This window comes from Eublepharis macularius, chromosome 12 (genome assembly GCF_028583425.1).
Source record: "Eublepharis macularius isolate TG4126 chromosome 12, MPM_Emac_v1.0, whole genome shotgun sequence".
Classification (NCBI taxonomy): Eukaryota; Metazoa; Chordata; class Lepidosauria; order Squamata; family Eublepharidae; genus Eublepharis; species Eublepharis macularius.
In genome coordinates this window covers 43,890,921-44,179,278 of record NC_072801.1, presented here as the reverse complement: position 1 = coordinate 44,179,278, position 288,358 = coordinate 43,890,921, and the positions used below count along the sequence as shown (strand labels likewise).

Below are 288,358 nucleotides of genomic sequence, written 5' to 3'. Positions count from 1 at the left end.
TTCCACCTTTGAAAGATCTTGGCAGCAAAACTGAGAAAACAGCCAATCGCATCCAACAAATCTTTGCCAGGAAGGCAACCGATGACAGCTTTTGAAGAACAAAAGTCATCTTCACTCAAACACTATGCCTGAAACTCCTTTTGCCTGCACACCAACCACACGTCAGAGAGGTATTCATCTTTGAGCAAATCAAACATTAAAAAGAAGATTCTGTAACGGACTGCAAAAAAGCAGCAGGCTCTAATAAGATATTTAAATGAGAGGGCTTACAGGCTTTTGAAAAAAGGGGCGTTTACTCTAGGTGAAGAGACCATCATGTATCCAATAGTAATTTTATGTGCAACCACATAAATTTATGTGCATGTAAACACGTACATTTACGTGCAATGGTAATTTTATGTGCAAAATGGGATGTTACAGCTTTCCTTGAGCTGTAATACTCACTGTAATAAATTGCCACCAGATAAATGACAGTCAGTACCCACCCTCCAAGCTGAAGGCTTATCCCTTTTTTCATAATACTCCTGTCTGCCCCAGGAACAAAATATTCTAAGTGCCACAGAACAACTCCTGGATTGATTCTTGGCAGCTTGTGTATGAGTCTCATCTGTTTTCATGTGAATGGACTTTCTAAACTCTCTACTTACAGATAATCCTGTTTGTTATAGCATGATTTCAGGAAATTCCAGTTTACATGTGATCTGCAAATAAGTCACCCCATCATAATGTGATCAAAAAATGCTTTCATGTTTCCAGGAGCCAGTCCTTGGTTGAAAATTTTGTCACACCAGTACCAGTTTCTCAGGCTCTGTCAATCTTCGTCTTCCTTGAGCACAGATTGGGAGAATTGGTCACTCAGCCTCAGATTTGGTGCAGTTCATTGTCTTATAAGATCCTACGAAACCTTCTCAATTACAACTGGAAAGGCTGAGTTGACAATGGAACTAACTTGGCTTGACTACTTCTGAAATGTGATCAGTCATGGAATTTAGGGGCAAATCCAAATCCAGCCGGAAGTTCTTCTCTGCATGCGCTCTCTGCTGATTCACATTTCTCATTTATTTATTTATTTGCTGTATTTATAATATTCCATCGTACTTACTGAAACTCAAGGCAGATTACACAGTGTGAGTCAGTACAGTCAATTCAATGGAGCTTATGCAGGAAAACTTCCTGTTGCATGAAATGTTCACAGAATTTGTATTTCTCCTTCGTTCTCCTTAAAAACTCGTTTCTGTGATGCCACATCCAAATTACACTCCCACACACACACACAATATATATACTAGCATGATCTCAACCTGTGGTTTCCAAGTGGTGTCAGTTAAGAGTTGGATAATTTGCTGCCATGGCACAATCAACCTATGCACAATGCTCTTTGGACTCCTTTGCTGTCACAGAGAAACACTAGCAGCTCTTTATAGCCATTAAATCTGCTACCCTAGATTTGTGTCTTATTCATCAAAAAAACTTTTATGAGTACGTTGGTATCTTGCTAGATTTAGCCATCTAGGTCTTGCTGAGTGTGATGCCTTTTGGCACTGCCAGACACCTAGAGCCAATCTTATCCACATGCTCTGAGAGTACCCCAAAATTGCACATTGCTGATGCTGTCTCAGATTAATCTTACATTATCTATCAAATTGTGCATTACAAATAATAATCTAATCCTAGGGTATATACCATCTCTATGGGCACTCCCCCAAACATCAAGTGTTGTGGATTCAAAGGGCAGCCTTGGTTGCCAAGCAAATTATCTTACAGCACTAGAAATCTCATATTTCTCCCCCTTGTGAATGATTAGGTCAATAATATGTTAGATGTCTACATAAGGGAGAGAACTGCACCACCCTCCCCCCCAAAAGCTATACTCTTAGTTGCCTGTTGTTGTGTAGCTCTTTCTTCTGTTACTGATGAGCTATGTTGGGAAGAAGGGTGAGTTGTAGGATTATATGGCATTTGTTGTCATATTAACTATCCTATGTAGAAAAATTGTTAAAAAATCTTAATGGGGAAAGACCATCGGCAGTTCAAGGGGCCACTCTCTGAGTGCTATGGGAAACTCTGTGCACATGTGGGAGAATCTTAGAATGTAAATTCTGATGTCATGCACAATTTTTGGTTAATTGCAGGTCACAGAGTTTTGAATGATGCCTTGTAAGAGCCAATGGATTGAGCTGTTTTCAAGGCTTAAAAATGATATTTGGTGCTTGCTCACAGTATATACTAACTCGACAAATCTATTTTTTTCTAAATTAGGTTCTTCTAGGGTACAGTTTTTGCAATACATTCTGCAACTGGACAGAATTCTGTTATCAAGCTCCTAGAATGTAAATATTAACAAACAGTTGTTTTCATCCTACTTCCCATTACAGCCAGAAGTGTACCAAGTGTTCCCTTTTCACTGTCATTAATTATCTTTTGTATTGTGATGGTGGCAATTAAAATTTGGCAATAAAGCCAAATAACTGGTATGTCAGGGCATAGACACTAAACTTATATTGTATGCAGGTGAAACAGTATTTACTCTGAAAAACCCTAAAAAATCTTCTGTAGGGAAATACTTGAAATAAAACATGTTTTAGAGAACTACAGAAGTTTAAGACAGAGGATCAACATTAAAAGAAGGATGGTAAAATGCCCCATTCTTGTACTCCATCCTACAAATATATGGCAAGATATTCCAACTTCCCGCAAGATAAACCATGGTGAAATTTTGACCAAAAATATGTGCGAGGTGATAATAGAACAATTCAGACCAAAAGCATCATCATTACAGAAATGAGTGTCTTCACTAGCAGAGCTTCTGGACACAAAGCAGGGATCACTGAGGGAGGAGAGGGGACGCAATAGCTGTGAATTTCCTGCACTGTACAGGAGGTTGGACTAAATGACTCCTGGTATAACCTTCCAGCTTTATTTTTCTATGGGGTTTCCTAATTGAAAAACTTCTAATTTCACAGACCTGATGGCTTTTTTGGCCCAGGCATTTAATTTTGGTTAGAGAGCAGACAGGATCCCACTGAAACAGAACCAAAGTGAAGGATCAGACATTGAAATGTAGCTGTGGAATTGGGGATGGAAGCCGTTTCCCCACTGCATAACTTATGCCTTCTATACTTCCTTGAGGTAACTGTCCCACCTCCAGGGGAGGATGTGGCTCTGTATGACCCGAAACTGATACTCTCTCTCTCTCACTCACACACACACACACACACACACACACTCACACATACACACCACTCATTTAAATCCATCCTTTCTCTGAAGTCTGAGGTAGTCTTTGCATATGTGTAAATTCTGTTGCTTCTAACACCTGCATATCCTCAAAGTAATATACTTACAATGAAGCCTCTTAAATTTCACTCTTCTCCTTTTTTCTGAAAAGTGATACAAATGGCATACATCTTTAAACACACACGCATACACATATACACCTTGTTGTAATCTTTTGAAAACCCATTCAATCAAGCCCAAATCCTTGTGAAATTTTCTGAGCATTGGATTTCGGTCCCAAGTTTCATCTTGAAGTGAAAATTTCTGGATATTGAGTCCTTTGGGGTAATTTAAGACTTGGGATAACTTGATAAATCTTCAGAAGGGAAATATAAAACATAACAGTATAACACTGTGGACTCTGAAAACCAGAGTATAATTAAAGACATGCCAGATTTGGCCCTAGGAGAGAACCAGTATGTGCACATACAGTCAACTTTCCAAAAATTATTAGCTGTTAATTCCTACTGAGTTCCACTTCAAGGCTACCATTAAAGTTCCATCTGGAAATCCAGTCCAACAATAAACTGTAGTTTTTATGTTGTGTACACTTCACATTTTCATTAAGAATCAGAAAAAAATAAATCTCTCAGTTTTAAGTTTTCAGACTTCCTGGTTACTACTCAAGCAGCATCAACCAGAAAATCCCTGGAGAGAAGCCCCGTTGGAGCTTTCAATATCCATGAGGTTGTCTGACTTCCAACACTCCCTGTTGAGCTCTTGCTATTCCCAGGGTCTTACGCCTTGACCCTTTTAATCATTCTATTACCGCAGTCCACCCTTATCCCTCAACTCTAGCACCCCTTTTCAACAAAGAACAATCCTATCTATTATTTAAATTTAAGTCAATGTATGCCAAATCCCAGCACAGAGGATTGTAGTATTTAAAAATGGTTTTGATACTCTTCAGTCAATGGACTTGTTCTGTTATCTTGTTTACCATGGAACCTGGTGCATTTCTAGGGATTCTGAAAAATATTCTAAGGCTCAGTTCTTGTAGGGTGCTTACCAGACAAATTGTTCCCACAACTATCCTCCATGAACAGACAATGGAACACCCAACGCTATCCTGTGGCCATGCATTCCAAGGAGAGATTGCTGCTGGTGGTACAGTTGTCTTTCTAGAAATTCTACATGCCATTCCCGAGGAATTTCTTTAAAAACTTCCAAGGAGTCCTTTGATTTCCAAAACCTGGTCTGGAAAGCTCTAGTGGAATACATGCATTGTAATAGTTATGCCAGCTTTCTTAATTCACCTATGATTGGTTTGAGGAAGGAAGGGGGGGGGACAACAGACATTTGATTTCATACCAATACCTCCCCCCCACCATACCCACGCCTTCATGAAACTTGTGTGGTGGTGCTGAAAATTCAGTATTAAAGATTCACAACACCTTCCAAGAATTAAGGTACTTGGCAAGGTACTTGGCAAATGGGAATGCCTGTTTGAAATCATGGCTACTTCTCACTGATTCCAATGGGACTCAAGCATAATTTACTTCCTTCATATTGTACTTCTGGGATTGGGACGCAGAATGACAGGCAGGAGATTCAAAGCAACCCAGAGCTTGGAGTGAGCAAGAAATACCCTTTTCAATCTCAATGTCACGGCAAAAGGTGGGATTGTGAACAGAGAGCAATCCCTGAAAGCATAGTGAATGGAACTCACATGGAGTTCCTTTTCACCTAGAGCATTCCATCACCCACAGATGGTTACGGGTAAGGATAATAAACCCAGATCGACCACACCAACTACTGACTGAAGTCTCTTTCCCACAGACTATACTGAGGGACAAAATAAAAAGATGAAATTCATCCAACTATCTGAGTTAAATTCTGATATGCAGCAAAATCATTGAGGTATTAACATAACTAGCAGAGTACATTTTCTTCCCCTTTAAATAAGGAGTCAATTTTATTGGCTTGCCAAAGAAAAATGTTTGCCATATTTTCTTCTTACATATATTCTGTGTTTGTACAAGCTGTCACTGAGCCATTTGCAGACTGATGGTTAAAAGGGGGGGAAAGGTGGTTGCAAGTTCTTAAAACGTTATCACACTTTTAAAAAATGGCTAATATATCCTAAGATGAAAATTTTTTGCCCAGCATCCCTTCCGTTGGAGAGCTTGTACAAATATTATTTTATTTTCCTTAAAAAAAAAAAAGCAACCCCTCAAGTTTTTGGATCTTTTCTGGCAGTTTTTCACTTCCCAAGCATCACCTGAGATAAAGCTTGGAATGTGTTGGGGTGGGAATGTGTTGGGGTAAGCGTGGCTACAGCAGTTTGCAGTCCGCTATACCCTCTGCAGTTACCACTGCTACTATTGTCCGCTTACTGAATTTCTTGAAAACAGTATTCAAAATGGCAGTAGCATGGTAGGAAGAAGCAGGCAATTGATTTAAGTACATGGGGCAATGGCAGGCATTCCAGTTTGCAAGTAGGCTCAAAGAACTAGATCTGAAACTTTGATTGGAACCCTGAATGTCACTCTACTATGCTGGTGTCATCCTAAACAGAGTTGTGCCTTTCTAAACCCACTGATTTCAATGCACTGAACTCTGCTCAAGGTGGCACTGCAGAGGAAGGTTCTGCTTCTGAAAGCTGCAGCAGCCAGTAGTAACTAACACTGAACGCAAATTTCAGAATCTAAAATGTTCACCAAAAATCCATATTCTAAAATACAAAAATTCAAAAGACTAAATGCCAGTGCAGAAAATCCCTGGAGAGATTTTGGTGACAAAAGTGACTGGCTTCTGCAGCGCAGTGTGTAAAAACGACTGGAAGAAAAAAATACCTTAGCCATCTTGCCAGCTTTGTAAAGAGCATGCCATCACTGCCATATCTAATCATCCTCAGTATCTGATAGTTAAGTACAATGCAAAAACACCTGCACTCTGCACTTCTGTTTCCAAACTACTTGCACGTGAAATTCTCATGCCGGTCAAACGGAACTCCTGTGGGGCTGATGGGATCAGTACCGAAGCCAGGGTGTTAAAGCTGCCTCTGGCCAATGGTTACTTTCATATTTACACCTGACTTAGAAAATACCAAATGATGTTTCCGTTCTCACCCCAAACAAGCTTTATGTATTTGGCTGGACATTCTAAAACAGAGCATAGCAACAATTTGAATCTAATAGCACTGCAGAGATCTTCCCTCTCCTACCCCCTGCTTTAAGGATGCAATTTGAACCCAAACACTCAAAATTGCTTGCTGTCAACCCCCCCCCCCACATACACACCTTATTTGCTATGGCTGATGTCTGAATAAAAACAAAAATAATAAACCCTGATATATGCAAGTCTGTATTAAAAGCAGAGAAGCCAGAGATTTTTAAATAAGGAAATTAGTTTTCCCCACCACCCTCTTTCTGCAGGGTAAAGAGAAACACAGGCATTTGAAACAAAGCCCTCCCAACTGACCCTCCCTAATTTATAATCCATTTCCATTTTCTATCTGGCAACCTTCTAGGTTTATCAATGGCCACAAAACATGTTCCTGGCCTACAATGCAGAATTCTTTGCAGAAAAGCAGACCAGAAAACCACATTTTGTTACCAAAGGGGAAACCTTCAATATTTTGATAGATCTAGAAGCAGGGGGCTATGGGATATGGCTTTTCCAACCTCCAGTTGCTATAGGAAATGGGTGGTCATTTTTTTAAAAAAATAGTACACATTTAGTGGCCAGATACAGCATCCCTCAAGAACCCAGAATTTCCCAGTGTGTAAATGGGTGAAGAGTCTAGGCCACAAGTCAACATCAGCTTGGCCTCTTGCAAATACATTGACAGCCAGTGATCTTTGAAAATTATATATGAAGAGGGTTATCTGTTCCAGGCACAATGGAGAAAGAGTATACGTGACTTTAAAAATAAAAAGCCCTCCACAAACCTTTCAAACAATGGCAGGTAGGTTTGCATCTTTTCCATGAGAAAGTACAAAAACCACACAAAAAATTGGCTCCCATTTCTTCTCTTTTTTAAAAAATAATGGCCTGTTTCTCCTCAGGAAAACTGAGGTAATCTCTGTCAAATATTTCACAGTACCATAGCGGAAAAGAGGGCCCAATGTTAGAACGTCAAGGGTTGGTTTCCAATTTATAGATTTGGGAAAAGTCATTCCTGCTTGACCATTCAAATAGGTTTTCCATCTCCCCAACTGGCCTTTACATCCTAAACACACTTAACTAGTTGATTTCTTTGGTTTCCATGCAGTGACAGGCGAGTTTAGGCATTCAGAAAACCACGTGGACTTGCTTGCTCTTTCCTTCTTCCATATGGGTTGCTGACAGTCATTTTGTAGCCCAGTCCCTACCATAGAGAACCTATGAAGGACCAGCTGATTCTCCTTGCATTTTGATCATATTGGGAGTGCAAACAACACTTCAGCAGCCTCTAGTGACAGAAAACATGCACGACAAGCTCCAACCTGATATCAAATGAGAAACCATCCAGAGAGAATAAATAAGCTTCCCCTCTACACCAAAGTAACCAACCTCATAATTTTAACAAAGTAGATCAATTCACTCTAACTTCCAAATTAAATGTACTTAGAACCAGCCAGTCCACAGACAGCAAACATGTTTCACTTGCTAGGCCTTTTTAAACCACACAAATTTATACATTGTAATTAAAACACCCTCAGATCCTAATTAATCCACATTCCTGAGGGGAAGAATATTATTGTTTTATTTTTGTAGTAAGGCAACAGTGAAACTGCTAATTTGGCGGGGGGGGGGTGTCATCTTTTCCGCTACGTCTGAAATCTCTGTCGTTCTCAATAGAGAGCTTATAACACTGCTGACCTGCATAATAACTTCTGGCTCATAAGAAATTATGAAACTTAACTTCTCTTTTCATTAAAAAAATAAAATATTCAAGACTATCAGCTTTTATATAAAATATCAGCAAGCCCAAAAAACAAAACAATTGCTGAGGTAACTTCATACCTTGAGGTAGCTTTTTTTTCTCCCCCATTTTTCTCTCTTTTCACTTTTTTCTGTTTTCCCCCCTTTCCCTTAAAACACACAGCAATGCCTGACCTATCTGCACATACCACTTTGTTGTAAGGTATAAAAAGGACAGTAATTGCTTCCATGTAAACAGCGATATCCATGTAGCTGCTTAAATAAAAGATGATGGTCAAGTTTTGGGCACATGGAAATTACACTGGAAATCAGACTCAGCTGCTCTTAATGATCTTGGGTAAACATGGACATTTGGCAAGTCAAAACAGAACAGAAGTCTTGTCTCTGCTAAAATATATATAAAAGTATATCTCAATCAAAGAAGGTTGCTTCCCCCCATACCCTAAATTTCTATTTTCTACTCTTCTTTTTAAAAAGAACAGCATTGTTCAATCTGATAATACTTGATCCTAAAAACCCATAAATGTCAACGTCCTTGCATCCCAAACGAACACACCTTAGGATAACAGGTTCAGCTTCCAAACTTTGGTTTATACCACAAAATGAGTTTCTAAAGTTCAATTACTCCAATAGAATTTTACCCCCAAAGACCCCAAAAAATGAAAACCCCAAAATACATTAATCCCAGAATGTTCATAATAAAAATCAGCAGGACAGATGCAGCAGCCTTAGGGTAGAATTAAGACCTTTGGACATAATTTTCCACCAACTTAATGAGGCTTTGCAGTTAGGCATGTCTTTAAGGGGTATAACCAGTCCTCCTGGGCTGAAATCTGTCACAAACTATCATGGAACAGAACAGTAACCAAAAGAAGAAGAAAAAAATCAGACTTTTTTTCATTTTGCTAGGAATACACTTTTTTCAGCTGTCTCATTGTTCCTCAAGAATAAATGGTAGCAGGTTTGTTTAAACACCATTAAAGCAGCAATCTGGTTCACACTTACTTGGAAGTAAGCCCCAATGAATTTAAAAGGCCTACTTTCAGGCAAACAGATGTAGGAAGAGGCTGTAAAGCTGCAATCACATCCATGCTCATTGGAAGTGGTGAGAAAGACACGCCACCCCAAGATTCAGTAATGCAAAGGTCTACAGAACCTGATTCCAGCCTGCTGGCTTTTGCTTAAAGGCAGGGGGGAAGCATAAGACTTTTGCTGATACTAATGCAAACTAGTTTCAAATCCAAATCAAGAGGATTAGCATTGGATTACCTGAGTTCAAAGCTCTCTGGAGATCCACGGGAAAAGTTTCCCTTAAATGAATGGCCAGATTAACAAGAATAGAAGTCTATTTAATGCAGAGACGAAACTTGGTTCTGTGTGCAAGCTGCCACACAAGCAATTCCTGTCCCCCGCAAATACTCACAATCCATTTGAATATATTTTACACATTTTCCTTTTTTTTTAAAGTTCACTTAAGAGTGACTGGGATCAGTAACCGTATTACATTCTTTTGATGTCTATATTTGGTATCGCCTCATAAAGACCTCTCTATGGAAGAAAATATTATTTCCACCCTCCCCCTCAAATTTAAGTGTATATGTTATTGACTGAAAACCTGGGTCGATTTTTCAAGAAACTGCTTTTTGTGGCATTTTCAGTTTCTTTCCCCTCTTCCCTCAATCTCCTGTAAAGAAACTGAAACTTCTCCACACATATTTGTTTAAAAATCATTTGTTATTATTAATTATTTCTTTTCTGGGAGACTAGGGTTTGGGTTAAATGACATGTGGTGGTGCTCTGATAGTTGAATTCCCCAGGTTATCAATTTTAAATTCATCCTTGAGATTAGTCAGGAAGCTCTAGAGCAGGCAATCTTTGATACACATTTCCAGGTGAGAATTTGTTATACTGGATACAGAAATACCTGTTCCGTGGAAGAGCCGAGACTGCCTGTGCAATCCCAAGCACATTGGAGTTAATGGGTATTACTCTGCTTAGGACTTCACTGTGCATCTAATAACATTGCAATATCCCAATTTTATCCAAGTTCTCCATGCAAAACTTTGGACACCGTGAAACAAACTGCACACAGCCTTCTGCTGCTCTCTGGATCAAGATGGCCAATCAAGACTTCATTTTTCTGATCTGAGTACACACAGAGGTTCCTTAAAATCAGGGCGAGACAGTATGAAAAGGACTTCTGGCACTTTAAAACTGCCAAAGAAGGTTCAGCAGATGGAGCCCCTTTCCTTCCCCCTTCCCCTGTAGTACAACAATATCATGTGAGAAGCCCTGGCCTTCATGGTACATAGCCCTCTAGAGCAGGGGACTGGAAGATCTAATTCTCATAACCAAGGATTCTGAAATTGTTTATTCTGGGGAAGTGGTTTCAAAATGGGTTGTTTTAGGGGACATTTAACTAATCCCCACCATAATAATAAACATAATATACTGTGCACACAAGCCCTTTGAATGCCTTACATGAAGGGAACGTTGTATCTTAAAGGCAGATAATGACACACACAAGGCAATCCAGGGGCTGGTGTACACACTTCCCTTCCATTGATTTGCCAAAGGATAACAGCTGTGGCTGTATTTTGCAGAGGCCACAGTTGCTGCTATTGGGGAGGAGACTTTTCTACCGAAAAGGCAGAAAAGCCTCCTCCCCAATAGCAGCAACTGCTTGATTGACACTTCTCCTCCCACATTAGAAGACCTTTAAGGTGGCAGAGTCCCATAAAATCACCCTTTAGCCCCCACCATACCTCTGTGCATTTACCATGGGGGGAAGGGGGAGAGCTCATCCCAAAGCAATAACTAGTGGCAATTCATTAGAGGAATACAGGGGGGGGGGGGAGAGCTGCATTTCATTCTGGGTTTCTTAAAAAAAAGGTGAATGCTGCGAAAAGTGGACAAGCCATTCATAATCCTCATGTTCAACAGTGAATTCAAAACCAGTCTAAGGTCTTTGCACAGGGACATTCCAGAGCATGGTACATTTGCTAAAGTCACTTTGCATTAAAAAAGACTAGCACAATCCCCAAAAAAGTAATACCCTTCTAAGCCTATTGACTTCAATTGACTTAGGGCCAAGCTACAAGTGACGAATGACACTTGAACGGCAAGTGAATTGAGTGGAGAGCAAGTGAACAGGGAGAAATACACTTGCCATTCAAGTGTCATTCGTCACTTGTAGCTTCACCCTTAGAAAGGTTTACCTCTGCTTTGGATGGCACTGTACACATGCTACATTTTCCTCTGGGTAATACCCATCTTAAGCAAAGGGCCATGTTAAATTTCAGGATGAAGTATAAACCCTGAGATGGTTTGGAACACAGAGTTTCCTGTGGTTTACTCTTGATAGGATTTGCCACACCAAAATCTGTATCCTCAAAACTGAAAGAGGTATGATGTCTGAACGGCAGAACTCAATATATTTCTAGGGGGGAAAGGCCTTCCTTAATAGATTTAAAAAAACCCTGTTACACTCTTTCATCTAATTTCCCTTGTGGACCTCAACTTTAAAAAAAAACAGATGAGAGAAAACAGACTTAAGTCTCCTACCAAAAACCAAATAAAAGCACAGGAAACTCCAAGCACCTTTCTGTTTTAAAAAAAATCTGAAAATATTTGCATCTTGTGATTTGATAACTTATGAATATTGTAATTTTCTAAAATATATTGTCACAATTTCTGTCTTTCCTCATCTGAATTTAGCAACTCATTTGGTCTGGATTCCTATTTACATATTTGTGCCTTTGGTGAATTAAAACCTTGGCATTTTTTCTCATTGCTTGATTTTACAACCATTTCAGGGGTGGGTGGGAGAGAATTTACTTCCTTCCTGGATTGGTATGACTTTTTCATAGAAACTGGCACAATTCAGAGTTCACACCATCTTGTACTTTGTGAAGCTTTACAGTTGTTTGGCAGGATGTCTGAACTGACAAAATCATAGTTTGCAACTGGGCAGCCAATGAGAATCAGCAACCATGGTTTGAAGTGGATTAACAAACCATGGTGTGAAAATAAGAGTTCATTTGTATACCACTCTTCTGGACAGATTAGTGCCCACTCAGAGTGGAAAACAAGGTCAGTATTATTATCCTCACAATGCAGCTGGGAGCTGGGGCTGAGAAGAATGACTTACCCAAGGCTACCTGGTGTGTTCATAGCAGTAACAAATCAAGGTTAGCAACACTGCTCTGCCTACAGGGGTCCCCAAGCTCCAGAAACAGGATTGCAGAAGGCAGACAAGCAGAGCCAAATCAGGGTTTGGGTTCTAAATTATGCTTAGTGCAAACCATGGTTTGTCATGTTTGAACCAAGCCACTGTGTGAAAACCAGAAGAAAGAATACTGAAATAAAGGCAGGGTAACTTGCTTGTTTTCCTTGCCTACTTTGGCTTGGGATCTGATGGCCAATTTGAAGCAAGAGGGGGAAAGCCATTAATCTGCATAGATGATTCTAGGATAAAAAAAATTAATATTCTTATAGTGACAGGATATATTTGTCAAGAAATTAAACTGAGGTAAAAGATCAGAGTGGGTTCCAATTCTGAGATATTTATCTGAAGGCATGTTGGTCCAGAAGCAGGTTTTGAGTCTTCCTAACAGGGTTGCAAAAATGTGGAACAAGGTGGATTGCAGAGGCTACTGCAGTGATTTCAGTTCTTGAAATCGTGCTGCCACATCTGGAGAAGAAACTGGTGGCACTAGTGACAAAGCAGCCCCATGTGCCAAACAATATGCAGATGTTGCAAGAACAACCCACTTGATCTAATACTTGGGGTTGTTCTTCCTACTGCAGAAATTCCAGTCCAAGCACAGTTCTTGTCCCACAGCACCATAGCTAAGATAGCTGGGGTCAAAAAGTTTAAACCGGCTCTAGCCCTATGGGGATTCAGTTAAATAAAGAGAGATTCTGCAAAGGGGACCTCTACCCCACCACACACTGACTTTTACAGTCACCAAGGTGTGGGAATCAAATGGAACTTGGTTATCCAAACTGTGGAAGTCCCAGGTGTGTTAAGATACTACCAGAGGAGCTAGTTCCACTCAGTTTCCATCTCCTGGCCTGATTGGAGAGTAGGCATTTGTCCAAATAAAGTAAATCCTGTTGCATCTGGGAAGGGGAAGGGGAGGGAAACAGGATTTTACGTTCCTCCTCTCTTGATCTAATGCACAGCAAACTGTATGCATGAATTTTGCCTGTCTTTCTGGACAATTTCACACAAACACACACAGGCTGATCAATTGAAAACCAATTCTGGGGTTTGATTAGAATTTTTTTCCCTACCAGCTGATTCAATTTTGCCCCCTCAAATATATATTATATATGCTGCATGCCTGAGGAGTCAATCATATCTGCCTTTGGCTCCTGAGACATTAAGTCACCCGTCTATATGAAAGTTACTAATACCCGCCTACGGTAAACTGATTCCCAGACACTCTTAGAGGTTCCACATCCGAGCATCACTCTTTCTGCTTGGCGTTTGTTTCATCCGTTGTCAGTATCATCCGTTTGTCCATCTCTTTCTTTCTCACGCACCCGGGGTAAAGCAACTTCCTATTTCCTTCGAACTTGCGTCTGGCTGTTCTGTCCCTTCTGATGCTGTTGTTTGACCTGAGCGAGGATGTCTCGTATTTTGCGTTGTGCCATCTGGCAAGAAAGAAGAAGGGGGAGGAAAAGACCTAATGCAGCAGATGAAATTTCTCTCTTCCAGGTAAGACTTCCCAGTGATTCTGGGAGTTTCTGGCTGTGGATGGATAAATATTTATCACTGTGACTCAACAAACAAGTCAACAAATGTTATCAGATGGTGAACAGGCCTCTTTTCAATATTACAGTCATTAAAACAAAATAATAGTATTGTTACTTGACTGGTTCACAGAATTCTTTCACCATACAGGTTCTAGTCTCAATGGCCACTTTTTCAGTAATACATGTATTTTCCCCAGCGAGAAAAAGAGCAACTAGTTCTTCTGTTGAATTGTCTAGTTCCATAGCTATCTTTGGTGGTGGAGAGTGCCATCAAGTCATAGCTTACTTACTGCAACCCCTGGTGGGTTTTTCATGGCAAGAGACTAACAGAGGTGGTTTGCCATTGCCTGTCTCTGCAATCTGCTTTGCTCGAGGTCTCCCATTCAATTACTAACCAAGGCTGACCCTGCTTGGCTTCCGAGATCTGATGAGATCAGGCTTGCTTGGCCTATCTAGGTCAGGGCATAGCTATCTTTACCGAACTTTATTAGTTCTGCTTAAAAAGCTATCACATCAAGCAAAGTATATGTACATAGAAGAACTAACAATATACGAGCTTATATCCTGCCTAGAATTTTTGCAGGCATAAGGGAGGGGTTGATTTCCACCAATCCCTCCTCAACCTATTGCTGGGGTCCTCCATCCCCCAGAGGCAGCATTTCAGGTGGGATTTGGGGCTGCCATGGGAGAGGAGAAATCACTGAAAATCAGTATCCCCCCACTTGCTCCCGCAGAAACTCATAGTGAGTTCCAAGCCATTGAAATTTACATGCACCCATACAAATCTTCCATATTATGTCTGGACTTGGACTTCCAATTTAGCCATGATTAAATTAAACTGTGCAAAGTGAGGTGGTGTTGGTGTCCTGGACAGGGGAGAGGGGAACGGGAAAAATCCTTTTCTAATTTCAAAGTTCAAACTTAAGGATATAATTCAATGGGTTGCTCAGATTCCTATAAGGAGAGCAGACATGGGAAATTGCTGGGATACACAGTACAGATGGACAACTGCTGAATCCTTCCCCGACCACATTTCCCCAACCACATTTCTCCCACGTTTCTCTGTTTTTCCTTGCAAGTGTTACTTCTTGGCACAGATAAAAAGTGGCTTGAAAAAGTAGTTTTGAAAGGTGGAATGTAAGGATGTGTGTAGCGGGGAAAGAGTTCAGGGGTTTTGTTCAACCTGCTCATGCTGTATTTTAGTTCCCCTCACATCTACCTTGTTTATAGGGATTTGAAATGCCCATGCTTACTTTTGCCCCGAAGGAACCAGATTAAAAGCCACAGCATTATACTTTACACATTCTATTAAATATGCTTCAAGAGATGCCATCACTGTTAAGCCTGCATACTATGTTACAACAGAAAACCCTGTGATTGGACTAAATTAAGCCAATGCAATATGGGCACACCTGAAATTCATTTTGCTTAATTTAACTCACTTCTAAAACTGACTTTTATGCAAAGGGGTTATGCTTGCCTGTTTCTTTCCCCATAACTTTGTGGGATAAAATTTAGGGGGTAGGTGCAACAAAATTCCATGCATCATTTTTTTAAAAAAAATGCCTTTGGTACAGTTATCCCCCACCACGTTTCACCACAACTGTTCACAAAAATTATCAATCTTGATCTCCTACCTGGCTGGCATAGAAATGTCCGATGATTTTAACAATCACTTGCTCATTTTCATCGGGAGTTTGGTCCCGTGGGACGACTACCTCAGCTGCCGTCAGGTTCTGCAGTTCATTGACCTGCAAGAGTGAATCCAGCAATGCTGTAACTGTGCTGAATTAAAAACAAACAAACATAAAACTTCAGCAGTCCTCAGGGGGAAAAAAGTGCTGCTTGGCCATCAGAAGTTTGGGAAACATGTTTTCCATCCCTAAAATAACTAAGAATCAAACACGAGCATCATAATTGTTGTATCAAAAACAAGCCCTGCTCCACAAGCCTGCCTTAGCTGAAATGAGGCCGGGGGCTATGTGGAACACGGGGGATGTTTTTGAAAAAGCTGTCCCCGATCTGAACACCAGGAGGTTCATCAGAGTCCGTCATTCATGGGGTTTGGGGCACTTGTTAAAGTCTTGTTAAATGCATTGTTCTGATTTAATGATTTGATATTGTTTTATCTGTGTCAGTGTTTTTTCTTTAAAAATTATTGCTGGTTCTATTGAGTTGGTTCCTGTGGTTTGCTCATGCAAGGATCAGAGCTATTTCCTGCATTCTCCACTATCTGGCACGCTTTTTTAATCTCAGGAAAGCTGACTTTAGGGGTCAGGGGATCAACGTGGATAAACTACCAAATGGGTTGGGGTAGGGTTGCCAGGGTCCCCAGGGGCCAAACTCAGGAAGCGGAGGCCAGGGTGATACTTACTTTCTGCGCAATCCTGCATTCCCCAGTCATGTGGGAAAATGACATTTTCCACCTTGATGGAGGAGCTGCCGGTCATGCTGAAGCCAGATTCATTAAAAAAAAATATGTCTGGAGGAGATTTTTAATTAATCTGGCTTCAGCATGACCCACAGCTCCCCCATTGAACAGTGCTATGAGGGAGTGTGCGAGCACAAAGGCGCTTATCCCTCATGTGCCTTTCCTCCTTGCCAGCCAGGTGAGCAGGGCCAGGAGGCAGCAGGTGAGAGCGGGGGGTGGGGCATGGCAAGCCTAGTTGCCAGGGCTGTATGCCCCCTCTTCCATCAGCACAGCTTTGCTGAAGGAAGAAGCAAAGAGAGAAGATTTCCCCCTTCCTGCTCCTTGGTGCAGCCCCGACATAAAGGGCTCCTAATCCACAGAGGTCTCCAGACTCTGGAAAGGATTGCACCGGGGCGGGGGGGGGGCAGGCAGGAATGACTGGTAACCATCACTACTTGCTGCTGCTGGATCATGGCAGGATCTGACCCATTATTACAAACTTCTTTCTAGTGAGTAAATTAAATGTCTGACTAGGATCTGGGAGATCCAGATTTGAATCTCCACTCTGCCATGGAAGATGTCTGATGATCTTGGGCCATTCACATACTCTCAGCCTAACCTACCTCCCAGGATTGTTGTGAGGATAAAATGGAGGAAAGGAGAACAAATGTATGCCCATTTGGATCCCCTTTGGAGGGATATAAATGAATTAAATAAATAAATATATTGGTCTGTCATCACTATTTTAGATTATTGCTAGCTCCTGCCGCTTTAGATTGCTTGTTCTGATTCGCTGTGTTTATTCTATACTTTTAAAAAAGTCATTGTTTTTATCTGATGTAAACTGCTATTACTTATAATAGAAAGGCACGATAGTAATTCCCGAAATTATTAAGTTATTTTATCAGAGAGGGAACCATCGACCTCATTTCATGGAGAGCTAGTATTGAGTCCTGGTTAGAATACTGAACTAGGGTCTGGGAGATCCAGGTTCAAATCCCCACTCTGGCATGGAAGCTGACTAGTCACACACTCTTAGCCTAATTTGTGTCACAGGGCTGTTGTAAGGATAAAACATAGGAGAGAAAGAACGATGTAAGCTGGGTCCTGGTGATGTAAGCTGGGTAAGCTGGTGAGAAAGGCAGGATGTAAATGAAGTAAATAAATAAATGAATAATGCCCCATCCTTAGTCATGGTTGTCCCAGATGCCCAAGTCTCCAAGATGGCCCCTGACAAACCAAAACCCCAACTCACTGTTTTGCCTCCTTTGCCAATGACTCTCCCTGCAGCTGAGGCCGGGACTCGGATGTGCGTCTCTAGCTTCACTTCTTCTTTGGGCCCAAAAAAGTTCTCCTCTTTAAGCTTGCCATAAATTCGCCCTTGAGCCTACAGAGTGAACACACTGGGAAGCTATTCAATTCTGCAGTTTACTCTTTCTAGCCTTGCTCCATTCAAACTACCCAGGACTGGCTATGCTTTGAAGCCGACACATTTTAAACCTGCCCACCGCTCCCTCTGTTGGTCTCTCCCACTCATGTAAAGGGACTACTCTTGCTTTGTGTATCTTACTCTGCAAAGCGCCACGCAGATCAATGAGAGCGAGGCATTAGTAACTGAAGTAGCAGCAGAAGCAACAATACAATTAGTAACAACAACACTCAGGTCTGTCACCTAATTAAAAAGTCATATGACTTTTGTTCAATTAATGAATTACTCCATTTGCATATAAGATCTCTGAAGTGAAAAGCATAGTTTTCTTCATTTTCAGAATATGTACACAGGTGCCAAAATAGAAGGCATTTCTTTTTATGTATGTGTGTGTCTATACTCACATATATAAGAAATGCTTACACACACACACACACACACACACAAATCAGTAGTTACAGTCAAAGTAGGTGGGAAGAACTATCAAGAAACTAGAAACATTTCCCTTTCACATATATTTTTTAAAAATCTATTCCCTGAGTATGACTAATAGGTTTTAGAAATTCATAAGTAAGAAGCCATCTTTATGATCAATTACTTCTGGCAAAAAGTAATGGAGGTTAAAATAGAGAAAACAAACCTTGAACTGGGCTTCTGGTGGTCCAGTGATTATCACCATCCGCACTTTTGAATCCGGCGTCTCTGGAGGGGCAATCTGGAGTACACAAGAGGGAAGCATGTGAAACAAACTGATTAACTTAGAATCTAGCCAGCTGGCAAAATCAACTTTGGGGTTACTCTCCATCACTCCCATTCCTCAGCTGAGTCACAAAAACAAAAAAATCCATCAACTCATAAAGGCCAGGAAGCTGCATCCAAGGGGACAGGAAGCAGGCTGGGGAATAAAAAGAAAGCGGCATCAAGTTAGCTGAGGCAATCAGATGTAGCCCTGACCAGCAACAGATATGCCTGAAGAAGGAGCCCTGTAGCCCAATAGGGAGGGTGTGCTGCAAACGGAGTAAGCCTTCAGGACATACAGCTGTTTTACTAGTTTCAAACCCACCAGACTTGATACAATGAAATGTAGGTTAGCAGATCCAACATGCAGCTGAAGTGAGAAAGCACCATGTGTGAGGTAATGGGTTGGATCTGCTGCCTCATTTCTGTAAGCACAATAACATCCACCTGTGGAGCTCAACTTTTGTCCCCTGAAATCATGCTCAATGGGAAAAGAGTTCCCGGAGGAAGAGGATTTTGGGAAACATTTCAGGGTGGTGTGGGAGGGGAGACCCATAAAAGTTGTGCTACGAAGGCAAGAGTCCTTGTTGGAACCAACCCAATGGCTACTTTTGCAGGTGTGTGTGTACCTGAGGAGGGAAATCAAGGGAATCTGCACCTACCTTCACAACTGATTCTACTAAATAGTACAGTTGGCATTACTTGCCCTGAAAATCACTCTGTGGGACAGGTCTCTCTCAGTTCTGCCTCTCTTAATTTCACCTCATAAGAGGCTAAGACTTGCCCAAGGCCACACTTTTGGCTGCCATTTGAACTTCCAGATTCAGTGGTGTTAACTAGGACCTGGAAGACCATGGTTCCAATTTCCACTCAGCCATGAAGCATACTGAGTGAGCCCAGGCCAATCACTGATCTCTCAACTGAGCCTACCACACAAGGTAGTGGTGACAACAAAATGGGTGGGGGCCATGTATAGTGCATTGAGCTCCTTGTAAAAAGATGCTTCATGACTATGTATGGCTAGAAAGAAAAACATCGGCCAGGAAATGCACCAGTGCAAGGCCCAGTAAAGGGACAGGACAAGTATACAAGATAAGAGATACTATCAGGTTTTCCTCTGGTGAAAGTGTGAAGGGCCCTTTTGGACCAATGAAAAGGCTATACTAAGGATCATAAGACCTTTGTGGGCAAGTCATGTACGATGGGGGCTGCAGTGAGGAGGAGAACTGTGTGAAGTCTAACAGAAATGCTGGATCCAAGCAACAAGTGTTTAAGAGATAGAAAGAAATGGGAACCTTGATAGAGGCACTTGCAAATCTGGAAAGCTGTTTGATATGCTGTCCTTTCTTGCCAATGATTGCACCCACAGCCTGTGCAGGGATGAAGACGTGCACGGTCTCTTGCTCAGGAGGCTGTCAAAAGAAGATTTTTGTGGCTGTTGATCAGTTATTGGTCAAATTGAACAGCCCAACAGGATACATAACAGGTTAAAAAACTGCCACCTGTCATCCAAGCCCACCTACTGGCTGAGTTACTCTGATGTCACAGAAGATTTATGTACATTCTGGCAACTGTGAGGCTTTGGACTAGTTCTAAACAAACAACCACTGAGGTGGTAAGACTGTGACTTGGACTCTATCACTGCTGACTGGAAGTGAGAGGCTCTTAAAACAATGCCATTCCACACCATAAATAAATATCCCCACACCTAGAAAATCTGATGTAAGAGAGAAGTATTTTAGCTTATTCTTTTCTCCAACATGCTAGTTTTCTATGTGAAGGGATTTTCCCCATGCCCCTTCCCAAACTACAGACAGTGTAAAATTGCCACAGAAAAAACACATGAAATTGAGGAAGTAGCGAAGAAAATGAGTGGTAATTAGTCTCCAACATAAAAGCAAAGTTTAAGTGCTCTACCTACCAAAAAAGAACTATATGGAGCTGCTCCAGAGACACTACTGGGAGGAGGTGGCACTGCATTGGAAGAGGCAGGAAAGAGGCCAACAGCAGCTAAGTTGAGACCAGGTATCAGGTGTGACTGTAGCTAAATGAAAGAGAGAAGTAAAATTAGATGAGACATCAGGATAAATGTACCAATCATACATTTTTCTTGTGACCTGTAAAACAGAAAGGCTTGCTTTCACCTTTGCAGACAGAAGTTGTTTGCAGCTGCACTGGCACAAAACTGAAATCCAAAAAAAACCCTCTACATTCCACTTAATACTTTTTATTAGGATGAGCTACAACAACATGAAACAGTGAGCAAACTTTTCTTCCTTCACTCAACTCATATACGCTGGTCAAAGGAAGCTTTACTTTCAACACATGGCTGGATACCGCCTGTTCCTTCCACGGTGCCACCAGGTGTCAACAAACTGCTGTGGCAGGTATACAAAAAGCATTTAGCATTTGGCAATTGTGGGTCAGGAAGCCTTAGCCTTGTGTGCTAAAGCTGGTAGACCAAAGGGGCCACTGGTGTGAGTTAGGGAATTGGAGAGTTCCTAGCTCAATCTCACACCACTTGTAAGCCACTGTGGCTCCCTTCAAATATATTGCCAAGCCTGTGCTCAGGAGTGCCCCTGTGGCTACGCATGCACCCTCCTCCCTTTTGTATACAAAGGGATTGTTCCTCCATATCCTTATTCTTGCTAAGTGGGAGAATTGCAAAGTGGCCAGGAGTCAAAGGGATTTGAGCACTCAGAAAACACTGTGTGAATGCTCAACTGTCATCACCAACCTCATTATCACCATTGTTTATTTGTGGGTGCAGAAACAGGTGTGCAATTTTTTTTTCCTTGATCAGGTCAGTGCCTAAAATCAAGACGGGTCTATTCCTATTTAAAAGCTCTGCCTCTGCCCAGTCCTTTTGCAACCTTTCTTTTAACCCATTAAACAATCACAGTCTTGCACACAAGTCAACAAATGTTTTCTAGTCCATGAGAAGTGACATCAAAGCCTTTGGATGGAAAGCCACTGTACAGACCATTTGTGCCTATTGTTGGGTGAGACATCGTAAGTATGTCTCAGTCCCAGGGCAGAGGGAAGGAAAGAAAAACACCTGGCATAAACACACTCACACTCATAGCTGCCACATCATTCTCGTAGGCCTCCCGCACTTTCTTCATGATCTCTTGCTCCGCTCTGCAGCAGTTCTCAATAGAGCCTTTCACAGTGATGGTCCTTTCAGGGTTGTATAGGGTCAAGTCCTGCAGACTATGGAGGACAAAAAGGAATAATTAAAACATTTATTTAATTCAAAATGTTACACCCCATTTCTCTTTTGTTGAAAAGGGCTGACGATTGACAAATTAAAAACAATAAATCCATACAATAAATTCTCACCAGAAAAACAGAGTTGCACTTACCAGTAACTGTTGTTCATTGACGTCTTCTGTACAGGCATACATGGGACTGCGCGTGCGCAGGCCTGCCAATCAGCGAGGTTTCTACAGCTTTTTAAACCACTAAGGGGCGCTCATCTCTCCAGAGTGCAAAACAGCCTCTCTGGGAGACGGTGCCCCTTCACCCTCAGTTTCTCCTAATCTGCCAGCTCTCCTATATAACTTGCATCAGCGGGGTAGGAGGGAGGGTATGTGTGCCTGCACAAAAGACGTCAATGAACAACAGTGCAACCAAACTGGATAATGTCAAGAACACATGAATCTGAGGTAATCAACTGCCAGGCGGGCAGGTATTTGGAGAGTCTGTCCCAAACACCACTGCTTGGTCTGGAACTAGTAAGAATTGTTTCGACTGTTGAGATGTATGAGGTGTTATGCCCTTGTCGTGACTTAGGGTTTGACCTTCTCCTCTGATATTGGCTCTGGTAAGGGGAATTTTGATGCAGCTGAGGATATTGGTAAGGCTAATAACGATATGATCTGCCTTTGTAGGGTTGCTGCTGTCAGTAGGGAGGTCTTTGGTTGGATTGCTGTTTAGGAGGGAGAACCCCATAGGACCACGCTGTTTGTCTATCCTTGCACTTCTGGGATAGGTACTCATCCGTTTTGGTCAAGAAGAGAGTCTGTCCTTCAAAGGGGAGATCTTTGACTCTGTATCTCGTCTCAATGGGTAAGGAAGTCAATCGTAACCAAGCATGTCTATGAAGTACGAAAGCAGATGAATCAGCAGATGAATGAGCTCTAGAAGATGAATCAACAGAATTTCTCCCAGCTTTTCTTTGGCTTCTGACAATGGGAAGATCCTGGACATCGACTTGGTTCCAATAAACTGGGTAATGTCAATGTCAAATGAAGTCAAGCTCATGGGGTCTCCACCAAGCTCTGGGTCACCAGAGTCAGGTGTCGGTGTCAGATCTGAGCCGATGTAATAATCAGATCCAAGGAGTTTGCTGCTGTCAATGCCAAGGCACCTGTCAGATCCAAACAGCATCGATCCGGGTCAGTCGGATTCAGTGGTGCTGTCGGAGAAACCAACAACTCGGCGATGGTGGAGATTTTTGCCGCTTTAACGCCAGAACTGGTGGAGGCTGATAGGGCTCATCTCATTCCCGTAAGAGAGCCTTGAGCCTCGTGGCTCGTTCTGCCCATGCCTTAGGCATAAAAATTTGGCAGTGTTTATACGCCGTCACATTGTGCCCTTCTCTGAGGCAGGTAAGACAAGACAAGCGACCATCCATGCCGGGCATCTTGGTGGAGCACATAGTGCAGTGTTTAAATAAGGATTTATCAGCCATATTGGTGAACTCACAGTCTTCAGTGCAGATGAGGCCTACTCTAGTCGAGCAGTGCTCTAGTCGAGCACTGTAGACCAAACTCTTTGACCAGCGGTGAAAGAGGAACTGAGGGTGAAGAGGCGCCGTCTCCCATAGTCAAGCTGTTTCAGTGGAAAACTGCCTGCGCATGCGCTCTAGAGAGATGAGTGCACCCTAGTGGTTTAAAAAGCTGTAGAAACCTCGCCGTTCTGCAGGCCGGCGCACGCACAATCCCATGTGGGATTGCAGAGAAAGACGGACAATGAACAACTCTTACAATTTACCTGACAAAAACTACTGCCGCCCACACCAAAAGACAATCAAATCTGACAATGTCTGACCTGAAAGCCCTTCTAAAAAGCATCGTCTCACACAGATTCCAGAATGACAATAGGCGGGTACTTTTTGAACCTCCTCAGGAAAGCCATTCCAAGACACTGGGGCCAAAGCTGCAAAAGATCTTGGAACGGATCTTGCCAACGAGGTTGAGACCTGTCAAGCAGGAGCTACAGCCAACAAAACCTTTCCAGAAGATGCAAGCATGGGGGTCTACACAGGACTCCAAGTCTACTCCAGTTCCAACTCCCAATTCTCTGATCAACTTGTTTACAATAGAAAGCACTCTCTGGAGCAATCCCTGCAGTCAACAGTTCTGACACAGACTACCCACTGTGTACAAAACTCACCATAGGCAGTGAAATACCTGTCAGGTTCCCAACAGTGGTGGCAACTATAGGGGGTCCTTTCTACTCCCAAGCAACAACAGATAAGGAGTACTACATTAGGAAGAAAAAGCAATATTTGGGGGTCATGAAGCCAAGCCTATGTGCTGTAGGTGAATGAAAATGTCCGACCATGCCTCTTCCCTAGGGGACAGTGGGCAAAGAAGCCCCACCTCAAAATCTTGCTATACAATATTTTAATCTTACACCTACTGCACTAGGAACTACAATATGTGTACAAAGTATCTCCATCTCTATGCTGCCATTTCATATGCAAAATATTTAAGGACACAGGTCTGCCCATGAGATCGTCAGAGGATTTTCATCTAAAAAGATTCGGGACACCATCCTATATAACTCATACAATGCGGATTTGGACTTTATGGGTTTGAAAGTCAAGATTTTGAAGGACGTTCCATTTCTAGTCCGGAAACGGCGTTTTAAATATAAAAAGTTTGCAGCTCTTCTGAGGGACCATGGAATAAAGTACAAATGGTTATTCCCGGAAGGAATATGGTTCAGATATAAAGATCAGGCCTATAAGATATTATCAGAAGATCAACTAAAGGATTTTGAGAATAAAAACCCAGAACTCTGCTGCACCGAGAACGAAGAAAAGGAGGAGCCGGAGGGGGGGGAGGAGGAGGAGAGCACTGCAACAGCAGTTGCACAGAGAGAACTGCGTCCGGGACCTAGAAGGGGGAGGAAAGTTTAATCAGAATTTGAAATGTTTATTCTCTGTATGATTAACCACTCCAGCATTATCCTATGGAGCTATTTTTGTATTATGACAGTATGAAGGGAAACATTGAAGTGTAGTGTTTAGTGTTTGTAGTTCATTCCCCCCCCTTTTCTTTTTCCACCCCCCTTTGTCCCTTCCCTCTCCCCTTTCCTTGTGATAGTCTTGTGTAGTGTTTTGTAGTTATGTAAAAAAAATAAAAAAAAAAAAAAGATCGTCAGAGGCTAGAGATTCGGGAGGGAGGCACAGACTTGGCTGAGAATCTGAGGTGGGGCATGCTCTCCCATTCGTAATGAGTGAAGGCGCATCTAACAGAAACCTATTCATTTACTATTTATTTACCACATTCCTATCCTTCCCCTCCTCGAGGGTGGCAGCAGATCTGAAAAACTTCTACCTGAAACTCTGGAGAACTGCTGCCAGTCAGAGTAGACAATACTGGCCTCAATGGACTAATGGTCTGACTCAATAATAAGACAGCTTCATGTGTTCAGGGAGCTCTGCTTTATCCTCATGACTACCCCGTGAGATGAGGCTAGGCTGAGAAAGAATTTACTATCTCATAGTCACCCAGAAAACTTTAAGGAAGGACAGGCATCTGAACTCAGGTCTCCCCAGCCTGACACTTCAACCTCTACACCATGCTGGCTCTTCAGTGAGCAACATAATTGATGCTCCTCCTTCTATCTGCAAATTAAGAGAACAACAGGTGCTCCTCCCCCCGCCCCATGTCATCTTCTCACTCACTGTTGATATAGGAAGAGAGGAAGAGGGCTTGCCATGCTCCAGAAGGCAATCAAGAAGAACGTGTGGTGTGGTAGAAATTTAAAGGCTTACGAGGAGATGGTGATCTTTGTCTCTGTGTCCTGCTCTACCTTCTTCAGGTTTCGGCCCTCTTTGCCAATCAGCCGTCCCACAAAGTTGTTATGGGCCAGGATTTTCAGGGGCACTTCATCAGCACTTGGGAGAGAAAAATAAATAAACAGAATTGTTATGGACTGGATTATCCTGTTCCGCTGCTGGCTCATTTTTGGGCCACCTGTTAAACCTCAGTTTACTTGCACGAACAACAAGCTCTGAACAGCGTGGCTCCTTCCAGTGGCTGAAGGACCATAGGCAGCAGTGGGGGAAGGGGGGCATGGCAGCTTGCATCTGATCCATAAACAGATACAGCTATCACATATTTATTTCTCATTCATATTCCACCATTCTCCTAAAGCGGCTTACATTATTTCCCTCTCCTCCATTTCACCTTCACAACAACCCTGTAAGGTAATAATAACAACAACAACAACAACAACAACAACAACAACAACAACAACAACTGCGCTTATATACCGCTCTTCTAGGCAGATTAGTGTCTCACCCAGGGCGGTGAACAAGTTAGTGTTATTATTATTCCCACGATACAGCTGGAGAGCTGGGGCAGAGAGGAGTGGCTTACCCAAGGCCACCTAATGAGCTCATGGCAGTACTGGGATTCAAACCAGTAGAGTGCTGATTCACAGCCAAACCACTTAACCACTATGCTACAAGTATATTAAGCTGAGAGTGTGTGACTGGCCCAAGGTCATGTGAGTACAGGGAGGAGGGTTCAACAGAGGCTGGTTCTTAAGAGGTAATTTGCTGACATACCCTCACTCCATCCTATTGCAGATGTCTCTGAGTTTCCTGACCAACTAGGCCTTTCCAAAAAAAATTCTTAGGCAGTCTTCATTTTGTAAATAGACTTATGCGATGTAAGTAGTTATCTGCAAATATTAATAATAGACTTATGCGATAGACTTATGCGATGTAAGTAGTTATCTGCAAATATTAATAATTTGCATAGTTTATCCTGAATACAAAACCTGGATTTCCCCCTTTTCTTTGTTTCTTTTGGAAGGGGGAATTGCAAGGAGGAAGAAGAACAGAATGCAAACACAGACATTTGCATCAGGGAAGCCACCATACCAGGTAAAAACTCCTCCTGGCCTCTGGCCTGCTGGTCCTGGCCATGAAACACCAGCTGTCTTGTGAGAGAAGAAAAGGGAAAGGGGTATAGCTTAATATGCTCAAAGTCACAGATTTGATTTCTGCCATCTCCAGCTGAAATCATCAAGTAGTCTTGCTTGCACTTCCAGGAAACTGCAGCTAGTCAAAGCAGACAAAACTGGGTTTGATAAACCAATGGTCTGGCACATTCTAAGGCTGCTTCACAGAGAGTGGGAGAACCAGGACCTTTTCTCCAAGGTCAGACCAAAAACAGCCCATCCTTACGTCTTGGTATCTTTCGCCTCCTTCTGCATAATTTCCAAGATCATCTTGCAAGCAGCAGAGCACCCCTCAGGCGTTGAATGGACGCTGATGGCTTTCTCCGCTGCCCCAGCGTTCTCCTTCCGGTGCACATCAATTCTGAACAGAATGGAGAAGGAACAGAAAAGCTGCTTGAATACCAAAACTCAAAAATAGTCACAGTCTACAACAGAATGTCCAAAGCCTGGCAGCTAGAGCAACGGAAGCTTCAAATCCCACGTTTCCCTTCAGGGCTGGTTGTATATAATGTGGTCAACTGAGGTGGATACCTCTGAAAACAGATTTTGGGATTCCCATCTGTCTGCCAGCTGCCCAACTGCCAGAGTAAAGAATTCACCTCAATCCTCCTTCCCCGGCCTCTTTAAAATGCCACTCCCAAACTCTCATAGGAGTCTTTCTCACAAGAATTCAGTCACCATTTCTGATTGTCTCTTGCCAGGGAAATCAAAATGGTGGCTGAACTACCCCTGAGCTCCTTGGAGGAGGAACAGGATAGAACAATTTTAATAAAATAAATAACTATATAGCTCCCCCTCTTTTCCACTTGCTTTCCAAAAAAGTCATCTTAGTGTAGGACTGCTTTCAAATCTGTTCTCTGAAGCCCTCTGCCACCACCACCACCCCCCGATCTTATGCCTGCTCATTCAAAACTGCAGAGACCTTTTGAGCCAGGGCTAGGCTTTCACTGTGTTCATACGCTCCTAGCACACTCCTGGTAGTAAACAGTATAGCAGCAAACAGGAAGGGGCTTGCTGAGCAACTATGGCCTTACTTGGACTGCGTCTGTTTGGTTATGTTGCGAATGGTGGCGCCCTCCTTGCCAATAATGGCTCCCACATACTGGGTGGGAACCAGAAGTCGGAGGGGGATGTCTACTGGCTGCTGCTTCACCGGCGCTCCTGAAGCCACAGGGGAACCCTGTCTCGGGGCACCTCGTGTCCCAAAGCCTCCTCGACGCCCGTTCTCTGCCCCTTGCACAGTTTGTTCATCAGGGATGTAGGAGACCTTCAGTGCATGGTTTTCCAGCTGGTGTCCATTAAGTTTCATGATGGCTCTGAAGAGACAGGCAAAGAACAAAAGTTGCAGGGGTGGGGAGGGGGACAAATCACTTAGGTGTATCTCACGTATTTAGTTCATGATCTAGTTTACCAGCCACAGCTGGTTCAGGATGGGTCCCAGTCTAAAATGTATTTATTTATTTAATTAATTCGTTTCCCACCTTTCTCTCCAATGAGGACCCAAAGCGGCTTACATTGTTCTCGCCTTTATTTTATCATCAAAACAATCCCGTGAGCTAGGTTAGGTTGAGAATGTATGACTGTCCTGAGTTTGTCCAACAAGCTTCCATGGCACAGTGGGGATTCGAACATGGGCCTCCGCAGACCCTAATCTGATGCTCTAACTACTACACAAGGCCAGCTCTCAGCTCAGCCAATTCATCTTGACAGCACCACTGGAGTATGAGACTGGACTGCAGTTCCATGAAGTTGCCTATAGATGGGGATGTTAGAATGAACAAGATGTCATCATGGGACAACCTGTTCCAAACATCCCACATAAGTGGCTACCTGTAACCAGGGCTTTTTTCTGGGAAACGAGGTGGTGGAACTCAGTGGTGGAACTCAGGACTGCACTTTGGGTCCGCTGGAACAAGGGGGGAGTTTTTTAAAGTTTAAATCGCCCTCGGCAAAAATAGTCACATGGCCGGTGGCCCCACCCCCTGATCTCCAGACAGAGGGGAGTTTAGATCTAAACTTCCCTCTGTCTGGAGATCAGGGGGCAGGGTCACCAGCCATGTGACCATTTTCAAGAGGTTCCAGAACTCCGTTCCCCCGCGTTCCCCCTGAAAAAAAGCCCTGCCTGTAACACCAATAACTTGAATGCTAACTTTGATATTGCTGCCCTCTCCATTACTTCTACACATTGTGTTATGGTTAGAGAAGAGAGGCAGATAAATTCCTGGTAGAAACCTGTCATACTAGCTTTGATGGTTAAGATCAGAGTTTAAGAGACCCAACAGCTTGCTGGAGTAACCCATGACATTTCTTTCTAATTAGAGAGTCTGGGCTGTCAAAAGTATGACCCAAATTTGAAGAGCAAGTCTAAATTTCTAGGTACCACAAACATGCACAGAACACGGAAGGCTTCACAGCCCTAAGAACCTACATCAAATTTCTAAGTACCCAAACAACAGCTACTTATGATTTCTACCTGGGGCCAGTTCCAGGAAGATGCCACCTATGGGATCACTCACTCACACAATGGCAGATGCAAAGTACCAATGGTCCTAGCAGCCATTGCACTTCTATCTCTCCCTGTCTAAGCATGCAGCAGTGGTGCCAACAAACACAACTTCCTCAGGGTGAGCAGCTGGTCTCGCCCTACCGTGGACTTTGGACCAGTTGCTCTCTCAGCCTAACCTACTTCACAAGGTTGTTGCTGTGAGGATAAAGCGGAGGCAAGGAGAACCATGTTGCAAGCCATTTTGGGGTACCCACTGAGGAGTAAAGTAGGGTATAAATACCTAAATAAATACCTAAATAAAAATCACTGTACACAGTTGCAAGCTCTCTTAACTTACTGTCTGGTTTGCTCCCGGTTGGCGTAGGTGACATTGACAACTGCTGTCTCGCTGTCTGTATTCACTGACACAAATAAAAAGAAATCTGAGTAAGTTCAATTGGAGATTAATTTTTAAATGCCCTTGCAGGCTCTCAATACAGCTTACAAACCAGAAGGCTTCCTAACACAATGAAAACAAAAATTACTAAAAAATCATAACTATAAAAAAGACCTCAACAATAATGAACATCTTAAAGCCCAAATGAAATCTCAACAAAAAAACCTCAACAGCAGCATTAAAATGTTATAAAACATTTAAAACCCACGCACTAATTAAGATAGCAATAAAAAGTGTGGCATTAGAACTCAACACATAATGATAGTAATATCTTCAAACCAATGGGGAAAAAATGAAAAAAAGAAAATAAATGGAATTAACAACTCAGCCCAAGCCTGGGAAGAAAACAGGAATGTGTGGATGAAGTTTTTTAGGACTTCCCCAAAAGATAGGAACAGAAGTTATCTCCCTCTCCCATTGGAGACAAGAACCTGGAAGGGAAAGGGCAATTCAACAGAATTGGAGTTCAGCTTTCGATTCATTCCCTGTCTCCATCACAGAGAGAAAACAAAAGTGGGAGGACAATGACAAGAGAGTCACCATATTCAAGTGTCACAACAAAACATTCAGGTGGTTTGCTCATGATGAGTACAAAATCATCTTGCTGTGAGGTTTGCAGGCTCCTCTCACACATGGAGCACAAGTGAAACCTTTCTGACTTGGGAAGCCTTGACTAAACTGCAAATTGACTGTTAGGTTCAATAGCAAGTAAACTAGCATTTTCCTCCCCCACCCCCAAACACTGAGATTCTCAGTTGAGATTAAATCAAGGTTCAGAATCCCAGTTTGTGAGGAAACAAACATCAAATTTGCCCTGAACATCTGCATTCAGTTACTCACCTGGTGACAGACTTGATCAGTTTTTGGTGTCAGATAAAGATGTTCTGAATGTTTTGATCATGGCCTCTTTTGCTGGTTTATCTGTGGTTTTCGGCTATATTGGATTGGTTCATTAATTCATATGCCATCTTGTTGAGAATTGGTTTGCTCTGTTATTTTGCTTATCTTAAATTTGACCCTTTTGTTGGTACGCTTACTCTACTGGTTTGTGGATGCTGTTTTCAAGCAGGTTTTAATAGTGTGGTTATATAGTTTTGTATTATTTTTGCTGTGGGTTTTGGTAAGATCTTAACATTTATTGTCTTTGTGATTCATTGGCATCTATTCAACTATCCATGGACTTAACAGAGTGAGACTCTTCCACTTCCCTCTCCCGATGCATCCCCCTGAATCCCTATGAAATACTGTTGGAGGGGGGTGTCAATGGGCCCTCAGGAACAGCATATGAGGCAAAGTGTGATAGGAAAGGGAAACAGCAGAAATTACTACCTCCTCTGCGGCAAACAGAAACACCTTTCTGATGGAGGAACTACAGATCTGAGCAGCCCCAAGAATCTCTGAGCTTTGTGGTGGGATATAATTTTTTAAATAAAGCTTGATTCAAAGCTTCTCAAACCCGGAAGTTTTTAATTGTACTCAGTATGGAAGAGGAGAGGGAATGGGGGAAGAAGAAGGGTCTGAACAAGGCTAAAAAAACCGTTTTAGCTTGTGCCTATCACAAACCAATGGAAGTATCTCCTGAGGTCTGAATGCAGCCAGTGACAAAACCCCTGTCAGGATTCAGCAGTCTAGCTCTTGTATTTTGCTCCACGACCCACTACTACATGTTTTCTAAACATTCTTAAAGAATCTTACCTTGTTCACAGTTTTCCACAGTACCATATTGAGCAAGCAAGCCATCCAGAACCTAACCAAATGTGAAAAGGGGAGGGCGGAGAGAAACTGTGTTACCCTGAATATTTGGGCCAGACAGAGCAGACAAAGAGCAGACAACCACAGCATTTTTCTTAAGGTTCCCCTAGTTGACTGGACAACACTATTTTGCTTCCACTCCTTCTCAAATGCTCAGAGTAGGAAAATGTCTTGTTAAAAAAGACACAAAAATCATTCAAATAAAAACAAAACTACCACCACAAGTTCTGCCTCGCATCAGCAACTACGCTGCAAACACGGTTCCCTGTAACCACGCAACTGATGGCTCACTAAAGTCAAACTCAGCAAAGCCAATTGGGATTTAAAAGTCCCACTCAAGACTTTGCGGTAATGTTGCACGGGAGTAGTATTAAATTAGTACTGGATCTTTTACCGTGTTATACAATGTCCTCCTCCTGTATGCCCCTAAACACATATTGATAGCCCCTAAACTCTATGAGTGACTGTTCCAGTGCTGCCTGTTCTGCTCTCCCCAGCTGAGAAAAAACCCTTCCCCTGGGTTCTTGAGTCAACCTGCTTCTCGGTTGGAGAAAACACAGAAAAGAGGCAGCTGTGTTGAAAACCTGCTCAGCCCACAAAGCTACCTGGCAGGTGGCAAAGAGAAGTTCCTGTACAATTTTTATCAAGATAGTCCACAGAGAGACCTACCTGAGGAAGCTCCAATCTCAACAGATCCACAGCCATACACAGGAATAAAGGGTCTCTAACTCAGCCCACACACACACTCTCCAAGTATCACAGCTAGTTTCACATATAAGTGCACGTTTCTAAGCTATCATAGATTTCAGATCATGCACTTTCCAATAATCTCACTTACCTCCCATCGTAGCTGAGGGGGGATGTTTCTTATCTGAATCTTGCGGCTTCTAAAATGAAGAAGAGGAAAAGTTTAAGTTACTGCCTCGTCTTTATTTGAAGGTATCTCAGACAGAATATATGATGAACAGGTGGACTTATAACTCCATGGCAGAGCCAATGTATTGTGCAAAGAAGGCCTCAGGTTCAGCTCCTGGCATCTCCCATTAAAAAGAGCTCCAGTACTCTGCCAGGTGTTGAGAAAGACCATTCAATATATGAAACTGTGCAGAGTTGACCAGGAACAACCCAAACACCTCCTTGTATCTACACATTTTTGTCTTGGAAAGAATTCTATCTAAAATCAAAATCCTATCTATCTAGAGAGCTACTGTTGTGCAGTTGTAAGAGTGTCAAGACTAGGATGCAAGAGACCCAGGTTCAAAGCCCCACTCTGCCATGGAAGCTCACTGGGTGACCTCGGGCTGGTCTCTCACACTCAGCCTAACCTACCTCACAGGGTTGCTGTGAGGAGGAAATGGAGCAGAGGAGAACGATGTAAGATGCTGAGGGTCCTCACTGGGGAGAAAGCAGAGTATAAAGTAAGCATGTGAGTGAGTGAGTGAGTGAGTGAGTGAGTGAGTGAGTGAGTGAGTGAGTGAAAGCACTTTTAGCTTTGCAAGCTACTGAGCCCCTTAAGACAGGAGCAGGCTTGTACCACCTCCCTGTGGGGATCTCTACTCTGATTATTTACCACTAGACAATGCTAGAATAAATATAAAAACATTCAGAAGTAACCCCAAAAGGGAGAAAGCATTTAAAAGTTTACCATCCTCTTCCCAACATCAAGGACCAAATAAAGCCTTTTCAGAAAAGGCCTGATTAAATTTAAAGCACTGCTCAGATTCGGTGAAAAATGCCATGCGAGTGATAAAATCTGAACTGTCACAATCACATTGCCAATTGGATGCTCTATTTGACTTTTTGACAGAATACCTGGTGGCTTTTGCAGGGGCAGGGGGGACACCTTGTGCAATCCTCAGCTTTCATTTATACTGTATCAAATATCCAACACACAGCATTGCAGGGGGCAGGGCCTAAAATTATGCACAGCTCCCATGGTTAATCCCCTCCCCTACAGGCTTCCCTAAGTTGCCATCCAAAAATGTTCGGATCCCCAAATTCCACAATTCCCACCTGCCCACTCCTTTTTCAGTGGTTCATAGCAGCTGTCAGCAGCCAAGTCATGGCCACCATGTTTCCTTATAAGAAGCTGGTATCCACAAGGAACTGTGGAAGGCCTGGGGAGCACTGGGGGGTTACCTGTGCCCCTCACCATCTACACGCTCCCACTGCTTCTCCGCCTGAGCCCTTTTGCGTCTTTATCAACACTTAAACATTTTCTGCAGAATGGAGGTGACAAAGGAGTTTGAGAAATAAAGAAGGCCTAAGAATGCTCTGCTATGAACTGGATATAACCCAGGCTAGATGGATCTCATCAGCTCTTGGGAGCTAAGCAGGGTCGGCCTTGGTTAGTACTTGAATGGGAGAGAGAGGCAGGCAACGGCAAACCACCTCTGCACATCTCTTGCCATGAAAACTATACAGGATCACTTTAAGTCGGCTGCAACTTGATGGGGGGGGGGAAGCATGCTCTGCCCTCTTCTGTTCCCAAACCGTTTACAAGGGCTTTCTTAGACACCCCAATGAGACACTGGGCAGGAAGTCTTAGAGCAAGCTACTACCACATCCTCAAGCTACAGTGATGGAGCCAGAGTCAGCAAATGGGCACTGACACCCACCCCTCACAACATCCTGATATTGGCCATTTCCACATGTCCTTATAGGTACAGTCCATTCTTGGAACTTTGGTGGCTTCTCCCCAAACCTCCACAAGTCTACGTTTGCAAAACGTATGCATATTGTTTCATTAAAGGGAGATGGATGATTTCAGGCTACAATGACGGAAGTGCCCAACCTCCCCTCCAAAACCACTTTTGTTAGGGGCTGTTTGGAGACTGTCCTGTGACCTCACAGCACAAGCTAAGTGCTTGTGGGGAGTGTGTGGGCAGGATGAGTTGTCGGAGTGACTCAGCAAAACACACACCTAAAGTGGGAAAAGGGCAGGAACAACAGACGGGCTGTGTGGAAACGGCCAGTGTCCAGGAAGTGGCAATGGTCTGTGAACATGCGAAAAGGAAAATATCCCCATAGCTAATACAGTTCTCCTTGGAACACCCCATTGCCAGTGGCAATTTTGACAGAAGCCCGCTGTTTAAACCAATTGTTTTCCAATAAGGCCAAGTGTCTCTGCCATTTTCTGCGCTGCACAATCTCCCAGTTTCAGGCCTTGAGTAGTGCATGGCCAGTCCATTCTGAAGTCCAAAGAGCCACCCTCCTAGAGATGTAACATTTCTTGAAGTTTTGAAGCCATGTGGGAAAAACATCTTCCTCCTTTTTTTCTAGGAAAACCCCCCAGAAATTTTGGTGAAAATTGAAATGTGCAATACTAACTTTCCTATCGAACCTATGCCTATTGAGAAAATGTCCTCAGAGGAGAAAAAGTGTATATATTTTTTACCCTCGAAGACATTTTTCCAAGAGGTTTAGGTTTAAATAGAAAAGTGATAACAAAAAAGGCTCTTCCTCCAGAGTAAGGCTCCTGGCTCGGTAGAGGCACCATGCTAGCTGATCAGGATGGTATGATTAAAACCAACATCCACATTCATGATGCGTAAGACCTCTGCCACCATGCCCGCCCCAAGCTCTATGGACTCAACTGGCTTCTGAAATTATCTGGAAGTTCATCTTGTGGGAAAATATTTCACGCCCACTTCAAATTTGAAGCTGTAATTGTGACAGGGTTCAAACCTGATGCATCCGATAAACTGTGAGACTAAACTCTGTCAATCCCAGAGTGGAGTGACCTTATACTTACTCAGTGAGTGTAAACTTGCTTGGACAGGCAAACTAGACATACTCTTCTTTAAAAGAGTTAGGTCCAGGTTCTAAGTTGGGTTCAGAATGCTGCCAAGTGGGAGGAAGGGCTCCTATACTCCCACAGCTGTTACTCTGCTGAAACAACGGGGGGGGGGGGGGAGGTGATATTTCCCCATTTTTGCTGCTCCACATGCACAGAATAATCCACATATAGCAGCAAAATAACTCCCCTCCCTATCTCATTTTGGTGCAAGAAAACAGCTGGGGGGGGGTAAGAGCCCTTCCTCCTCCCACAGCAGCATTCCAAGCCCAAATGGGCTCTCCTTTATTTTTTAAAAAGTCATTCCCCTCAGCTGCTGTGTGATTGCAGAGAACACAAGTTGCGTCTGGGGAACACACACTCAACTCTTTAAAAACCAGCGTGTAAAGTTTAGCCCTAATTAACCATTTCTAGGTAAAACGGTTGATTAACAGTGCCATCTTATGTAGAATTATACCTTTCTAAATCCAGTGATGTCAACAACAACCATACAAGGGTATAACTCAATGCTTAGGACTGCGCTGTAAATATGGGGTGGGGGGACTGGATCCACACACAATTTTTGTTTTAGACTTGAGTATGCAATTAAGAAAGCAATCCCATGTAGGTCTAACTCAGAAGTCTACTCAGGTCTTCTCAACAGGGCTGGTTCCAAGAAAGTGTTCTTAGCCTCTGCACAGTAAGAAACCTTGGTGCGATCTTGTTAGTCTTGCTATACCCATCACCCCCATTAGTCACACTCGGTTGTGAAGCACTCGGTTGTGATGGCTTTAAGATATAGATCCATTGCTATGCCCATTCCATGTCCTCTTCAAGGGTAGTCCTGGGTGACCTTTGTATTCAAATCTAGATCTTTCCACTCGTGGTCCCTAAAGTCAGTGGCTTGGGCTGAAGTGCAGGTGAATTCACCGCAAGTAGAAAGTCATCTCTCTCTTGACCAAACCAAAGCAGAAGTCAAGGGTTCTAGTCACTACAAAGGTCAAGACAATCCAGGGTCTTCACAATGTTTGCTAATCACATCCAACCAGGGCTTTTTTTCTGGGAAAAGAGGTGGTGGAACTCAGTGGGTTGCCCTCAGAGAAAATGGTCACATGGCTGGTGGCCCCACCCCCTGATCTCCAGACAGAGGGGAGTTTAGATTGCCCTCCGCGCCGCTGCATGGAGGGCAATCTAAACTCCCCTCTGTCTGGAGATCAGGGGGCGGGGCCACCAGCCATGTGACCATTTTCAAGATGTTCCAGAACGCCATTCCACCTCATTCCAGCTGAAAAAAAGCCCTTCATCCAACTGCTTTCTGGCAGTTGAGCACACAATATTTCAAAATAACAAAAGCCAGCATGGGGTAGTGATTAGAGTGTCAGACTAGGACTGGCAAGATCAAGATTTGAATCTCCTCCTTTCCATCGAAGCTCACTGGTATAAATATTTAAATATTTCTTTACTTCTATTATACCTTACTTTTCTCCTCATTGGGCCCCCAAAGCAACTTACACCTGTATTGTCACAAGCCTGTGAGGTACGTTAAGCTGAGGAGTATGTGTGGCTGGCCGAAGGTCACCCAATTTAAAAGAAAGTCAAAAGAAACAACACAAAGGAAAATATTTGTCATAGTTATACTATATAAAGTGTGATTTGTTCAATAATCAATAAAAGGATAACCTTTTCCTGAAAAGTATTTATTTTCCCTTGCTGGCTTTTGTTTTGACACTGTTAGAAAGTTTAGCCTTTGTTATCTAATCCCACGATAATGGCTTTCATTCATTTTACCTTAAACATTTTCCCTTGCCTCCAATAACCTGCACATTGAGCTCTGGATGATCTTTTTAAAAACAGTCTAGGATAGTGACAGCAAACACATCCTGTTACCACATCCCGCTGGCTCCTTATAAACTTTATAATCCTAAACAGAGTTTTAATTCGATTAACTTCGAAGGTGGCCTTTGATCTTGAACAGGTTCTTCAACCCAGTGTTAAAATTATCCTGCATGGTAGATTATTTGATACCTCTTTGAAAGTGATGGTCAGAGTACAAACTGTAACATCAGCTTTCATCCGATATGGTCCCCCCTCCCAGACCTCTTGGCTTTTACCACATCCTGGAAAACCAAGGCATCATTCAAACTCGTCTTCTAATGCTTCGAGGATTCGGGATCTGGATCCTTGTCTCCTCCACAACTCTCCAGAGCTTTCTGAAAATCGCATCCGTCGGAAGGAGATGGGGCGAGCAAAATTACACTCGGAGAGCGTCAGTAAGAATCTCAGGAGATCAATAAAGAGAGAGATAATCTCTATAAAGGGCCTAGGGGCTGTCTATAAAACATGCTCTTGTTTTAATGGGAAAGATTGGGGGGAGGGATAACGGTGGCAGAAGATTATGAGAAAGGTTCAAAAGACGAGAGCAACAAGCTGCACTGCTTTTTTTCTAATTTTGCTCTTCCAAAATCCAGCCTCCCAAAATAGAATCTTTGCGAATTTTTGATGCCAAAATTAACCCATCCCACTGTAGCAGCTGCCACATGCAACTGCAGGTGGATCATGGATACTGCCTCAGTCTTGCTGGGCATTCCTAAATTCACCAAGCAGCTGTGATTTAGGGGTGATGAAATGTAAATACTGTAATAGATCCACGGTCATGTGCGACATGACCTGCTGTGACTATTTCACGCATGCAAACCCGTATTATATCTCACTGTGCTCATCACATCCTAGGTTTGCTGCAAAACTCCTATCTCCTCCTCCCCATCACACATTCTGCAAGGAAAAACCAGCTCCATTTGAGAGACCATTTTCATGCAAGAGTTAACTGGCATTGCACAGACTACCATTCCAAATAGTTTTCTCTTGTGCTCTTGGCACGATCCACAGTACAATCCTAAACTGAGTTACACGCTTACACCAGTATGATGTAGTAGCTAGAGTGATGGACTAGGATCTGAGTGACCCAGGTTCAATTCCCTGCTCTTCCATGGAAACTTGCTAGATGAACCTAGGACAGTCACATACTCTCAGCCTAACCTACCTCACAGGGTTGTTGTGAGGAAAAAATGGAAGAGAGCAGAATGATGTACACAGCTTCGAGCCCTCACTGAGGAGACAGGTGGAGTACAAATGAAGAAAAATTAATTACAATTAAATTGTTGACCCTCTACGACAACTAGTTGGCCAGTTTGTGAAACAGGATGCAGGACTAGATGGATGTCTGATTTGATCCAGCAGGCCCCCCCTTAAGTTCTTAGGACTGGACGTTCGACAAAACACCACTGATAAAACCTTGGCAAGTAACCTGCCATAGAATCATAAAACTGGAAGAGGTCTTATGAGCCATCTAGCCCAGCCCTCTGCTTGGTGTGGGAAATCCAAAGCTCGAGCATCTTCGAGAGATGGTTGTCAAGCCTCTGCCTAGAAACTTTCAGAAAGGAAGAGCCCACTCCCTTTTCAAATAATGTCATGGACCAACTTACGGACGCCTCGTTAGGAAAAGAGACCAAGGACTCAGATGAGGATGGGCATCAGCACCTGACACCATCACAGAAGGAGGAAGTTGAGATACCTCCAGGAGCCTGCTTTGATGCTCCCAAGGAGCCGCAGGAGTCCATCAACCCTTGGGCCCTAGGGTACAGCCCTGTATTCAGCCTGGGGCTTAGATCTTCATCCCAGAACCCACTGCAGCACCTGCGGTCTCTCCTCAGCCGACCCTTCAAGCCTCAGCTCTGAACCAACCCCATCAGAGCACTTGCTGCTGTAACCAGGTGTGGCGTCCTTAAGAGCCAGTAGCAGGCTACTGGAAGGGTGAGGTTTGCATAGCCACTTCCTTACAGGAGTATTTAAAGCTTCAGTTCACCCTCAGCCTTCACTAGAAGAACATCTAAGCTTTGGTGCTTGTTGACTTTGGCCCTGCCTTGACTCCCACACCAACTGTGAGACAGAGAAGTGGTTCGGTTTTCAAACTGCTTCTACTAGTCAGAAATTTCTCGAAAAACTGAAATTCCCCCCTCTGGTAACTTAAGTCCATTAGATTATTGACAGTGCAAGAAATACCCTACAACACCTCCCCAAGAACTTTCTTGGTTTTATTTGACCAGGTTCCCAAACTAGACAGACCATGACCTGGCTGTTCAATTGACTGACACTTCTGCTCTAACATTTTCAGACCCATAATGCTTAGCTTGCCAGTGCCCAGATATAGGCAGCAGAGCGCTGCTTTCAAAGGAAAGCACTCTACATATGCTCAGAGACATATTTTCTTGTTTCCTTAAAATAAGTTCATGCTAAGCCTGACATGGGGAAAAACCAGGATCAAGGGTTGAACCCTACTTGAAGAAGCGCTCAGCTCAAACTGCTTCTCCCTCCAGTGGAACAAGCTCCTAGGAAACCCTCAAAGAAGCTCTTGAAGACTGCTGTGCCCAAGGTCATGTAGTCATATGGGATGTTGTAGATACGAATTATGTGCAACAAACAGACTTTGTTTTGCATCCCTTCCTTGATAGTGAAGATGAAGTATGGGATGGATCCCATACTTCATTATACAGTTTTTCCACTTGATCTTCCCTGACTCCCCACCTTAATTCAGCTCCTTAATTCAGTTCCTTGGTAAAACCTTTTGGTGGTTAAAAGGGACTGTTCTGCCCATGGAAAAAGGTGGTAGAAGCTTACCCCCTGTCATGGAGAGCTGCTTAACACTTCCCTCCGCATAACACCAGTGTTCCCACATCAAACACATAAGTATGAATGGCAGGTACACATTCCTAAACAATGCACTGGATGTAGGTCCAGAACCTGTGGCCAATCAGGGTGACCTACCATGAATCTCTGAGGACCAAATGGACATAATGCTGGTAGAACTTATATCTCCCACAATTTGTAAAAGTGTAAATAGTAGTGTGTGCCAGGTGCAACAATCTTGATTTCACCCTGACCTTTCCCCTGTGCAAATTTCTCTCCCTTCCCACTTCTCCGTGGCATGGGTTGCCCATAAAAAAGGAAACAGATACTTGTGATTTCCCCTGCAAACAGTAGCTGGGGTGGAGCAGTGCACACAAGGGAATATTACCCACTGGTGAAATCACGTAAAGAAAATGGTTTAAAGAACTCCTCCATAAGAGATGTGAAGGTCCAGGGGAAAAAATTAGTTAGAGGGGACTTATTTTCTACTTTTCCCAACAGAAAAATTCACAGTTTTGTAGAGCGCTGGGGAGGGGGGAGAATCTTATGAAATATTTTCTCTCTTGGAGTAAGTGGGAGGCTATTTAAAATAAGGTTTCACTCACTCAAACCAAATAGCATGAAAATGTTTAGGTAAAACAATCTGCAGTATTAGATTATGATAATTCCTGTATATAACATACACATGTATAGTATTTTTAAGGCTATATGCATTGTTTATAATGCAACTAATTTTGTCCACAATTAATATATTATAATGTATGTGATGACAATACATTCCTGAGGAGTTCAGTACTTATAAAGTTTAATGTTTTAAAGTTTAACTCAATATTCAAATATGCCAGTAGTCTAATGTGGGTGCACGAGGCTGTTTCTATCAAAAATAATATCCTTTCTTTTGCTAGTATTGGGTAACTTACAATTTTGCTTGTTGAAAAGTAAAAGAGCAATCTCAAGCAGGTCTACTTGGAAGTAAGTCCTACTGTATACAGTGGAGCTTACTTCCTGGAGAGTGTTTTCAGCATTGCAGTCTAAGATGTTCACAACACAATCCTAAGCAAAGTTACGCCTTTCTAAACCCACTTACTTCAATTGACTTAGAAGGGTGTCTCTCTGGTTAGGACTGCACTGTTGCACTGCAATCTTAAGCACGTTTACTCAGAAGTGTTTGTCGTTTTACCATATACATTTATATTTCATAAATACACCAAAGAGTACAATTTTATATGATCAATTAACTGTAAATGATGCATTTTATGTTATAAGAGTAGCAAACCAAATGTAGGTTTCTTAAGTAAATAATTGTATTTCAAGCTTACCCAACATTTCTGGCATATTTTTCATCTTCCATGGCTTCACCATTTCCAGGAATATTATATATCCCTAAATATCTACCTGCAGAGCTGATCCAAACTCTCCCCCTCCCCCCACAACCATGGCGAACATTTATATTTTCTACAAGAGATCTCAATATCACAACTTGTTGGGCCCTGAGTGTTTCCGAAGGGCACCTCTGTTTTGTTATATGTATGCAAAACAAGGCAGATCAATGAAACACGGGTATCACTGGGGCACTACAATTGACATGTATGTTGTGAAGTGTTCCTTTAGACAGTTTTGAGCAAACATTTAGTACGGGCAAACTGCTGGCTTCCCAGGGCACTTAAAGTCATTTGCCATCTCAACAACAAAACTTAAAGCATAGAACGAGCTCTGTGGATAAATTCCACAGTATCATATGGAATCTAAGGAATGGGACAGGAGTCATTATATTAATCTGTGGCCATTTTATAATGAAGCAATCCTACTTAGAAGTATTTTTGTCCAGTGGCCTTAGAGACCAACAAGATTTTCAGGGGGTAAGCTTTCAAGAGTTAGAGCTCCCTTCTTCTGTTGATCTCTAAGGTGCCACTAGATGAAAATCCTGCTGTTCTACTACAGACCAATATGGCTACCCACTTCCTCAGAAGTAAGCCCCATTTTGTTCATTAGGACTTACTCCCAGGAAAGTGTTCTGAGAATGTCAGTTCTTGGTGTTTTATTTCAGGCTGGTTATCACACCGTGGCTAAGAGAAGCCACTATTCCTCAGGCTCAATCCCCAAATCTACAAAAGTGGAAATAATAATCCTGGCCCACCTTAACTATTCTTACTGTAATAATATACATGAAGCACTTTGTGCCCAGAAAGCTGAATGTATGCTAAGGAATTGTCCTCACAGCAAGCCTGCACAACAAATCACCACCCTCACCATTTTACAGATAGGTAGCTGACTTCAAAGGATGGTGACTTTCCCAGTCCAGAGCTGTTAAAAAGTATTCCCATGCAGTATGCACTTAAGTACATCAGGCGCTTAAGATATCAAAATCTTCAGGTGCTAGCCAGTACTATTTCAGGCTACTGGACAATAGCATCACATTGTTTGATCAGGCTAACAGCTGCCCCAAATTTTTTCAGTCCTAAGCCTCCCGGGCTCCCCCGCTCCCAGCCTCTGCTCCCCGCCACCACTCATCTGGCTGGCAGGAGGAAAAAGCCCCGGATCTGGGAGGGAACAGAACCAGGAGGCAAACTTCCCGGGCTAGCACACAGCGGGCACGCCCTCAGAAGGTGCAATGACATCACTTCCAGAAGTAATGTCATCATGTCCACTAGAAATGCACATGCGCAAAGCACACATGTGAGAAGATCACCAAAGATAAATGCCAGGTCCCCTGCTCCCGCCAGGAGGGTAAGGGGACCTGATATCTCTACTTCACAACAATTTTGTGAGGCAGGCTGGGCTCAGAGAGAGTGACTGGCCCGTGGTCATCCAGCAAGCCTCCACAGCACAGAGGAGACCAGAACCTGCAGGATCCTAGTCCAGTCCTCCAACCACTTCCCCACACTGGCCATGAAGCTTTCTGGGATGCCTTGGGTGCTTTGTTCTCTCTCAGTCTAGCCTACCTCACAGCATTGTGAAGCATCTAGTCCTGGGAGGAAGAGCGGAATAAAAATGTATCGGATAGATACCTCTTTAACTGCTTTGCAGCGCTATAATTCAAAGCTTAATATTCTGTCCACTGGATCAAAAGCTACTCCAGAATCTAAAGGACGACTGTAAAAGACCTGGTGATTAAATTAGTTGCCCCAATCCACTGAAAGCAATCTTTCTGCAGCAATATCATCTTGCAGAAGGGTTAATATACCTGTTATATATAAAAGCTAGCTGTACAGGGGGCAATAGACCACATCCTATAGTGCCATCATGTGTATACAACTACAGATGTTCAGGAACCAGAGACAGAAGCAGGAGATAATATTGGAGGGAAGCAGATAGGCAAAATGAAACACTGGCTTCAGGTTAACAGTGCAATCGTAAACAGAGGCCAATGAAGTTTAGAAGGATGTAGTTCAGTTTAGGGTTGCACCAGAAAGCACAGACAAATGTAGCTCAAAAGCAAATAAAAATCAATTAGCTAGTTTCTATCGGACAAATGCATCAACAAAACCTTTCCGTTTTGCCATGTTGAGGATTAGGAAAGAATGGTTTTGCTAGAATAGGAGAATGCTTGGAACGTAATGTATCACCCCGGTCCTGGATAGAAGGCCAGATGATCTTTCTTTTCTTTTCTTTTTCATTGCATTTGTGAATAGGAAACATTTTCTTATTACAGTACCACACAAGACTCAAAATGGTTTCTCCATTCCCCAAAGTTCAACAAGTTCAAGGCGCATTGAGATTGCTGAAGGTCTGTTCTTCGTTTGTTTGTTTAACTAACATATTGATGTTTAGGAGCAGTTGCCTATGGCAAGAAGGAAAGATATTGCTGCTTGTCCCTGAAAGGCAAATTTCACAAAACTGAGAGGGAAAAGCAGACTTGACGTCCCATCTCCCCCCCCCCCACAGCAAGTCAGGCTCTGCTCATTTGTCTTACCATGTGATTAGAAGGACATATTTTTTATCTTTAGTTAAAGATTTGGTTGAGTAATTGTACTGCTAAAATCGATTCAAGCAAGTGGCCCACACTGACAATGCAACCCTCTGAGAAAGAGTGCCCAAAGAGTAAAGCTGAAGAGCAATAATAGACGCTGAGTAAAGAGATTCCATTTTTCTGTTCAGAACTACACCTTCCTTCTCAGGCTGGGGTAGAAATTGGTTATAGACACATGTTTTCCTCTATCAGCTTAAATCCTTCTGACCCCCTTCCTATAGCACAGCATTCCTTGCATTCCAGACTCCTTAAACAATGGCTCCTCCATTCATTCAGGGACATGGAACAGCATTCAAGCTACAGATTTCATTACAATTTCCATCCCCCACCAAAAAAGAAGGGGAGGGGGAAACCCTGTGAAAACGAGACAAAATCTTTGTTCCCCATCGCTACCCCTACCCCCCTTCACCCCAACCAGAAACACATTTCGGGTTTCTTTTCCATTTTATATTAAAAGACTTTGCCAGATAACCAAATATATCTATAACTGTTCCAAGTTTTGTTTTTAAGACTAGTTTTAAAAAATCTTTTCAGTGCTCAAAAAATTCCCCATGCATCCACAAAAATGGAAAAGCAAGAGAATGAAAAAAAAAATAACGATGTCCAGAGAACATTTAGGATGCATCCATATGGTAAGAATTCTCCGTTTCCATGTCACTTTCACCGCAAAGGCAGAAAGCTTGAAAATGGCACATCCACAAACAGGAGTTTTGTGTTCACTTTCCTCCATCAGCCACCATTTTGCCTGCATTTTGTCCCACCCTCACCAATGAAGTGCTTTTTTAGGTGTGTTTTTTAAAATGCTATTGTACTATGGCATTGTAACATAAAAATCTAATGCCGTGATCTATTGCTGAATTCTCAGCTTTCCTTTTTTTGAATAAAGCTCCCACCCTTTTTGTTGAGGAATGCAACTAAAAGGCCTAGAGACGTTTTTTAAAACAAAAGCTGGGAATTCAGAGGAACCAGTAGATCATGGCAGTAGATCATCATAATATAATTGTAATACAGCAATCTAACAATTTGTAATTTCGGAGGGGGGGCTGCAGGAAGATCTCTGGCGGTGGTGGTATTTGGGGGTAGGAATGGTGGCCACAGGGGGCTAACGACAAGGAAAATGGCACCGATGTGGGAAGTGCACCTTCCCATACATATGGCACGCAAACATGCTTTGAGTGAATCTTTATCAAAAGATTGTATCAAACCAGGTTTGAGAAAGATTGCCTCAAAGCAAGGGAAAACTCAGACCAAGTCATTGTGTGGATACTTCCCTTGCCAAAAAACAAAACAAAAAACACTCCATTCCAGTTTAGTTGCAATCAACCTGGAGCAAAACCTCCGTATGGAAGCACCCTTGGCCTAAAAGAATGAAGTTTGAATCCAGATATTTCCCAATATTCTATGCCTTGATTGATGAACACACATGAAACTGCCTTTCACTGAATCAGATTATTGGTCCATCAAGGTTCCGAGTCTCAGACAGAGGTTTTGATCATCACCTACTACTTGATTCCTTTAACTGGAGATGCTGGGGATTGAACCTGGGAACTTCTGCATGCAAAGCAGATGTTCTACCACTGAGCCACGGCTGCTCTATGCAATGGAGCAAAATTATCCTTACTCAGGACTCCCAGACTTCCCTTTCTTATTCAGAAAAAGGGCCAAGACTCAAATCGCACTTCCAAGGCAACAGCTCATTCAGACTCATGGCAGCAGGCTCATCTGATCCCTTTATGCTCACAAGCAAAACCTGCACTTGTGCATGCAGCATCAAAGTAGATTCAGCAGGGCAAGCTTATGCCCCTCCACTGCCACTTTGCATCATCAGTGGTTAAGCATGGAGCACGGATTGCTCTAAGCATGTGTCCAACACCAGTGCCATCTTCAAGATGTGAAGCACCTCTGAACTAGGTCAAATGGAGACCAACAGTCGTTGTACTTTCACACGAGAACAGAGAAAAAAGAAACTTCAGTCACTGCAGAGCCAGAATGAACCAGAAAAGTAACAGCTTGTTTTTAAAATTGCTTTCCATGTGACTACTAAATACAAACCAAAAAAATTATGAAAACACAAAGAAGACCAAAATCAAACAGCAACAAAAAGGGAACAGAAAATGAAGATTATATTGAGAGTTTGTGCCATGATTATATGAGAACACAAAAAAAGTCCAGAGGCAAATTAAAGACTAACATTGATTTCAGCATGAGCTTTCGTGCATCAGAGTTTGCTTCTTCAGAAGCATGAAGCCAGTTCTCACTCACGAAACCTCATACTAAAATCAGTGTTGTTAGTCTTCAAGGGGCCACTAGAGTTCTGTTTTCTTTTGCTGAAAAAGAACGTCAGCAGTCAGGGCATGACCTCCCCCTATGGCTATCAACCCCGGTATAAATTATTCAGTACTGTAAAACATTAACTAATAAATTATGCAAATATGATAAATGAAGCTAACTTGCATCAGTTACACAAGTTGCAGAAGTTGGATTTTGAACTGCAGGGTCTCTAGCATGAGCAGTTCTCAAAGCACTTCAGACATATGATAAACTTCACAATAGTCCTGTGGAGTAGGCCAATATTATTATCGCCATAGGGACAGTTGCAGGCCTAACAGCACATGGGTTCACTAGAACGTTCAGGGATTAGGATTCAAGTACTCTATTCTACTGCTACTCACTCACTTCCAGACAGACAGACAGACAGACACAGGAACAGAAATTAATTATGTACCCACAAGCTATAAACAAGCAGGATCCTTTGTGCAGTTGCTAGCACATTGGGCTAGTATCTGGGAGACCCAGGTTCAAATCTCCACTTTGCAATGGAAGCCCAGACCAGTCACTCTTTCTTAGCCTAATCTACCCCACAAGATTATTTTGGCACAGATAAAATGGAGCAGGCAAGAACAATGTTGTACACCACTTTGGTTTCCAAACAGGGAAGAAGTCTGGAGCATGAAAACATCAATAAATTATCCCAGATTAGCTAAATTACTGGCCAACAGCAACTAAATCTTGCTTGAGGTTTTGGCTCTGATTCAGCCCATTATCACTTGGAGGCATTCATTTATTTACTTTAGTTACAGCTCACCTTTCTCACTGAGTCTAACAACAGGTTACAACATTATGTACACATACAGGCAATCAGACAACATAAGACGTCTAATAAACAATGCAACAGGACTAGGATTATGAAATTAGAAGACAATGCAGCAGTCTAAGCAATGACATACCATTAAAACACATAAATGGAATACAAAACGTAGAAAATACCATTAAAAACAACACGATACATACAATAGGGATGTGCACTAAAAAGGGTGGTGGTGGTATTATTACGATTCAGGTATTCAGAATACCATATATATTTGGTATTCCTAATATATGGATCAAAAATACTGATATAATATTTGGATTTAGGTTTTATTCTGAATTCAAAATATATTCAGCTCCATTATTCCCTATGGGGAAATCTTTCAGGGGGACTAGAGGGGCCTTTTTTCAAGCAAACTACACAAAAATTGCAGGGAACTTAGTCCAGTCTATCCACTAAAGACCACCAAGTTTTAAGTAAATTGGACCCAAAGGTCCAGTTCTACAGCCCACCGAACAAGCTGCTCCCGGCCACTCTGAATTGTTTCCTATGGGGAGAAATTAAAGGCATAGGAAGCCTTAGCCAAACACACAACAGCAACCACTAACCAAAAGCCTCCCAATGCAAACAGAACCAAAAAAAAGCTGAACTGAACCAATGTCAAACCAGAGAATCCCACCAGATCCAATATCAAATCAGAGAATCCAAGCAAAACCAATGCCAAACCAGAGAATACTAACAGAACCAAACTGAACCTAGAGACACTGTTACAGGCCCAACAGAACCAGTGTCTCTCAAAATATGTCAAGCAGAACTGAGGGCTAATGCAAGCCCAGCAGAACCAACGTCAAACCAGAGAATCCCACCAGAACTAATATCAAACCAGAAAATCACAGAAGAACCAAACTAAAGCAAGGGACACTGTTACAAGCCCAACAGAACCAACATCAATCTAGAGAATCTCAGCATACAAGTAGGGGTGTGCACGGGGAGGAGATTCGAGTTTTCTGCTTCGGGTTTACCCGAAGTGGGGGGGAAATTCGGAAATACCTTAATTCCGAAGCGGCAAGCTGCTTCAGAATTAAGGTATTTTACTCGCTTCTGTATGTTCCATAAATATTCGGAGCATACTGAAGTGAGGGGGGGACTCCCCCCCCGGGGAAACCCTTCCACCCCCACCCACCCCTGGGGCAACCCCTCCACCCCCACCTACCCCTGGGGAAACCCCCCACTCCCACCCACTGGCGGGAGGGTCTTCTTTGACAGCTGGGGCTAATGCTCCCGGCACGGCGGCGGCGGCGGCAGCAGCGGCGGCAGCACAAGGCTGCAGCAGCCTGGAGCCAGCCAGCTCAGCTCCTCTGCCGCCGCGCTGCTGCCTGAGCCTGCGGGGCGGTGGGGAAGGCCTCCTCCAGCCCTTTCTGCTTCTCAATTTGCCTGCAGCGCGGCGGTGCCATAGCGCCCATTTGAGGGGCAGGAAGGGCTTTCTCCGCTTCCTCCAGCCCTTTCTGCCCTTCAAATGGCCGCCAGCGCGCTGCAGCCAGTTGAGGGGCAGGAAGGGCCGGAGGAGGTGGCAGCAGCGGCGCCGGCCTTCTCCACCACCCCGCAGGCTCAGGCCCCGATTCGGATATCCCTAATCTTTACGGATTGGGTCCAATTCAGGTAATTTACCTGAATCGGAAACGTGAAGCGCACACCCCTACATACAATCTCACAGCAGCCATACCTGACAACGGCATAAGGCAAGCAAGCAACGCTGACAGACACACAGTAATGCTGCCTCCCTCCCTTGGGAAGCTTGCCCAGAGGGAGGGGGGAAGCAAGCTGCTGCAACCTTTAAAATGTGCTTCCCATATATTCCCAAATATATCCAGATAATTTGGTAATGTAAATACTGGTTTATCCGAACATATCTAAATATGTCAGATGCAATTCCAAATATGTATTTTTGGGTATATATTCAGTATTCTCGAGCTGAATCGCACACCCCAACAAACAATAAATGGTGGACTAGGCTACAGTCCTACTTCCTTATTAAAGTGCCCTCCTGAACCACAGACTTCACTGAAAAACATCCACCAACCCACCTGATTTTACAGATAATAAGAGCAGCTTCATTGGCATACAGAAGGACGCTCACTCCAAATTCCCAGATCAGCAATCCTCAACATGTTATTTGTGGGCAAGTTGGCCTTTACCTGTATGATTCCCAATCCCTATTTGCTTCCTTACACAAAATTCAAAAAGGCTTGACTGGAACACAGAAAAAAGTCCATTTTTGCACAAATGAATCCAGGACAAAAAGTTCCTTTCTATGCTAGTAGAATCTTGTCATTGAGTTTATCAGTTTCTGCCACCTTGCTCCTGTTCATATTAGTAAGGGATAATGATTAGAAACATCTTCACACTGTTACTCATTTTTTTTCTTGTACAGAATACAGAAATAAAATCCCATCAGACTTTGTCCCTTTCTCTTGGGGGCAGAGGAATTAGCCAGTGGCAATTTAGATTCCTTCTTCCCTTAGAAATCAAGTATTGGTGGGTTCTGCTTGTGGACCAAATTTTAACCCTCACAACAGCACTACCAAGATGAGTCCACAGGGCAAGTCCAAAGGGCAGGTATTACCCTTGCTTCCATTAACTGTTTGGTAACAGGTCAGAATTTTACTTGTTACGTATCAGGGTATGCACTGAATTCATTGGTCTCAATCCTACATTTCCCCCTCAGTATTTTCTTTGACTACTCCTTTCTCTTAAGAAAGAACATCCCCAAAAACTTCAATTAAGAAGGGCCTGGAAACCTAGATAGTTTTGAATCTTTTCTCCTTTTTTGTACATTGCCTGCACAGCTCATCAGTAGTCACTTAATAAATACAGGAAATATTTTCTCACAACCATTGCACAGGCAGGGAAGATCACTTAATGTGACTCCCTGATGTACTTTAATCATCTATGTTTCACCATCACAGTAAAAAGTCGATTACCTATTTTTTCAATACACACATACAGCTGAAGAGAGATTCTCTTAGCAATGGTGAGTATGAAACCAAAATATAATCTTGTGGATATGATGTATGTCTACCAGCTGTTAATACATCCCAAATAAGCAAATATAACACACTATTCACATACACATACACTTATTTGGCAAACAGAATGCCAAATTTGGCAAATTTGGCAAAATTTGGCAAACAAATTTCATGCTTTGATGATGCCAAGTGACTTTTTAGTTCATCCCCGTTATTAGAGACCGCACTAGTACTTAAGATCCATCGGTATCCATCATTTCCCCTCCCTCCAGCAGTCCTTTCCAGTCCTAAGAAAGCTTAGGGTTGCCAGGCCCGTGTGGTCTAATAGCCACATGAGTTGGGAAGCTACAGTAGGGAAAGCGAAGGGGATGAAATCATGCTACCTGTATGACGGTTAGGCCATGTGGGTCCTGCAACCCCGAGAATAAACTTTCCCAGGGACAGAAAGGGCCGCAGCGGGGAAGCGGAATGGAAAAGCAGGGAAAATCCATGGACATGTCTGCAGAACGAGGGATCCACCCTGATGCAATATTTATTATTTGTGTTATTTATAGACTCTCTCACTTAGACTCAAGGCAAATCACATAGTGTACTCATGATAACATGGTTATACAGGAATTAGGTGCCTACATCCTTACCCCAAGTTAAACTCCCAAGTTAAGGAGCAATTTAAAAAAAATCACCTTTCTTTGATCCCTCTTGGAATGCTACAACTGAGTTCCCTCTCTTATAGACACAGCCCGCAGAGTGATTTGCTCTCTGAGGACATTCCAATATGCCATCTTGAAAACAGGAGAAGAAAAGTAGGGAGAAAAGACATCAGTTACAAAGCTGATGTATACAACATTAGACTGGCTTCAAAAATCATTGACTGTGGGAAGGGGGGGTTGAAGGTAAGCAGGTACAGGCTGGTATGGAATATCAGGAAGGAAGGGCCCAAAGTGGTACTACCCATCTTCTGCTTTATGCCCCCCAAGAGAGACTGCACCAGAAAGAAATAAAACTCGCTTCAATGCCTGATTCCCAACTGCATGTTCCAGGCTTGCACTTTACTTTACTTTACTTTAATTGAATTTTTATACCGCCCATCTCCCGAAGGACTCAGGGCGGTGTACAGCAAAAGTAAAACATACAAATATAAAACAATAAGAATATAAAATATAAACATATTAAATAGTTTAACTAAAAACAGGACAATTCACTTAAAACACATTTAGGCCAGCCCCGCTTGTTGGAACAATAACGTCTTAAGGGCAGTGTTCCAGCGTTCCAGATCTCTTCGGCTGTTTTCAGTTCACTCCCTTCCCTACAAGCACCTTCAGCATACATGCAGGGCTCGATGCTTGCCCTCTGCTGATTCATGTCAGGGATGCCTTGCTGCACAGAATGCTGAACCAAGGCTGGGGGGCTCGATGCTGTTTATGCAATCTGCTTGTGTGTGAAAGAAACGGAGAAGTTTAAAATAAGAACCAGTCATGTTTTCAGGGGGTTGAATATCTTCGAGGAGAACAAACAAATCAGACTGTTTTGTTCAACTCCCAACTAATACAGGAGCAGGATTCTTATCGGTCAAATGCCAAAAAGGAGTGGTGGTAAAAAATTAATGCTGCAACACAAAGCTGCAGCAACTGGAGCAAGATCACCCTGTTTAACAAGGAAATGGACAAAGAACGTGCGTGCCTCCAGCTCCAGAGTGATGTAGGTTTTGCCAGGCATCAGGAGTTGGCAAAAGGTTTGGGGAGGGGTGAGAGGGAGAGAGGATCAGGCTGGGGGTGGGGGCAAAAGGTCAGATCACTGCTGGAAAATGAACTCAAACTGGCATTTCCAAAGCAACATGGATGAAGAGGAATAAGTAATTTACCTGGCAATCTACAGCTGATTCTCTCTAGCCAACCACCAGGCACAAATTCCATTCCCACCCCCTTGGTTCCTTGCTACTCCCCCATCCCACTCCTATCGAGCGTTGTTAAATTACTTTCTCCTTCCTTCCCCTTGCCTGATGGTGCAAACCTATCCTCAAGCTATGCCAGCTGGAACATGGATAGGATTCCATCTAAATCCCTCCTGCTGGCACAGCCCCAAGTTATAATGCCAGTGTGACTCTAAGGCAATGCCATGCTGCTGTTAGGAGGAGGATGGGTGGAGTTAGGTGCACAGTGAGGGATGAACAGGGACACAGTTACATTCCCTGAAACTTTGTTTCCTTAAGGGGTCCTGCCCCTCCACTCAAATTGACACATAGAAAGTAGATTTAAGTAATCACATAGCCAGAGGAATCAATAGAAAGACCCAGATGCCAAGCTCTTCTCCTGATAATCTGAGAGATAGAATCCCACCAAAGTAATTAGCCAATCATGACATAGCACCAGGAGCATACAAACCCCAGCCAGAGCGCACAGCTCATATCTCAAGCCATGTGGTATGAGTTAACATCACTGTATCCTCATGACTACGAGGCTATGGTTTGGCTTCAGCCAGATTTTTCACTCAATCTCACCTAACTCTCATTACAACAGCCCCTATCCCACATGATTTTTATCCTTCCTGGCAGGTCCCATGATCCCCAACACAGGAGTCTGTTTGGTTGTTTTGGAAAGTTTGCAACTGCTAATTTTGTTGGTCCTGATAAAGAAGTGTTACAAATTCTGACTGATTTTCCCCCCATGAATCAACATGCTGCCTACTGACAATATTTAGGAATTCAAAGGCAGATAGCCCTACATCAATGCAGAGATGGGAAGGGGTGTATGAATATGGACAGCCTCCATTTTATTTTCATTTCCAATTTTCTATCCACACCTGAGTTGTACTTCTTGCCCCAACTCCAATCTCCTACTGAAGATGAACACGTTTGTGCTTTTTTAAAGGAAGTTTGTACACACTAGTAAAGAGCACTAATGTGTGTAGCAAACATTTTTTATTTAGATATTTATTCCCTGCTTTTCTGCCCAGAGGCGACCCAAAGTGACTCACAATATTCTCCTTTCCTCTATTTTATCCTCACAAAGTGACTCAAAATATTCTCCTTTCCTCTATTTTATCCTCACAAAAAAAACCCTGAGAGGAAAGTTAGCCTGAGAGTGACTGATTGACAGCAAGCTTCAAGTAGAGAAAAACTGAAATGAAGAGAGGAGTCAGACTAGTATCACTCAGGTTCTCATCCCCACTCCGTCACAGATGCCTGCTGGGTGACCCTGGGCCATTCCCTCTCTCTCAGCCAATCTATCCCAAAGGTCATCGCTGAGAAAATGGAGGAAGGGAGAAGGATGTTGCTTTTGGTCCTATTGAGGTATAAATGTCTAAACAAAATAAAATAATAGGATGGAAAGGAAGAGAGGAAGATATTGGGAGTAAGACAGAAGGGACACAGGGAAAGTGACAGAAAAATTAGGTGAAAGAGCACATATTAGGTAATCCTTCAACGCATTATAATCTGTAATAAAATGAACTTAATGAGAGATCTAGGGCAAAAATCTGATTCAGGGAAATTCCAACCCCAAATATGTTGGTCAAGTCCAAAGTGGGCCTCCGTTGCCCCAGCCCATATACCATGGAAAGCTAAATAAATAACCATCACCATATTTTAATGTAGAGTGGGAGTATTTTGCATGTGCATGTACTAAAGACATATTCCAATACACCAGTCAGCAAGGGAGGGGGAGTGGTTTGTGTGTTGGGTGGGGGGGTATAACCCTGTAAACTGGAGACAGAAACAGCAGTGATGTGGGATACACAAGGCAGAAAACAAAGACAGCCTAATATACCCACTGTGACGGTACTGACTGTGTTCACTGTTAGTGAATGAAAGCAACACAGCACATGCACTTTTCTTAGTACTTTGCACAAGATAAAAAAAAAAACCAGGCTCCAGAGTCGTGATTCACATGACTAGAGTAGGACTTGTAAAGAAACAGGCACGGAAGGTTAAAATAAATACAGCTTCTTGATCTAATGGTAATTCCAGAGGGATAACAGTCTGTAGCAGAAAACAGGGATCCCGTGGCACCTTAGAGACTAAAAACACTTTCTTCCAGCATGAATTTTTATGGCCAAAAAAGTTTACAGTGAAATAAAATCGTTTAGTCTTTAAGATGCAACAAGACTCCTGCTTACTTTTGATTTAGTGATGTATAATTTGCATGGTTTTTTTAAATTATTATTATTATTTTGGGCCTTCCAGGATGCTTGGAAGTTCTTTGAAGATATATAATAATAAAGTTACTTTATTATATAATTATATAATAATAAAGTGACTTTAGCCAACCATTCAAGCCCATCTCCTCCAGGAACACTAGTTTGAAGGGCCTTCATTCCCCAGATCGAAAGGTACAAAGCAGAAGTCGCACAGGAAGCCCAAGGAAAGGAAGCTCTGGGCAAGCGAGCTACCCCCTCAGCCGGCTGGAATAAACTAACAACTCCTGCCTTTGGAGCAGCTTAGCTATTTCAAGCGGGTGGAAAGTAAGCCCCAGCTGTTGCTGGACAAAGAAATGAGAGGCTTCCTGCTGACTTCTGAGCCCGCAAAACCAACAGTTACCCGAGCCAAAGCAAAATGGCGCCTCTGGCCCTTGCACGCTATACAGAAAGGCAAGCTGCTCCTCGGGATAATCTGCCTTCCATGCGCTTCGGAACAGGCACAGATGGGCACGTCCTTCTTAAGTCTACAGCCCCTCCCCTTCCAGAGCCAAGCTGATAAATGGATGAGACTCGCCTCTCAAGTAAGACCAGTGAGTGAGGCTGGGAATTTATCCAGCTGTACTCCTCAAATATGGCACACAAAGGCCAGTCATTTACATTAAAGAGCCCACAAACAGGGCACAGAGGCTAAGGCCTTCCCCTGGCATTATCTTCTAGCATTGGTGTTCATGGGTTCTGGTGTTCTGAATATGGAGGTTCCATTTAGTCACCATGGCTACTAGCCACTGACACATCTCTCCTCCCAGAATCTCTCTAACCCCCTTTTAAAGCCATCTATGCTCACCATCACTACATCAACTAACAGTGAATCCCACAATTTCATTATCTGTTAATATGTGACCTGAATTTCTTGCCCATTAACTTCACTGGGTGCTCCCAAGTTATAGTATTTTTGTAGACTGAGAAAAAGTTCTCTCTAGCTGCTTTTTCCACTCCATGAACAATTTTATAAAACTCTATCATGTCCCTTGGGGATCTTTTCTAAACCAGAAAGTCCCAGACTCCTATCCTCATAGGAAAGGTGCTCCACCCTCTTAAACCACTTGGTCATCCTCCTCTGCATTTCCTTCACTTAAACAAAATCTTTACAGAAGCTTTAACCAGAGATGCCAGGGACTGAACCCTGGGCCTTCTACTCACAAAACTATAACTAAGCCACGGCCCTTGTACTAACAACTGACTCCCCCTCCAAAGTCTAAACATGGGAGAGGGGGGAACATTAAGCGCCTGCATACTCAATGTGAGGAGTTTGGCTGAGGCATACAAAAAACACCCAGATGGTGATGCTGGTTCTGTTATTCACTCACCAACCCCTAATCAACACACAGTCACAGGGACCGTTTGCCACAGCTGTTATCCATAGTGCATCACTACACCTCATGTCATTCTTGTCTCTCCACAGTAATGTAGCTGATGGATGAAACCTTTGCTCAGCATGGAGAGGCAAGGACTACAGAAAGCAGGGACAGTGTGGGTAGTGGTTAGAGCATTGGACTAGATCTGGGAAACTCAAGTTTGAATCCCTACTCTGCCAGGGAAGTTCACCAGGTAACCTTGAGCCAGTCACTCATTCCCAGCATATGCCTAGCCTACCTCGCAGGGTTGTTGTGCAGATAAAAAGAAAGCAGAAAGAACAATGTTGTAAGCCAAGTTATGTCCTCACTGGGAAGAAAAACAGTGTATAGACATCTAAATAAAAATACTGCTCTGACGGTTGCAAAGCTCTCAAAAGACCTGCAAGACCCCAAACAGTAGCCATCTATTTCTAATGATGCCATCACAATTGGATCCACAACCAATACCCTTCAATAAAATCTTTGTTTGCATTTTACAGTGAATATACATCCTATAATAATAAAATTGGTTAGTCTTAAAGGTGCTACTGGACTCTTTTTGATTATACATCCTATGTGTTTGTTTGACATAGACAAGGTGTGTTCACTTTTACAAATGAAACTAGGAACCAGAACCCAGATAAATATGTGGTTTCGACCACACATTCAGGTATACACACATTGAAAGTAACATGAGAATTACTCAACATACATATGTAAAGAATAATCAAGCATACACTGTACACAGATTGTATTTGTACTTATGTTCACTGTAACTTGTGAACAGAGCTCGTAATTTGTGAGCAGGGTTCCTATATTCAAGAAGGTTGGCAAATGTGGATCCTACTGCAGGTTTGACACCTGCCCATTATTTCAAGGAACAGTTCTTTATTGAGCATTAAGATAAATGGGGTTTAAGCTGCAGGCATTTTCTTCAGAAGCACAGTTAACAGAGTTTTATGTATTTTCTGGATCTCAGAACTGTAAACTGCATTGAGCCGCAAGAGAAAGGTGGTTTATATTTGAATAAATACAGAAATACTTGGCGATGTAGTTGTCAAGAATAACACTAATAAAGTTCCAGAGGAGTTAGCCATGTTAGTCTGTAGTAGCAAAAATAGTAAAGAGTCCAGAAGCACCTTTAAGACTAACCGACTTTACTGTAGCATAAGCTTTCGAGAATCACAGTTCTCTTCTTCAGATGCATCTGAAGAAGAGAACTGTGATTCTTGAAAGCTTATGCTACACTAATAAAGATGCTACTCCCCTCTCCTTCCAGCACTATTTTCAAGACTTTGTCACTGGGGAACCAAAGGATCCCAGTGTTGCAGCTTGCATGAACTCAAAGGATGCTGAAGAAATTGCACACAGCTCCTGTAGTTCTACCAGCTTCCAAGCAAACAAGGAGGGCAAAGCCTTCCTGGTCATTTAACAAAACCCACCTACTGAAGAAGCTCCATATGGCTCTCTTGATTTCTCCCATCATCCAAAGAAGCCAGGGCCTCCCTGACTGTTTAGCAGGCAGCCATTTGGCCAAAGAAAGGCTGTATACCATAGCTGATGTGATACTGTAACTGCAGACTCTGCCACTTTCGAGTCCATTTTGAGCACTTTTTTTAGTTGAAAAACAACTTCCAAGAGCATAAAAATAAACCAATAAGCAAACCAACTAACTCCAGTGTAGCAGTGGCCATCTTGACTGAAATACAGTATGGTGGGTATTCATATTCTGTTTCTTATTTATTTCCTAGTAACATTCCACCATCAGTACTTATATCTAGGGTGAAGAAATGTCAGATCAAGAGAGTAAATAAATGGTTTAAATTTTCAGACAAAACTCCTCACATTTAAGATCAGATACTTTGAGGCCATTTTTAGCCATCCCATGGGAGTTCAAAAACCATGGCCACACACAATTCAGGGCCACACCCTCTCATAGCTAAAACTCCCCTCATAGCCTTCTTTTTCCCAGCAGATTGCCATTTAAACACAATTTCCATTCATCTCGCACTCTGCCTGCTCCCTTTCCCTAGTCTTGCTGAAATAATGCCAAATTCTTGAGAAACCTGAATCTTGGAAATAGAGTTATATTCAAATATGACAGATTTTGTGATTGTGCACATTGGGTTTCCTCAACAACCCTTGACAATCCTCATCCCTAATTTCTGATTATACTTTTTTGGTCATTTAAATGATGCATTTTTATAGAAATTGCTCATAGAATATTAAAGAATTTCAATGTAGGCAATCCTCTGAAGAGACAGCCACCGTGACACTCCCAATATCCAATCTGGGTTGTTCTAATCTGTTGTTTGTGAACATACACCCCCCTTTTTTAAGATGAAAGAAAGCAGTTAGTAACTACAGACAGGCAAAGGACACACACAGAAGCAATGAGTCAGTTGCAATCAGCATTAATAGGAAGGAACTGGAACACACTACTAGCTGCCAAGTTAGTATAACTAGAGGCCATTACATGCTGGAAGGAAAGAGGGTTACGGTAACAAGCTTGCCAGGTTTTCTAGGGAGCTCCTCCCAGGCATAAGGGGCAGTGTTTGAGAAATCCGGATGGCAGCACACAGCTCTGCATGTCATGGCATCAAATGCTGCAATCCCACAGGAAGCCACAGAGCTGCCCAGACTTGGCAGTGTGCAGGGAGAAGCCAGCTGCAGTTGAAAAGCGGGCACGTGCCAGGCTGCAAATCCAATCCACGGCACAGAACACTGTGATCTCTCTCTTTTATTCTCGTTCCCCTGTGAATAAAGCCAAGTTTCTCGAAGTGTGAGGCAGGCCTCCGGAGCAGAGACACGCAGCTGCTAGGAGAATGGCTCTGAGGTCCCCTCTGGCCCTGCTGGCCATTATATATGCCTTGGTTAGTCCAGGAAGGGGAGATCTCACCCATGTTTCCCTTTCTTCCAATGAAAGCAGCTTTTATGATAGACTAGGTCAGTGTGCTGATAACATTTTTCAGCTCCTTCCTCCTTCTCAACAACTACCACCCACACAACACCCACCAGGTGTTGTACAGGTAAGAGCAGTTGTGTGATGCTTTATATGGAGATCTGTTGGTTATTAATCCTACCACTGGCTTTGGAAGAGGGCTGCGTTCACACATGTTGGATAAGGCACCTCCAAAGCACTTCAACAACTCTTTCACAGAGGAACATCCAATTGCAAATGATTGCCTAAGTACACTGAACGCGCCTTATCCAACATGTGTGAACACAGTCAATATCCCTCTGAGCTCCTTCTAATACCATCTTCTTCCCAAGTCACTTGAGAGATGATCAGGCAATCAAAATGCAGACATGCCTACATATCCAACGTGAGTCAACGAGCATCCTCTGCTATGATGCCTTCAACTCACTTAGATCTTAGTGATAAGAGAATGAAAGCTCCACCTCACACTCCTCGCCTTATTTTGGAGCTTTACTACTCTTCTTCAAGTGCCCCAAACACCCTAAGGGAGATGGCACCGTAGGGCGAGAGCCACTAGACTGAAAGATGGGGAAAGAATGGGTGGGGTTTTCACTTCCTGGGACAACCACTACTCTCTCTCCCTGCTCCCCACCATATTTTCCACTAAAAACAACTTTTTATAGCATCTTAAATGCTGTGATAGATTTATTGTGTCCTTAAATCCTCATCCTTGTTGAAATGGTTGGAGCTCTGGGCCCCACAAAGTTACCAGGACCTTCCCAACATCCAGCGCTGCTAACCGACACAAAATACAAGACTGAGAACATCCGATGGCTGTTCCAACAAGAATTTTTTAACCAAAAGCAAGAAAATGGTGTTAAGCTATCTACTTGGCTGAAGAAATGTTTAAAAATTCTAAGCCATTGTTTTTTAAAGAGAACGAATCGCCTTTTAATTCTCCAGGCACACAAAGATTTTAGATCAGCCTCTTGGTTGCTTTAACTTTATCCACTCCACTTCTGTTGCACTTGCATGCCCTGTTCCCACCAAGGGCTAGCTAACCCTCTCGATTTCCCTGGAGTAGGACTGTCATCCAGCAGGATTACCAGCTTCTCAACCAGTTCCTGTAGTTGTGACCTGCAGCAAGATCAGCACGAAGTGAACATGTTTACCTCTATGCTCTGCCTATTAATTCAGCCTCAGCAGAGCAACCCCTCCTCTCTCCAGCATTCAATTGCTTTTAATGGGGGCATCAGATGGGAGGGCAGGAAGCAGCCAGACCGAGAATCCCCTCCCAAAGGAATATTTTTATTGAACTGTCATAAGTAGAGGCTATTTGTGAGTATCCTACCACTCCATAAATGGAACAGGGAGTTTTCCCACATTCCTTCCTGTTCCTGCAACCCCCTTTCTGACCCTTGGAAAGATCACAGCCAGGGCGGCAGAACCACTGTGGAAGAAGAGCCATGCAAGTTGGGGAGGGGGGAGAGAGTGAGGAAGGATGAGGAGATCTTCCCTCTCCTCCTTCCTCTTCTCCAGCCCACCAAACCAACCCGCATGGCTCATCCTCCATATGGATGCCATGGTCCCTAGAATGATCTTCCTGGGGATCAGACGGGACTGCAGGAACAGAGAGCAATGTAGGAAGACTGTGCCTTTTGTGCTGGATTACACACACCAGCAATTCCTGTAAACCACTTTGGGAATTAATTTGGGGCAGAAAACCCAAATAATTGTAATAATAAATGTAATTTAAATAGAATAAATAAAATCATTCCTGTGTCCCACGCCAGTTATAGACACAGCACAGCTTATGACAGGAATCCTGCATAGTATCTGAGCATGGACATTACATTAATAGCTGACAACAGCTCATTAAAACAGTTTTAAGTGGTCAGTGAAATTCAAATACAGGAATAATCCAAAGGGACCTGGAGGCTACCCACTGGTGGCAGAATAATATAAGGTGACCAGCGCCTCTATTGCACCAGACATGCAATCACATAAGCGGTCTGAATATGGAATTTTAGCAAAGCACCCCTTCAGTTCTGTGGTCAGGACAGAATTAAGTCTAGCAAGTGTAAAAGCATGTCTATGACTAGGGGTTGTAAGAAAACTCACGTACGAGGGAAGAGTCATAGGAGGAGGGATCCCACGTGAGTAGAGCATACATGTCTTGCATGGGTTAATGTGCTAGCTCGGTCGAGAATGGACACCCTTGACCTAATCAGCTATAATTTATGTGGGAATCCCCCAGAACAAGGGAGACTGAAGAAAGGGACTGTTGCAACTTAGTCAAACAGAAGCAAACTAAAGCAAAGGAATGGAAAGTGAAGCAGGGGGACGAATATCACACAAGAGAATCACACTCATCCCACTCAAACCAAACTGAAGCAAGGGATATTGCTGCAACTAAGCCTAACAGAATCAGTGTCGTTCACAGCAGCCAGGTTCTGGGTTCAGCCAGTAGAGGAACACTACAGAACAGAACCAAGTAGTACTCAGCCACAATCACAAGGCATTCCCTTGTTTCAGATAACTTATGTTGGGCTAAATTGCAACACTGCCCCTTCAGTTTGGTTTGGGTGGAATGGATGTGATTCTCTGGTGTGATGTTGGTCCCCTTGCTTCACTTTGGTCCTGGGAGGATTCCATTCCTGTGCTTCAGTTTGCTTCTGTTGGGCTTTTCTCTAGGATGAGCACAGCCTTGCCTCAGTGTGTTTCTGCAATGGGAGTCAGCTTTGACTTTTTTCTCCATAGGAAAAAATGGAGTGGCTGGAGGCACTTTCTTTGGGGACCTACAGAATTTGCCCCTGGGGTCCAATTTTCACGAAACTGGGGAGGGGTCTTTAGAGGACAGTCAGGAGTAGGCACCCTCTAAATTTGGTGAAGTGTGGTTGAAAAATGACCCCCACACACACACACACTCACACAGCTAACCAGATAGCCCCTGTACTGATTTTCCCATTGGAAACAATGGCCAACTTTTACCAAACTTCTGCTATATTACCAAACAAAACTAGAAAATCAATTCAGTATTCAGGGAATACTGAATTTTTTCTCTTGTTCAATATTCCCAGTTTGGATTTACCAAATTTTATTTTGGGGGCACATCCCTACTCACAGATCCTAGTGTGACATTAACTACTACGCCACACAGGTACTCTAAGATTAAGTGTGGCACATCCTTGAATAGGTTGCAGGTGCTAGATGCTAGTGGGGGGCGGGGTTAAGCTGTCAATTAAACACCACCATTAAATTGTCTGTCCCAGCCTTAAAACACATTTTGTCAATCTGTTTTATTACCTGCAAAAAGGGATCCACATGTTTGCTCTCCATTTTTTCATTTAGGAATTTTCTGTGCCATTTTATCAGAGTCCTGCTTAAGGCAGTTTATAATTAAAATAAGCAAATGGTGAATGCATTTCCTGTCTTAGGAGGGGTGAGGAATGTGATGAGCCCCCCCACCTTCTCTGGAGCTTGGGAAAAGTGAGCTGGGGGAAACATTCCTGCCCCTGTGTTACAATTTGGAGGCTCTCCAACCCCTGAAGAGTAGTGGATGACAGACAAGTCCCCTCCTTCCTTCTAAACCTGGGGCTAAAGAGGGGAGAAAGGGAATGTCTCTGAGGTCACACTGAGCTCAGCACATGATGCAAGAGGCAAGAGACCCTCCCTCCCAATTTAAAGGACAGAGAAATGACACCCACTTATTCCATACAGCTACCAAGTCCATCCCAAATTTGCCAGCCTCCAAATATCAAAAAGTTGCAAGGCCAGTGGTGTTTGTTTAAGCCATCAATATGCTTTTTCTTATTACAGCAACGTATTTAAAGTAGTATTTCCAGATAGAGACATGAGTGAGATGGAAGATGGATTGTGTTCCTGGGTTGCTAGCCAGAGTAAAATCTCCCTGTTGACTCCAGGCTTTTTGCGCACCCACCCTCTGACCCACACAGAAAAATCAGCACATGGGCTCTGTTTGTTAGATCCAGAAACGTGCCGTTCCTCTACAATTCCACAGATCGCTGGGTTAGCAGCAATCTGTTACTTTGCTATGGGATTTTTGCGGTGGCCTCGGCTCCTGCCATTTGCCTCTGCTCCTGCCAGTAATGTGGCACTCTGCCCACGTCAGACTGCCTTTACGCACCACTACAAAAGCCAGAAAAAGAATTCATTTCATTCTAGAGCACGACTCTCAAGTGTCTCCAGCAATAAAATAAATGGCCCGTTTTCTGAAAGAATGAAAGGGCTCCTGGGCAAGAATCTCCTCCCCCACCTCTATTTTTGAAAACAAACCTGAGCTTTGCCTTCTATTACATGAGGCATGGGAGGAATAAATTAAACTAGAATTTCACAAACATAAGATGCAAAATTCACTTGCAGGATTTGGGCACAGAGGTGGCTGGGAAAGTGACTAGGAAGAAATTAGACACAAGGAGGGTTTCCATCCCCCCAGTGAGGGTGGGGATCCCCCACTTTCACCCTCCGCCCCCGGCTTCCACTTACCTGGCCGGTGGGGAAGGCACAATAATGAGCCTCCCAGGCACGCTCCTGGGGTGGCACAACGACATCACTGATGTCACTGCACTGCCCAGGGAGCACTCCTGCGCTTTGCCGTGGGCCAATTTGGGCCCCAAAAGAGTCGCATTGGGCCCATATGAGGCCCAAATTGGCCTGCTGTGAAGTGGGCGTGCCCCCTGAAGCAGTACGGTGACATCTCCAGAAGTGACATCACCGCACAGCCATGGGGCTGCATGCACACAAAGGAAGGGAAGAAGGAGGTAAGAGCCAGGTCTTCCCCCCTCCTACCGCCTAGAGGGTAAGGGGACCTGGCAAAGTTAGGCCCAAGCCAGTGACATGAAGGGATTGATCTGCTTCATTTTTTATCTCACCTTTCCCCTCTACCAAAAGTATCAGGGAAACATACACATGCACCCTGATTCACAACAACCTTGTAAGGTAGGTTAGAATGAAGGAGAGTGACGGGTCCAAAGTCAACTCACTGAAGTTTATGGCTTAGTGGAAATCTGACCCCAGCCTAACCAGTCTTAATATTCTAATCCTATGCCCCCCAATTGGCACACATAGGTGCTATGGTGCTCGTCAATCTACTTCCTAGCACCCACTTCCCTAAAGCAAATAGTCCATCTTGACTTTCTTCCATCACACTGAAGACGGAAGTGCTTTGAAAGTACCAGGATGCATCATCTTTGGGTCTGTAGGGGCTACCTATTCTGAAACAGTTTCCTCTATCATAGGAAGATGCTTGGCTTGGAACCGCCCACCCTTTGGGAATCAGGTGCAGCCTCACCGGCAGCCATTTTGGGACTGTTTCACCACTCTATGATAGCCATTTTGTCTGGCATCCATTGTCTGTTGTGAAAATTCCAAAAATACCCACAGACTTAATCTAACAACTAGACTGGTACTGCTATGGGGCTGGGAAACAAATGAAGAAGATGGGAAAAGCACAAAAGAAAGGAAAAATAACCACAGGGAAAGGAGAGCTGTGTGTTCTTGGGGAAAGGTTGCAGAGAGGTGAAGGGTATAAATTTGAGAGGGGAAGTTAGCTAGGAGTGAGCATTTAATTCTGTTGAACTAGGGAACCCATTCTTCCGGTGGGGGCAGGGGATTCCCCACTCTCAGCTTTGCCCCCCCCCCCACTCACCTAGTCAGTGGGGGAAATGGCCCAGGAGCCCCGCAGTGCATTCCCGAGCACTGTGGACCACTTCCTAGTGTTGGGGGCTGATTTTTATCAAATCAGCCCCACATGGGGGCCTTCACTTCCTTGTCATGCCAAGAATGATGTCATTCCTGGTGTGACAAGGGAGTGCTTGAGAGCCCACGAGCGTGAGGTAAGTAGTCAGGTCAGGTACCAGCTTTTCCCATACAATTGTATTTGGAAGGTAACACTAATTCAGCATGCTGAAGGTCTCAAATAAACAAGTTCTGTAGGAAGCTACTCATCCAGGCAAGTTCCCACTCAAGATTCCCTTTGACATACAAAGCAGGTGAGATTGCAAGACTGTGACCTAGAGAATAATCTGAACTAACCTGCGAGGCTGAAATAATTGTAATAAGGTTTCTGGCTGCACAAACTTTGCCTTTAGCACTTTTAACATACTTTACACACTCATGATTATGTAATAATAAAAGCTGCTTTTTTGCAAAATGGCATCCAGATTCTTTTCCTTCAAGAAAGCCTTTTTACATTAGGGAGGCTGCATTTTGTCCCAACATCCAAACTGCTTTTCTGCTTTTCAGCCAGGCAGGGTCCTCTCTGACCACCCAAAAAGGCTCTGTCTAGAAGAAAAAAACCACATGGGATGAAGTCTAGTGAGGAGGAGAACTGAATAAGATTGAGTGAGAAAGCTGGCAGGATGCAGCACAATATATTGTTGCTGGAAAACGCAATTCTTTCCCCCATTACACGCTTTGGAATGCTGCTTGGGATGTAACTGAGTACACACCACAAGCACCTAATGGATAGTGCCATTATAAAATAAATAAATAACGGCCAGTGACCAGTTGCCTCACGCAGCCATCAAGTGAGCCGAAACAGACTAGTGTGATATAAAACCTCATCAAATAATTTGTGCCCCACACTCTCCACTTCCTGCTCTCAATAATCAGAATGTTTTAAAAACATGGCAACACTTCAAAAATGAGGGAGAAAAGCTGTCCTCCTTTAACAGAGACCGAATGTGTGGAAGTGGGCAGGTGAAGCTTTTCACCGCATGAAGGTAAATAACATCACCTGGTAAATATCATCCCACTGAGACTATCAAGGAGGCAAGACATTTTTTCCTTCTGGATTGTGGACTACCTTATTGAAAATCAAAGACCAAAAATAAAGACACAGCATCATTATAATATGGAAAACAATGAGATCCAATTCATTAAACAGAGTACTTTCAAAAAAACCAAGTTAAACTAAAAGCAGCATAAAATCCATTTGGCAAGAAAGCCAATAAAATAAAAGCCATTGAGTACAAAATAGCAGCATTTCTAACAGGGGCAACCACGAATATATCCAGGGTCACAAGGATGGGGAGACTGCAAAGAACCCCCAGGTCAGTTTCATCACACTTAGGGCCAAGCTACAAGTGACGAATGACACTTGAACGGCAAGTGGATTGAGTGGAGCGCAAGTGAACAGGGAGAAATACACTTGCCGTTCAAGTGTCATTCGTCACATTCGTCGCCCTTAGTTGTGCTAAATTCCGAAGACAAAGATTTCATTTGCCCATAAATGAGTGGGAGAGGTCTCTATATTTTCCCTTACCTGATGGCATCCAGATTTCCTTCCTTCAAAAAACCTATTAGGATGCAACCCTATCACAGTAAAAAGTCCAGTAGCACCTTTAAGACTGATCAACTTTATTGAAGCATAAACTTTTGAGAACCACAGCTCTCTTTGTCAGTTGCATCTCTGGATCTATAACCCTATCACAGAAATCAACAATGCAGTTCTAAGCTGAGTTATATTCTTCTAAGCCCCATTGACTTCAATGGACTTAGAAGGCTGTAACTTAACTTAGGATATCACAGCAAGTCTCCCACAATATTTTACCCAACGGGCTGCTCTTCCCAACTACTTACCAAACCAATCATATGATCTCAAGCAGACCTCCACTTTTCTATGGCCACTGAAGTCAGCAGACTTAGAAGGGTGTAACTCTACATACGATGGCACTGTAAGAGAGCAATCCTACACAGAGTTACTCCATTCCCAGCACAGTGATTTCAGGGGACTCAGACTGGAATAAATACTTATAGGATTGCATTGCAAATCTCTTAATTATAATAAATATGAAAAGGAAATTGTATGTCTGACTGATCTGTACATCTGGGGGTGGGAGGGTTGGAAAGACATTCCTCTGGTACCCACTCCATGAAAAAGACTGACAAGAGACCAGCTGACCAGTCTTGTTGAGTGATGCGTATCTGTTTGCACCCTGACACATTTCTATGCCACACCTACTCCCTTATTACGGCCGAGTGTTGTCCAGATCACACAAGCTGACCCAAGGGATGGGGAGGTTAGTGGGAGGAAGATTCTGTCTTTTCATCCAGAATAAAACTTGATAGCCTTACAGCTTCTTCCTTCACTGATTTCCTGACTTCTCAACTTGACCTCACACAACAGTCCATATGGAATCTGGAAAGCACTTAACATGACCCTATGCTCTCACAAAGTATGTAGAGAATTTGATGTTCAGGGCAGCAATGGGCAAAGGTTATCTCCAAAGTCTCGCTATCGGGGGCGGGGGGGATCACAGAGGAGAACAATAAATTATTTATTAAAAAACCTCACATGGATACACTTAACCCCCACTCCACTCTATAAGAACGTATACTGTTGTTGCAGTAGCTCAGGTCAGAGAAGCATTCCAAGGAGACAGGCTGAAATTTTTCCCAGCCCTGCTACTTAAAATCCTTTTGATTAAAGTTCTATTAACCCCGGGATCTTCCGCAGGTGTTCTTCCACTGAAAGTCAACCTGTAGTATGGAAGGAGAGCAAAAAGTGTATAAGGGAGACAACATTTAGCTATGTATACCCCTGGATAGCCCAGGCAAGACTGATTTTGTTAGATCTCAGAAGCTAAACAGGCTCAGCCTTGGTTAGTAATGTCAAACCATTCCTGTTAGTCTCTGGTGTCGAAAACCCCAGTAGAGGTTATCATAAGTCAGCTATGGCTTGATGGCACTTTCCTCCACCACCATCTATACCCCACTTTTCTCCCCAAACAAGCCTACAGCTTTGGTCTCCCCTCCTCCATTTTACTCTTTCAAATAGCAACCTTGAGGAGACCCGGCTTGAACTGCCCTCCCCGCACAGCAATGACACTCACTGAATGACCTGTGACCAGTCACTGTCTCTTAGCCTAACCTGATGGTGTCTGAAGAAGGGAGCTCTGACTCTCGAAAGTTTACACCCTGAAAATCTTATTGGTCTTTAAGATGCCACTGGACTCAGGTCCTGTGGTTCAGCCTAACCTACTGCACATGGTTGTTGTGAGGATAAAATGGGGATGAGGAACAAGGCATGCTACCCTTAAGCTACCCTGAGCTCCTTAAAGGAAGAGTGGGATAAAAATGTGGCTGATGGGCAGGATTCTTGTCTACCTGGCTGCCTCCAACAGCCCAGATACCCACCCTATACTTTCACAAAAAAGAGCATTGTTTTCCCTGATCCTTTTTGGTGTGTTCTCACCTCTGTTCCTAAATTACTCGGGGTTTTTTTTCCTTCCTTGTCTCCTTCTCCACCCTTTCAATGTTAATGAGCAAGTCCTCTGCCCTACAGCAAGGAGACACATACATTCAGCTTTGCACTAACAGAACACATGTGTGCCAGCATCTGACCCTCTGTGATTCAGCCCATTCTCCCTGACACACCCCATACACTGACTCAACCGCTCTGGAACTTCTTACCGCTAAAACCTCAGGTGCTAGCTCTCAGTGGAAAATAAAGACAGTGACTGTTATACTTGAAAGACCTGTCTTTTTTATGATCTTGCTGGTTCCAAGATGGGGCCCCAGTCTGTTAAGACACTGCTGCAACAAACACTACTGGCTCATTTGGGGGGGGGTAGAAATTCTCAAGGGGTGAGCAAGGTTTTTTAAAGCCCTGGCCCTAAAGAGAATTCCCACTCACCCCCTAAAGAAAGAGACAACATTCAGAGATATCAAAACCAAATGTTTGGATTTTGTCAACCCTATATCCTTTCAAATAAGACCTGCTCACGTTACAGCCAATGTATGTACAACCTGCATGTACGTGTCTACAGCTGTGTACAGAAACAGCCAAAGCACATTCACTTTACAAATTTAAATCACAGTTATACATACATTGAATGTAACATGAGAATTACTCAACAAACGTCCTAAGAAAAATTAAGTGTTCATTGTAACCACTAGCTCTGTTCACAAGTTACAGTGAATGCAAGTACTCTTGGTTTTTCTTTTTAACTGTGTCATTCTCATGTTACATTCAATGCATGTACAGCTGATTGTGTCACTGAAACTCATCAGGTACTAGTCACTGGTTTCATTTGTAAAGTTAGCACACGTTTGCTCCTTCTTACAAACAGATGCACGCATGTACAGGCAGGATAGACGTGAATTAACTGCAGTATGTGAACAGGGTTTGATGTTTATGCATGAGTGTGAGCTTTAAATGGCATCCAAGCCCATGAGTAAGATAAAACAGGAGTCCATTGGCACCTTAGAAAATGATTCCAGCACAAGCTTTGGTGAGTCAAAACTCAGTTCATCAGATTTATTTAATTATTTAAAGTATTTCCAAGCAAAAAGGGTCCTCGTGGTAGCGAAGAAAAATATCAGAAGACGGTCCAGAAGGATAACATGATTGCTTGTATCAAAAGCGGTGAGAAGTCCAGGATGTACTCCCCCTGTCCGTCTCCCAGTGCAGGTTATCCACCAGGGCAACCAAGGCTATGTCAGTCCCATTACCAGACTTGAAACCAGACTGGAACAGATCCAAATAATCTGCTTCATTCAGTAACCCGTGAAGTTGGCCAGCCACCACTTGTTCAATCACCTTGCTCAGGAATGGTACATTTGAGACTAAACAGTAGTTAATTCAGCTCTCCTGGGTTCGGAGTATGTTACTTTAGGAGCGGACACAACACTCCCTGCTTCAAGGCAGGGGTGACCACCCCCTCTCATGGAGGCATTTTCTGTCTCCCAGACACAGCCCATCAGCTCCTCTTTCCAGCAGATTTAAGCCTCTGGGATGAGCAAGGAACATACAAGCAGGTGGTAAGTCTGGAACTCCTGAGAATCCTCTCTACATCCTCAGACTGGGGAAGCTGAAAAATTCATTGGGATGTGAATCCACTATATCAGTGCATTTATAATGACCACAGAAAGCCATGCTGGGGGTGGAGGGGAGATGTTACAAACAGAAGCCAATTTAAAACAAGATTGAATCAAAACAGTAAATTAATTAACTTAAAGTGGATGAGGACCACTGCCAACCGTTATTAGATGGGCAAACTAGCATTAGCAATAAAATCAAGTTTAGAATGAAACAAGATAAGGAGACAGAATGGAGCAGGGATCGGCAACCAGTGGCTCACTATAGAGCCAAATATGGCTCTTTAATAAAGAAAATAAAACTTTTACATTAAGGTATGTTGGAGAACTAGGTGAAATACTAGAATAACAATATGTGAAGGGGTGGGATTTATTGCACTAAATGGCATCTTAGAGTTGCTTTATAGAAAGGGAAATTATATAGATCAACAGTTGTCAGTTATCCATGTGCACTTATGTGTACTGAAACAATTGTGCAAGGTACTCCTGTGTATGTTTAGGACTTACTGTGAGACCTCATGAGTACCACTTTGTAATAAAGGACTCACAACCAGTCATGTTTGGACTGCAGAAACTTTATGGTTCATTAACCAACATGTCAATGATCAGTAATTCTAAGTGGTATATATAAACTATGCAAATAGACTTCCTTATGTTAGCTGTTTATTGATTTCTTGTTCTGAATTTTGACATATTCGGACTTTTCAGTTATAAAAAGTTGCTGACCCCTCCAACAGGGGTTGTAGAGATGTATTTAAACTAATTAGCATCCATAAGGACTGGGATATGCAAGCAATTAGTACCTACAATGAGTGAGGAATCTCAGGTCCTTGTTAAATCCTGGGGAGAGGGGTGGTAAATAGCCTTGAACTTATCAATGACGGGCCTATGAGTAAAAATCAGGCCTGGTAGGTATTCCAGTGAATTAATCTGACATCAAAAGGTCTGACTTTGTATATTTATCTTGAATTATCAAAAATGTAAAGCAGTTTGTACACCAAAAATCAAACCACATGTTAACATGGATTTTTGATCCCACTGTGACTCTCCTGAGCTTCGTGAAATTGGTATCACTTCCCATCTTCCAAAATTAAACAATTTGGGATTTGAGCCATAGATGAGCCAAAACACTTGAATGCATGATAGACAAGAGGCTCCTATGTATGATTACTCAGTGATTACACTCAAATGTAATTAAGAACCATGGTAGAGTTCAAATTCCAAGCTATGGACTGTACTGTCAATACCATAGTGAATTCAGTAGCAGTTGGGAGCCAAGCATGGCCATCTGTGGCTCTTTTGAGTGCCATTCCCAAATGCGGCACACAGTGGGGTGGAGAATGGTTTTACTTCCCTTTCTCTGCAGCCAGTTTGTTCTCCTCCAGGCACTTTGGTAATCTCACTCTCTCAACTGAGCTGCTGTGCCTCACGCTAAGGAGAAAGCTAGAGGGCAAAGAGGGAAGTCCTTTCCCTCACTCCAAATACACAACAGCTGGCTAGGGTTCAACAGTGGTGAGGAGAGGCAACCCCACAGATGTTCCCCACTGATAATTAAAAAGGTTGGATCCATATATTTAATATTTATATCTATTATTGTGTGTATTTGGTGAGGTGGCACATAGGACAGTGATATGGCTCATTTGGTTGATGCAAACTGTAGCAGTAATTGCCAACCACGGAGTACCATATCCTAGGAAGTATGCAGGCTTGCATATTCTCCCAATTCCCACTGCATCTGTCTCAGAGACTGATCTGTTCCTGGTTTGCAATAAACCATATGTAGAATGTCACAGCCCATGGCCCCAGGGAAGCTATCAAGGCAGCTCCATGGCCAGTGGAAGTGAATTGGCCTAAACAGGAAGGGACTTCATTTTACAGTGCACAAGTGCCTGTTGGGGGCCCCACATAATGGAGGCAACAGAAGATCTTGGAGGACTTCAGGAGATGGCCAGAGAGCTGAAAAGAGCTCCTTGCTAATAGGAGGGAGAAAAGCTAGCAATTTTTTTGTCTCTGCTCCCAATGTGGACACCCTAAAGGAAGTAGCATGTCTTCTGAGGTCATCTAGTATCCAAGGCAGAGACACCATAATTTGTTGTTATGTCTGAATCACAATCTATAGTTTGTTTCTTGACTACTAGCCAGGATTAAACTTGACTTTTGTTAATTGCATCTGAGTTCTTCCAGTAAGACTTCAGATGGAATATTCAAGATGATATTATGGTCAAACTGGGCAGTGTTTCTCATAATTTTCTTGTGTCCACATAAATGCCCTTTGAGCTAGAGCAGCGTTGTTCCTGTCTTATAGATGGGGATCAAAACTGAGGAATAATACAATGATATTTCTCAGGATGCCTCATATCACAAACACTCCACCATATCCATGTTTTTTCCCTAGGTCAAATTCACGATGGGTGGGTCTCAGCACTGGAGGTGAACGTGCTGAAACTAGTCTAGTGAAGGGTTCCACTTATCTGGATCACAACAAAATACTACTTCAACCTATTTTTCTATGTGACATTTTTGCCTCACAAATATAGTGAATTAGTTGGGAAAACTAGATGAACAAAAGCCAGTAGGAAAATAAAATCCTGAGGATTTTCAACCCAGACAAAATATTTTGTGCAGCTCCATACTTGATTCTAGAGAAAGGCATGCCTCCTCAGTCCCACTGAAATCATGAGGACTTATTAAGCACATTTAAGTGCTTAACAGTGAGTTTAAATCCCATAGATTTAAATTGGGTCCAATATGCCTAACTTCCCTTAGATGCACCCATCTGATAGCAGAAGCAATGAACAGATTTAAATCTAGAATTAGTCAACTGGATTGTGGATCTGGCTGAACCATAGAAATTCTAGGGCAATGTAGTCTCAATTAATCAGGAGACCACTGCATACTTTAACAATTCAACACAGCCTTAAAGCCTTCAGGAAACTTCTATTTTTCAAGGGGGAAATGTTATGAAGAATTTTGCCTTAAGAGGACTAGATGTGCTCTTCACTAAACAGGGTAGGACTCCTAATTTTTCTCTTTTTCTCACCTGCCATGGCAGTAAGGGAGAATTTCAGGATTTCCTCACAGGTAAAGCCACTGACTTCTCTCATTTGCCTTCTTAAAACGAGACTGCCACAATTTCAGTAAGCAACACTGGACTCCTCAAAACGTATTTTTATACAGTTTCCTAAAGCAACTTCTAATAGACAACAGTGTTTTCCACCTGGGGACAGGCTTATGAGGTTGCCCTGTTGTTGCTGCAACTATTGATACAACACAGCAGCAACGACATGCTGGGGTGTCCAAACTAGGGCTGCCATTCCCACAGTGGGGGAAGGGAATCCCTCACCCCCAGCCTCCCTCCCCGACCCAACCACTCACCTGGCTGGCAGAGGAAAAGGCATGAGAATGGGCCTTCTGGGACATGCTTCAAGCGCAGTGCGACGTCACTCCTGGGACTGACGTCATCGCACAGGAGTGTTCCCAGGCTTTGCACCAGACAATGGCATGCGCATTGCCACGCTAGCAGTACACGTGCTCTTTGTGCAAGAAGGTAAGAGCTGGGTCTCCCACTCCCACAAGGGGGTAAGGGGACCTGACAACACTAGTCCACACATATCCCCTGAACTGGGCTCCCAGCAGCAGTCATCCCCACACTACCACTGCAGGCTTTTCCAGTTGTTTTTAAACCATCAACTAAATTTTTAAACTTCATTTTACCCTTTCACCCCAGCTTGTATCATTCTCCTCCATTTTTCCTCACAACCTCCTGTGAGGTAAGTTAGGCTGAGAGTATGTGACTGGTCCAACGTCACCCAGCAAGCTTCCCTGGCAGAGCAGGAAATCTTACCTGGGTCTCCCAGATCCTAATCCATCATTCTAGCCACAACACCACACTGGCTCGCTATTATAGAACTATAACAATCTGTTATAGCATTACAACATTATAACACTCTTGTCTGTCAAGTTCTCTGAATCGTCAGGTTTCCTTTTTTGAAAAAGTAAGCCTCTCACCCCTTTCACTGCAAAAGATAAGGAGAAAGGATCTGAAGACTATTTTTTAATGAAAGGCAAGAATTCTAACAACCTGACATACAGATTATTATAATGATACAACAATATTCAATTGCTGATTTTTATAAACCCTCTGATGGCATGGGAAAAGCAGTTGCAACAGGGGCCTGGGACAAGGAAAATGGCACCGATGTGGGAGGACTGGGAAAATCTGCACTTTCCCATCCACATGCATGCCATCCTGGGTTTGCTGCAATCTTTCCCAAAACAGTGCAGCAAAGCAAGTTTGGGAAAGATCACAGGAAAGACAGGGGAAACCTGGAAGGTTCATGGAAATACCATGGTCCTGTGGAGAAGCAGGGAAACAAACACATTTCCCTATAGCATTCAAACCACAGCAAACAACCTATGGATAGCAATGCCCTAAGTTCTTCACAGCACAATTTTAAACAGAGTTAAGCCCATCTGTTCGTATTGTCTTTAAAGGGCACTGCTTTGTTTAGGATTGCACTATTCAAGATCCACAGAACAAACACATATGAAGATGGACCAGAGGATCAGAGAAAACGCATTCTCCCACCATGCACACAGAGTTCCAGAGCCCTGTACTTCCAAAATATTCACTTCCCAAGGGGAAGGGGGTATAATCAGCACAGCAGTTGCATATGTGTGAACTTTGCATATTCAGGAAGGACAAAGAAATATCTGACATAAGAACATGTGTCAGGATGAGACACCTAATTTCAAAAAAGAGCACTGCTTTAAGTACAATATTCATTCAGGTTTAGAAAAAAATAATGTTCTTAGGCATCAAGCAAGTTGCTCACCTTTTCCTGGGAGCACCTCAGATGTCCAAACACCTTTTTAAAAATGTAGATAGAAATATCGACATTCACTGAAACAGATATTATCAATTCCACAGAATGGCAGGGGAGGGCTGTTATTGCCTTGCTCTGATGGAGAGCAGGGGAAGAAGATGTATTACTTTCTGGTCTGTTGTATTTTACTCCCCAACTGGAAACTTTTTCTTCAAAATCATAGAAGACGCACTGAAAACAAAAATTAAAAATCTGACATTTCCAATCCCAAAAGGTGGATCCCTGTCCATTCCACTCTGGTTAGGTCTCAAGGCTGCAAACTTTGCCAAGATCCAAACAAGAGCAGTACATCCACAGGGTACTGGGGCATGCACTTCTTACACAGCAAGCCCCCTTCCCAATTCTGCACAGAAAATCACATCTGAAACTGGAGGGAGTTTCAGAAGTCTGGCGATACAGCATGGGGATCAGCTGCTCAACAAGAAAGAAGAAAAAATTCCACTGCCCCAGGTTGCACCAAAGCTATTTCTTTGGACACTGACTCTACTATTTCTGCTTTCTTCTTCAGTTCCAAACCGTATGTGTACAAATAAGGGCACAAATAGCCTTCTAACTAAACAGTGTTAAGCTGGAAGCAATTTATAACCAATAGATAACCCTTTAATTCCTAAAACCTTCACCATCAGAACTAGCCTCTGGATTTACAAAGGCGTAACTCACAGTGCAATCCTAAACAGAGTTACTCCAGTCTAAGCCCATTCAATGGGAGTAATTCATTTTAGGATTGCACTGTCAATTTAGGATTGCACCACATCATGCCATTCTTTGCTCATCATTTGTAATTAACCATGGAGTAGGAAGGACGCTACAGGTCAAGTAACACTTTCTGAATTTGATATCTATCATTTCCCCTCTAATCAAATGATTTTGCACAGCTCAACTTTGCAAGGAATTCTAAATTTTTTCTCCAATGCTTGACTTAAAAATAATTAAAAATAGACTTCATTGATAAAAGCAAAAAATCTTTCAAGGGAAATAAGTTCATTACGCCAGTAAGTAGCGGAGGCGGCTAGAAGTGAAATCCTGAGCAGAGTTACACCCTTCTAAACCCACTGACTTCAATGGGTTCAGAAGGGTGTAACCCTACTTAAGATTGCATGTACAGTTATTAGCTACTAGCTCCTATACAGAAATGAGGTTTATTCTTCTCTCGTTGATTCTTGGAATTTCAAAGTCTGAATTCATGTTACTTTTCAACAATCTCTTCTGTTTTCTGAGATTTCTTGTTGCTACTTTTCTAGAAAACATCAAGTGGAGAAGAGTAATTCTGCATTTCTTCTAAGAGGGGAAGACATTTATTATTTTATTTTTATTTCACCCCAAACCCAAAACAGATACCAGCTCTATTTGAACCCTCTTACAAATACTTTTTCTTCGTAATAGTGAACAAAATCTTTTTTTTAACCAGAAGAAAATATGCAAAATTCTAACAGTATACAACTTTCCATTATTCCTCTCATCAGATTAAACTAATAAGTACTAAAAAGGTAGTAAGGTTTCCACCAAATGTGTCTCAAACACAGCACTGTGACCAGAAAAATACCAGTGGGAGCCAGACAGCTTTTTTATTCAATCTTATCCAATTCTCCTAACTACAGCCCCCATCCTACATTGTTTTTGTCCATGCAGGTCTCAGGATCAGCAGCATAGCCTTTTTGGGTGGTCTAAGAAGACCCTTCCTTTTTCACCAGCAGAAAAGTCAGTGAGATCCAACCATGTGTCTCTAAGTAAATCAGACTGTCCAAAGGACCATTTCCACCTTGCAAGTGGATATTTGTTTTATCCCAAAAAAACCCCAACCCACACAATTTCCACATGTGGATTTCCTTGCTCTATAAGAGAGTTCATCATGTGAGACATGATACATTCCCCCATATGGCTCTCCCTGTCAAAATCTATACAATGGAGCCCAATTCAGAAATAAGTCTTACTGTATATTCCACAAGAGGACTTACACCTAGGTAAGCACAGGCACTAGTTGACATTTTGTTGCTGTTTATGATATAAGCCCTTTGGCTTATATCTGTCTGTGAACAGTTTTCTGCTGACCCCTGCAGTTCTCTGAATTGAGGAATAATTCTACATTTTGATTTTATGGTTATTGCAAAAGTTCTTGAAGCCTATGCAAAACATTAACCTTTGCTTTCCATAATACTTGTTTTCTCTTTCAAGTTTACTCTTATCTCCTTTAAAACTTCACAAGACAAGATGTTTTCATTTTCTGTTCAAAAAAAAGTGAAGCAATACTGAACAGGTAAACCTACCAAAGAGCAAATCAAAACCATTACAAAATAATGATAGGCTTAGCATATTTAAAGTGAGAACTTTTAGCATGATTTCAATATCTCAACATTTTGTTTTGAATATTAGGAACACTTTTTGCTGGGAAATCAACACCAAGTCTCCTCTAAGTTGTTCCTATCAGTTTTTTAATATGCTTGATGTGATCAGTATACTGCAAAAACTTGAGAGCATTACTGGTGGTGGAAAGTGCCATCAAACTGCAGGTGACTGATAGTGATCCCACAGGGTATTCAAGGCAAGAGACATCTGGAGGATTTCCATTGCCTGCCTATGTGTAGTGACCCTGGACTTTCTTCATGGTCTCCCATCCAAGTACTAATCAAGGCCGACCCTGCTTAGCTTCTGAGATCTGATGAGATTGGGCTAGGCTGGGCTATGAAAGTCAAGGGGAATATTACTACATGTATGTATATCATCAGGTCTCTGAGCACTGACAGGACCTAGAAAGTACAGCTCATGAGCCACTAAGCCAAGCACCACCCACCATCCCAATATGACAGCTGGGTGTTTTTGCTGAGATTGTTTGAAATTTATAAAGCCCTGAATGTTTTTAACAGGGTCATCTGACATATTTGCACAGATATTGACCAGCATGTTAGCTGCATGCCTTTAACCAATGTGATCATAATGCTACTGAAATCAGTACCAAACGTGTGTGTGCATGTGCGTGTACACACACACACACACACACACACACACACACACAATAAGCAGGCTACTTATGTAGAGAACAAAACTTGCTTTAAAATTGCCATGTGCAATGATCCAAACTTTGCTGAACTTCTGAACAGGGAAGTATAATCATGTTCCATCAGTTACCAAACTTCATTCCCCCCAGGCTAGTCACTTCCAGTCTTCATATCTGGAATGTTTGCTGGATGGATTCACTTAATTTTCCCCTCCTACCATCCACATTTTGCTTATTCCCCCCCCCAATTCCATCCGCCTCAGTCTCTGCAGTCTCAAGCAACCCAACCCTGCCCTGAGCTCCACACTTCTTAAAACATACTTGAGAGTTTAAAACATATTCAAGGTTGTTTTAATTAACCCTTTTTCCTCACAGAAAGACCTTCCCTGACATATGGAGAAATAAGTGTACATTTTCCCCTAAGCCCTTTAAAAAACAACTGCATTACTAGGCACATTTACAGCAAACATATAAGGTATTCTTTTGCTCAGTCTACACGTTTCTTCTATACTGTAAGATCAGAGCACAGATCCTCATCAGTATGTTCCTTTGAAATCAATGGGACTACTTAAGAGTGTTAAAGTGAAAGAGAAAAATGAACACAACAAAAAGAAAATCAAAAGGACATGTCACTTACCACTAAATCATTTGTTGGTGTACATTTCAATGTTTTCAAAGAAGAGAATCCCCCACATAAACATGGCATTTAGTTAAAAGAAATTAAGACAATGTTTACTTTTGAGTTTCAGATTTTTTTTAAGAGAAGATACTGTAGGAATCAGGTCATTCATGAAAATTAACTTAAAAATGAGATGCTGAAGCCATTCCCCAGTTTTGATAGAAATTACCCCCCTCCACCTACTCCATAGTTCTCTACAGGCTTTTATAGTGTCTTTTCCATCTGTTTTTATTCTTATTTAAACTAGTCAAATAGAAGGAAGGTAGTACAATTTATGAATGGTAGATATGCCTTATCAAAGACTTCAGAATTCCATTCTTTTAAAGAAAAAAAATCCATCCATCTTCCTGGGCATGCTTTTTAATTTCTAGTTAGTGAGGCTCAATCAATGAACCAGTCTTAAAAATTAATTTTATTTTTTATTTAAGGAAGCACGGTGTGATTTTTTTAAAAATCTCTTAAAAGGACACAGATTAATTTTCCTAGTGTTTTGTTTAAAAACAGACAATCTTCACAGACTTGGGGTGGCAGGAGGACTCTCTTGCACTATCCACGGTTCTTTAGACTCTGCTAATCATATACTAGTTCCTTCAGTGTGCATAAGAAAAACAACATGAGAATCATGTCCTATGACCAGAACACACAGTTTAAAACTCATCCCTACACAATCTCATACTTTAAAGGGAATAGTAAAGATCTACCATCAAACACAGGCTATAATTTCTTCTTCTAACAACTTTCTCAAAAGATTAAACTTTTTCTTCCCTACTATCAGAAGCAAGAAATTGAACCAAGTAACAATCTCCAATGGAAAATTATTAAAATAACTTCATCACACATCTCTGAGTATAAGGTTAAATGTATCTTCAGTGAATCTACAAATAAAATCCTTGGTATGTATCTAGTGATGTCACCTCAATGCCTTTAAGGGCTTTGAAAAGCTCCAACATGGCCTCCGTGACTGTAAAGAAGAAAGAAGTTGCAGATACATGGAGCAGACCAGACTGATAAGAGTTTTAGGAATATGTTTGGTTATCTTGATTGCTCCTAAAAGGTATTTCGCCCAAGCATCCTAGCAGGTATGATCATCTCTTTAGTTTATATGTTTAACCACAATATACTTGAATTACACACACACAAAGTTTAAGTGATTAATCAGTTTCTTAGGGAGAAACTGAACATGGTAATTTCTAAAAATCAACCATGTTCAACACGATTTTTTAAAAAAGGAACCCACGGGGAAAACAAGAATGATTAGATCCCTCTTTCCCTCCCCCACTAGCCACCAATCCCCTCCCCCTCTGCCCCAGTATTTATTATGCTTTGTTTCATTCTGGAATTGGCTTCCCAACATTTTTTTCTCTTCCAATTGTCATTGAAAACCTCTACTACCATTTCTACAAAGCCCTGCTGCAAACCCTATTGATCACCCATTACATAAGACCTCTGCCTGTTGCTACAAATAAAAAGAAATTAACCAATAGATTCTGGGATCTTTCCAATCCATAGAGGGAGCTGCAGGAAGCCATTCACAAAAAAAAAAAAGAATGTTCTAGCTTCCATCAGCACATTCGGCTAAAAAGTTTGAAAGTCCAAGAAATCTCCAAACAAGAGAAGGAGTTCTACAGTCTACCACAAATAATATATTCAGCTATAGCAAATCACAACTCAATTTTATCATTAACTTCAATCTATAAAACAGCATGCTAGAAAAAATGTGTTCACACTAAAAATGTGTTCACACTAAATTCTGATAGAACAATGCTTTGTGAATTTTGTGTCTAGTTTCTGGATTTCTCATGAATGAAGAGTTATTGTAACTTTTCTGTAAAGAATGGTGCTACATTATGCCTATCCAAATCTGCCAAACAGAATCTAGGCAACCCAAATATTGAACAAAGACCAAGAAGACATGAAATATGGCAACACTTCTTGAAAGCATGGTGGAATAAATTCTCCACAAAAATGCATGGTTTTAAAAGATTCCCTACAGTAGCAATAACAAATGAAAAACCAATACAATCTTTTCTACTTCAAGAATCTAAGCTAGAAGTTTCCTTCTCAGTTAATTTTAGAAAGAAAATTAAAACATAAAAAGTTAGGATTTTTTTTTTAAAAACCCTCACACACTGGAAAGTCTATTCAAGTAGACGTAGTCATATAGTAAATGGCATCGCAATATGTACGACACACAACCTCTGCCACAAAACTCTCACTAACTACACCAATGAAGACTAATAATTATTTGTATGTTATTACTTCCAAAGTAATTTTAAGGAGACATACATGAGCAGACCACCAGAGTGATTTCCAGAGCTACCTTCAACAGTGGAAACTTTTCATACCATAAACCTGCCTGCACAAATATGGGACTATGTTAGCCATTTCTTTTCACCATGGAATAAATTAAAGAAATTAAACCTCTGGATTACCTTTGCTTTTTAGGTACTGAATGTTCAATCTCTAGATGTTTTCCAAGCAGCTCCACTTTGCCTAAAAACACAAGTGTCTTTTTAAAAATCTGAATACCATTTTCATGCACAAATTAACTTCTGCTTACATTCTTCCCATTGTAAATTACATCTATTAGATTTCAGATGATTTTCACCCATAAATCACACATCCTAATTTTTTTCTATTTTAAAAACTGTTTTTTGTAAACAATGGAAATTTCTAAGGGCCATATTTTAGCAGATTTAAGTAATTTCATAATTGGATGCTACAAGATGTGGTGCATCAGATGAAAGACAAAAAGACTTTTGAGGCCTCTTCTTATGGGTTTCGTTCCACCATACCACCACCAACTTGCTTGCTTTATGGTGTATTCCTGCCTATTTTAAAAAAGAAAATTAATGCAAACTCTGCAACTGAGAAGACCATGAGGCTAGGAAAACAGAAGAATCGAATTTGGGTTGATTTCATTTTGAGTAAGGGGCCAAGGATTGTTCTTCGCAAAAGTCAATTTCAGCTTTGCTGGTGAGTTTCCTCTCTCTCTCTGAGCAGCATGGCCACATCCCCCCGAATTATGCACATCACATGCCCCAGGAAAAATAACAGTTTAAAATCAAAATGGCCAAGATCACCTCTCCTTCTGTCCCCTTTCCCATCTCCCAATCTCGAGACACTCTCAAAGGGCAAACATTTTTAGAGTATTTTGCTTGCTTGGGAAATCCCAAAAGGCCTTACCAGATGGGCAAAGGGGCAGCGTTTGAGAAGGGGTTGATATTAGCCCCTGGGCAAATGAGGGTCACTTTCCCCCCTCCACCATTTTTAGATACACCGTTTGGGGAGTCCAAATTGAAGGGACTTGCTAAGACTACAGACGCCTTTGTTGAGTGTTGAGTGAACTCCTCGGTGAAGACTTGCCATTTTTTTAAAGGAGCGTCTTACACCATACAGTATTATTGCCCCCCCCCCCAAAATAAGGGTCAAGCAAGGGCCATTAGGAGGAATTCTCGATCAGGCAGAGTGTCATGAATCTTTTAAAAATAAACATATATATATGAAGGGCCCTCCACAAACCGAATGGAAATGCTAGGCCTTGCGCGTTATTTATTAATTTGGCGTGGAGAGCACACACATTTACCGATCGCGGCTTCAGGCGCCAGAATCTGATGGCAAAAAGGGGGAGAGAAGAAGAGCAAGTTGGGGGGGGGGGGCTCCTCAGTTGTGTAGGGTGGGAGTAGGAAACGAAAGTGAACTTTCATTGATGACATCGAGAAAAAAACTGGGCGGAAGAAGCACGCGTAATGTGTAGTTGAACGTCGCATCTTTACAAACCACGTTCTTCGCAAAAAAAAAAATAGTATTGGGGATTGCAATTGCATGTATTTGGGGAGTGCACTTTTTTTGCTTTTGCAAAAGTCCCATGGCTGCAAGAGAAAGAGGGAGAGGTGAGGGAAGTGGGAAAGAAAAAGAGATCCATTTGGCTTACCCGAAAAAGTTTCGATGGCTTTCATGGCCCATTGGTCATCAGGGCAATCGACAAAGGCGTAGCCAGATTTCACCAAGAACTGGCCACTGAAGGAGATTTTGTGGTCGTTGAAGACTTTCTCCAGATCCGCCGGAGTCACGTTCTCGTTGAGGTTTCCAATGTACAGCTTGTTCATGGCTGATGCGTTTTGCACAAAATGTTGGGTAGGTCCAAAAGGGAGGGAGGTGGGTGGGAGGGAAAAAAATATTACACACACAGGGTGGGAAAGGAGGGTGGTGATGATGGGGAGGGGGGAGAGCGGAAACTTTTGAAAGAGGCCCCCTTTTTAAAAAATTCCTCCAACCACCCTCTTAGTCAAAAAACCCAGAAGTTTCTTATTCAATCTTGGTGGCCCAGCAAGTAGGAAAAGCCAGTTATTTTGGGGTGTGGGAAGGAAAGAAGGGGAAGAATCGGAGAGGAAAGAAAGGGGAGAGTATGTTCCCTGTTTTGCAGAATCAGTAGGGTGGAGGGGATGCAACTTGGTATGGCGGGCTTAGGGGGAAAATGGCTCTTTTTTTTTCCACCGACCCCCCCCCCAACTCCTTTTGAGTCGCAACTCATGTGTCACACACATACACACACACCCAGGACGTCTCCGAGGCTGGCACCGCCCCTAAATAAAATCGACCTGGAAAAATGAGTGAAAATGTTTGCAAGAGGAAGCCACGTGGTGGAGCCCCAAAAGGACCACCCCTCCAAGGGGAGGGGCGCGCACACGCTCTCATGTGCAGGGGAGAGGCCCCCTTGCGTTGCTCTTTTTTTAAAAAAATGCAAACACTATTTTATTTACATTTCCTTTCTTCCGGGAAAAATAATAATAATACGTTGCAATCTAGTGCATCCAAAGGCTATCAGCTACTCTGGTTTTCTTTACGCACCGATTCCTGAAACTAACAAGCTACACGCCCAACCCAACCCCCATCGCCAATCCCTCCTCCGCCTCCTCTTCCCCCCAGCCGTCTCTCCCCCCCTCCCCCTCAAGGTCCTTAGAGTTTGAATGAGATTTTCTGGGTGTAAACTTAATCAAAAGGGAGCTCTTGGGGGAGGGAGGGGAGAAAGAGAGGAGCGACTCGGTTTGTGCCTGTTGAGACCTGAAGTTTTGTACTTACTCCATTTGCACAATTGGGGAGTCGTGTAATAGGAAAGGGGGAGCATAAAAGGCAAGGAGTTATTGCAATGTAATAGGGGAGTGGGTGGCAAGGGAGGGGGGGGGCTTGAGGATGGACGAGAGCCATATTGGTTTGCGCAAAGAGTTACGAAAACATGGCAGGGAATCTCCCAAAGTGAGAATGTATTAGTATTATTATACTTGCGCGCGCGCACCATCTACTCATCTCTTTCCAACAGAACAAATCTCGGTAGGAACCGCAGCGCTTCCCAGCAACTAAAAAAGTTAGCAAAGGCGCTTTACATTTTTTTTCAGCGTTCTTATAAAAATTATTTTGCAGCGCACTAGAGAATGGGAGTGCAATGCAAATACAGGTGGGTGGGGGGTGTTATCTCCCACAGATACCCAACAGACGGTTCTTTAAAAGCCGACGATTTAAAAAAAAATATTCCACCTGATCTTTTTTTTTTCTTTTATTTAAAGTGCCTTGACTATGGAATAATCTCCCCCTGGCCCCAAACGCCCAGAAAAAGGGGGAGGAGATGGGAGTGTACTTGGTCTACCCTTTCTCGAGAATGAATGAAATGCAACCAACACGCCCCCCACCACTTTTCCACTGCTACTTTTACATACTCCCCCCTTGTACTTACATTTTTAAAAACCTAATTTGTACTTTAAACACAACTGTTTCTCCCCCTCCTCCACCTAACGAAGAGGATCCAGAAGGAGGACACGGTGCGTGTTCTCGGCGTGAATAGCCCTTTGGCTTGCATGAATGGAAATACATACATACATATATACACATGTGCGCACACCCACAAACTGTGTGTGTGTGAGTGTGTACATACACTCACATACACTCTCTCTCTCTCTCCACCAACTAAAAGGGCGGCGATTGGAAGGCTGCTTCCGCTTAACCCCTTGTCTTGCACAAGGTACCATGTGCCTTCTAGTCCCCCTCCCCCTAAAACTCCTTTTTTTCTAGCAGCCCTCCTTGTAGGCTTTCTTCTCGGGAAGGAAATGGGTCGAGCGAATGGAAAGAAACTGCTTGCAAAGAACAGAACTTTTGACTCTTCAGCAACCGAGCAAGAAAAAAAAACAAATGATGCGCACAGACAGAATTCAGCACGCCCTGGGGCTGATGGGTGGACTTTTTGAAAGGCTCTAATCCTCTTCAAGTCTCACACATGGGAGTAAGTGCCATTAAACCGGCTGCGCCTTACTTCTGAGTAAACCTGCCTTAGTTGGAGCTTGCGCGCCTATAGGGAGCTGCCCAAAGGAGGCAACCAGATCCAAGGAGGTGGGGGAGGGAGAAAGAGGGAAATGATGGGTGCAACCCACTCCCCCCTCCTCGTTCTTAATGGTCCTCCAGGACAAATGTATATATAGGAGGTGCAATAGCTAAGCTGACGCTGAAGAGGCGCCAATGGTCCCCCGGCAAAGCAGATCCCTGCCATTAGGAAGAAGAGATGGGGGGAATCCTGAAAGCATGCCACTCACAACCCCCCACCTATCCAGAGAGCGGGAGGGAGGGGAAATTACAGGGTGGGGGAGGGGACTCTGGCGGCTGCATCGTTGGAATGCGCTGGCTCTTTAAAGGGCTGCTTGTGCCGGTGTCCGTGTGTGCATGGCGCATATATATATATATATATATATATATATATATATATATATATATATATATATATATATATACACACTAAAAACTCTGTAAACATCCCGCTAGAACAAAATGATTGAATTTGACATCTCTTTGAATGGGAAGAGTTTGAAATCTCACCACCGAATGACTTTAAACAAGACCCCACAACAGTCTGGAGAGCAAAGCATGATTTTTTTTTTAAAAAAAAGGAAATCCCATCAGAAATGTGGACTGTGACCAGTGGGTGGGAGGGATCGATTTTCCTAATCGAAGTGGATATTTGATACACACGCTCCTGAAATTCCGTTCTGTTTTAGCAAGAGGTATAGGATTCTTTAAAGTGGAGCCAAGATGTCTAAAAGATTTTGGAGGGGAGAGGGGGAAAGTGTACATATGGTTCATAATATATAAAGAGAGAGACAAAATAGCTCTTTAATTTCTCATTGTGGCTTTGTGTCCATGAGAGCTGCCAAACCCATTGATTTATTTCTGAATCTTGTAGAAAGTTTTAGAGACCTATGACCTCACATTTTTATTGTAACTCAAATAGTCCTAACCCTAAAATGAAAACATTCCTTTTAGTTCAGTCAGAAAACGAAACCTAAAATGTTCTAAAGTTTTCATTTTTTAAGTTAAACTTTTCTGATGGAGCTCATTGTTTAATTAATTCACATTTCTACCTTCAGTTAGGTTAGATACTGGTGACTGAGAATCTAAATTTAGAATAATGATATAATAGTTTGGGTAAAACCCTAATAACATTGATCCTAAAACATACCAATATTAAAGGCCACTTTGAGGACTATTTAAAACTTGCAACTTAAGAATGCAATCACAATTTTTTTTAAAAAATCCAGAGTTTACAGCAACCTCATGTTTATCTGAGTAACTTTCAAGTAGGCAGACCTTTTTAAATACATACTAGAAAAAATCAATGCATTCAGATATTGTCTTTGAATAAACTCTCTAAACAAAACATTACCCTCTTGAGTAAAATCTCATATTTTTCTCTCATTCATTGACTCAATGGGATCAAGAGAAGTTTTACCTGAATTCTTGTTGGCCTTTTAAACTACATAATCCAAGATTTATAAACTGTTTTTTGCCTAAAAGAGGTTACAAATTGGTGGTTTTAAAATAAAGATTTGATATTTGCACACAACAAAGGAACGAAAATTGGGCAGAATTTCAAAACAAAAGTCATTTATACAGGCAAATGCATTTAAAATCCTTCAAAACCTGATTGTTTTCCAGACTGTCTAAATCTGCACATGCCATGCACCTTTTAAAACCCTGTGTATTCATTCTCCAATCCAAGCAAATAGTTTTTTAAAACAACTCATCCTTTCAGCCTTACTGTGTACAAAACTGTTTTGTTTCCCATCTGTGTATGTATATGCCTGGCAACTAACAAAAGATTATGCCACAATACATTTTTGAGTCTTTAAGGTGCCACTAGACTCTTTGTTATTTTTCCAGCCAATCAGAAAATACTTTGGTTTAGAATAAATCAGCAGTGTCCCCTTGATGGAGACATTCCAGATCTAAAATATTTAGAGAATGCCCATAGAGGAGGCATCTAAATCATTTTGGAGATGGAGGCAGATTACTTCTAGCCTTTCACTTTAAGAAACTGATACAGACAAAATGGACATCCATCCCAAATGTAACTTTTACAAAGACTGGATTCAAGTTTTCTAATTTTTTCTCTCTCAGCATCCCAATGTAGCCTTGAATTGCAGTAGAATGCCAGTTTATGAACTTTGCTGTGGACTTCAGCTACATTCAATCCCTGTCCTTTCTTATTTCTTCTAATTTGGTTAGGTTTTTAAAGCCACCTTGGACAGCTGAAAGAGGCATAACCAGTTACATGAGAACTCCTTTAACTTAGAAAAACTTGCTTAATTTTTTTTAAAGGAAAGACCTTATTTTCGTTAATTTTCTTTTATGATGTTTTTTCTCCTGACAGATCATCTTACTGGGTTATCTTTCTTAATTTTCAAGTTGTCAATAACCTTTTTATATATATATAAAAATTAATAGACAAAACTGGCAGAAGTCATAAACATGGCATGATCATTGTATACAACTATTTTCTAATTTCATATTTGCAATAAACTGGTATAATAAAATTGCACCAACAAAGAAAGGTGTGCATTTGTTACAAATCAGATACTTCTTGTTATATCTGAGCAACCTCGAACTGATTTTCCTAAGTAACAGCAATTACTGACCCATTTTACTTAACTTTCAAGATACTTAAAACAAACCAATAAGATGTAATTTGGCTACAATTTCATGAGGCATCTTCCTACCTATCAAAAGTTTGCTGAGAGGGAGGCTGAGATCAAAATAATTAAAATATCTCTTATACATAAATATTTTTGTCAGTTTAATGAAGCTTTTAAATTCTAACATACTTCAAAGTGCACCAGGTGGTTAGCAATAATTCAGTTAGAAAAGAAAATTTTTAAAAAATAGAAAATGATTCATTTGCACATAAAGAAAATTTGTTTTACGTTCTCTGTAGAATATAAGGAGTTAAAGCATGGGAACTGCCAGAATTACATCGTTTGATTCTATCCATTTGTGAGATTTGCATCCTGATCCTAAACATGTTTATTGCATTTGTGCTGGATTTACTTGCAGGTATGTATTCTTAGGACTGCAGTCTTACTTTAAATCTACCTCTTGAAACCTGTAGCTTGTTTTACAATACATGATTTTTCTTGATTTTCTTCTGTTCCTCTCCTCCGAAAGTTAATAAAATTAATGAATTTAAATTAAGATCTTGTTAGAAAACAGGAATAAAAAATAATAACATATAGCCTAGAAACAGCCAGAGAGAAGCTACATGTATTTTGTTGTTACTTAAATCAGAATGTTTCAGTTTAAAAATCAAGTAAATAACTAGCAGGACTTTGAGATCCCAAATAAATATATTTTCGTTGTAATAAATATTAATAAAAAGTTTAAAACAAAATCCAATTTTTACTGTAATGGGAAATCCCCCTCATGCCACAAAACTACCTTCTAATATCTTCCCTAAATCAAGTCTGTTTACTGCATTCTGTTGAATAGACCTGATTGCTAGGTAATTTAATTTTTTTTCCTTCAAAGAACCGGCTTATATTTGGAAGAAGGCACATCTGACTGTGCACGTAAGACCTTTTCTTGTTCCCATTAAGCTTCCAAGAATATAATATGGATAGGGCTTTATTGCTTAAGAACTTTCCAAGAAGTCATTGGTCTGCAGGTGGTGAGTCTGGATCAACAACTGGGTTGTGCCTTTATGATGAGCATGTTGCACCAGTGGTATCATCTCCCAGACCTTTTTGTTCTTATTTAGCTTTAAAACAAAAACAGGATAAAAAGGAGGATAGAGTTTCTGTGAATCTGATAGACCTGGTCTCTATTAGTAGTAGAAGTGATTTCAGCAGGTAGAGCTTTTCTTATCGCAGCATGATAAGAATTTTCTGAAATTCTCTCTCCTTCACAAGTGTTAATATTGCAGAAGTCCTGCCCTCTTTTGCATGTGTTCATCTTAGGGGGGAAAGGAGACCAATATATCTTGAGTATAATGTCTCAGGTTGGCATTCCAGGTGAGATTCTGGCCCAGATAGGACTGAAGACTACTGCCCTTGCAGACATCAAATCCCAAGAATCTCCACTTTCATTCTGAAAGAGGGAGCTGAAACTACCTAGTTTCTAACCTTCATGTGTCTCCAGAAAAAGAAGTTCCATGACGTTTCTATTAGTGAGTTGATTTCTACCAGTTTTTCTGTTTGATCTTAACCAATTCCCTTCCCTACTGCAGCCCCTGTTCTGTATGGTTTTTGTCCTCACATGTTCCATAATCCATAGTATAACCTTTGTGGTGGTCTCCTTCTTTGACTAGCTGATAAGATCTAGTCCAGTTCGTTCCAACCACTATCTGCAGTCCAGACTCCATTTCCTCTAGTGTGCTCCACTCTCTCCTGTCCTGATGCCTCACTAAAGTGGTGTCTGAAGAAGGGAGCTCTGACTCTCGAAAACTTACATCTTGAAAATCTTGTTGGTCTCTAAGGTGTCACGGGACCCAAATCCTGCTGTTTTATTGCAGACTAACATGGCTCCCTACCTGAAACTCACTAAAGTTGCAACCTCATTTCCAAGAATCCACCTTTTTGATAATACAAAGACATTTAGTTGTATCCATTTCTTGTTCTTCATCCACTTCCTCACCAACACCATCAGTGTCTCCTTACCTAATAGGATAATAATGCCTCATGGATCTTTTATGGCACATTACCAGGATTTAACCACCATTGTTGTTCCTACTCTGCAATAAAGTCTACAGTAATAGCAGAATTGTTGCTGAAACTAGATAGCAGTGAAGTTTTATGGCTGTGCATCCCAGTAGCCTAACTTTAAAAGAAGGATCAAGATGGGTAGCTGTGTGTCTGTAGCAGTGGAAAAGAGCAAGAGTCCAATAGCACCTATAAGACTAACAAAATTAGTGGTAGGGTATGAGCTTTCGTGAGCCGCAGCTCACGTCTTCAGATACCTGAAGAAGCTCATACCCTATCACTAATTTTGTTAGTCTTATAGGGGCTGCTGGACTTTTAAAAGAAGGAGAATGCCTACAAGCATTTTAGACATTTCCTACAAGTAAATCAAAAAGTAAGAATGGGGGAGGGGAACCTCCACACTTGGATGCCACATATCCTTTCTTGGATGTTCAAATTTTGATATGTCTCTAAGTATATGCAAAAAGAACGCTAACCATCTTCTTACTGTTTAATAGCAATAGGAAGTGTTTTGTATTATATGTACCATTTTGGCAAACTAGGGTCGAATCCACATTCACCCATTACCCGCATGTTTATCGGATATCTTCCGTTTGCCTCCAATCCGTGATTTTATCCTCTTCGTTCACATTCCTGCTTCCAATCCGTCTTTCTCGCACATCCCTCCGGTCACACGGCCGCTCGAAAACCGCTTTTTTGGGCGGGACCTTTTTTCCCCACCCATTTTTTTTAATTTTTTTGAGCGCACTTTTCCGTTATTTCGATCTTTCCTTATAAAGAAACATCATTGAAGATAATGATGCCTCTCTTTCCCCCACTGACAGCACTGATGGCTCTCTCCCGTTTCTTTTTTGGAAATTTGGAAGCATGTGGGAAGCTTTCGTGGGCATTTACTATGCAGGACAGTTCAGTGCCTGAATTTTACTGAAGTTTCACTTCCTTGGAGTGTCATTATGTTCCCAATAGTCACTGGCCAAATCCGCATTCACCCCACACCCGCATTTTCCTCTTTTGAGGGAGGGAACAAATCTTCCTGCCTTTTTTTTAAAAATTACTTTTCCGTTATTTCGATCTTGCCTTATAAGGATATTGTATTTCCTTATAAGGATATTGTAATTTCGATATTACAGTAATATAAAATAAAAAAATAAAAAACAGTTAAAAAGGAAGTTTCGCAAGTCCGTTCTGAGGATGGATTCACCCCAAAATGATTTTTCAAACTACCAGATTTGATTCAGAAACAGCATAATCAATAAATCCAATGCTATGAAGTCAAAAACAGTCTTTTGCAGACTACGGAGCACTTGCAAGTTGAATCAGCCAATAGGAACTCTCGGAACGGCTGGAGAGACAGGAAGGGGGGGTGGTTTTTAAAAAAACCGCGTAAATTGCGCATTGGCCCATTCACGGCCACTGTGAAACTCCCGTTGAAAACCTGTGACCACATATTCGGGAGAAATGCGAATGAAATGCGTCTGTTTAATGAGGTAATGTGACCGGCACTCGGGATTGCGTGAGGAATGCGGGGAACATGCGACTTAGAATGAGTAATGTGGATTCGCCCCTAGTTTTACAAGCGATCTTCTTTAAAATCTGGTCAGGAAAACTTCAAAGGGTCCCCCCAATTCTGATGCCCTAATAATTGTCCACTCCCACCTGTACAGCTAGAATGGCTGAGGATATGAAGTGGAACACATGACTGGAGGGGGGGGGGGAGCAGGAATCTTCTCACATGTTTTTCTGTTTGACCTTATTTTTATGTCCGTTTCATATTTAGGAACAACAGTGTGCTGGCTGATTGAAACAGAACCACTGGGCTCAGTTATACATGGTAGGCAGTTTTGTGAAGCAGGTTTTGTCACAGATATGGCAGTTTTTGCCATATTGATAGAAACTGCTTCTGACAGCACAGCTGAAGTTGTTATACATCTATGGAGATGCATGTCACAGAATTGACCAGCAAAACCAGATAACACAACTCTCTCTTGGCTGTACCCTTTCTGGGAATCCCGTTTGCATGGTCTGCAATACATTATTTAAAATGGCTGAAAGGAAAAATCCTCTCCTGTTCATGTTCTCCATTTTTGCCATTCAGAGGTATGATGGCTTGTATCCTGCCACTCTGCTTAGTTATGGCTGGAGCCTTTCCCCAGATCAAGGAGGCTTCTTCCACCAGAAGAAGGCTTTGGGGAATTAGATAAAATCCAAAGCCCCTAACAAGGAAGGTTCCATTTAGCTACCATTGTTCACAGCTGCTGTAATATCCTTTTGAGGTGGCGTGATCAAAATTGTACACAGTATTCTAAAGGCAGCCACAGCACCAATCTATATAGTGGCATTTTGAAACTGATAATTTTATTTTAATTCCCTTCCTGGTACTTAAAAGAAATAGGGGTGCCACAACATCTGATTGTTTTGATGCACAACCTGTACTCTGGACAAGAGGCTATTGTCAGAACAGAATATGGGGAAACAGAATGGTTTCCAATTGGCAAAGGTGTCAGACGATGCATATTATCTCCCTACCTGTTCAACCTCTATGCAGAGTATATTCTAAGGAAAGCAGGATTAGATCTAGAAAAAGGTGGAGTGAAAATTGGTGGAAGGAACATTGACAATTTGAGATATGCAGATGAAACCATGTTACTGGCAGAAAATGTGAAGACCTGAAATGACTACTGATGAAGATTAAAGAAGAAAGCGCCAAAGCAGGATTACAGCTGAACATAATGACTACTGAGGAATTACACAATTTTAAAATTGACAATAAGGAAATTGAAATTGTTCCAGATTTTCTATTCCTTGGCTCAATCATCAACCAAAAGGGAGAATGCAATGAAGAAATCAAAATAAGACTGAGACTTGGAAGAGCAGCTGTGAGGGAGCTAGAGAAGATCCTGAAAGATAAAGATGTCTCTCTGGGAACCAAGATCAAGATAATCCAAACTATGGCATTCCCCATTGCTATGTATGGATGTGAAAGCTGGACAGTGAAGAAAGCGGACAGGAAGAAAATTGATTCATTGGAAATGTGGTGCTGGAGAAGAATTTTGCAGATAACATGGGCAGCCAAAAAGACAAATAACTGGGTACTAGATCAAATCAAGCCTGAATTCTCCCTAGAAGCTAAAATTACAAGATTAAGGCTATTATACTTTGGTCGAATCATGAGAAGACAAGATTCTCTGGAAAAGTCAATAATGCTAGGAAAAGTGGAAGGCTGTAGGAAAAGAGGAAGACCTAAAACGAGATGGCTTGACTCAATAAAAGAAGCCACGTCGTCCAGTTTGCAGGATCTGAGCAAGTCTGTTAATGGTAGGACGTTTTGGAGGTCTTTCATTCATAGGGTCGCTGTATGTCGGAGGTGACTTGACAGCACATAACACACACATGCAATTCCAAATTATTTGTTTGTTTCATTTGTTTGTCTGTTTATATTCCACCTTTCTCACCTGGACTCAAGGTAAATTACAGAGAGTAAGACAATACAGTCATCAAGATGGGATATCCAACCAACTGTGCAATAGGATTTGTATTGTAGAAATCTGCAACCAACCAGGAAGCTGCAAATAGAACTGAAGCAGACCATAAGTATTAACATATGTTAAGCAATACAAAAATTACATAATAAGATCCTATGTACAGTCAACAAGCAACATAAGCTATACACAGCACTATAGATCACAGTGCCTAAATCTTTACCTGAGTAGCTTTCTAAACTCTTCTGTAAAGTACAACCCTATCACCTGTGTAGAAAAGCCTTGTTGAGTCATTAAGTTTTTGTAGTTTGGGGTGTGCCAGGAGAGTGGGAGTCTTCCTGTCCTCATCAGACAGGCCATTTCGTAAGGTGGGAGCCACAACAGAGAAAGCACATGTACGGGCAGTTGTTGATTTTACCCATTTACAATATAGAGTTTGCCCTTTTCACTGGCCTCCACACTGAACTAAGGAACTCTAGGGTTGCCAACCTCCAAGTGGTGGCTGGGGATCTCCTGGCATTACAACTGATCTCCAGGCCACAAAGATCAGTTCCCCTGGAGAAAATGGCTGCTTTAGCAGGCCCGCACTCTATAGCATGATACGTCACACTGAAATCCCTCACCAAACCCTGCTCTTTCCAGGCTCCAGGAATTTCCCAACGAAGCCCACCAAGATCTCTTTCTTTGGATAGTCAGGGACAAATCAGACTTCAACAGGATACAAATGAAGTAAAGTTTGGGTTTTGGCCCCAGTGTGCAACACTTGGCACTAACAGGGCATCGCATTTTTTAAAATTATGGTATCCATTCACCCAGTTTGGTGACAGTTCTTTCCAGTATGCTTTTTATTTCATCATCATCATTAATTCAGAGGCTGTACCAAACTTAGCTATCTTAGTGCTCATCCCTGAATTCTGATCATTTTATTAATGTTAAGTATGAATACAGATCTTTGGGAAGACCATAATACTTACTTAACACCATTGTGAAAAATGTTCATTTATTCCTAACTTCGGCTTCCTGTTCTTTAACCAGTTCAAAAGAGAATATGTCCTCTTACTGTATAACATCAAATTTTTCAAAGGGGCCTTTGGTGAGGGATTTTGTCTGTACAGAATATCTGTTGTCTCATCCCCACCATGTGTGCTTGGTGACATTCACAAGTCATTCTTAAAGGTTGCTGTGACAAGACTTCTTTTTGCAAAAGCCATGCTGATTGGTGCTCGATAGGTCTTGTTCTATGTGTTTAACATTTCTAATATCTATTATTATTCTAGCACAGGAAAATTTTCCTGTAGTTTTCCAGATCCCCTTGAATTCCTCTTTAAGCATTGGGGTTCTAGTATTTTTCCTGCATTCCTCTGGTAAAGAGGCTGATTTTACTTAGTTTTGTCAAAACATCAGCAATTTCCAATTGGAATTATTAAAGAATTCCTCTGGCTCAGAGGAATAGGTTTGGTAACCCTAGATGTTTCTGCTTCATTGTTTAATTTGTGTAATCCAGCTTTTTTCAGTGTTCATAAAATATATTATCCTGTTGTTTAACAGTCTGTAATCCTCCTTGATATGTCTTGAGTCTCAAAGAAAAAGGAGGGTGACAAATTAAGAAAATAAGCAAACATATGGCAGCATTCACACAACCTCATTTGTTACCAGTGTCTCTTTCTCTCACTTCCACCTCCATGTCTTCTGTTCTCCATTTCTGCACACCCTTCAACATTTCATAGGTGAAAACTGAAATGCTTGTGATCCCCCTAATGGCACACCAAAGAGCTCTCTTCCCTTCCCTATGTCCCATCAAATGGGTCTTTTTTTTGTTTTCTTTATATCAATTACTTTTGTGAGTGTCTACCCTCCACTGGTTCGGAAGCAGGGTGTATTGTCACAGCCAAAACTACATTTTAGGTGGGAGATCCATGATTCACAGTGGTACCCTAAGAACACTTTCCTATGAGTGAGCCCCATGGAATAGACTTCAGTAGGATTCTGAACAGACCTGCTTAGCAGTACTCTCTCAATCTCCTAATTTCTTTTACCATAAATTTGTAGCTTGGGTGACGATGAGTTAACTTTCTTTCCCACTCACAGAATATTTCTGTGATAGAAATAATTCCACAACGATGCTGTTTACCATTTATGGAAAAAAGACAGGTGCCCATATTGTAGCAGTCTATTTTTTTTCTTTCCACCACTAACTGTGTTATGGGGAGATTTCTATCAAGGGAGTGGTAAAAGGGGGGAAATGAAACCCTACTCCCACACCACTGCAGATCTGATTCATTTAATTTTGTTTTATTTCAATGGGGACCCAAAGTAAATTGCACTGCCCTCCTCCCCTTCATTTTATGCTCACAACAACCCTGTGAAGTAGGTTAAGCCATAAGAGAGTAATTGGCCCAAGGTCACCCAGCAAGCTTTCATGGCAGAGCAGGAAGCCATTTTCCATTGGAGGAAGTCTTTCTCCCTTGAAGAAAAACTTGACAGAAGACAGTCATAGAGTGCAATGTAGACAAAGGGAGTAGGGATTCCAAATTTCAAGTATGGTCTGGAGTTCCCCTGGAATTACACCTGATTTCCAGACTACAGAGATCACTCTTGGAGGAAATGGCAGCTGTGGAGTCCTGACGCCATAGCATCACATCAGATCTTCTCAAATCTTTCCTAAAAGACCTGAGCCTCACCTTATCAGGGTTATGGAGAGCCACCATAATGAAAATAAGCATGAAAACTAAAACAAAGTAAAAATGAAAACATTTTTTGTGCTCATCCTTAGCTGCTAGGTAGGTGTGAGATAGGACATGCAGCCACAACTTGTTTGCTGTGTGAAGGAGTTGTGGTTGTACAGTGGGGCAAGAACAGCACTAGAACAGACCTAAGGGGTCCTCCACATCCATTCTTTTGATCCTCAAAGTGGGGCCATACTTGAGAATTAGATATGTGATTGGACAACCTCATGGAGGATCCGTCAATGACGGTTCACCATAATGACCGAAATGAACCACCACATTCAGAATTAGTAATCCTCTGTAACACCAGTGCTTGGGGGCAACAACAAGGACGGGTTTGGGTCTGCATGCCCTGCACCAGTGTATGAAACAGGATGGTGAACTAGATGGGCCATTGGTCAGATCCAGCATGGCTGTTCATCGAGTGTGAACTAGTTCTTAGGATGCCGCATTCATCTGCTTATGTGAACTAGCTCAACACAGTACCATAAAGGATTGCCCTGCAATGAGTTTCCTAACAAAGAGCCAATCGTTACTCAGCATGGATGCTGTGAATTTCACCACAAATGTGCTTGACAATCAAACAACTTACTGTGTTCAACTATTATAATTAGACATTAGCTGATCACCTGGTCTGTTTGGTTCATCACAGAACACCTTGAACACCTGCTGAACAAGTTTTCATCGGGACTATTTCAAAACTGCACATGTCCCAAAATGCTTCCAATCTAAACAGATCAGCAGCCATTAATATTGCTAAAGATTAGAACATTTATTTATGAGTTATTTATGTGATTTGTAACTGTTTTAACTGCATGTTTAAACAACTGCCTTCCTAAAGGAGCAGTGGTTCAGCAGAGAGGGGTGAGATGTAGAATTTGAGAGATGAAGAATCCGTTCCCTGCTCATCATTTGCGAATGCAATGTGAGCTAATCTGGCAAGTTGTTGAGCATCCCTATTGTTTGATGGAGTTCTCTGCCATCCAGTGAGAGCCCAACTACATGCTATAATGGCCATGGGTTCAACCTGTGGCTGCTGACACCATTTTAGAGGGAAATTTAGCTGTTTAAAAATTACCACGAGGACCCGATCATGTGACACAGCAGCACCATACAATCTTGTCCCCCCACCTTTTCAAGTGCCAAAACAGTCCCCCCCCCCCAATTGTTTTGGCACTTGAAAAGGCAAGAAGGGGAACATGATTGCATGGTGCAACCAATCAGGTCTTTTTTTAAACAGCTATTTTTTTCTCTTAAATGATGTTGGCAGCCAAGTATTGAACCTGTGCCCACTGCAACACGTAGTTTGGCCTTAAGTCAAACACTGAAAAGGTCATATCTCTGCCCACACTTTCCCCCAATCAAACCCATAAACAGGGAAAGAGGGAGAATTAGCAATAATTTCAGAAGCGCTCAGAAGAGTGCAAAATCAAACACATCCAGCTTGCCGGTGAGGCTTCGTTCTCCCAGGCATTATATTAAAAGGATGTGATAAGGTGTTTCAAAAGCAAGGTTACTTTTCCAAAGCAAAGCCCCTCGCTGATAGGATGAAAAGGGCAAATGATAGTTCCCAATAGCAGGTCTGTATTTAATATTGCTAGATATTTATTTCATGCTATTAACTCCCCATCTCATCGAAGCACTTAATGAAGGAAAAACAAATGCGCAAGCAGCACTTTGTGGAAACGTGATCTCTGGAACACAAGGCCATAAAGTCATTGGGGCTAAACGCTTCCCACTAATTGATTACCAGCCCACTTACAGGTTGGCAGTTTGCTCGTTTTGTAGCAGCTTTGTATTCTGGCATCAGTACAGCGTCATTCAGAGGCAACTGCCACAGGTAGCCGATATCAGGAGATTAAGGGAAGCCAAATTAGAGAGACCCAGATCAGATGCATGATCCAGGAGGAAACACTCCAGATATAAATGAATGGGAGCTATGCAAGAGCATGAAATTACAGCTTCCATTATTAAATTGGGACTTCATTATACATATGAAACTACCTTATACTGACCATTGGTCTATCCAGTTCAATACTGTCTAGTCTGACTGGCAGCACTGAGTGCATCGCCACACAGGGCACTCTTGTGCCTGGCAGGTGCTTTTAATTAATTTATTACATTTATATTCCACCCTCCCTGCTTCAGCGGGCTCCGGGGAGGCTTGTCACCAGTGTTGGGTTCATGGCCAAAGGGGGGGGGGGTGATACATCACCCATGCACCCTCTTGTCTACACCATTGCCTTGACTGCCTGCTGCCTCCTTTCTCACTCCCTTCCATACACAGCCCTGTTGTTGCTCCCACTCCCAACACCACATACTCACTTCTCGCTCTATCCACTCCTCAACTCTCCTCCCCTTGGCTCTTTATTGAGCCTGCTTATATAGGGCTTCCTGCTCTGCTCTCTTCCCTTCTTCTCCTGGGATGATTGCTTCTGATCTGGGCCAGCTGGGGAGACTCCCAGGTGTCTCTCCCCAGCTCCGGCCTCTCCCTTTCCCCTTATTCCCTACTTGGAGGATCGGTCTGGCAGGGCCTTTCCAGGCAAGGCAGCCTGGTAGCCGCCTCTCCAGGGGCGTCTGTGCAGCTAGACAGGTCTCCTGGGAAGGTGGTATTTCTGTGTGCCTGACGCCCTGCTTGCTGGCTCCACCCAATGTGTACCTGGGGGGGGGGATTTCCTGTCTACTTGGTTGTTTGGGCATGTGGTTTGCCCTTTGGTGCCTTGCACCTGGGGAGAGGTCTGGGGCTTGTCTGTGGCTACTCCCAGGTCTCCTGGCGCCTGCGGGCTGTCTTCTTGCCCGTCTGTGGCTCCCCCAGGCCCTGGCGTCCCCCTACTGTCTGCCTGCTGCGGCAGTGGTACACCTTTCACAGGCGCTGTGTGCCGTGGCTGTGGCAAGTCCAGGGATTGCGGACAGCTCATCCCCAGACAAGAGGTCATTCACATCACCTGCTACTTGATCCTTTCAACTGGAGAAGCTGGGGATAGAACCAGAGACCTCCTGCATGTAAAGGATATGCTGTACCACTGAGCCACAGCCCCAACTCTAATCTAAGGAACTTGCCTTATATTGAGTCAGACTCTTGGTCTATCAAGGTTAATACTGTCTGTCCTGATTGGTAAGGGCTCCCTTAGATGGAGGCCTTTCACATAATGGATTACCTGACCCTTTTAACTGGAGATGTCAGGGACTGAAATGCTCTTCTGCTCAGCTTTGCCCCCCTCCCACCTAACCATTCATTCATTCTTAAATGTGTAACTCATTAAAAAAAAACAACCCTGAAATCTCCAGAGGAGCTAGCAATGTTTGCAAAATACTGTCTTCTGTTAGAAATCTGAGAGCCAGAGTGGGGTAGTGATGAGAGTGTCTGACTAAGATTTGGGAAAGCCAGGACTGAATCCTCAGTCTGACACTGAAGCTCACTGGCTGACCTTGTTTTGTGATCAGCTGAAGACCCCATCAAGCCATTTTGTTGTTGTCTAGCCCTCCACCCCCATGGCAAACTTCTTTCTTGTGGCACCCAGTGCAATGTTTTCAAATTTTAAAATGTACAATAGGTCCAACAAAGCAGAGAACTCTTGATCATTAGGTACTAGCAACTTGTTTCCCAAAAGTGAAATTGGAACTCTTTCACATAAAAACAAAGTTACAAAGCCTCAGCAACAATATTGTAATTGCAGTAAAGTTCCTTGTTTTCTTACCTGGTGAATAGCTGGACCATCCCTAACTTGCCAGCTTAGTGGGGAATGGCCCTTACATTGGGGAAACACAGGAAAATAGCCAAAACACAATATATGTCACAGCCCAGTCAACTTACACAGCCATTGTCCACTAGGACCTGCTAATTAACAGAAGAACAGTTCTGGGCAAATCTGGATGGTTAATGGCTTTAATTATAGAAAAAATACCGGATCTTCATTTTAGCAACACCACACAAGTTTAATTGCCATAAATGTAAACATACTTTAAAAGGTCATTTTCATGCTCCATAGGTCAGTAGACTTTCTCGCCGCAGATCTAAATTGCTTTTAATCTGGTTTGATTAGGTGCCAAGCTTCCTGTTTTGTTTCACGGAAATGGCTTCACTTTGTTGCACCCTTGGGTATATAAAGAATCCTCAGGGCGCCCATTAGTTGCTGGATTCACACTACTTCTCAAGAGCTGCTCTGAAAGATTCAAAAGGTAAGACTCTCAAATTGGATTAATCTGTTAGAGGGCCAAACTACATCTTACATGCCAATGCATGTCCCCCTAGCCTAGCAGCCCTTTCGTAAGAAGAAAATCAGCTTCCAAAAGGAGCAGTTTGGAATGGAAACACAATGGGTGGTGAGAAGGGTGCTTAATCTCCCCATTCCTTCTTTCTATAGTTTCCCCAGCACACATACACAGGATTACTTCCACACCCAGTACCCCATTCTCTCACACCCAGCCACTCTTCCACCAGCAGGGTTTTTGCAGCTTTAAAAAATTGGTAGTAGCATCATTATGCTATGCAATACACCTATTACCATTTTTTTAAGCTGGCAAAAAACAATCCCGCAGTGAGGGGGGAATGGCAGTCTCGTGGAGATACCACAGAAAATACCTTCTATAGCTTTCAGAGCTTCATGTGCATCCCCATGCAGAAACCACCAGGGTTTCAAATAGCTGTTTGCAACTGATGAACTAGGGTGGTGTCCTGGTTAAAATGTCAGACTGGGATAGGGCTGGCAGGCCTCCCCCCTCCCCCCTCCCACCAGCAGCCAGCCTTGCCTGCTGCCACTCCAAATAGTGGCAGAAGTATTTTTTTTAATGTTAGCATCATGCACATTGTTATGTCGCTTCCTGGGAAAACCCAGACGTGGCATAGAGCAGCTTTAGAAACTGCTGGAAATTTCCCCCCAAAATGACATAGTGGTGCACACATCTTCATCCCCCCTCATGTTCCTGCCCCCAAATCTTCCACCAGTTGCCAGACACAGCCTGGAAACCCTAGACTGAGATAACCCATGTTCTTACCTCCACTCAGCCATGAGGCTCACTAGCTGACCTTGGCCAATAACCCAACCTATCTCACAGAGCTGTTGTGAGGATAAAACAGAGAGCTGCTTGTAGGAAGGACAGGATACAATTGTAATGGGTAGAGAGGATAGAGTCTTGGATAGAGTCATATACACCCAGTTGGTCCGTTGAACCCAATTATCTTTACACTACATGGCAGCAGCTTTCCAAAGACTTGAGCAAGTGTTTTTTTGAGCTGTTCAACCTTAAAACAACCGCTGAAAGGATCAGGTCTGGGATCTCATACACACAATGTATGACCTTTTTTTACTGAGCTATGGGTCCGTCGTCCCCCCGCCCATCTTAAATCTGGTCTCCATAAATTGTCTCTTCCAGCTGAACCCATGGGATGCTAAGCAAGAAGAGGGAAAGGCTGGCAGAAGAGAATAAACAAGATGATTAGGGGGCCGGAGCACCTTTCCTATGAGGAAAGGTTAAAGAGTGTGGGATGTTTCAGTTTAGAGAAAAAAGACAACTAAGGAGGGGCATGACAAGAGATTTGTAAAATTATGCATGGGGTAGAGAAAATGAATAGAAAGAGTTCTTCCTCCCTCTCTTATAATACTAGAACTCAGGAACACCCAGTGACAATGATGGGTAATAGATTCAGGACAGACAAAGGAAATACTTCTTCGCTCAATGAGTAATTAGTGGAATTCACTGCCGGTGGACCTAGTAGTGCCTATGAGCACAGGTGGCTTCAAAAGGGGATCAGACAGATTTCTGGAGGAGAAATCCATTGGTGGCTACCAGCTGTGGTGAAGAAGGGAACCTCCACATTCAGAAACAGTAAACCTCCAAATATCAGTGGTGGGAGGCAACATTGGGGTGGAGAAGACCTTGACATCTGTGCCCAGTTTGTTGGCCCTCCAGGAAAATTGGTTGGCCAGCGTGTGAAGCAGGATGCTAAACAAGATGGACCTCTGGTTTGATCCAGCAGGGTGCCACTTGTGTTCTTAGGTAGTGTCTCAGGGGAATAGGAGATCAGAAGCATCAGCATGTGAAAGTAGGGAGCTTGTTTCAATTAGAATCAGATGCTTTTGGATCTTCCAGAACTAAGTCCTCTGAGCAGGACCTAGTGGCTGTCAAGGATTCACCCCTCCAACATTGCAAGAAATAGAAAGGTCTTGGGCTGTGATCTGAAGACGTGTCTTCTTGAGCTGCTATTGGACAGCTCTTCCTTTCCTAATAGGAACCTCTAGGAGAACGGAGAGCCTTGGGAAGTCAGTGGGCTGATTCAGACACTGCACTGAATAATAAACTTTCGAACCAGGTTCCAAAGGGAAATTTCCCCATACATTTTTGTCCTGAGTCTGACTATGAGACTTTAAGGACTGGCAATTATGGCTTGAGTCGGATTATCACTGAAAGGATCGTTTAGGCTCAATGACATTAATGTTTCTCCAGTGTTTATTTTAAACTGCTTTTTTGAGGGGTGGGGGTAAATGGAGCCACAGAGATTGCTTTGTCAAGAGAGGAGGAGGAGGAAGAAGAAGAAATTAACCATTTCCTTTTCTGCCATGTGCCACTGAAAAAGCCACCCAAGAACTGCTTTTACCATTGCTGAGGAAAATGTATAGGTCCCCCCTGTATTCCCCCTCCCCCCACTCAATAAGACTAAAAGCAGTTCTAGCACAAAACAGCAGGGAAAGAAATAGTGAAAGTTTCCCTCTCTGTCCACCTCATTCCTCTTCTTGGTAAAATAATCCCAGAGGCTGCGTTTGCAAAAGAAAAGAGGAAGACCTTTAAAATAAATGGAGAACTGTCCATCAGGGACATTCTCATCTTACTGAATATTTTCAGTGTTACTTTGATGTAGCAATATAAGCCAGCCACAACAACCGAAACGGTGCAGTTCCCATAGATGTAGGTTGTGACAGGGGAGAGGAATTGCAACACTGGGCATAATCTCCATCAGAAAAAAGCAAGGTTGCAACATTGCACTGTTGCAAAGATGATCCTGTTACAAGGCTAAGGAAAGTGTTAGGCAGTGGATTCCGGGTACCACTAAGAGCAAGAGAGTTGGAAGAAAGACTGATCTGCCCCCTGGAGAGTTATCCACTCAAAAGGTCTCATAGCAAGCCCCACTGAAATGAAGGCCTGAGCAGGGGTACCTTTCTGTTGAATTGTTCCCCCTGTTAATTAGTGGAAAGGGTTAGGGACTATTTGGGTTTTCCATTTCAGACATTGCAATGTATCAAGCCAGTTCTGCACTGTTAGTAATGCTTTGACCTCATACCCTAGACCCAGAAGCTTGCATATCTAACACTAAGAGCCCACTGAGCAAAGGGGCTGAGGATACTGATTATGAATGCCAGAAAGCTTTTGTCAGTGTAAATGTTGATTGCCACAACAGCACTTATAATAACCCTCTGAAATCCAGTGCTAGCAGGCAGCATCCAAATGGTCTCTATGCCCTATTTGCTTGAATGTCCAAGGCGACTGGTTGGCCACTGTGTAAAACAGGATGCTGGACTAGATGGCTCACTAGTCTGATCCTGGAGGGATCTTATGTTCTCATGTTGGACCCAGCTTTTTCATTCATTCTCTTGCAGCTCTCCCACATATTGCTGCCCACATCTCACATGGTTTGTGTCCATGCAGATCTCCTGATCCCCAACATAGCCTTTTTTGGTGGTACTCCTCTTGACAATGGAAAAGCTGGTGGGATCTGACCCCATCAGATTGATTGCTGGAACTAACATCAGGGTTCTCCAGGACAACAAATTGCAGGGTTTGAATTTGTGACAGCCCGCTCTTGTTCATTTAGTTTAATTTCCAGGGATGCTCGTTCTATAACTCTCACACCACATGCTGCGTTTCATTTGCAGAACTCAAGCGGGGAACAGGATGCCTTTCCAAGTGGTCTCACTCCTCCTGGTCTCACTCAGCTTTGTGCTGATGGAGGAAAATGGCATCAGGTAAGCCCATAAACCAGTAATGAGAATGCAGGAATTCCCATGCCCAGGTTCACACTGCATCCTGCCTAATGCTCTCTAGCTAACTTCTATCAAACAAAACACATTGCTTTGTTTTACACAAATGAGAGTACCCTGTAGCAGGGTAACAGGCAAGCCACGTTAGCTAGCAGCTTCAGGGCGGGGAGGCCTGGTGGTGTTAAGAAACTTTGAAAATCTTGAATTTGGCTCATACCTGTCTCTGTAAATTGGAACAAACATGTTTGCTTTAAAGTGCCCATAAGCCCAGAGAATTCCCACAGTGTCGGGCTGCTTTTTTCTTTTCCTGACCAAGGTGAAGTGGCTGCCTCAGGTGGGAGCTGTAAATAGGAGGCAGAAATTGCCCCTCAATGCTTTTTGCTCACAGGAAGGAGGTAACAATTATCGCATTCGAGATTTTGGTTGCTCCCACAGTGGACGTTTGGTCCTCTTAGTTCCTGCAGCCCCTTCTTATCCCTGGAAAGATCTATGTGGCAACCACTTGGAAGAATAGCTGTGCCAGCTGAGAGGGTGAACTAAAAAAGGACAAGCTGGTAAAATTTCCCCTCTTCCACAAGTGCAGCTTTACTGCTAAAAGGGAACAGTTATCTCATTGATCTCCTCTCACTCCACCCACATGGCTGTTCCTGAACATGGCTCTCAAGCTTACCTTTGCTGAGGTTGGAAGAAGTTATAGGAACAGATTGGAACATGGGATATCTCTCGTTGCCTTCCACGGATGACTGGTTGAATACAATAATAATAATAGCATGAGAAGAATTTATATACCACTCTAAATGTTCCACATACTTCAAATACATTAGCATGTTTTCCAGCCATACCATTCCAAAGCCAAGAGGGCTCTTTTCTTTAATTAATACTTTTTATTTTATTAATAAGATTAAAAGCCCAATAAAAGGGCAGAGAAAAGAAACATTAAAGAAAAAAATAATAGAAAGAGAGAAAAAAGAGAAAAAGAAAATAATGAAAATTAAAGAAAGGAAAAACAAAGAAAATACATATTTCATTTTCCATTTTCCTATACAACACCTGTCATATCTTTACACACATTATACTTGTAGTTTTACTATCTCCAAAATTTATCTTTTCAATACTGCCCCCTTCTATTTATTTTTCCCAAGTTTATCTTCTTAGAAATCAAATCTACAAAGCTCTTTTTCAAACTCTGTCTTATCATAGTCAAAGCCCCATAATTTATACCTTTCTAATAATTGTGCATAGAAGAACCATTGAGATTTATAGCTTTTAGCTATTAGATCTTCCCTTGACTTCAATTTATAGTCTCCTAAGAACTCTAATAATTCTCCATAAGTCAACCATCTCTGTTTAGTTGTCATTTCACCTCTATAAAAAGCTTCCTATGTTGAAATCCAAAGCGGTGTTTTCTGTGATAGACTCAATTTATATTTGTTCTGAGTTCCCAAGATGGCTCTCCTAATATAGGGATTTTTAAAGTCTATGTTGACTTTTACTTTATCATACCACGAATAAGGATGCCATCCAAAGTCAAGAGCTTATCATTTCTCAGAAGCATCCATTCCTTCATTGGACATGAGGCAGTGAAATACAATTTCAAGTCCGGTAAACCTAAGCCACCTCTTTCCTTTGCATCTTGTAAAATTTTGTCTTTAACTCTTGTTTTTTTTTCCCTTGCCATATAAATGTTGATATATCCTTTTGCCGCTGTTTAAATGGTACTTCTGAAGTTAAAAGAGGTCTGCACCTGACGAAGAGAACTGTGGTTCTTGAAAGTTTATGCTACAATAAAGTTGGTTAGTCTTAAAGGTGCTACTGGACTCTTTACTATATTGTTAATGTTGATAGCTGTTGCTGTAAACATTTTATCTCTTGTTGTACCTTGACATCCCCCAGCACCGTTTAAAATTCTCCTTCCTTTTTAAACAATTTTTGCAGAATACCTTGCATTTTTCCTGCTTTTTTTCTTCAAATCTGAATTGTGATGTATGAAGTGACCTCTTATAAGTGCTTTACTTGCATCCCAAACCATTCTTAAATCTGTACCCTTATTCAAATTTAATTCAAAAAATTCTTTCAACCTTTTTTTTACAATCCTCTATGATTGCCTCTTTCTGTAGTAAAGATTCATTTAATTGTCACCTAAATGTATTATATTTAGTTCTATAACTTACACTTACAGGATTATGGGCTGCAAAAGACTTTGGCAATATCTCTACTTTACAATTTTTGATACAAATTTTTTCAATACCTAGACCATATCTATACATGACAAATATTTATGTCTCTCAGAGCAGAATGTATATTCTCTTGAGTCCCTATTTTTTTTGTCTCCAAAAATCCACTAAACTCATATTATCAATCATGTCAAAACAAACCTTTGGTAATTTGCCTTGAGTATCTTTTATGTTTTTCTTAGAACATCTATCTATTTGTGGAGAAACTACACCACTCCAATCCCCCATCAAACAAAAGTTTTCATTGGACTGATCCACCAATTTTTCCTAAAGATATTTGTAGAACCTTCCGTTTTCCTCATTTGGTGCATAGATTTCTACCACCAAAATTTTGCTCCCATTTAATGTCACCTCCACTCCCACAAATCTACCATGGTTTTTAGATATTACAAGTTCTGGTTTCAATACTGATTTTAGATACAATACCACCCTGTTTTTCTTGTTATTATCTGAAGAGACAAATTCCCCCCCCAAAAATTTGTAATCCAAATACTTAACGTCTTTTTTCCAATATGAGTTTCTTGTAAGTAAATGATGTCAGCTCTCGATTTTTTTTCAAATAATGAAATATTTTCCATTGTTTTTGAGGAGCATTTGCTCTGTTTATATTCCATGTTATGCATTTGTAATTCATATTTGGGCTTTAATCAGTGTTCACATCTTCTTGTTCTTCCCGATCTTTCTGTTCCAATATGGACTGTTTAGGGTCTTCTGCAAATTTTTCCAGATCCTTCTTATATCTTTCTTCTTGTAATGTTGTTGTAAAATTTGGTCTCTTATAGACTTTTTGACAAAATACACTATAATATCTTTTGGTAGTTTATGTGCCGCATACCTGGTGGAGATTCTATATACTTTATGCACTTCCATATCAACTCTTGGAATGCCAAATTCTGCCAAAGCCTCGACCACCCTATGACAGATATCTTCATCATATGTCTCCCTAATGCCTTGTAGTCTCAGAGCATATTCTTTCTCCTTTAATTTCAATAAAGCTAAATTATCTTGATGTTTCTCCAACTCTCTATCAAACACAGTGGTTCTGCTGTCCAGGATCTCCACTTGATTGTTCAACTTCTTTATATCCTCAGAGGTTTTTTTAACAGCTTTTTCAATATTTTTAGTTTGTTCAATTAAATCTGCCTTAAATTTCATAAAATTGTCTTCCATTTTCCTTTCAAATGAATCAAATTTGTCACCTAATTGATCAAAAAGTTTTTGCATCAAATCTGTAGATGAGATGTCTATCAAAACCATGCACTTCCTTGTGCCTTGAGACATTTTCCTCAAGATGGCTCTGTTTCTCTATAAATAATCTATAAAGCTTTTCCCAGATGATGTTTACTGTTTACTATTACCTTTATTTACATTCCAGCTGGACTTTCAAGGCCAATGTTTCACCCTTAGCTCCTTCTATGCATATTTGTTTATCCGGTCCAGCCAAAATAATTTCTCCCAATACAAATTCACAAATTATAGAGATAAACAAACCATAGACTTTTGGTTTCCCTTAGTCCATTGAATTTTTCTTGCCACATATGTATCATTAATCTTATTTCAATTAAAAGGAAAGGAAAAGAGAAATGTGCAGATAAGCAGAGTATTATCTCACCACAAAAGAAATAACTGTGTCGCAGAGTTGCTTAGTTCTTTGAAGTTCTTGAATATCACCCGACGACACTCCAATCTCCAGTCACCACCACTCAGGAACCTGGGCAGTCAGACCTTCAGCAGAGCCGTCAAATGGAGCACAAGTGGTTAAACTCATAATCCCTCCTTACCCAGAGGGATTTATCAGCTGGAGAAGGGTCTCCAGTCATTAATCAAAGCTATGTTGTCTCTCCTAGAATGGAAAGCTTCATGGCTATGCCCTCAAGTCACATGTCCCAGGAGGGCAGGGCACTTTTCTTAAGAGGGGGTGCTGACTTCCACTGATTTCCACCCTCCTGCTGCAGTCCACTGAACACCTCATATTTTTATTCTTGGGAATCAGTGGACCCTAAAAAAATAAAAATAAAGAATAAAAGGCAAAGTGGGAATTTGCAGTGGGAGAAGGTGGATATTGGCATCTGCTCTTAAATGGGTGTATTTGGAACTGCATGGTTGGATGCAGGCTGGTGTCTTAGAAGTCTTTATGGAGGATAGATCCATTAGTGGCTACTAGTTATGGTGGATAAAGGGACCTACATATACAGAGGCAAGAAACCTAGTGAATACTAGTGCGAGGAGTCGCCATCAGAGGAAGTCCTTGCCATCTGTTGTCTGTTTGTTGGCCCTCCTGGTTGGGCACTGTGTGAAGCAAGATGCTGGACTAGATGGTCTTAATTTAATTAATTAAATTTATTAGATGTTTTGCCCACCCTACCCACGAGCAGGGTCAGGGCGGGTCATATTCTTATGTTCTGTCCCCTTACCCTGCACCTTAGCCTAGTATGGGCACTTCCCTCTATGTTTCCTTCCCTTTTATCTAGTGTTGTAAATTACATAAGCTCATCATGAGCAAGGCTCATTCCATAGCTTACCTTAGTGTAATCCTAGAGAGAGTTACTCCCATCTAAACCCCTTGAGACACGAGACATCTGACACACGAAGAACATAGCCCGGAAGGGTAGTTTCAAAAGACAGAGTAGGCGGCAGGCTTTGCTATACAGTAGAGCTGTGTGACGGGGCTGTGAAATACCAGAAGGGAAGCTTCAGTCTATTATAACCTCTCCAGGGCCAAGCCTGGCTCTGGAAGGCAGGTCCAGCCCATTTCCATTCCTCGCTGCCCTCTGGTTGCCGTCTCAGTTTTAGCCTTCTGGGAGGCAAAGATGAAATTAACAAACCCTCTGGGGAGCAATCTCCGCTGGCTCTGTCTTTTTAAACTATGCTTCCCAGCTAACATTATGTCTTCCTACACTTGACTAATACACGCCAAGGCATCTCGTGTAGAGAGACTAGACTGGAGTAACTTCATAGGATTGCACTGTAAAGCACTTTGAATGTAATAGGTGCTTCATTAATATTTACATTGTAATGATAGTCTTCTTGGAAATGTTCTACTGTTTTCAATGAGATTTGGATGGAAGTAAGTGCACTTGGGGGCTTCTTTAATCCTAGAAATTCCCAGTTCCTTTGGCTTAGATCCTATATCTAGTTTCCATATATGTTTCTCTTTGTCTGTTTCAGAGATATTCCTCAGCGGTGGAGTGTGCATTCCTCTGGGGCTGGGCACTTGCATTCATGAACAGCCAATGTCTTTCAAGGAGCCCAAAAGTGCCTTGCTCCACAGGAACATGGTCTGCACAAGAGGATTGCCTCTGCTTTTGTGACCTGAGGTGGACTGGGAGGGGGAAAAGGCTCTGAAAAGGGCCCCACTGCCTTGGCATGCCTTCCACACAGAGAAGGGGGCGGGAATGAGCAATCTCTCTGTGGTCTTCATCTGGCTGTACGGTGCAGGGGCCACTAGCTTGCAACTGTGGCAGCTCTAGCCCATGTCACACCCATTGACCATGTGCAGCGCAGGGGCTACTGGCTCTTGTGAGGCAGGGGCTGCCAGCTTGTGGTGCTGGCAGCTCCCACCCCCCTCTCTGGGGCTGCCACATCACAAAGGGCTGTCCAGGGGGCAGGGCAGCCCCCAGGCCATCAGCCCCCCCCAGGACTTTCCCTGATGGCCTTAATGGCCAATCTACCCCTGTCCACAGGGGCAGATTCATTGTGGTATGAACTGAATTCTTGATCCATCCATACTTAAATACAGAAGATAATATTTTTAACAGTGGGGTTAAAAAGCCATGCAAGGAAAGAGGTATAATGTTGTTAAGTTGGTTTAAAATTCATAAATATACCATATCATCACAGTGACTGCTCACAATAGCTGTCATTGATGCAAACACAATGATGTGTGTCCTATGAAGCACTAATGGAAGATTGTGCTCATTTGTCCCATGTCCCTTCCACACCCTGCAGTCTTTTTTGACCCCCACTTGGGACCCATGTCAGCTGTGAAGGCCTGGGGGCTGCAGTGAGAATAGGGAAGGCGGTAGAATTCCCCCCTCCACCTTCTTCCATCAGCAGAGCCTTCTGTTGGTGCTTAAAGCAGTCTCCCTGGTTTGAGTAAGCTAATATAATACCTGTAATAAGTGGCAAGCTCTCTTTCAATATGTCCAGTCCCTTTTCTACATCGAATTATTCCACAAGTGAATGTCTTTTACTATCAGAAAACCTTAATTGACATTTTAGTTAGAAATATGATTAAATTTGAGAAGGATCAACAAATTGGTCCCATAGAGTTTGTGAGTTGGATTCAGCTGTTCCTCCTCAATGTCACTCAATTCTATTCCATACTACATCCCTGTCCTCTGTTCCTTTTGACTATATAAGTTCCATGAACCCCAGCATAGCCTTTTCTGAATGTTCAAAAGGGAACCTCTCCTCCCCTTTTCACCAGCATAAAAGCTGGTAGATCCAACTTTGAGGGATGTTGAAAAGCCAAAGATAAGAGGGTTCCAAATCATTTTGTTGTGTGTGAATACATATTTCCTCTCTGCTGCCAGAACAAATCCAAAGATCCTACAGAGACGGTATTCCGAGGCAACATTGGCAAGTGATTACAGTCGAACTCTGGACAACATGCTGAAGAAGAACTTTGTGGACTGGCTCTTGACCAGAAGAGAAAACAAGATGGAGTAAGTCTGTAGACTAGGTTGATCCAATTATCCCCCATTTGTGGGAAAGCGATGAGCAAATTGACATTTGGTTGAGTGGGAGAGAAAAGTAAGAAGGGAATGGTCTTTTCCCAGCATTCCCCTTTCCAGCTCAGGTTAGCATTCTCAAGCTTGTGCCAGTCTTAAGGCACCAGGCCCTATACTGTTTTTCCAGTGATGGAGGGTTGGGGGAGACCAAGATCTCACCTCCTCTCTGCTGCAAAGCAAGTTCTTGCTTTGAAAAATTGAGGGGGCTAAATCAAGAACAAAGTAAATCGCGCCACAAACTGGAGTCATGATGGGAAATTGTGCCAGGAAGACGCCGTCATTTCTGGGAGTTTTGCGCGATTTTGCACAGCTACTAAGATGTGTGAAAACAGCCTTGGTGTGAACCAGGAAAAGTGTTCATAGATGCTGTGATGCCCATTGGGGACCCCTGGTCTAATCTCAGGGAAAATAAAGAGATGGCTCTAACAGCTGAAATTTTCTCCTCCAGTAATAGCATTGACCCATCCAAGAGAGAAGTTGAATCCCCAACATTAAATACAAGCTCTCGCGGATATGAAGCTGCATCCCAAGGGACAAAGGATTTCTTTATTTGTCTTCTGCAACAAAGGTGAGATCAACACATTTATTGTTATGTAAAATGAGAATACATCTTAGCAGTTAGTCATAACTCCCCACATTTTCATGGGAAAATAAAGAGACAATCAGAACCTCACAGATACAAACTAATTAATAAGAATGTGCATCCATATCTTAGCTAAACAAAATCCCAATCAAAACTGTCCTGCTTATTCATATCATGAATATAATTAATCTGAATTAAAAATTACCAATTGATCATATTTGGAAATCTGATCTTGGTATGCAGATGCCTTGCTGTCTGGCTGAAAGTTCATTGAGAAGATAATGTAACTGACAGGAACCTTTTCCCTCTGCAGAGTTATATAGATGTTACCATTAAAGAGGTTTATAGTAATATTTCCATATTTTTTCCACTGTTGAAAAAAGAGGGGTCCCCTTTGATCACTTGAAGATGCCAGGTATCATGGGAGCTGCATGGACAAAAGCCAAGTGGGAAGGGGATCCTAATAAGGTGGAGGATTTGGCAAAGTAGAGTTAAAACCTGTCTTGATCCAACCAATATGTTTAATTTAGATTCATCACATGTTTGACTCACTGGCTTTTGGAGTGCTTTGATTCTTTATAAGCACAATGGTTTCTGTTGGCTTCATAGTCTATTACCTGAAGCTGCACCTGCTAGGCATAATAGCAAATTTTGCTTGTACATGCTGACATATAGGCAGGCAGTGCTGAAGACTTGAGGCAGGGCAGGATATGGTGGATGGAGGAAAAAGTGAATTAATTAATTTATTTAAACCATTTGTATGCCACCTTTCTACTCAAAACAGGGTCCCCAAGGTGGACCCTATTTTGCCTGTACCCCTGTGACCAGAGGCAGCTCTGCAGATTCAGGCAGGGACAGAGGCAATACTATAATTGCACACACATCCAAACACCAGACAGTATCAATATCTTCTTATGGGGTGGATTCAGCCAGCTTTTTCACTTGGTGATTTTTGGGGAATCAGCATGGATTCATATGTGGAAACATATTTCCATGTTTGCTGTATTAGAGAGACTGACCATGACAATTCACACCAGGGTAAAGTAAATGAGCCCCAGACTTGCTTTGGCCCTTTTTATTGTTACACAGTAACATATGAGTGAAAGGGTCAGCATGGTGTAGTGATAAGAGTGTAGGAACAGGATCTGGGTGGCCCATTCTGCCATGGAAGATTCCTGGGTGAGGAATTAGTTACTGTCTTTCAGCCTATCTATCTCACAGGCTGGTTGCTTTAATGATAAAATGTAAAAAAACAAAATTAAAAGTACATCACTTTGGGTTCCCACTGGGGACAAAAGCAGCATATAAGTATCTAAATAAAAATAAATGTCCAATTCCTAGGTATCAGCCACATAATTTTAGTTGCCTAAACAATCAGGCTCCTGTGATTTCTTCACCCATACAATAGCATTTCCATGTCTTTCCGTTCCCCGCTGTCCAATCTATGCTATTTCACTGACCACAACTATGTCACAATATCTCTCTTATAGCCTTACTCTGCCGAAAGACCCTGTTCAGTGTAAGAACATCTTGAAGCAGGAATTTCTGGACTGGCTGATTTCTGCTGACCTCTGCAGGCCAATGTGAGTGAATGGCTCTTACTTGTTCCCTCCTTTTCATTTGATGGACAGGCCTGGTCAGATTGTGCAACCCAAATGATTGCTCAGGGGTAATAAAATGTTTAGGGATGCTAAATGAAGCAGCAAATAGTTTGAGAGATGCAACATGGATTGCTATATTTTTCATACATTGACTACTGGCTGTACTGGCTCTCAGATATTGGGTTGGATCTTACCATCTTTTCCACCGGTGCAAAAGGGAGGGGGTGCCATCTTGCCCCGATTTTCCTCCTTGCTACGAGTCAATCTTGTGTAAGTTTTTTGTTCATGCAGGTCCCACAATGCCTTTGGAGAAGATCAAAAGGCTGAACTCCTGCATCAGGAGAAAACCTGCTGTTGAAAAACCATTGGGTTGCCAACAGTAATCGTAAAATATTTGCAGAATATTAATATGGTTCATAGTGTTGCCAACCTCCAGGTGGTGCCTGGAGATGTCCTGGAATGACAACTGATCTCCAGCTGTCAGAAATCAGTTCCTCTGGAGGAAATGGCTGCTTTGCTGGCATTATATGAGGACTCTCCCCTCCCCAAACTGCATTCCCTAGGCTCAACTCCCAAATCTCCAGGAATTTCCCAATCTGGAGCTGGTAACTCTAGTAGATAGTATGGACTTTGACAGACTTTCCCTCTTTTCCCCTTGCATCACCAGGCTCTTTATAAAACTATATTTTTCTCCTTTTGTTTCCCAGGCATCATTAGCTCCAGGGCTTCTTCAGGAAAGACGATGGATTCACTTCTGTATCTTCTTTGTTTTATATCTTTTGCTGATGAAAATCACTTATGAATGATGATGTAAAACAGAATAATAAAATAATCTATTATGAGTGGAGGTATTCTTGAGAGTTTTATTGACTAAGAACATAGCATATTGTTGTTTGTTATGCTCTGCAACAAGGAGACCCTAATTTAATTGACTTACACCAGGGCTTTTTTTCAGCTGGAACGCAGTGGAACGGAGTTCTGGAACCTCTTGAAAATGGTCACATGGCTGGTGGCCCCGCCCCTGATCTCCAGACAGAGGGGAACTTAGACTGCCCTCCACAGCATGTGGCGCGGAGGGAAATCTAAACTCCCCTCTGTCTGGAGATCAGGGGGCGGGGCCACCAGCCATGTGACCATTTTCTCCGAGGGCAACCCACTGAGTTCCACCACCTCTTTTCCCGCAAAAAAAGCCCTGACTTACACATTTTACTAATCAAGGGGTTGGTGAACCAGTAAGGCGCTACTGACCAAAGAAAAGAGACCCAGGAACCATCTTCAGCTTATGAAGCTCACCAGATTGTTTTGATCCCCAGTTCAGAGCCAAAATCAAATGCGGCCAGCTGCACTTTGGAGACATGTGGTACAGTTGCTCAGTTGCAGCAATGAGCCATGGTTCATCCAGGGCCTGATCCTTGCTTAGATACGTCAATTGATGTTTGAGATTTAAAACCTCTGCCTTTCCACTTGAAGGTGTTTATGGCCCTTCACAAAGATGTTTAAAAAGCAGCAGTACAAGAATGGAACCAGTTAAAACAGTGAGATTGAGGATTAAAATCTAAAATATAACAATGAATGGATTTTGTAATCATTTACTTTTGCTCCTAAAGAAGCTCAAAAACATGCTAGTATCATCGTGCAGTCCTAAGAAGAGTCACCACTTTCTAAGCTTATTGAAGTCAAGGGTGTAACTCTGACTAGGATTGCACAGTAATTCTCCAAGACAAGATTTCTGACGTCATCACGCCATTAAACGGGATCATGATGGAAATTGTGCTATGAAAATGCAGTCATGCCGTGAGTGTGGCACGATTTTCTGGAGGGTTTACAGGCATGTGAAAATGGCCATGATATAAGAACACATTTTTCTTCTAATCCTGGGAAAGACATTGGGTCAGATCCTAGACTCCTTTCCACTAAATCTTACTCTGGAATCATAGAATCATAGGGTTGGAAGAGACCTCTAGGGTCATCTAGTGCAACCCCCTGCACAATGCAGGAACTTCACAACTACTCCCCTAACTGCCCCAGTGACCAGAAGATGGCAGAACACCTCCAGGATCCCTAGCCAAATTCCTTGTTAAGTACAGAAGTATTTCCTTTGCCCATCCTAATCTATTGCCCTTTGACTTCACTGAGTGCCCCCTTTTAGTATTATAGGATAAAAAGAGAATTTTTTTTCTCTATCCACTATCTCCATCCCACACAGTTTTTAAAGCCGCTATCATGTCCCCCCTCAATCATATTTTTTCTAATCTGAAAAGTCCCAGATTCTTTAGCCTTTCTTCATAGGAAAGATACTCCAGTCCCTTTATCATTTTGGTTATCTTCTGCTGACTGTGCCAAAACCATGGAAAGCTACAGACTGCAAGGAGACAATGATGCCTTTGGCAAATGAATATTCTGATAGGTCAGCAGCATGTACGATTTGAGGAGTCCATGTGATATAACAGTTGTGATGTCAGATCAGGAACTGGAAGACTCAGATTCAAAATTCCCACTCTACCATGAAATTCACCAGACCAGTCAGGGCCAGTTCACATATTACTAAATCACACGTACAGTCAACCAACACAGTATGGAAGTTTACCTCTTGGAACTTACTTGCCGTGCACACAGGGGCCCAGTTTGGATTGGGATCATGGCAAACAGGAAGAAGCATAAGCCTCCCCCTGCACTGTTTTCCCAACCTGAAAGGGCCCCGGGGAGCTACTATTTGCTCCACTTGGGAAAACTTACCTGCCATCTAGATGAAGTCCATCAGTACATGCAAGTGTCCCCAGTGAAGCGAATAGCAGCTCTAGGGCCCTTTCAGTGTGGGTGGGTGTTTAAGCCCCCTCCCCCTGTTGTCCTGATTAACATCAGGTCCCCATACACCTACAAATTGTTCTAAATATACAAAGAGCCCAGAGCATGTCTGATGGACAGGACCTTTGGTGGACATGTGGGGGGACACAAGGACTGTGTAACTGGCCCTCAATCAGCCTAATGTGGAGATAATCTGGGTAGGGGCAGGACAGCATTGCATGCTGTCCTGAGTTCTTTGGTGGAAGGAAGGGATGAAAATGAGATAGATGAAGGTGAAGCTAGATGGCTCAAAGGAAAGGCAGGAGTGGGAGTTTTGATGGAAGCTGGAGTTTCTGGCTTCCTTGGGAGCTGAATAGTTGAAAAGAAAGGCATGTGAGTGGTACCAGTTCTTAAGGGAAGGTGCTATGTTAGTTTTCTATACTGTAGTTGCTTCATGGTGGGGTACAGAATTTTGGGGGCAATGCGTTTTTTTCTGTAGTGCAATGACCAGGAGAGTGGAGAGAAAAGGATTCAGAGTAAAAATAATCTCAAGGATTCAGATCCATGAGCTAAATATGTGGTTTATGTGACTGCCAAGACACACAAGAAAGATACATTCCAAAAGAAGTTTTACTCCAGTATCAGTTTTGCTCATGATACATTTGTTCTAGGGTTGCTGATTCTAGGTTGGAAATTCCTGGAGGTTTGGGGGTAGAGCTCAGGGAAGGCAGGTTTGGGGGGAAGAAGTATATTGGTGGGATATCATGCCATAATGCCCATTCTCCCAAGCATTGATTTTCTTCAGGGAAACTGCCCCCTGTAGTCTGGAGAGGAGTTGTAATTCTGGGAACTGCCCAAGCCCCACCTGGAAGATGGCAACCCTAATTTGTTCCTTACTCTTTTGTTCAGGGTTTTCGGTTGTAAAACGGTCCCTCTGGTCCTTCTTTTTCCCACGCGGAATGTGGAATTTACTCAGCTGGTTCAGTTCACAAGTTGACGGTTCCTCCTCTCCCGTTTCACGTATAGGATTTACTCTCTGCTGCCCCCAGCTGGTCATATGTAGAATTGCAGTCTGATTGCTGGTCAGATTCTCAATTCAGAATCCTCAACTAGGCAAGCTCTCCCTGCTTCTCCCATATACCGTGATAGACGTGAACCAAATCAGGAAGCTTTTTTTCGTGGTTCTGAGACCAACCAACTTCAGTAACAGATATTTTAGCTTCTGATGCCTGAGATGGAAAACGGCATCTCCAGCCCACTAATTAATATTGTTATAAAGGACACAAGATTGTAACTACTGTCTTGGGAATTTCTAGACTGTCTTCACTGCATTGTTCATATCATACATTATACTGTTTCATTGCTTTGTTTTCAAGTTTTGTATTCCTACTTTGTTATATGTAATTTCTTTTAGTTTTCTAGAGTATTCTCTAATTTCGCAATCATTTTTTCTAAAAAAAAATGGCATGTTGAATGTTTTATACTTTCTGTTGAAGTGTTTCTTATTGTGTGATCTGTCTTAGATCCCTGCTAGAAAGGTGGGCTAAAAATGAAGTAAATACATAATGAAGAAATAAGCATAGGACACAATATGCTAAGAAAGCCAGATTAGTGTAGTGTTTAAGAGCAATGGGACTCTAATCTGGAGAACCAGGTTTGATTCCTCACTCCTCTGCTTGAAGCCAGCCGGGTGACCTTGGGTCAGTTACAGCTCTCTGGAGCTCTTTCAGTCCCACCCACCTCACAGGGTGATTGTTGTGGGGATAAGAAAAACATACTTTGTAAACCACTCTGAATGGGTGTTAAATTGTCCTGAAAGGTGGTATATAAACCAAATGTCGTTGTTGTTATTGTTGCTGTTGCTGTTATTAAGAAATGGAACTATTGCTCTTCGGATTTCATTTCTGGAGTAGCCATTTGCCTGAAGTGTGTGGTTTTAGTTGAGAGCAATCAAACCCAGGATGAATCAAACAACCAAGGAAAAACAGTCTCCTACAGGAAAAGTGTTTTTGCCATATATCAAAGGAATTACTGATCAGATGGGAAAGCTTATGAAAAAGCATAACCTTCAAGCAGTATTCAGACCCACCTGAAAAATACACCAGATGCTACGATCAGCAAAAGACAGTAGAGACCCCCTCACCTCTGCAGGAGTATACCGTATACCCTGCAGCTGTGGACAAGTTTACATCAGGACCACAAAGTGTAGCATCCAGGCAAGAATAAAAACACATGAAAGACACTGCAGACTTGGACAACCTGAAAAATCAGCAGTGGCTGAACATAGCCTAACTCAAACAGGGCACAGTATCTTATTCCAGGACACCAAAATACTGGACAACACTTCCAACTACTTTGTCAGACTGCACAGGGAAGCCATTGAAATTCACAAGCATAAGCAAAACTTCAACAGGAAAGAAGAAACCTTAAGAATTAACAGAGCATGGTTTCCAGTTCTGAAAAACACCAGGCTAACAAAACACTCTATACCCGACAATAGCCCTGCAGAGAAGATTAGCACATCAAGTACCATTCCATATGCAAAAGAACCTCCTCAGGATACAGTGAAGCCTCCCGTCATTAGCATTCCACACCCTGGGAAACTCTTACAGGATGACTCAGCTCAACCCCACCCCTCCTGAGTAGATATAAATGACCTGCCAACATCTTTTCCACACTGTGACACTGAGAGATCTTTGTCTTTTGGTGCTACACCTCTGAAGATGCCAGCCATAGCTGCTGGCGAAACGTCAGGAACTACGCCAAGACTATGGCAATACAGCCCAGAAAACCCACAACAACCAAATGGGACTATTGCTGGAGAACTTCCTGGTGGATTGTGCTTCATTGCTCAGGCATCCTTATTATGTCTGCACTCCTCCCCCCCCCTAATGCAGCCGGGGAGGGGCAATTTTTACCTGAGGAATTGTCCCAAGAGGTAGAAATACACCTCTTTCCCCAAGTCTATGGCCCCAGTCCAGATTCCCTTCTCCCTGTACAGCTGCTTTTTAGGTTCGATCACAGAACTCTAGCATCAAATGAAGTTTGGACCTAATTTTCCCACTGAGATCAGCAAGTCTTCCTTCTAAGTAAGAATGTTCAGAATCAGGATATAGAGCAGGGCTTAGACTGGCAGGGCCATTCATAGGCAGAAATGCCTTGTATTGCCCTCCCTCCTTTTGCCTTGTTGAGTCCAATTCTAACAAGTAGAAGTCGATGGTGACACAGGGTCAGCTACCTCTGTGCAAAGGAAGTTTGATTTTGTGTTGCACATGCACAGGTTTTGCATGTTCTGCATGCAAAAAGAGGGTTTGGGCTTTAATGCTGCGTTGACTGTTTGGGTACAAATTCCAGAGGAGCAGCACTTTTTACCTATTGTTGCAAAAGTTAAAAAGAGCTCTGTGGAACTGTAAAACCTGTCAGGATTATTTTGGCAGAAGGCTCTGTGGGCTCCACTTTGTCAGATGCATAATGTGTATCCCCAGTCATATATACATAGTGGTGTGGGGGACTAAGGGGTTAAAAGTCCATGATGTGCAAGGGACAGAGTCTGCGACATTTCTATCCAAAACTCCAAGGAATGCCAGAACAAAAACAACAGTTGTGATTCGTAATTATACAGTCTCGCTGTTCGTATAACTTTTACGACTTGTGAGGATGAGAAATGCCTATTTAAGCTTTGGTGGACACAAACTTAGTGCCAAGATGTCTTTCTGGATTTTATTGATTTGTACGCTTTCTTTACTGTTTTTTGGGGGAGGACCCCATTTATTTATTTATTTATTTATTTAATAGCCCACCTTTCCCACTGAGACTCAAGACGGATTACACTGCGAAAAACAATGCAATCAAATACATGAGCTATCCAATGAACAACGCAACAGGACTTGGATCACAACAATGAGAAACAAAAAAACATTGTGGTATAGCATAAGCAATGCAAAAAGAATGGAATTACAAAACTAGAAATTAATGCAGTGAGAGCTAGATAATCTCCCGGGATTACTACTGATCTCCCCGCCATAGAGATCAGTTTCTCTAGAGAAAATGGCTGCTTTGGAGGGAGGATTCTTCGGTATTATACGCAATTGAGGTCCCTCCCCTCCCCAAGCTCTGCCCACCGCAGGCTTCACCCCCACCCCAAATCTCGTGACTCCTAGTTGACAACTGCGGGGCGCATTCATTTGCCGTCCAAGTACACAGGGCTGGCGAAAATGCCAATACGGTCCATGAATCTTATTCCCAAATGAATTGCCAGCGTGCAACGTTTGAAAACCGCACGGTTGTGTTCCTTAGCACAGGAAAGACCTCCTTTAACCACTGCCAAATAGCAGTGCAAGTTTACAACATACCGAGGAACACGCATTAGTTACTGTTATTGTTGCTATTTTTAGACAGTGGTGGGAATGACTCTTCAAAGATCTTTGTCAATTCCGGAGAGGCTACCGTGTTTTATGTTGTTTTTTTAACCGTAACCGATTTTTGGGTATCTTTGATCTGCAAACCTTTAAGAGGCCACAAGGACTCTTAGTTGCGCCCACTCAGATCTGGGGAACAATAACGTGGGAAAAGAGGAACAAAGCAGCGAAGCAGGAGCCAGGGAAGGCGAGCCACCCCGGCACATTTCCTGTCTGTCGCGGGCTTGTGACGAAGATGGGGCGGGGAGAGAGAGAAAGGCTTTGTCATACGGTAGCTTCATCTTTCCTTTCCATTTTGCTGTTTTTGTCCCCTTGTCCCTTCCAGAAAGCAGCTCCGGTTATCGGCTCCTCCTGCAATGATGCACCGACGGGGGGTCGGGGCTGGAGCCATCGCCAAAAAGAAGCTGGCAGAGGTGAGATCCCCCCCGCCCCCCGGAGGGGCTGGCCGAGCTTCTTTCCTCTTCTGTTCTCTAGCCCTGCGCTTGCAGGAATCGGGTTTCCTTTGCTCCGAATTCAAGTTGTATCCTGACGATTCCTTTTGCCCTTAATTGCAAGTTGGGCATTGCGCGCTGCTGGGCTTGGAGGGGAGAGGCGTATTGCATCTGGCCGGAATTTTTCCTTTTTAATGATAATGTAACTAGATTTTATTGAATTTTTTTTTCAAAAGCATCCTCCACAAAACTCGTAGCCGAAGTTTATGAACAGCCTACATTCACAGTGCTATCCTGTAAAGAGTTACTCCAGTCTAAACCCATTGACTTCAGTGGAGTTCGACTGGAGTAACTCTGCATAGGATTGCACTGTCAATAGTCTATCTCCCATCGCCAACCACTGTCAGCAATTCCTCTTTAAATATGCTGCCACTGAAACATGACAAGGCACTGGTTAGAACAGCAGTGGATTTCTAGGTAATGCAATAAAACAAGAGGGAGAGTTTCTATGTTAGTCCTTTTTCTGTCTCCAGATTTGTATCTTGAATGAGCTGTCTTGCCTTGGTTGAAGGGAAATGCCAGGATACCTTTCATGTGCAATATTTCATTTATTCTTTAATGAAATACACTATGCTCATTCTACAAAGTATCCATGCAATATCTACACTGATTAAGTCCACACAACATAATACTGAATTAAAACCGGAATGAAACTCCCCCAGAAGAAACCCATTTGTGAAAACAACACACTTTTATCACACAATTTTATTGTAGCATAAGCTTTCGAGAATCAAGTTCTCTTCGTCAGATGCATGATACAGAGACTGGTCAAATATAGAAGAGGAGGGAGGAGAAGGGGAGGAGAGAGAAGAGGCAATTAGGGGGGGAGGGGGAGGGTGCAACCAAAACATTCCTTTGCTAGTATATGTAAAGATCTGTGGTCCCCGAAAGCCCACGCCAGGTGCCACTGCGCTCCCCCAGACCCCGCCTCTGTAAAGGAAATCTGTTACCTGTGATAATGTGATAACCATTCATAGTCCCTATTCAGTCCCAGCTTGACAGAGTCAAATTTGCATATGAATTCCAGTTCAGCAGCCTCCTGTTGGATTTTGTTTTTGAAAGGTTTCTGTTGAACTACAGCGACCTTTAAGTCTTTGATGGAATGTCCTGGTAGATTGAAGTGTCCTTCCACTGGTTTCTGGACGTTTCCATTTCTAATGTCAGATTTGTGTCCATTAGCACCTGGCGTGGGCTTTCGGGGACCACAGATCTCTTTGTCAGATGCATCTGGCAAGGAGAGCTGTGGTTATCGAAGGCTCATACTGCATTGGAATTGGATGGTCTAGCTGTTTGGCTGCTACAAACTAACAGGGCAAACTCCTTTGAAGCCAACTGATCCACACACCAAAAGGAGATGTTTACATATACTAGCAAAGGAATGTTTTGGTTGCACCCTCCCCCTCCCCCCCTAATTGCCTCTTCTCTCTCCTCCCCTTCTCCTCCCTCCTCTTCTATATTTGACCAGTCTCTGTATCATGCATCTGACGAAGAGAACTTGATTCTCGAAAGCTTATGCTACAATAAAATTGGTTAGTCTTAAAGGTGCTACTGGACTCTTTTTGATTTTGCTACCACAGACTAACACGGCTAACTCCTCTGCATCTTTTATCACACAGTTTCTGAAGATATGAGAAAGCAGAGTTGTCTGGAAGAGAAACTGCTGTAGGCCTGACCTAAACCTGAAAGGGTGTTTAAAAACATGTAGTATGGCAGCTTCCTGAACTTCTACAGGGATAGAAAGGACCCCAGATTTCATGCCATGTTCTAGGTTCTTGCTAGGCAGATCTCATGTGAGTGGAGTGCCAGCCGCTGGGACTCCTGGGTTGATGACCTTGAAATGCAGTGAGATGGATCTGTGTGAGGAAAAATATGCCTCTGATATTGTTGTATGATTAATGTAAAAACAATTCTAGCAACTTTCTTTCTCTCTCCCCCCTCCGCCCCCCCCCCCACCATCTATAGGCCAAATACAAGGAACGTGGGACAGTTTTGGCAGAAGACCAATTAGCTCAGGTGAGATGGGGCAATACTTTTTGGAGCTGGAGGGATAGATGATGCTTGCTCGTTACCTAGGCTCCTGTGCCTAATGTTTAATTAACCTGTGGAAACCATTGCCTCAGGTGGTTGTGAGGATTAAGGGTAGAAAATGAAAAGCAAATTGAAGAAGAGTCTACACAAATTATAAAAAATTATAAAAAAATAACCAATGGTTTGTAAATTGTAAATTTTTAATGAAAGGTTGAAATGCATTTTCCACATGTGAAAAAGAGAGGTGACGGTCCTCTTGGACCGCCAAAAAGGTTATGCTGAGGATTACAATACTTGCATGGACAAAAACCTTTTGGAAGTACCAATCAATCAATCAATCAATCAATCAATCAATCAATCAATCAATCAATCAATCAATCAATCAATCAATCAATCAATCAATCAATCAATAATTTATTGCTTCAGCACAGCCATAGCAAATAACAAAAAAGTAAATGTTATTAATACAAATTACTACATCATAAAATTTAAACCGAAATTGACAAAACTCCATCAAGATCTTTAAATTCATAAAATCCATAACAGCATGTAGTATAATATAATACTACTAAAGGGAACTTATTAATACCCTCAAGTAAATTAAAACTTACTTCCATAGCCTTAACTGTATTTTGTTTAACGATGTTACAAACTTTGCCACTTGCATTGTAATCGGTTTATCCTTATCTGCCAGCAGCACCACCAATTTATCTTGCTCTGACCTCCCTGGCACCCGTTGCAGAATATTTCTAAGATATTTCTCCCGAATAGTTACAAATATTGGGCATCGAAACATAACATGGAACATATCTTCAATGGATTTATGATCACAGGAGCACACACAATCAGCAAGTGGGGTCTTGTTATACCTTGTGGAAGAGAGGTGGTAAAAAGCAGGGGGACGGGGGGACGACACAATATAGGCCCAGCTCTTGAAACCATCAGTGGCTGGAAGACAGGAGTAAAAGGTTAACATATGAATACTTCCCTTGCTGTGTTCTCTACCCAGCATTTCTGTCTTTGAGCATATTCTGTTAGATCCTGCAGGAATTGGAGAAACCCTTCATTGGGTTAAAACGCCAGCTGCAGAAATGGAACTGCATATCTGAGCCACTAATTTGAACTAAACAGTGCAATAAATTGGTATGGAGAGTCAGTGTAGTGTTGGGGTTAGAGTGCCAGGCTAGGACCTGTGTTCAAAATCCTACTCTGCCATGAAGCTCAGTATATGACCTTGAGCTGATCAGTTTTGCTCAGCCTGGAGTGCCTCTCATGGTTGCAGAACGAACAGGATAAAAATGTATTGATAGACTGGAATGGTAAAATATTTGGGAACCAGTCTGGTTGCAAAATGTGTATTAAATAAATGACTTCTAATAGATGTGCCATGTGAAATATAAGCCTCTTAGAACTTCCACATCTGTAAATGCAGTGAACAGTATGTCAGACCAGCCTCTTCATTGTTTCCCCTTTCTCTTCTGTGACTTTGTTTACAGATGTCCAAGCAGCTGGACACATTTAAAACTAACCTTGAAGAGTTTGCCAGCAAACACAAACAAGAGATCCGTAAAAACCCGCAGTTCAGAGTCCAGTTCCAGGACATGTGTGCAACGATTGGTGTGGATCCACTAGCCTGTAAGAACTGAGAGATCCAGAGTGGGTTGGAGTGAGTGTTGGCGAACTTAAAGGTGCAACTCTGCTTAGGATGGTACTGTCTGTATCTGTGGTTAGCGCATTAGCCTTGGACTGGGAGATCAGGACTGAGGTCTCCACTCTGTCATGAAACTTACTAGGTGACCTTTGACCTGTTGTTCCCTCTCAGCATAACCAAACCCACAAGGCTATTATTGTGAGGCTAAAAGGAGAGAAGGGCAAATTGTGAATGCTGCCCTGAGCTTTTTGGCAGCAGGGTGGGGTAAAGCATAAATGATTATAGTGATCGCATTGTGTGTTGCTAGCCCCCCCAACAGGGACCATTTCAGGATACGTAATGAAAATTAAAATGACAGTTCTGAACCAAAGCCACCGTGCATGATAATCTGTATTTTGCGCTCAGTCCAAATGATGCCCCTTTTAAAATGAGACTGGGTATTTCAGGCACAGCCCATCCTATGACAGGCCACGGCACTTGCATGGGATTACAATAGGCTAAATTGAACTTTAGTGTCCATTCCTCCCTTTTGCCTGGTACATTTCAGCAAAATAGCTTGGAGGATGGCATTGGCCAGGCCAAAAGAAGCCAGTGGGGTGCTGCCTCCTCGTTCTAGCAAACAGCCCTCAGAGCAAGAAATAAGATAACTAAATTGTAGCTCCACACAGGACCGTGTGAACTGCTCAGCGTCATGGCTGATATGTAATTTCCTAGGGAGGCTGATCTCCAAGAGCAACCATCGGATCTGCCCTGGCTCAAATTCTGTGTTTTACCCTGGATTTGGGGACTCCAGAGCACACACAAGTCAGGTTGTAGCTGGTGCTCAATAATGGTGTCATTGTAACAAGAGGGGGAAGGGTTTGTAAAGATGGTAGGACAACTTCTCAGAATTGCATGGAGGGAGGGCACAGTACCAGACAGGGAAAACCACAGCCAGAATCTCCTCTTGGAGTCTGAGATTTAGATAGACTTTTCTGAATAATGAGGATTTTAAAAAATCTACAGTTGTGAAAGTCTCAGGGGGTAGATTGGTTGGTCTGCTTTAGGAAGGCAAGATCTAAGTCCTGCAGTACGGTAAAGAACAACAAGGTCTTTTCAAGAACCAAGTTCCCTTCATCAGATACAAGTAAGAATAAGCCCTTATATCCCAGTCAGAAAGTGGCAGGGGAGTTGCAGGGAAGGGAGATAGGACGCAAAAGTACAATTCAAAGTGAAATCAGCTTGATTAGAGCAGGGGAGGAAATGCAGAAGATTAGTATCTATAGTGAAATAAGAATCTTGTGTCCCTATTCAGCCCTGGAGGGTCCATTGTTCTGATTTTGTGAATGAACTCAGGGTCAGCAATCTCTCATTGCAATCTCTCTTTGAAGCTTCTTTGTTTGAGGACTGCCACTCTTATATCAGCCATGGAATGTTCAGGAAGATTAAAATGTTCTCCCTCTGGTGTTTGAGTGTTGTGGTTAAATACGTAAATAAATGTCTTATTTATGTCCATTTATGGATTTATGTCCAGTTGTGAAATTGTGTCCCTGAGAGAGACTAAAAACATGTGGCCCTATTCACACTTACCTTTTGCCCTCTTTCTGCAGCTGGTAAAGGTTTCTGGTCTGAAATGCTAGGTGTTGGCGATTTCTACTACGAGCTTGGGGTCCAGATTATTGAAGTCTGCCTGGCTCTGAAGCACAGGAACGGAGGTGAGGTTGGTGGATGCTCCTTTACATGCACAATATTTCTGTTTCTCTCATCGCACCTCTCCTTCTTGTCTATTCTCCACTCTACAAGTTGATCATTTCCGAGCTTTTTGGCTGCGCTAGAGTGCTCTGCTAGACACATTATTCTTATTTACAGTTGTATTTCAAAACAGAAAAGAGTCCAGTAGCACCTTTAAGACTAACCAACTTTTCTGTAGCATAAGCTATCAAGAACCACAGTTCTCTTCGTCCGATGCAAGTTGTATTTCAAACACTGCACCTTTTCATGTAGAATTTTTTAATGATAAATAAAACCTAACTCAGCAGGTATTAATGATAAACAGTAAAGCACTGTGTCATAAAACAGTTCCTTAGAAAAAAGTTACCAGGTTCTGTTGTTGCTAAGAAAGGCACATCCAGCCCCAACCCTTCTTGCCACTCCATACCCAAACTGGCCTGTAACAGGGAGGGAGAAGGTTACCACACACCTTCATCCTTCAAAATCTTCTACAGCCTGCAATGAGTAGCCATCTCCCTCGTTGTCATTTCTGGCCTCTCACATAAAGTCATACGTTTGTGAGTGGTCAGGCCGCAAGATGGCTGCTTCCGGTCTTACTCGCCAGGCAACTTTGTTTGGATGTCGTTGTTCAGCTGATGTGGAGGCCCAGGGTGCTTCAGCAGCCCCTTGAACAGACACTTCGTTTTGGAGCAGCTGCCAGTTCGGGGTGGTGAAACTCAGACTTGTGTGCTGGCTATGTGAGAGGGGGTGGGCATGAGTCAGTGGCAGAGCATTTGCTTTGCTTGCAGGTCACTGGTTCTATACCTGGCATTTCCTGTTAAATGGATCAAGTGGACGGAGATGTGAAATACATGAGATCTTGGAGAGCTGCTACCAATCAGAGTAGACAACCCTCACCCTAACAGAGTGGTGGTTTACTGAGGTAGTTTAACACAGCATCAGATATTCCTTCTGATCTGTAAGCCCAGCAGTTCGTGCTTCCCCCCGCCCACACACCTCCATTGTGTTTTATAAGTGTTTCTGCTCTGCCTCTCATTCTTCTGCAACAATGCAATGGCCACACACAGCTGATCTAAGTGAAGGCCGCTAGACATTAACTTGTCTTCCTGCTTGTTCATTCCTGCTAGGATTAATAACGCTGGAGGAGCTTCATCAGCAAGTGCTGAAAGGCAGAGGAAAGTTCGCTCAAGATGTCAGCCAGTAAGTGTTGTGTGAAGACGCTGCATGCTTGGACTATGTAGGCTGAGGGTGAAACAAATTAAATGTATCCCATAAGCTTACTGGCTTGAATTTGACTATCTGTTCAGTCCAGCTTCAAGCCCTCCTTTGGCTTGAGCAATTTTCCTCCAATGGAGCCTCTTTCATCAGAGGACAGTTCCTTGGGCCAGAGATGGTCTTCAGACTTTGCTGGATGGAGTGGAGGGATACAAGCCAGTAAGCTCCATTTGTGTTATTCTTATTGGCAGAGCTTTTTTTCTGGGAAAAGTGGTCATGGAACTCAGTGGGTTGCCCTCGGAGAACATGGTCACATGGCTGGTGGCCCCACCCCCTGATCTCCAGACAGAGGGGAGTTGAGATTGCCCTCTCCACCGCTCTCAACTCACCTCTGTCTGGAGATCAGGGGGCGGGGCCACCAGCCATGTGACCATTTTCAAGAGATTCCGGAACTCCATTTCCCCGCGTTCCAGCTGAAAAAAAGCCCTGCTTATTGGCAAAGCCTAGGGAGAAGTAGGAAAGAGGGGGCTCTGCACCTTGAAGCAGGCTCCAATTGTGTAGATTTTGGCCTGGTTGCTATGAACCATGAACCCTGCACATGCTTTTCCATTCTCCCCCTCTCCAAGCAGCCCCATGACCTCTGAAGAGCTGATGCTGGGGGTTGGAGAGAGATTTGAGGACAAAATGTCATGCTGCACAAGAGGCTGCAGTGAGGAGGAAGAATTGGATTGAATTGAATTGTGGAAGAGCAAGCTTTCTGTTCATGCAAGCAGGAAGAGGGGTATTATTGCCCAATTTCCCCCTTTTCACTGCAGCCTCCACATAGCGTTCTGTCTATGAGGCTCCCTGAAACAGCCTTACCCCTCTTTCAGGTGTTTCATATAGAGCATATTCCTTTCATTTGCAGGCTCGAAGCCGTGCTTTCTAAATTTCTGTCTTGGGCAGTAGGAAAGAGGCCATGGCTCTCCGGCTAGAGAGGGCATAGGTTGGGGTTTAATAGCTGTGGGAGGGAGACAGGATATGGGGTTTGTGTGACATGGAGGGTGCTTAAAGTCTGCCTCCTCCTACCTGCAATCTTGGGTCTAATTCCCCAATCTGCTACTCAGCATCCCTCTTCTGACTGCTCGTGTTGTTCCAAGATTGTAGGCAAACCAGTGGAAATGCAGTGGCTTGCTTTAGGAGGAGGCTGATGGTGGTGGATAAAGCAAACATTCTTCTGATAGCAAGATCTGTCCCAACGAGAGCATTCTGCAGCTGCATGAATCAGATGTACACAATATGGGAACTTCTAGGACTGAGGCAGGACTCTGGAGGAGCATGGTTTGCAGGAACCTCAAGGCACAAAGTCTTGAGTCCGCAAATGAGTCTCAATTGCAGAATGGCACTTTTGAAAAACTACCCTTGTGGGTTGTAGGACCATCCAGAATGGCATGGAATGTGGCATGGGGGGAAATTATCAAACATTTGCTATCCTGTGCCATTGTGTGGGCATCTTTGGATCCAAGCCCCAGCTTAGGCTGCATATATTCAAAATTCTGTACCAAGATGAGCTGAAGTTTGCAGTTGAATGAATTGTGCAAAGAAAAAGGATATGGTTTCCTTTATTTTGCTCAATATAGCCTTCATTTTTTTAAAAACCTGCTGTTTCTGATAGTCATAAAGCCATACAAGGATTCCCCTCCTACCAGAAAACTTAGTCTGCCACCTCTTAGGCTGTTGAGATTTGACCAGGTTTCGTGCAGTCTCCTTGAGACAAACTTTCACATCTATAAGAACTAGAAACTTGATTCATTTTTTAAAAATGAAAGCTAGAGCATATCAAGAAGCTCAGTTCTGTACCCATTGCTACTTTTTTTTTCTTTTTTGATGGTTTCAGAGTATTGCAGCATAAACACCACTGTAGGTATAGTCAAAGACAGCAGTGCCCATGTGTCAACCTAGTCTGACTCTTCCTCTCCTGGTTCCTCAGGGACGACCTCATCCGAGCAATTAAAAAGCTGAAAGTTCTAGGGAATGGCTTTGGGATCCTTCCTGTTGGTGGAACCTACTTGATCCAGTCTGTGCCCGCTGAATTGAACATGGATCACACTGTTGTGATACAGCATGCTGAGGTACCTGTGTTTGGAGAAGGCCAACCAGCCTGAGCTTGGTCTGTCTTTTTTTACTTAAGTCATTGAGCCCTGGTTTGGTGCTCACCATTGTGTTTTTCTGGCTCTCATGTCCTCCTACTTCCTAGAATCTCTTCCATAAAACAAAGAGCCAGTCCTGGCTTTCCTCCACCTCACTGGAGCAGGAGACATCATCTTTGAGTCCGGAAAACATAGGAGAATGCTGGGCTTAGAACCTGGCAGCTTTTTAAAAGATTGCCCCTCCCCCTGGTGGCCATTTTGTGGTGGGGCTCATTACCCTTTCCTCAAAATTCCAAAAGTGCCCAGAAGCTCAACAAGTTTGATGACCCCTGCTTTAATCCCTTGTCTTGACAAGGGATATGCCTACATAATACAATTTAAAATGTGCTAGCATTTAAAATTGGATGGGTGTCTTTTTTCCCCTTGGGGATCTGTAGCTCTGCAAACTTGGCTGGGAAATCTCCAGCAGAGGTACCTCTGCACTTTCTCAGAACTACATTTCCCAGGGTTTTATAGGCCAAAAGCTGGGACACTTAAACAAGATGAAAACCAGTTTGCTGGCTGCCGTCCACCTATGCATATCTCCAGTAACACTGAGTGCATAACATAATTTCTTTGTGTTCTATTTACATGCAGCGAAAGATGATAACAGGGCAGAGAAATGCTGAACATGATGATGTCATACCCTCTATTACTTTTCCTAGATATTACCAGGGAGATGCGGCTGTTGGCACACTATATTCCCTCACTGACATCTAATGTCTAAAGGGGTCCCCAGTCAGCATGCATTTAGGAGATTACAGTGTTTACTTGTGAACTGATCCTCTCAGAAGCCTTGAGATGTGGAAGAATGCTTCTTTGTAAAAGAATTCTTGCCCAGCAAGCATTAAAGCAGCCAAGGCATTCTTCTTCCTTTTTTTCTGAACATGCACACCTACATGTTCAGGATTAAGGGCATGTTAGGCTCTCCCAGAGACTAATTCCAAGTTCTTAGCCTGAATCGGCAGGCCTCTGCCTATGTGGAGAAGAACTCCCAGAATTCAACTGTACCACTTTGGTCACTAGATATTAGGCCGTGCTTGTCCGGATTTCCTGGAAAGGAATGGGGAGGGGAAGCTGGAAGATGGCCACAATTCCCTGCTCAACAAATCATATGGATTCTCCATTGCTGTTATGAATACCTCGGCCTTTGCAGCAGCAACTAAAGTAACTTGATGAACTGAATAGACCTATCAGTTAAACTTCGATTCTTTTTTTTTTTAAAGAGATCCCGATTTATTGGACAGCAGATTTTTTTTAATACTGGCATCTCTGTAACCCATGCTAGCATTGTCTTTGAGAACAAGGAATTGAAGTGTCCTTGTATCTTAATATATCTGCATATTTCATCAATGAATTAATTGTTGTGGTCCATCCATAGTACTGAGTCATGGTAGCCAAATGGGACCACAGTTCAGTGGCAGCAAAGACACCTCTGAATGCTGGTTACTTTACTGGAGCAGGGAGGGACAGTAAAGTCCCCTCTGTGCCGTTGCTGTAAGTCTTCTGGGACACCATCTTGGCCACTGGGGAATTGGGGACAGGATGCTGGACGAAGTGGACTATTGATCTGATCCAGCAGAGCTGCTGTTACATTCTCAAAACTTGTATGATTAATTGGCTCTAGTGGCTCTAATGGAAACAGCCATAGCTGCATGGAAGGGAAGTGACACACCAGCCCTTTTAGAAAAGGGGAAATCATGAGAGAACGCTTTCAGAGAATTTGGAATTGATGTGAATACCCCAGCTTGTGTGTTCCTTCTCTTAATAAGGCTGCACAAATGAGGCAGCTCTGCATGGAATAACCTCTCAGGCATGCAAAACATGGGCTCTACCACTGACCCTATGAATTGGCATGCATTAAACATCTGAGTTTAAGCACAGCTTGGAGCCTTCTGATTCTCACTCTCGGTCTTTGCGAACAGCCTTGGAAATAAACCTGCTTGCTTTGTTCTCCATTCCAGAAAAAGGGGTACGTGACCATCAGTGAAATCCAATCTAGTTTGAAATGGGAAGCGCAACGGGCCAAGCAGGTGCTGGTAGGTAAACTATTAGATGGTTCTTAGAAAGGGGACCCCAAACTACAGGAAAAGCACTGCTGCATTTAGAATAAAAGTTATGCAAGTATAATAATGCTTAACATGGGTATAGCTCTTTCAGTGTCCAAAGTTCATTGCACATATTACCCACAGTCATCTAGTAAGCAACAGGTATTATTGTCTCTGTAGTATAGCTGGAGATCACAGGGCCTGGCAAGGGCTACCTAGTGAGTTTGTGGCAGAGGCAGGGCCAGTGCCAGGCTTTTTTGCTAACTACTTGTGCCCCCCCCCACCGCTAACCAATTTTCAAAAACAGATGAATTGTAGGAAAAATGAAAGCACAAAACTTGAAATTGCTAATTTAAAAAAAAATTACAAAAATCTTTGCTTTTTTTTACTCAGATACAAAACGGTTTTAGCACACAAATAATTTTGAATAATTCCGTGAATGTTTCAAAATCTCAATTTTGTGTGCTTTTTCCTTTGCAAATTTTGTCACCAATTCCTTTAGGCCAAGTGCTGATTCTTGGACATGTTCAATTGATATAGTTGCCAAACCAAATAGACTCTTGCAGCATTGTTGAACATACGTATGTTTTTATAAGTTTGAGCTTTGAGAAGCTGTGTTCACCACTTGCCTCTGACACTGGAAGTGTGAGAATGATCCTTAGAGCAACAGAAACATTAGGCACACTATCCAGGAATTTTGTTGCAGTATGAAGAGAAGTACTCGGTGGTGGCATAGATTTTGGAAGCCTTTGAGCTATTGCTATAAGTTCACAGCATCAGTATCTTTGTTTCCATTGTGCATCAATGATTTTTCCAAATTCTTGCAGGCCTTAAGTATATCTTCAGTAATTTTTTGTTGTTACTGTATATATCATACTGGGAGCCAAATAGGGAATTATATTGTTATAGCTGTTGGAATTTCTCTTCAACAGATTGTATGGCCATGTCTAAAACAACATAATAGAAACATATTTTGAATTTCAGCTTAGGATCTTGCGGTGCCTCTTCTTGGGCCTCCTACTCAAAACACTGTTCCTTGCTCCTTTTTTTAACTTGTTCTGTCTCAAAGTTTGGAAGTATTTCTAGCTCCTTTACAATCTCAGTTATATCTATCAAAACTTATTGAAAACCCTCATCCCACCTACAGCCCACACGGTAATTCTTGGTTACTTGCAGTTGGCTTGCAGCTGAATTTAAATCAGCTTCCTTACTTTGTAGAGCTTGCTTGTAAGATTCATTTCAAAAAGAATGTTGTACCATATAACAAGGGATACCACAAACTTTAACTTACAAATTGCATCAACGAGGACCTTAGTTGTGTCATCAAAGATCTCTATTAAAGCATCATATATACTACCAAGATGATGTCTCAGTGGTTTTAAAGCATCGATCTGACTCTCTCATCTTACTTGACTCAATAGCTTAACAATTATGCCTGATACATGGCTAGTTAGAATTTGCCAAAGCTGAGTCAATGCAGAGAAATAATTATAGATCTGTTGAACCAAACTGAGGGAACTTGTTTCCAGACAGTACTTAGTGGCATCATTGACTACCAAGTTTAAAGGCTGTGCACGAAAAAGAAACATGGATTCATGTCTAGGACTCTCTTTTATATGCCATTGTCACTCTCAGGGACTAGGGTGCCTGTCCCAGCCAGGGTGACTGGGAAGCAAGGTAGCTCACTAGCTGGTTGGCAATTGAAGCGTAAGTCCAACATTCCAGGTCAGGTCACAGGCGAGGCAGTCCAAAGCAAGGCAGGCAGGTGCAAGTCCAGGAGTCAAGCTGAGGTTGTTAGCCAAGAGTTCCATCAGTGGGGAGCAGGATGCAAGGGAGGGTCAAGAGCTTTCAGGCATGGGAGTGCAGGTTGCAGGGAGTGGTGACCTAGGTCGTTTCCACGCCGAGCAAGGCTTTTATCCCCTTGGTCAGTTAACCAGCCGGCTCGCAGGTGTTGCCATTTCATCTGATTCCGGCTCCTCAGCCTCTGCATCCAGCTCCACCCGGCGTTGTGAGCAGAGGCGGGTGCGCTGCATTTCTTCTCTCTCCATTGAGGGCTCTTCTTGTGCCACAGCTGGTTCTGTTGTTGTGCCCTTCGGGTCAGGTTTGCACCCCTCTGAGGTCTGCGCCCTAGGCCTAGTTGGCCTAATGGTAGCACCGGCCCTGGGCAGAGGCAAGAGTTGGAGCTGGGACCTTCCCAATTGCAGTTTCTTCTCATAGCCACCATGCTACACCAGCTCATGTTTTGTGCCTATATTTTGAGCATAAGCTAAATTTGATGGTAGTAGTGTTGCTTTGTTTGCTGGGGGCTGAGTGTAGGGATGGGGGCAAGCTGACAGTAGTGAAAGGAACACAGCACACACATCCTGAATCAGACTATTGCTCTGTTGAGGTCAGTATTGTCTGCTCTAATTTTCAGCAGCTCCTTAGAGGTCTCAGGTGGAGGCCTGTCACATTACCTACTATCTTTCACTGGAAATGTTGGGGGTCGAAACTGGGACCTTCTGTGCATAAAACAGCTGCTGTGCCACAGCCTCGCCCTGATAAGCACAGATACGTTAATAGGGCAAGGGAGAATGTGGGGAGGGATGTAAGGGAAGACAGAGGTATGTAGCTTGCAAAGGTGTGCCCACCTAGCAAATGCCTACCCTGACCCTTGCCTGCATAGGAGGCTGTAATGTGCCATATATTGTAGCTGATCAGCTTTCATCCCTTTATTCTGGGCACATCATCAGTTACCTGGAAGAACCACCTTTAAATTCTTACTTGCTCAAATCCACTTTTAAAAATATTGCACCCTAGTAAGGCTTCAGTCTCCTGCAAAGGGGCACTGAGTGAGTGAAGAAAAATAATGAGTAGAAAGTGTGTGTGGCTGTTATCCCCCTGCAATTCCTTGGGCTAGATCATACCAGCTTTTCCTCTGGCAAAAGAAGGAAGGAAAGGCCTTTGGACAACTAAGAAGTCTGTGCAGGGAACTGTGTGGACCAAAGTGACATGGGACAGGGGCCACAGGGAGTGGGATCTAAGCCCTTGTTTATATAGTTAAGCATTAGCATCACAGGGTAAGAATGTTTTAGGATAAAACCATCTTGACCTCCAGTTGAGCAGGTTAAGCCTGGTACTTAAAAGGCTCTACACTTGCCTTTCCCTGTCTACTTTTGGGGAAGGAACCCTTAATGAGCAGATCCACTTGTGACAGACCTCTCTGCTTCCAAAGATACATTTTGTGTGTGTTTTAACAGGACCACTTGTTGAAAGAAGGCATGGCCTGGCTTGATACACAAGCATCAGAAGAACCACAGTATTGGCTCCCTGCCCTCTTCACAGAGCTTTACTCTCAGGAAATCACACCAGAAGAAGCAAAAGAAGCTTTGCCCTAACCAAGATGGAAACAGGATCACCTGAGCTTAATTAAACAGAATGGTACTATTGCTGGTTGTTAAGCAAATGGGGGGAAAGTTGAGTTGTATCTAATTCCTTGTAAAATTAAAGAAAAAAGATCTTGTACAAAAATGTCTGTTTGACCACATTCTTACCTTTATCTGGCATGTCCAAGCAGAAGCTTAAATGGAGAAAGAGCAAGTCCTCTCTGGCTTTGAGAGAAGCAACTGGGAGAGCATAGGGTCCCCCTCCTTCCTTTCCAGCTCAAGTAACTATTTTATGGTGGTGCGGGAGTTGAAAATCAAGTGATGATTTCCACTCCTCCGTTTCACATTTCCATGATTGTTGAGTAAAGTTCATATGCCTTATTCTCTTCATTAGTTTTTAATTGACAGCAAAGTTTCTATGTGGATTTTATGCTAAAGCACTGATACCATCAAAGCACATCAAATACATGACTTTACTCTTTGGTTTTTGGAAAAAAAGAAACACAGAATTTTATCAAACTCATACTTGGCATGCTGTGACTAAAGGTGTGACAAGCTTGTGTAGATTTCATTTAGAAAACAAAAGAACCAGTTGAGCGCCTTTGGGGGCACAGTGATGCAATTGCAGGACTGGCCAAACCCTGAGATGCCTTTTCTGACCGTGTCTTCACAGTACTCAATATAGGGGTTGGATACCCGTGAAAGATTTTCCATGTGCAACAGTCCTTGTATGAGTGGAAGTGCTAAAATTGCTCCTAGCTGTCTGTACTAACGAAAGGGGTTGTATCCCCTCTCTCTTTTCTGTGCATGAAAGGTCTTGCTTCCAATACATTCTCAAAAACAAATTAAGTGAAAATTGTGTGAACCAGCTGCTGTCCATTCTATTGCTCTAGCTGCATTTTTAAAATTCTAGTAAAGCACAATGTTGCTGCAGCCAATGAGTTGGATCCCTTATAAAAGTTCTGCTTAGAGTTCTTGTGCAAGCTGACTCAACCTAGGTAGCCACTCACACTAACTCAAACTTATTGTATCCTCACTTGTGTTTCTGCTTTCGTAAGGTCCTGTGCAGCTAATTTCTAGGCATTGGGAGGAAAGTGCTGGATGTTGCACAAGATCTTGGGCCAGTAGAACTGTGCTAAAACTATTTATGTCTCTGCTTGCCCATCCCTGGATCCAAGCTGTTATGCAGTCATTGTGCAAGCAAACATGATTAAAGTGCATTTTCCTTTCCACTCACAGATCACTGGATCCAATCCATAGCATAGATGACTTTTCCCTCCCAAATTAATATCAACAGTAAAAGAGATGCCTGTTCTTACATAAAGGGACTGAACAAAATGAATGGGGTATGAAAGTGCTCATGAAGAAGCTGTTCATGTTATAGGGAATGCCTGAACATCTTGCATGTACATGCATACATCTGCTTGTAAGAAAAAGGTGAATGTATGTTCACAATACAAAGGAAACCAGAGACTAGTACCTGGATCATTTCCATGTGGGGGACACATAATCATCTGTACATGTATAGCATGTTCCAATATCATTAATTTCACATACAGATGCAGTCCCCTACATGCACATCATGTGGAACTAGTATTTCACATAAGTGTACATAGACCAAAGTGCCCAAACATTGGAGCAAATACAGTCAAGACCCAAATGGGTAAACGAACGCCGCTCGTTCCCCTGGGTGCAGGGAGAGCTCCGGCTTGGATTCCCGGCAGCTGGCGTTCCCGAAAGCTGGCTACGAGCTTCACTGGCCTATTGTTGCTCTGCTCGTTTCGAAGCAATTATTCTTCTGGCCAGTATTTCTATAATAAACCACAGTAATTTCAGCTCCTGGGCATTCCTTATACATACAGACTAAATAAAGATCACAGTGAACTCACAGTAATTAATGAATAGACGCATTCCAAACTCCGTCTCCGATATCATTGGTATCTATGGGGTAAGGTACTTCCCATTATGACCACATATATAGTCTTAGTCTCATCCGATTCATTACTATTTTCTTAAAGGGGAACCATCCCTCTATTATATCATTACAATTAGGTCCAACACTGTGAGTTCACTGTGATCTTTATTTAGTCTGTATAAGGAATGCCCAGGAGCTGAAATTACTGTTTTATTATAGAAATACTGGCCGGAAGAATTGCTTCGAAACGAGCAGAGCAACAATAGGCCAGCGAAGCTTGTAGCCAGCTTTCGGGAACACCAGCTGCCCAGAATCCAAGCCGGAGCTCTCCCCGCACCCAAGGGAACGAGCGGTGTTTGTTTACCCATTTGGGTCTTGACTGTATTTGCTCCAATGTTTGGGCACTTTGATCTATGTATACTTATGTGAAATACTAGTTCCACATGATGTGCATGTAGGGGACTATGTATCTGTATGTGAAATTAATTATATTGGAATATGCCCATTGAAGACTTTATAAATACAGACCATATCGTCCTATACAGAATCTTTATTTTTGGTTGTACTTTCTTGAGCAGGTGCTCTCTTATTGTTGGTACTATTATAAGGAAGTTTCCCTCTTTTGTGTTTGGCATGCATAGCATGTAACATAAGAATCACTCAATTCATGTATAAAGAAAAATCAAGTATACACTGTGTGCTGATTGTACACTCATTATAAATTGGGAGAACGGCTTGAATATGTATAAAAATTAAAAAGCATGATCATGCTTTCCTCCCATCAGTAAATACACAGTTCTATGTTTGTATGATACAAAGGCAGAAATGTGGACTTCATGGAGAATCAGTGTGATATTGTGGTTAAGAGCGTGAATAGTAGGATCTGGGACCCAGGTTCAAACTGGTCTGCCATGGAAGCTTGGGCCAGCCACTCACTCTCAGCCTAATCTACCTCACAGGGTTGTTGTGAGAATAAAAAGGAGGAGAGGAGAACAATGTTGTAAACTGCTTCAGGTTTCCCATTAGTGAGAAAAGCAGGGCATACATTTAAAGAAAAAAGGAACAGCAACTATACCACTCAGCTGTTCGGAGGAAGTGTGAGAGATGACACAGGGTTAGATCTTAGCTGCTTGCACGTGCAGAAGATCTTGTGCTACCAATTTCTGGGTACCATTATAGGGAAGAAAGTGCCAGGTGTTGCACAAGATCCTGTACAAGCAGTCCTGAGCTCTGTTGATATTTATGCTTGTGTATTTCTGGATGCAAGCAATAGTTTTTAGATACGGGGTATAATTTCCCCTCTGACACCACTGAATCAAATGCATAGAGTTACCCTTGCAAATGTGTATATACAAATTAGGCAAATATAGCCATGGCAGTGGGGAAAGGCAGCTTCATTATGAGCTTCCTTTCCTATGGAGTATTACAAATTAAGATCCTGCAAAAGTGTATATGTTCCTTACAAAGGTAGGCCCAATCCTTTAGGAAATCCTGGTTTCAGCTTCTGAGACATGCAGTCTAAAACTGAGAAGCAATCACTTTACTGCTCCAGAAAGACACTAGAAAAAAACACACTTCTGATCCTGCCAAAACAAACTTTATTGCACAAAAAAACTTTATGTACAATTGTATATAAACAAGGTTTCTTTACTTACCCTTGTGCATTTTTTTTAGCTTGTTAGGCCTAAAAATTCTGTCACTAAAACATTTGTCTAGCTCAGTCATCTAAGATTGTCACTTTTGAAAATGGACACATTCAGTAAACAGATGGCTATGGGGCAGCTAGAAAACCATATTCCTTTTTTTTTCTTACATCCACATGCGAGCTGCATTGTTTTAAAAAAGAACCACATAAGGCATTTTCATGTTTTGCTTTGAAACAGAAATGTATATGAAATGGTTCAACAGCCAACATGCATCTGAAATGGAGATCTCTGAATCACAGGTACTCTGTACCCAGAGTGCCACTAACCTTGGTGACTAGACTGGAGAAAAGCCAAATATGCAAACTGACACAGTCCAGAGAATATTTGGCCTACTTATTGACTGCAGTGGGACTTGGAAGAGCTTAACCGATCACTCAAGTCCCATTGATTTCAACAGGGGTTCAAGCACGACTAACTTTTGCTGGATCACACCCAAGGAGATTAAAAGAAACATGATAGGTTAGTTCACCTCATGAGGTCTCCACAAGGCATCTAAATGCAAAGTTACACAAGAAATCTTTTTATTATTATTAATTCCACCTGCTATTAATACCCTTGGAGATTATCTTCTCCTCTGCAGCAGCTTGCGAGGGGAGGTACATTTCCACCCCACTTCCAAAAGCAGATCTGTGGAAGTTTGTTTGCTAACAGGAAGGTTCATGAGTGGTTGTAAACCAGCAATGTCCCTTCCTCCACTAACCAGATTGGTGCAGGAGCTGTGGGAGGACTGGGTGTGCTGCTATGCCTGCAGACAGCAGCCCCACCTAGCCTACAGGCTTCCAAAGACAAGTGGGAAAGACGGGAGAGGGAAACCCGATGTGATTCTGTATGCATTACTGGGTTAGCTGAATGAAAGCCTTCCTTTGTGCACCCACCACAGCCGATCTGCCAGCAAAAACCTGCTTTTGTTTGCTGGATGAGAGCATGCATCTTTATGGGTTAGGAAAATCTGCCAGTCTCCAAACACCTTAAAAGCATAATCTAGAAGCAAAAACAAACACACACACACCCCAAAGGCTTCCAAACTCTCTCCCTAGAAAGATATTGTACTTTCAGAACTAAAAAGGTTTGCTAGCTAGTGGGACAACCATATATGCTTCAGAATTCAATCTGCAGAAGGCATCTTCTCCAGATTGCAACCTTCTCTTTGTTTTTTACCACAATGAAGTAATCTGAGAGAAGGGATTTACAGCAGGTGACTCACTCTCTCACTCACACCCACACTGTGTGGAAATCTGTACTTCAACTTAACAGACAGAATACCTAGTCCTTCGAATGCAGCATTTCCATCAATTCTGTTTCCTTTCTTGGCATACAGTCCCACTTGGACTGACATTCCCTCTGTTTCTTGCATCCTTTAACATCAGACTTGACCCTGCTCCCAAAAGATGGGCACCCAAGTTGCTCGAACAGCAAGGACTGCTGCTGCATCTTCAAATAAGCCTTACTTTTAAAACGGTGATTACTCAACATACCAACCCTCTTCTCTCCTGCAAATGGGGTCGACAGTTGTACAGAACTGGCGCTACCTGTACCCTTTTCCTTAAGCTCCCTCTATGAGTTATATGGAACTTATAAGAGAGGGAAGATGAACCACCGGACTGATCATGACCTCCACAAGCAATTCCTAATTGAGCGGCAGAAAATTCTCCTTTGAAGGTTTCTCACAAGGAAGAAACGTGTATAAATTGAGAACTTTCCTTGTTGTCTCTCTTACTCCTTTCTTGCCTGAATCTGCTAGTAGGTTAGGGGAGGGAGGGTGCTCTACAACTGAGTAAAGCTTTGAGAACTTTTTAAAAAATCACCTTAAAGCCCAGTTAGTTCCAGCAGAAATTACTCCTCTTTGGTCTGTCTAGGACAGGCAATGCCAACCCCTACTGGGATGCTACAACCAAACTTGAAAAGGAAGGAGGAGGGCTTGTTACAAACTGTCAAAAGTGCTTTCAACAAACTCTGGCAGTTGCGAGTCTATCGCGGTATGGAAGCCAGTAGGGAGGAAGGGGCGAGGAATATGTGGTGCGTTGTGAAACAAAGACAACAGGACGAGGAGACATGCTTTACACCTCATGCTCTTTTCAAAGAGGGGACCAAAACCCTACCCCCTCCACACGCCGCAGAAGCTTCCAGAATACCATTTTACGCCAGGTTTTCTTAGGTCTCCGGCAGAGAACGGACCATTTTTCAAAAAAGTTGTCTGTCACAAGTTCAGTTCAGTTTAGCATCAAATCCTCTTTTTGTTTAACAGCATTAGACCAGAGCACTGAAGGAGGCAAGGAAAAAAGTGACACTGCTCCACCTGTGCTCGCTCCGCTCTGCATCCAGCCGGGTTGTCGGGTCTCTCTAGGGGCCTCCACAGTGCCTAGAGTCAGCAGCTCCCATTATTGTCTCTTGGGTTTCCCAAAGAATATGGCAGGGAGGTGGCTAGGCCTTAATGCTTCCTTGTGTGTCCGTCTCTGTTTCAGAGGAGCTGCTCTCTGAGTCTATGTCTGGGTGTTCCTGCTGGTGTTTTTCCTGCACTTTCAGACGGATTCCTTGCAAACGCACCAGAAGAGATTGATAGTCAAAGTGCCCTCGCTTCTCGCCGAAGGGATCCTGGAAGAAGGAAGAGTGTATGAATCAAGCACTCGGGGAAAGACCCTTTGAGACAGCTGTGGGAGTGGGCTGGGACAAGAGGCCTTCCAGAGGCAGCTTGAAACAAGCTCTGTCAAATACCCTTCCCAAGAACCAAAGGAAGCCATGGGGGGGAAACCCAGGGACTTGGATCAAGTCCAACTGGAAACCCATGTCTTGTGCTTTGGATAAATTGTTCCCTAGGAAGCAAGGAGTGCACCGGGTGCTAAAATGCCTATATTTGAAACAGATAAATGTTGCTGATATTGTTGAGATTTTTAATGATGCATTTTGCTACTTTTGTATAGTGGTAATGATGCTCTGTATGTGCATTTCGAGATATGGTTCAGGGTCTAGGAGCACAATCAGTGGGAAGTTCTCCTGCACAAACCCCACTTAATGAATTTCAAACGGGGCTTGAACTGGGGAACATCTTGCTGGATTGTAACATATTTTGTGACTCCTGTCCTCAGTTTTTTATTTTTATGCTCCTCTATAGGAAATCCTCTGCTGAGTTATTACTCCCACACCAAAAAAGAAGGACATGAGGAATTCATGGACTTTTTGGACAGACAGACAGACAGACAGACAGACAGACAGACAGACAGACAGACAGACAGACAGACAGACAGACAACCTTAGCCAGTCCTTACCTGCATCGTCTGTCCCTGGAGATGGAGCCTCTCTTTGCATGCCCCCTCATAAAAATCGTAATATTCCATGAAGGATTTCTCCATAACTCCCCTGGCAAACAAAAGCAACAAAGTGTAAGGCTGTGTCAGCAACCGAGTGATGGAGGATGCTTTAAGAAGAGGACTCCCTTCCACCACTTATCAATGCACAAAAAAATCACAGGAGAGGCCCCAGCATCGCAGAGGAGACAGACCCGTTTGAATCCCCTATTCAGTCAGCTGAACAGTTCACTGAGCGATTTAGGGCAAGATTCTCTCTCACAGCAGGAACTGTGGATAAGGTGAGATAAGGATGTGTCAGAAAATCTGAAGCAGAGGAGGAACTATGGCTCAGTGGTAGAGCATCACCTTGGTACGCAGATAGTCCCAGGTTCAATCCCCAGCATCTCCAGTCAAAGAAATAGCAGGTATCAGGTACTGGGAAAGACCCTTTCCTGCCTGTAACCCAGGAGGGCTGTCATCACTCAGATAATCTAGAACTAGATGGACCAACAGCCTGACTTGGTATTAGGCAGCAACAAGTGGACTGGAAAGAGTTATGCACGTATTTTGTGCTCATGAAATGTAGTTTTAAACAATGTCATGTATTTGTAACACACTTTTCCCTAATTGATCCAAGTACTCGATATACTATTACAAAAATATATAGTGCAACTCTTTTTAATGTTGGCTAGGTTTATAAAAAAAATTATATTGAAAAAAACCCAGCCAGAGGAATTTTAGAAAACTGGCCCTCCTTCACATTTTCTATCCCATCCCCCCACCACTAACATGTTAATTTTATAATCAATGTGGCAGTTAAATTTCTTTAACCACTAAAAAATAGCAGGAGTGTTTGCTTTTTTCCAGTTAGCTGCCTTAACCAACATTCCAATCACCAAGAGGCTTAATTTTGTTAACTATTTTTACTATATATTATAGAAAGGAAGTGGAGAGAAGAACTTGTAAAAGTTCCGCCCCGTGAAATCAGAGTGGAGCCACGGCTTGAACCAGGGCGTTTCCTGCTCACTTCTAACCACTACACCACACAACAAATGTCTTAAGCTTCTATCCCTCACTGAATGGAGAAAACATTACCTAAAGCCTAGCCCAGAAACTAGGTGGGGGTGGGGATTACTGTTGAGGTAACCTATTTTTCTCCATGCTCTACTGCTGCCTTGGTCAAATTTCTGTGCAAATTTGTGAAAAACACCTCCAACAGTATAAGCATCATGCAACTCTGTACAGATGGCATACACTTCCTGAGCAAAGTATATGGATTTTATTTATTCAGGAAGTTTACATGCCATGTCTCTGGAGACCTGCTCAAGACAGCTCACAAGTAAAAACAGTAACAATAGAAACCACCACCATAAAATTATCTTTATTAAAAAAAACAACCATAATGCCAAGCCAAACACCCACCAGGGACATAACAACATTAGGCCATTAGACACATTAACTGGATGACTAACACAGATTTGGACTTTGCAAAGAACATGCACAGAATATGCATGTCAAAATATCAGCAACAGGGCTTTTTTTCTGGGAAAAGAGGTGGTGGAACTCACTGGCACCATATGGGCGCGCATGCTCCTGGGACTAAGTGATGATGTCACTTCCGGGAAAGAAACAAAAGATAAGGAGGCCAGGCTTAGCTCTAAAGAATTAGAAGCAAGCTGGCTGGGTTTAAATGCCCCTTTCCGTGCTGCTATGCAGCAGGACATAAAGGGGCATTTAAACTCCGGCTTCAGCTGCCAGGCAGAGACTTCCCCGCCAGGCACCTGAAGCAAGCTGGCTGGGTTTAAATGGTAGCAGAAAGGGAGAAAAACTGAAGGGGTGGAAGGAAGAGACAAGGGACGGGGGCATAATGGGGGGGAAAGACTGAATGGGCTGGGAGCAGGGAGGTAAAGAGATGAGGAATGGGTGGGGAGGTTAAGAGGAAAAGAGTGGGAGGAGGTGGTGGAGAGAGGGAACGAGTGAGGGGTAGAGAGAAGAGGGGAAGGGGACAAGGAAGGGTTAATGGGGGAAGGAGACAGAATGGAAACAGGGAGGTAAAGAGATGGATAATGGGTGGGGAGGTTAAGAGGGAAAGTGTGAGAGGAGGTGGCAGAGAGGGGGAAGAGTGAAGGGTCAGAGAGAAAAGGGGAAGAGGACAAAGGAGGGTTAATGGGGGAAAGGGACCAAACGGGCTGGGAATAGAGAGGTAAAGATATGGAGAATGGCTGTGGGTTAAGAAAGTAAAAGTGACAAGAGGTGGTAGACGGGGGAAGAATAAAGGAGTGAACAGATAAAGGGGTCTAAAGGAATTAAGAGACAGAATGGGTTTGGGGCAAGTAGGTACAGAGATGGAGAATGAGTGGGTGAGTTAAGAGGGGAAGAGTGACAGGAAGTAATGGAGGAAAGAGGGAGAAAGAGTGGTGGAGTGGAGGGGAGAGAGAAGGGATCTTAAAGGAGGAAAGAGACAGAATGGGCTGGGAGCTTCCCTCCTCCCAACCCTTTCAGTCTCCTTTCCCCTTTAACACCCCTTCTCTCTTTCCTCCACCCCTCCACTCTTTCCCCCTCTCCACCCCTCCTGTCACTTTCCTTCTTGATCAATCCACCCACGCTTTCTGATTCCTTACCCCCTCTTTGCCTCCTTGCCCCAAATCCATTTTGTCTCTTTCCCCCGTTACCTTTCACTCTTCCCCTCTTAACCCATTCTCCATCTCTTTTTCTCCCTGTTCCCAGCCCATTCAGTCTCTTTCCCCCATTACACCCCCTCTCCTTGTCTCTTCCCTCCACCCGTTCACTTCTTACCTCTTAACCCCCTCACCTATTTTCCTCCCTCTACTCAATCCATTCCGTCTCCTTTCCCCTTGTCTCTTTCTCCCTTTCCTCCACCTCCTGTCACACTCTTTCCCTCTTAACCTACCCACCCATCCTCTTTTTTAATTTATAAAGATTTTATTGGGTAGGTTAACGTAATTACAACATATGAAATCAACTTCATTTTCTTTTCTACATCTCATTTACCTTACAATTACAAACTAATATATGCATTCTCCACCTTCCCTCCCTCTCCCTTGACCCCCAACAGCACTAAAACCCCTTTAACTCTTATAATGTTCCTTCTATTCTATTACTTCTCCTTATTTTCAAAGGTAAAGTTCATACATAAAGCTTACCATTATTCTACTCATATCAAAAGTTATCCATAGACCACAATTGACCTTTTACATCCCAATTGTTTTCCAAATATTCTTTAAGTTTTTCCCAATCTCTTAAAAATTCATTTGGACCTTGCTCCCTCAGTTTTCTGGTCAATTTATCCATTTCCACCATATGTAACAGTTTTTGTATCCATTCTTCAACTTCTGGTATCTCCTCTTGCTTCCAATATTGCGCGTACAGTAATCTAGCTGCTACAATCCACCCACCCATTCTCCATCTCTTCTCCTCCCTGCTCCCAGCCCATTCAGACTCTTTCCCCCATTATGCCCCCTCCCCTTCTCTCTTCTGTTGGCCAGGCAGCAGAAGAGCTGGATGGGTTAAAATGCCCCTTTCCGCAGTGGCAAGGGAAGGGGCATTTAAACCCTGGCATCAGCTGGAGCAAGGGGGGGGGGGAGGATTTTAAAGTTTAAACTTTAAACTCTAAACTCCTTCTCTTGCTCCAGCTGACTGTCAGCAGTCAGGGAGCAAGGGGGGAATTTTGAAGTTTAAATCACCCTCAGCGCTGGCACTGAGGATGATCTAAACTCCCTCCCTTGCTCCAGTTGACTGTCAGCAGTCAATGAGAGCAAGGGGGGGGGGGGATTTTGAAGTTTAATGGTCACATGACCATTTTCTAGAGGTGCCAGAACGGTGTTCCGCTGCATTCCAGCTCAAAAGAAGCCCTGATCAGCAGTCATTAAAACAATGTAGCTGCCTGAGTGGCAAACCTTGGTCTTCCCATCAGCAAGCAGTTTTCCAAATCCCTTTCTTTCCCTAACCTCCAAAGACCAGAGAACCCACAAGTGAAAGTCTTCTCCCCCTCCCTCCAGCATGCCTACCGTAAAGGCTCTGGACAAGGGCATTTGCCTTCCAGCATGTCGCACACAGCGACTCGGATCGTTTCATGCCGGATGCACTCGTTGTAATTTTTGCTGTCTCCTGGATGACGCTCCTGCAAGAGATCAGTTGCCCAAATTTAAGAAGTCCAAATAAAACAGACAAAACTTCCTATCTGTGGTAATGCAACGGTGGGTGGGTGGGAATAAGACAGCAGGCTTGTCTCGTACCAGGATGGCTGACGTTCTCCATCACAAAAAATTATTTCTTTCCATCACTGATTTAAAGGAGAGTAGTTTCAATCCTACTTATTGCCATGCCTCTTTATTGCTCCTCCTGGATCTGCCTTTGACACAGTAGACCATGCCATCCTGTTGAGGCATCTAGAAACAGAAGTGGGCATCAAAGGATGTGCCCTGGACTGGTTTAAATAGTTTCTCATGGAATTGACTCAAAGCGTTGCTGTCGGAGACCAGATATCTCCAGAATGGGAACTATCTTGTAGGGTTCCGTAGGGTGCAATCCTATCTCCCATGTTATTCAACCTCTACATAAAACCTTTAGGAGAACTCATTCGCAGCTATGGAGTTGGGTGTCATCAATATACGGACAACACCCAGCTCTATATCCAGGTCCCCACAGGATGAAGTAGAAATCTCAGATCGCTGCCTGACAACCGTGGTGAAATGGCTGAAAAATAACTAATTAAAATTAAACCCAGACAAGACCAAAGTGATGCTTGTTGGGAAGTCAGATATCCTGAAAGACATTGTACTCCCCACTTTCAAAGGAGTTCGTCTGACCCTTGTAGAGTCAGTTAAGAACTTAGGAGTTATACTGGATCCAGCGCTACTACTAGAAAAACAAGTTAAGGCAGCGGCAAAAAATGCTTTCTACAATCTCACTCTAGCCTGGAAGATGGCTTCTTATCTTGACACAGCTGACCTGGCCACCTGGATCCATGCTATGGTAACATCAAAACTTGACTATTGTAACGCACTATACATTGGTCTTCCATCTAAGTTAACTAGGAGGCTCCAATTGGTGCAAAATGCTGCAATTCGACTGTTAGTAGGAGCGAGCAGGAGCTTGAACATCACTCCCATCCTGCAGTCACTCCATTGGCTACCTATCAGCTACCGTGCTCAATTCAAGGTACTGGTTATTACATACGAAGTCCTTCACGGCCTTGGCCTGACATACTTACGGGACCGCCTCCCTCCCTATGTCCCTCCACAGCTGCTTCGCCCATCCGAATAGGGTTTCTTGCAGGTGCCAGCCTGTACATGGGCAAAATCAACTGCAGCCCGTACATGGGCCTTTTCTGTGGTGGCCCCTACCCTATGGAACAGCCTGCCTGAAGAGGTCAGGAGAGCTCCCATGCTCTTGGCTTTCCACAAACAATACAAAACTGAATTATTCAAAAAGGCTTTTTTACTCAGATAGGAAGGTGGTATTGTATGGAGGGGGTCTCGGATGTTTCACCAATGAGTTGGGAACCACGGGCTCCACCATTATGTTGCTTTACATATTATCTGTTGCTTTGAATATGTATTCGTATATACTGCTTGTGCTTCATGTTGTCTAATGTCAATCCCAGAACTGATTATATTCTGTTTCAGCAATCCTTCAACCTTGTATTGGATCCTTGCTAATGCTATGTCTCTGTAAACTTGTATTCATCTACCCTATGACATTGTTTATGGAAATGTTCTTGACACTGTATGAAAATGCCTACCCTTGTCCTCGCTACTGATTGTACTGAGCTCACACTATGTAATCCGCCTTGAATCTCAGTGAGAAAGGTAGACTATAAATGATATAAATAAATAAATAAAGCTCATACTCAGCAACAAGACAGTTCAGTATGTTTCCCAGATCCGTTAAATAATTCTAATATAAGAATCCACCCCCTGCAAAAACCTAGAACCTCTCTGACAATAAAACTGGATCCTCTAGCCTCCTTGACTCACAGGAGGAGCAGAGGGTTCAATGAACGCTGCTGTGTTGCAGATATGCACTTCCTCTTTCCTACTTGGTTGCAGATGAGGAACCCTGTGAAATTGTTCAATACTCTCTTCCACTGTATACTGAGCTCACAGGCTTCTGTAACACTCCTAGGAAGATGATCCACTTGTGGGAATCTGTAGTGTGCCAGACATGATGATCTGGCTAAAAAGGGTATCTAAGTCACAACTTTTGATGAGTCCTGTTGCTTTCCCAAAAACTAGCTATTCCATCAGTGTCAACTCCCAGGGGCAGTGGGTTCCACAAACAGCATTAACTCAGAACCCAGTCATAGCATCGTCAGTGGCTGCACTCCACCACTTCCCTTCTGTGCCAAAGCAATTTTAAATAATACAAGACAGAAGACAGAAATACTTTGCAGGGTAGGGTGTGGGTTGAAAAAATAATTTTCTCCTCATGCAGAATCCCTCTGGCTCAAAACAAGGGGAAGAAAGTTATTTAAGAACTAACAACAAAGCCCATTGTGGGGAAAAATACAACGGGCTCTAGAAAGAGGAGGGCGGGTAGGCAGGCATTCCCTCCTTCTCCGTAACTGATCCGGGCCAGATGAAGGCAGGGGGGATGTGCATGGCCACCTCTTCTGCACCCGATCTTGGTCGAGTGAAGGGGGGTGGGCATTGCCACCTTCTCTTCTCCTGATACCAGCTGGGTGAAGGCAGGGGGCAGGCATTGTCACCTGCTCCACGCCTGATCCTAGCTAGGTGAAGGCTAGGGTGGGCACTGCCACCTGCTCTGCTCCTGGTCCCACTGGGTGATGGCGGAGTGTGGGCATTCCCACCTGCTCTGTTCCTGATCCCAGCTGGGTGAAGAGGAGATGGGCATTTCTACCTGCTCCGCTCCTGATCCCAGTTGGGTGATGGCAGGGGACAGGCACTGCCACCTGCTCCACTCCTGATCCCAGCTGGGTGAAGGCGGAGGGGCAGGCATTGTTGCCTGCTCCCCGCCTGATTTCGGCCTGGGCTTCCCGCCACAGCACGCTCTCTGGAAGTCTAGCTGCCTCATCTGGGCTTCCCTCCACAGCAGCACCCTCTGGTGGCGCACCAGGGTAGGAAGTGAGTTGTCTTGAATATGCTTAGCCTCTTATATAATTATAGGATGGTGTCCATTTAAAGTAGATACAAGTTTCTGAACCCAGTCTACTTACCTGTTCAAAGCCAGGTTCGTTGTGATAGGGGTTCTCAGTCATCAGGGACTGTATAGAGATGAGGACAGAAGAGATGCTCTGTGCAGGACTCCAGGCTGGACCAGTCCATGTGCTGCCAGACAGCAAGAGACCAGAGTTTATTTTCACAAACACATAAATATAATGCTATAGCACGGGGTGGACAACATTTGGGTGGCAAGATAGCTTTATGGAACTTTCCCTCAAAAACAATTTAGAGACTCCAGTTGGTGCAGGACATCGCAGCTTGTTTATTATCAGAAGCCAAGCAGAGCATGTGTTTTACTCTCATTCTGCAGTCAGTTACTAAAGTTCAGGGTACAGGCTGTAACATACAAAACACTTCATGGCCTTGGGCTGTTATATCTGTAGGACCACCTCTACGGCTATATCCCAACGCAACAACTTTGTTCATATAAGCAGGGCCTTCTGTAGATGCCAACATGCACACGGGTAAGACCAACAACTGTCTGTACACACGCATTCTCTGTAGTGGCCCCTACTCTGTGGAATGGCCTACCAGAGGAGATCAGGAAGGCTCCCACACTCCTGGCATTTTGCAAACTGTGTAAAACAGAATGGTTCAGGAAAGGATTTTTATAAAAGAAATGGGACTACATCATAGCATGGTGGTCCAGGAAAATGCACTGTGTTTCTACTGATGAAATATCATGTTCTGAATTGTTTAACATGACATATTCAATACTTATGCTTTGTCAGACAACAGCTTTTTTTTCAAATTTTTGCAATTCCTAGTGCTATTACATTGCTTATAAGATGTATCATTCTATTGATCACATTGATTAACACTTTGTAATCTGCCTTGAGTCTCAGTAAGAAAAGTAAACTATAAATAATGTAAATAAAATAAACATTTGGATTGCAAGGCAGCTTTATGTGATTTGAGTTCTTCAGAGTTTCAGGTGCACCATTTTTTTTAATTTAAAAAGAACTTCCTAGTCCTCATGGCAGCAGAATAAATATATAAAACAAGATCATAAAAAACATCCCAGGCTTGGAAGGAAGATGGCTGCACAGAGGGGCCCGAAAGGGATTGTATCTTGCCAACTGGCACGAAAGGGAGGAAGCACCCTCCCTTTCTGACACTCCCCAAAAGTTATAAAGGGACTAACAGGACCTGTCTGGACAGGGCTACAGCCAGAAGCATCAGGTCAGATTACCCTTCTGCCTTCTTGCCCAAGTAGTAAAACTGAGAGCATTCAACTCACTACTATTTTTAATGGTCAAGCTTTATGATTTCAGATTATCTGCCCACCACCCCAATTAACAGAAGCATAATAAACTATGCAAAACAAGAAAATATATGCAAATGTGGATACATTGATGCAGGTCACAAATCCCGATTTTCTCAAGGCCACGATTCTACTGTCCTTCAGCACCTACTTTACACCACCCTGCCTGGACATCAGTTCCTGTCATCCATCAACAGCCTGCTTTCTCCCTGAGATGGAAGAGAGAGAGAGCTCAAAATGGAAAAGCTGGTTTCACTCCAAGCCTGGAGAATAAAGGCTCACTTTTACCAGCGCAGCCCTTTTGAGGGTCAGCCATAGGAGAAGGAGAGAGGTGACTGAAACACACCCATTTTTGCTTCCAGGACACCACGAGTGGCTCACTTACTGGAGTCACCTGCATTTGGGCCACAGGGCTAGTCCTGCTCTACAAAATGAGGGACAGCACACAGACACGGTTTAGCAAATTAACTGATGAGGAAACAAAATGCACAGAGCTGAACCTTGGGAGGAAAGAGCTGCTCAGCCACAGAGAGCCAATTCCTCATCCTGGTGCATAAAACAGTATTGGGAGCACAACTGGAGCATGTGCAACTGTCACAGGAAAAGGAAGCTTTTTTATCACTCTGCTTGGAAGCTCCCATTCTATCAAGTTCTATTCAGTAATCTCAGTCTGTTAGGGATGCCAAGGCTGTGTTTTAAACTCAGTCAGAATGGAAAGACCAGCAACACCACCTATCTTACCAGCTGTCCTTCACAGCATGAAAGATAAGCAGCAGAATGCCACAGCAGAGTAAGAGACGGCTCTGCCAAAGCTGCTGTTGACCTTGGAGGAAGAATCTGTCTAGGTCTCGGCTAAGGTAGGGACAAGGAAAAAAGGCAAGTCAGCCATCTTTGGGCAGCTGGTTAGTCTGGGGGCCAAAGGGAAGGCTCTGTGGGCTGGACTGAGCCCTTGGGACACCACTTGCCAACTGGGAAACAGGAGGCAGAAATCAAAACAGAGTACACTGCATTTCAGTTCCAGTTTCATCATCCAGGAATGCCCTGGACAATGAAAAGCATCATCCAACCAAGGACTAACACAGGGAGAAAAAGAGATCAGCCTTCTTTTGTCTCTCCTGCAGGGGATGAGAAGGAAAGAAGGAAAGTAGGATATGGAGCCAAAATCCATGGCAGAATCTTCCTCCAAGCTTCATTGGCACAACAATAGCCAAAAATAGTATGAGCACACTTTTAGGGCTTGCTCCCTTCTCCAGCACAATTGTGTAACCTTTGGACCACACAGGCTCCTTATGGTACTTTGGTTTGAATTGCTGTTGATTAACTGCTGGAAGTAAAGACCACATACTAACAATGGAGGCAGGGAACGAAAGTGCAAACATTCGAAGGAACTGCAATGTTACCTGTGCCCCTCTCTCCAAACACACACACTGCTGATAGCTGAGCTAAATAAAGAAGCAGCTTCAGATGTTGCAGGAGGCACTGCCAGCTGAAAAGACAGTGGCTTGTACCTACCAATCTACTTCAGCTAAGTATGGTGCCTTCCACTGACAGAAAGAGCCTTCTTCCACTGCAAGAGACTCAGGGGAAGACACTTTATGTTGGAGAAGGCTCCATACTTAGCTGAGGAGAGCAGTGGGAGGATCAAATCACTTATAAAGTTATAGTCTACCACTTGGCTGAGCTAAGTATGGAACCTTCCTCCAGCATTAACAGACTTCCTCTGAGTCTCTTGTAGGACGGGAAGGCTCCTTCTGCTAGTGGAAGGCTTCATGCTTAGCTGAGTGGAGTGGGTAGGATACAGAAGACAGCAAAGACAATTTCTGTATTAGGGCACATGGCAGTAGCAGATCGGATCCAGCTCTTGGCTACCCCCATCAGTAAGCCTATCCTTATGCCCTTTCAGTGGCTTGGAGGAAAGCTCATGCTGCTTGACCATGAGCAGCAACCTTTAGTATGAAGCTTTGACCCTTTTGCCCTGCTGTAGATTAGGACCACCTCTGCGCTCTGCATAAACACACTCTTTGAAAAGACAGCACCTTCAGCCACAAGTAAAAATGCAGAACTCCCTGAAGGACCCACCTGGGCTGCCCCCGTGAAAACAGCTCAGGTCGCTCCACTCCTTACCCTAGAATACTGAGGCAGACCTTCCCATTGCGGTAGAAATTAGGGTTAAACCTCACTGTGTTATTCCCAGTTGTCATCAGCTTGACCCGCGGCGGATGGATGGGATAATCTGGAGGACAGCGAAACAGGAACAAGAAGAAACCCCCTTCGTAAGGCGTGTCAAAGGGCCCTGTGATCAACGCATGAATCTGCAAGAGAAAAGCCCAGCTCGCGCAAACTTTTCCAACTGGGTGCAGTGCCAGCCAAGCCCACGTAGAACACAAGCTGATCCCAAGACAAGAGTCAAGGGTGGCTTTGGCATCCACAAGTGGTTAAGGGGAAAACACCTGTATAGAAGATTTCGGATCTGAGTCAAAGGCCTTGTTCACACAAATAGCGGGGTGGGGGGCTTGCTCTTGGCAGGAAAGGTAGAAGCAGTAGGAAAAGTAAAAGAGCCAAAATATGACAGCTTGACTCAATAAAGGAAGCCATAGCCTCCAGTTTGCAAGATCTGAGCAAGGCTGGTAACGATAGGACGTTTTAGAGGGTGTTAATTCATAGGGTTGCCATAAGTCAGAAGCAACTTGAGAGCACTTGACACACACAAAAACTCTTTTTGGACTACAGATGGAGGATTGTATAATTGAAGCAGAAAAAAAAATCCCCTTGTTGTCAAAGAGAACAGAAAACTAGCCATGGATAGCCCTCTCCTTTTTATTTTGCTGGAATGACTCTCCCATCTCAGTAGAGTGGATTATGTTTTGTGGCAAGGGACACACACACCAGCCAAGTATCAAGATTCTGTATTCTCTTTTGGCTCAGTCCATGTTCCAGAGGCTTCTTTAGAGGTGAATGGTCTCCTTGGCATGTGCCCAAAACATCCTGCGGTGTTCCCACGATCAGGCTTTAGAGCCATGTCAGCCACTCTGTCAAAATGGCTGCACGAAATCAGGAAAGAAACATTTTTTCCTGCACTTTTACAAAGAGAATAACCAGCAGCTTGGCTGGAAGGAAGTGGGAGGAGAGCAGATCACTCTGTGGAACCAGGTGGGGTGGGGGAAGAGAGTGGCAGGACAAAGAGGCACGTCAATTGTGTCTGACTGGGGTTTGAACCTGGATCTCTTGGGTACTAATTTGGCACTAAGCACTAGACCTCCATTGGCTCTCTTGTCTAAAAGGCCTCATGTGCCTTTTAGATTATAAACATGAGGACCTGTATCTTATTCTGATTTATGAAGAGTGCCTAGTTAATGCATGGAGAAATGGCAAGAAACAAATAGTACATGTTTCCCACTATACTGGTTTAGCAAAAGCCCTTGCTCTTCAACATCTTTTTTTGCTGTATGTAGATTATTGTGTGTGTGTTAGGGAGAGAAAACTTCATCCAAACATCACTTTGCCTAACTTGTTCTTCTGTAGCAGTCCCTCCCCTGCTCTTCCCATAGGCTGAGGACTTAATAGGGTTCTAAGTCCTAGAAAGACAAATGGCAATAGGCAGGGCTTTTTTTCGGCTGGAACATGGTGCAACGGAGTTCCGGCACCTCTTGAAAATGGCCACATGGCCGGTGGCCCCACCCCTCATCTCCAGGCAGAGGGGGGGCTTAGATTGGCACAGAAGGCAATCTAAACTCCCCTCTGTCTGGATATCAGGGGGCGGGGCCACCGACCATGTGACCATTTTCACCAAGGGCGATTTAAACTTTAAAAAACTCCCCCTTGTTCCAGCTGACCCAAAGCGATGTCATTGTGCAGTCCTGAGTTCCACCACTGAGTTCCACCACCTCTTTTCCAAGAAAAAAAGCCCTGCCAATAGGCCAGGCCTCACTCTGCAATCAGCAAGGAACTCCCTTCAACAGGAGGGTGCAGCAGAAGACGGCATTCAGACCTACCTTGGTCATATCGTGGGGGTCAGGCACAACAAACATTCCAGGAGGCGGCTCTTTATAAATTGACATAATATCTCTGGGGAAACACAAACAAAAAACACAACCATTGGTAAGGATCCTGGCAGAACTCTTGTCAATCCCAAGCCAGGCAGGGCAGCACTCAGCTTTGCAGCTCATCCCCCAGAACCTACTCTTAGGGAGGGGGGAACCCCAGTGATTAATACACACACAACCCAAAGAGGAAACTCTAGTTTCAAATCCTTATGGCTGCAAGCAAGTCACTCTCCTGTAAAACCTCTAGAAGACCAAGATCAAGAACTCTCCTCTACAGTAACTAACTTAAGTATTCATAGTGCGATCCTTATGATCCTTGGAGCTTTTCGCGCTCCACTAGTATGAGCCGGGCCACCTCTCCTGGACCCTTTCAGCTCAGAGATACAGTCGTCTTCTGACGTTATATGCTGACTGCATTGCCGAACTCCCGAACTAACTTAAGTATATTATGCTTGTTTTTACAATGTCCTCTCCTTTGTCACACTCAGCATCATTTTCATACTTGTCCCTTTTGACCACAGAACTGATCAGCCTCACCAGGCCTGTTATACATTGTGGGTGGTCCCCAGATGAAGCCCACCTAGCAACATTGCTCAGGGAGGAGACAGGGAAACATTGCAAGGTTGACAGTTTGCAAATATTACTGCATGGGCTTTGGAAATCCACTCGAGTCTAGAAGACAACAAAACACAAGAAATGCCTTGCTGGATCAGACCAGTGGTTAATCTAGTTTGGCAACGTGTTTCACACAGTGGCCAACTGGTTATTCTGGAGGGCCAACAACAGGGCATAGAGGCCAAGACCCCCCCAATGCTGACGCCTAGCACTGGTATTGAAAGGTTTACTGCCTCTGAATGTTGTGGTTCCTTTTAGTCAACAAAGCTAGTAGCCATTGATAGCCCCATCCTCAAGACTTTATCAAATCCCCTTTTAAAGCCATCTATACATCCTCTGGCAGTGAATTTCACATTTTAATCACTTCTTGAGTAACTAAGTACTTCCTTTTGTTTGTCAGGATCTAGTATTTGGGGGAGAGGGAGAAAAAAGTCCCTCTATCAACACTCTCTGCCCTGTGCATAATTTTATAAACCTCTATCATGCCCCCCACCCCCAGTCGTCCTTTTTCTAAACTGCAAAGCCCACTCTCTTTTGCTTTCCGTCACAGGAAAGGTGCTCCAGCTCCTTAATCAACCTTTTGCTCTTGAGCATGAACTCACAGCCACTCCAGCCTATGAAAGAAACACTCGTGTGCATGTCCTCTGCTCCTAGAAAGTTAGGTAGTTTGCCAAGCAAAGGTGTTCCTCACTGGAAGGCGCCGAGAAAGCACACAGCTGCGCAGCAAGTCACTGGTGACAGACTCTGGCTCAAAGAACCACTGCTTCCTTCTCACAAGGTGGCGCCTCCTGCCTGTCAGGAAATTATGTCAACTCTACATTGTTTTTTAAAAAGCAGCCCTTCCAATGTGCATGACAACCTCTCTGCTCTGGATATAAAAGACCAACACATCCTGTTGAAGGAATGAGGAGAGCCCCATCACACTTTGGAAAAAGAAGTCTGCTACACATTCACTTTTCTTCAGTGTTCCTTGATGCGTGCCAATGATACAGCTTTTGTTTCTGGGACTGCATAAAGCCTGGCATCACCCCTTGGTTTATTACAGGAACGAGTCTGAACTGCCACCTCTTGGGCTTTTCCCCTTGCTAATTTCCCTGGCAAGGCTACAGAAGTTCCTGGCAGCACAATGCACACACACACACACACAATCCTGTGCCAAGTAACCTTTGCTGGGCAGCATCTCACTCATTTCTCTCTCCAGTTTCTCCTGAGTGTGATTTTGCCATCTGTAGAAAGCATGACTGCGCAAGATTCAACTTGGGACTCCACTTGTGCTAAAGAGATGCATTTCCAGGCAGCGTGCAGAAACTATAAACATGTGTCCGGAAGCGGGTTTTGGGATGGATGAGGGCTAATAAACTGAACTTTAATCCCAACAAAACATGGAGGGGGCAAGGCCTGACCCAGGAATGGGGATATCCTGTTATGAATGCGGTTGTGCTCCAAGGAAGAAGGCTCATGGCTTGGGGGTGCTGCTGGACACAGGTCTGCTGCTGGAGAAATAGCTGGCAGCCATGGCCAGGATGCCTTTCACCAGTTTCACCCGTCTTGTAGCTTCTAAATGAGATTACTGCTGTGCACTCTATGTGGTCTGCCCTTGAAGCTACAATTACTACAAAATGCTGCAGCCAGAATGCTGACCGGCATGGATCATAGGGACCATATCACTCGACTCTTGTTCCAGCTACGCTGGTTCCTGGTTTGCTTACTGGCCCGATCCTAGGTCCTGGTATTGAGTTGACCTTTAAAGTCCTATCCGTCTTGAGGCCAACATACCTGAAAGACTTTCTACTCACACATGAACCTACTCAACCACTCTGATCATCTTCAGGTGTCTCCGCCATCCAAGGGTAGATGAGTAGCAACCCAAGCAACGGCCTTTTAGGTTCTGGTACAGGAACTTAGGAACTTCCTCCCCAGAGAGATTCATCAGTCTCCTTCTATTGTTGTTTTTTGTTTGGTGTTTCCTCACTAACTCTTATTATTAACTAGCCCTCCTCCTTATTTGTTTTTATACGTTTGTATTTTTCTATGTTTAAATTTTGTTTAAGTATTTTCAAACATATTTGTATTTTAAATGCTTTTTAATCTCTCAAATGCTTTAATATTTTGTTTTAATGTTCTCTGCCCTGTGAGTCATAAATTGAGTGGAAAAGCAGCATATAAATGTTTTAAACAAATAAATACATCTCCACAGTAATGGAGTGCCCTCTTTTCTATTGGGGCAGGGGAGGAACTGGGGAAAATCCTGCTAACAGCAGAATAACATACCACTGAGTTTGTTCTCTTTGCAAACTGCTATATAACGCCCGAGTGTGCCAAGCGCCTAAGGACTCTTGTCCTTCAACACTTAGTCGAGTTTAAATATGCTAAATAAATTGCAATATTTTATATATTCTTAATCTCTAATGCTTCCTGGGAGTATTGCGGGGTGTGTGTATGGGGAAGGTATGGGTTTGCCAACCTCAACCTCATATCTCTAGGGTTTTATTTGCAGTTATATTTGAATGTGTATGTCAAGTGTGGCACTTTACCAGATAAGAGCTTTTATGGCAATGTTTTATTATAGTACTAATAGCACATGAAGATTTGCACAAAAGAAGACAGCACAACCCAGAGTCATAGAGAGCTAAACTCAGCTCTCACAGGCCTGGATTCAACTCCTGTCTTGGTCCCAGACTACCATCTGTGGTTGACATCACCCAAGGTAAATTTATTCTTTCAAATCCCATCATTCTCTTATAAATGCCACCTTTCAATACACGACTGTATGAAAAGAGATTTCAATTTGTGTTACTGAATATGAATTCAAAACTCTTGTGTGTGTGTCTGTGATTGTGTGTGCACGCACACATGCGTTGATGACTTCTGAACTAATATGAAGCACCTTGGGTACATAGTACAAGTTGTTTTCCAACACTTCACATTTGATTTCTGGCAGGCAAACCAGAAGAACGACTTAAGGAAATTCACTCTTATGGTTGCCCAATTCTATGGGAGCGATTGCATAGTTTCTCTCCCCACCAGGCAACAGTCTATTTCCACTCCAAGCAAAAAGTCACACCTTTATGACCTTTAATTAAAGGCAAAACAAGGAAGGTGAACCATGGAGCGATGGCAGGAGGGCTCTTGAACAGGGGCACTGTGGCTGGCTGTGTATCATTTCTAGGAAAGGGAATGGGGGGGGGAGCTTAGCTTCTTCTGAAAGTGACTTTCTTGGTAATGCAAGCATGTGGATGAGGGGCAAAATTAGTGCTTCGCAGAAGAGAGACAAGGCATTAAATATATTATACACCATCTGTTTACCCAGTATAAAATAAGGAAACTGAGCTGAAGGAAGAAACAATCCAAACAATGTTTCCTACAGGGAAACAAATCCAAAGGAGCAGCTATGTTAGTCAGCTGCAGGAAAAAACAGGACCCTAACCTTGTGAGACCATAAAAACTAGTAACATTTATTCTAGCAGAAGCTTTTCTGGATTAAAGCCCACATTTTAGACATTTCCAAGGAGATCCAAGAAGTGGCTTTGTCCCTGACTGCTTGTGCTGGAATAAAATCTTGTTAGGCCTTCAGGTGCGGTAAGACTCCTGCTGATTCTTCGGAGAGTAGGAAACTTATAGGCTTAGAGGAGAACAAGTAGAAAAGAGAGAGCTCTCTCATCTTCAATTCACAGTCCTTAGAGGGGCATCACACAGTTTCAGCATTAACACACTCGGGGGCCAAATACCACTGAACTTCTTCATGCACTTCCCCCCCCCCTTCCCTCCTATCTTTCAACAGCTGTGCAACATACAGAAACTTAGTAAGTGCGGCCCCTCCTCATTCCAATTGAACATAAGGACATCCCTGCTGGATCAGGCCCTTTGGCCATCTCGTCCAACATCCTCTTTTATACAGGGACCACCAACTGGTTGCCCTGCAGAACCAACAAATGTTGAATAAAGGCCAAGCCACCCCCACCTCACCCCATATTGTTTCCTTGCACCAGCATCAGAGATTTATAACCTTTGAACGTGGAAATTCCCTTTAGTCATCTTGGCAGGTAGCCACTGAGAGACCATGAATCATTCTAACCCTTTCCAAAATCTATCTATGCCAATGGCCATCGCCACATCTTTAGGTGGTGGGGTCCAAGATGTGGTGTTCAGAAGTCGACTGCCTCTGAATGTAGACGTTCCCTTTAGTCATCATGGATAGTAGCCACAGCTTTGAAAAACCAAGTCCTCAAATAAAAAAAAGACCCCAACAGGGCCGAGATGGAGAACCTATCCTCTCCCCCCGCCCTGGTTCCCGGGCGGAGAGGGCGACAGGCACTCTGCACACGCCCAGAGGCACAGTTACATGACGGACGCATGCGCACTGCCGCCCGGGTGCCAGTGCTCCGCTCCGACTCTTCCCTTCCTCTTCCTCACCGTTTGATGCGGAGCAGGCAGGCGGCACTCGGCCTCTCCCCGTCCCAGTCGCCGCTGGAGGTGGGGTCCCAGAAGGCCGAGTGCGAGAGCAGTACCCCGGCGGCAGCGGCGGCGGAAGGGGGGATCCCAGCCGCCGACGTCAATCCAGGTGCGGCCCCGCTTCCCGCTCCAGAGCCGGCCGAGGCCAGTCCCGCCACCGCCCAGAGCTCGGCAGGCAGGAAGACACCCGGCCCGCCGCCGCCCGCTCCAGGGCCTGGCCCGCTCCCGCTCCCGCCACTGCCCGGGGGCGCCGCCAGCACCGTGGCCGCAGCCGTGTCCTCAGCCGCCGGACTCTCCGCCATCCTCGCCAACGGTCCCGGCGACGCTTCCGGGACCTCCGATACCAGCGACAGGGGCGGGCAGAGCGGCGCGCACGCTCTCTGCACCGCCCGCCAGACGCATGCACGCACGCACGCACGCCTGGCCACAGAGGCGCCCCGGCCCAGAGCGACGCTCGAGGGCGGGGACCCACCGGCCGAGCGGCTGTGTCAGCGGTTGCAAGAGAAAGGAGCGACGACCGGAAACAAAACCGAGGACGGAGCCGCTGAGGATAACCAGGCAAAGCGAAGCGCCAAACGCCGCGCAAGCGCTGGAGCCCAGTAGCGCGCTTCCTCAGGATGGATGTTACTGACTGTAGCAGGCAGGATTTTCAGGCCAGGAACGTGCTCAACTTGCTTATTGAATGGCCCGGCCTTTGATTGTGTTGACGTACACTGTGTAGCTGACCTTAAGCAGCGGAGACTTGACTGCTGTTATGCACTGTAGGTCCGCCCTCTTAAATTAACTCAGAGACTCAGAACACTACAACTCATTTACTGTGTAGAGCCAGCAGGAACATGAATATTACTCCCGCTTTGCAGTCACTCCTTTGGCTACCTGTTAGTTATTGGGCTCACAGTCAAAGCATGGGCTATCACATACAAAGCTCTTCATGGCCTTGGTCTCTCATACTGGACCGCCTCCCTCTCTATGTTCCACAGCAGCAGCTTCGCTCATCTGAACAGAACCTATAAACAGGCAAAATCAACAGCTGCCTGTACACATGCATTTCCTATGGTGGCCCCCCACCTTATGGAATAGTTTAACAGAAAAGGCCAGGAAAGCTCCTGCTCTCCTGGCTTTCTGCAAATTATGTACAACTGAAGTATTCAAGAGGTAAGGAAATGGTCTGAAAGAAATGCATCAGTAAAGGGATAGGGGCTCTAGTCTTTATTACTACGTACTATCTGTTGCTGTAAATATACTATCCTTCTGGACAGATTAATGCCACACTCAAGAACTCTGAAAAAAGTCAGTGTCCCTACAATACAGCTGGGGAGCTGGGTCTGAGAGGAGTGGCTTATCCAAGGCCACCTGCAGAGCTCCTGGCAGTACTGGGACTCAAACCAACAGATTGCTGATTTGAAGCACAGCCACTGTGCTATAGCAGCTTGTCGGGAGAATTTTGAATTTGGGTCAAGGGCCAGGCCCAAAATGCAACATGGAACCAGTTTTAGCTTGGAAAGGACCTTCCTAAAGCTCCCAGCATTTAAGTTTTGTTTCTTGGGAGCTGGCTGAAGGTTTCACCCCTCCTTGTGACAAAGAATAGATAGAGTCATAAAATAGATGTTAATTGGCACATAGTTTCAAGGGCCTCTTCGCCTTTACATGTAAGTTACAACAGGACAGGGAGATAAGTACCGAAGGGGCATCTTATCTCCGGCAGGGACAGATCGCCCCTGCTAGGACTGGTGAAGTGTGAAGATTCCTTTGTTATTTACAACTTTAGCTAGTACGCATATCAAGAAAACTATCTTAAGAGAATGTCCTGATTTATAATTTTGTAACATCCCCACATCAGAAATACCCTTGAAGGGCAAAATCTACGCAATTGATGAAGTGTCAAACTACACACGTTTTTGGGAATTTTCCCTATAAAAGAAGTGGGCACAGAGCATTCAGCACTGCCTCTTGGTGGCACGCAGAGACTTTTAGGTCTTTCGGTTACCAACGGTGGTCACACGAGCGCTCTTGTTGGGGAAAGGGACATTGCAGTTTAACTGTACTTTGTATTATTACTTGTGTGTCTTTATCTCGCTAGCATTCTAACACTCAAGGGCAGACAGGCCTGGGACCGGATCCTAGTCTTACTACTTTGTATCTCTCTTCTCTGCTTTTAAAATAAACTTTTCAGTCTTGGTTAAGATCTTCTCTGTGCAAAGTGTACTGTTTTGCAGCTGAGATTCAGATTAGTGCTAGGGAAAGCAAGGTTAGCCTGCATTCATACATGCCTTGGTGAGGGGCAACCCTGAGCAACGAACCCTAGAGGCGAGGGGGATCCGAAAGGGCCGGGTCCTGAAAAAATTCTCGCCACACAGCTCTCTTCTTGGTAGTTTCTATGTTGTTTTATATGTCAGTCTTAGAATGGCTTATGCTTTCAACATTTTTTCAGCTCTATATTGGAGTTCTGCTACTTTTAAATCCTTGCAAATTTGCATTTATATTCCTTATTTTATTGTTACTGAAATGTCTTTGAAATTGATAAATTGATCCACACTGGATAATCCACTCAGAGTTTCAGCGAGAAAGGCAGACTATAAATGATGTAAATAAATTTTAAAAATAATTGGGGGGGGGGTTGTAAAGGGCATAAATGTTTTCCAACCACTTCGCTGCACCCGCAGGGTTATTTATAAGTCTTGCATCCCAAAGGCAACCTCTAAGCTGGCCATCTTAGAGTCTTCCCCACTAATGCCAAGCTATTACTCTCAGTCCTTCAATGGAAGCTTCTGCATGCTGCAACTGGGAACCTAAAATCTTGTGAGAATACCAGTAAAACTGTAGCATCTTACTCCCGCCAGCCATCCTAAAGCAACGTTTCAGAACCTCGGAGCTTTCCTCTCAGCCAAAGATCACCCCCCACTGGCATCACACTTCTCCTCAGACAGGCAGTAAATCCTATTTGATGCAGCAGTGAAGCAGCTCAATGAATTCTTAGCATCACCAGAAGCACCACCCACAGTCCCACTTCCTGCTCATCAAAGCATCCCTCTATTGGCGCCCCTTGGAAATCTCCCAACTGCCACCACAGAGCCTCTCCTCCCTCCCTAGACTGGACTCCAACCATAGAGTCTTCAGCCATCTGTACACCAGAAGGAAAGCTTAGGGCTGACCCAAGCTATTATCCAATTCCATAGATACATCACACACTGCCTGAGCCCCAGTGGGTCTAGCAGTAGCATACGGGCTTGCCTTGAACCCAGGTGGGGTGGCACAGATCTAGGCAACAATGATGGGAATAAACTAAGCCCAGTTTTTCCTCTCGTGCTGCTACTAGCTAGGAGAAAGGCCACTCTCTGCAGCTCTGCCCATGCTGTTCGAACTCACTTTGGACTCATGTAGCAACAGCACAGCTTGGAAAAGTTATAATGAAGGCTGCACCTGTTACCTCCTCCCCTTCTCCAGCATTCAGAAAGACACCAGCGCAGCACCTTCATATAAGTGTACCTCTGTGACCTATTTCTGTCAATGTATGACAGTTCAAAATTACATTTTGGTAGCTGAACAGATTATCTGGGTGGGATTGCAGGTGCAGCAGCCCATTTAGCACTTTTGTGCTAGGCCCTCTTCCCATCACCCGATCCAAGAACTATTATTTGTAACAGGCAGTTGTATGCATGTGTTCATAGAAGGTTTGATCTGATAGGATAAATGCCATATCTCTTGTTCCCCATCTCCCTACCCTGTACATATTTCAAAGATTCTTTCACAGTGTGTGGAAGGTGAGAGGAGGAAAAAAAGAAACTCAACAGAAATAAAATGTGAATCTTGTTTATTTAGAATAATCTTGTTTAAGTATATAACACTCTGGCAGGAGAGGCACTCTCAAACCTAAGATGACACGAATCACAGGGTGACGGCGGCATAGCTCCAAGGCAGTTACATGGCAAACAGGATGAGGAATGCCACCATCAGAAAGAACAGTCCCATGACCTCTGAAAAGCCAAATCCCAGGACAGCATAAGAAAACAGCTGCTACTTTAGAGATGGGTTCCTGCAGGTAGGACACAGAGGAAGATCTGTAAGGTAAAATCCTACTAGTATAAGAGGCAGCTTTGAAATTTGCCAGAGAGAATCGAGGGTGAACTGAATCCAAAGCAAGTAATGGCAGAATTTACAGAACACACATGGAGATATTCATCGGGCCACACCTTGCTTTCCAAGATGTTAGATCTGTTGTTCATCATCTGTGGGTTAGTCTTTGCTTAGGGCTACGTAGTTTAGGAAACTGAAAGTCAACAAAATAAAAACCACGTTTTACAGATAGGGATTCCACCATCTTTTAGTGTTAGTTCCTGGATACCAGTTTTTGAGGATAAAGGAACACGTAATGCATGAAACTGGAAGGGGAAGCTATCTGACCACCTATGTTAAAATTTAAATGGTATGGTTACATTCTCAGGTGCTCTTCTAAACAGCAAGGCTGAGTTTGCACATGTAAGACAGCCAGTTTGGTATAGTGGTTAATCTGGATAACTTTTAATCTGGATAACTGGGTTTGATTCCCCACTCCTCCAGTTGTAGCCAGCTGGGTGACCTTGGGTCAGTCACAGTTTCTGGGAGCTCTCTCAACCCCACCCACCTCTCAGGGTGATTGTTGTTCTGGAGATGATAACATACTTTGTAAACTGCTCTGAGTGGGTGTTAAGTCATCCTGAAGGGCAGTATATAAATCAAATATTATTATTAAGATTCCTGGGCTCTATGTCCCATTTTCAAAAAGAAATGCTTACTCAAAATTCTGGACCATATTGCATCTCCAAGGAAAACGTGGACCCTTTGGACTGTTATCTCAGCAACTTGGGGAAAAGTTACTGTAAAAAGATTTGCTGAGCCATAGGGACCCAAGTCAAAATGCTTCTCTAACACTATGTGGCTTCTTTGAACTTACTCATTTGGGAAAAGCATGTGTTCAACTTGTCAGTAAGATAAGAATTTCCACCAGAAAATACATGTGAAAGCCTCTGCTCCCTTCTTTCTTAGCTCAGGTGCTGAATCGTAATCACCTGTACACAGAAACACTAGAAGGGGCACATGAATAAGTCAAAGGAGTTGTTTTTTAAAAGCTCTCCTCTAAGTTGCCTGCTTTCTAAATCCAAAACCTCCCCCAGGCAAACTTACCTGGCATAACCAATGGTTAAACTGCCAAATACTGTGCCAGCCCCGGCTCCCAAGCCAGCTATTCCCACCGTGGCTGCACCAGCACTGATGAGTTTAGTTGCAGTATCAATAAGATGGGAAATGGCACTGGTCTGGAACTCCCAATGAGCCTGCAGAAGATGAGATGCACCAACGGGCTGTTATGAGCATGAACTGGGTGCCAGGGAAAGAACCTGCCACAGCTTCCTTAGAAAAAGTACAGAAATGCCTTAAAATGATTCCAAACAGCCTTATTCCAGCCAACTTGCAGGACTTTGAAGGATGTTGTGCATAACCTGTTCCATCTCCTCTCCCTCTGCAAGACAGCTTAAAGGTGGACTGCATTGTTTGGACCGTCACAGGTAGCAATCAGGCCTTCTTTCACACTGTGGCGGTGACTGGGTTAACCAGTTGTCTGTTGTCTTTGTGAGTGTTTGATGGCCTCTTGAACCTGTTACAATAGGTGGGAAAGATGACTTCTGTCGCCTGAAACTCTCTTGGACTGTGGGCCACCAGGCAATAATTTCACCTCCTCCTACCTCATATTGGCCACCAGCTTCATGATGATCAAAGGGGTTGTAGGGTCGAAAATACCCTAGACCAGGCTATTTTCATGATAGGCAACAACAGAGATTATAAGCAACTCAGATTCCCAGTCTGTCCTGGAAGATTGCTGGGTGGGCCAGTCACACATGCTCAACCAGGCTTAGCTGACAAGGTTGTTGTGAGAGTAAAATGGAAGGTGGGAGAACAAGGGGAGCTGCTTTGGCTCCTCATGAGGGAGAAAGGTGGGGTATGATATTATAAGTCTAATTTTTCCTGTAGTTCATGAAAGGATGAGTGCCCTAGCTGCATCAGAGATTGGGTTGCCAGCTTTGGGTTAGCAAGTTCCTGGAGATTTTGGGGGTGGAGCTTTGAGAAGGCAGGATGTGGGGGAGCGGAGGGGCCTCAGCTGGGTAGAATGCCTTAGAGACTGCCCTCTGACGATGCCATTTGCTTCAGGGGAACTGATGTCTGAGGTCTGGAAATCAGTTAAAATTCTAGGAGCTCTCCAGGCCCTCCCTGGAGACCGGCACCCGTAATTAGTGCTCTTTTGCACTTTGTTTTGCCGGTGTTCTGGTTTTAGCGTCTTGAGTTTTGCGCGGGAGTGGTTTACTGTAGTTTTCGTTTTAGGAAACTGTGTGGTATAGAGCCTAGAATGTCAGACTGGACTCCGAAAATCTCCAGCCACCACCTGGAAGCTGGCAACCCTAGGCTGGAGTCAAGGAGAGCTGGGTTTGACTCCTACCTGTGCAACCAAGTTGAGCGCGTCCCTGGTCTAAAAATCCTGCTTTTTACACTCAGTAAAGCTCTAACGCTTGCGCCACGGCTTGGTCCTCCTGGAAAGCAGCGCCCGACCTCCCCTCCCGGCGTTGTATTCGTGCCCTGCTTTCCCCGCCGCTCGCAGCTTTCCCTTGGAACAGATGACGCCGCGGCTTGGCGGCCAGCCCCCCACCCCCGCTTCTCTCTGGCGCCGCTCTGGGCTGGGCGTCTCTGTGGCCGGGCGGGCGTGCAGCTCGCGTGCCTCTGGAGGGCAGTGCAGAGAGCGTGAGCTAGCGAGCCGCTCCGCCCGCCCTTGTCGCTGGTGTCCGTTGCTGGGACAGGGACCGTTGGTGAGGCTGGCGGAGGGCCCAGCGGCTGAGGAGGCAATTGCCTCCGCAGTGCTGGAGAATAATGAAGCCTGCTTTGGGTGGATCTACATTGGAGACACGCCCACCTACTAGGGATATCTGTGAAGTGAACCTGGAATTCGGCTTCCTCACAGCAAACCTTTTTGACGTGCCTCTGACCACTAAACCCTACTTCTGATTTTATAGCAAGGGAGGGAGAATAGATATCCTGGAGCTTTCCTCCTCGTGCTAGAGTCCCACCATGTGGTGTGGAACATCAGAAAAAACGTAAGGGCTGAAGTTATAAAAGGGCACAGATACTATACTATCACAGAGTTTTTAAAATGGCTGAAATTCTGCAGGCAGAGGTTTTCTCATCATGAAATTGATGCAAAAATACTGCTGTGAGTTCCTTTGGTGTGACTTTGGCCGAGCAATTAATCACACAAGGCCGAGATCGAGGTCAGTTGAGCTTTATTCTACTAGAATAGAGGATCAGAGGCAGTAGTCTGCAAAAGCTCTGAACCTGCCTGGGGGCAGGTTGTCACACCCTTTATACAGTAAGGTAAACAATATTTCTGTGCACGTCTATTAAGTACTTATGCAATAGAATTTTCTAAGGCTCTCTGTATATGCTTTAAGCAAGCTGTTGGACTGGTTGGAAACCAGACAATTCTGCTTTTGAGGTGGGCACTTGTGGGCCGAATTCTAAGAATAATCAGACCTTTTGTTGACCTTTTCAGAAATCCTAAGGATATCCCAGACATTTGCTATCTGTTAGTACAAAACAGGAAATTCTCTAACCTCCAGAACAGCTTGATTTGCAAAATGCAGCTTGAATACTTTTTGGAATGACAGGTTACATGATTAGAACAACTTACATGATTAAAACAATATATAATAGAAAAACTTTGGTTTTTCTGATTTTTCTATCAGAGTTACTGTCTGAAGAAAGGCTTCCCTTTTTCAAACTTTTTTCTGTCAAGCCAGTGATGAAGGCATGGGGCTGAGTTCCACTTCCAATATTGGGTTGATGAATGGAGGTATTTGTATAAAGACTGCTAGGTACCCGGAATTAGTTATTTGATAAGGTCTTTTTGTATGACTGTTAAGAATGTACTATTGTCTCCTGTATTTATGAATGGGTTTATGGAAGTATTTATGAATTAGTAGCACTTTGCACTTTCAATTGCACTTAATAATTACAAATTTTCTAATTGTTAACCTGTTTCCTGTGGGTGTGGTTTCCCTCTGTATTCCACATCTACCAGAGCTAGCAGGTGGGGCCCCCAGTGATTAATACACACGCGCGGGCGCAAAGAGGAGACTGGTGCCTGGAAGCCAGTCAGTATGCCCTGAAACCTCTAGAAGACCAAGAACTCTCCAGTAACTAACTTCTGGAGTGTATTATGCTATTTACAGTGCGGCACCATTTTCATACTTGTCCCTTTTGACCGCAGAACTGGTTAGCCTCGCCCTAGCCTGTCATACATTGTGGGTGGTCCTCTGATGAAGCCCACCTGGCAACATTGCTCAGGGAGGAGACAGGGAAACATTGCAAGGTTGACAGTTTGCAAATATTACTGCATGGGCTTTGGAAATCCACTCGAGTCTAGAAGACAACAAAACACAAGAAATGCCTTGCTGGATCAGACCAGTGGTTAATCTAGTTTGGCAACGTGTTTCACACAGTGGCCAACTGGTTATTCTGGAGGGCCAACAACAGGGCATAGAGGCCAAGACCTCCCCAATGCTGACGCCTAGCACTGGTATTGAAAGGTTTACTGCCTCTGAATGTTGTGGTTCCTTTTAGTCAACAAAGCTAGTAGCCATTGATAGCCCCATCCTCAAGACTTTATCAAATCCCCTTTTAAAGCCACCTATACATCCTCTGGCAGTGAATTTCACATTTTAATCACTTCTTGAGTAACTAAGTACTTCCTTTTGTTTGTCAGGATCTAGTATTTGGGGGAGAGGGAGAAAAAAGTCCCTCTATCAACACTCTCTGCCCTGTGCATAATTTTATAAACCTCTATCATGCCCCCCACCCCCAGTCGTCCTTTTTCTAAACTGCAAAGCCCACTCTCTTTTGCTTTCCGTCACAGGAAAGGTGCTCCAGCTCCTTAATCAACCTTTTGCTCTTGAGCATGAACTCACAGCCACTCCAGCCTATGAAAGAAACACTCGTGTGCATGTCCTCTGCTCCTAGAAAGTTAGGTAGTTTGCCAAGCAAAGGTGTTCCTCACTGGAAGGCGCCGTGAAAGCACACAAAAGTCCTGAAGAAAAAGACCTCTGTACCCAGAAGCACAGTTGTGTGGCTGTCACAAGCGCAGGTTTCCAATGCACTGCTGGGACTCTTCCCTTCCTCTTCCTCGCTGTTTGATACTGAGCAGGCTGACGGCGCTCGGCCTCTCCCCGTCCCAGGTGGGGTCCCAGAAGGCCGAGAGCGAGGGAAGCTCCCCGGTAGCATCGGAGGTCGTCTCGGAACCTTCCGGGAGCTCCTCCAATACCGCGGAGGCAGCCGCCTCCTCCGTCCCCAGGCTCTCCGCCAGCCTCGCCAACGGTCCCCATCCCAGCAACTCTCCCCGGAAACCAGCGACAGCAGCGGGCAGAGCGGCTCGCTAGCTCACGCTCTCTGCACCGCCCTCCAGAGGCACGGAAGCTGCACGACCGCCCGGCCACAGAGACGCCCAGCCCAGAGCGGCGCCAGAGAGAAACGGGGGGCGGGGAGCTGGCCAGCCAAACCGCGGCGTCATCTGTTCCAAGGGAAAGCTGCGAGCGGCGGGGAAAGCAGGTCCCGAATACAAAGCCGGGAAGGGAGCTCGGGCGCTGCTTTCCAGGAGGACCAAGCCGTAGCGCGAGTGTTTTACAGCAGGATTTTCAGGCCAGGGACGTGCTCAAGTTGCTTGCAGAGGTAGGAGTCAAATCCGAGTCCCCTTGACTCCTCTTTTGACATTCTAAGCAGTATACCACACAGTCTCTGATAGAGCTTACCTTCCTGGAGAACCATCTTTGATACAACTCTGATAGAAGTCTTGTTTAAGAAGACGGAAAAGATCTTGAGTACTTATCAATTCACAGTCTTTTAGGTGACTTCAATAACTAGAGAGGTTGGAGACAATTTGTTTTATTTATTAACGTTATTTATAATCCTTTTATCTTATTGAGTCTCTACACGAGACCTCTTACAGAAGGACGTTCAAGTGAAGGAGGCAATGTTAGCAGAGAAGCCTAGTTTAAATTTCACCTCTCTATAGGAGGGTAGTTTAAAAGGACAGAGCCAGCAGAGATTGCTCTTCCGAGAGTTGTTAATTTCATCATTGCTGCCCCAAAGGCTCTATAAATTTCACCTTTCCTTCGGAAGGATGGTAAGCTATTTCGGAGACAGTGTGGCATAGTGCTTAGAATGGCAAAATGGGGTCAAGGAGACCCAGATTTGATTCCCACCTCTAACATGGAAATTGCTGGGAAACCTTGAGCCCATCACAGATTCTCAACCTACCTTGCAGAGTTGTTGTGAGGATAAAAATGGGGGAGAGGAGAACAATGAAGCCTGCTTTGGCTGGATCCACATTGTAGACATGCCCACCTACAATAGATACCTGGAATTCGGCTTCCTCAAACCCTTTTGACACACCTTTGACCACTAAACTTTACTTCTGCTTTCACAGCAGGGAGGGAGAATAAATGTCCTGGGCCTTTCTTCCTCGTGCAAGAGTCTCACCCTGTGGTGTAGAACATCAGAAAAAATGTAAAAGGTGAAGTTATAAAAGGACACAGAAACTATATTATCACACTGTAAATAAACGGGCTGAAATTATGCGGGCAGAGGTGTTCCGAACATGCAATTGCAGTCAGAAGAAAGGCTTCCTTTTTAAAAACTTGGTCTGTCAAGCCATTGATAAAGGCACTCTGTGGTGGCAGGCCAGGGAAACAATTTGCTATGTCTTGTACTGTTGATGGCTGGGAGTGATCTCAGTTCCAGATATGCACAGGCACCAACCATCCTTTTCATGGCTTGTGCAGAGAACTAGCTGCAGTTTCCTTGGATGATTTTTCTTTTTGTGCCACCCTGCCAAAGACCTGTTGGGAGTCAGCAATTAGCTCCTAAGACTGCTCCTAAGTTGTCCTGTATGACTTCTGCTACTGGTGCTTTGTAAATAAGGCCTATCATTTGCAACAGCCAAACTGGGTCCCACAAGAAATGAAGCCCTGTTGTGAGCCCAAAGTCCTTAGAGTCAGCCACTCTGTTATCCCTCCCTCCCCTTCCTCCAGGGAGGTTCAGTTTCTATACATGGATCCCCCCTCCTCTGCTGCGTCCTTGTGTGACTCTCTGCTTTGCCCTTTGTTCCTCCCAAGCAGCCCTGCTTTGGGATTGAAAAGTCTCAGCAGAATTTCTTGTCCTAAGTAGGTCTTCCTGTGGCACCTGTGGCATGTGCTGCCATGCTGAGCTGGCCTCTTTGTCCCAAAATGCATGCCCGGATCAGTTACAGAAACATAAAAGGGGGCTTCTAGGAGATCAAGCAATTCTGAATCTTATACACTATCAAAATAAATCTGGATTCCTAAGCTATGTCCCCCTCATTCATGAAGTTTCACATTAATGTGTCCGGATGAGCTGGCCAGGATTTCCCTACTGGAGTTGTCTCTCAGTCCTCACGTCTCACAATGCTATCCTTACAGTATTTTGCCTGACTCTTAGAGCCAAAACACACGTTAAGAAATACCTAGGTTCAGCACGTGTTCTCTTACCTCAAGGTTTGCCGGGATCTGTAGGCGTCCTGGAAGCTTAAAGTTTAGCATTTACAGAGCTGCAAAAAGGGGAAGGGAAATACAGGCGCCTGTATTTTAAGCTTTAAGCTTCCAGGACGCCTTTAAGCTTCCAGAACGCCTACAGATCCTTTAAGCTTCCAGGACTTTAAGCTTCCAGGACGCCTACAGATCTTTAAGCTTCCAGGACGCCTACTTTAAGCTTCCAGGACGCCTACAGATCCCGGCAAACCTTGAGGTAAGAGAACACGTGCTGAACCTAGGTATTTCTTAATGTGTGTTTTGGCTCTTATCATCTGCACACTCCTTACATTCCTTGAACGTGAGTTTTCTTGGTCTTTTTATCTGCTAGGAACCCAGTACTGCCTTCTACTGGTCTTTTGGGCCCCAAGAAGGAGCTGGTGGTGACATCGGTAACTGCATCAAGCCAAGGTGCAGCTGCAGTGATGGGGGTGGGGGCAGGGAACTTGCAGGGAGGGGGAATCCCATTTATTTATTTATTCCTTTTATAGTTTGCCTTTCTCAGTGAGTCTCAAAGCAGGCAGTCCGATCCTCAAGGTGGGGGCTACTACAGAGAATGTGCATGTCCAGCAGTTCTTGATTTTGTTTGTTCGCAGTGTGGCACCTGCAAAAGGCCCTGTTCAAATGAGCAAAGCCGCATGGCAGAGCATAGTGGGAGTGGTGGTCTTGCAGATACAAGGGACCAAGGCCATGAGGGGCTTTGCATGTGATGGTCCAAAGCTTCAGCTGAGCTGAATAACTGATCGGTAGCCATGGAGTGACTGCAGAATAGGATTAATGTGCATGGTTCACTTAGCTCCTAATAATAACTGAGTTGTATGTAGTGTTTTGCACTGACTGGAGACTCGACTTGGAGGGAAGAACTCATCTTGATAAAGAAAGCTGCTCTATTGAGGGTCTCTGCTAGGAAAGCTTGTGGCAGACTTAGTTAGGAGGCAATTCCAGGGATCTGAGGAGCCCATACACACTGGTTGGGCAGAAGATGCAGGCTGGACAATCACAGACAGGGAAAGGTCCCTGTGGGCCTCTGGCAGGCAGAAGCATGCAGAGCCAAGCTCCAGAGTGCTGCTGATGCTGCAGGGGCCCCTCAGCTCAGACCTCACACATGAGTGTTGACACACCTGTTGGCCTCCTTCTACATTGCCTCTGGCCAGATCCAAGCCAAGTGGCCCTCACAGCACCAGCCAATAATGCCTCAGAGCCCCTCAGCCAGGCAGGCACCTGGGCCATTTCAACTGCCCAGGCCATCCCTGTGGGGCAGTAGAGGAAGCAAGCAGCACTGGAATTTTCCAGGCTGCTCGCTGCCAAGATGAGGAATTTTGTAGTGTTATGGTAGACTTTCAATTCCCATTTTCTCCTTGGACCTTCTGCATGCAAAGCAGATGCTCTTCCACTAAGCCACAGTTCCTCCATAAACAAAGCTGTCTTAGACTGAGTCACACTGTTGGTTTATCAAAGTCAGTCTTGCCTATTCTGCCTGGCAGCAGCCCTCCAAGGTCTCAGGTTGAGGCCTGTCACATCACATGCTATCTGATATTTTTAACTGGAGATGCCAGGGATTGAATTGGGACCTTCTGCATGCCAAACAGATACTCTTATCACTGACCCTATAACACTGTTCCTCCTCTCCTACTAAATATGAGCTCCATTCAAAAGGGAGTAAAACTATCCCAGGTGCTGCTTTAAGATTGCTGGCCGGTATAAGGGTTGCCAACTCTTGGTTGGGAAATTCCTGGAGATCTGGGGTTGGAGCTTGGGGATGGCAGTAGACCTCAGCGGATTATAATGCCATAGACTCCCCACCCCCACCCCAAAACAGCCATTTTCTCCACAGGATGTGAGCTCTGTCGTCTGGAGATCTCCAGCCCCCACCCCCCCGCAGGTTGGTAACCTTCAGTCGGCCAGAGGGCGTGTGCGAATCACGAAGCAAAGTCCGGTCGTTTTCCTCTGGGTCAACAGGCTGGTCTCCAGTCTTTCAAGTGATTGATTGAAAATGAGGGATAGGTTAGATTTACGTGAGCGGCCGTGTTGTTCCGCAGGATTTAAGTCCTCAGAGAACAAGATTTTCAGGGTATGAGCTTTCGAGAGTCAGAGCTCCTGACGTGTTAGAGCCCGGCTTTGTCACTGCGTTTTCCTAGCCCCGCCGCACCCCAACATGTCACTTGTAAGTGCGGTTAGTGCAAGGCAGCAAACAGCAGAGGGCATTTGAAAATCAGATGGCCCCTTATTTACACGTAGATTATTTTCTCAAGTGGCACCGAAAATTATTTTCCCCCATTGCCTTGCAGATTTACGGGGCGGGGGCGGGGGGAGAGGTTGCACTGATTATAGACTACCATGTGAGTCTACTTTTATATTTAGGTCTCTTCAAAGGCCCTATTCTCTTCCTCAACTGTAGGGTGACAGGGTCTTTTTGGTAGTGGCACCATGACCACTGGAACACTCATCCCCAAGCAGGTACATCTCTCTATTTATGCCTGTTTTTAGGAGTCTGGTAATTCTTGGAAGGAAGCCGTAAAGCTTCTCCCTGTTCCAAAACTACACTTCCCAGCGTGCCTCGTAAAGGGAGGTGCTTCGGGTGTAACTTTCCAACTTGGGTGGGTCGTCTGATCAGAAGCATCGCATTACTTCTTGTGTTTGGCGAAAGCGTCGGCTGTATCTTCGCGGAAAGGGGTTTTCGGCCCCTTCAGGTTCTGTTGAAGGGTGAGTGAGTCGGCAGTGCAGAAGGAGTTAGTTAGGCTTTAGCACTCCATGCATCTGACGAAGAGAACTGTGATTCTGGAAAGCTTATGCTACAGTAAAGTTGGTTAGTCTTAAAGGTGCTACTGGACTCTTTTCTATTAGGCTTTAGCAAAAAGTTAACTTAGTCCGTAGCGATGTGCTTGCGAACAAGAAAGGGCTAAGCGCAGCAAAGAAGCTAAGTTCCTCTTAAGAGGGGCGGGGGAGGGGGGGTGGAGAGACTAGAACGCGATGCCTCTTGCTGCTCTGTTATATTTCGTACAAGGGAAAGGTGGTGGCTTAAATTGTAACGTGTATTCAGGGATAGTTTTGGAAAGTGTGAAAAGAAAGGATTCTTATTGGTACTAAAGTGCCATCAAGTCATAGCTGATTTATGGCGACCCCTGCTGGGGTTTTTAAGGTAAGAGACTAACAGAGGTGGTTTGCCATTGCTGGGCTTTGTAATCCTGGTCTTCATTGGAGGTCTCCCATCCAATTACTAACCAAGGCCAACCCTACTTAGTTTCAAGATCAGGCTTGCCTAGGCTATCTAGGTCAGGGGGGATTGTTAGTATAATTGGGTATATAAGTGTATACCACACTGGCTCTTTTAATTTTATATGGGAGTAAGTAAATAAAGCCTAAGGGAGGGGCAGTGTTGCTGTGGTATAGCATGCAGAATGCTACAGCTTTAATCCCTGCTGGCTCAAACTAGGAAGCAAGTGATGGGGAAGATCTCCTCCTGAGGCTCTGGATAGCTGCTGCCAGTCAGAGAAGACAATACCTGGATAGAGTCTGAGTTGGTATATCTCAGATTTCCGTGTCCATGTGTCTTCTAGGAGGTGGGAGAAAAACATGCTCTCTGGTGAACCCCCTAGCTGTTGAGATTCAAGAGTCCCATCCACATTCCCGGGTTATGTTTCTTGGTTGTACTAGCGTGTAAAGAATGTTGTGTCATGGAATGCTGGCTTGGAACACATGAAGCTGCCTTATCCTGAATCAGACCCTTGGTCCATCAAGGCCAGTATTGTCTGTTCAGACTAGCAGCAGTTCTCCAGGGTCTCAGGCAGAGGTTTTTCCCATCATCTACTGCCTGGTGATACCTGGAATCTTCTGCCTGCCAAATAGATAAATGCTCTACCACTGAGCCATGGCTACATGATATATGTAGAGTGTCCTCCCTGCTCCAGCTGCTGTAGTGTAGCGGTTAAGTGGCTGGACTGCAAATTAGCACTCTGCTAGTTTGACTGCCACTAGTTCCATGAACTCTGCAAGTGGCCTTGAGTAAGCCACTCCTCTCAGCCAGTTTGGTGTAGTGGTTAAGAGCGTGGGACTCTAATCTGGAGAACCGGGTTTGATTCCCACTCCTCTACTTGAAGCCATCTGGGTGACCTTGGGTCAGTCACAGCTTCTAGGAGCTCTCTCAGCCCCACCTACCTCACAGGGTGTTTTGTTGTGGGGATAATAATAACATACTTTGAAAACTGCTCTGAGTGGGTGTTAAGTCATCCTGAAGGGCGGTATATAAAATGAATGTTGTTATTGTTGTTGTTATTCAGCCCCAGCTCCCCAGCTGTATTGTGGGGACGATAACAACACTGACTTTGTGCACCCTCTAAGTGTGGCACTAATCTGTCCAGAAGGGCAGTATATAAGCACACTGTTGCTGTTATTTGGCCTTCAGTTTGCTGAGACAAGTTTCATTTTATCTTTACAATAACCCTGGAAGGTTGATGGATGGGTAACAACTGGCCCAAGGTCAGCCTTTTGACTGTGCAGAGTTCTGAACTTGGGTCTCCAAGTTCCCTGCATTCTACTATTACAGTTGGCAGTGGGGGGAAAGTTTCTTACAGTTTTACATCATGGCCAATTTCTTTCCTCATAAAAACCTTGTTATATGCGTGATTAAGGTTGCTAACTTCTGTTGGCTCTATTCCCGTGGCTCTATCAGCAGTTTCACAGGGAAATATTCAGCAGGGAAATTGTTCCCTATATCTTTGTCTCCACACTGGACAAAGCTTTTTCTTGCCCAGTCTGTGCCTTTCAGGCTATTGCTAAAAGGGACCAGAAAAGGGCTAGTAAAAAAAAAAAATTGCAAACAGAAATATCTGTGACACTTCAGAGTTGCAGCTTGCAGTAATAGGGCAGAGGTTTTTTTTAAAAGAGAAATACTTTACTGGACAGTCTTAATGGGAGTTGCCCTTAATGCCAGTGTGGTATAGTGGTTAGAGTGTAGCATTAGGATCTGGGAGACCCAGGTTCCAATTGTCACTCTGCCATGGAAGCTTGTTGGGTGATCTTGGGCCAGTCACATTCTCTCAACCTAACCTATCTTACAGGGTTGTTGTGAGGATGAAATGGAGGAGGGAGGCACAATGCAAACCGCACTGGAGAGAAAAGCAGGGTATAAATGATGTAAATAAAACAGTAAAATAAATGTTGGCCTAGTTAGCACTTAATGTTAGCCAAATCTAGGGGCAGGGGTGGCAGAGTGAGTGTGATTTAGGGAGTGGGCAGCCCAGTACAAATTCTGGTACTTAGATCTGTAAAGCTGGCCACTGAAAGGGTTAAATTAGGTTTGATGAGACCAGAAATCAAATTTTCACTCGGCCATGACCCCACCCCCCTTCAGCTAACCTCTCTTACAGGATTGTTAAGAGGGGAAAAGAACAGAACCATGTATACTACCCCTGAGTTTGATATGAGTCCGCAAGAACTAGTTTCTGTTTCCCCCTCAGAGCTTTTATGGGTGGCATGGACCTCGTTTCGACCTTGTTCTCCAAGTTGGTTGCAACCTCCCTGATGTGTTGATATTAGTGTTCTCTGTTTTGAAACAACCTCACCCAGTTGAAAATAAATTGAGAGACTAGTTTACATCTTCCAGTACTTGCTGTGCGATGGCTACAGAGCATCATGGACGGGTTATCTGAAGGAGGAAGGGCAAATTCGCCTCTACCCACCATGCCTCAGAGGATAAGAAGGGTAGGATAAAACTATGATAGATGAACAGGCAAAGGAGGATCTTGCCTCCTCAGATTCTTAAGAGCTCTGTCTGCTTCCAGTGAATATCCTTGGTTCTTTGGTCCTGCTTTTTCTCTATCAAGAGAGAAAAAGCCCTTCATTCAGGGCTGACCTAAAGGCTTTGTCTCTCCTCCCCCTGGGCAAGGCACCCATCCTAAACTGCTGGCCAGGCAGGTGGTGCTGAGGCCAGGGGCACCGCATAGCTGCCCACTTTTTGTGCCCCTGGTAGTTCCCTGGGTAATTGCCTAGGGCCACCTAGTGGGTGGTGCACCCCAGCTTTCTCTGTTCCTGTCTCTTGGAATCTTCATCCAGAGTGGTAGCTGTGTTCGTTGCAGCAGAAAAAAAGTAAAACAGATTCTTGTGGGAATGGAAAGCTTGCTTCTTGTTGCAGCTGAAAAAGTGGGCTCTAGTCCACGAAAAGGTATGCCAGAATAAACTGTCAGGTTTAGGTGGCGCCCAACTCCTTTTTCCTTCAGAGGTGTTGCCTCCAGTCCTGTTAGCTTCTTCACCCATATAGGGTCTAGCTGCAATCTGATTCCTCCTCGCCCGATGTCCCCTATTTTCTTGGCTCCTGCCCCCCTTCCGTGCTGAAGGTTGAACTTCTCTGAATCACAAAGATGGCACTGGAAGATCTGCTTTACTAGTGTGTCTGATCGGCTAACACCACTGCAGTTGCCCACTCAGATTTCTAGGGCAGGGCCAGATTAAGACATGCAGAGACCCTGAACAATGTAAAGTTGAAGAGGCTGTGTAGTGTTGTCAAATCTTCAGCATGGCGCAGAACTGAGGGGGGACTGTAGAGGAAGATGCCCTTGGGAAAGATAATTTCTCTTGTCGCCCTGGACATCTGGATCCTCTAATCTGTGGCCAGCAAGCCAGATAAACTAAGAGGCGTTGAATCAGATTTTTTAAATAGCCATTTTGGAACATATGGAGTATAACACTTCAGAAAATTTGGGTGTGGGAGAGAGACCACAGCAGATGTACCTCTTGGCATCAGAGAGGGAATCTGCAGTTTTCAGATAATGAAATAAAAATCTATTGAAAACCTAATGAAAAAATCTCATCTCAAAATATTTCATCCCTATGGGCCAGGGTGTGAAATGTTTTTCTTCTTTCCAGCAGTGAAATAGATCTAATGTCCAACAGGAGAGTGCTCTCCCTCTCAAACATTAATTATAGATCAGTTACATTTTAAAAGTCACAATATGGTGATGGTTCTAGGCGACACGGTTAATGTGCCTCAGACCTTTGTGTACCGTGCAGTTGCACATTTGCAACAGACATGCTTTCTGAGAGAAAGAAGCTCCTTGTCTCAGTTCTAAAATATATCAGTCATCGAGTGCTGTGAAGATACAGTCTTGCCCTAGCAGAAATATCTGGACTTTGGACAAGGAATGAGAGATAACAGCTGTGTATTTGTTGGGCCAAAGCTAATAAACTGAAAGGGTCCTGAAAGATACTGGGAAATAGAGACAGAAAGACTTGCTGAAGCAGCAAGGCCTGGCAGCTCTGACTGATTCAAAAGTCACTTTGGTTACAAACTCCCTGTAGTTTAATTTCTGGCACACTATTGCCTCTCAGCCTACATGATGCTGCCCTATACTGAATCAGACCCTTGATGGACCCTCTGTACTGTCTACTCAGATTGGCAGCAGCTCTCCAGGGTCTCTGGTTGGGGTCTTTGCACACTACCTGCAACCTTATTCTTTTAACTGGGTATGCCATGGATTAAACTTGAGACCTTCTGCATGCAAGGTGGATGTTCCGCCACTAAGCCTCGGTCCCTCCTCTGATGTGATGTGGTCATCCTATTTTCCCATCTTGCAGGATTGTTGTAGAGAGGGGTACAGTTTTGTGGCAGCACACGTGCCATGTGTATACATTGATTTGATTCCAGGGTTGAATCTCTGCCTGAGATGGTAGAGAGACCCTGTCTGACTAAAATGTTTTGGACTAAGTAGGTCAATGGTCCTTTGTAGGGGAAAGCAGATGTTTGCTTTAGATGTGGTGCTTGTTAGCTAGAATAGGATCGGAGTTAATCAACTAAACTGTGAATCAGGAACACCCTCTTTCTAATTTTGCTGCTGCCAGGGACTTGCTGGAACACCTTAGGCAAGCTGTTATTTCTTAGTTTTAAGTCCCCATCTGCAATAAAGGGTAGGGTCACTGACCTCCAGATGGTGGCTAGAGATCTTCTGGAATTTCAGCTGATCTCCAGGCCCCAGAAATCAGTTATCCTGGAGAAAATGGCTTTTTGAGAGTGGTTTCTATGGCTTTATACACCACTGAGATCCCTCAATTCCTCAAACTCCACCCTTTCCAGATTCCACCTCCAGAAATTTCCCAACCTGGAGCTGGCAACCCAAATAAAGGGGGGGATACTAAGTTTGACCTACTTTCTAGGGTTTTTACAAGGATTATTGAGAAATGTTTTGAATGTTCTAAATTACTATGTAAAGGTTAGGCTTTATTGCCGTTGATTAGTCAGAAGTGTGCATGTGGATTCATAGAAACTGTTGGCAAATCTATTTTGTGCCTTAGGTGTTTGTATTGGATATTTTTCTAATGGGAGACCCATGTCCCCTCCTAACCCTTATCCTTCTTTTTTCCTCAGTTTATTTTTCTCCTTTCCCTTCTCTTCATCCTTAGATCATGTTGCCAATGTCCTCAGGCTGATCAAAACAATTCAACACATTTTATTTTGGAATCCCACACAGGCAAAGCGTGGGGTGGTGGAAGGAGTCTGATGGCCAGGGCAAGAAACAAGTTGGGTCACCCCCTCTGAACTTTTGCTTCTGTTTTTCCATCTTTAGCATCAGGAAGTGATTTCTGACTAAGATTATCTTTGCAGTGAAATCAGTTGCTATAGGGGAGGTTATAAGAAACACATGTGCCAGTTCTTACACATGAAGGCCATGAACAGCTTGGGGCTGGGGTATCTGAAGAATCAGCTTTTCCTGTAATGTTTTCCAAAGCCTTATCCTCCATGCCCCTGTTTGTAGAGAGGAGGTGAGTGGCAACCAGAGACAGGGCATTTTCAGTGCCCAGATCCCTGTCTGAAGATCTGCTCAGCCCTAGGTTATGAGGGCAAAGAGGCCGCCTTTTTTTTTCATTTTTCACCTGACAGTGGCATCTCACCATTATAATGCCTCCCCTCTTGAGCCTCAATTGGCCCCTATTTTACTATCCTTCGTGCAAAAATGTTTATTTTTACCTAGACATTTAACTGTGAGGTTCCATCATTTTTAGCAGTTTTTATTCTTAGTTGTGGTGTAGTGCTTAGAGTGTTAGACTAGGATCTGGGAGGCCTAGGTCTGAATTCCTGCTCTGCCACAGAAACTTACTTGGGTAACCTTGGGCCAGTAACATGCACTCAGAGCCAAGCTACTGTACAAGTGACGAATTACACTTGCCTGGCAAGTGAACAGACTCACGTGTATTCCTCCCTGGTCACTTGCCATTCACTTGCGCTCCACTTGATCCATTTGCGCTCCACTGTAATTCGTCACTTGTAGCTTGGCTCTCAGCCTAACCAACTCACAGGGTTATTTGAAGATAAAATGGAAGAGGGGAGAACAATGCAAGCTTCTGTATGTCTTCATTGGGGAGAAATGAGGGATATAAATCAAGCAAATAAATAAATGCTGAGACTCTAACCCTTGTCAAATTACAAGGCCCCCTAGCATCAACACAAAAGTATATTAATAAAATTTTGTATTTTTATTTAGCAGCCTCTTAGTCTGCTGTAGTATACTTAGCTGTAGCGTACTTAGCTTGTACATAAATCCATTTATACACTAGAATCTTGATCAATTTAACCTCTTGGTATGTCACTGCAGCTGTGTTCAAACACCTTTTCAGTTTATCCCATGATAGTTCTGGGTTTATTCCCCAAGTTGTCTAGAAAATCAGCAGCAGAGCTACTATGGTGGCCTATCTCACAATCTATATTTGATTTCACAATAGCTCACCAGCTTTTTCTCCCCTAGCTCTGTTCCTATGTCTTTAGGAGAAGCCCAGAGGAACTGTGAACCAAGAAGTTGCTAGTTTTTTCTCTCTGCTGAGAACTTAGGTGGCCTTAGGAAAATAATTCAGGTCTTCATCTGCAATATGGGGAGGACAGACGGTATTACAAGGATTGAGGATACATCAAAGCTTTGTATAAAAGTTGTTCTAGTTTAGGAACTGATGCAGGTGCTGGACCTTGCTGGGGCAAACATTCCCATTTTATGTCCATATGCAATGTTCCTATTCAAGGCCAAGATAGAGAGAACAACACAGACCCATTTTGCACTGTGAGACTTCTTCTACTGATGGTCTTCTTCTCTAGAAGCATAGCTAGCTATAGGTGTGCTGCCTACGCCATGCAGCAAAGACAATTCCTGGAACTAAATTTGGGTGTGTTTCCTGTCTTGTGTGTTGAAAGTGAAAGCGATCAAGTGCTCCACAGGCTGGCCAAAACAGGCATCACCATGAAAGGCTTTGTTTTTAGGACAGGAAATTTGAAAAAGCTGGCAGGCTGCCCTATTACATGTGGCCATTATCTTGTTTGTTTTATCAGAAGGGAATGGAAACGAGAGCGAAGAGCCTTTGGCTGTGTGCTAGACTTTATACTGGGGTGTCTTTGAATATTCCTTGTGGTGGATGCTGGAAGGAATGAAATGTGAGCATGGGGAAGGCCTTGTGGAGGGGTGCACATCTTTCTGAGTTTATTTTAAACATTTTTTTTCTTTTGCAAATGCAGCATCTGAGATTGCAGTATCAAGGAGGGGAAGGCCTTGGGGAGGGAGAAGAACTTTAATCCTTTCCTCTCCTGCGGTTTTTTTTTTTTTTTTGCTTTTATTCCTGCCGGGAGAAACTATTGTGGGGAAAAGCAAATCAGGGTTGGCTTCTTCCATTGAGAAAATAGTAGGGGAGAAAAGGGTTAAAGATTCCCCTCATCTCAGACAGCATTTGCAAAAGAAAAAAAATATTGTAAACATGGAAGAAACTATATTAGCTGAGCTCTCCAGCAAGAGGATGGTAAAGCTGGTGCTGTATTGTCCAGTTTTTCTACAAAAGTAAAGAAAACAATCCCAGTAAACTCCTTGAAAGGCAGTGATTAATGTGTCCAGAAAATAGGAAAGGGGGCCCATTGGTGGCATGCGGAGTATATATGCTGTTTTCCTGGGATGGCATCTTAGTCTGCAACAGCAATTAAAGATGAGAAATCATATCAGGATTTGGTTGACAATCTCCAGGTGGGGCCTGGAGTTTTCCTGGCATTATAATTGGTCTCTAGACTACAAAGATGAGTTCCTCTGGACAAAATGGCAAACTGTGGCATCATCTGCTGTGCTCCCTCTCTAGGCAACATCCTGAAATATACAGGAATTTCATAAGCTGGAGTTGGCAACTCTAGGTCAGGAAAGATCAGCAGCTTGGTCTGGGAGATACCAGTGCTGTCTCCTGGCTTGGCATCTCCAGACCATAGGAGATTTCCCTTTGTTTCCTTTCAGTGCTGAAGGACTGCTCCTGGAAGCAGTTTCCTTTAGGGCAAAGAAGGCAAATCTTGTGTTTACACTCTTATTTTTGTGAGCCTTATGGTGGAAAGTCCAAATAAGAGTTTTTCAATGGTGTGGAAAGTTCACTCTTAAGCAGCTCCCATTAGTTTAGAGTAGAGCCTGTGCAGGAGGCTCTCCCAGTGGATTGTGTTCCATGGGTCAGGTCTGTCTCCTGCTCTATTGCCCTTAATGAGGTCCAGAATCTTCCAGTGGAGGTTCTGTATTTACCTGTAGCTTTACAGGGGTTCTAACCTTGTGAAGTCTGTGGCACTTTTGGGTTTTGAGAATAGGTAGTTGTGTGCTACCATAAAATGGCTGCCAAAGTGGGTAGGGGACACATCTAACCTCAAAATGGCTGCTGTGGAAGCTGGGGCCAGTCACAAAATGTTGCAAAACAGAAATGTAACAGATTTGCCCGTTCCCAAATTATAGTCTCTTAAAGGTAAATCTCTCTCTCTCTCTCTCTCTCTCTCTCTCTCTCTCTCTCTCTCTCTCTCTCTCTCTCTCTCTCTCTTATATTTCAAAGTGTTAATAATAAATATTCAATACATATAAAGGAATAAATATAGTCAATAAATAGTAAATATCAAGATATAATTTGGAACGGGAGAATCTGTTACATTTCTGTTGTGTGGCATCTCCTTTGAGCGCCTTCCTTAGGTAGGACAAAATGTTGCAAGCCAAGCAGCCTTCTATGAGGGAAGTAGATGCAGAGGAGTTAGCCGTATTAGTCTGTGGTAGCAAAATCAAAAAGAGTCCAGTAGCACCTTTAAGACTAACCAATTTTATTGTAGTATAAGCTTTCGAGAATCAAGTTCTCTTCGTCAGATGCATGGTACAGTTTCTGTACCATGCATCTGAAGAAGAGAACTTGATTCTCGAAAGCTTATGCTACAATAAAATTGGTTAGTCTTAAAGGTGCTACTGGACTCTTTTTGATTATGAGGGAAGTGGCTGTTTCCAAATTGGGTGCTCCCTGTAGACACAAAGGTGATGCCTCCTGGGATAAACTAAAGCACCTCCTGTTCCAGAGAGATGAAGGAAAGCCAGGATTTTCTCTTTGCTTTGGAGAAGAAGCCCGGAAACACAGCAAGATGTTCCCTGGTTCCCATGGGCACGTTTGCTCAGGATCACTGTGTTAGAAGGTGGGGGGGGGGGCGTTCCTGAGGTGCAGGGATAATTTCCGACCAAGCTAAAATGAGTTGGGGACTTTCCTAGCATCCCGAATTGGTTGATCAACATACTCTGAGCATGTCAGTTGTACGCTCTGGTTGTTCAGGTTTCTTCTATAAATAACTCCAAATCCTGCAATCAGATACGTGGGAAAACTGATGCCAAAATAGATTTTTGGCAAGCTTGCCCAGCAACATATGTTCAGTTGAATTGTGTGTGCTGTTTGGGGAGAAAGTGGTAACAACTGGGGTCTGATACTCATACAGGGACACTCCCCCCCTCCCATTCCAGCCAACTGCATTGCACATTTGTGTAAGAAATTTGTGTAAGTGAAAGTGATGTTTCTCTTGGGACCCTTCAGGGTGAGAGCAGTGCTTATGTGCACAATCCTTTTCTCGCTTTCTTTAAATTAAATGGTTAATATTTGGCATGGCATGAGTTCTGATGTGGCCCAATGATGGGCCCAGGCAAGCTGTAGTCTGAAAAACAAATCCTGTGTGATAGGCAGCTGGTGCTTCAATCCATGACCCCTTTTCTGTCTCCTTAAATGCCCTTTGGATCTGATATCTGGAGAGATCATGTCTCCCTCTGTGGTCACTGCTGTGTGGATAAGCTGGAGAGCTCGTGCTTCTAGTTTCCTGGAACTAGAATAATCTTGGATTGGCAGGAAAGCTTCAAGGCAAGCACTCCCCTCCTGTCTGGTCAATGGCCAGGGCTTATGGAGCCTGGGAGAAAAATTTGTTTTTGTTTTCCTCTAGGTCTTGTTCAGGACAGGCAGTTGACTGACCAGGAAAGTCTAAAATAATCCTCTTCCGTTGAATTAAACATAGGTTGTAATATACTGGGAAGTTCCCTGTGAATGTGGGGTTGTGGCTCAGTGATAGATCATTTGCTTTGTCTGATCTAATCCCTCGCATCTCCAGTTAAAAAGGATCAGGTAGTAGATTATATGAAAGACCACTAGCTGTAGCCAGTTTGTGTCTGCAGTATCGGCAGACACCAAGGTTTAACTCAGAAAAATGTATTTATTACCTCATTACATTTCTTAAATCCTCACCTTTCCCCCCCCCGTGGAGCTCAGATGGCATGTATCATTCTCCTACCCTTCGTTTTTACACTTGCCACAACCCTGTGAAGTAGGTTAGGGAGGGAGAGGGGGAGGGAGAAAGAAACTGCCTCCAGATTTATTTTTATTTATTTGCTTCATTTAAACCCCAACTTTTCCCCAGTGGGAACCCAAAATGGCTTACATTGTTCTCCTCTCCTTCATATAATCCTCACAAAACCTCCGTGAGGTAGGTTAATCTTAGTATGCCATTTTCCCACTTCTGTGGTAGAGTGGGGATTTGAACCTGGGTCTCCCAGATCCTGCTTCGACACTTGAACTGCTAAACCATACTAACTTCATGTGCCCCTCTGCAAACCCTATTGAAATGAACAGGAGCCATGCATGACAGTATGTGGCTCCTGTTCATTTGAATGAGACATGTCAAGGGGCACCTCAACTTGATTGTGCCCATGGGTGAAATCACTGTCGCCGCATGGCTGCCCTTCATGGTGCCCAAACTCCTCTTGCTTCATAGCAAGACCACCTCTGTATGCCTAATGAATTAAAAAGTGGATGAACATGCTTTCATTTTTCTTTTTCTGGTTCACAATGGCAAGTCTCAATGTTGACCAAATGGGCAAGGCCATATGATTATGTTTGCACTTGTGCTGCATGGTAATCTTACCGCTGGGAGGGATCTCTCTTGAATTGCAATGTATTTGTTTATTTATTTCATTTGTACCCAGCCTTTCTACCCAATGGAGCCCTCAAATGGCTTGCATCATTCTCCTCTCCTTCATTTTATCCTCACAACAGCCCTGTTAGGTAGGCAAGGTGGGAATGTGTGACTTGTCCAATGTTGCCCAGCGTAGAGTGAAGATTTGAGCCTGGTTCTTCAAGATACTAGTCTGACACTCTAAGCACTAAACCACACTGGCTACACTCCAGAACTGAGGAGAACAATCTTCAGGTTGATTAGTATGTTACAGGTGTGGTGAAGTTATATCACTTCCTCTTGGCTGGGTGCCCGTGATCTCCAGTGGTAGTTGCATAGCATTTGCTTGGGCTGGGTGATTCATGTGGCAATGTTGCCAGTCCTTCATCTGTGTTGCCTGTCCACAGGATGATGTAGTAGTAACATGAACTGGATGGGGTAAAAATAGTGCCATACCTGAATCCAGTCCAAAAATCTGATCTATGTATTATCTGTACATACCATGCCTACTTTACAAAGTTCTGCACTTGCATTTGGAATCCCACAGGAAGAAAAGTACTTTGAGGAGTGCAATTTATTCTTATTTTATTTACTTCATTTGCATTCTGCCTTTCTCCCCAGGGGTGACCCCAATTAGCTTACATTGTTCTTCTTGCCTCTGGTTTGTCTTCACAACAATCCTGTGAAGGCTGAGTGCATGTGACTGGACCGAGATCACTCAGCAAGCTTCCTTAGCGGAATGAAGATTCAAACTTGGATCTCCCAGATGCCAGTCAAACACTAACCACTACCAGGGCTTTTTTCTGGGAAAAGAGGTGGTGGAACTCAGTGGGCCCCACCCCCTGATCTCCAGACAGAGGGGAGTTTAGATAGCTCTCCGCGCCTGGGGCACGGAGGGCAATCTAAACTCCCCTCTGTCTGGAGATCAGGGGGCGGGGCCACCAGCTATGTGACCATTTTCAAGAGGTTCCGGAACTCCGTTCCACCATGTTCCAGATGAAAAAAAGCCCTGACCACTACACTGGCTAAAGTGGAGAAGTAGTGAGGACTTGGAGCGGGGGAGGGAAAGGTTAATTTTTTTCCCACTGCAAATTCCTGTCTCTTCAAACTGCTTATATTTTTTTTTAATGTTGGGGATCTATAACATATATATGTATAACATGTACTTGGCTTGGTAAAGTGTGCATTCCTAATATGGGGTGCCACATTCATTTCATGGCCTTTGAATGCCTAATTTTTCCCCTTCTGTATGCTGTGTGATATGTGCTAACTTTATGCATCTGATGAGCCCATGAAAACTTATGCTTCTGTAAATCTGCTAGTCTTTAAGGGGCTGCAAGGTTCCTTTTTAATTTTGCTACAAGAAGGCTAGCCCTCTAGAATTTGTTTCCCTGTCTAGTAACCTGTTGCATTCACACAGCAAATTTTCTTGGGCCAAGTTCCCTCAAGTGGCACAAAAGTCCTGCAAGCCTGGAGGAGGCTTCAAATGAAAGGACAGAATTGCTGGTGGTTGTTTTGAATTGGTCTCTCTATTCCCTCCCCCTTTCTCCTTTCACAGAAAGCCAGCATGGAAGGTTTGTCATGCAGTATCTCGGATGACCCTCCAACTTCCACCGTCGTCTTGGACAGGTGCCACTTCTCCCAGGTCATCTTTACAAACGTGGAGAAGTTCTATGTCCCAGGAGCAGATATCACTTGCCACTATAACCTTTCCGAGTACATCATTCCCCGTGGGAAAGATTGGGTGGGCATTTTCAAGGTGAGTTTGTGTTTCTGAAAGCAAATGTCTTGGTGATGCAAGATGGGTGTTGGAATTTAATTCCAGTATGTCCAAATCTGTTGCTGTATTTTGTAGAGGCCTTTGAAGGTCAAGAAGGCTTTTCTCCTCTGAAGCTTTGAGCATAGTTACAGTTTGAGACATAGGTAGTGGACAACTTAGGATGGAGTTCTTTTGCGAGGCTCATGGTCTTGTGTGGAGTGGGAGGAAGAGTAGTTATAAGAGTTTTTAATGTTATATTTGAGAGCTTGTCTTGAAGCAGTAAACAATTTTTTGCCATTTGAGTATTGGGGACACAATTAATGATCTTCAAAATTTTCAGATGCTATAATATTAATACTCATAATTAAGGTGTATGTGTTCAACTTTCCTAGTAGCTTAGAGTATGCTGTACTTCTAGGATCCATGTGGAAGGGCTTTTATATTATCTTCTCCAGTTGTTCCCAACCTTTTTGATATGGTATCCAAATTTACTTTCCATGGCGACCCATCCAGGGCTGGCCCAAGAGACTGGGAAAGTGTAGAGCTACTGGGTTGAGAAGTTGGCAGATGTTGGCAAAGAGATGGGTAGCAAGTTGCTCAATGCGGTCCGTTTCCCATAGCAGCATCTCTTTCTCTCCTCCTCTCACCAGTCTGTGTGCTGAACAGCTCCTACCTACCCTCCAGTCTTCCCTTCCCTTCCAGCGACTATCATAAACTTACTAGTTGCCAGACAGCTCCCCCACACACAATTATTGTTGTAATGGGGGAGGGGGATGCAAGAATTTGAGAAGCTGAAAAGGAAGAAGAGGAGAGAGATAGAAGGGTTCAAAGGGCAGAAGCCGTCAGTGGGGATGGCTGGCCTGCAATCCACTTTCAGAGGCTTCCTGGCCCACTATTGGGTCCCAACCCAGAAGTTGAGAAATAGTGATCTACACTACAAACTCATATGTGACAGTTAAGGCTTCTCTTTCAGAGAATCCTGGGAATTGTAATTTGATTAAAGAACTGAGATTTCTGTTTGATATCCCTTGTTCTCTCAAACAACTCTGGTTTTTAGGACTCTTGTGAAGAGGAACAAGAAACTCTTAAACAGATTTCAGCAGTGGTTCTCAAATTGTGGGTCAGTACCTGTAAAGTGAGTCTCAGGTGACAGGAGTTCATTGGCAAATTTGGGTTGTTTCTGCATCTGCAAAATGGTCATGAAATACAACATGTTATTCAGTAATGTTATATATTTATAAATACTCTTCCCACCACACACAAGGCTTTGCAACAAAATTCCATCCTAAACAGTCCACTACGCTTGTCTCAAATTATAATCCTGGCCAAAGCTTCAGAGAGGAAAAGAGAAGCCTTCCTGACTACCACCACCTAAAATAGAATACGCACTCATTTTATGTTGTAAGATTATGGTAAGGTTGGTGGGAGTGGAGGGTGGGGGAGACTTGGAGTTACTTGAATTATTTAACATGGCTGAAGATTTATCACAGCTGCATACCAGTTCTGCAAGTGGGTCTCTAAAGTTACTGAAGTCAGTCCCACTTCAAAGAGTCTGAATCTGTGGTTCAGATATGCTCCTAGTTTTAGAATGCTTGAAAGCATGGACAAGAAAGTCTTCTGTTCCACTGTGAGGGCCCTCATCCAGAGTTATTCTTATCCTACTTTTTGAGTAATCAAAGACCAATGGAGAAAAATGTTACTGTTGCAGGTGGGATGGAAGACGACACGGGAATATTACACATTTATGTGGGCACCTTTGCCAAGCAGCTCCAACAGTGCTGAACATGAACAAATCTTGTTTAAAGGTGAGTTGTGGGTTGGGTGGTGCAAGCATACCACTGGCTACTAGAGATGGGCATGAACCAGAAAAAAAACAAACCATGCTGTTCGTAGTTTGTCACATTTCACGAACCACAAACTTTCACAAACCTGCCCCAGTTCACGAACTGGCTCGTTTTGGTTCATGAAAACCACTTCCGGGCCAGCAAATCACCACTTCCGGGTCAGCAGGAAGGTCTGCAGAAAGCCCAACCCCCGTTGCCTAGGAAACTGATTGAATGGCACCAGGCTGTCTGCAGTGACGAACCAAAAAACGAACCAAATGAACCGCCCTAAAGTTCGTGACGGTTCATCAGAAATGGACTCTGAAAAACCGCTTGTTCATGAACCACAAACCCGTCTGGTTCGTGATGAACTTTGGTTCGTATTTTGGTTCGTGCCCATCTCTACTGGCTACTTCTTGGTACAACCAGAATGACATGCTAGAACTATAACTTCCAAAGCAATTTTGTACAGTGCCCAGGATGCAGTGTGAGAGTAATTGATGACTATTTCACAATATGTTCTGAGCAGACCAAGTTTGTATAGTTTGGTACAGTTTTAATGTTTTTTAATCCATTCTTAGTGGTGATCAGAAGAAAAAAATGGATATACATAGAAATATAGATAACTATTTAGAAAGAACCTGACACCACATGACAGTGGATTCAACTTTGTTGCAAAATAGTAAGAATCTAAACTAGTTTGGGATACCAGCTCTCTCCAGATCAACAACACAGTTTTAATACCACTGCAAAGATGAGTGAAACTCTGCAAAAACAATATTTATAGAACAACGGCCATAAGGCTTATTTGCACCCTCAATACATTGTGTTTCTTAAGCACAATGCCAGATTTCCTCTCTATGTCAGATGCAGGCTTCAGTACAGAGGCATTTGATGATGTAAACAAAGCTTGGTTGGTTTTATTTAAAGCATTTCTTCTGGAGAACGGGAGATGAAGATCACAAAACCTAAAGCAATTGTTGTGTATTTTTTGTGACCTGTGAACCAAAAAGCCACACTTGTTTACCCACAACTTTGTCAGACCAGGTGACTCCAAATTCCTATTAAGCTGCTGATTCTCACATCCTTGAAGCCACTTTGAGACTGTCATGCTAAGAACACATTGGTCACAGGTCAGCTTTATATAGATATACAACAGGCTGCTATTAAGCACAGATCCAGATGTGGCAGAGAGAGACTCAATACTAAATTGTCCTCCTTCCATTATGATTCTTCTGGCACTTTGTATGTGAAAACGGAAAGGAGAGTGAACTTTAATAGGAAGTCAACCCTCCAAAGAATCTAGTTCCCAGTATTTTGCAGAGCTTTTGTTGAGTGCTCAGTATTTGTAAACCCAGAAATATTACAGTGTGAATGAGGAATGACATTAAAACAACTTTGATCTGAACGATGACTGAAACATCATGTACGGCAGTCTCTAAGCCTCTCTCTAGAACAAAGGTTATATGATCTTATGCCAAGTCTTCAAATTACCAGTCCCCTGACACTGTTAAATATAAGGGAATGGCTAGAAATTATAAATTCTATCATTACATACTCGAGCTGATGTAATTCAGATTTACAGGAACACAAGTCGAGCAAATATCCTGTCTGGCCATATTGGCCAGTGACCACTGGAGACAGTGATCTAATTGCTTTAGAATCAATTTCCAGGGTCAAAAGCTCTTGCAGCCCAAAGGGTGCCTGTGATCAAAGGGGCAGTGTGGACCAATGCTTGCAGAACTGGGTCTGCTTACTACAGCTTTGTATCTGGCATTCTTGCTTATACTGCAGCCAGTTTGCACACTTGAGATGCTGGAAATATGACCTGACTTTTATCCTTCAGCTTACTACCTCCCGAAGGATGATGAATATTATCAGTTCTGCTATGTCGACCAGGACGGGATAGTCCGTGGAGCCAGTGTCCCCTTTCAGTTCCGTGCAGCAGCTGAGGATGACATGCTGGTGGTTACTACACAGGTTCGTTTGCTTTCCTGTTCTCTGAGCCATGTAAGTGCTTTTCAGGTGTACTAGGAGCCTGGTTTTCACGTGTATCAGGCACTGTCACTGCCTGCAATGCTCCTGGTACGTGCAGTCACTGTGTTTTCTGAACAAGGGCAACATATATTTTCATAAACTTACAGCTTTGGTACATGCAAATCCCAAACCCTGGAAAATCTAGCAGTCAGTTGGTGCGTACAGAAGCTGTATGTGCCTGCAGTGTGGTGACCACAGAGGCCCTGTGTGTGATTGCTGTCGTCCTGGTACGTGTGAATGTAAGATCTGAAGGGGGATCTAGTGTGGTACATGAAGTGTTTGCAAGCCATGGCTAGGCCATTATCCCCCCTAGTTGGTTCCTGGTCAGCCATTTTGTTTATTAGACCCTTGATACGGTAGTCTAACCAGGATGCCCCAAACAACACTTAGTTATCACAGTTGCAGGTGGGACAGCAAGCTCACTACACTAGGGATCCCCAACTTTTTTGAGCCTGCAGGGACCTTAGAATTTTGACACAGGTTGGTGGGCACAGCCACAAAATGACTGCAAAAAATGACTGCTGTAGGAGGTGGAGCCAGCCACAGAATGGCTGCCACAACATACCTTCAGTCACACAGTGAGGTTCCTTCTGCTGTGGTGGCAGCTGCCGCCAAAGCAACAGTTTTTAAAATCTGCACAGCTAGTCAGATCTCCATTGGCCAATCAAAAGCCTTGCTGGGCAAAATTTGCACCAGGCTGTGCCTGTTTTTGAAAAAAACATGTAATGTGTGCCAGGAAAGGTGTCAGCAGGTGCCGTGCTGCCACAGACACCACGTTGGAGACCTCTGCACTATACTGCTCTGATTTTCAGAGGGAGGGAAATGGTGCACTCTTTTCTAAAAGAGAGATCCATGTACATGTGGTGAACTCTGGTCCAGTTCACACTATCATATTTTTTATCATACCCTTCCTCTAAGGAACTCAGGGTGGACTATCTGGTTCTCCTGTCCTCCGTTTTAACCTCAACAACAATGCAGTGTGGTAGGTTAGGTTGAGTGTGTGTGACTGGCCCAAGGTCATGCAGCAAGTTTCTTTGTCAGAGTGAGAATTCGACTCTGGGACTCCCAGATCCTAGTCGGACACTCTACCCAGTACACTGTGGTGACTGTCTGTTCACACAGGTGAGCACTTCTGTTGAGGTCACATTCATGATGGTGTGGAGAAGGATTATTCAGACCCAGCTAATGCATGCTTGTGTTTAAAATTAATTGTTATGAGCTACCTTGAGTGGAGGCAAGGCAAGATAACAATGAATACGTGTTGCTGTTCAGAAGCTATCTTTGAAATGGCTGCTGTTGGTGGGAAAGTGGAGGATGCATTGGCGTTTTGAGTGTGAGCTGATGTAGTTTCTTCCTGACAGAATAGCATATTTTGCACTTGATAGCCCCACTCTACCTGTCAGCTGCTTTTTGTTATCAAAATACTTATACTGTGTCCTAAAAAAACAGCCCAAGGAAGCTTAGAAATACCAGTATTCATTAGCACTACCTACAACTTAGTTCAAAAAGTAGAGAATACTAACTATTGCATAGAATGTCGACCTAGTCAAACACAGCCCCTGCTTCAACTACACAAGAGGTTCACTCACTATCGGAGTCCCTTTTAAATACAAGCAGCTGTGCAGCCATATTGGCCCATGCCAAAACCAAAAATGAAATCTCTGTAATATCTTTTATTAGAACCAACCAAATTGACACGTGGAAGTTTTTATGCTCACGAGAGCTTTTCATCCTGGATGGGATAGAATTTAGAAAGATCAAACTGCCTTCTACCCTTCTATCTTTCTAAATCTTGTAGTGTCCAGCCTGATGAAGAGTTCTGGTAAGCTCAAAAGCTTGCACAATACCTTGCGTCAGTTTTGTTGGTCCTAATGAAAGCTATTACATGGAGTTCATCATTAAAAAAAAAAAAACTTCAGAAAGCAAGCTGGCAGAGCCAAGCCAGCATGACAACCATCCTGACCCCCTCAGGGGAGGTTGTTTCAGAGTAGTCATATAATAGCTAATTGGCCCTGCCCAAGGGAACTGAGGCTGAATGAAGATGGATTCTCTCTAGAGATGCCTTTTCTCTTTCAAGGACTTCAGTAACTGAGTATTTGTCCTTCCAATGAATGTTATGCATTCTCAAATAATGTGAATGAAAGTGCCTGCAAAGGTAACCAGACAGGGTGTCAGCTGTGATCTGGCAACATGGAAGGGGATTATTGGAGAGCTGTCACTGTGGTAGCCAGATTGATTCCATGGTAGTCCTAGATGAGCCAGTGGTGACTGCAGCAGAACAGCAAGTTGAAGGCACAAAGTGTTTTGAAAAGGAGATTCTGTCAGCAAGATTATGTGCCAAAGTGGTCATAAGCATCTTCTGTGCACACGGATTTTGCTTTGAGACGATAAATGCTAAAAGTGCCAGAAATTAAGGCAGATTGCTGAACCATCAGTAGTGATAAAAGGAAATGGAGCAGTGTAAAAACACAATTCTGCTTCCTGCCATTTGTGATTATAATTTTGAAATGATTTATATAATGTAATAAATTCACATGGCATTCTTACAAAGCAATTTATGCAACCAACGCATCCCTGCCCCAAACAGATTACAATTCAACTATTGCCATTGCAGGGAGGACGAGATGATGATAAGAGGTGAGAGGCGAGAATATCTTAACCTGCGTGATAGCCAGTGGGTGTAGTCATTAGGGTCTTGGCCTAGGATCTTGAAGGCCCAAGTTCAAATCCCTACTCCGCCATGGAAGTTCCTTGAGTGACCTTGGATCAGTCACACTCTCACAGGGCTGTTGTGAGGATAAAATGGAAAGGAGCTGCTTTGGGTACCCAACTGAGTGAAGTATAAATGAAGTAAACAAGCAATAAGTAAATGTGCACATATGCAGTTATATGGTCTTGGGCTTCCTTTCAGTTGAGGAGTGGAGTTATGGGTAAGGTAGGTTTTGAGAGGAGATCTACTGGAGCGAGAAGGAAATAGTCTGGAATTCTAGGCAGCAGTGGTTTAAGAGACAAGGAAATCTTTGGGGCATGAAAGGTTGCTGTTTGCTGGAGGAGCAAGGCTCTCTGGTGTTTCACCATGTTGAACACTATTGTGTGACTGTGCAAGAAAAAAAATCAACTTGCTGACTTGTCACAAGCCAGCCACACATTTTAAGAATGAGTCCCCAGTGATGGCATCTGTTCCCTTACATCAAGTGCTTTGATTTAATAAAAGCATTTGACTTTCACAGCAGATGTGCTCTCTGGAGGGCTCTTAAATTCCTCTTTTTGCCACATACTGACTCACTCAAGAAGAAGAAGATTGGGATGCACATGCTGCTATACCTGATCTCCCCCATCCCCGCCCAACATGCCATTTTTGTTACCTGGCTGTGGTCCTCTTGCGTTTGCTGCAGTTCTGGAGATCCTTGTGTTTCGAAGCCTGTTCCATCAGATGCAGGCACACCTCATGAGTTTTTTTGGAAGCTATTGCAGGGGGTCTCCTTGCGGTCTGCTTTCAGCTGCTGCCTTTGCAGGGTTTGTATTGGTACTTCTCTCTTCAGATTACTTCTTTCTCCCCACCCAGGGAGAAGTAGAGGAGATTGAGCAGCAGAATAAATCTTTGTTTCAAGAAAACCAGAAACTGAAGGAAACCTTAACAAGTCTCCAAAAGCAGAACGAAGATTTACAGGAGCAAATCAGGAAGGCACAGGTTAGCAATTCTCTCTCTTTTTAAAAAAAAAAAAAAGGCCCAGAGGTTCCTACATGGATCAAGGGAACTGTCCTTTATTTCCCTGGAAGGATATGGAACTTAGAATTGAATACATGAAGTTATGTTATACTGAACTGGCCCTTTGGTCTATCGATGTCATTCTTGTCTATTCCGACTTGCAGCATCTTTCCTGGGTCTTAGGTGGAGGTAATTCACATGACTTCCTGCTTGGTCCTTTGAACTGGAAGATGCCAGAGATTGAACTTCTGGGACCTTCTCCATATCAAGCAGATGCTCAGCCACTGAGCTCCAGCCCTGATCTATTAAGATTAGCAAGACTATGGTGTTGCTTGATAGTCTAATGAATTGTCACTGTGGACGCTTACCTTGCATAGCTTCAAGTTTTGCAGAGAAATGTCACAAACTGTACTGCTTGTATTTCATTGGCTTCTGACCCTACTGTTTGTTAATTCCCCTGTTCTGCAATATCTGTGTATATCTGAACTTGCCAAATGACAAAGGGGTGTGGCTCAACGGTACAGCATTTGCCTTGCATGCAGAAGTTCCCCAGTTTAATCCCTGGCATCTGTGATTAAAGGAATCAGGTAGTAGGTGGCGTGAAAGACCTTGACCTGGTAACCTGGCCAGAGTGGTAACCTTGACAGATCAAAGGACTGACTTAGTAGAAGGCAGCAACAGGAGGTAGGAGGGGTCCTTCTGTGTGACACTCTATCGCTGGGCCGTGGCACCTGCTCTTTTTCAAGCAATGCCTGTCTGAAAGCAGTCAAAGAGCTAAAGTAATGTGCCCTAGACTGGAGTGAATATTTCACGAAGCAGAGTTATTGAAAGTCATTTTAAAAAACAGAAATGAAGACAATGGAAGAGCAAGTCTTCTAGAAAACATCTCTGCAGTTCAACCAGACCCTGCAGCTAGACACTTTATATTTTTACTTTCAATCCCCACCCCTCCAACCTTGGCCTCTATTTTGTGTGTCCAGGAGACAGCAAAGGAGCTTGAGGATAAAGTCCATTTATTGCAAAGTGGGACTATGGAGCTTCAGAGAGCTCAGGATCTCCAGGCTTTAGAGATCTGCTCTACTCAGAAGGAGTTGGCTGCCATTCAAGAAAATAACATAAAATTTCAAGAGGAAAACCAGGTAAACATCAAAAGTTTCCAGACGATCAGGAGATGTTTAGAAGCAGTGGGAAGGTGAAATGACTGCAAGTTGGTCATGTGGTTGAAGGGAAGTGTGGGTATTGTGTCTTTGCAAATGGGTTTTCCATAGAAGCCGGATGCTAAAGCCAGTCACTCCTCTGACTCATTGCTATCTTGTTGACTCTTCAGGATCTTAAAAGAAGTTTGGCAATTTCAAGGAGTGACAATGAGACCCTCGATTTAGAAGCAAAACGTGTCCAAGGGGAGAACACACGCCTGGAAATCCAGAATAGGAACAAGGAGGCAGAGCTATGCCAGTGAGAACACTTTTCTTTCTTTCTTTTTCGCCAGTGTCTGGAATTAAATAGGTAGAGGTTAGGCTGAAAATGTATGACTGGCCCAACATTGTTCAATGAGCTTCCATGGCAGAGCGGGGATTCAAACCCAGGTCTCCCAGATCCTGATCCAACATTCTAACCACTACACCACATTGGAGATGGTATTTAGAAGGGCCTGTTGGAGAGGGAAAGACTGCTTACCCATTTCAGTCTGCTAAGTTCCAGCTGCTGTAACTATCTGTAGAACTGCAGTTGCCCCACTGGTGGTGGTGGAGCTTTCAGAAAGACTTTCCATCAGTCATAGAGGTTGGATCCAGATTAAATTCTCCATCATTGAACTGGAACTTTCCTATGTCCTACTGCAACCAACACATCTCCACTTAATACTGTTCCTGGGAGCAGTGGGGGGCACTATGAGGAATGACATGGGAGAGTCTGCAGCAGGAAGGGCAAATGGGAAGAAATATCTTTTAATGGAAAGTTTAGTTGAGATCCAAACCCTAGAGTTTTTTGCCAGTAGCCTGCTATATTTAGTAACATCCTGGAAGAGAGAGCCCAGGACAACATCTTAGAAACTTTAATCCATTATCTGCCTCTTCAGGGATTTGTATTTCCATTTACTTCCCAAAGATGCAGCTTGCCTTTGGATGATCTCCCCAACCTCCACCCGTCTGTTTGGCTTAATAGGTATTTTTAAGAGGGTGGAGTATTTTTCTCAAGATTGACCTTTAGCCCTAGAGGTTTGGGTTTTTTTTGTAAACTGTTCAGCTGAGCCTTTGAGATCTATTTATTTATTAACTTTATTTGTACTCTGCCTTTTCTCCCCCATGGGTACCCAAACAGCATACATCATTCTCCTCTCCTCCATTTTATTCTTACTCTGTGAAGTAGGTTAGGTTGAGAGGGTGTGACTGGCAGAGGCAGGATTCAAACTTGGGTCTCACAGATTCTAGTGTGACACTTTAATTACTGCACCATGCCGGCCGTCCACAGCAATGGAGATAGTGAGGATCTGAGTGACATCTGGAAGGGATTAGTACCTCTTGCACTTTGTTGATGTCTTGATGGATTTAAATTTTTGACTGTGGTTTTAATGTTTGTAAGGTCTTTTGAGTCCTGTAACACAGGGGGAAAGTGGTACAGAAATATCTTAAATAAATAAATTAACTAGATCCATGAAGGGGGCAATGAAAATGTATGAAGGTTTTTTCCACCCAGCTGATTAACCCAACTGAGAAAAGAAACACAAGTAAAGAGGTGAACTAACTCTTCAAAGCTCTGATTTAAGTCACATTCACAGTCTGCAATAGGTGTTGCACTGCAGAAAATGACTTAGTCACTCTGGCAATTGGAAGTTGTCCAGCCATTATGCAACTTCGTATTTTTTTGTAGGGAGAGGTTAGCAGGATGGTGTGAGTCTGCTGCCTCTTGTGTAACTGTCTGTGAAGTACTGAGCCGGTAGGCATGGCTACTGACTTCTCTATTGCTTATGAAAGTTTAGAATTGCACAGTTTTGGAATCTGCTGAAAAAAACATGGAATTTTTTCAATTGTGCTGGGAAGGAGGTGGATAGAAGCGTTTACCCAGATCTCTGGCAAGAGGCGGGTGGATGTACAAACATATACCGCAGCAAGGATTTAGCCTCTCTGTTCCCAAACAGGATTAAAGAAGAGAATAAAAAGCTGTTGACTGAAAAGGAGAAGCTGGAAAATAAGTTGAAAGCTACCCTCGGTTGTATGCATCAGCTGCAGGTGAGCCACTCCTCGATTCTCTTTCTCGATCTTTCTCCTGAACAGAGAACATAAGCAGTGGAATATGGGGAAGACTTTGGCTCATTATATTGTAGAGAAAAAGGGAATTGTGCCTTGGTGGGTAGGGCTGAATACACTCAATGCTTTTTACTGATGGCTGACCTCATTGATAAACCAAGGCGACTTGCTTAAGCAACCCAGCCATATAGAATTGGTATCAAAATTCAGGTCCATTTTGCATGGTCCTTAATTATTACAGTGCATGCCAGGATACCAATTGCTTCAAATAGCGTTAGCGGTAGTATCAGTGATCAGTGAGCTACATGTTAACACAGAACAAATTCTGGAAATTCTGGACTTCAAACTGCATGGAAGGGTAGAATCATATTTTTAAGAACATCTCCTTACCTACAAAAGCTCTTAGTACAGTAAGTTTTGTTACAGTCGACAACTAGATTCAAGCTTATAAAACAGAACATTATCTGTTATCTAATATACAGGTTAAAAGAAACTTTAGTTAAAAATATACAAATATCAGGCTACCTAGTTAAAATTACATCATAGAATTAAAATAGCATTTTGGATTGTCTCATCATAGGGTTTTCAAGGAAAGAGATTAGCAGAAGTAGTTTACCATTGCTGCTTTCTGCTTCGCAATACTAACTAGGGTTAGTTGTCTCTGAAAGATCCTCCGCCAGTGTCACCTACCGCTGCTGCTGCTTAGTAGCTAACCTTCAGGAATTCCTCTGCTCCCATCACCATTGGAACATTCAGTTCTGCTAATGTGACCATTGATTCCTGAAGGGGATGAATGCATCTTTGACCCTCCCGCCTTGCGTTACTGTTCCAGGAGTTTAGACTTTTGATCAAGCCTGTGCTCTCGACGGTATTGCTCTCAGCTTCACTGACATACTCAAACCCCCTCACTGCGTTAAGGTGTGTATCCAAGAGGGGGGATTCCTTGGCTCAATCATCAACCAAAAGGGAGAAATCAGAATAGGAATGCTAGATAAGATCCTTAAAGATAAAGATGTCTCTCTGGGGACCAAGATCAAGATAATCCAAGCTATGGTATTGCTGTGTATGGATGTGAAAGCTGGACAGTGAAGAAAGCTGACAGGAAGAAAATTGATTCATTTGAAATGTGGTGCTGGAAGAGAGTTTTGCAGATACCATGGACAACCAAAAAGACAAATAACTGGGTACTACATAAAATCAAGTCTAAATTCTCCCTAGAAGCTAAAATGATAATCTTATGGCTATTGTACTTTGATCACATCATGAGAAGACAAGATTCTCTGGAAAAGTCAATAATGCTAGGGAAAGTTGAAGGTGGTAGGAAAAGAGGAAGACCTAAAATGAGATGGCTTGACTCAATAAAAGAAGCCACATCCTCCAGTTTGCAGAATCTGAGCAAGTCTGTTAATGATAGAACATTTTGGAGGTCTTTCATTCATAGGGTCGCCATAGGTTGAGTCCAACTCCATGAGAGCTAACCTAACCACCCAGCATTTCCTTTCCAGTCTGGGATTTGGGAATCATATATGCTTCTTGTTCCATTTCAGTCCCAGGTTTGTAATGAACAGAAGGAAGTAGAAAAGCTCCAGAGCTCAGATCATGACAAAGCCAGGTTTTTGGAGAAGCTGAAGGAAGAAAATGATCAGTTATATGCCACCTTGCTTAGACAGGTAAACATCCCTTACTCTTCCCTCTATGGGTTGGACCCAGTAGCATGTGAGCAGAAAGGAAAATGTACCCTGCACAGTTCTGCTTATGCAGTCAAAGGGCTGCAGCAATAATTTTTTTAAAAAATAACAATACGTGCATGAAGCAATGAAATGAGCAACAGGCAGCTTGCATGATTTTATTTAATTTGCTCTTGGAAATTGTATTGGAAGGAGTACCTTATGCTGTGTCTAGCACCTGCAGGGAATAGGGATGCAGTTGCTCTAACTTAAGGGAAGCCGACTGCAAGGAGTAATTTTAGTGCTTCCTCCAAGGCTGTTGCCCACAGAGAAATCCTCTGTGGGTAACAGCTCATTAGTTTATTATATGATTTGCATTCATAATGGTGTAATTTCAAACCTCAATACCTCCAGCACAAGGATCCGAGGGACCAGGGCAAAGGAAGACCATGGCCTGAGAATTTGGAGAGCTGTTACGTGTTAGTGTAGGTGGGCTAGATTGACTAACGGTCTGGCAGTGCAGGGTTATTTCATATGTTTTGCTATGAGCCCAGGCCTGTGTAGTGATGCCTAGTGGCTCCGGGGAAGCCTGTACTAGAGTGACTACAGGGCCTACATTTCCCAGGCCCCGTTTGGATCCTGTGATTGATTAACAGGGAATTTGGAGGGGAAACTTGCACCTGTAGAGGAGTAGAGTGTTGTGCCTGGGAAGAAAGTATAAACGGCCACGCTGAAAGTGGGAGGGATTCAATCACTCCTAGGGAGCAGAGCTGAGGAGAGACTGGGATCCCTCATCCAGAAGGATGAGTCAGCTTGAAGCCAATCACCAAGAGGCAGCTAGGAACAGTCTAGATAGATGCATTAGGGTGTTTTGTTTTGTTTGTTCACCTGTCTTTACTGTTCTCATTATTCTACAAAGTTTTTGAAAACCAGTTGTTACAAGACCTCTGAAATACAATTGTTTATTATTCTGCCTGGATTCCCACACCTTATTCTGTCACATATAAAGTAAAACCTACTGGGAAAGAGTAGACAGGGGTCGGGTGGGTGCTCTGGTCCCTCTTGAGGAGACCTGTACCAGAGTGGTGGCAGCCTACAAAGAGCTTCCTTTGTCCCCTGCCTGCGACATGTTCATATGCCTAGGTCATGACCAGAGGTTCCTCAGCAAGACTCCTAATGGCTGACAAATGCTAGCTTGTTACCATGTGTTATCCGTACACATTTATTTATTTATACACCCCTTTTATTCCCAGTGGGGACACAAAGTGGCTTACAGGATTGTTCTCCTTCCATTGTATCTTCTCAGCAACTCTGTGAGGAAGGCTAGGCTGAGAAAGAGGGGCTGATCCATGATCACACAGAGAGCTTCCATCGCAGAGGAGGGATTCCAGCCTGGGTCTCCCAGATCAGAGACGGATAGTCTTGTCATCAGGCTGTTTGTACATTAGACAGATGTTCTGTGTGAATAAGACTACCTCCCTTACTGGTCTCAGAATCACACAAAGCTCCTTAGGAAACTTGGAACAAAAGAACTGAGATTAGAATATAGTAGAACAATCCAAGATAGTTTATTAATTAAAATATGAAAACACACATAGCTTGATTGATATCAGCTCACATATACTTTTGTATTCCAGAATGTTCATGTACACAAGCATGCACACACAGTGCAAAGGTCACAGGCAGAGTAGATATTGGGAAAGACTTTCCTCTAAGGAGTTCTGAGTGATATAGATGGTTTTCTTCTCCTTTCTCACATTTTACATTCATAACAATACTCTGAGGTAGGTTAGACGGAAAGAAAGTGACTGGCCCAAGGTCTCCTAATAAACTTCATTGCTCAGTGGAGGTTTGAACCTTGTCCAGTACTCCATCCATATTGGCTTCCAACGGAATGTGAAGATTTTTAGTCTACAAGAAAACAAAATGCATTTATTGCTAATGTTTGCCTTACAGTTCGCTTGATACAACAAGCAGTTATCTTGTTTGTTAACAGTAGAGATGGGCATGAACTGGGAAAAAACCAAACCATGTGGTTCGTCATTCATCAAATTTCACGAACCACAAACTTTCACGAACCTGCCCCTGGTTCGCAAACCGGTTCGTTTGGTTCATGAAAAATGTCACATCCAGGTCAGAAAATCATCACTTTCCGGGTCAGCAGAAGGTCACTTCCGGGCCAGCAGAAGTTCACTTCCAGGTCAGCATAAGGTCTGCAGGAAGTCTATCCCCTGTTGCCTAGGAAACTGACTGACTGGCACCAGGCTGTCTGCAGTGACAGACCAAAAAATGAACCAAACGAACCAGCCTAAAAGTTTGTGGCAGTTCATCAGAAATGGGATCTGACGAATCGTGGTTCGTGAACCACAAATCAGCCTGGTTCGTGCTTAATTTTGGTTTGTCTTTCGGTTCGTGCCCATCTCTAGTTAACAGTGGGTTCCAAATCTCAGCTCTACCTCTTTGGCAGGCTGATAGTGTCCAGTTGCAGCTCCTGGGACCTTTGGACATTCAGCTGCTTTGTAAATTGGTTCTAGTTTCATAGCAGACAGAGGGTTGGCTCTAACCTGGGTTTCTGCCACTGAGACTTTGACTACCAAAAAGGCTATTCTGGAGATCATGGACAAAGCCATGTAGGATGGAGTTGCAGGAAGGACAGAAATTGGGCAAGATTGAATGGAAAAATTAGGCTGGATCTTGCCCAGAGAGCCAGGGATTACAGGTAACAAGGCCGGTGTTGCATAGTGGTTACAGTATCAGACTAGGACCTGGAACAATTGGATTTGAATCCCTGCTTTGCCATGGAAGGTCATCAAGTGATCCCATTCTCTCTGCCTAGCCTACCTCACAAGATGGCCATTGTGATAGAGTAAGGGGGGGAGCAAAAGCCACTTTGGGTCTCATTTAGGATGAGAAGCAGGATATAAAAAAAATAAAATAATCAGCATTGGTTCAAAGATAATCAGGTCTCAAGATACTATAGAAGGAAACATCTGAGTTACCCTTGCAGTTCACAGAGATAAATGAAACAGCTTGAGTTCAGAATCCTCTGTGGTTTCTCTATTAAAGCTTACATCTTGCATTAGGGATAGGGAAGGAACCACAACACATTAGAGCTTCTTAAATGTTAGGCTTGCAGGAAGCTGTGTAGATTCAAAGTGGGGAGGGGGGAGACAGAAGCCATGCCTTTTATTAAGCTTGACCAAAACAGCATAAAACAATGTGTTATCTTTCAAGTGTGCCTTTTTTAAAAAAAACATCCAAACAGATTAAGAGCTCTGGAGGATTAAAGCTTGCACACTGTTTTGTGCCATTTGGGTTAGTCTTAATTAAAAAGTACTGTATGGCTTTAGTGAGTTAAGCACAAATTGTTCTCTAGAGGTAGTGTGTTGGAAACTCAATTAGATAAGAGGGTTAATAGTTTATTAGGAAAGAAAACCCCATTCAAAAGAATTTCCAGATAGTCAAAAGTTGTTTAATCTTGGAATTGGAGTTTTGGGAATGGCTGATAGCTATGTAGTGCCAAACATTAGTTTTGTATAGAGTGCAATCAGAGCACCTTTATTGCCCCCCTAATACTCTCCTGTGACAGTGGGTAAAAACTCTAATACCTTTGGGTGTTTGGCTCATAATTTCAAACTTTTTTTTCTCTTTTCTCAGGAAAATTATGACAACTTGGAAAAGGAACTGGAGGAGAAGACACTCTTGCTGCACACCCTGCAGAAGGAAAAGGATGAAATGGAACTAGAGTCTCAGGTGCGCAAGATCTAGCAAGTGTGGATGGAGGACAGTCACATGCATGTTTCTTTTCTGGGTCAGAAATGCTCTCACTGCTGAGAAAATAAAATATATCACCTTTAAAAGCTTCATGATGGGTTTCTCAATCTTGTTAAACATGCTGGCGTTATTCTGTTGTCCAGGCAATGCTGAGTGTAAGCATTAATTTTTTTTCTACTGCATGCCAAGTTCTGACCTGTCTGGTTTTGTAATATATGGAGGGGGGTTTGTATGTTTTTGATCAAATCAGGCTGCAGCACAATCCATTAGCCTATATACCTACATAGCTGCATTGTTCTTTCTCCTGCAGAGCACTGTTCATAACACAAACTGGTGACTGCCTCGAGATGTTTTGCAGGTGCTAAAAGTCCTTCATTGGCTTCTGTTTTTTTGAGGCACGGTCCCACCCCATTCTGGCTGCCAGTACACTATAACATTCAGACATGAATGGCAGATTCTCCATAATTCACATGCACATGGTACCTGACTTGGATTGGGACTGTGAGGCAGGTGGAGAAGAGGATTTAGCTTCCCTGCCATACCATTTTCTTGATCTGAAACGTCTGCCAGAAGTGTGCCATTTGGCCCATTGGGAAAAACCATGTAGATCCCAGGGAGCACTGGGCTTTCCCAGCAAGCCAAATAACACTCCTCCCAAGGACCATTTCAGGTCAGGAAAATGGCACTTGGCTGGGGTGAAGAGACCCTGCAACTGACTGTTACAAAAGATGGGGACCTGAGGCGCAACGTGTGTCACCGTAATGTCTGAATTGACCTCATATAGTATTAGCTGCTGCTTGCAGCTACCTTGCGTGTCTGTGAAAAGTGCTGTCCAGAGCTGACTTATGGAAACCCCTTAGGGTTTCCAAGGCAAGAGACAAACAGAGGTGGTTTGCCATTGCCTGTCTCTGCATAGTGACCGTGCACTTCCTTAGTGGTCTCCTATCCCAGTAGCCAATCCTGCTTAGCTTCCGAAATCTGCTGAGATTGGGCTAGTCTAGGCCATCCAGGTCAGGGTTACTTTTCTGGAATCGATGCTGTTACCTTCGCTGCAGCATTACTCTTCCTGCCTCTTCAGGAGCTTGCATTTGCAATTTTTAAAAGTGATTATTTTATCCTGAAGCTCTGTAGCTGAACTCACAAATGCTGATTAATACAATTGTGCAGAACTGGCTCCCCCCAAAATGCTGTGCAACCTACACTGCATATTTGAGCTTGTCTTTGCAAGAAAGAATAAAAAGCCTAGTAGGAAACTGTCCACCTATAACGAGACAAGCCAGATTCCCCACTCCTCCACTTGAAGCCAGCTGGGTGACCTTGGGTCAGTCACAGCTCTCCGGAGCCACTCTGAGTGGGCATTAAATTGTCCTGAATAACTTGAATGTTGTTGTTGTTGTTGTTGTTGTGTATCCACCAGCAGTATGCTGCTCCACTTCTGCATTTGTAGTGGGGACTATGAGCAGGAGAAATAAGTTTACATATGGATCCCAAGTTATGATTTGGTTTTGCTTCCAGTTCTTTGCAGAAGAAAATTGATTTCATAAAGCTAAAGCATCCTTTGTTCTCATGGATTGGATCCCATAGAAAATCCCTGAAAGGGCGAAATCTTTCATCAATTTGACTCCAACTCCCCTCTCATACCATTCCAGGGAATCTTTGGTCCCCCAGAAGCAGCATTTGGGTGGCAGCAGGAAAGGATTGAGGAGCAGCCAATCTTGGTCTGTTGACAAAAGAACATTTAGTCAGCAGAGACTTATTGTGGGCCCCGAGCCCCTGAGCATTTCCACCACTCATAATAAAAGAGGTGTTTTTTTTAAAGTACACTAGGGGGCGGAGAGAAAAAAGTACACTTCCTGCAGTGAACAAAGGGTTTTTCTCGGCATGTTTGAAGATGCTGTCAGCCACTTTGATTCCAGCTGCTTACATCTTTGAAAAGGTTTGGCTTTCTCCATTCTCCTCCTCCTTTCTCTGCAGAGATTAAAGCAGGAGAACGAGGATCTGATGGCACACCTCCCTGAAGTCCTACAGGATGTACCTGCTGGGCTCTTTGCTCAGCCATCAGAAAATGCAGCCCTTGTGTTTGGGAATCCGTATTCAAGTGAGTATAATTGAATTTTTTAACTGGAGGCTTCCAGAGGTCAAAGCACATAAACAGACTCTCCCACTTTAAAAAATAAAAATAAAATTTATTTAAAATTTATTATTTTAAAAAATTACACTCTTGATCCAGGGAGGTTGGCTCTGTGGCAGATTGAATGTATGTAGCGGCTTCATCCTTATGGAATCGGCTGTCAGCCTGTGGCTAGATAAGGCTCTTCCTACAGGTTCCCTTTCAAAAGCAAACAAGAGTCCATTGATTGAATAAGGAAACTTTACTGCAGAAAAGGTCCATTATAGTCCACTGTCCTGAATAGAAGACTCAGGATGGTACACAGTCATTGTTACCAATGAAGAGCAAAGCATGAGGTACAGAGTAACAATTCCCATCTGAATCAGCCTCCCCCCACAGTTCTCAAAACAACATCTTTCAGTCCTGGGAAGCCGCTCTCCTTCAAGGCCAATGCTTGGTGGAACGGTGTTAGACAAAACAGTCTCCTCCGGTGGGAATGCTGCCTGGGAACTGGTGCACCTGCGAAGAAAGCACTTAAACACTAGAAGCATTAGAAAATGGAGTCAGTACAGTTTAAACATACACTGGACCTGACATTCTGCCCCCCTTAAAACAGATCCCCCCCTGGTTTATATGGGTAACGAGTATGAAAAGCTTTGGTTAATCTAGGAGCATGAACATGTACAGAGTTCACCCACTCATCGTAGCCAGAATCGAAATCCTTCCACCTAATGAGGTAAAAAAGCTGATTTCGTTTGAATTTAGAGTCCAAAATTTGTTGCACTTCATAGTGCATTTGGTCGTCTATCAAAGTTGGAATGGGTGGAGCTTTGATGTGCCACTTGTCGTCGGTGGGAGCTCTTTTGAGGAGACTGACATGGAATGTATCATGAACATGGCGCAAGTTCTTGGGTAAATTTACAGCAACAGTCACTTTATTGATTACTTTGCGTACAGGGAAAGGTCCAAGGAACTTTAACGCTAGTTTGCGGCTTGTCTGAGCTAGTTTCAGGTTCTTGGTGGAAATATAAACATGATCTCCAGGTTGTAAATCCCATTCGGCCGCACGATGGCGATCTGCGTACTTTTTGTAATCCAGTTTGGCTTTTTCGAGGTGTTTCTTAATAAGAGTCCACTGTTGCGCGGCCTCCCCCCACCAGGAAGATACATCAGGCGAACTAGAGGAATGGAAAGGGGGAGTGTCCAACGGGAAGGGATTGAAGTGAGCTCCATATACAATTTTGAAAGGGGCCTCCCCAGTGGAAGCATGCACACTGTTGTTGTATGAGAATTCAGCCAGAGGGAGAAGATCCACCCAATTATCTTGTTGAAAATTAATGTAGCAACGAAGGAACTGTTCTAAAATTTGATTAGTTTTTTCGGATTGTCCGTCGGTTTGTGGGTGGTGGCTTGAGCTGATTCCTTGCTCAATATTCAGCATTCGCAAAAGCTCCCGCCAGAAGTTGGCAACGAACTGTCCGCCGCGATCCGAAATCACCTTGGACGGAAAAGAATGTAATTTTACGATGTGTTTTAAGAATAAATCCGCCAGTTTTCGAGCGGAGGGTATAGCAGTACATGGAATAAAATGAGCTTGTTTGGAGAACAGATCTACTACGACTAAAATGCAATTATGTCCTTTCGAAAGGGGTAAATCAGTGATAAAGTCCATAGATATTATTTCCCAAGGTCTGTTAGGTGTTTCCAATGGTTGTAGGAGACCTGGAGGTTTCCCTTTCCGGGTTTTGGCGCTGAGGCAAATGGGGCAGGAGCTAACGTATTGGGAAATGTCTTTGCGCATGCCCGGCCACCAGAATTGCCGTTGTATTAGATGCAACGTTTTCAGATACCCGTAATGACCAGCAGTGGGGGCATCATGACATCGCTGTAATACCTCCCGTCGGAGGCTGTCCGGGACATAAAATTTGCTTCCAGCTAGCCAATCCCCCTGTGGGGATTGGGTCAGTTTGTTTCTAGGTGCTTTATCCCCCTCCTTTTCCACTTCAGTTTTAAGTTTCGATTTCCACTCCTGGTTGTGCGGGAGGGGCTGGCTTGCTCGGCTGCGGGTAGTCACCACGCCTCCCAATTGCGTAGGTGAGAATACCGTGTCTACAGTCTCCTCCCGTTTGCTTTTGTGTTGGGGCATGCGCGATAGGGCGTCTGCCAGAAAGTTAGTCTTGCCCGGGAGGTAATTTAAAGTGAAATTGAATTTGGAGAAGAATTCTGCCCATCGCAATTGTTTGGCATTCAGTCTGCGTGGGCTTCGAAGGGCCTCCAGATTTTTATGATCTGTCCAGACCTCGAAGGGGTATCGCGCCCCCTCCAGCCAATGTCTCCAGTTAGTGAGGGCTGCCTTTACTGCAAAAGCTTCCTTCTCCCACACATTCCAATTTCTTTCTGCATCTGAAAACTTCCTTGACAGGAATGCACAAGGCCGCAGTTTCCCATCCTCCCCCTTCTGCAATAATACCCCTCCTATCGCCGTATCGCTGGCGTCGACTTGCACTATGAAAGGGTACTTTTCGTTGGGGTGGCAGAGGATGGGTTCTGTTACAAATTGCCCTTTCAGGCATTCGAAAGCAGTTTGGCAATCGGATGTCCATTGTAATTTGGAGGAGGGTTTTTTAGCCTGGTCCCCTTTATTTTTTGTTTTTAACAGTTCCGTTAAGGGGAGCGTGATCTGGGCGAAGTTTGCTATAAAGTCTCTATAGAAGTTGGCAAAACCCAGGAATGACTGCAGTTCTTTGCGGGTGGTGGGAGTTTGCCATTCTTGGATCGCTTGTACTTTGGCTGGATCCATTTTCAATCCCTCTTGGGAGATACAGTACCCAAGGTAAGTGAGTTCAGTTTTATGGAATTCACATTTGGACAACTTGATGGGTAGTTTATTATTCATCAAGGTGGCCAGGACTTTTTGCACCATTTGAATGTGTTCCTCCTCTGTGTCCGAATAAATTAATACATCATCAAGGTACACCACCACCCCTTTATAAAGGAATTCGTGTAGAACTTCATTTATCATGGACATGAATACAGACGGGGCTCCCGCCAATCCAAAAGGCATAACTAAGTATTCATACTGTCCGAGGGGTGTATTAAATGCGGTTTTCCACTCATCCCCTGCCTTGATACGGACGTGGAAGTAAGCATCTTTTAAATCTAATTTTGTAAAGATCTTACCTTGGGCCACGACGTTGAGAAGGTCTCGGATGAGCGGGATGGGATAGGCGTTGTTGGTGGACACAGCATTAAGTCCTCTAAAGTCCGTGCACAGCCGAAGTCCCCCATCTTTTTTCTTCACGAAGAGAACCGGAGCGGCGTGGGGGCTATTGGCTGGGCGGATGAACCCTCTTTGAAGATTGGTGTCGATGAATTTCCGGAGCTCTTCTCGTTCATGGAGACTCATGGGATAGAGTCGTCCTTTGGGCAGTGAGGCTCCAGGTAAAATTTCCACCGCACAGTCAGTTCGTCGGTGCGGGGGTAAAGTATCAGCTTCTTCTTCGGAGAAAGCATTCAGAAAGGGCCAATACGGTTCGGGTATTTGGTTTATTTCTTCTTGGGTGAGAAGAGCCTTCTCAGTGTGAGTTGGATCACTACCCCAGTTTTGGTTCCAACGATGGTTTTTACAGTTGGCGTGACTGAAAGTGATGCATCCTTCTGCCCAATTTATGTAGGGATTGTGATCACATAGCCACTTGCTGCCTAGAATTAACGGATATTTGGCAGTGGAGCTGATGACAAAAGACCTTTTCTCCCAGTGTTGGCCCATGCCTGTGATCACTGGGATGGTTTCGGTGGTAACAGGGTTCATATTGGTGCCATCCATTTGTTCAAATATTACTGGATTTTGCAATTCACGAGTTGGTAGGACTAGTCCGTTGACTAGGGCTGGGGCGATGATGTCTCTTGAACAGCCCGAGTCGATAAGGGCTTGCACTCGGATGTGCATCTTCCTCTCCGGGTTAAGTAAAGTCACTGGCATGAATAAGATGGACCCAGGCGGCCGGTTCCGTGCAGGGACGGGCTTGGGGTGGATCTGTCGGTTGGGCCCTTTTACGACAGATCCATCTCGTTTCCCGACTGGGGGCTTTCTGGATTTACCTCTGCATTTGGGGAAGCGGGGTCGTAATCCATGACCTCTTCCGCTTCCAGCCCCCTTTCTGAGGCGGGTCGTTGGGAAACGCCGCGGCCTCTGTTCGCTCGTGGAGCGGGAATCGGGCGTTGGAGAGTAGGAAATGGAGCAAGGGTTGGACGCCGTAGTTGAAGCGGAGGTCTTTGCACAGGCCGGTAGGGGCATTGTGCTGCAAAGTGACCGGCTTGTCCGCATTGCAAACACAGCCCTTGTTGCCATCTAGCATCTCTCGCTCCACGAGTGGCGTATCCAGCTCCCCGTCCTCCCCTCTGTAAAGTTAAGGGTCTTCTTTGTCCCGTTTGTTGTTGTTGTTCAACCAAACGGACTTCCAGAATGCGATTTTCAACTTCACATGCAAGCTGGATCCAACCTAATAACGTAGGAGGATTGTCCTGCATAAGGGCTCTGTCCAGAAGTCTCGGGTTTAGCCCTTGCTTGAACAGGATAATTTTGGTGGACTCCTCACACCTAGGGCATTTGGCAGCTAGTTGTCGGAATTTCGTAATATAGTCCCTTGCCGACATGCTGCCTTGTTTAATGGCTTGCAATTCTGTTCGGGCCCTGGTTTCCTCTAAGGGGTCTTCGTATTGTGCTCGAATAGCGTCCACCAACCCCTGGAGAGTATTGAGTTCGGGGGCCCCGATATTGTATAGGCCTACATACCAGTCCGCTGCTTTGCCTTGTAAGCGGGAGCCGAGATGCTCAATTTGACTGGCCTCGCTGCCGAAGAGGTGTCCCCACCGGTTGAAGAATTGCACTACTTGCACTAGGAAAAATCCTAGTTTGGAGGGATCCCCATCAAAAGTAGCTTCCAGTTTCACCCAGCCCATCGGGAGGTCTTGTCTCGGAGCTGGTGCTGGGTAGAAGTCCGTCGGAAGCATCAAGGGCACTTGAGGTACGAGGGGAGGTAGTTGGGGACCCGGTTGTGGCAGGGGTGCTGGTTGCACTGGCGGTGGCAACACCGGCTGAGCTGGTGGTGGTGGCCTCGGCTGGGCGGGCGGTGGTCTTGGTTGGGCCGGTGGCTGTAGCAGTGGCCGGGCAGGCTGCTGCAACCTTGGTCGGGCTGGTGGTGGCAACGCCGGAGGCGTCGGCAGTAGCGGTTGAGGTGGAGGTGGCCGGTGCGGTCGAGTGATGATCGGCCGCTGAGGGGCGGGTTGGTGGGGTTGTAGTGGTGTAGGCCCCACCGGTTGATTCGGAGGTGGTAATACGGGTTGGTCCGGTGGCAAACGGATCGGTTGCTGCAAAGGGATTAGTTGCGGTCGAAGCGGAAGGGGCCGCAGCGGCGAAGGCCTGATGGGTGGTGGGCCGCGCGGGCTTGCCCCTCCCAGCGTCGTTACTCTGGGAAGCAGAGGCTGGTCTTGTGGCGCCGGTAGACCGTCCCTTGGGATTTGCTGAATGGGGACAACTTCTAGCGGTTGTTGTGGCAATTCCTCCCCGGGAGGAGCCGGAGGCTCTTCCGACTGATCCGGCCGGACCGTTATTGGAGAAGCGGGAGGGGGTATCACCGTCGTCTCGGTTGGACGGGTTGGCCTTTCTTCCCCTTCTCTAGGCATCTCAGCTGGAGTCTCAGGAGGTGGATCCCCGTTCGATCTAGGGGGTTCTGTTGGAGCTTCTCCAGGTACCTCAACTGGAGTATCCCCGCTAGGCGGAATTTCGTCTAATCTAGGAAGTTCCGCGGGCGGTTCTCCCGGTTCTCCAGGGCAGGATTCCTCCTCTCCTGAAGGCGGCGGCTGCTGCGGAACGACCTCCACCGGATAGGAAATAACGCTTTGGAGGGTAGCTATCTGTACAGCCATTTCTTCAGGTGATATTCTCTCTCCTGCCCCCATCGCTGAGATTAGGTGAATGGCATGAGCCAAACTTTCCTCCATGTCGATCAGCCTAGCTTCCAACTGTTGCATTCGGCTTGGACCCGGTTGCCCCATCACGGAACCTCCCTCAGTTGCACTCACCGGGGAAAACGGCCCCCAAGGCGGAGGGTCTCCTTGATCGACTCGCGATCTCGCTGCTAGAAGTCCTTTGGCTAGGCCCGTCACTGCCGAGATGCCGGAATCTACAGCATGGGTGCGACTTTGCATCTGCACCCAACTTTGTTCAGGAACTTCCGTTGGCTCTTTCCACCGGGCAAGTTCCGAATAATCCCAACTCAGGGCGCCGCGGCGGGATGTGTTCCCGTCCGTCTGTTCGGTCGTCCTGTTCCAAAACAGCCACGGTTGGCTGCTATCCAGCTCAGGGACAGTCTCTAGGCTTCGGCGCCCGTCCATCGAAACTCGTGGATGTAGTCCACCGGCCCGGCGCTCTCTCGTTTCTCGGGGTCTGGCTCCCCACTCCGACGGGGTGGGTAATGAGATCAAGGGGAGAGCGGCCGCCGTCGGCCTTGTCCCCTCACTGCCGAGGTCGATGAGAGGCGGGGTAGTAATCGAAGCTCCGGTCCCGGCTGGCACCGGTTCCTGAGATTCTTGGGGTTGCGCTGTTTGACTGTCAGGAGACGCATACGGATCAAACAAAGGATCCCTGTCCGGGACTACCTTGGATTCCGCTGGGCCCGACTCAGGCATGATTGGTAACAAAATGTCAGCCTGTGGCTAGATAAGGCTCTTCCTACAGGTTCCCTTTCAAAAGCAAACAAGAGTCCATTGATTGAATAAGGAAACTTTACTGCAGAAAAGGTCCATTATAGTCCACTGTCCTGAATAGAAGACTCAGGATGGTACACAGTCATTGTTACCAATGAAGAGCAAAGCATGAGGTACAGAGTAACAATTCCCATCTGAATCAGCCTCCCCCCACAGTTCTCAAAACAACATCTTTCAGTCCTGGGAAGCCGCTCTCCTTCAAGGCCAATGCTTGGTGGAACGGTGTTAGACAAAACAGTCTCCTCCGGTGGGAATGCTGCCTGGGAACTGGTGCACCTGCGAAGAAAGCACTTAAACACTAGAAGCATTAGAAAATGGAGTCAGTACAGTTTAAACATACACTGGACCTGACATCGGCTGCCTCATGGAGGTGTGGGGCATGGGGGCTTTTGTAGCAGCCTGGCTGCTTAGAAAACAGGTGCAAAGCAGAACTCTTTAAAGGAGCTTTTAGCTGAGTTGCTGTTATGTTTTTTATCCTGTTGCAATACTCTGATAGGTTAACCTTGTTGATTGTGGGTGGTGATGCTATTTTAGCTATGATTACCTTTTATTCTTTGTGTTGGTGCTGCTTTAGTTGGAAGGCTATGTTTTTAAAAGCAATTGTTTTTGTTGGGAACTAGTTTGAGTGATATGATGTAAATATCTTTAATAATAAATAGAATGCCTGGTTTTTTTCCTTCTGGTCTGTTACCTTTCCTTTTCTGACAAAACAGAAGATTGGATTCAACTTTTTTTTTCTGATGGAAAAGAGAGAAGGGGATTCCCTTTCACCATGAAAAGGGCTAAGTTGGGGATGATGGGACCTGAATGGGCAAAAACCATGTGGGATGGGGGCTATAGTGAGAAAGAGAATTGGGTGAAATTGAACAGAAAATTTGGCTAGATCCAACCAAGAACCTGTGGATCTAACTTTAGAGAGGACACACACACAGAGGGTTGGATCTAGGCAGCTTTTCTTCTGGTGAAAAAGGAAGAAGGGTACCCTAAAGGCTATGGGGATTGTGAGACCTGCATAGACAAAAACCTAGTGGGACAGGGCTTGTCATTAGCAGGAGAATGGAGTAAGAATAAGAGGATCCCGCCCAAATGGCATGTTTCAGCTGACCTTAGCAACATCGTGCCTTAGTAGGAACTGTGTGGTCCACACAGTTCAAACATGCTGTGTGAAAAATGCAATCTGCATGCAGAGGTTCCCAGGTCTGAGTTCTATCATCTCCATTTAAAGACTCTCAAGTAGCAGGTCTTGAAACCTGAGACTGCGAAGATCTGCTGCCTGACTAGATGGACCAGTGGTCTGATTCAGTACAAGGCAGCCTCCTGTTCATATGTTGAGTGATGTTACCCTTACTTTTCTCTGAACTTTATACTGCTGTTCAGTTCCACTGTATTGGACTGAACTGCAGAAAATAAGAGAGCCAGAAAATGGTGCATGGAAGGCAACAGACAAGGGCGGTTTCCATGATTCTCCATATAGATTTCTTGGCTGATGCAAATGCAGGGGCATTTGCAGTGGCAGTGGAGCAGCTGTACGGAGCCTTTCCCTGCATATTCTTGTCTCAGCCTTCTGTGGCTGCCATTTCCACCCATGCCCCCAGAGGGCTTTTGGGGGGCTTTTAAAAAAGAAGTAGTAGCTAGATTGATATAGTGTTATAATGAGCTACTGCTATGATCTACTAGTGCCCTGCTTTCATTTTCTTTAATAATTACATCTTTCGCTCTTTTCCTTCCAGCATTACAAGGGGAAATGTTTAGCCTGCACCTTCTTCCTTATAACTGCACAAGGAAAAGGGCTAGAGACTGTGAAAAAAGAAAATTGGGAACTAGTTCATTGTTGCAATAAACCATTATAACAGTATAGTAATCTACTTATTTGAAAACCCTGAAAAGCCCTCCAGTGTGGGGGGGGGGGAGCAGGGGGGAGAATGGCAACCATAGGGGCTCAAACAATTTAAATGATGTCAATGTGGGCAGGATCTGCAAAATATACACCTTTGCACCTACACAGCATCAAAAAGTGCTTTGACATTTTTTCCAAAACAATCATACCAAACCAGGTTTGGGAAAGATTGCAGCAAAATGGGAGGGAGGACAGAAACCGGGCAGATAGAGGGAGAAGTCATATGCATGCTTCCTGTAAGCAGTGGTACAGTAAAGAAGCCAAGGCTGAGCAGACCTTTTGTATGGAAGAAGCCAAGCATTTTGAGCTGTTAGTAGAGATGGATGTCTATCCTCAGCTAGAGCATCATGCTATTGGTGAATGTGCTGAACACTTGCCCTTCTGCTAGAAAGTATCACACCAAAGCCAGCCTTTGATAAAAACGTGAGAGGCTATTCAGTGGAAACAATCAGCAGAAAGAATACAATACAAAACGGATTTATCCATTTATATGGATGACTGACACAGACACTTAATAGTACTCGAGATGGTGGGGTGAACAATGTTGGAAGCATACAGAGCTATGCAGAAATGTACGCTCAGGCCACATCACAAACAGCAGTGGTAACTGCAAGGTGACAAGGGAAGGGATTAAAATGATGGAAGGTTAGTGCATTCTCTAGATTAACATTCCTTAGCCACTGCCGATGTTGGCAATACAATACAAGTTCCAAGTTTCTTTTGGACATGCCCGAACTAGGTTCATAGTTCTTTGGCTCATGGATCATGTACAAATGTGTGTGCTTACTGTCTTCACTACTCAATCAGTTGCACTACAGAGTTAAAACCTGCACATCTTTCTGTATAACCTCTGCATAAGGAAAATTGTAGCATAATTGCCTGGTAGCAAGGCCGGCAATTGCCTCAAGCACGGGGGGGGGGGGTGCGCATGCCTTGGAGCAACTGAGCGGGAGGGCTGGGAGGACGCACGCACGCCAAGCATCCCCCCCCCATCCTCCTGCCTGTTGCCTCATAAACTGGAAAGGAGCGGAGGAAAAGTGATGTTTGTTTTGGGTGGGGGTAGGGATGGGATGGGATGGAATAATGACAGAAGAAAGCAAAGGGGAAGGGAAAGGAGAAAGCGGGAAGGACCTAGAGAAACGGCTGCACCTCAGGGTGTGCGCGTTGAATGAGCTACTGAAGACTCAAATCCTTCTTCCAGGCACAAGCCTGCTGGACGCGAGAGCACCCAAAGACCATTTCGTGGTGGGCTGCTGCTGCTCTCTCCCAGGATGCCCTCGCGTTGGGGGTGAGGGGAGGGGCTTGTGCCTGGAAGAAGGATTTGCGTCTTCAGCAGCTCATTCAAAGTACACACCCTGAAGTGCAGCTGTTTCTCTAGGTCCTTCCCGCTTTCTCCTTTCCCTTCCCCTTTGCTTTCTTCTGTCATTATTCCGTCCCATCCCTCCAAGAAAACTTGTGCAACCCTCATCTCGTTTGGTCCGGCTCTAAGTTGCCCCGTGCTGCTGCCACCGCCGCTAAGCACACAGGTGCGGGCCAGGCACGGCAGGTGGCCAGGGTGGTGCGGGGCAACTGATCAGTCTGGGTGTGCGCGTGCGCGTGTATGTGCGCATGGGGGCGGCAACAGCCCTGAAGCTGCCCCCAGCCTCAGGCACTGGAAACTCTGGCACCAGCCCTGCCTGGTAGTTGTACAGAGGGCTATGTTGCGCATGGCCAGTACTAACCCGTGGAAGAGTAAACTGTTTGGATATGAGAAGGCCTTGATTTTTAGCAGAGTCTTGTGACACCTTAAATAATAATTAAATTTGTTGCATCCGTTACCATTGGTATGAAATCTGCAAGTGATTTCTGAGAAAATTCTTGTGGGAGATTTGAAATATTTCTGCTGAAGTGGTGGTGTGGATATTTATTTACTTTATTAATTTCATTTATACTCCACTTTTCACTCAAATGGGCACCCAAAATGGCTTACGTTGTTCTCCTCTCCTCCATTTTATCCTTTTAACAATCCTGTGGCATAGGTTGGACTGAGAGTATGTGACTGGTTCAATTGCGCCCAGCAAGCTTCTGTGGCAGAGTGAGAATTCAGTCCTGGTTCTCCCACATTCTACTCTGACACTGTAACTACTATACCAGACTGTACACTTTGGGACTGCCTTCTTCCATTTGAAGTGCCAAGGCCTGCTGGAAGGGGCTCAGCCTAATGAGGGGTGGTGTTGAATGTCTGGGGAAGAGTCAATAGTGCCACCCTGTGGTTACTTCCATGTTCTTTAGCTTTTCATTGAACTTGGATCTAACCTTTGATTCTAAATCCAAGATTGTATGGGTTGTTTTAAAAAGCATTGCCAAAATAAGTAAAAGCCCAAGTAAAGATGAGGGGCCGTTGTGGTGTAGTAGTTGGACTAAAAACAGGAAGACTTGGGTTTGTTTAGATATTTATGCCCCACTTGTCTCTTCAGTAGGGACTCAGATCATCTTATGACATCATTCTCCTTTCCACCTTAACAACCCTGTGAGATGAGTTTGGGGGAGAGAGATAGTGTGTGACTGGCCCATTGTCACCCAGTGTGTTTCTGGAGCAGAGCTGGGATTTGAACCTCGGCTCTCAGATCCTAGTCTGACACTCCAACCACTACACCATGCTGGCTGTCGGACTCGGATCTGCCCCCGTCCTGCCATGGAAACTTGCTGGATGATCTTGGGCAAGTCCCGCATTAAGCTTAACCCATGTCACAGGGTAATTGTGAGGATAAAATGGAGGAAGGGAGAACAACCTAAGCCATTTTGGGTCCCCATTGGGGAGAAAAGCAGGGTATAAATGAAGTAAATAAAGTAATTATACATCCACACCACCACTTCAGCAGAAATGTTTCAAATCTCCTACAAGAAGCCTCCCGGTTGGAAATCACATGCAGATTTGAAACCAGCGGTGTTGGACTCAGCAGGGACTGGGAATAGTTTGCTTACCACCCAACATAGCACTTTTGTGTGTGTGTGTGTGTGTGTGTGTTTTGCCACTGAGAATCTTTTCATTCTGGCCTCTTCCATTGCTAGCGTTCCAGATCTGTTTGGTTCTCTTGCACTACTGATGAGCAGTAGTGCAAGATAATATTGGAAAGTGTTTCATTTGAGGAGGAGAGCTCTGGAATGAGAACAGAAGATGTTGTGGGAATAACAATCACGGGTTCAAGATGCAAAAGAGAGAAGGGAAATCTAAATGGAGATTTATCAAGTTGAGATGTGGCTCAGGGTTGGAGCATCCACTTTGAATGCCAAAGGTCCCAGGTTCAATCCCTAGCATCGCCAATGAAAGGGATCAAGGTAGCAGGCGATGTAAAAGACCTCCAGCTGATACCCTGGAGACCCTCTGCCAGTCTGAGTAGCAATAGTGTGCTTGATAGACCAGTGGTCCAAATCAGTATAAGACAGCTCTGTTCATACCCCTGGCCTTCTCTTCTTCCCCTTTTTTATTTAGACGGTTCTCTCATATCTTCCTCAGAGGCCCTTGGATTGCTGCCTGGCCGGTCCTTGGCTTTCCTTGCTTTGCTTTGTTGAGATCTTTTGCATTCCATTCACCTCTCTAGGATCAGAGTGAACAGAGCTTGCTTATTCCAAGCTCTGAGAACTAGTTCATTTAACCCAATCTGACTGGCCGTGATCCTCCATGATCTCAAGCACAAAAGGATGTTTTCCAGCACGTGCATTGAACCCAGAACCTTTGGCTTGCAAAGCCTTTGAGCCACAGCCCATGCCTGAGTGGAGAGCAATTCAGCTAGGGACAAACCTGTGCTAGCCTTTCTGTGATGAGCCAGTCACAGCCATAGGCTTTTTCACTGCCACAGAATCCCTTGGTGCACTGTACAGAATGAAAATTAGGAATTGGTTTGTGACATTTTCTTACTGTGGTTAAGATGCACTCTTTGTTTTGCAGCCACTCCAGAGCATCCTGATCCAGAATTGGTAAGTTAGTATTGTGTGGACTTTGGGGAGAGAACCATAATTTTCGAGGAAGACAAAACATTTTGCATAAGATAGTGCCCATCAGTTAATCTGTTTTTCATCAGAGATATGTTCAGATTGTCCATATATTTACCAATGAACAATTCATGTTTTGCCATGCACTCTCAAAATATGTTTATGGCATCCTTTCCGTGGTGTTCTATCCACCAACAGAAAAAGAAAGCTGTTGAGCTTGGATAATAAAAAGGGTGGACAATATAAGCCTGAAACTTTAAATTGGGGGAGGTGTGGAATGCTAGAGTGTTGGTCTATGACCTGGGAGATTCAGGTTAAAATTTCCACTCTGACAAAAAGACTTGTTGTATGACCTCATGCCAGTCTCTCAGCCTAACCTACCTCATAGGGTGGTTGTGAGGATAAAAATGGGGAAGGGGAAACTGTTTTGCAGCCCTGAGCTCATTGGAGAAAAGTTGGGAGAAAAATGTTCTGGATAGAAGGCTTGAGAAGTGTTCCTACGGAAAAAACAGTATCTTGCTTCCGGCTTCTCTTACTGATATTTAATTGCTTCTGGAGAGATGCTAAAAAGGAAGATAAAATTCTGAAATCTAGCACAAGCTATAAACAGTCTATGGGTGCATTTTGTAGTTCTGTTTACTTTTTTACGCTTCTTCCTCCTGCCCTCTGTGTTAACATTCTCTTTTTAGGTCTCCCTGAAAAAATGTCCAGTGTACAATGAAGTCTTTCCATGTGACATTGGAGAGCAGTACTCGGACCATGTGCAAAGCAACCTTCTCAGCTGCCCATACTGTGAGGAGACCTTTGACAGATCCAGCAAGCAAGTGTATGATGACCACATCTACTGCCATGGCTTGGACCTCAACTGCAGCCTGCCGACACAATAATCTGAAAGGAATAGTGCCTTGTTCTGTTCTGTATAATCTGGCAGAGACTGGGAGTGAAAAATTTCTGTAGGATACGCTGCTGTTGAAACATGCCATGCTGGGCAGTGGGAGGGGTGTGTGTGAAACCTGCTATAGGCATTACAGCATTGTAGCTTCCTTCCTTACATTTTGTGACATATTAATTAAATGAGCACAGTGCTTTTGCTGCAGAAAAGGATAGGTTGACTTAAGTACATCCTTCTACTGCATAAATAGTGCTATAGGTTACTTTCAAAGGGAGGAGCTGTTTTCTTCCACTGTGCCTTTCGCTATGGATGGTGATTTGCTTCCTTGCCATCTTTAAATGGCAGAAATCTCTCTAGCATAAGAGGGTTTTAGGATTTGAGTCCAGCTGTACCTGAGAGATCAACAAGATTTTCAGGGAGTAAGCTTCCGAGAGTCAAAGCTCCCGTCTTCAGGCATGAGTCTGAAGAAGGGTGCTCTGACTCTCAGAAGCTTACACCCTGAGAATCTTGTTGGTTTCTAAGGTGCTGCTGGACTCTAATCCTGCTGTTCTACTGCTGACCAACACAGCTACCCATCTAAAATGATAAGAGCACTTGTAATATAGTTCTTATCTCGCTGAAGATATAGAAACTCTTCCTTTTCTTGTTTCCTTGCCCCTTAGTGTAACCTGGTACAATCATGAAACAGTGCAGCTGTACCAGCCTTCATCTTCCTGCAGTTTGTATGAGAGAGGCAGAGCTCTAACGCATATAAATATGGACCTTCCACTGTAATGGCTAAGGTTGGATTAGGGTCTGGGAGGCCCAGGTTCAAATCCCCACTTTGCCGTGGATGCTTGTTGGGTGCCCTTGGATTAGTCACTCTTTTTCAGTGTAACCTACCTCACAGGGTTATTGTGAAGATAAAATAGTAGAAGAGGGGAGAATGATGTAGTAAGCCACTTTGGGTCTCACTTGGGGAGTAAGGTGGGCTGAAAAAATAGTGGTAAGGCTGCTAGTAGTTGAGAGCAGAAAAAGGGAGCACAAGGTTGTGTGTCTGGAATCACTCTTGTTTTCACAGCAGTATGGCGGTTAAATCTAACTAGATGTATTTCATATTACAAAAAATACCCCTTGTAGATGCTGCAGCCCTTATCACTAAATAGTTTTCTGGAAAGGCCATCTTGAGAAGGGAGCAAGGGGCGCCTGGTGCACCAGCACTTTATTTCCCATTACCTAAAGTGGTCTCCCGGCAAGTTCAGTTTCCACAAGCAGCATTTTTTTGTACAACTTTTGCTTCTATGTAAGGAAACGGGAAGGAGGACAGCTGGCAACTGTTGGGGGAGGACAAACTTGTCCCTAACAGTGACAAGCTGCTGTCACCCTAAAGGCACCATTCATCAGAAAGTTCTTCTGTGCATCCCCTTGCTTCACTGGATCAGAACAGTCAAAAACACCCCCTGTGCTCTGCTATGGCAGAAGACTTGTCTAGTGGTCTAAACAGTGGTGCTAGGGGTGGGGGGGGGTGGGGGGGAGGACAGGTGGAGGGCAAAGGATGATTGGCAGAGGGGAAGGGCTATGTTTTGCAAAATAGATCGTTTTTGTAAAGGGTTAAGTTCTGTCTAATGTGTTTGGGATGATTCACACACCCCCTTTCATCATAACTGATTTGAATACATCTTGGGAGCAGTTACTCCCGGGCAAGTGTTCTTAACAGTGCAATCTGTCCTAGAAGTTGGTCTGATTGATGTCACTGTGATTTATTTCCAAGGAATTGTGCTTAGGTTTACAGCCTAAGCTGTAATTGTGCTTAGGTTTACAGCCTTTTCCAAGACATTGGCTCTATCGATGGCTTTAAACTTGCCAAACTAGTATGTATCTGCCCTTCCCCAGTGTAAAAAGTAGTGTAAGAGCCATCAGTAAAGCATTACTGGCTGGAATTGAACCCACATCAGCTTCCTAAAAGAGCACATGAGAGCTAGCTGCTTGTCCTGTATTCAATGACATCCTCCTGCCAGTTTGTCTGTCATCTATAGTTTTCCAGATGGAAGCCTCTCGTCTGTACAGCCCATGGAAAGTGAGGCTCTCAAAACCCCTTTCTTAGAAATGGCCTCTTTATTGTATCCCTTGCCACTAAATACTGATATGACTCAGGAATCAAAGTGAATTACTGAATGCACAGAATTAATCTTTCATCAGAAACCTGTGTGCCTGCATTTGTTGCTTTGGGCCTGCAGGGCTTGGTCCAAACATCTTTTTCTTTTTTTTAATCCACATTCAGAACTGAACAAGTGCCTAGAATTCTTGCACTGCTTCTTATAAAAGTTTGTTTTTAAAACACTTTGATGCTGACAGCACGTTCTCTATGCAAGACCAAAAGTTGTAAGCGTGGTTAACTTACCTGTAGGTATTATATGTGCATTAACTTTCCCATGAATACTTCTAGAAGAATCTTTTGAATATTCATAGGATCCTGTTTTCAAGTGTATTTGGTATTGCTTTTAAGAAGAGGGGCCTGAACGATGTGGTCTTCGAGGTCTAAAGTTGGGTCGGTTGACCTCTACAGTTAATTAAATAAACGGACTTCAGGTTTTCCTTATTTCAAACAATAACAGATTTTTTTGTTGTGGACTGTTTCTTTCATTGGAATGTTTTGTTTACTGCATTTAACTTTTAACACCCATTCCCCCATAAATACCACCAGGGCAGGTTAAATGGAATTCTAAAGCAAAATCAAGCAGCAGCAATGTAATGGGCACCATGGTGTCTGCCAAGTGTTTTCAGAAAGTGGGCTGGGCTAGCTGGAGCTTTTGCTTGCAGGGATTCTGATTGGCTGTTGGAAATACGATTGTGCGGATTCGAAAAAACATTGCTCCTGCAGCAGTTACTATCAGAGTTAGGCAGGACCTCACTCCCTGACATTCTGCGCTTGCTTCCACCTTTTGCGGCAGCCATTTTGTAGCTGTACCTACCACCATATGTCAGAATTCCAAAGATGATGCAGGCTCAAAAAGCTTTGGGATCCCCACAGTACAATTTTATGCAGTTATTCTATTTTGACACTGCTTCTGCACAGAACTCTTGTTTGATGGCCCTACCTCAGCTCCAGGGGTTTTAAATTGGACTTCTATACCCCTGCCTTCTAGACCCCCCTCCACACAACTCCACTGTATAGTTTCTCAAATGTGCCTTGGTATAATATTATTTCCCAATGCGATTTTTGGTGCTTTTAAATTGATTCCAGAAAGCGCTTTTGTGATATTCTGATTTTAAAAGACAAAAAGCCCACTGAAGGGGAAAATGGCAGCTGGGAAGGAAAGAAGCAAAAAACTCAACCCATGCAGAGGCTCCATTGCTGCTGCAGATGCTTTGCAAAACATGGAATTTCTCCCATGGGCAAGCTGCATAAGCCTATTGAAATTAGTGGCCATAGATTGGAGCAACTCTGAATAGGACTGCACTTCCGATCCCCAACTGGCTAGAAAATCAGAAACATGGCCCAAAGGCCTAGAAATCAAGGGCGCATCTTTTCCTAAGAATGTGCAAATGTGTAGCCCACCGTATTTCCTTTGGCAAGCCTGTCTGCAGGCTAAAGTGCAACAACAGAAAGGACAGGGCCTTTGGCAGAAGAAAAGCAAATAGGCCAGGAAGAAGCAGAGAGAAGTGACTGGATGAATGTAGCTGGCAGAAGCGTTCATAGAGGGAAGTATGGGAGTCTCAGGTTGCAAAGGGCTTTAAAGATAAGAACCACAACTTCAAACTGAGCTTGGAGACCAGCAGGTAGCCAACGAAGCTGTTGTAGCACAGAGGTAATGTGGGACAGGCTCCCTGCTCCCCATCCCAAATAGTCTGTTGTATTTAGAGTTAATTGAAGATTAATCTTTTAGGGCAGCCCCAGATATAGTTCTGTCATCCAAATGCAAGGTTACAAAAACATAATGGTAGCCAGGTTGGCTGAGCGGAGAAGCAGAAGTGTGCTACAGAACAGATTAAATTTCATAACTAATTGGGCGTGGGGGGTGGGGAGCATAATGGGTGCAAAAGTCTATCCTCCATATTCCTAGAAATGATACGAGTCAGGCTGGTGCAATGGTTGTGTCAGAGGAGCATCTGGGAGACCCAGGTTCACGTTCCCACTCTGCCACAGAAGTTTGCTGGGTGACCTTGTGCCACTCACCTACCTTACAGGCTAGTAGTTGCTAGGATAAAATAGAAGAGGGAAGGATCATGGAAGCTGTTTTGGGTCCCCATGGGAAGTAAAGTGGGGTCTAAATAAAATAAATACAGAACAATAGTAATGGGGCCATATTATAAAGAGACTGAGATGGAGCTGTCTGCCTTCAATCTTTTCGTCAATCTCCTCCACCCTCCCCAAAGGCTCTGCTGTTTGGACACCAGAAGAGTTGGACACACACATCCCTTCAAAAGTGTTCAGTATCAAAATTTATATACATTTTAAAGTGCTACCCAGATTATCAGCCTCATCTTTTGAAACATGCCAGGCCCAGAGCACAGCCTGCTTACTGAAAAACTACTCTAAATGTACAGTCTGTACATTCTTGAGAAAAAAGAAACACCAACAGTTGTGTAATAATATCTTGTATTGTTCTTTATTTGGGCAATAGGAAATGAGTCCGCCTCTTCAATAACTTTATTTATTTATGTCTGCCTTTCTCATTGAGATTCAAGGTGGATTACATAGAGTAAGTTAATACAACCAACAATCCAGTAGAGTAGGATTCCTCTTACAGCAACAGACAGTACAAACTATACACAGTAATAGTCTTTAATCCCTTACCCATGTATCTTTTTGAACCATTTTGTTACAGTACAGCACTGGTGCTTGTATAGAAAAGGGCTGAATCCACACGCACTCACCATCTGCTTATCTTGTGCAGTCATGGCAGTTGGCTTCATTCTGCTACCATGCTGTGCATCATCATATTCACCCTCCCAGTGTGCCTTCATGGCGCAATCAGTTCTCCACACGCCACTGAGTAAAGCGTTATAGTGGGCGGTTCCCTCCTCCGTCATCAGTGTTGATGGCACACGTCACTTCCCTTTTTTAAAAAAAAAAAGTTAATTTTGCGCTATACTGATATTCCGACTTTTAAGAAATGGCAAGATCCCCTCCCCCTCAACTTTGATTGGCCTATTTTTTGCTCGTCACAGACCACTTTCTAACAATTGGCTGGTTGTTACGGCGGCCAAATTTGAAAATAATATGTCACATTAAAACGTTCTCCGGAAACCCTGTTGCTCACAGTGGTGTTCTGCTTGTAGTAGTCGCCAACATGGATGCTCAGAGTGTGATATTTCTCATGATGGCTCAGATTGTGGTTGGCATGCTTCGCAGCACAGCCAATATGTTCCTAGCCTTTTCCCGTGCAAACCGCTGCTCACTAAAGTAGGTTTTGCGGTATACCGACCTTTCTTTATTGTGCAAATGTGCTATGGAAGCCCTTTTTTTAAAAAAAAAAAGGCCAGGCAAAAACAGATTTCCGCCATTATCACATGGTATGGAAAGGAGGTGCAATTGTGGTGCGGTGATGGCGGGGAACACGCAGAATGGGAAGCGCCGCGGTTGCGAAAAAGGCGCGGAAACAAAAAGGAAGTGAGGATTCGGTCAAGCCCTCTTAGATACTTCAGTTCTGCATAGTTTGTGGAAAGCATGAAAAGTGGGGGCCTTCCTGATCTCCTCAGACAGGCCTTTCCATAATGTGGGGACCACATGAAAGAACAATCAGTGGCATGAAAGCATATATCACTTACGTAAAGCCAAAATGGCCAATAGAAGACAGCTGTGAGCTTCTGGATTGGATCCAGGTAACTTTTCATTCCATCTTGCCCAATTCCCCTCCTTTCTACAGCCACATGGCTTTGGTCTATGCAAGTCCCATAATCCCCAACAAAGCCTTTCTAGTAGACAAAAAGAGCCCCCCTTCCTCTTGCACTAGCAGAAAAGCTGGTTGGATCCAACCCACTGATTCTTGTCATGGTTCTGGTTATTCCAGATCTAAAATTTAGGTTTTTTTTAACATAGTTCCTTGGCTGAGATGCCATCTGGAAGAAAACTTCAAGAACAATCCTAGATAGCTGGATACCCCATTCTAGGTCCAGATCTCCCTGACACATCTTCTCATATCTGTTGACAAGCAGAATAAAGTCCTTTCAGCTTTCTGCAACTTAAATGGCTTTGGCAAGAGACCTGGGGCCACATCAGGTCACTGGAAAGCAGGTACTTTTGTGCCCATCATACAAGACAGAGGTCCAGCTAGTATGTCTTTTTTTTTAAAAAAAAAACATTACGTACCACGGGCATTGTGATGCTTCCTGACCATTTCAGACAACTTAAGCATGGCCTCTGGGATTCCTTCCCCGCTCACAGCACAGCAGCCTTGCACATGCCATCGAAAGCCTTGCAACTTCCTCAGCCCCATCTCTTCTGCCACCTGCATGGGGGGCCAGGCTCCAGGCAAGTCTTGCTTGTTGGCGAGCAGCACCAAGGGCACTCCTTGAAGCAGGCTGGAATCCAGTAGGGCCTCCAATTCATACCGGGCCTCTGCAAAGCGACTGCTATCCACACTGTCCACCATGAACACCAGCCCGTCTGCGTTGGCATGGTAGTGACTCCACAGGGCCCTAATCCGGTCTTGACCACCTATGTCCCACATGGTGAAAGTGACGTTGTTGATGGGCTGGACGGTCTCCACGTTGAAGCCCACAGTGGGGATAGTCACTACGGTTTCATTCAGCTTCAACCGATAGAGGAGAGTGGTTTTGCCAGCAGCGTCCAAGCCCAAGAGGAGGATACGAGCCTGCATTCCATAGAAACTCTGCAAGGCATCTTGGATCCGGCTGAGTAAAAGCCCCATGGCGCGCTCTCTGTTCTGTGCTGTGCTGTAAAGCATGTGAAGTAATTGCTTCTGTTGTTCTAGACTCCAGGCTGTCCTTTTATAGGCTCACCTCAAGGGGGTGCAGCGAGGAAATTCCCTTGTCTTGTTGGCAGCAGACATGCTGGAAGTTTTGCTAGCTTGCTGTCTGATGCAGGAGGTTTTGACGTAGATATAAGGAAGTGTCCTACTCATGGGGTGTGTGTATTTGCTTTGTTTGTACACTGTTTCCTGGTTAACTGGGACGTTCTGGTCTTCCAAACATGGCCTTTTTGTGAGCTAACATTTGTGTGTTTTTCAGTTTCAACTCATTTTAAATATTTCACAGTAATTAGCAAACAGATATAAATTGTCTAATAGAATTGCCCTCCCCCCTTCAGATCCACAGGGAACATCTGAGGAATTCTATGTTCATATTGTTCTATTGGGTCCAAGGTAAGAGAGAATGGCTTATCACTATTCTGTAGGGTCGCCAGCTCCAAGTTAGGAAATTCCTGGAGATTTTGGGGGTGAAGTCTGGAGAAAGCAGGGTTTGGAGAGGGGAAGAACCTCAGCAAGGTATAATTCCATACAGTCTATCCTCCAAAGCAGCCATTTTCTCCAGGTGAACTGATCTCTGTGGCCTGGAGATCAGTTGTAATTCCGGGAAATCTCCAACTGCCACCTGGAGGTTGGTAACCCTACTGTTCTGCAAGCCTATCCACTGTTTTAGCTAAACTAAAAGGTGACAGCAGATGATCTAGAAACAGATCTCCTGCAATTTTGAGAGGCCTGAATAGCAGTCATGGATTAGGACCACAGTAAATGGGGTTTTAACCTTTTCCCTCTACACTCTTTTCCTCCATCCATTTACCTCCTGATTTTTCCACTCAAGGGAAAGCTTGCAGGGGTATATATGGTGCCTATATGTTTACTCCAATACTGCACACAACAGTTCCAGGAAGATTTGCATGTGTGATACTATCAGACTTGGCCCCTACAGGGAAGTGGGGGACAAGTTTGCTACAAAATGCAACTGCTCAGCCTTATTAGGGTTGTCAGCAGCCTGGAGGAAAAAAGTGTCCAGTCCCTTTAATACAAGCATAATGGGATATTATTTACCTTTATGCCATCAAAAGTTTCAGCTGCCCATTCCTACACATTAAGCTTCGAAGGGACAGAACACTTTTCCCCAGGCCTGTTGGCAACCCTAGGCCTTACAGCTTTAGCTCCTGGAAGACCAGATCAAGATGAGTAGTCGTGTTAGTCTGTCTGTGGCAGTAGAAAAGAGCAAGAGTCCAGTAGCACCTATAAGACTAAAAAAAATTGTGGTAGGGTTTGAGCTTTCATGAGTCACAGCTCAGTATCTGAAGAAGTGAGCCGTGACCCACGAAAGCTCATACCCTGCCACAAATTTTGTTAGTCTTATAGGTACTACTGGACTCTTACTCTTTTCTCCTGGAAGGCCAGTTTTGGATAGGAAAAAGGCATAGGAAAAAAGGGGTTAAATATATGTCCTAAAGCTGCTGTGGCCCTGACTTGAACAAGAGCCTGCGACAGCTTTTTATACATTTAAGATTAGCCTTCTGCCACCTGCTCTGGCTCTGTGTGTCCCACTTGCAATTGATTCTGAAGTACAACATCACTGATACAGGCCTCTCTTGCAAAGACAGGACACTGGAACAGATCAGTGATTTATCTGGATTTCAGTAAAGCTTTTGATAAGGTCCCCCATGACATTCTGATGGGCAAACTAGAAGACTGTGGACTGGACTATAGAACAGTTCGGTGGATAGGGAACTGGTTAGAGGACTGCACCCAAAGAGTGGTGGTCAACGGCGTTTCATCAGATTGGAGGGAAGTGTCCAGTGGAGTGCCGCAGGGCTTGGTTTTGGGCCCAGCAGTACTTTTCAATATTTTTATCAATGATCTGGATGAAGGAGTGGAAGGGCTACTCATTAAATTTGCTGATGATACCAAATTGGGAGGAGTAGCAAACACCCACGAAGATAGAATTAAAATTCAACAAGACCTGAATACTCTGGAGAAGTGGGCAGCTGCGAATAGGATGCAATTCAACAAAGACAAGTGCACAGTATTACATCTGGGCCACAAAAATGGGAAGCACAAATACTGGATGGGGGATACACTTCTGGCCAGTAGTATATGTGAAAGGGATCTTGGGGTAAGAGTGGACTGTAAACTAAATATGAGCAGTCAGTGTGATGCGGTGGCAAAAAAGGCCAATTCAATCTTGGGTTGTATCAAAGGGGCCATAGTGTTGAAATCGCAGGAGGTCATAGTCCCTCTCTATACTGCCTTGGTCAGGCTGCACCTGGAGTATTGTGTGCAGTTCTGGAGGCCTCACTTCAAAAAGGATGTGGACAAAATCAAGAGAGTGCAGAGGAGAGCGACAAGGATGATCAGGGGTCTGGAGACTGAGCCCTACGAGGAAAGGTTGAGGGCCTTGGGAATGTTTAGTTGGGAGAAGAGGAGATTGAGGGGGGACATGATTACTCTTTTTAAATATTTGAAAGGCTGTCATTTGGAGGAGGGCAAGGAGCTGTTCCAGTTGGCAGCAGAGGGTAGGACCTGAAGCAATGGGCTTAAATTACATGCACAAAGGTACCGGCTGGATATTAGGAAGAACTTTTTCACGGTCAGAGTAGTTCAAAAGTGGAATCAGCTGCCACTGGCAGTTTTCAAGAAGAGGCTGGATGAATATTTGTCAGAGATGCTTTAGGCTGATCCTGCACTGGGCAGGGGGTTGGATTAGATAGTCTGTAGGGCCCCTTCCAACTCTGATTCTATCAGCTAAGGAGTGTGTTTTTGACAATTCTGTTTCTTTAATCTGGAGTGTTATAGACTGCCTTAGTCCATGCCAGTGTAGACACAAACAGGGAGAAAGGAAGTTGTCGTCACAGCAGCTGTACACAGAGAAAGAACCTGACTTCTTAAACTGTGCTCCTGTTTACCTCTTTATCCTGATGCCTAGTAGTAGGACATGATGTGGAGGGGGCCATTGCTATTTAACCATTGCTATTTAACCATTGCTATTTAACAAGCCATTGCTATTTAACAATTAAAAATGCTTGACAGATTTATTGACAGTTTTCTCAGCTCCTCTGAAAGTTTAGCTCCATTTTTTAAAAATACCCTGGTTAAAAAAGGAAAAGAAAATGGTTTTGAACAAATACTTGAAACAACCTTATGCCTACTCAAACCATCAGCCAATTCAGCTTGGTGTTGTCTAGTCTCACAGGCAGTGGATCCCCAGCGTCTCAGAGAGAGAAGGGACCCCCCCCCCCCCTCTGCATTCCGATCCTTTCAACTGGAGATGCCAGGTTTGAATTTGATATCCTCTGCATGCAAATTGTGTGCTTTATAACTGAGCCCTTAACACAAGCTATCTTAATACAAATCTTGATATGGTCCTTATTGCCCATGTCCCATCTAGTGAAAGTGACATTGTTTGATAGGCTTGATTGTCTCCACTTTGAAGTCCAGGATGGGGATGGTTATTGTGGTTTCATTCAACTTCAGCCAATAAATAAAAGTTGTTTTGCCAGCAGCTTCTAAGCTCAGAAGGAGGATGCAAGCCTGTATTCCATAGAAACCCTGCAAGGCATCTCGGATCTGACTAAGTAAAAGATTCATGGCACACTCTCTGTTCCTGTGCAGACACAACTGCTGCATGGTACACAAAAGGATTACTTCACTTCTCAAAGCCTGTTGTTTCATTGGCTCTCCTCTAGGGGATGTGATGTGTTGTTTACAGACTTGCTGGAAGTTTTGACGGCTTGATGTCTGATGTAACCTAGAACCCAGAACTGCGCAACCTGAGTGTCTTCTCTTGCTGCTGACACCAATTTTTAATCCACATCTACTAATTTGGTTGGGTATAATTAGTGGCACTGTTGACTTCTGTGGCTGGGTAAACTTTTCAAAAATAATTTCAGATCCTATAAACCAGTGCTTCTTAACAGGGCATATGGCCTCTCAGGAGGCAATCTACAAACCTTGAGAAACATTCAGAAATGCAGGAAGAGGGAGCTTTTTGGCAGCTATTTTCCCCTGCTTGTGACAGCTTCTGAAAGCTGTTATGGGCTTGCCAACTCCAGCTTGGAAAATTCCTGGAGATTTGGTTGTGGTGCTTGGGAAGGGCATAAGTGGTGGAGTGATGCTATAGAGTCCATCTTCCAAAGCTACCAGTTCTTCCAGGGGAACTGATCTCTGAAGTCTGGAAATCAGTCGTAATTCCAGGAGAATTCCAGGCCCCATCTGGAGGCTGGTAACCCTATGCTGCTATCAGCAAGTATCTCTTATGTGGTATGCCTCTGAATACCAGAGATTCAGGAGAAATACAAGATAATGCTGGTTTTGAAGCATTTTTTTAAAAAAAATGTGGCATAAGAAGCTGGAAGAACAATCTTATCAGATTTTCCTCCTCATTGCAGCCAAGCCCCATATCCTTGATTCCCACCATAGCCTTTTGGGACATCAAAAGGGATTCTTCCTTTCTCTTGAGCCAGTGGCAAAGCTGGTAGGATCAAGCACAGAGACTGCAGTTGGTCTACAAATAGCTGGGGGTCATCAGCATATTGATAACACCCAACCCCGAAGCTCTGATCTTATTCAAAGGTCTAACATAAAAGTTAAACAACACTGATGAGAAAATCCACTGGTGTGGAACCTAGGCTTGCCAACTCCATCTTGGGAGATTTGAGGATGGAGCTTGGGGAGGTCATTCAGTAGGGTTGCCAACATCCAGGTGTGGCCTGAAGGTCTGCAATTACAACTCCAGGCTACAGAGCTTAGTTCCCCTGGTGAAAATGGCTGCTTTGAAGGGTGGACTCTATTATACTCTACTGAGTTCCCTCCCTGCCATCCCTAGGCTCCAGCCCCAAATCTCCAGCAATTTATGAACCCAGAGCTGGCAACCCTAGAGTTAGAGGAGTGAAGTTCAGCAGAGACATGATGTCATAGAGTCCACCCTCTGAAGCTGCCTTTTCCCCTAGGGGAAACAGGTCTCTGTAGTCTGGAGACCAGGTGTAATTCTGAGAGATCTCAAGGATCCATCTGGAGGTTGGCAACTATAGTGCAGCCCCACAAGCTAGATCCCATTCCAGACTCAGAATTGCCCACAGTGACTATCTGGGTTCACCCAAATAAAAAAAAAACCTCTGAACACCTTTACCAAGAAGCCCACTGTGGTCTCAAGGCATCTCAATAGTACTGTGTGGGGTACCTTGTCAAAGCCATCAGACAAGTCATGCAAAATCAACAAAGATGCATTCCCATTATCACTGTAAATGAAGACCCTGTCCACCAAAGCTACTTATACAATCTCCATCATGCACAGGGGTGGTGCCAGGGTTTCTGGCGCCCAAGGCTGCCCCTAACACATGTGCGCCCCGGACTGCGTGATGATGTCACTGCACTTGACATCATCATGCAGCAAGCCGGCCCCATTGGTGCAGCGGGCGGCTGGGATGGCACGCGGAGGCTGCCCGTGATCCCAGTCAGGCGCAGCAGGTGGCTGGAGAGGTGCACGTGCGTCCTCCCAGCCCTCCCGCTCCGTTGTTCTGCACACCGCCCCGGATGCCTGCTGCACCTGGCCCGCAGCTGCTGCGCCCAACCAGAGGTGTGTGTTGGTGGAGGCGGCAGCACGGGGTGGGAGGACTGGCAGGCTGCAGCAGCTGCAGGCCAGGCATGGCAGGCAGCCGGGGCGGTGCATGAGCGGCTTCCCATCCCTCCCACTCAGCTGCCAGTGCTGCCGCCGCCAGCTCCGCAGCGCATACCCCTGCCCCTGGCACCCCCTCCAGTGCCCCCTCCGGTGCCTCAGCACTCGAGGCTGGGGGCAGACCTGCCTCAATGGGCACACTGGCCCTGATCGTGCAACTGGGTCTAATGCCAGAATGAAACTGATCAAGGACAGATAATAATTTACTCATCAATAAGTGCTTCAATGCTCCTCTAATTTCCTCTGCCTTCGTTATTCCTGTGTTGCCTGCTGGTGTCAATTTAAAAAAAAATAAAATCATTACTACATATGCAATTACTTTTCCTTAGAAATATACATACATGTAACCCGGTAACACCTTTAGAATTACTAGGCAGTTCGCGTCTGTTCTGTCAACTAATGACATTTACTGGGACATTTATCACAGGCAATTGACTCACAACATGATATGCTGGTAGAGAAATTATCGAGTCACAAGGATTTCTTTTGATCCCCACACAATGTTGTCCTTTTTCAGTAAATGAAAGTTGTTTGTGGACAGGAGATTAATACGTAACTGCTAATTTTCATTTGCAATTAAAGCTCTGTATTTAGTATGCAAGCTGTTGGTTTGATGGTAACAGGGCGACAAAAGGCAAGAGAATGAAAAAGAACTGTCTTAATTATTGTAACTTAGCAGTTTGTTCACAGCAAATGTCTAGATGCTCTCTGAATAATTATGCTAGTGATCAGCACAATGCTAATTTACTGTGAAATAAAAATTCTAATAGAAAGAACTCCATAAAAAAAGCTCTTTTTAAATTGGGCCCTAAGGACTTAATAGATTATCTGTTCTGTACAACTGCAACCGTGTCAGAGAGCCTTTGTTTTCAATTATTCTACAGTATCATAGAACCGTAATAGTATTCTCAGTATCTCAGATACAGTAGCTTAAACTGTGGTGAGAAGTAGAATGTATTTGCTGTACAGGGAAAATTTGGGAGCGATATCTATTTTGTAGAGCTCTACTGTATTCGTTGGCTCTAAAACTAAGAAAAAAACTGTTAACAAATTCTAGAATGTATGTGTCTTACACAACACAACAAATTCTAGAATGTGTCTTACACAACACAATTATTTTGGAAAGCCAGGTTGGGATACCAGCAAAAAAGCTAGCTCTTTGTTTGTGGTCAATTTTTGTTCTGTGTCCAAAAACAGCATCCCAAGACCGGGATAATTCCTAGGTCTGGGCGATTAGCAAAACAGGAGCCCTCTCGTCTATTACAAGTTGTCAAAGGATTGTAATAGGAGTCCTGTGAGCCCTGTAAATCTGTGCAATTCTGCCTGCATGTCCGTTCCTCATTTCCATCATACAATCACTCCTGTGGGACAAGTCTGCAGCATGAATCAGGAAGCATAGACTGGTAGGAGGGGGAGAGGGGGAGACACTGAGATAGGGCTAGGGATTCAGAACATTTGGCAAAGGGGAAGCGGCTGTTGGGTGGCCTGTTAGAGTCACCTGAAAGCTTTCACATTGCAGTGGGGGAGGGGTATTTCATAGCAGGGAATGGATAGCTAGCATTGCCAGGAAAGCTGCGGAAGATACTGGCAGATGTAACAAAATTTGCACAGTCATTCCCTGCACTATTGTAAATTTTGAGAAACCAGACAGCTTCTTATATCACAGCTGTATGGATCACAGTTGCTGTGTTTCCCCCCACGTTGCTTCCTCCTACATATAGACATGATGTTTTTCAAGATGTCCTTTTAAAGGCCAAATAGGACCGGGGGTGGTAGAAATATAATGGCCAAAGATCTAGTTTAGGTATGCCCACAAGCCTGGACCTGTGTCATCTGGAATTGTTTACCATTTCTCTTTAGAATGGCAGCTTCCAAGCCACATCACAAACATCCCAAAATCGTATCACAAACTTCTTTTAAGCCACTTCTGTTTACTTTCATAAGAAGTTTGCCATGAGGCAAGAGGACGTTCTGCTATTTGAGAAAATGCAGACCCCAAATCTTTGGGTAATATGGTATGGCCTGCAGCCCAATCAGAACCTAGATGGCAGTCTGGGGTTGCTCTACAGAAGAAGGCAATAGAAAACCATCTCTCTGTCCTGCTTGCCTTGAAAGCCCCTTACTGGGGGTCGCCATAGGTCAGCTGCAACTTGATTGCATGCATGCATGTGGTGGTGGGGAGTGCCCTCAAGTCATAGCTGATTTATGGTGACCCGTGGCAGAGTTTTCATGGCAAGAGACTAACAGATTGCCATTGCCTGCCTCTGCAACCCTGGTCTTTGTTGGAGGTCTCTCACCCAATTACTAACCAAGGCCAACCCTGCTTAGCTTCTGAGATATGATGGGATCAGGCTCACCTAGACTATCTAGGTTAGGGCACATATGTACACAAACATGCAAAAAATCCCAGAACATTGGCCTGGATCCTATGGTCCCATTCCATCAGTGCAGCAGAAGTTCCTCCAATACAATGGCTTTACTATCTGCAGAGGAGAGGTCAATTTTTGCAGATTCCCGTCTCCTGTAACAAATGTTTGCCCCACATAGTGTGCTGCCCCAATCCCCCACTCCACCCATCCAAAGGAAAACAATTTTGAGGAGCAAAGAAGTCTGCAGGAAGGCAGGGAAAGGGGGTACTCTAGCCTGGCACATTCTCAGCTATCACTAAATGCATCATCAAAGAAGTCACAGGCCAAGAAGAACCAACCCACTGTTTTCAGTATGACAGGAATCTACTTTGTTGCTATCCAATTATTTCATAACAAGAACTCTGGCACAAGTAACTGCTAATATAACAGAGCTTTTAATTCAAACAGCACAGAATTCTAATCTGATTACATGTTTTGCTGTTTCAGAGAAAATGTACTTACCTTGGGAGAAAGGTGTAGAAATGAAGTAAATAAGGAACTAAGTAAATACATATGTACATACATACATACATACTCATTTGCAAAAAAGTCTAAATGATGCTATCTTAGAGTCATACCCTTCAACAGGAGCAGACTGGCCATCATAGCCACAAGGGAATTTCCCAGTGGGCTAATGGCCTACGCCCCCACTTGGGGTGGTCCAGGCCAGGGTGGAAGGGACCGTGTGTAGCCTGAGGAAGGTGGTGCGAAGCCCAGGTGAGCTATGCCCAGGGAAAGCATCTCATGGCCCAGGCGAGCCACATATGGATGCACTCAGCCTGGCAGAGCTGGGTGCACTGTACAGATGGTGGTGCCTAGGCCTGACAGAGTTGCAGGAGGTGCTCAGCTAAGTAACTGACCCACACAAGTTGTGGGGCTGGCTTTTTCTCTCTTCCTCCATTGTGGAGGTGGGACCTTCGGCACACCAGGATGTAGGGGCTTTTTTCTTTACAGCCTGCCTATGCCCTTCAAAGTCAATTGAAGCCAATGATCTTAGAAAGATGTAACTCTATTACAGTACAATCTGAAGAACACTTTTCTGGGAGTAAACACAATTGTGTAGATTTGAGTAAGATTCTAAATAGACCTGTTTAGGATTGCACAATTACTCTCTTTTTCTCTAAGCAATGCTTCATTTACAAGATGAAAGAGCTTTTACCTGGGTTTGGTTTTTCCATTATCTTTGGATATAGAAAAATGGCATAGCCTGAAAGGCACCCTGCGTTCCCTAACAGAAGTAAGATTGCCAGCTTTGGCTTGGGAACTTCCTGAAGTTTTGGGATCAGTTTAGGGTTGCCAGCTCCAAATTGGGAAATTCCTAGAGATTTGGGGGGTGAAACCTGGAGAAACCTGGAGAAAATGGGGTTGGGGAGAGAAAGGACATGGCACGGCATAATTCCATAGAGTCCACCCCCAAAAGTAGCCATTTTCTCCAGGTGAACTGATCTCTGTGGCCTAGAGACCAGTTGTAATTCCAGGAGATCTCCAGCCACTACCTGGAGACTGGCAACCCTAGATCAGTTCCTAGAGAGGGCATGCGTGTGCGCATGTTGTGATGTCATAGTAGTCACCCTTTGAAACTGCTAATTCCAGAATCCTACGCACAGCCAGTTTACAAGCCAGAGAACTGATCTCAGTAATCATAAGATCATAGATCTGGAAGGGATGCCAAGGATCATATAGTCCAACCTCCCGCACAACCAAGAAATTCAAAGCTACCCCTCCTCACTCCTCAAGTCACCCCTGCTCAAGGAGAAGAGGAAGGCAAAAACCTCTAGGATCCCTGGCCATTCTGACCTGGAGGAATATTGCTTCCTGATGCCAAAATGGCATTAACCTGGGCACATCAGAAAGGGCCATGAGAGCCAAGCACTAGTTCTTTTCTTCCTGCCCTCCCTCTAGAGCTCAGTAGTAATTCTTAAAGATCTCTAGGGCCCACCTGGAGGTTGGCAACCCCTGTGAATACAGCTGCCCATTTCCAAAAAAGTAACTTAGCCACTGGGTAAGTCCTGTCAAGTCTGGTCTCAGGGCAGGGAGGAGGATGCCAGAGCTCATCAGGGGGTTGGCTTGTTCCCAAAGATCAGCAGCAGGGGAAATAACTGGCACACCTCCCCGGGCAGGCACCTCCAACTAGGACCCAGCAAGCAGCGCCACAGCGGGGCATTAGAGGCTTCCCTTTGCTTGGTGTGACAAAATACTTGGAACTGTCCCAGCGCAGGCAAGCAATCACAAGCTGAGTCCATGCAGAGGACCCAAACTATCTGAGTAAGCCTTGTCACCCCAGGTCATCTGGTAAGGAGGATTTTACCACAAGTGAGGCACAGATGTGTACTAGAATGTCTGCGAAAACGGGTGTGTCATAGTGATGCCAACTCCTTCTTGGGAAATTCCTGGAGATTCGGGGGTGGAGCCAGGGAGGGCGGGGTCTCAGCAGGGTATAATGCCATAGAGCCCACTCTCCAAAGCAGACATTTTCTCCAGGGGAATTGATCTCTGTAGTGTGGAGATCAGCTGTAATTAAGAACCATGCTGCATCACAGCCACAGTCTTTCGAGTCCAGTACTCTGTTCTTGGAGTGACCGACCAGGTGCCTCTAGGAAGCCTCAAGCAGAATGAGTGCAACACCCTCCCGAAAGATCTAGGAAATCCCCACGCGTCACCTGGAGGTTGGCAACTGGACGCGTAAGGCTCAAAACAATCCGTCTTGCTGTGATAAATGGAAAACGTTCTCTCACCTATTGAGGCGGGGAAGGAAGTGCGCTCATCAATATTCAAATTAGTCCGTTCCCTCAGCAGCTCTGATTGGCTGCCTTTCCCCCTCCACCACCAGAGTCACGGTTGAAGACCGTTTGCCTCCCGCTAATTTGTATACAGCTGGAGGATGAGCCGACGATCTTTTTGGGACCAGAAATACGCATGTGCAGAAACACGGAGGTGGGGGGAGCGGGAGCAGATTGTGAGAATAGAACCCTATGCGCGGTCACATTGTACAACCGGAGGCCTAGCCGTCTCCATGACAGTCGCGCCACTTCTTTTTCCCTCTACATTCACGTTTCCAATTTGACGTCAACAAATTATCCAACCCCCCACCCCTCAAACAAAGGACCAAAACAAATTCTCTCGTAGGATTTAATTTAGACCAACATCTTGGGTTTTTTGAGACAATCGCGCAAGTAGAAGAGAGGCAAAGAGATTGATCTCTTTTTTTTCCCAGAGGGACTGGTGGGCGGAGCAGACGTTGGTTGGTTGAGAGAGATGAGGGGGAGAAGTGCGGGGAGATTAAGCGAGGGCGGGAGCGAGGGTCAGAGCAATGGAGACGCCGACGAAGGAAGGGGCTAAAAGGCCACGCCCCCTCTCTGTGGGTAGCCCCGCCTTTTAAACATCCGCCATTATAGAGAAGAGGCTCGTAATAGCTTCGCCTTGGCAATGTAAGGTGGTGCAGAACAGACGTGGAAACAATGCTATGTGCTCGAGAATCCCTTCCGCCTGATATATAGGAAAGTGCACGTAATTAATTTATTGGTCTTTAATTTACCTACTCCCAGAGGTTACAATTATTATTATTTTTTAAAACCCATTAAATTAGACAAGAAAGAACAAAATTAGATTTACCTCCATCTCTTCCACACCTTAGTCCTCCGGTTTTGTTTTTAATACCCCTTATTTATTCCAAACCGGAAGTTTCAATTTCTTGCTCTTACGTCCGCCAAAGTATTCCTTGCCTATCAGGTTTTCCAAACAGCCCTTTCTCCCAAACAGTTACAAGCCCGGGAAATAACACTGCTACAGAATAAATTCTGCAGTCTGTTACCTTGCTTTCCCTGTTATTTGGTATTTTTCCAAGCAATTTTTAATTTCTTAAATTTTATTTTACATCATTCATTACCCTACCTTTCTCCTCAAGGGATCCACAAAGTGGCTTACATCTGTCTCCATTTTATCATCACAACAACCCTGTCATGTAGGTTAGGCTGAGAAAGTGTGACTAACAAGCTTCTATTGGCAGAGTGGAGGATTTGAATCTGTGTTTCCCAGACAATAGTCTGATAATCTAACCACTACACTACATTGACTTTTAGTGTCTTTGATCATTTTGCCCTGAGGCCTTTCAAAACCCCACCTGCAAATTTCTGCCCCCTCATGCCCCCATATTACTAGATGGTGGTCAGCAGGGCCTAACCCATTCCATAGCTTTCCTTCTCAATTCCCTTCTAAACCCTGCTGACATTCAGTATTTTATTTCTCTAATCCTAATCTAAAAACCATAGTTTTTAAAAAGGGATTATTTCCCCCTTCTCAACATGTCTTTAAATAGCTAGGGGGCAGGGGGGAGCTGGAAGCAAATGCCACTGAAGGTGTGTGTTCCCTAATTTGGGTTTTCTTGCTTTCTTCCCTTCAAGGCAATCTATGTGCCATCAAGTTGCAACCGATTTATGGCGACCCCAATCAAGGGGCTTTCAAGACAAGTGAGACCCGTGGGTTCAGGGACATGTTTTCCTGACATTCTGGTGAATCATATGGTTCTGTGGTTAAAATGTTGGTCTGGGATCTAGAAGACTGGTTCAGATCCCCACTCTTCCATGAAGCTTACTAGATGACCTTGGGCCAGTATCTCTCAGTAGGGTTGCCAGCTCTGGGTTGGGAAGTTCCTGGAGAATTGTGAGGTGGGGCCTGGAGAGGGCAGGGTTTGGGAAGCGGATGGGCATCAGCAGGATATAATCCCATGGATTCCACTCTCTAAAGAAGCCATTTTTTCAAGGGAACTGTTCTCTGAAAATCAGTTGTAATTCTGGAAGATGTCCAGCCACCACTTGGAGGCTCGCTACCTTAACTCAGAGTGTTGTTACAAGGATAAAATGGAGCATGGAATATGATGTACAGTCTCCCCAGTTCCTTGGAGGAATGATGGGTTTAAAATACTAAACAATAGCTGTGACCTGATGTTGAAAACAGGTTCACTGGTGAATATTAGGATGCTCCTACCAGTTTTTCTGCTCTCATAAGAGGGAGAAGCATACTCTTTTGAACCCCCAAAGCGTATTTGAGGGATTTGGGGTCTCATGTGGCTGTGGTGAGGTGGGGAAATATATGAGATTGCCCCTCCTTTCTTTGTCACCACCACTGAAAAAGCTGGTAGGATCCAATTTGTTGGGGCCTCAAATTAAGCATAAGAAGAACCTGTTCTCCCACCTATAGAACAGAGCTGCAAATGCCATTGCTTATTTACATGTTTTAATTTGTTTAAATTCATGCATATATAATATTGGCCAAGCATTTTATTTGAATTAATTTCAGTTTATAACTTGAAGATCCTAATGATGAGAAATGCCAGTATATTAAAAGTAAAAGAAACTGTAGCAAATTAAACAAATACCAATGCCAATTTGAGCAGAAAGGTCATACAAATGATCCTAAGCCTGTTTACTCAGAAGTAGGGCCCACTGGTTTCAAAGTGACATTCTCCCTATTGAGTGATAGTGGAAAGTGCTATCAAGTCACAGCTGACTAATGGCAACCCTTGCAGGTGTTCTCAAGGCAAGAGATTAACAGAGGTGGCTTGCCATTGCTTACCTCAGCAAGTCTGGTCTTCCTTTGAGGTCTCCCATCCAATTACTAACCAAGGCCGACCCTGCTTTGCCTCTGAGATCTGATAGAATCAGGCTTGCCTGGGCTATGCAGATCAGGGCATCTTTTTTTTAACATTCACCACAATGAGTTTATTTCATATAAGAGGCTAGTCCCTAAGAACATGAGAAGATCTTCCTGCTGGATCAGAGCACAGTTCCGTTTAGTCCAGCATCTTGACTGGGTATACATATTTAATGCAGCCTTTTAGCCTGATTCCATTCATGTTTACATATTTAGGGTTGTCAGCCTCTAGGTGGGGCCTGAAGATCTCCCAGAATTACATCTGATCTCCAGGCTACAGGTATTTGTTCCCTTGGAGAAGATGTTTTCTTTGGAAGGTAAACTCTATGGCATTATACCCTGCTGAGGTCCCTCCCTTCCCCAAACCTCACCATCCTCAGTCTCTACCCTCAAATCTTTAAGATGGCAAGAGTTGGCAACCCTAGCATAAGTCCAATTTAGTTCAATGGGCTATACTCCTAACTTTGCAGTCTTAGATTGATTCTGAAAATGTCAGGCTAGGACCATTTTATTTTATTTTATTATTTAAAATACCTTTAACCTACCTTCCCTTACTCATACCAAAGAAGGGAAACCAAGGATGCTCACAAAAAAGTCAAGAAAAACAACCAATAAAACAACTTAACAAATTTTTTAAAAATTTATTATTTATTTATGTCATTTTATAGTCTGCCTTTCTCACTGAGACTCAAGATGGATTACACAGTATGAAATTAGTACAATCTGTATCAAGTACATTTCCATACAATATCAAGGACATTGCCATAAGCAGTGCCATAGGGTAAATAGGTACAAGTTTAAAAAATCACAGCATTAACAAGAATCCAGTACAGAGTAGAAAAAATACTGAAACAGAACATAATCAGTTCTAGACAACATGAAGCACAAGTAGATCATAGGAGAATATGTTTAAAGCAACAGATAGTACATAAGGCAACAGAGTGGTGACATCTATGGTCCCTAACTCATTATGCATCTAAGACCCCATTCCTACAATACAGCCCTCCCATTTGAGTAAAAAGCCTTTTTGAATAATTCGGTTTTGCATCATTTGCGGAAAGCCAGGAGGGGGGGTGGGGTCTCCTGACCTCCTCAGGCAGGTTGTTCCACAGGGTTGGGGCCACCACAGAGAAAGCCTGTGTTAGGGCAGCTGTTAATTTTGCCTGTGTGCAGCCTGGCACCTGCAGGAAACCCTGTTCAGATGAGTGAAGCTACCGTGGAGGATCATAGGGAGGGAGGCAGTCCCATAGGTATGCCGGACTAAAGCCGTGAAGAGCTTTATATAATAACCACTGAGCATGGTAACTGATAGGTAGCCAATGGAGCAGCATTTTGCACTAATTGGAGCCTCCCAGTTAACTTGGATGGGAGACCTATGTATAGTGCATTACAATAGTCAAGCCTTGATGTTACCATAGCATGGATCCAGGTGGCCAGGTTGGCCGTTTTGAGATAAGCCATCTTCCAGGCTAGAGTGAGATTGTAGAAAACATTTTTTGCCGCTGCTTTAACTTGTTTTTCTAGTAGTAGAGCTGGATCCAGTATAACTCCTAGGCTCTTAACTGAGTCTGCAAGGGTCAGACAAACTCCATCAAAAACGGGGAGTACAATATCCTTCAAGATCTCTGCCTTCCCAACAAGAATCACTTCAGTCTTGTCTGGGTTCAATTTCAATTTATTGTTTTTCAACCAAATGTAAACTAGATGGTGTATTAAGCATTTCTTCTATCTCGTTTGCATTGCAGCTAGCATCTAGATCAGAGCGTATTCGTTCTATTTTAAAAGCAAAAAGCTTAGCCAAGGCCTTGCAGCTAATTGTCTGTTCTTGGGACTGTAAAGATTCAAATTTAGGGGTTAGGAGGTGCCTGGATATCTTAAACAACTGGGATGGTTGTGAACTAGCCGACGCAATGGTTGCCAAGAAATAATTCTCCTGATCTCTCATGGGAGCCCATTTGTTTAAACTGGGGCCAGTACTGAACGAGTGGGTGACTAGGTTGAAAGGGTTCTAACTCTGGAGGAACTTGACTGGCACACAGGTTCATAGGGGGAGAGATGGTCTGCTATGAAAAGCATCACCTGTCCATTTCCACATTTTAAATGTCTATTAAAAAGTCAGGATATGTTTTCTGTAGGTTGTTGCGAACCCTGGAAACTGCAGTGCTTGCATGGTATATGCTATGGGGAAACATTTGAATTTAAATCAAGCACATGTTTCTACTGTTTTTTTCCTTTTTCTTTCTTTAAAAAAAATACTGTTAGGCCTTTAAAAATTGGCCACTCTTGATAGTGTAAACATAATACGCTCTTTGTCACCTGATAAACGTAAAGACATGTTCAGACAACTATGAATGCAACAAACAAAACCTTTCCTTGGAGACGCTGAGACTGATTCTGTTAGCAGGTACTCTTTCACTGTGTCTCCACTGTTGACTCCTTCAAAATAACTCCTGATCTATGTTACAGTCTGTTGCAGCTTCAATTCTGTGTTGTAGGTAGATTGCATACTGGAACCGTGGTTTGATATCAGCTAAGGCTTCAGTTTTGTTACACTGTGTTTGATTTTTACCCTGCTTAGAGACGTCAAGATGACAACTGCAACAACACATTCCTTCCCTTATAAACAGATCTGGGAAGAACCTAAAACCCATTCTGAGAAATGGAAGAAGAAGACCAGGTTAGTGTTAATAAATGGGGTGTAAACAGAATAATTTTTGAAAATTAAATGATATATGCTTGCTTACCAAAAAATCTTATTTTCTTTCTCTTTCTGATTTTTTAAAAAAGTATTGGGAGTCCAAAGCAATAGACTAGTTTAACTGTCTACTTTAAGCAAATACTTGTACATTAAAAAAAATATGTGGCCCTCTACTTTATCATATATTTTCCTAAATGCTCTTTAATCCTAACAATTATTGATCAATGTTTATTGATTTAAAAGGACTTACTTCCAGATAACTGTTGCTGTAAGAAACTGCTTGTGCTTATGCAAAATTAATAACACTTTGCCATAGGGTTGCCACTCTGGCTTGGGAAATATGTGGAGATTTAGGGGTAGTGCTTGAGGAAGGCAGAGTTTGTGGATGGGAGCTCAGCTAAAATGTAATGTCTACCCTCCAAAGCTGGTATTTGCTCACGGGGAGCTGATCTCTGTAGCCTGGAGATGAATTGTAATTTTGGGAGAACTCCAGGCTTCACTTAGAGGTTGCTAACTCTACTTTGCCGCAGATGGTTACGATTTATGCATTGTAAAAACTTTATATTGATGCTGTGTTGTTTTTGTTTGCACCACTCTGTCTAGGACAGTGTAATATATGAATAAGGACATCTCTTTAGGGACTAGCTTATCAGAAGGTTTTACATTCTTTCAAATCAACTTGTTCAGAATGGAGTACTACAAAACTCTTCATTTATGCACAGATTAAAAAAAATAAATACACTCATGAAATGTCAGTAAATTTTAAGATAGCTTCCAGTTGCAACTCTGCAAGTGTCATTCATAAACTTAAAGCCCCACCCATATATGGATGGACTTGTAGAAAACCAGTTACTATGCACAATTCTGCCTGGGTCTTTGCAAGGATTCTGCTTTCTTGCTGCCAGTCAGGGCCAACACAGACCACTAGACGAACATAGGTGATCGCTTAGGATGCCACTTTTTGAACTGTCCTAAAAAGACAATAGGAGCCTTTTCTGTGGACTTGAAGGGATACTTGGTTTTAACTGGCTTCTAAAATCTCCGTATTTCTTTACTTTGGTCTTCTGCAACTGCCATGATGGAACATGTAGGGATTTTGAAGAGCTTAGCTGTTTTTATTTTTACATTGTTTTTAATGCCCAATAGTTATAAGGCTCATACTAAACTTCTCACTTTTCTCTCTATTGAATGGGGGCACTGAAGTCATAAGTTTGTCTAGGGTACCAGAAAACCTTGGCCAGTCCAGTGTGCCAGTTCCATGGAAATGTGAAGGGAGGCTGAACTCTAGTCTTGTGTCTTATTAAAGTGCTTATTTTCTTCCATGGGAGACAGGAGAAAACAGAGGCGCAGGAGAAAGAGGAAGCCTGAGCTTTCTTTTCTCCTGTGAGAGAGAAAAGAAAGGGTGATTTTTTTTCTGTCTGATCTGTTTCAGATTTTTTTGCACATTCTTACTTAATTTTCTGACCCACTGCATCCCTATATAATAGTATTCTCATTTACATAAACCTCTATTTAAACGAGCCCTAAAACCCTATCCAAAATCCAGGAAACAAGGCTGACAACACAGATAATTTTTAAAACTTGTATTTATTGTGTTGTAAACCACCTTGGGGGTACTTCCTTAGTTGAAAAGCAGTCTATAAATGAAATAACTAAATAAATACAGATAATTGCTTTTATTCAAGACCTCTAATGTGTAAAAAGTGAACTAGACTACTCTGCTAACATAATGTTCCCAGATTTCCAAACTCACTTAATTTCTCCCCAGATCAGTGGAAACTTCTTTGTAAACCATTCTTCATTTTATCTATACTTCTTATTATCCAAACATTTTGGATAGCTTGAGGTTTAGAAAATGGGATGTTTAGAACTTTGTTAAAGGGTGTCGATTTCTAGTTTTCAGTATTGCTCCTTATTTTTCTCAGGGCATAGATCATCCAGTCTGCAAGCATAAATAACTGCCCTTCTCCCTAATATGATTTTTTTCTGCGATGGCAGGTTGTACATGGAATTTTGCACCCACTGTAGAAGAACAACCTTAAACTGAATTAGTTATAGTACCCTACAAGTTTATCCCACTATCCAGCTTTGTAGCAGGACAGAACATATTTGATGCTGATGGATACACTAACCCAAATCTCAGAGTGCACAGACTCAAGTTGGAGATTTCCTGTGTCTTAGTATCATTTTGAACTGCTGGCTTGCAGGAGAACCTGACCGGTTAGATTCAAGTTTCAGTCTGTAGATTTGATAGGCCCAGAATTCTCTCAACCTGCTTATCCGGTGTCAATACCGAGGTGGCACTCAAGTGGAGGTACCTGTACTTTTGGGCTATAGCATTGCACTGTAGAGTCTCAGGAGGACTGCACTTAATAGAGTTGAGTGGGGTAAGGTATTAAAGAAGCACTGGGCTGTAATGGAAAGGGTATGTATAGCTGTAGCACCTGTGCTGGGATTAATGCATGAAATATTTTGGGCATAATAGTAAAAGGGCTGAGGGTAACAGTGTTTTTTTCCTTGTGTGGAATATCCATACACCTGTTTACATAGATAATGCTTTTAATGAAAAGAGATATGATGATAGGTGGCTGTATTTTTCAAAAGGAATAAGCCATGTTATCAGAATGTGAATAAATCCATGGAGGTTGCGGTTAAGGAGCTGTCTAGGATGGCATACATAGAGCATGTATTATGGGGCTGACTTGAGGTTGGATCCAACTAGCTTTTGTGCTGGTAAAAAAGGGAGTGGGGTTCCCCTTTGATTACCAAAAAGGCTATACGGATCAGGGGAGTTGGATTGCAAAAGCCATGTGGGACAGGGGCTGTTATAAGGAGGGGAACTGGCTAAACAAAGAAGCTGGTGGGATCCAACCCTTGTCCTTTTTAGTTGCTGAACTAGGAAATGCATAGACCTACTAGCATCTGTGAATTCAGTTTGCTTCTTTGCGCTTTTTGCAGGATGAAGGTATCAGATGAACTTCAAACCTGCAGTTCATTTCACAGCAAGGGGCAAGAGCTAGAAGAGCTGGGTGAGAAGGATGTATCTGAGCTAGATTTTTTTCCCAGCGGGCTGGAAAGAGAAGAGAGTGCGCTGGACACCACCGACCAAGAAACCCTCATGTGTGAAGAGGAGGGGAGGAAAAGTTCATGTTCCAGCATCACTGGAAAGAAAAAGAAGAGGAAGAAGAGGTTAGAAATAAACATTGAAAGGACCTGAGATTGAGACAGAAAAATATATTTCTAAAGCTCCTGAAAATAGAAGAGAGGATATTTTTATGGATGCTAGCAGAAATGGAAGGGATGCAGGATTTATGGGGTGAGAGGGAGCCAAATTCATAATGAGACATGTACAAACCCTTCCATTTACAATAATCCCATCCTGTACATACAGTTTCATGGATCTATGAAAGAAACAGCTCCATTTTCTTGCTTGCTTGCTTTCGAAATGGGCAGCTTACGAGCTATGGTACTAGCTGCTACAGAGTAGTTCTTGCATCCTCAAGAACAATATTTCCCAGCCTGTGGTTCCTTACTGTGAAAGTGTGATTTGTGCATGCTTTTTTTTTAAAAGTAGATCACCAAATCAAGTAAACGTGAATTTGTGGGTCAACAACATAAAGTTGGGAGGGAGCTGCTGCCCTAGAAGACCCAGGAAATGAACTGTTCTGGGCTTTTTTTTTTAAGCGTTTATTTCCTAGGATTTTTTTTCTGTGCTACTTAGCTGATAACTTCATTTCTGGTGATTTTGCCAGTCCATGTTTTGTTTCTAGAACAGGACAAAATTGGGTAAAATGTTGGTGGGGGGAGAAACAGCTCAGGATGTTTTTCATTGTTAAAAAATAACCCTAGTTAAATAAAAGGTTTGGGACTCTGATTTAGACCATATCATGATAATGGGCCAACTCTCATCTTGTTAGACTCGTACAGCCCTCCCCTTGGGCTTGGGCCCTGAGCAGGTTAATATGATCACATTGTAAGGATATAATTGAACTATTCTGTATATTCATAATCCCTTCTTCATTCTGTTCCAAAACTTCAAGAATAACAATATACCCCTCACTTCTTTTTAAAATTCGTGTGTTAAACCTGAGAGTTGTGTTAGGTTAACCTTACCAGGGCCTCCCCGTGAGAATCATGGCTGAATGGTGATTTGAACATAGGAATATCACATCTAAATCCTGCTGTCTCTTTCTGTTGTTATGTATGCAAAGCAATGCCCAGTCTGTTTGAAATTGACTGTTGGGGGAATCTAGCCATATGCATGACTGGCTTTCAGGCAAGGCAGTTTCTGCTCTGCCTCTCTCTCGCTGCCAAATGAACCATACTGTTCATGGTTCATTTGATACCCCAGTCATGGCCTTGGGAGTTCTGCATTCTGAGCTTACTTACGTTGAGATGGCTCTGATCAGCAAGCAAGCAGCTGCTGCTAGTCTTTGCATCCTTTTTAATAGTGGAAGGAAATAGCAAGTCTGGTGCTACAGGAATTCAAACTGTGGGGCAACCTCCCACTCCAGCCCAAAGAGATGGAGGACATACATCCTTTAGAATTACTGTAATTCTTCTAGAATCACTTGGAAAATATTCACCATGTTTCTAATTTTAATTTTCGAAAGAACCCTAACGATAATTTAATTATGGATCTATAAGGAGGGCTTAGAAGAGAAATGAGCACAGTATTGTGTGTACGTGGACTTTTCCATATCTCCTGTATACTGCTGGATCTAGGATATTTGCATAGGATAAGTAGCTATAGTTCCATTGTATTTCAGAGCCAGGCCCCAAATTTAGGAGCCATGCTAATTTTTCAGCCTTCAGTGTTTTGTATTTTGATTACCACATATGCAGGAAATTCCCAAATACCTCCCCCCCCCCACACACAGTGACCCTTACTCTATGCCTAGAAGATGGCAAAACTCCATCAGGATCCCTAGCCAAAGTGGCCTGGGGGAAAATTGCTACCTCACCCCAAGGTTGTGATTGGCCTTACCCTGAACATGTAAGAAAGGGCCAAGAGAACTAAGCACTGATCAAATCCTTCCTGCCCTCCCTCTCATGATCTGTCTAGGTTCACAGAATAGAGAGAGGGCTACCTCTCTCTTATCTTTGGCTTAGGTTCACAGAATAAGCATTGCTGTCAGATGGCCATCTAGCCTCTGCTTAAAAACCTTCAAAGTGTTGGGGAAAGGGGTTAAAAATAGTTTAAATTCAGAGTTGCAATGGATCTTGAATCAATAGAGAGTCAGATGCTTTGTTTGCTTTTAAGAACAGCTTACTTTTAAAGGAAAAAGGTGCACAGAGTTGCTACAGAACATGGGCTGATTCTGTACACGTTGGATAATGCACTTTCAATGCACTTTATCAATCGTTTGAGGTGGATTTTTTGTTCCCCGCACAAAAAAAATCCATTCCAAATGATCTATAAAGAGGATTGGAAGTGCATTATCCAACGTGTGCGGAATCACTCAAAGAAATCTATCCCCTACATCTTGTGCACTTCAGAGACTGCCGTTTTTCTAGTAGGGAAAGTTGCACACAGGTTTTCAGCTACTTTTGGCAGGGAATCATGGGTGGTGGATGGAAGACACCAGGCCAAGGAGCTTATACTCCCACATATGCTACAGTTTGACACAGTGACTGAGTGCCTGTGCTGACTCAGTTGCCATGTGTCTGGTTTTCACCCAGACAGTCTGGTATTTTCTTTGACTGTCTGGGGAAAATAGAATGAAAATACTGGACACCTGGCTCCTCCTCCTCATTCTTGTCCCTCCAAGGCTGCCTTTTTCTCTCCACCTCACCAGACCACCCAGCTTACCTAACTGGGCCATCGCAGCTCCCCCCCCCCCCCATTCTTGGGTTGTCTCTCCAAGGGTGCCTTTTTTCCTCCATTGCCAGACCACAGTGAGCCTGACTGGCCAGACCAGCCTTTCACCCACTCTCTCCTTCTCCCTCCTGAGCTAGTGCTGGAGCTGAAGCAAATGCCACCTCTTTGGCCTAGAGCCTCTTTGCTTTTTCATCCTGGCTTTTTTCAATCTAGTTGGAAAGAAAGTGCTTCTGAAGAGCCCAGGAGGACCTTTATGGCCATTTCCAGATGGCTTACCTGAAGCCGCTCCATACCGCAATGTTGTGGATTGTGCCGGGGAAAACGTGAAATACCGCATTTTCTCACGCGAGTTTTGCGCGACGTCGCACAAAACTCATGTGAGAAAACACGATATTTCGCGTTTTCCCCGGCACAATCCACAATATTGCAGCATGGAGTGGCTTCAGGTAAGCCATCTGGAAATGGCCTATGCATCTTTCTGTTTGCAGCTACCTCCAGCCTTGCACCCTCCCAGCTTTTTGAGATTACTCCAAGGGCCCCCATTGTCTCCACATGGCAGCCATTTTATGGTGATGTCCTTTTCCTGTTTTAAAAATTTCAAGAACACTCACAGGCTCAGTGAGATCAGGAGCTGCTGAAGTACTCAGTTCTCAGGTACTTTGCCACAAAACTATTAGTTTGTTTTTGCCTGTCTGCCTCTGTCTTTCTTCTTCTTTTTATGTTTTTCAGATGACCAGTGATAAATCTGACCAACTGTAAATATGAAAGCGGTGAGTCCAATTGTCCTTCTTGGTGTCCAGCTGTAAAAGGAAAGCCTTTGCTTGCTCCTTAGTCAGATCTAACAAATAGTGGGAAATTTTCTTTGCATTAGGAAGCAAGAACTCAGATTAATAAAAATATTCTTTTTCTTTTACCTTAAGAGATTGGCCTCAAAAAAATCAGAGCAGCCCTCTTTTTTTTTAAGCCTGCCCTTCCCCTTTATAGGATCATGGTGTTTGAATACAAAGAGGCCAGGTGGTCAGAGCAGTTTTATAGCATGAGACTGACATTCTGAGGACATCTATTTCTTAAATCTACAGGCGTTCTTTTTATCATTTGGTGGGATTAAACCTTCCCACCACTTTTTTTACATTTTTGATTTTTCTTTAAACCTGGGTATTTTCTCTTGTTTTTCCATTGCCTCATTTTCCACATTTAAGTATCCACAGATGGGACTATATTGAGAATTAGATATTGATAGATAAATAAATAAATATTGGTTCCCAGGAGCCTGGTGCTAGCTCTCTCCTTGCCCCTAGCCTTTCAGATGTGAGGGCTGTCACTGAACCATCTTTACTTGATCTTGTGTGCGCGAGTGAATCTGTCACATTGAAATGTATCTATTTTATCAGGGTTAAGAATTATTGTGGTACACATGTATTCTACACCTTCAGTTTAGTGCTAAAATGACATCAAATGTCCCTGTGCAATGATAATGTAAACTGTCTGTCCTTTGGTTAAACAGTACGGCGAGCTGCTAAGATGTGTGGCCTCCGGGAAGCAAATGAGATGGATGACTGGACCTTGTATTGGACAGATTATTCAGTCTCACTGGATCGAGTGCTGGAAATGAAAAGTTATCAGGTACTTACTGTCACACCCAGGATGGAGCTAAAGCATCCTCCCCCTCCCCCCCCGGCCCCCGTTCATGAAGAAGATTCACAGACTTAGACTAAATTTTCTCTTTTCTAGAAAATAAACCATTTCCCTGGGATGTCTGAAATCTGTAGGAAGGATCTTCTGGCCAGGAACATGGGCAGGATGTTAAAACTTTTCCCCAAGGAGTTTAACTTCTTTCCTAGGACCTGGTGTCTTCCTGCTGAGTGAGTCTTCCTTAAAAAAATTTATATACTGATTTTCCTTTTACTTTCATCATCCCAGTGCTTCAGAAGGTGGGCAGAAAACTAGACAAGGCAGTGTTAGGGAGGAAGGGAGGGGGATTTTTTTTAAAGCATTATTTTGCCACTTTATGTCTGTTTGAGTTACTACCACCTCACTAACAAACTTTTTGTTATGTCTGTTCCTAAGTACTTTTTGTCCTGTGGAATTTTTAATCACTTGCCCAGGAGACTGTGCCACCATTAACTGCTTGACTTTGTGAGAAATCAGCAGAGCTTCTCTGTGGTTTGTGGGGATCTGAAGTACTCAGTAAATGCATCCAAGTCTCTTCTACAGCTACATACAAATACATTTTTAGCATTACTGTCATTGTCTTGAAATCCCTGCCATAGCCAAGAGAAGGAATGCCCATTGATGACATCTACTTAGCTCAGGGATTTCAAGCATATTTATGAACATCCTACCTGAAGCCTGTCTTGGTTCAGGACTGCTGCTTCCACATTGGGATTTTTCTCTACATGGAACACAGGAATTGAAAATGTGAAATTTAATTCCCTGGGTTAAAGAGGAACATTGCAGTGACTATGGGTGGAACCACCATGGGTAAGTGGAGCAGAACTAAGCTCCACCCTCAAAATGCTGCGTACCATTCCACCACCACCCCCATTAGCCCTTTAAAGAGCTTTCTCCTTTTCTCTGCTTAGCCACAGTGTAATATTACAGCGCAGCTTGGTGGGGAAAGGGGGTCCTTGCCATGGGGTGTCTCAGTGCGATCAGTTCTCCACCTGTGCATTTGCAAAGATAGGACAGGTGGAGAGGAGGCATGGGAGTTGTAGGGGAGCCAACAGCAACAAACAGAGCTGGAGCAGGGAGGTGTGGACACCTGCTTGCTGCTGATATGACATGGCATATTTTCATTCCCCCCTCCCTGTCCCAGTCTGGAAGTAGCGCATGCTTGTGAGCCAATTGTAATTGGCTTACAAGATTGTAATGATAAAATGCCCCTCCCAGTGGAGAGAGAAATCACCACACCTACCTTATATTCCTACTATTTAAATAGTTGATTTTCAGTCCTCAGACTCTGATGCAGAAAGTAATGAGTGGACTGCCTCTGTTTTGAATCCTACAATGTACAACAAGTCAACAAAAAAGGGGAGCCCACAGTATTTTTACAAGTCAGCCCCTCTCTGATGGGTTAGTCATTTCTGACCTGCATGAAAGAGAGACCTGATTTTGCAAAGCTTCCCTGCTTGTCTGGCTGGACGAGATTCGTAGAGCAGAATTATATGTTAATTCCAAAAGGCATTTTTTTCAAATGTAGGTGCTGGGAGTGCTTTGTTGAGAGAAAAAAACATTGTGAGGATAAGGGGGAAATTCAGTGAGTTTGCTGTATTAATCTATTGCAGCAAAGACAAATGATGAGTCTAGAGGTACCTTAAAGATTAATATGTTTGTTGTAGCATTATTTTTTGTGTGCTTTAGCTGCTGAAGAAAAAAAATCGGTACCCATATGTTTTCCCCATGAGAATAAAAATGGCTTGAGTGGAGAGTGTTTTTTATTAGGAAAAATAGCTGTTAAAGAAAAGGGGTGGGGGGCTTTCTTTAAAAATGGTCCCAGAGTTAGCTAAAACATGTCATTCTGCCCTAACTGATCAAGGATTACCAGATACATGGCTATTTAATAGCCTTGCAGTGCCCTCCGAAGTAGAGTTATACTCTTTCTAAACAACCCCTGGAGTCTCTCTCAGGTATTTCTAAATGCAATACTCCAAGAATCTCTGTGAATGGATGAATGGAAGAAGTATGAGCTCTCTCAGAACTGCCTTTAAAACATTCCAGCTGTTGATTGCATGCTTCATTCCTTGCTTGTAGCAAATTAATGAGAACCAGAGTGCCAGATAATGCTGGGGATGTTGGTGCCATTCTGCACGTTTTCTTCCTGGCTGTTCTGCTACCAGGGGAAGGAGTGCTAGTTCAGGGTCACTTAATTAAAAAAATAAAATAAAATACAAAACACCTGAGTCTGGGATGGTTCTTGTTAGTAAGTTAGCTTGGTTCTTGTTAGCTATTCTCCATTATCACCACTATGATAGCTTAGCCCAGGGTTTTTTTCTGGGAAAAGAGGTGACGGAACTCTCAAGAGGAAAATGAAGAAGAAACACATGGGATTCTTTGAAATCATATTATTTTCAAGCCCTATTGCCGAGTATTTTCAAGAGGTGCCGGAACTCCGTTCCCCCACGTGTCCCCTGAAAAAAATCCCTGGCTTAGCCTCTTATTATGCTGTTTGGTTATACATCAGTGCATTCTCTGAGGTGGCTCCCGTCTTGTGGAAAAGCCTGTCCAAGTTGGTCATGAAGGTTCACATAGTCCTATTATTCCACAAAATGTGCAAAACAGAAATGTTCAGTAGGGCATTCTTGTAATAGTATTAGAGTTGTAGCGGGACAGAACCATCCAGAAGGGCAGCTTAATATGGGAGTGGGAAGGGGGTACTGCATTGCCTTGTACCTTTGTCTGGACTTTTTTTGGTGTGGTACTGAGTACCGGCTTTGTTTTTTGTGTCTCCCCCAAGTTCTTAGGGGGGAATTGGTGGAATCAATGCAATCTTGTATATGAGTATTGACACTTTCTCTTCTCCTTTTCCCTTTCTTTTCACAAAACCCCCACTGACCTTTGTAATCCCACGCTTTGCATTGCTTGCACTATGCTGGCCTGTGCAGTGCTTTTCACGTTGTCACTCAGAGCTAAACTATACAAGACAAATTACACAAGGGCGCTCAAGTGAAGGGAGATGCAGTGTTAGTTGGGAAGCGTAGTTTGAATTTCACCTCTTTCTACAGAGCCAGCAAGATTGCTCCTCAGAGGGTTTGTTAATTTCACCTCTCTAAAGAGCTGGCAAAGATTGTTCCTTAGACGGTTTGTTAATAATTAACAGAGCCTTCCAGGAGGCAAAGAGGAAATTAAACTCTCTGAGGAGCAGTCTTTGCTGGTTCTGTAGAGTGAGCTGAAATTCAAACTACGCTTCCCGGCTAACATTGCGTCTCCCTTCACTTGAGCGTCCTCATGTAATTCGTCTCATGTAGTTTAGCTCTCCATTTTGTATTCCTAATACTATTATACTGTTCATTGTATATCTTATGCTGCACCTTCACATTGCTGCTTGCATTGTCATTCAGTTTTGTTCTTCTAGTTCCTATTGCATTGTTCATTTTTTGTTCTATACTGTAAGATTTTTTTTTTTACTTTCTGTACTCTGAAATATTCCTTGAGTCTCAGTGAGAAAGGCGGGCTGTAAATAAGCAACATACAACTAAAGAAAGTAGCTGCAGTAGTTGATTGCAAAATCTGAAAAATAAAATTCATGTAACACCTTTTACTAAGACCAGCCAAAATAATACAACACATTTTGCAAGGTTTCAAATTATCCAGACCTCTTCAGGATGTAAAACAAAAGTGGCATGGGGCGGGGAGAAAATGCATGTCTTCCATGCTGTGGTATTAAGGCCGCTTTGGGCCAAATTGAATATTACATATATGTGGTTTACAAAGGGAACTGGCACCATATAGCAGATGTGAATTCCTGGTGGCGACTCCATGTAAAAGCATTGCATTGACCCAATTTGGATCAGGACCATAGGTGGAAGAGGGGTTCCTGCCTCCCTCTTGCCATTTCCCAAGCCAAAATGAACTGAGGAGCATTATTAGCCCTGTTGTTTGCCCCCAATGGGCAAACAACATCCCCTGGGCTCTTTGGCTCCAGAAAATGGTGGTGGAGAGTAGAGATGGACATGATCAAAAATAAATTAACGATCCAGTTGATCGTGGATCGGCGCCGGCGACGATCCCGAATTAATGATCCACACCGATCATCTCCCGTTCCCGATCCGTGGATCGTGGAGGCCAAAGCGGGCCACGCTGCTATTCCCAGCTATGTGGGAAGGTGGGTGGTGGCAGCGGACGCTGGGCCTGGCGGGCACGGGGAGGCGGCGACAAGCCACCTCCCCTCAGGTCCCATTCAGCAACACAGGAGGTCTGTGTTTGGCCGTCAGAGCTACCTATCAGGGTTTGCAGGGATGAGGTTGGAGTGCCCATGGCTACAGAACACCCCCTTCCCCCTCCCTCCCCTGGGTGTCTTCTCTCAACTTGCGACTGTTTTGCTGCTCCGTGGTTGGAAGGAAGCCCTGCTGATCAAGGAAAGCTGGGCTTCCATTCAGGTTTCCAGGGCAACAGAAGGAGGGCAAACAGAGCTCAGGCTTTCCCCTGGCTCCGTTGCCAGGGGAATAGATTGCTGGCACCTGAGTGTCTGGATCCCCGATCTGAGCCCGAACGCAACGATACAAGCCTCTCCCGATCGTTGGCCGTGGACGATCATGATCCGCCGGGTCACAATCACGCGATCGCCATTATCGTGGGTTTTTTTCGATCGTAATGCGGATCATGCCCATCTCTAGTGGAGAGTATGGCTACAAGTGTCCATAGCAAACTTGTGTAATGTGTGGCCTTTTACACATGGGTGATTTACTCCTCTCTTGTTGAGCATTTGCTACTCAAGGATCAAATTCGTTTTGGCTACCTACCTTTCTGAATGCTGCTTTTAATTCCACTGTGGGTGCTGTCCCACATCGCCATGGAATAAAGAGGATTATGTGGTGAGATGTGGATGTCATTGCTGGCATCACTGGTGCCATCACATCACCACCACCCCTTTTTAAATTTTTCATGTATGCCCAATTGTGTTTTTGTGTTGTGACGACCGAACTAAGCAGTATGAGTCAGTACAGTCAATTTCAAAGATGTTTCAATAATGTAATGGATATATACATGCAAATTTGCAAAGATTTAAAAAACAGTAGAAATCCAATACAGAGCTGAAGAAATGTTGGAACAGAGCATAAGCAATTCTATGACTTACATATTAAACGACATAGGAACTACCACTAGGATCATACTTATAGCAATGGCAGTAGAGTCTATGGTCCCTCATAGCTAATCTTTGAAAACCTAAAAGAGATCCATGTAACCACAACACAAAGTAACCTTATCATTATATTGTTAAGATGTTATAACATCATTTTGTTAGGTTTTTTAAAAATCCTCCAATGCGTGACAGCCATGCTTCAAGTAGACATTTTTGTTTATGATTTATTACTCCCTCCTCTATCCCATGGTTCAACTGGAGCACTCGGCCTAGGCTTACCCAGAGCTAGGAGTCCAGCACTAGTGGGGCAAACTGACACAATGCAGTAACAATAACATTGCGATATTGTAACGTCATTAAGTTTTCTTTTTTAAAAAAGACATGTTTTAGGAAAGGAGGGGAGGAGGAGGGAGAAAGTGGAGGAGGAGCTGAGAGAAGGAGGGAGAGACCATTCAGTGAGAAGTGTCCTGCAGAGGGTGTAGGAGGGCAAAACAAAGGGCAGAGGGGGGAAAAATGAAAGGGAAAAGGGAAAAAATGAAAGGAAAATTATGCATGATTGAAAAAGCCAACTTGAAACCACATCAAGAAAAACATTGGGCAGAAAATTCAAAAAGAATCTTTGAAAATGCTGCAGTGAAATTTGAAGGGGGAGTTAAGTGTGTGGAATTTGGAAATAAATCCAAAGTGATGCCAGAACCAGCAAAATCGTACAAAGCTGAAGTTGGTTCCCAGTTCTTTATTTGCAGTTCCTAGTTCCTTATTCGCAAAGACAAAGACAAATATTGTGGGGAAATTGAAAAGCTCTGCACCCCAAAATGAAGTTTGGAGGGGCACATATCATACATCTACAGATTCGGCAGACTCAGCCCTCTAAGTGGATCTATACTGGGTCATCTTACAAGGCCCGGTTCTTGAGCTAACAGCTTCAAAGTAGGGTGCCCCCAGAACAAATCAGTAAGAAGAAAGGGGGGCGGTTGCAGCAGAAAAAAAAATTGGATCACCCCAAATCACAAACTTTGAACACCAGAGACTGTCACCTACAAGAGGACATGTGCTGGTGCTGATCCAGTCTCTGGTTCTGGAGCTAAAGCCTCCTATTTGGACTGCTTCAAGAACCTTCTATTAGACATTGCTGTGAATAAGGAACTGGGGAAATAAAAGCCCTCTGCCCCAAAACAATCTTTGGATCACCCCAAATCACACAGCCCTGAACTCCAGAGACTGCCCCCTGCAAGAGGATGTGCTGGTACTGATCCAGTCTCTGGTTCTGGAGCTAAGGCCTCCTGTTTGGAGTTCGGGGCTGTGTGATTTGGGGTGATCCAAAGATTGTTTTGGGGCACAGAAGGCATTTATTTTCCACAGTTCCTTATTCCCAGCAATGTCTAATAGAAGGTTCTTGGAGGTAGTCCAAATAGGAGGCTTTAGCTCCAGAACCAGAGACTGGATCAGCACCAGCACATGTCCTCTTGTAGGTGACAGTCTCTGGATTTCAAAGTTGTGTGATTTGGGGTGATCCAAAAAAATTTTTCTGCTGCAGCTGCCCCCCTTTCTGCTTATTGACTTGTCCTGGGGGCATCCTACTTTGAAGCTGTTAGCTCAAGAACCGGGCCTTGTAAGATGACCCAGTATAGATCCACTTAGAGGGCTGAGTCTGCTGAATCTGTAGGTGTATGATATGTGCCCCTCCAAACTTCATTTTGGGGTGCAGAGCTTTTCAATTTCCCCACAATATTTGTCTTTGTCTTTGCGAATAAGGAACTGGGAACCAACTTCAGCTTCGTTAAAATCGCCCATGTGGAAAAGGCCTGCAACATGTAATGTGTCCCTTCAGTGGCCACAGAATGTGGCTATCTGGTATCATATTGTGTCCCGTCCCCCATCCTGGGAAGAAGAGATAAAAAATGAAAGCTGTCCACTTGAAGTATAACAACATTGTTGGTGAAATGTCTCCCTTTTTTCAATCCCATTGCAGTTATGGAGAATTACAGGCTTACAGCAGATCAAAAAAACATAAGACCTTCATCTGTAAGCCGGACTCTGGCTGTCAAGGCAGAGGCATCTATGTCACAAGATCTGTGAAAGATATCAAACCAGAAGAAGATATGATCTGCCAGCTATATATCTCAAAGGTACTCCACTTTCATTTGAGGTTTAAAATGGGTCACCTGCGGTACTCTAGTCATCGGGAGCTGCAACATTGCAGATGTTTACAAGCACTCTGCTATGGAAGGGAAAGATTTAGGTAGTCAAAGAATGCAAAGCTATTATGAAGGGAGGGAGTGAGTGAGTGAGTGTGGGGGGTGGGGGCAAATTCACACACAATAGCAAGATACAGGAGGAACTGTGCAGCTGGTGAACCAGGGAGTCAAAGTTTGGGAAGGTGGAATGAATGGGGGCGGGGGGCAGGTGACTGGCAGCCACATTGCAGCTGTGAATCCTGGTGATTACTGCTTGTAAAAGCACTGCATTGGCCCAATTTGCATCAGGACCACAGGGAGAAAGTGACTGAGGGAGCAAAGGAATGGGAAATAGAAATCCTAGGAAAGTGATAAGAAGGGTTTCAGAAGGATAAGGGAGCTGTGAGTCAGGAAACTCGAGGTTGAATGGACCACATGATGATGTGAAGTAGGCGGCTGAATCAAGTCCAAGAACTGACAGGTCTCACATGTCTTCAAAACAAGCTCAGATTTGTTTTGATGAAGCTCCAGAGGAAAACAGTTTCCACAGTTGTGGAACAGCCACTGAAAATGCCCCTCTGTGCTTGCCTGTCTGGTTTGAACATGCTGTATGGATGGGGTTGAGTAGAGGCTGTTGTCCATCATTCGTTTATGTACACAGGCTCTGCAGATCATTTAGGTGCCCCTCCCCAGGTCCAAAACTACATGCAGGTTTCATCTCAGGAGGCTACATGAAGCTAGTCTTAAAAACTTGGCTTGCATATAACCTTCTAGGGGACGTTGTACTCTCCAGATTTATTAGGTTTCTTCAGTCCCTTAGGTGCTTGTTGCAAATATGACAATAATTCTGTTTTCTCTTCCTTTCCCGAAGCCTTTTATTATTGATGGATTCAAGTTTGATCTGAGAGTTTATGTGCTGGTTACATCGTGTGATCCACTGCGGGTATATATTTATAAAGAAGGCCTTGCACGTTTTGCAACATCCACTTACTCAGACCCATCAATCAGCAACTTGGTGAGCAAATCTTAGTAAAGTAAACTGTGGAATTTAAAAAGGTGATGGCTTCAGATATTTTTCCTTGAACAGCTGAAGTGGGAACTTTAGGTGCCATTGCTTTGGTCTCTCTCTCTCTCTCTCTCTCTCTCGCTCGCTCGCTCGCTCGTTCGCTCGTATGGTCATAGACCAGCATACACACAGGCCAGGATATTACACATCCAGATATTTGCTTTGATACAAATCTACTCCATGGGAAGTCATACCAAAAAAAGGGGAGTCTCTATATTGCTTGGGGCTGTACACAGCATTCTTCTGTGTGCAATACTAGAGGAGACTGCAGCAACCCTACAATTTCTGTGGTTTCACATGAGAGAGAAAGGTTCAACATAAAGGCAGAGGTCAGGGGGATATAGAATCATGTGCAACTAAAAAATTCTATGTCACTCTAATTTGAATTTCACTTACCTTTTGTCTTCTGCCTTTTGAACCAACACAGCAATCACTGTCTACAGAAACCCTGTTCACAAATTACAGTGAATATATGTACAATCTGGATATAATGTACACTTGAGTTTTTAAAATACGTGTTGAGTAGTTCACGTTATGTTTATTTGTTTATTTAATTTATTTATGCTACATATACTTTCTTACTGAAACCCAAGGCAGATTACAGCAGAACATTTATCCAGATATTCATCCCATTTTCATTTGTAAAATAAACACGCTTAGGCTGTTTCTTATAAACAGATGTACACATTTATTGAAACATTGTGTACAGGGCTACAGCTAACTTTAAAAGGGATTGTATTTTAATTTGTTATGGTTGTCTCTAAACAGTGATATTCACTCAGAGGCTAAGGAGCCTCATCTGGCTCTTTGACATGCCACCTGTGGCTCTTCTGAGCACCATTCCCCAATGTGGTACTCTCTGCATGTTCCAGGAAAGTGGGCAAGGCTATTGCCCAGTTGGGTTTGTGGTTAGGAGGGGGTTTGCATCTTGAAAAAGCAACTACCAGAGGGAGAGGAAGACAGGTAAACGGAGAGATTCCCCGGGCTGTGGGTCTAGTGCCAGGGATGGAAGTAAAGGGCCCATCTTCTTCAGCAATTCACCCCTTTATTTGCAGTCTATAGTTATATCTTACATTAGAGAGCCAATGCAAAGTAGTGGTTAGAGTATTGTAGTAGGATCTGTGAGACCCAAGTTGGAATTCCCATTCTTGAAATGGAAGCTTGCTGGGTACCCTTGGGCCAGTCACTCTCTGTCAGCCTAAGCTACTCCACAGGGCTGTTGTGAGGATAAAATGGAGGAAAGGAGAACGATGTGAACTACTTTGGGGCCCCATTGGGGAGAAAGATGGAGTATAAATGAAGTAAATAAATGAACATTATTGCATATATGAGTTTGGTGGAGAGGCTTACAGGACATAACAGTTACCATGTGGATTTTTTGGTTTATGGTAATTGCAAATTTGGGCTCTCAGTGAGCCAAGGAGTGAACAGAAGTACTGTAACGGCTGAGCTGTACATTCAGATGTAAGAGCACAACGGGAGCTTTTGAGGATCAGAGAAGCCCTGGGGATGTGTTTAACCCTTTCTTCATTTGCTGCTTCTCCTTTCCAGATAACTCCCCAGATGCCTTGACCCCTGCTGGATTCCTAATTTGTGTTTCCATTGTTAACACTTATCTGAGGTTCCATCTATACTTTGCAAAATCCTCTTGTTTGTTGGGGAACTTTGCACTGCAAGTGCAAGTGCGATGGGAGTTTTGTGCCTCTAGGGTTGCCAATTCCAGGTTGGGAAATCCCTGGAGGTTTTGGGGTAGAGCCTGGGGAGAATGGGGTTTGTGGAGGGTAGGTACCTCAGCAGAGTATAATGCCATAGAGTACCCCCTCTAAAGCAGCCATTTTCTCCAGGGGAACTGATCTATGTGGTCTGGGGATCAGTTGTAATTCCAGATCTCCAGGAGCCACCTGGAGTTTGGCAACCCTGTATGTTTTCCAGATACACACCAACTCTTTTCTGTTTGTGGTCACAGATGCAGGGAGAAATGGCTGTGGCCCTCCCCTCCCCCCAGTTGTTTTTGTGTCTTCGTGCTGCCCTAGGGAACCGCTATTCTCTATGTTGTAAAAATCATGCTACTTATGTGGCTACACATAACTTTCATAGTGGAGCCAGTAATTCCATGGGATGATTTGCAAGTGTGAAAACAGTTTGGCAGGAGGCTAAAGCCGTTTCTCCCTGTGCCCTGGGGTTGCAGACTCAAAAGTGTGTCTCGGAAGCACCAAACTCTTATCTCATGTGTGATACAAAGTCCTCGTGTTGTTCCCCCAGCAAACACAAGAACTTTATAATGTCTAGATGGAGCTTGAATAGAACATGTAGTTAGATGGCCATAAGGAAATCTGACAATGCAGCTAGTTAGCAATGTCTGTGTACAGCTTACACTTCTTTCTTTTGTTCTTAAAGAAAAACTCCAGCCAGTAGTCTTCAGATTCACTATAAGTAGGGTTTGTTTTGTTTTTGGCTCTAACACCTGAGTTTTATGAAGTGCTTGTGCAGATTGGATGGCCTCAATATCCCTTTCAAATCTATGATTCTGATGTTATTTTCCTGGTGTAATTTATTCAGAATTATTGCAGAAGGAAATTGAAGGACTCTTAGATTTAAAAAACTGCCTAGTTCATACCATAAGGTATAGGTGCCACCCTGCCCTCCAATTCTGAAGGAACAGAAGGGAGGCTGAAATCTCTCTGGCCTCATAACCTGCTTGTTTGTTTAATTATTTACAGGACAACGTCTGCATGCACCTGACTAATTATTCAATTAACAAGCACAGCGCTAATTTTGTACGAGACGAAGATTCTGGTAGCAAGAGGTACAGAATGTTTTCCAAAATAATCACAGCTGGTGGTATGCTGGTGGGCCTGTTGTTGTGAATCTTTACGGCCATTTCATACGTGGTTAGGAAACATTTCTCTAAATTCAGCTGGCACGTGGTGCCATCTCTATCATTAGGTGAAATAAATCATTTAAAAAGCTCAGATGAGTAACAGCAGGGGACCTGGAGCAGACGAGAGAAGCCTGGATTTATCCCCCCCTAAAGGAAATACAAATGAATTTGTTGCAAATGGAACTGCTGGATTGCCGCCCTCTGTTTTTATTGTTTTCGGTGAGCCTAATTAGCCACCTCTCTAAATCTTGCATCGAACGGTCAGTTCAATCTAATTATCGTCATCTTGATTCCCCCCCCACCCCCGCAACTCTCTTTGGCATTATTTTTTGTTGTTGCTGTTGATCACCAACACCTTATTAATCTGCTGGCTGCCACTCTTCTGCAGCATTTTGCCCACTGCGGCAAAGACTTGGTTTACTCTGCATGCTTTTCCTTAGCATTAGTGTGCTTTCTGGGTAAGAGGATCAAATAGCAGCAGTACTGGCTAGCCTTGACACTGCAGTGCCACGCTGCTGTCCAAAATGGGGTCTGCAGTGTGGCAGATGAATAAAAAAGCAGGAGGATTCATTAGAGCAGAGGTTCCCTGGCTGAGAGACCCCCTTCAATGCTCTACAATATTTCCCCCCTCAGATCACTATCTGCTCAGTTTCTGTTCTTGCAGTTAGCTGTACTATTGGACCCAGTCCTGGGGAGGCGGAGGGAGAGAAAGATAGCTTTGGAATTCAGTTTTCAAATCTTTGTATTAGAGAAAGGCAATCACAGTGGTTAAGTGGTTTGGCTGCAAATCAGCACTCTACTGGTTCAAATCTCACTACTGCTATGAGCTCAGTAGGTAGCCTTGGGTCAGCCACTCCTCTCAGCCCCAGCTCCCCAGCTGTATTGCAGGGATAATAATAACACTAACTTGTTCACCGCTCTGGATGAGGCACTATTCTATCTGGAAGAGTGGTATATGTGCAGTTATTATTATTACTATGTAGAGCTATTCCTAGCACGATACGGATTTTATGAAATTAATTTTTAGTGCCTCAGAAGTGCCATGGGTTTCGTCACACTTCAAGTAAAGGCCTAAGGTCTCCCTAGCAGGAGAATGATGTGATAATGAGGTGACAGAGTGCAGAGGGGGTAGATTGGGCTGGATCATTTCAGACTACAGGTAAGGGACTGTATTTTCAAAGTTCCCCTACAATAATAATCCTCTGTAAGTAGAAAGCAGCACTGAGTATGAAAAGCAAGGATAAAACTCTTTTCCTTTATGTGCTTTTTTCAAACGTTTACATGAGGGAACAATAAAAATGTAACACCCTCACCTGCGGCCTAAAATGGTAAAATCTATTCCATCCCCTTAGAATTCTGCTGCCTAATTCTTCAGTACATCTAGACCAGGCCTCAGAAAAAGAAATTCACTCAAATCTATGCTTTGTACCCTATCCCCCTATGGAAAATGCTTTCTGTACGTTATCCGCCATTCCCATATGGGTCAGCCATGCTCCATCACTCCTCTGTGTTTTGTCCATCTTCTTTAGGGTCAAATAATAATGTTAACATTTTGTTCCTGGGGAATCTGCAGGAGGAATGTTCAAGATCACACAGGCTGCTTCCACTTGGAGGGTTTGATTTGTCCTGGCTCTCAAACAGGAGCGGGCATTCTCAGAGCATTCACAAAATGTCATGCTCCAACTGTTCTCCTCTCATGGTTTCTCCTAGTTGCTCCGGTGTTTCCCACGTCTGCTTTGTTCTCTTTCTGGAAAGATCAAGGTCTAAGCGGAGTTGCTCATAAAGTGAATATGCAGGTGCAGATTTCCAAACCTCCTCCCCCTCACCTGATGCCATTTTTCCTGCATATCCCCTTGTGCCTGCTACCTCTTCCTACGCTCAACACCGGTCTTATTTTATTTGCCGGCTTTATACAGTAATAGGTATAATACCATAGTATCATAACACTATAGCTATTTACCTTTTTTTTAAAGGCCAGCAAAAAGCACTCTGGCAACGGAGGCATGGGGAAATGGCAGGAACAAGGAGATACCACAAATAATATGCCCATGTGGAACTTCTATTGCTGCTGCAAATGCTACTGCCCAACAGGGAATCATCCCTTTGTGGAAGTAACCACTGCAGATTAGTTCTCCTCTTTAACCCCCTCCCTTGATCATATCCGCTTTTACGTATTCATAATCTGGATGGTTAAAGAGTGGCAAAAAGGGTATATTTTTGCACACTTTCTTTGGCCTTGCTTCTGGCCATTACAGGCATTCAAATCTATTTTAGTGATAGGAAATATGGTCTTGAAGATTGGTAGATATTCAAGATTAATGTATGTGAAATGGAACAATATGACTGCTTATTGTTTATGACTGCTCTTGAATTAAAATGATGTGCTTAAAAACAGTTTGCATAAAAGTGTAAGTCCTTCAACGAGAGTGTCTTCTTTTTTCTCCCCTCACCCTGCATTTTTAAAGGAAGCTATCTACCTTTAATAAGCACATGGTGGAAAATGGCTATGAAACAGAATCAATATGGAAGGACATTGAAGAGGTGGTGGTTAAAACCCTGTTATCAGCCTATCCTGTCATCAAGCATAACTATCTCACCTGTTTCCCCAACCACACCATGGGAAGTGCTTGCTTTGAGATTTTGGGTTTTGATATTTTACTGGATCGCAAACTCAAACCATGGTTGCTTGAGGTATGTTTCGTACAAAGCGAACATCCCTTTTCTTATATTCAGAAACTGTTTCTTCCCTTCTCTTCACTTTGTATCCATCTACTCTAACCTCTGCTCCTTCTGTTAGTTTGTTGCTTTCCTCACCAACGTAGCCCTGTGGCAACTCTTTCTGTCTTATGGATGACCAGCAGAGGGTGTTAGACTACAGGGAATGTCTTTTTTTTAAAATCCTCAAATATGTAGTCCTATACATTGGACTCTTCAGTTGGGAGGGTAGTCAATTGGCTGCATAAATCTCCTACTTGGAGTAAGAAGGTGAACACTGCCAAGCCGGATATCTGCAATGATTTATCTAATTAATCTTTCTGTCTTGGAAGAGCAATCAGCCGGATTCCCAAGAGAAGTTCACAAGTGAGCCCCAGTGGCAGCACTCATCCTGTGTTCCTAATCTTCGATATTTGGTAATCAAAGCAGCATCCTTTCTTTAGAAGTAGAGGTTGTACTTTTGCCTTCTGCCAGATGTAGGCTTCATATAATTCAAGCTGTTTAGGGCAGGTTTTATATTTCCTGCCATGATGAGTTTTGTATTTATTTATTTACTTCATTTATACCCTGCCTGTCTCCCCAATGAGGACCCAAAACAACTAGCATTGTTTTCCTCTCCTCCATTTTACTGTCACAACAACCTTGTGAGTAGCCATGTTGGTCTTCAATAGAACAGCAGGATTTAAGTCCAGTGGCACTGCAGAGACCCAACAAGATTTTCAGAGTGTAAACTTTTGAGAGTCGGAGTTCTCTGAAGAATGGAGCTCTGACTCTCAAAAGCTTGCACCCTGAAAATCTTAGCAACCCTGTGAGGTAGGTTGTGCTGACAGAAAGTGACTGGTCCAAGATCACTCATCAAATCTCCATCGCAGAGCAGGTATTCAACCCTGGGTCTCCCAGATCCTAGTCCTATACTCTAACCACTACACCATACTAGCTCTAGACTGATTATGCACTAAAAAGTATTCCCCCACCTTTAACTTTGTCTATCCATTGTTCTCATTTCTTTAGGTTTTTTTTTTAGCTTCCTTGAGTTGAAGGATCAGGGAGATAATCAGTGTTAGCTATCAATATTCAACAGGAATAAAAGCAACCAAATAAAATACTCATTCAAATATTCATTACTACATCTGTTTAAGTTTTTTTCATTACTTTGACCTGATAAAAATACATAAAAGACAAAAATCCCCTCAAAATATTTCCATTACAAATCCAAATAGAAATTTTATAACTATAAAAGTATCCATTCTATTTGATGCATATTTCAACATGAAAAGAAATGACAAACCATAATCAGAACGCTTTAGATCAGTTCTCTTGTCCCAGTTTGTTGTGCTTTAATAGTCAATGTTCTCAATGGATACAGTTTAGTGCAGCATATATTTTTTCTTTAGATGACCGCTTTTTTATTTACCTCTTATTTCAGTAAATAAAGGACAAATCCATTTGTTTCGTATGTTATTTGAGTAAACAAACATGGATATGTTCTGTTTTTGTACTGAGCCATTTGCCATTCTCCCATTTGCAAAAATCTTGAATTTTTAATAGTCTGCCTCCGAAAAGTATTTTGTCCAAATACATTCCTTGACCATGGTCTTCCGTAGACTGCTTAAATTATGCCTAGTTTTGGCCATCAAAATCTAATTACAAAATCTAGTTCATGTTAGTACTGCTAAAAAAAAAACATTAACTAACAAGTTTGAAGCCCCCGAAAAGCCCATGATTAAAATTACAGTTAAGAAATCTTCATTGACAGCTTAATTCCAGTCAGTACCAAACAGGAAGTACTTATAATAAGTCGGGAATTTGTTTAAGTTTGAGTATTGGGGAATCTTTAAAAGAATGATTCAGAATAATTAAAGATACTATACACTTGTTTTTACTTACACACACACAAACACACACAATCTAATTGTAGTTATTGATCGTTGTGGAAATATGCCCTGAATGTTCTCGCAAATGGGAGCCTTGCTTTTGGCATTAAAAGTTTAAAAATTTTGGGTTCAGGTTATGTCCCCTGTATGTATTGTGTGTGTCTTGTATTCCAAAACTTTTCTTTCCCCAGTTCTTACGTTTGAAATTGTAGCGAATGCATACAGGCTCAGTTTCTTTTATTGCAGGTGAACCATTCTCCGAGCTTCTGTACCGATTCATGCCTTGATAAAGAAGTGAAAGACCAACTCCTGCACGACACACTGGTTCTGATAAACTTAGGAGCTTGCGATAAGCGGAAAGTCCTGGAAGAGGAGAGGCGACGAGGAAAAGAGAGACTTCTCAAGCAGTGCCGTAATCGAGAGTCGAGGTGTGAGGTCTTCTGGAGACTGTGTACATTGAGAATGTATCAGTCACCTATCAAAATGTTTAAAGTGGAATGGATTTGCAGCTCTGTTTTTGGCTTTTACACAGAGCAAAATGCTACATTTTTGGAGCAACTTCCCATTACTCAGTATTCCTCTTTAAATAGGAGTCTCAGAGAAGTATTGAAAGATAAACGTCCTAGAAACAATGAATTAGCAAGTGGGAACAGCACAGTAGTTGGCACTTTAGGCCAGAATTAGATTCTGCAACATATACATGATTGCTGCTAGATAAAAGAGGCAGCCACACATCTATTGTTCCTCTCCTCTTAATAATGTCTAGTACAACCTTTCCCTATCCTCATGTTACAACAGTACCTCTTCACCACTAAGTAGTGGGAAACTCTATAGATTATAGCATCCAGGCCTGGTGTTCACAAGTTTCATTACTGTATCACAGCACAGAAAAAACGTGCAGCATTTAAACGAGCCAATTTTATTTTTTTCTTTCTCCAAAAAGGATGCAAATTCAAATCAATTAACTAACATACACAGAGGGGAAAGGACATAGTTCAAAGCCAGCACAGCCCTTTAGCATGGCTCATTTTGCTTTAGTTTTATCTTCCTCTGTTTTTCTCCAGATGTGTACTTTCTTCTTTCAACAAATTCAGGTTGGCATTTATTTATCTCTTAAAATATAGTAGGATTGGTGCAATTGTGCCATATTTTCCCTCATCCCCTTACTAATATACTTTTGTGGAATATACTGAAAAATGTAGGATGGGGTAGGGATCCTTATGGTACAATTGTGAAGTAGTCAGGTTTAGGTTTCTGGTCAAAGACATGATGTGTTACAGCTGAAAGGGTTTAGAGCTGTAGAATCCAGTAACAGTCCAGAGGGCTTTAATGGCAGCATGAACAGTTGTGCAGCAAGCCCAGCTTGTATCCCTGCCATCCTAATTTTTCTAGGTACTTTAAAAAAGCTTCAGAGCATTCAGCAGAGGTCAGGAATAAAACAAAACATCACCTGTAAGTGTTGCAGCGAGAGCAGCTAGTTCAGAAAGGAACTAGTTGATGCAGAAATGCGCACACTGTTAATCTTACATTTAAGCATTTCAGCATAAGCAAATTTTAAAAGGACATTTTAAAAGGTTGTGTAGTTCTTTATCCATCATTTAAGTGAGTTTCTTCAACAGTCTAAAGGGATATCAAGAAAATGAAGGGAACAGAAATGAATTTTGTGCAGACAGAAGACCTGGATCCAACCATTTCTTCTGCTGGTGAAAAAGGAAGGGTGCCTCTTTAGCCACCAAAAAGGTTGTGTAGGGGATTGTAGGACATACATGGACAAAAGCCGTGTTGGACAGGGGCCTTGTAGCAAGGAGGGGAATTGGGTGAGGTTGACTGAAAAAGCTGTCTGGATCCAACCCACAGCGTATGTGAGCTCTATCATGCTTTCCACTTAGAATGTTCAAGATGTCATATGCTCAAGTCCCCACTCATATATACGCAGAGCTTGTGGCAAGCAAAAGGAAGAGCAAGAGCTAGGGACTTTGGGCAGCTTTTTGCTGCTTATCTCACCTTCCCCTATCAGAGAATTAAGGAGATGTTGGGAGGCTGAGCTCCCGTACAGCAGGGGGACATGGCATGGTGGGTCTTTCCTTTCAATCTTTTCTTCCTCGGTGAGAAGACAGGCAAGAAAGAGTAGGACGGTACTGTACACACTCTGACTTGCTTCCAAATTTTCTGTCTATTAAAATAAGCAAACAAGTATGCAAAGCTATTGTGAGCAGCACTTCTGCCTTTGAACGTCATTTATCCCTGTGCGCAAAACGAGATCTGATTCAGGGGCCCAAAATGGCAACATAAAATTTAAAATGGAAAGATTTCCCACTGTGGACATTTTCTCAGGGGTTGTTAACAGTTTTACTTGGGTGGTTTTTACTAGGGTCATGGAATACAAGAATTGCCAAGCAGCTTGGCTCAAGCAAGCGGAGAAATATGAGGAAAAACACATTGGAGGCTACCGCCGAATTTACCCTGCTTCTGATTCAGACAAATATAACAAATTTTTCCAACACCACAATTCGCTCTTCCAAGAAACAGCAGCTTCCAGAGCACGTGAAGAGTATGCCAGGTAAAGAAGAGCCTGTAGGATACAATGCGGCATGTTTTTAGTCCAGTTTATAGCCTTAGCCCTACGCCATAACAGCATTGCTAAGTAATGGTTCATTCACTCTGTTTTGAGTTCAAGGCAACCTTTAGGGTCAAAACAGACGTGACAAAGATCATGGATCTCCATTGGTCTGTAAAGAATAAACTATGTACGCAGCTGTGATCCAGATTGGTGCTGAGTGAGAAGGGAAGATGAGATTTAACCCTGCAAGCCCCACGCTTGGTTTCACTCATTGAAACCACGTTCCCCACACTGCTATTAACAGTTCTAAAATTTAAAAAGATGCTACCTTTTAAATCCTTATTTGGAAGTTAAAGTATGGGAGTTTTACTGTGACTTTGGTTTAATATCTTTGTTTACAAAAATATATAGTTCCAGCCAGGGCTTTTTTTCGCAGGAACGCAGCGGAACGGAGTTCCAACACCTCTTGAAAATGGTCACATGGCAGGTGGCCCTGCCCCCTGATCTCCAGACAGAGGGGAGTTTAGATTGCCCTCCGTGCCACTGGAGGGCCAAGGGCGATATAAACTTTAAAAAACTCCCCCCTTGTTCCAGATGACCCAAAGTGACGTCATTGTGCAGTCCTGAGTTCCACCACCTCTTTTCCCAGAAGAAAAGCCCTGGCTCCAGCAGGTATTTCCATGAGTACAACAGGAAAATACAAAGGCAGTTCTCAGTCGCACAGCAGAATGCTGTCCTGTTCAAAGCCCAGCAGATTCCAGACTGTTCCTCCCAAATCCCCCCTGGCAGATTCTGAGGTTTTATCCCCCAGAGAGACTTTGTATGTGTGTGTGGGTTACTGGTATACTCCAAGAGTCTTTCCACACAGGCATATTAAGGTGATCTTGCTGCAGCCAAGTCACTTGCAATGTACAGTACCAATAATTTCCATCATTCAGCCTGATGAACAGCCAGTACTATATTCCTGAGACACATCATGCATCGGGAGAGGGCAGACTCTTTGTTCCTTTCTTTTAGAGGCTCCTACCAGGAAGCCTTCAAGACCCCTCTTTCTCACTGCCCCCACACATAATAATGTTGATGTGATGGTGATTCAAGCTTCCACAGGTTCATTTGCATGGTCCCAATCAGCACTTAGAATCCCATGTAGCAATTATTCAGTTTTAAAAGATGTCATCGTGGTTCTCCGAGTGTCTCTTCTGTTTTAACCACATGAAGCACATTTTGTTATTATGTGTTATGAATGCTGTTAATGAAGGAAGGAATTTGGAAGAAACATTTGCAAGGGTATCCCTATCAGTTCAGGCTTTACATTTATGATAGGAGCCAATTTAAACTAAGCCAGTTTAAGTCCCACCTGTCAAAAAAAAATTGTTTATACCTCCTGTCCAGTTACATCGGTTAGCCTAATGGCTTTTAGACAATAATAATAAATAATAATAATAATAATAGCTTATATACCACTTTTCACTGTTCTAGACAGATTAGTGCTCCACTCACAGCAGTGAATGTGGTCAGTGTTATTATTCAAATTATCATCAGAACTGCCAAAATGTGAAGATTAAAATGTTTCGATAATGCAATGTACTATAATATTTATTTTATTTTTTAAAATGCAAAATTTAAATAAAGTTTAGAAAAGGCCCTAAGTTATAACTCCATATCTTTGAATGTACTGTGTGACTTCTAAGGGACCAGAGGAAACATGGTTAAGATTACTCAGCAACAGGACCAGGTTAGCATTTTGGTGCTCAATTCAAATATTAAATTGTTCACACATGGATATTGGAGATCCTGAGCATGGATGGCCACCAAGTTTGTGCCAAAGTATGAGCCGTGCAGGTTAGGGAGGCATTGAATAAGAACGACAACATTTGGTTTATACACCGCCATTCAGGATGACTTAACACCCACTCAGAGCAGTTTACAAAGTATGTCGCTGTTATCCCCACAACAATTACCCTGTGGGGTGGGTGGGGCTGAGAGAGCTTTGAGAGAGCTGTGGGTCTAAGGCCAAGCAGCTGGCTTCAAGGGAAGGAGTGGGGAAACAAATCTGGTTCTCCAGAGTAGAGTCCCATGGTTCTTAGCCACTACACCAAGCTGAGCATCCTTCACCTCCCCAACTCCTAATGCTAACTGCCAGGACGGAAGAAAGCTGGAGCTAGCCTTTCTCCTGGGGGGGCATGCGTGTGGTTGGCATCCATTGTTTTCATGACCTATGCCACCAGTGGCCAAGATCTGAGAAGAAGGTAAGCTCCCAGTGGTTCTTACCTTGGACCTGGGCATCATTGAAGTTCTAGAGGCAACAACAAATGGAATCACACACATCCTCTCCCATGTTTCCTTCCTCAAATTGCTCTTGAGTTGCTTGTGCAGCAAACTGGCCTTACTTGTGATCTATTTTTGTGGCTCATACAAACCTGCCCAGCTTCTCCCCAATTCTGTCAGCCTGGATATTCCCCCAGCTGGATCCCCTGAAAGCCTAAGAACAGATCAGATACTCTAGACCAGCATTCTGTTTACAGCAGAAGCCAGGCAACTGTCTCCAACAATGACAAGCAGGGTGGGGAGATGATACCCCTACTCATTGCATGTCCCCAGCATTGGGTGCAAAGAGTCAAATAGTGCCACTGAATCTGGATGGTCTGTTCAGCTGTCATACCAATAGGTGTTGATAGATCTGTCCACCATGGATTTATCTAATTCTTTTTAAAGGCACTTTAGGCACTGGCTATCATCCCATCTTGAGGTAATGAGTTACATGAGTGCACTGTGTACTATGAGAGGTAGAAATGTTCACGCATTTACCATCTGTGCTGTTGATCAGCAAACTATCTCACTGAGATCCATGGAACCCAGACTCAACACTTTTAAAACCTGAGTGTATAGTTTGGCCCTCTCTTGGAGGCCAGAAGAGATACCTTAATCATAGGAATAGTCAGTAAGTGGCAACCTGAGGACCATAGCCAGGTGTCCTGGCTTGCCTATCCAAGGACATCACACCTGTTACTCTTATTGCTGTCCAGCAAGAGGGAGGCGCCCTAGAAGACCACTCACACTGAGACCCTTTTTGGGAACCTGCTGGAGGTTTAAGAGGATTTGCACATTTGGTGTAGGATTGGTGTGAAGCCTCTTCCCCATCTGTCATCAGTACTTCTATTTCATCAACAGGCAGCAACTTCAAGAGCTACGTCTCAAGCAGGAACAAAAAAACCCTTTATCAAGAGAAAAGAAAATGGAACTCCAGGGAGAGTCTGGTGGAGAAAAGATAAAGGTTTACAGGCAAAAGATGGTATCCAGAACAACTGTGACACAAACCTGTGCTCAGGTAGGAAAATAAGAAAGATGGTAATGGAAAGGCCTGCTGAATTCTACATGGATAAATCAATGGCAGCAACCAAACCACCCTCAGATTAAGTGCTTTCCTGTGCATAATTATCTTCACTAAAAACCCACAGAAATTAGTCAGCTTTAATCAGTGTTTGCCCCCAAACAATCCAAATAATCCTTTGACTCTTCATGCTAGCTCTTGACAATGCTCGCAGTAATTTCATGCTTCCAACATATTTTATTTTCTTTATCATACCGACATCTTGCCTTTCTTCCAAGAAGCTCAGTATGACGCACCTGGGAGGTCATCTCATTGTATCCTCCCAATAACCATGTAAGGCGGGTTAGGCCAAGTGGGAGAGTCACTTGCTCAAAGCCAACCATCTTATTTCTTGGCTCAGCAGGGATTTATTATCACTTATAAAGCTCTCTGGATCTCTCTTCCTTCATCTACACACATCTGCCATATCTCACAAGCTCAGTGACAAGGGATGGGCCACGTGGATGCTGTCCCCCCCCCATGTGGATGCTGTCCCACCCCCATGTGGAAACAGCCAAGAGTAATAAAATAATGTGTGGGGTGGGGTGGGTGAGGAGCGCAGGAGGAACATGAACAATGGCAGCCACATGTACTTAGGCCTTGCAACTCTGCAATTCTTTCAATAAGCCACAAGGACCTGCAACTTATCTGTATATATATATATATATATATATATTATTAGAAACATTGATACACCACCTTTTCCCATGGGCTGCTGTCTTTGGAGGTTTTTAGGTATTACACGGCTTTTATTTGCTGGGGCATTTAGTGGAGTCTGAGCTACAATCATGTTCTGGGGTTTTAACTGGTATTTCATTGGATTGCTCTGTTGTTTCTCATTAGGAATTGTAAGCTGTCCTGATCCACAAAGGGAAAAGCAGGGTATGGATTAATTAATTAATCTAACAAAAATCTGGAGAAAAGCTGAGTGGGGAAGATGTAAAAAAGAATACTTAAGAGTTAACAAGGGCAGGAAATGTAGGAGGCTAGGAGGCTTACATGGCATGGGGGGTATTCCAAGGGATGGGGGAAAGGGCACAAGGAGGAGGAGAAATAGAAAAACTCAATCAGATGCCTCTGAACAAGGTCCTGGCATTTGGGGCAGCACTGGTGCCACTAGCCAGTATCCTGTGTCTTCTTGGCAGAGTGGAAATAAGTACTCATGATTTTTGTTCTTTCCTGTCCCATGATTCCCACCATAGCCTTTGTAGGGCCAAAGTGAACTTCCTCTTTCCTTTTTCACCAGTGGAAAGGTGGCTGGATCCAACTCATAAATATGTCAAATGATAAAATGAGGATACATCTTTTTCTTATTGGCAACAATGAAGAATCAACCAGTGCTTTCTACCCTTTATATTTTGTACTTTTAATAACCCATTAACATGTTTGATTGAATAATAATTTTTAATGTATATATTCATAGGTTTGGGTGGTTGTTGATGTTTCTGGCACCTAATAAAAACTGATCTATTCTAGATGCTCATGTGGATCTGATCCATTGTGTCTGAATTCAGTACTGTTTTGCGTTTATTTTCCCTCTGTTCTCAGCCTCAGGATTGTTCAGAATCTGAGCCTGGGACTGCTATTCTGCTTCGAAATTTCTCGTACAACCAGGAACCCAAGAAGGAAGCAGTTTCTGTTGGTCCAAATCTCTTCCATCCAGAGACCCCTGGGTCAGACAGCTGTCCAGAAACACTTGAGAAACATCCTGTGAGGCCTTATAGCTCCGTGCCTGACCTTACGAGACAGAACTCAACCTTCACCACTGAGCAATGTAACTCCAACCCAGAACTGGGAGATACCATCAGCAGTCACCGATCTGCAACAGATGTAGGTATCAGTAACAAAGCAGTCTTTGTAGCAAATTATTGCTGTGTTGCATCTCAAATCTCAGGTTGCAATAGCACAAATCCAGTCCTTTGGCTGGGGTTGTTTAAAAGCTTTTGGCTGCATATTAGGCTTTCTTGGTTTGGTACAGTCCTATTTACATATAATGGGTTGGAGCTATTTTTTTGCTAACAAAATGCACTTCCATCAGTAGAACAGAACTTTCCTGCCTCCCACAGCAGTCCACTGATCTTCCTAAAATGGTGCTTCTGGAGAACAGAATGGCACGAGCAGCAAATCAGGGGTTTGCAACAGGAAGAGGAAATTGGTTGAAATTACACATTCCCTTCTAATAGTGGAAAATTTAGGCTGCACCCAACCCACCATCTGAATAGGGAAGAAGGGCACTCTGGATCACATAAGAAAGAGGTTCATAGCTTTCACATTGGTCCCAGGTGTTCCTCTTTTTGCATTACCCAAGTAATATCTGGATATAACTACATGATGAAGTGATGGCAGCTACTGTGTATTAAACAAAGATATGAAACTTGGTTAGTTTATTTCTGCTCAGCTGTTGAAGCCCCCATTATTGATATGAGTTTGAGATCGGATTGTCTTAACTGGATCAGCCCCTGGTCTCTGACAAAGTGGTTACTGGAAAGGTTGCCTGTTTAGACAGCAAGACTCTCACAGATCTATCTTCTTTCCTTTACCAGCTCCAACCACCAGAAGAATTTCCCAAAATATTTGCTAAAGAAAGCCCAAATCCTCCCAAGCAGCTTCCGGAAATGTTGCAACCTCGTGCAGTGAGTGCAGCAGCAATCGGACGGTCTTTCTGTAACGCTGTGACAGTTAAAAAGGCTCAGCTTTTCAGAAGTGAGCAAGCCCAGCTGCATGTTAGACAAACCTCAGCCTCCCCACGCTCATCCATCCAGAGGTTAAAAATGAATTTCTCAGAGAACAAAAGTGAAAAAAGAACCATCTTGGTCTCAGAATTCTTCAGGAAGGTGAATTTTACACCACTGGAAAAACCTCCCAGACTTTTCCTGCAACACCAGCCTGGTCACCTTACAACCAGAGCACGTAAGTGCTGATTTCTTGGTATCCTGGCATCTTGAGCATCATGTATAGCTGCCCAAGCAGAGGGTAAATTGGGTATTTTATTTAGATCCTATAGAAAGTAGGATAGGGCTGTCTAGTCGTTTATAAGTATTACAGGCTGTAGATATCCACAGGTTCTTTCTCAGGCATCAGGTGCATCCAAGATGGTTCTGGTTTGGGGAATTAGCGCTGCTGATTTATAATTTCCAAGCAGAAATAGTTGGGGTTGGTTGTTGTGGGTTTTCCGGGCTGTATTGCCGTGGTCTTGGCATTGTAGTTCCTGACGTTTCGCCAGCAGCTGTGGCTGGCATCTTCAGAGGTGTAGCACCAAAAGGTCTTTTGGTGCTACACCTCTGAAGATGCCAGCCACAGCTGCTGGCGAAACGTCAGGAACTACAATGCCAAGACCACGGCAATACAGCCCGGAAAACCCACAACAACCATCGTTCTCCGGCCGTGAAAGCCTTCGACAATACAATAGTTGGGGTTCTTTGACACTGTTAGTAACAACCCACCTGACCAAAAGAATCTGGTGTGAAACCTTCAAGGGTTATGCCTTCTCCCTCTGAGGAAAGGAGGACATCTTGGGTGTTTCCCTTTGACCAATCAGGGAGGCAGGAAGTTCATTTTTTCTTCCTCTTTCCTGTTGGCAGTTGAAACACCCCTTCTTCCAATTCTTTCTTGCCTCCAGTGAGAGCAGTTGTAGTGGCAGAGTCCTCACTTTACCTCTCTTTTTCTCTCTCTTACTCCTCCTTTACTCGATATATCCTGCTTCTCATTGCCTTCAGACCCATTCTCTTCTTTGAAGAGTCTGACGGCGCCATGAAGTCCACAGACTCCAACAGGAGTTTTATGAATGAAGAGGAGGAAGCTCTATAATAGCCACAGCCGCAGAGGTGGAAGCTGATCCTTCCGGTGTCATCCTGCTTCTAAGGCTGGAACGGGCTCCTGGCAACTTTTTGACCACAACAGCCGCAGTGGCAGAAGACAATCCCTCCAGTGCCGTTGTGCCTCTTAGGCTGGAGCGGGCTTCCGGCAACTTTCTGGCTACTGAGCTGTGTATCCCAACCAAAAAAGGTGCAATGACAGCTGCGGGAGCTTGGATTGGCAGTGCACCTCTGCCTGGAGGCTGAGAGCAGCGCTTTGCAGCAAGCTGTGGAAAAAGCGGGAAACAGTGGCAGCTCTTGCGCCAAGCCCCATGTGGCCCTGAAAGATGCGCTTACCAATCTCCCCCCAGGAGATAGAGCAACAGGACTTTCCTGCTCGGATTGGAACCTGCAAGCTCCGATGATTGATCTTCCAGGGGCGGGTAATGTACCTGGCAACCTTGGATTTTCTTTCCAGGTCGACTTTGTTCCCTCTCTTAAGACAAACTATGAGAGGAGAGATATTTAAGTTTTTGCCAGTCCCAACTCCCGACCCAGGGCTACTAGCGAAGGGACCTCTAACCCCCCCTCTCCTCCCCCTCCCAAGGCCAGAGATAGGCAATGTGGGGCCAGAGGCCCTCCAAGGCTGTGCAGAAGGCAGCACCAGGCAGGGTTAAAGACATGGGGCGCTCCTGGGTGGAAGAGGTGTCTTCAGATTGCAAAGACAGAGAGGAGGGCAAGTTACTCTCAGAGGAGGAGGAGGTCACAATACCCAAATAGTCAGACCGATTGCTCAAGGTAGAAGTCTATCAATAGCTACTAGCAGCCTTAGAACTGCAGGAAGGTCCAAAGGGGAGGAGGAGGACCCCAAGGCAGGCAAGCTACATCCAGTCCCAAAGGGTGCACAGAAATTTTTCCCCAGGGCAGACACACCTGAAAAGGTTTTTCCATTCCCTGAGTACCTTGAGTGGCAAATGAGGGCCAAATGGGCCTCTCCTACGGCCAAACAATGCCCATACTCAGTAAAAAATTACTCTTCTTCACTAACAAGTTCTCACAGGTGCCATGGATCGACGCTTCTGTGGTAGCATCACACTCTTCAGGCCTCTGGTTGGAGGACGGCCAGGGCTCCATCATGGACAATCTGGACAGAAAGGCAGAAATTTCTCTCAGAAGGGCCCATGAAACCTCAGTTATGGCCATCAAGGACACCACCACTGCTTCCATTGTGTCCAGAGTCTTGGTGGTGTGGGTTGCAAGCTTATCCTGCTGCTCTCAGAAAGTCACGGATGCCCTCTAGAGGGGGTCAACCGGATTCTTAAGGCCAACACTTTTTAGCAGGTGCTACCTTGAACACCCTAACCTTCTGCTCTAGAGCCATGACGTCAGCAAGGGTGGCTAGGAGATTGTTGTGGCTGAGGGCCTGGCCAGCCAACCTCTATTCCAAATTCATCCTAATGGCCTACCCATTTTCAGGGAGACAAGCTCTCCCTTTGGAACTTCCCCAGGCAAACCTTAGGAGAGGATCTTCAGATCCAAATCAAACAGGCAGCAGCAGGGATGAGGAGACATTCATGGCTTTGGCAACCAGGCCTCTAAATCCTGACTCACTTCAGGGCCCAGTGAGGAGGAGGCTGTTTCAAGTCCATCAAGTGTGGGTCGAGTCAAAGGTGGTCGCCTGGACTTCGAAGTGGTCTCCAAAGGTTAATTGAGTTCAGATCTTACCCACTGGATCCCTCCCTCTCTGCAAGGACCTCAGAGGAAACTTATCTCATAGAAAGCACTCTAGACATCCAGGTGATAGAAATTGCCAGCGGGGAGACAAGCCTTGGGGTATACTCCCTGTTCTTACAGTCCCAAAGAAAATGGGGGTCTGGAGGGCAATTCTAGACCTGTAATTCTCAAATCAATATATTAAATTGAAATGTTTCCATTTGGAGACCTTATGATCTATCCCTGAAGGATTGCAATTGGAGGAGTTCCTCACGCCTATAAATCTCACCAAGGCCTACTTTCACATCCCATCAACCCAGTTCGTTGATGTTTTTCTAAGGTTTCATGCCATTTTCAACTCAGTCCTCTGGCCTAGTTACAGCACCCAGGGAGTTCTCCAAAGTTTTCATCAACTCAGTTGTTCGCCTCAGGGAGAAGGGGATCCACATTCACCCGTTTGGAAGGCACCTTCATCTGAGCTTCACATTGGCTACAAATATCCACAGATGCAAGCGAGTTTGCTTGGGGAGCAACACTGGAGGGTTGCCCAGCTCAGGGCCTCTGACCTGAAGCAGAGATGTGTCTCCCAATCAATCTCCATGAGATGAGGGCGAGTCGTCTGGCTCTCATACATTTCTCTGGCCATATAGCCGGAGAAGAAATCCTAGTCCATACAGACAACATGTCGGTCAAAGCTTATATAAACAAGCATGGGGTCAGAAAGTCCTCCAAACTTCACAAGGAGGCAATCAAGATCATTACGTGGGCAGAACCCCTCCTGTCTTCCATTTAAATGGAATACATACAGGGCATGGCCAACACTCAAGCTGACTGGTTGAGCAGACATACAATAAAGACAGGAGAATGGACCCTCAAGAAAGAGGTTTGTTCCAGATGATGACGGATCACCTCAGGATCCCAATATTAGACTCCTTGCAACTCATCAGAATCACCAGGTTCCAAGATTTTGGACCAGGTATTACCACGCCAGGTGGAGGGACCGACTCCCTCACAGCTCAATGACCAAGAGGTCTGCTCTATGCATTCGCTCCCATTCCAGGTATTCCCAAGCTGTAATAGAAAATGGTGGAACAGAGGGCGGAGGTAATGCTGATAGCCCCACGATGGCCGAGAGGCCTATGGCTTCAACACTCCAGTTGATGTCATCCACCTCCCCTCTCTCTCTTCCTTCAATCCCAGACCTCCTCCAATAAGGCCCAGTCTGGCATCCACACCCAGAGTGGACATGTCTGACTGCCTGGAGGTTGAGAGGGATCCATATCAAGACTTGGATCCCTCCCACGAATAATCAACACACTTCTAGCCTCCAAAAAATAGGTCAGCTATTAAAATGGGTAACACCACCTGGAAAACCTTTGTCAGATGGTCAAAGAGAAAGAAAGTTGACTTCCTACATCCCATTTCAGGCACGGTCCTAGGCTCCCTTCCAGAAGGATTGGATTCGGGCCTTAAACCAGCCATGCTAAGGAAACAAGTCACAGCACTGACCTCCATGTTACCACTCTCAGATGGGCCATTTTCACACTACTTACCTTCATCTGGAACACTGTGGAACGTTGCGAAAACCCCCACGGAAGATAGTGTCTTCTCGCACAAGTTTTGTGTGCCATCGCGCAAAACTTGCACGAGAAGACGCTATCTTCTGCGTTTTTTTCATGACATTCTGCAGTGTTCCGGATGAAGGTGAGTAGTGTGGAAACGGCCATGGTCTCAAGTTATCCAGGCATCCCCATATTCAACAATTCTTAAGGGGAGCAACTCTGATAAGACCCCTACAGTCCATCGTTCTCCCCACATGGAGACTGCATGTTGTCCTGTTGGCCTTGACCAAGCCTTCTTTCAAGCCTCCAAGGGACATACCCTTAAGAATGGCTAAAGCTGACTGTCACCATCCTAGTAGCCATCACATCGGCCTGGAGGACCTCGGAATTAAGCACTCTGCCAGTTAAGCTTCATCTATGCATAGTTCAGGAGGACAAGGTGGTTCTCTGTACGGAACCCACCATCCTACCCATTCCAAGTGTCACAGTTCACAGGAGCTCAATCTGCTGTTCTCTTGTCCCAGACCCACGCAAGCCAGGGAAAGGGAATGATACAACCTCGGCATGAGGAGAGCTCTCAGGGCATGTCTGTCCAGGACAGAATCAATCAAAAATTGGATTCCCTCTTTATTAATGTGATGCTACCGATTGTCAGAAGAAAAATGGCAGCAACAACAATTGGTAACAACTTCAAAACCTGCACTGTAGAGACATGCAAGGCAAGCAACAGGAAATACCAAAGGGAATTGCAACACATTCCATCAGAAGGCAGCAACCAATGTGGCCCTTCAAACAATGCAACGGTGGAGGAAATCTGCAAGGCAGCCACATGGTCATCCATTTCTACCCTCACTAAATACTATAAGCTAAACGTGTACGACTTGGCAAACGCTACCTTCTGAAGGAGAGTACTGCAGCACATAATCCAGGACGAGGAACGCTACCCACCTGAAAAGGAGTAACTGCTTTGGGAGCACCCAAGATGTCCTCCGCCTCAGAGGGAGAACGGACCTTTGGACACTTACCATGAAGGGTCCTCCCCCTTTGAGGAAAGGAGGACATTTTGCCCTCCCGGGTCCTTCGTTCCTTGCCTTCTTGTTACCTTATGCTATTGTTTCCTTTTAAGTGTAACTGTCCTTCTGCTCTGAGTCTGTTATCTGTTTTCTACAACAGGTTGTCCTGATGCATAAAATAGAGGAAGACGAACCTATAACTCTTCATTGCTGCAGTTCTCTCCATCCCCCAGAATCACTCCTGGGCTTCTGGGATCCTTTAAGGTAACAACCGCGAGGATTGGCAGGCTGGAACCAGGAGAGATAAAGGGATGAAAGTTCCCTCTCCCTTTAGTGGAGATGCCTGTGATGAACAAGAAGGAGGTGCAGCTTCACATCCTTCCTCACTCCAGCCCTTTCCAACTCATGCATTTCTAGACTTCCCCTGGTCTTTCCACAGCAATAGAGAGGAACACACTCACACACACACACACAAAAACCCCATTCCTTCAGCACATGGACTTGGATTCAGCAGTGCACAAATGGAAACATAAATGAACTGAGTCCAGTTCTGCTGGCACAAGATCTAGTGCTTTCCTTCCTATATATTACAGTGCCCCAAAATTGGTTGCACAAGATCTCATGCAAGTAGAAATGCAAATGGGGATATGGTATTTCACTTAGTGTGGTCAGCTATCATGGTCTTTTTCTTGTGTTTCTACTAAAGAGCTCTAGTGCAAGTGAAAATTTTGCACTGGATCCAACTGATGGAATGGTAAGATATTGCCCATTAAATATATATGCAAAATCTCAGTAAGGGTGCCTTTTAAGAATCTAGAATTACTGGGCCAATGTTCCTTAACTTGCTGTTTAAAGGTCATTTGTTTTAAGAAGGAAAGCCCATCTTTAATATTTATTTTTTTAGCTATATGGAATTATGGAACATTGATTGCCCTTCTTACTGTGGTTAACACCCAGAAATCAAAATGACTTCTAACATGTAATTTCAAGATCCAAATTGCTGTGGAAGAGCCAGCTTTAAAAGTTGACAGTGGTTTGATGTTAACTCTTTGAGTCGAAGAAATTAACAAACCCTCTGAGGAGCCATCTTTGCAGGCTCTGTAGAGAGGTGAAATTGACAGAGCCTTTGGCTCTGTCTTTTTAAACTATGCTTCCTGGCTAACATTGCATCTCTCTACACTTGAGCATTCTTGTGGAAGATGTCTCATGTAGAGAGACTCTCTGACAGCGCCAGTTGTTGGTGTTTTTTCTTACTAAGACAGCTATTATAATCGATTCATCCTGAATTGCAAAATATTTGTTAATTTGGGATACAAAGAAAAAAATGTTTTATTTTCTTTTTGATCAAACTTGATGAAGGGAAGAAGGACATGGGGTATCAGAATGTGCCTGCAGAGAGAACTCCCTTGCCTGGTGCAGTTCAGGATTTCAAAGCTGCCATGACAGCCATGGGACTGCCCTAATTAATTATAAGCCCCTCATATTTTGCATGTGTTCTGTATAGAATCAGAGGAAGCTGATCTGTGGGCAGGAGAGCTTATCACCTGGCGAAAGTGAAAATGTCAGGATTCACTGGGCTCTGCAGGAGTGGAGGGCTGATCAGAATGGTCTGCATTCATAGACTCCTGGTGCATATGGATTTCTAGGAAGTTCTAATGGAGTTACCAGCTGATTTGACAAGCTCTCCTGTTGAGGTCTTGGTTAGTATTGGGAACAAATAAAGTACACTAATTGCATTTGGCTGTTGACAGTTGAATATGTTTATATCGCTGGTCCTAACTGCCCATCTTGGCTTTGAATAATGATATGTTTTGTTCCTATGTACATTAGAATTTTTTTACTTTCAGAATTTTAGATTAATTTATGTTCACCTCTGTGGAACCTTAGTTTCAGGTGGGTCCTGAATCATAATCTGTGGAACCTTGGTACAAAACTGTGTATCAGTTTTGTGAATAAATAAATGGTGATTTGCCTCATGAACACTACAGGATGTTGAGGTAAAGACTCACCAGATCCAACTTTTTGAATTGTTGGTCTCATTATTGCTTGATAAAACAGGTAAGTTTCTTCGCATCACAGGCCTTCTGTGTAGATGCCAGCCCAAGAACACTATGGACCTGAGCTTTTGTCCTGTAGCTACACAAATCTTGTTTAACCATAAAGCTCTGTGCCCTATAGATGAAGGCCTTACCCAAACTGAGAGAGATGGTCACTGCTGTAGTAGTTTACCTATATGGAGATTCCTTGCTTGCTTGGAAGTGGGTTGTGCACTAGAAACTTCCTCACAACTTGAGGTGTCTTTTTGGGGAGGGTAATCACACGCCATGGGAACTGAGTGTGGCCAGTTGGGCCTTGACCTGATGTGGGAGGGGGTAGAGGGACTACTCAGAAAGGAGCTGAATACAGTTTCATTAGCAGTGCTGTATCTCGGTTTCCCACTGCACTGAGCCCCTCTGTGAAGCATTGCTTTTGTGATGCTCAGCACTCGGGGAAGAAGGCACAAAGGTGTTACAGTCTAGGCCAGAGTTTCCCAGGGTGGCATCTATGGGCACCATGCTGCCACTCCTTCCCCATCACCTGCCAAACTTCTCAACAAGTAGGCAGGGCCATTGTAAGGAGGGTCTTTGTCTTGGTTGCCCTCTTTCAAATGAAAGGGTTTTCCATGGCTGCAGTAGCAGCTGCAGCTACTGGAAGATCAGGAGGACTGGTGAGTACCCAGCTTTCCTTAGCCAGTATGTGGTTCCATTCCCCATTCAAACTTCTCTGACTGTTGCCATAAGTATCTTTTGTGAAGCAGAGATGGAGCTCTCTAGACACTGAAACAACATTGCACTACTGTTGAGGGGGAACATAGGGGATGCTGATTTTATAAGAAATGTATTACATTTTATTTCACCCTTCATCCAAGAAGCTCAAGCAGGCATATATAGTTCTTCCCTCGTCTGATTTATCCTCACTGTGATGTAGGGTGGGCTGAGAGAGTGTGTGTCTGGCCTAAAGTTGCCCAGTTTCACAACAAGTGGGGACTTGAACCTGATTCTCTGCATTCTCATTCTCTCTTACCTGGGATCTAGAAATACTGGAATCAGTCCTAAGCAATGCTTGTATTGCAGATGATTTTTAGCTTAAAAGGAGATAGGATAAGGGACTTGTGTATCTGTGCCTTTACTTCTCAGTGAACGTGAATGAGGCTGGTTGCGAAAGCATGACTTAAAAGCATAAGGAAGAAGCTCCCCAGAAATGGCTTCAGGACTTGACTCCAACATGGCCCTCCAGTGGTACTTATACACTAATGCTGCCCCACCCTTTTCTCTCTGTGATATGCATGTGTGCAATCTCACTTTTGTGTCATACAGAAAGCGCCCTCCTCCCAAGAGAAATCCATCTGAGCAGCAGGAATGCATCATACAGAAAGCAGGCAAAGTGCCACACTGTCCACTTAAATATGCAAAAGCCGACCTTTCAGCAGCACAGCTTGCAAGACCTGTTGGTGATCTCACAGATGAATCAGCAGTCCAAGAAAACAAATAAGCCAATGTTGGGAGATATCTCAGGGGCCAGGTAACAGGCAAGGATGGCTGCCATCTTAAGACCACTGTATAAAATTGAACTTACATCCAAATAGACCTGCTTGTTGTCAAAAGTAAAATTGTACGGACAGGGTGTCTTAAGGCAGGAGGATCTTCCATTCAGTTAACTTATGGCAGCTGCCTTTCAGAGCTATGTATATTTTGCTTTTTTAAAAAACTGAACTTCTGCATACCTGCAAGACAAGCTGAATTTTTTGGCTTGTGTAAAATGTGCAAAATTATTCATCTTTACATACACTTAATTTGCAAAGTGGCTTTGCTCTTCCACTTTCCATAGGGACAGGCAGCGTGGTATACCACTTTTTAAAATCTTATTCCCAAACACTGATAACTCCGCTCAACTCTGCCTTGGGCTTCAGAGATTACCCCAGGCATTTGTCAGATGCTTCCAAGCCTACCTTTGCAATTCATAAGGGCTAACTTAACTTTTATTTTTAAAAAATGCAAACCAAGATTCTAAGGATGCTGAAACCAAACCATTCTACTTCATTTTCATCCATTTCAAGCATTGTTTCTAACACAATTACAATGCATAGCATAGTTCAAAAGTTTGTCACAATAGTTTTGCTAGTCATTGAGGTGGCATAAAACTCTTCATTGTTTTGGCCATAATCTTTAGAAGCCATTAGGTGCAATTTTAGATTAGTTTAGAAAGCATGGTATAAAACAGAAATATAAGAAACAAGGAGAACTGAAAATGTGCGCTGTCCCTAACAATCAGTGGGTAAATCTATATATACCCCCCCACTTTGCCGTTTCCATTGGCTTAAGTAAACAGCCCAAAGTCGGGGCTGGGGGGAGTTTGAGACCCCATGCAGGCTGGATTGCTTGTGAGATTCTCTCATCTTGGTTCCAGAGAGCCAGATAGTAGTGGTGCATGTGTTGTGGGCATGGAGCAAAAACTGATGCCCTGATAAGGAGAAGATACAGGTTGGGTGCTGCTTGCCACAGGGTGAGGCCCTCCAGGATAGCTGCAGGTCCTCACTGAGGAGCCTTTCTCCCTCCCTCCACCTTCCAGATGGCCTGATTGGTGTGGACATGAGTGACAAGAGGCCCCTGGAGCTGCCTTACACCTGCAGTAGCTTCACACTGTCTGCCAGCAGCCAGCCATTTTGTACATGTTCCCCGGCATAGCCTTTTTGATGGTCAAATGGGACCCCTCCTTTCTTTTTCATCAGCAGAACAGCTGGTTGGATCCATCCAGCCTTTTCATCCAGTCTCACCCAATTCCCATCCTTACTATGTATGGCCCCAATCCCACTTAGCTTTTATACATGCAGGTTCCATGATTCTTGACATAGACTTTTTAGGTGGTCAAACGGGACCTCTTCTTTGTTTTTCACCAGCATAGAAATTGGTTGGCTCCAACCCAGATAAGCAAAGGGTTTAGATACATGTCATCTAAACTGAATAATAACAGAGTGAACCAAGCATTACAATAACAGAGAGAACCCCTCATAGAAATTGTTCCTGCAACTCTTGAGAGATACTCAGTATTGTTGAATTTGATTTTAATTTGCCTTGTGGTTTGCCAGACCAAAAAGTGAGGAATACATTTAGTAAATAATCAGTCTGTTGCTGATGCCCTGAACAAAATATAATCATTGCCTTCATTCATTATTTGCTTATAATTTCATTTCCTTTAATTCCTTCCAGGGTCTGAGTGAATCTTTTGCAAACAACTAAAGATGGCTCTGGGACCCAAAATGTGCTCTTTTAATTGGAAATCCATTGGCGTTTTCAACTTATCTTTTCTAAATATACTCTTGTGTAAAGGAGCTTCCATGCAGCGAATGAAATTTGACAGGTAAAAGATGTTGGGTCTTCTTAGAACAAGTGGGTCTTGAGATAAGGGAAGGCCTGGTTGGTGCTGGTGCTGCTTTGCAATCTGAAAAATCCTCTTCTGACAATTTCCATGAAGGTGAGTGCTGTGTTAAGCCAATTTCAGATACTAGAAAGTTAAGCCTTCTGTGTGACTTCCAGTCATAACCTCCTCAAGTCCCACATCACCTGCAATCTTGTACTGTACGTTGAAAGCTGAATCCCAGTGGCCAAACCAGACATGATTTGAAGGTGCCTGATTCTTGCTCCTGAAAACAGCCTACATTGCAAGAAGAAAAGTTCAGGGGAATGGTCTGTAACCTTCTTCAGCTCTTTGTCCACATATACCTAGCTTTGGAGAAAATATATGTCAAATCCCTGTGTTTCCTTCACCCTCCTAGAGAAGAAGAGTTTTTGCAGGACTCATTTTGAGAAGTCGAACAGCTAGAGGGAACAGGTTTAAGTAGCTCTTCTTTCCAATGTTCTTCTATTTCCCCTTGCAGCTGCTGAGACTTTCATAAACAATACTCCCCTTCAGGAATAAAACAGGGGGATGAAGATTTTTTTAGTAAACCACGAGAGTAATTGCAATGAACTGACAGAATCTTAATAAAGATGGGAAAGATTCAAGTACAGAGGGCTTGGGCTTTCCCTACTGGAATAAAACTATCCTGTACATCTTTGGATTCAGTATCTGTAGTTATAGTTATTTGCTAAGAATCCAGTTTTTTTGCTTGGCTTACCATTTGCAACAGGTCATATATCTTTGCTATCAGTTTAATTCCTGCTTCTCCCCAAATCTTGCCCCCATTTCCATTCTCACATAGTGCTCTTTGGCAGAACGAGGGGTGACAGAGAATCTCTTGACTTGTCCATGAGCCCCAGATGACTTGCAAGCCACAGATGGGTAACTGTATGACTGGTGTGATGAACAAGCTATGCACAAAGAAATGTGCATGTTAACTGCACAGCACAGACTCTGGTATTTGGGGCAAAAGGCCCTGCAATTGCAGTGTTTATTTTATTTTTAAATGCAAGTTTATAGTTGTGATTACTGAGAGTCAAGGGATTGGGGCTTCCTGGCAGGGCCAAGTCTTTCCTGGCAGAGCAGAAATGTAATAAAAACCTGTAATATTCAGAGCAGAAGAAAGCATGGCAGCAATAGACTCCCACTTTTCCCTAAAGGAAAGGAATGCTCTGGTTATCATGCAGGTGCTGTCAACATACCAAAGCCAATATGGCATTTGGAATACATGCATGTGTGATGTTATTCATGAGTTTCAAGTGTTGACAGCCCTTTGCATATACTGGGTTGGATTTAACCAGTTTTTTGAAAAGTAAGGAGGTATCTTCTTTGACCATCCAGAAAGGCTATGCTGAGAATTATGGGACTTGCATGCACAAAGGCCATGTGAGATGGAGGCTCTAGTATGGAAGGGGATTGGATGAGATTGAATGAAAACGTTGAGTGGACCCATCCCATTGAAATCCGGAGTCCCAGCTCACAGGCTGAGCAGGGTGGGCCCAAATACTGGCTGTACTTAGCACAGTGGGACTTACTTCTGAGTAAATAAGCATGGCCATGTATGTTCATCTGGTGGGATGGAATGAGACAAATTTGTTGAATGTTCATTCCGCACTCTGCAAATGAACTATATATTACTATCTGATGGGTAAATCTAGATTCTAGAGTCTAAAATTACCTTCCTGCACCATTTCCTAATAAATTAAAATTATTTTCGAGCCTGAATCGTAGCAAGAGGACACTGAATAAATTGTGTTAGATCCAGCCTAAATTTTCTGCTATCAGAAGGGGAGTAATTTCCACCAATTGCCTCTTCCTGTTGCAGACCCCTGATTTGCCCTTCATGCTGTTTCTGGGGATCCCCTGTCCCCCAGGAGCACAATTGGGAGGAGTTTAGTGGCTGTAGTGGGAGGGGGAGGCAGGAATATTCAGTTCCATTGACAGAAGTGCCTTGGTCAGTAGAAATGTTAGTCTGGATCCAACCCAGTGTATGCACCTAATTGCATAATTGGCTGTGACCACAGAGATTCAGTTTCCCAGCACTGAAATATGCAGAAATGTCTTTAGCACAGGCCATAAAGCTGCAATGTAATCACATTTGACTTGGCCACTAAAACATATTAGGCTTGCACAAATACTGTATGGTTCCATGTGAGCTGGAACACCCTTAGAATGATGCAGGACGGGGTCCATCTTGGTCCTACCCACATCATGCCACTCCATCTCTAGTCATTTCTAAGCAGAATAATAGCTTTATGTAGTTACATCTTAGGCCTAGCTTACCCAGATCTTTTTGTAAATAGTCAAGATTCAGTAGTTATTGGGAGGGGGGCTTTAATTGGATATAACTCTCGTTTATGTAAACAATTAATTATAGCAGGGGACTCCAACCTTGTTGAACCTATGGGCACTTTGGGAATTTTGAGAATAGGTAGTGGGTGCCATGCTTTGGAGAGGGCAATAAAAATGGCTGCCAGGAGTTCAGTCACCAAATATTGAGAGGTTCAAAGCCAAACATCACTCTACCGAGGAAGACACTTTCCAAATAGATGTTTCCTGCAGACACAAAGATGATGCCTCCTGGTCTGTTCTGAAGCATCTCCTGTTCCTTTGAAGTGCAGGAAAGCCACAACTGACTGTCTGCTTTGAGGAGCAGATTGTTTGGGGAAAAGGCAAGTGGACATCAAGAAGCACATTGGGCGGACACCATGGTACCTGTGGGTACCACATTGGGGTTGACTGAAATATCAAGTACTGATTATTGAGTCATTTACCAGATATAGTGGTACCCTTTATGGCAGACCTGCACAACTGGTGTCCAACCACACCAAATGAGTCCTCCACACCCCCACCCTGTTATATATAAAGTTAATAGATCTCCTGGGACTTCAAAATGGATCATCAAGCACTTGACAACCCACCAAACATGGCTTATGGTCTGGCTTTGCTGATCACAAGTTGTGCAGGCCTGTTCTTGAGGATTCCACACTATACCTGTCTTGACATGTCAAAGATAACATCCCAACAGGGCCGGCGTGCCCAGGTAGGCGGTGGCCTCAGGCGCGGGGCACCAGAGGGAGCGCCGGAGGAGGCGGGGGCAGGAGCACGCGCCACAGAGCAGCAGTCTCCTATCCCTCCCGCGCCGCCAGCACAAGCCCCCGGCTGGGTGCAACCACCACGGGCAGGCATCTGCGGCGGTGCAGGCAACCGAGCGGGAGAGCTCGGAGGCCACCTGCGCACTGTCACAGCTGCCCGCTGCAGCAATTGGGCCGGCGGCAGCGCTCGCACTCCCACGATGACATCACACATGACGTCATCATGCAGGCCGGTGCATGTGTGCTTGCGCGCGTGGGGGGGGGGAGTGCCCAGCCGGCCAGCCGTAAGCACCGAAAACCCTTGCGCCGCCCCTGCATCCCAAGTAGTGCTTACTTGGATCACTAACTCCAGGATGAAAAAAGTCAAGTCAACTCACTTCAGTGCAATCCAGTCAAGATATTGGAGGGCATCCAGGACTAATTCTCACAGGGTGACAAGAGTCTGTAGCCATGTGGTTCTGGACTAGTCAAGCACAAAGAGCTACTGTCAAGGAAGACACTGAGGGACCCTTCCAAGTGTTTATTGGCTGCCAGCAGCAGCATTTTAGGATCAAACTGTTGGGCCATTCACAAATAAAAGAGCTGATTCCCCTTTCTAATGATTAACGTTTAATGATGGAGCCAGAAAAACATGATGTGACTTCCAGTCTGAATAATCTCCACAGAGCTCTGAGTCAGCAAAGATGGTGGGGGCTGGAGAACGAATAATGAATGACAGGCCAAGGAAGAGCGTGTCCGGGAAAAGGAGGAGACTGCAGTTATGCTTTGAAAGACCAGAGAAACTTGCTCTCTTCCCCCTCCTCTGGTGCTGCTAAGCCACAAGATGGAGGCAGCACTGAATAATAAGATGGCCCACCTTCCAGTGTTTTGGGTGAGGAAAAAAAGAATCAGGCGTCACTCATCTTGAGTCCCCCCCTCCTTGTATAAAAAGATTCCCTGCTGAGATAAACCAAATGGCTATTGTCTGTCTGTCTTTGATGTGTGTATTTTGGAAGCCTTTCCTATAAACTTCTCTGCCCTGAAGGCTTGCGAGGCTTACCTCATATGACTGTTGTCTCATCCTGACTATAGATAAAGGTTTTATTGGCCTTTAGTCCCACTGTGGTATTTTTGTCAGTTTGGTTCAGTGGCAATGTTTTCAAATGCATTGTCGGATTTTATT

The 288,358-nt window shown here is 43.7% G+C and overlaps 7 protein-coding genes and 1 long non-coding RNA gene across 10 annotated transcripts; 4 read left to right on the top strand and 4 right to left on the bottom strand.

The window, feature by feature from the left end:
- Positions 1 to 13,713: 13,713 nt before the first annotated feature.
- IGF2BP1 (insulin like growth factor 2 mRNA binding protein 1) lies at positions 13,714 to 81,885 on the bottom strand. Of its 2 annotated transcripts, XM_054993503.1 has the most exons (15): positions 81,711 to 81,885; positions 80,209 to 80,269; positions 32,226 to 32,274; positions 31,331 to 31,382; positions 29,537 to 29,600; positions 27,728 to 28,009; positions 26,920 to 27,054; positions 25,498 to 25,620; positions 21,563 to 21,698; positions 20,407 to 20,529; positions 19,781 to 19,897; positions 18,388 to 18,462; positions 17,574 to 17,705; positions 15,546 to 15,659; positions 13,714 to 13,806 (listed from the first exon to the last, which is right to left on the bottom strand). In XM_054993503.1, exons 1-15 carry the CDS (start codon positions 81,883 to 81,885, stop codon positions 13,714 to 13,716), a joined length of 1,731 nt encoding a protein of 576 aa, XP_054849478.1. The 2 variants fall into 2 exon arrangements, with proteins under 2 accessions (XP_054849478.1, XP_054849480.1); XM_054993505.1 differs by lacking the exons at positions 26,920 to 27,054; positions 27,728 to 28,009.
- A 20,995-nt stretch (positions 81,886 to 102,880) lies between these two features.
- On the top strand, positions 102,881 to 112,475 carry GIP (gastric inhibitory polypeptide). Its single transcript, XM_054993706.1, has 5 exons — positions 102,881 to 102,951; positions 109,736 to 109,867; positions 110,382 to 110,501; positions 112,007 to 112,099; positions 112,409 to 112,475. The coding sequence occupies exons 1-5, from the start codon at positions 102,881 to 102,883 to the stop codon at positions 112,473 to 112,475; spliced, it is 483 nt and encodes a 160-aa protein (XP_054849681.1).
- Positions 112,476 to 119,567: 7,092 nt separating this feature from the next.
- SNF8 (SNF8 subunit of ESCRT-II) lies at positions 119,568 to 134,134 on the top strand. The gene is made up of 8 exons (XM_054992310.1): positions 119,568 to 119,732; positions 121,773 to 121,823; positions 123,335 to 123,473; positions 125,079 to 125,183; positions 126,327 to 126,399; positions 128,384 to 128,525; positions 130,547 to 130,621; positions 133,870 to 134,134. Exons 1-8 carry the CDS (start codon positions 119,676 to 119,678, stop codon positions 134,005 to 134,007), a joined length of 780 nt encoding a protein of 259 aa, XP_054848285.1. The 5' UTR covers positions 119,568 to 119,675; the 3' UTR covers positions 134,008 to 134,134.
- Positions 134,135 to 137,497: 3,363 nt separating this feature from the next.
- UBE2Z (ubiquitin conjugating enzyme E2 Z) lies at positions 137,498 to 158,826 on the bottom strand. Its single transcript, XM_054994774.1, has 7 exons — positions 158,441 to 158,826; positions 153,362 to 153,434; positions 151,494 to 151,681; positions 148,099 to 148,210; positions 144,929 to 145,041; positions 140,880 to 140,970; positions 137,498 to 140,208 (listed from the first exon to the last, which is right to left on the bottom strand). The coding sequence occupies exons 1-7, from the start codon at positions 158,779 to 158,781 to the stop codon at positions 140,038 to 140,040; spliced, it is 1,089 nt and encodes a 362-aa protein (XP_054850749.1). The 5' UTR covers positions 158,782 to 158,826; the 3' UTR covers positions 137,498 to 140,037.
- A 3,447-nt stretch (positions 158,827 to 162,273) lies between these two features.
- LOC129340301 (uncharacterized) lies at positions 162,274 to 165,102 on the bottom strand. 2 transcript variants are annotated; one of them, XR_008598009.1, is made up of 3 exons: positions 164,946 to 165,102; positions 163,640 to 163,788; positions 162,274 to 162,746 (listed from the first exon to the last, which is right to left on the bottom strand). It is a non-coding gene; the product is annotated as an uncharacterized LOC129340301 (long non-coding RNA). The 2 variants fall into 2 exon arrangements; XR_008598010.1 differs by having other exon boundaries at positions 162,274 to 162,512.
- A 7,605-nt stretch (positions 165,103 to 172,707) lies between these two features.
- Positions 172,708 to 218,407, top strand: CALCOCO2 (calcium binding and coiled-coil domain 2). Its single transcript, XM_054995634.1, has 13 exons — positions 172,708 to 172,800; positions 185,877 to 186,077; positions 187,786 to 187,882; positions 189,747 to 189,880; positions 193,503 to 193,628; positions 194,627 to 194,785; positions 194,974 to 195,101; positions 196,783 to 196,873; positions 198,439 to 198,561; positions 202,216 to 202,311; positions 204,307 to 204,430; positions 217,036 to 217,064; positions 217,769 to 218,407. The coding sequence occupies exons 2-13, from the start codon at positions 185,886 to 185,888 to the stop codon at positions 217,964 to 217,966; spliced, it is 1,497 nt and encodes a 498-aa protein (XP_054851609.1). The 5' UTR covers positions 172,708 to 172,800; positions 185,877 to 185,885; the 3' UTR covers positions 217,967 to 218,407.
- Positions 218,408 to 222,722: 4,315 nt separating this feature from the next.
- Positions 222,723 to 224,829, bottom strand: LOC129340059 (ADP-ribosylation factor 6-like). Its single transcript, XM_054994613.1, has 2 exons — positions 224,264 to 224,829; positions 222,723 to 223,010 (listed from the first exon to the last, which is right to left on the bottom strand). Exons 1-2 carry the CDS (start codon positions 224,823 to 224,825, stop codon positions 223,003 to 223,005), a joined length of 570 nt encoding a protein of 189 aa, XP_054850588.1. The 5' UTR covers positions 224,826 to 224,829; the 3' UTR covers positions 222,723 to 223,002.
- A 16,235-nt stretch (positions 224,830 to 241,064) lies between these two features.
- Positions 241,065 to 284,762, top strand: TTLL6 (tubulin tyrosine ligase like 6). Its single transcript, XM_054995570.1, has 16 exons — positions 241,065 to 241,299; positions 244,279 to 244,509; positions 247,871 to 247,911; positions 248,646 to 248,764; positions 248,873 to 249,003; positions 255,913 to 256,069; positions 256,989 to 257,132; positions 259,904 to 259,989; positions 262,530 to 262,755; positions 264,900 to 265,081; positions 267,025 to 267,213; positions 270,385 to 270,541; positions 272,132 to 272,413; positions 273,127 to 273,493; positions 282,022 to 282,226; positions 283,912 to 284,762. The coding sequence occupies exons 4-16, from the start codon at positions 248,663 to 248,665 to the stop codon at positions 283,916 to 283,918; spliced, it is 2,235 nt and encodes a 744-aa protein (XP_054851545.1). The 5' UTR covers positions 241,065 to 241,299; positions 244,279 to 244,509; positions 247,871 to 247,911; positions 248,646 to 248,662; the 3' UTR covers positions 283,919 to 284,762.
- The last annotated feature ends 3,596 nt before the right edge of the window (positions 284,763 to 288,358 follow it).

Excerpts from the sequence above, each read along its gene's own strand:
- IGF2BP1 (XM_054993503.1), bottom strand. The coding sequence starts at position 81,885 with ATGAACAAGCTGTACATTGGAAACCTCAACGAGAACGTGACTCCGGCG. Across the intron at positions 20,530-21,562 it reads ATGATGTGGCAGCTATGAGT|CTACAGTCACACCTGATACC; the intron begins GTGAGTGTGTTT and ends TCTTTCATTTAG. Across the intron at positions 13,807-15,545 it reads GACATTTCTATGCCAGCCAG|ATGGCACAACGCAAAATACG; the intron begins GTAGGAGATCAA and ends CTTTCTTGCCAG.
- GIP (XM_054993706.1), top strand. The coding sequence starts at position 102,881 with ATGCCTTTCCAAGTGGTCTCACTCCTCCTGGTCTCACTCAGCTTTGTG. Across the intron at positions 102,952-109,735 it reads ATGGAGGAAAATGGCATCAG|AACAAATCCAAAGATCCTAC; the intron begins GTAAGCCCATAA and ends CTCTGCTGCCAG. Across the intron at positions 110,502-112,006 it reads ATTTGTCTTCTGCAACAAAG|CCTTACTCTGCCGAAAGACC; the intron begins GTGAGATCAACA and ends TCTCTCTTATAG.
- SNF8 (XM_054992310.1), top strand. The coding sequence starts at position 119,676 with ATGATGCACCGACGGGGGGTCGGGGCTGGAGCCATCGCCAAAAAGAAG. Across the intron at positions 121,824-123,334 it reads CAGAAGACCAATTAGCTCAG|ATGTCCAAGCAGCTGGACAC; the intron begins GTGAGATGGGGC and ends CTTTGTTTACAG. Across the intron at positions 125,184-126,326 it reads TCTGAAGCACAGGAACGGAG|GATTAATAACGCTGGAGGAG; the intron begins GTGAGGTTGGTG and ends CATTCCTGCTAG.
- UBE2Z (XM_054994774.1), bottom strand. The coding sequence starts at position 158,781 with ATGGCGGAGAGTCCGGCGGCTGAGGACACGGCTGCGGCCACGGTGCTG. Across the intron at positions 148,211-151,493 it reads GTCTGCCTCAGTATTCTAGG|CACATGGACTGGTCCAGCCT; the intron begins GTAAGGAGTGGA and ends GCTGTCTGGCAG. Across the intron at positions 145,042-148,098 it reads ACGAACCTGGCTTTGAACAG|GAGCGTCATCCAGGAGACAG; the intron begins GTAAGTAGACTG and ends GATCTCTTGCAG.
- CALCOCO2 (XM_054995634.1), top strand. The coding sequence starts at position 185,886 with ATGGAAGGTTTGTCATGCAGTATCTCGGATGACCCTCCAACTTCCACC. Across the intron at positions 202,312-204,306 it reads AAATGGAACTAGAGTCTCAG|AGATTAAAGCAGGAGAACGA; the intron begins GTGCGCAAGATC and ends CTTTCTCTGCAG. Across the intron at positions 217,065-217,768 it reads AGCATCCTGATCCAGAATTG|GTCTCCCTGAAAAAATGTCC; the intron begins GTAAGTTAGTAT and ends TTCTCTTTTTAG.
- LOC129340059 (XM_054994613.1), bottom strand. The coding sequence starts at position 224,825 with ATGGGGCTTTTACTCAGCCGGATCCAAGATGCCTTGCAGAGTTTCTAT.
- TTLL6 (XM_054995570.1), top strand. The coding sequence starts at position 248,663 with ATGTGTGGCCTCCGGGAAGCAAATGAGATGGATGACTGGACCTTGTAT. Across the intron at positions 257,133-259,903 it reads ACCCATCAATCAGCAACTTG|GACAACGTCTGCATGCACCT; the intron begins GTGAGCAAATCT and ends AATTATTTACAG. Across the intron at positions 267,214-270,384 it reads GCACGTGAAGAGTATGCCAG|GCAGCAACTTCAAGAGCTAC; the intron begins GTAAAGAAGAGC and ends TTTCATCAACAG.